Source organism: Salvelinus alpinus, chromosome 1 (genome assembly GCF_045679555.1).
Source record: "Salvelinus alpinus chromosome 1, SLU_Salpinus.1, whole genome shotgun sequence".
NCBI lineage: Eukaryota > Metazoa > Chordata > Actinopteri > Salmoniformes > Salmonidae > Salvelinus > Salvelinus alpinus.
In genome coordinates this window covers 80,464,764-80,749,240 of record NC_092086.1, presented here as the reverse complement: position 1 = coordinate 80,749,240, position 284,477 = coordinate 80,464,764, and the positions used below count along the sequence as shown (strand labels likewise).

The window sequence follows — 284,477 nt, the reverse complement described above, 5'->3', positions numbered from 1 at the left end:
GAAGTGGAGGCCAAGACTATAACACATCAGAGACAGTACTTTAAGGATAAACCTCTGTTTTGAGGGAGGCTGCCGCTGACTCCATTTCGCTATTCTCAGTCACCGCGTGTGAATAATGAGATGATTCAGTGGGAGTCCACGTGTGGAGAGTGGGTTAGATAGACAGAGCATCTCTCTCTGGGGGAACACCAATACTGATGAAGTGGGCATGTCAAGCAGCGAAGAATGCTGATCACGCTGTCCTAATGGAATATATATAAGCCAAACCAGCAACGATACACTGCTTCTCAGTCAAACTGCCTGGACCTCAGTTAAGGCAGGGAAACGGAATAAAATACACTATATACAGTATACAAAAGTATGTGGACACCCCTTCAAATTAGCGGATTTGGCTATTTCAGCCACACCCGTTGCTGACAGGTGTATAAAATTGAGCACACCGCCATGCAATCTCCATAGACAAACATGGAATGGCCTTACTGAAAAGCTCAGTGACTTTCAACGTGTCACCGTCATAGGATGCCACCTTTCCAACAAGCAGTTTGTCAGCTGTTATTGTGAACTGGAAACGTCTAGGAGCAACAGTGGCTCAGCCACGAAGTGGTAGGTCACAGAAGCTCACAGAATGGGACCACTGAGTGCTGAAGCGCGTAAAAATCGCCCTCAAAACTTGAGACATCTGTGGCTTTGTGTTGTGTGACAAATTGCATATTTTAGAGTGGCCTTTTATTGTCCTCAGCACAAGGTGCACCTGTGTAATGATCATGCTGTTTAATCAGATTCTTGATAGGCCACACCTGTCAGGTGGATGGATTATCTTGGCAAAGGAGAAAGGTCACTAACAGGGATTTAAACACATTTGTGCAGAACATTTTTGAGAAATAAGCTTTTTGTGCGTATGGAAAATTTCTGGGATCTTTTATATCACTTCATGAAACATGGGACCAACACTTTACATGTTGCGTTTATATTTTTGTTCAGTATAATTGTGTAGATACTCCGCTAAGAAAAACCCTTGTAGGATGGCCAAGATCAGGGTGATCAGAAAAATCTGAAAAATAACATTGTGTCAGCTAGGCTGGATGCTGTGTGAGAATTAAGGCAAACTGACAGGCTCACGGTTGAACTCGTCATCTTTCTTATAATCCAGAGAACATAAAACAATATAGAGGTAAAATAGATATTGATTTTGAGATATGACATGTAGTGTTTTCATATTTTAGTATACGCTTTTCACATTAATGCAAAATTCCTGTTATTTCGTGAAAATGTATCAGAAAAACAAGCGTATCTCTGTGAGATATCAACGGAGCACTGAGCGTACCGCAAGCTTTTTATTTTCAGCTCCTACCACCTTCATTTCGCTTTCTGCAGAAGACCACCACAACATGTAAAATCCTCAAAAGTCACTGCGAGAAGTGGCACCACTCTATCAACAGAGCTTGGTGCTTATTATCAGATGTATTAGGTTACGGAATCCGACTTTTTGGATTGGTAATGATATTTTAGAGAAAGACCCCACTGATAGATTCAGAACATAAAGAATCATATTTGTCTTGGTAAAATGTAAAGTGAAATTTCATCACCAAAGCCCGTTTTCACCCTCTCTGGGCAGAGTGGGTGGACTGCCTACAAATTGTAAAAAGAACAGCGCCCAAACACAAAGGAAAATAACTCAATAACACCTAGAATAGACTGACAGATCATATTCTGTGTCCACCCCATACCTTCTCAATTATCTGTGCTAGGTGAACTTAGGCAAACTTTGCGTAGCATTCTGCAGTCTGTTTTACTGACTGTCAAATCAATGGTTGAACAGGCATATCAGGAGGCAGATGCCCCTTAGTTGACCTTGGTTGTGTTGAGGGAGGCAGACACAAAGCTCGTGGCATACACAATGGCCCAGGACCAAAATGGAGGCAGAGTGATGTCTTACCTGGGATAGGCCGAGGTGGACTGATGCAGTCTCAGAGATGTACATGATTTTGCCGTCTGAAGCGACAACGAATACGAAGCCGTCCAGAGTCTGGGGAACAAAACGTGTTAGACCCGAAAATATACCATCCATTTTGGATAGTAACATGCATAGAAGGTCAGTTAGAATTGTAGATATTAGACATTGCTTAAGAGTGCCTTTTATGCCTACTCTTTTGTAGTCTTTCAAAAACCACACTCTGTTCTATCACATCTGGCTCTAATCATGGCATGAAATCCACTACAAATTCTTGGCAAAGCCAACAAATTCCATAGCAAAAACATTGAAACATCAATGGCATTTCCTCTTCAGAACACTACAATTGTCCTAAATACATACAGTACCATATAGTGGTCTTTTACCAAATAGGGCTGTCTTCTGTATGTCACCCTTACCTTGTCACAACACAACTGATTGGCTCAAACGCAGGAAAGGCCAAGAGTGTGCAAAGCTGTCATCAAGGCAAAGGGTGGCTACTTTTCTCAAATATAAAATAGATTTTGATTTGTTTAACACTTTTGTGGTTACCACATGATTCCATATGTGTTATTTCATAGTTTTGATGTTTTCACTATTATTCTACAATGTAGAAAATAATAAAAAATAAAGAAAAATCCTTGAATGAGTAGGTGTGTCCAAACTTTTGACTGGTACTGTACGTTGTATATATAGTACTGCAATATTGTGTTACATATTTGTGTTGTGTATAATGGGTCATATATCTGTGTTGAAAATATCCCACCTGCAGTAGATGGGAGCCCAGTTCTTTTGCCATGGTGTCCAGAGGGCTGATTCTGGTAGGCTGGCCCCAGGCCTCCCCCAGCCCTGTAGAGGAAACACACAATAGGTGTTGAATACATTCCCGAGCTGCTTCCAGGAGAAGAGGACACTATGAAGTGGACCCAATATATAGCCTCACATTATTTTTTGACTTGTCTGGTCAGATACTGCAATCTCAGTGGTACGGGTTAATGACAATGTCTTCTACGCCAAATGAAAAGATGGACACCAGCCAGCATTAAAGGGGGCATCAATCACGACAACTGTCCCTTGAGATGCTGCTCATAATGGTTTGAAAAATATTGAACCTTGTAATGTATAACATACAGTTAATTCTCCTTGGTAATACTAAAGGATTTCAAGCTGCTCTATCCTGTCTCATTATGTTGTGTGTATTTGTTTTAAATCACATAGGTTGGAAAGTAGTGTATGTATTTGCAGCTGATGCAAAGTGAGTGCACAGAATCCTACAAGCACACATGTCCACCAGTCCTGTATAAGGTTGGACTAACGGGAGATGTCACATATGAGAGTAGATTTCAGAAACACACCCTTATGCAGTACTTTTGCTGTATTTAAAGATTTTATTTTAGTTCGTGCTTGACTCAGATCCCATTATTTGCTCATGCCCACATCCATAATCCCCTATGTCACTAAGAACAAGGTATATTTTTCCTACAGTCACTCTTACTTGCTGTGATATTATTTGTCTATTATGCTGGACACTGGGACATGCAAACAACCTACTGGGCACAAACAGGTTGAATCAACATTGTTTCAATGTAATTTGGAATTTGGAAAATACATTGGATTTCAAAAAAGTCATCAACTGTTGTTTGAGGGTGACATTTCAACCACAAGATTGTCATCATGGTAACCAAATTTCAACATAGACAAATCTTGTATAAAACATGTTGAATTTGTACCTTTAAACAACGTCAGATCTTCAACGTAGCTTTGATATTTGTTACTGACTATTATTGTGCTTTCGTTAGAATGATTGATAAGAGAGCTCCACTTAAAAAAACTAAATAGATTCACTAAATAGTCTTTCCAAAGAGTAGGTTTAACAGAGCAAAGGAAGTGTGACCATACCTTATCACTCAATTATGCTATTTAGCCCTATATAGCATTTATAACGTCATCAACAGCTTTTGTTTAAATTCAACCCAGAATTTAACTTAAAATAAACAATACAATAGGCCTAGGGTTTCAAGCTCTGGTTGATATCAAATCTAGCGATATTTGGTGATGTTGAATTGTGTTCGGTTGTCAGCGCAACCAAATATCAACATTTGAAGGTATATCTTCTGCTTCAATAGTTCCATCACTAATAATGAATATGTTGGATTCACGTCTCCATTTCAGCTGAAAATCTAAGTTAAAGAATAGGACTAAATCAAATCAGACTTTATTTAAAGTGAATTTAAAGTTTTATTTGATTCAGTCTTATTCTTTAACTTATATGTTTGGTTAAAATGGAGACGTGAATCCAACATATCAATTATTAATTTGAAGACAAACTAGAATTAAAGCCAGACTAAATTAGTAGCATAGATAGAACTATCCAAGCAGAAGATACATCTCCTTCAAATGGTGATATTTGGTTGCATTGACAACTAAACACAATTCAATATCATTTTTGAAATACAATAAATAGCCTATTAACTTGTTGACAAGATAAGAAATGATATGTTGGATTCACGTCTCCAACTCAACCAAAAACAAAAGTTGAAGAATGAGATTAATCCATTGGTTCAGATGGAACTATCCAAGGAGTAGATACATCTCCTTTAAATGCTGATATTTGGTTGCTCTGTCAACCAAACACAATTCGATATATAACTTTTTTAATACAGTAAATAGCCTAAAGTTAAACCTTAAAGGGATACTTCAGTATTTTGGCAATGAAGCCCTTTATTTACTTCCCCAGAGTTAGATGAACTCATGGATACCATTTTTATGTCTGCATACTGTATGAAGGGCGTTATAGGTAGTTTCGCTAGCCAATGCTAACATGTTTTAGCACAGTGACTGGAAGTCAATGGTATCTACTAGCATGATAGCATTTACCATATACTTCCAGTCACTGCGCTAACGCCAGTTAGCAATTGAGCTAACGCTAGTTAGCAACTTCCTTCAAACTGCACACTGGGACATAAAAATTGTATCCACAAGTTTATCTTACTCTGGGGAAGAGTAAGATAAACCCAAATCCTGAAGTATCCCTTTAAAATGAGTAACAGCCAGACTGTTACTCATGGCCACATTCTGAGGTTACTGTAACTATACATTTATTCTTATCATATACAGTGCATTTGCAAAGTATTCAGACCCCTTGACTTTTTCCACATTTTGGAACGTTACAGCCTTATTCTACAATGGATTAAACGAATGTTTTCCCTCATCAATCTACTCACAATACCCCATAATGACAAAGCTAAAACAGTTTTTTAGAAAAAATATGAAATATCACATTTACATAAGTATTAAGACCCATTACTCAGTCATTTGTTGAAGCGCCTTTGGCAGCAATTACAGCCCAGAGTCTTCTTGGGTATTATGCTACACGCTTGGCACACCTGTATTTGGGGAGTTTCTCCCATTCTTCTCTGCAGATCCTCCCAAGCTCTGTCAGGTTGGATGGGGAGAGTCTGGCTGGGCCACTCAAGGACATTCAGAGACTTGTCCCGAAGCCATTCCTGCGCGTTCTTGACTGTGTGCTTAGTGTTGTTGTCCTGATGGAAGGTGAACCTTTGCCCCAGTCTTAGGTCTTGAGCGCTCTGGAGCAGGTTTTCATTGAGGATCTCTCTATACTTTGCTCTGTTCATCTTTCCCTTGATCCTGACTAGTCTCTCAGTCCCTGCCGCTGAAAAACATCCCCACAGCATGATGCTGCCACCACCATGCTTCACCGTAGGGATGGTGCCAGGTTTCCTCCAGACGTGACGCTTGGCATTCAGGCCAAAGTGTTCAACCCTGGTTTCATCAGACCAGAGAATCTTGTTTCTCATGATCTGAGAGTCCTTTGGGTGCCTTTTGGAAAACTCCAAGTGGGCTGTCATGTGCCTTTTACTGAGGAGTGGCTTCTGTCTGGCCACTCTACCATCAAGGCCTGATTGATGGAGTGCTGCAGAGATGGTTGTCCTTCTGGAAGGTTTTTCCATCTCCACAGAGTAACTCTGGAACTCAAAGTGACCATCAGGGTGACAGAGTGACCATCAGGTCCTTGGTCACCTCCCTGACCAAGACCAGCTCTAGGAAGACTCTTGGTGGTTCCAAACTTCTTCCATTTAAGAATGATGGAAGCCACTGTGTTCTTGGGGACCTTCAATGCTGCAGACATTTTTTGGTACCCTTCTCCAGATCTGTGTATCGACACAATCCTGTCTCGGAGCTCTACGGACAATTCCTTCAACCTCGTTGCTTGGTATTTGCTCTGAGATGCACTGTCAGCTGTGGGACCTTATATAGACAGATGTGTGCCTTTCATGTCTAATCAATTGAATTTACCACAAGTGGACTCCAATCAAGTTGTAGAAACTTCTCAAGGATGATCAATGGAAACAGGATGCACCTGAGCTCAATTTCGAGTCTCATTGCAAAGGGTCTGAATACTTAAGTAAGGTATTTCTGTTTTTTATTTTATATACATTTGCTAAAAACCTGTTTTCGCTTTGTCATTATGGGGTATTGTGTGTAGATTGATGAAGATGTATTTTCATTAAATCAATAGCATTCGCTCCTATGGCCTATTTATTGCCTACCTCCTCATGCCTTTTGCACACAATGTATATAGACTAATTTTTTCCCCCTACTGTGTTATTGACTTGTTTATTGTTTACTCCATGTGTAACTCTGTGTTGTTGTCTGTTCACACTGCTATGCTTTATATTGGCCAGGTCGCAGTTGTAAATGAGAACTTGTTCTCAACTAGCCTACCTGGTTAAATAAAGGTGAAATTAAATTTTTTTTTTTAAAAATGCATAGGCCATTGCAGTAATAATCTGTGAAGAATCTCAAATGGCACTGATCACTTGCACCATGTATTTTTAATGTAGTCTCAACTGCAATCCCGATCATTTGGTTCTGCTACTATATGAAGCACAATTATAACACATTAATCTCCTATTTATTTTACTAGGCATGTCAGTTAAGAACAAATTCTTATTTACAATGACGGCCTACCCCAGCCAAACCCTAACCCGGACCACGCTGGGCCAATTGGGTGCCGCCCAATCACAGCCAGTTGTGATACAGCCTGGAATCGAACTAGGGTCTGTAGTGACACCTCTAGCACTGTGATGCAGTGACTTAGACCGCTGCGCCAATCGGGAGAACATAAAAATCTGTTGTATGAATAAACAAAATATCTGATGTTGTATTCCCATTTGAACTTTGCTGTGCTTTTAAATGGTTGAAACACAGGCAAAATTGTGGTGTATGTATTAACAGAAAATTCAGCCCCCAGATTCATTTCGTACATTTACATTTACATTTAAGTCATTTAGCAGACGCTCTTATCCAGAGTACATTTTAAGAACGTATTTCCTGCAATTCCACACAGTTTGACATGGCATACAGTATTATGCCTCACTTGAGGGGTCCTATAAGGGTTATATGGAAGGGTATTTTGAAAAAACTGTATAAGTGGAAGGATAATTGGAAGGCCCTCCAACCCCCCAAAAAATAAAAATACATGTTTTTTTGGGGTGAGGGACTGATTTTTTTTGCGGGGAAACAGCTAACTTCCTGCATTTCAACAAATTGTACAGTTTTATAAAGTGCAGTTTTATAATGCTATTTTACAAATTTTGTCATGAGTCTGAGAGAAAATGTTGTAATTTTAAAGCTAATTTCCTGCAATTCTACACATTTTGCCATGGGGCAGGAAGACAAGTGTGCTGTTTTATAGCTCATCTCAAGCTATTCTTCACATTTTGCCATGAGGATGAGAGAAAATGTTGCAGTTTTAAAGTAACTGTCCAGTGAAAATATAACTTTAAAAAGTTCATATATTGTTAACTTATACCCAAATAACGTTGTTGACTCATCCTATACTAGTTTTTGTGACCAAAGCATGAATTGAAGAAAAAACACTTCAAAAACCCCACTTCAAACTTATATCTCAAACAGACCGTTTCAAAAATGCTTGCTATTTCCTCCTAGAGGTAATGAGCTGGCATTAATATTTTGAATGACCGGTATAAACCCACACCATTCCAACACAGAGAAGCTGCTTTTTAACACACTTAATTGCCATTTTTTGGAAGGAAAACTATTTCACTCATATTGTAATTTATTAAAGGTCATATTTCATACAAATCTGGAAACACTGGACAGTTACTTTAAAGATCGACTTTCGGCAAAAACTCCAAAAGTTACGGCTTTAAACTGTAACCAAAAACAAATCCTGTGAAATGACATCAACACATACTGGAGGTTACTGGCTAGCTACAAGTGGCTAGCTTAGCTAATGAACTAGCTATGTACATCGTTACCAGAATGACACATCAATTAATTGGAATTTGGTTGTGCTTTTAGATGGTTGAAACATAATGATAACACATTGGAAATTTAACTAACTTTTGGCTTTCTTTTTGAGTGGGTGAATATAGGTTTTAATCTCATTGATCAACATCTCAACCAAATATTTGAAATGACATGGTGTGCCCAGTGGGAACCTTTGTGTGTTTATACTCAATAAGTCTGTTTGCAAATTATGACTTGACAAAATCACCAGAAAAAAAGAAAAGAAAAATAAGCATATGAAACATGTTTTAAAGAAAGTGTTACATTCACAGAAATATCACAACTGTCATCTGAAAATATAAAACCTAAATTTGAAATGTATTATGATGTGTGATGAAGTTGAATATTAGCATGCCAGGTTGTCCATCATATTAATTTGTAGAAGGGTGGAATTTGTCAAATGCTGTGAACTCAATGGCCAGTGTCACTTATTTCATATACAGTGTATTCAGAAAGTATTCAAACCCCTTCACTTTTTCCACATTTTCTTACGTTACAGCCTTATTCTAAAATGGATTCAATAAAACATTTTCCTCATCAATCTACATACAATACCCCATAATGACAAAGTGAAACCAGGTTTTTAGAAATGTTTGCAAATTTATAAAAAATTTAACTTATATAAAATTAAACTTATTTACATAAGCATTCAGATCCTTTGCTATAAGACACGAAATTGAGCTCAGGTGCATCCTATTTCCATTGATCATCCTTGAGATGTTTCTACAACTTGATTGGAGTCCATCTGTGGTAAATTCAATTGATTGGACATGATTTTGAAAGACATGCATCTGTCTATATGAGGTCCCACAGCTGACAATGCATGTCAGAGCAAAAACCAAGCCATGAGGTCTAGGGAATTGTCTGTAGAGCTCCGAGACAGGATTGTGTCGATGCACAGATCTGGGGAAGGGTACCAAAAAATCTCTGCAGCGTTGAAGGTCCCCAAGAACACAGTGGCCTCCATCATTCTTAAATGGAAGAAGTTTGGAAACACCAAGACTCTTCCTAGAGCTGGCAGCCCAGCCAAACTGAGCAATCGGGGGAGAATAGGCCTTGGTCAGGGAGGCAACCAATAACCATGTCTGCAGCACTCCACCAATCAGGCCTTTATGGTAGAGTGGCCAGACGGGAGCCACTCCTCAGTAAAAGGCACATGACGGCCAGCTTGGAGTTTACCAAAAGGCACCTAAAGGACTCTCAGATCATGAGAAACAAGATTCTCTGGTCTGATGAAACCGAGATTGAACTCTTTGGCCTGAATGCCAAGCGTCACGTCTGGAGGAAACCTGGCACCATCCCTACGGTGAAGCATGGTGGTGGCAGCATCATGCTGTGGGGATGTTTTTCAGCGGCAGGGACTGAGAGACTAGTCAGGATCAAGGGAAAGATGAACAGAGCAAAGTATAGAGAGATCCTCAATGAAAACATGCTCCAGAGCGCTCAAGACCTAAGATTGGGGCAAAGTTTCACCTTCCAACAGGACAACAACACTAAGCACACAGTCAAGAACGCGCAGGAATGGCTTCGGGACAAGTCTCTGAATATCCTTGAGTGGCCCAGCCAGACTCTCCCCATCCAACCTGACAGAGCTTGGGAGGATCTGCAGAGAAGAATGGGAGAAACTCCCCAAATACAGGTGTGCCAAGCGTGTAGCATAATACCCAAGAAGGCTCAAGGCTGTAATCGCTGCCAAAGGTGCTTCAACAAAGTACTGAGTAAAGGGTCTGAATACTTATGTAAATGTGATATTTCAGTAGTAAAAAAAAAAAAACATTTGCAAACATTTCCAAAAATCTGTTTTTGCTTCGTCATTATGGGGTATTGTGAGTAGATTGATGAGGGGGAAAACTATTTAATCCATTAAAGAATAAGGCTGTAACGTAACAAAATGTGGAAAAAGTCAAGGGGTCTGAATACTTTCCGAATGCACTGTATAGTCTGGGTTCTCAGAAAAACATATGAGCATTGAGCACCCTACATTTTCTCAATTTAACTTTGCTTTGAGTGCTTTGATTTGACTGAGTTGCAAAACTGGGGGAAATATACAAAATAGTGGCTATTGCACAATATGTTTTGGACAAACATTCAGGGTTAATAGGTCACAGTTTTAACTCTTATATTTTCATACTTTTCACCATCAATATCAATTTAATTCACTGTGTCTTGATTTGATAGACGGGATTAGGGATTAGGTGCTGTGCAGGACAGGCCTTTTACGGATTTATAGGCCCAAATCACGTAAGTGGCTGCGACAGAGACGTTGCACTTGCACCCCCGCTATAGGCATAAGTGGAAGCAATTTGAGGTGGTGTGAAAAAATGTGTTTGCTTATTTATTAGTCTTTTTAAAGAACTGCCTCAAACTAAAAATAAATTAGGCCTATATTTGCGTAATTTGCACACGTTGCACATGGAATGCGCGAGATAAACATGCATAATTTGCGTGAGGTGATAGGCCTATATTTCACAAACTTTTGCGCATCATATTGAATTCTGCCTCGAGTCCAAGTTTCTGAATCCCCAGAATAGTTATTTGCAGTGCTTGACTTGGACTGAAATAGGTGCCGGCACTCAATTTGGGTGCCGGTAGGCCTACTGTTTATAATTAGGTGCAGGTGCCCCACAATACTTTTGATTTACTATTCTAGAAGAGGAACAGGAGCTCGCTTAACCAGTAGAAAATGATGGTGCCGGTACTCAGCTCCGATGAGGTCATGCCCAAGTCAAGCATTGGTTACTTGCAAAATAAGCCTACACATTTGACAAATGTGAGGGACAGTGGCCATTAATAGACTCGTTGGACGGAGTTCACATCTCTCTCAGTACCAGGATGTCGTGAATTACATGTAAACCCAAACAATATTCAATACATCTGATGTTAGAATAATCAATATGTCAAACGAGAAAGTAAAAACAAAAATGTTACGGCAGACTGTATTTTGGCCTAGCCTTGGCCTACTTATTAATTTGAAGTGACTGTTCATTTCTACAGTTAATTAAAAACGAAGGCCTATATTTCGTGTGAAACATTGTAATTAAGATTAAACAATCCTATCTAATCATATTTGCTATAACTTGGAGTGCTTAAATAATACTTCACCTGTAAGTTAATGTAATTTAAAACGGAGGCCTATGGTCTGTACTTTTGAAAGAGGCAGCATAATCATTTTCTCGAAGTAGGTTCTTAGTTTATTAATTAGTTCATAAATCCATTTCTGTTTTGTCATGGAAGTTGCGTTTATTTTAAATTACAATAGTATGGCTATTTAGTTGTTTTAGGGTAGTGTCTGATTTTGCTCCATAAAAAAAACAACGAATTGGCCTAATAATTGATGAGACTATTAATTTATTTGATTTCCAAATATTTGAAATTACATCAATCACATTTTTGATTACTATAATTAAATATGATCAAGACTATAATAGATGTAGGATTACATTTTGTTTTTGTAATATTGTTATACAGGTTAATCATTTATAGATTCCACAAGATTTTAATGGTGAAATGGTCCAGCCCTGAATGGTCATACATTTAGCTACTCAAATCCATAACTAACGGGTGGCCCTTTTAGTCCGTGCCTAAAGGTTTCTGTGACTTTATGAGTGATGACATATCAATTCTAAGAGAGGAAGAGGGCTGTTTTCCTCAGGTTTAGCCTGTCGAAGTGTTCCTTTTATTGACCATAATTGGATGATTTATTATAACTCATAATCTAGAGCCACATGTATAGGAGTGAAACATTATTAATGGGAAGTTATAATCTTGTAAAATAAGTACTTTTTAAAATTGTATGACCAGGTGGGAAAGAGGAAAGTTGGTGACAATTATAATGGCACTTTTAGGCATGCATGGTCATATCCCACTGGGCAAACACTGGATGAATCAACGTTGGTTTCCTGGCCAAAAAATATGTGTGATGACGTTGAATCAAAGTGGAAAATTGGTTGGATTTGCAAAAAGTCATCAATGTAAAGGAATGTCGTAATTGGGTACCCAACATTTAATATAAATCCATTGACATGTTGATATTTTTGGGATTTCACATTGAATTCACATTAGTTGACAACTCATCCAAATGTAAATCACAACTAGACGTTGAACTGATGTCTGTGCTCAGTGGGATGCATATATTTATAATTGGCAAATTCTACTGGAGATTCATTTCCGACAAATAACTCTCCTTGTCCATAGAAACATTAACTAGGGAATGACAATGGTAATCTACATGACCCCAAAAATGTACATATATTTCAAAATTAACGCAATGAAAAGGCATGCATTTTCTTATATTTTCTGGCCCTTCCTAATATGTATTTGTTAAAAGTATAATACAAAGACTAATATTATGTTTTAAAAACTGACATGTGCCTCTTCTCCTGAAGACATAGGCCTAATTATGATTAATCATAATTGATAGTGGTAGCATAACTTACCATCCGGAAACACGGCTCTCATCTTCAAGTAACTGGTTGTCAGCCGAATGATTGAAGCCTTATCCAGTTGTGAGGTGATGGCCGAAGGTAAAGGCAGTAATTTCGCCAGTTCATAAAATTCTCCATTTTCTTTCTCTCGTCTCGTCTTCGCCGCATTCTTGGACTTTTCCTTCATCTCTGACTGTTGTAAATTAATGCCTGTTGCAACACAGAACACCTTCCTCTTCGCCCTCAAAACGTAGATTTTTCCTTTTTATCTTTGAATCAGAAAATGCACTTACCAATTACATCATAACAATATTGTAACATATTTTTTTAATTTCTTGAACGATCTAGTGAAAAATAATCACTCTCCTGTCTCCTTATAAATTGCAGATACTTGCATGTTCACTAAAAACAACCTGTTGCATGTAATTAATTCCAATTAAATATTACAACCATTAGCCTACATGTTGATATGTAATGAATGTTCGAAATGTTGGTCTCCAAAACATTGCTTTGCGACGCCTGTGCATAACACAATTTAGGTGGTAAACAACGTTAAAGTTACCAGAGCCCTGTAATCATTTGAAAAGCTTTTTCTTTGACTAGGCTACTTTTCATTCAAAAGAGTCTGGGAGGACAAATCTTCAGTAGGCTCCCTACAGTCTCCAAGTGGTGGCATGAGAAACAGGTTGCTCTCTACTGTGCAAGTAAACTCCGGAATATGTAGACTGTCAAATATCACACGGATGAACGCCCCGTTTAAACAGAAAAGACTCCCTTGAAGTATCAGAAAATCTCTCAAGTTCAGGCACACCATCAAAAGACGATTTGGTTGGATTCGCTATACCTCATCGGTGCGAATGTGTAGGCCTATTCATTTGCGTAAATAAAACGCTCATTTTGATCTTTTGATTAACGAAAGCAAGGAGAATGATTCAAATTATTCGTGCGTAATGGCAATGCGTAGGCTATCCAACTATTCAACTTGTCGAATAATTACAACATCCATGCCCAAGACACATTTAAAGACGTCCATGATGTAGATGTTTTACAGCATATCAATTTGAAGTTACCTGCGCCTGGAATGTTATTTTTCACACTTCATTCCAGAGTGTGTTTGCTGCCATAACCACCAGAAACCTGTCTTCGATGACGCACTGGCACTGCAGTTAGGATGATTAGTGAATAAGGACTATATGTCCTTCCCATGTAATGTCCACCTTGTTTAATCGACTCAGGAAGACATCAACTGAGTTCTCCATTTCCTTATTTCAACGCCAGGATAAGGATATTTAACTAGGCTACCAATGGGGAGCATGCGAAGTTGTCTCAGACAGTGCTAGGAATAATAACGCAACCTTTTCGTCTTCAAGAAGTCTCGTTTTTTGGCTTCAGTAATCCTTAAAGACAGACCGATTTTCCAAGCAGCACCCGTCAATTCCTTTTGCAGAACCAAATGCGGACTGAGGGAGAGGGGCGGTGCGCAGGCAAGAGGGCACAGTTACATCACGGAATCTTTACCGCCTGGATCAAGCTTCAGTGCAAATAAATTGTACAAAAATAAATAATACTATATCAACTCTAGTGTGAGGCTGACTACATGACAATAGACTGCATGTCTCCTCCTAATTAATCTGGTCACATGTAGGCTCCTGGGCACAAACTGGATGAGTCAACGTTGTTTCAACGTAATTTGTCAAAATATTGTGATGTGGAATCTACATTGAAAATACATTGAATTTGAAAAAAGTAATAAAGGTAAACTGTTGTTTTGAGGGTGAAACTTCATACACAGGATCATGTCATCATGGTAACCACATTTCAACAAAGACAACCCGTGTATAAACTGTATTGAATTTGTATCTTTAAAACAACGTCAGATCTTAAATGTTATACCCACTATAAAAAAAATATATATATATAGGCTGGGTAGCGCATCTTACTGGAGAGTAAATATATCAACTGCTACCCTTTGGTCTCCCATCCAGGGTTTTACCCAAGCTCAGCCCTGCTTAGCTATGATATGTGGCACTGACTATTACCAATGTTTTGTCATGAGAATGATTGTTGTTTGATTTCCACTTAAAACGAAATATACTGTGTTGCTGTCGAAGTCATTCCTAAGGGTAGGTTAAACAAATGTGACCATACTTGATCACTTATACAGTAGGCGTTTATCATCAATTATGTTATTTAGGCTTATATAGCATTTGCAAAGTCATCAACAGTTATTGTTTCAATTCAACCCAGAATTCAACAAAAAAAATAGACAATACAATATGCCAAAGGTTTCAAGCTTTCAAATGTTATGATATTTTGTGATATTGAATTGTGTTTGGTTGCCAACAACCAAATATCAACCTTTGAAGGAGATTCATATTCTGCTTGGATAGTTACATCTGTGCCACTGACTTAGTCTGGCTTTAATTCCATTTTGTCTGCAAATTAATCATTGATATGTTGCATTAAGGTCTGCATCTCAACCAAAAAAAAAAGTTAAAGAAAAGGACTGAATCAAATCAAACTTTGATTAAAGCACGTTTATAGTTTGATTTGATTTGGTCCTATTCTTTAACTTAGATTTTTGGTTGAGATGGAGACTTGAAAAAAACATAGGCCTATCAATTATTAATTTGTAGGCAAATTGGAATTAAAGCCAGACTAAGTCAGTGGCACAGATGGAACTATCCAAGCAGGAAATTAATGTCCTTCAAATGTTGATATTTTGTTGCTTTGACAACCAAACACACTTCAATATCACTTTTGAAATGCAATAAATAGCCTATTAACATGTTAACAAATTATATGTTGGATTCACTTCTCCAACTCAACCAAAAATGTAAATTGAAGAATGGGATTAAGCCAGTAGCTCAAATCGAACTATGCAAACAGTAGATACAACTCCTTTAATTAAATGTTGATATGTTGTCGCATTGTCAACCAAATTCAATATTACTTTCATAGTAGGCCTAAGTAGCCTAAAGTTAAGGCTATCTCACAAACTAATGTAACATTCAACATTAAAATGAGCAACACACCCATGGCCACAATTTGAGGTTACTGTAACTATACATTTCTTCTGTAGGCTAATTATATAAATTGTTCATGTTCAAGATAGCATGCATAGGTTGTCGCAGGTCTGTGAAATCTTCTCAATTGCTGTAATAATCTGCTCAGAATCTTGAACGGCACACTCCAGCATCCAAACAGTTCACCGTGCACCCGCCATTTGATGAATGGAAATAGACATCTGTTACAAAACACCAAAAAGTGATTCTGTGCCATTCTGTGATTGTCATTAGGCCTACGGTCTTGTAGCCTGAATTGATTGATGTGTCTTGCTGACAAGTGGACCTTTCTTGTAAAAAGAAAAGTTGGGACACCTGAAAAGGGTCTGGAATAGCCAATGGGACACAAATACAGCTGTGTCTGTCTGGAGGTCATTGGTGCGAGGAAGAGAGTAGAATGTGATTGAAAGAACCTGAGCCAACTATCCCTGGTTTATACCATGAAAGAGAGATAGGGGGTTGGTTTAATTTGGAATACGCTTTTGTTTTAATATTTACCACTGTAGCAGTACAACATTGTATTTTAAACAAATAGGAGAATGATTCAAATTCAAGAACCCCCCCCCACCCCCTCCACATTGTGCCAATTTCAATGCGATGTAAGAAGCAAGAAAACCATTACCTAGGCTATAGATCTAGGTCTGTCATTCATTTTCTATTTTGTTGTTAGCCTGTAATTTCTGTTTTGCAGGCCTACTGTGTACCCTAATTAAAAATGTAATTCATTTTGTAATGTACTAAAACAAGCATTGTGAGAGTTCATTATTTAGCACCAAACATGTATTCAGGACAAAAAGTGAATTGCTTTGCCACATTATTTGCAGTATTACTTTAGTGACTTGTTGCAAACAGGACGCATTCTTTGGAATATTTTTTATTCTGTACAGCCTTCCTTCTTTTCACTCTGTCAATTAGGTTAGTATTGTGGAGAACCGTCCTCAGTTTTCTCCTGTCATAGCCATTACACTCGGTAACTGATTTAAAGTCACCATTGGCCTCATGTGCTTCTACATCTGCATTGCTTGCTGTTTGGGGTTTTAGGCTGGGTATCTGTATAGGACTTTGTGACATCTGCTGATGTAAAAAGGGCTTTGTTAAAAAATGTATTGATTGATTGATGGTGAAATCCCTGAGTGGTTTTCCTCCTCTCCGGCAACTGAGTTAGGAAGGACACCTGTATCTTTCTAGTGACTGGGTTACAATATCCAAAGTGTAATTAATAACTTCACAATGCTCAAAGAGATATTAAATGTCTGTTGTTTTCTTGACTTTTTACCCATCTACCAATAGGTGCCATTCTTTGCGAGGCATTGGAAAACGTCCCTGGTCTTTGTGGTTGAATCTGAGTTTTAAATTCACTGCTCAACTGAGGGACTTTACAGATCATTGTATGTGTGAGGTACAGAGATGAGGTAGTCATTTAAAAATCATGTTAAAAGCTGTTATTGCACACAGAGTGAGTCCATTTTGACTCAATAGTCAACTTTGTGATAAAAGCACTGAATTTGGCACAGAGGTAGATGTAAGTACACTGAAAATATACACAGTTGAAGTCGGAAGTTTACATACACCTTAGCCAAATACATTTAAACTCAGTTTCACAATTCCTGACATGTAATCCTAGTAAAAATGCCCTGTCTTAGGTCAGTTAGGATCACCGCTTTATTTTAAGGATGTGAAATGTCAGAATAATAGTAGAGAGAATGATTTATTTCAGCTTTTATTTCTTTCATCACATTCCCAGTGGGTCAGAAGTTTACATACACTCAATTAGTATTTGGTAGCATTGCCTTTAAATTGTTCAACTTGGGTCAAACGTTTCGGTTAGCCTTCCATAAGCTTCCCTCAATAAATTGGGTGAATTTTGGCCCATTCCTCCTGGCAGAGCTGGTGTAACTGAGTCAGGTTTGTAGGCCTCCTTGCTCGCACATGCTTTTCAGTTCTGCCCACAAATTTTCCATAGGACTGAGGTCAGGGCTTTGTTATGGCCACTCCAATACCTTGACTTTGTTGTCCTTAAGCCATTTTGCCACAACTTTGGAAGTATGCTTGGGGTCATTGTCCATTTGGAAGACCCATTTGCTACCAAGCTTTAACTTCCTCACTGAAGTATTGAGATGTTGCTTCAATATATCCACATAATTTTCCTTCCTGTTTCCTTCCTGCCTGTAAACAATTGTTGGAAAGATTACTTGTGTCATGCAAAAAGTAGATGTCCTAACCGACTTGCCAAAAATTTGAGATAAAAGATTGATGGCACCGGTGCCCATATTGCCTATATCGCCCACATGGGCGGTCATCTTAGGTCATACCGGTATATCAGATGAGCTCAATCACCAATTTCTCAGCCTCTGAGTATCACAGAAACACAACACTTTCAATAAATAACAGAAAAATTTTCATGACAAGTTGCTATGGATGAAATATATCAAAATAACTGTTCAAAACCTTTTAAAATATATATTTTTTTTTTACATCAAATGTGTCAATAAATGTGTGAACATTTAAAAATATATGCTTATTTTGGGGAATTAAAACCATTTACTTGTGTTACCAAATATTAATCAAAGAAAAAGTGTTAGTGCTTGACAGACTCTGCAATCATTACCAATATGGGGTAAACAATGACCCTTGTTGGCACTTTTAGGGTCATAAATATAATGGCGCTTTTAGGGTTATAATAAACATGAAAATGTTAATGCAACTAATTTGCCACTAGATCTTTTCTCATTAGGATAGCCTACATCTATTCCGGATCCATAGGTCTAAAAGAAAACTGAATTCCGTTTTAATATGCTTGTAGTTTGGTGAACTGGGAAAGTTCTTATATGCTCAATATTTAATCAACAAATTAAATTCATTATTTAGATATCTTTTCAAATGGCATTGGCTTAATATTTTTGGTTCATACATATTTCAATCCTAAATTCATGTTTCGGTTGCCAAAATAATTCACATATGCCTACCACTATTTATGCAATTAATGATCCAATAACAATCTATTGTAGTCTACAACTAAATACACCAAGACTATGTTTACGGAACATCACATAATTCTAAAGCATGCAAGTTCTATCGATGTATATGGCGAAATGCTCTAGTTTGATATCAAATAGAACATGTATAGTATTTGGTCAACTTGCAGCTGTACACATGAAATCAGCCCAAACGTTTGACAAGAAGTCCCTTGGCAAAAGCTAATGCAGCCAGGTTATGAAAATTAGTTATGAAAATTAAGGATGAAATCAAAGTAACTGTGGCAGGCTAATATAAAATACTTAAAAAATCTGTACATTCATTCAAAATCCATTCAGCAAACAAATAATCTTTCAAACATAATTTAGGTTTAAGAGCAATTTAATCTGATACTGACCAAAAGGTTCATTAACAGCTTCTACCCCCAAGCCATAAGACTGCTGAATAGTTAATCAAATATCTGTCTTAACTATTTGCATTGACCCCCTATTTATTTGCACTGAATCTCTTGCACTGGCTCTATGCGAATTCACTAGACTCTACCCACACACTCACACATACTACACTGACACTCCAACACACACACACACACGCACACACACACACGCACACGCACACACACACACACACACACACACACACACACACACACACACACACACACACACACACACACACACACACACACACACACACACACACACACACACACACACACACACACACACAGATTGCATATGACTACACACACTCACATTTATTTTTTATGTACCTTTATTTTATCAGGCAGGTCATTTTAGAAAAAATTCCAATGCACATAGAAGACTCCGCAACGCCTCTCATCTTTTCCCTAACCTGACATTTAACACATTATTATCACACATATGGTACTATAACATGAGATGGATAATTGCTCCTTGAGGAAAGAAAACATGGGAGTCCTTCATCCCTTCAGTTCTTCACAGTGTGAAGTGCAGCCTTTTGAAAAGGGCCTAATCAGCTAATTTATTTATGTTCCAGTGTTGGCTGTGATACTCAGGCTATCGCTTTCTGCCTGGCTGTCACCGCTGATGGATTAACAGAGCGCTGTGCCGATATGGAAAATCCTGCTGGAAGAGGAACTTGGAATAGACGCTAAAGGCCAACACTTGTGGTTTCCCCCATCTGCCCGCCCGATCATCTCGCCCTCCCCATCCTAGACGTCCATCTATGTTCCTGTACTGGCCAATGTGGATCTATTGGACTCTAGAATAACTGTGAATGGAGGATAGTGAGTTTTACTGCCTGGAGCTGTGATTGGCAACCCCTTTTTGAAGGCCCTTGGATTTATTTATCTTTTTTCTTTAGGATCTCAGTCGGGGTCTCAACTTACGAGTTAGAATAATAGAATACACAAGGTTGAATTGTTTTATTTAGTTTAGTTTTATTTGTTTTATTTAGTTTATTTGGTGTCAGTTTAGTAGTGCATCATCAGTTTTTCTCTTGTTATGTCAGTCACTGATAGTCACTAAATTAGCCTATTTCAGCTAAAAACAATTGATTGGTAAATTAGTCTAGTGGTCAGCTATCCAAACTTAGTAATCGTGGTTGAATTACCAGCTGGGGCCCCCACTGATTTTGTTAGTTAGTTTCACTCAGATATCATATTAAAAACTGCAATCATTTCTCTCCACCATATGGCAAAATGTGTAGAATTGCAGAAAATTAGTTAAGAAATTACAAAATTGTCTCTCCGCCCCATGGCAAAATGTGTAGAATTGCAGCAAACTTGCTTTAAAACAGCAACATTTTCTTTATGTCCCATGGCAAAATGTGTAGAATTGCACAAAACTAACTCTAAAACTTCAAATGTTTTCTCTCCGCTGTCAAGAGGGGGGAAGCTAAAATGTTTTGCTCTCAATGTGGGGGGAGGTGGGGTATGGATGTGGGTACGCAGACCAGCGAGCAACTGCTGCCCCTCATGATGAGTTCAGATTTTTTGTGGTCCCCACCTCCATAAAAGTTGCCCATCCCTGGCCTGGAGGGTGTGAGGGTGCAAAACCAAGCTGTGTTCCAAGATAAAATATGAACCCAGAAGTCATCATCCTACATGTTGTACTAGGACACTAACTTGAATAAAAGTCTGATAAGTAGGTGTGTGTGTGTGTGTGTGTGTGTGTGTGTGTGTGTGTGTGTGTGTGTGTGTGTGTGTGTGTGTGTGTGTGTGTGTGTGTGTGTGTGTGTGTGTGTGTGTGTGTGTGTCACGCCCTGATCCATTTCACCTGTCCTTGTGATTGTCTCCACCCCCTCCAGGTGTCACTCATTTTCCCTGGTGTATTTATCCCTGTGTTTCCTGTCTCTCTGTGCCAGTTCGTCTTGTATGCTCAAGTCAACCAGTGTGGTTTTCCTGTGCTCCTGGTTGTCTATTCTCTTTTACTAGTCCTCCCAGTTTTGACCTTTGCCTGTTTTTCTGGACTCCATTCCCGCCTGCCTGACCATTCTGCCTGCCATTCTGGAACTCTGAACTGGTTTTGACCTTTTGCCTATCCACGACCATTCTCTTGCCTACCCTTTTTGGATTGTCAATAAACATCTTGGACTCTAACCATCTGCCTCCTGTGTCTGCATCTGGGTCTCACCTTGTGCCCTTATGGTGTGTGTGTGTGTGTGTGTGTGTGTGCGCGTGTGTGTAAGAGGGAGCGAGTAACAGAGGAAGCCTGAAGAGTGCTGGAGAATGAAATGGAGCAGAGACGGTGAGTAGTTTAACCCCTTATTAACCCCTGTTTGGGGAATTTTATACACTAATTTAACTTTCACACTTCCATGTGTGCAGCTCCTGCCCAGGTCATTGTGTTCACAGCAGCCTCTGGGCTTAGCCTCACCTCACCTCAACCTGATATCACACAGACTACTGCACACACACCAACATTCACAAGTACAGCCAATATGAACCACAGTACTGCAGCCTGGTATCAGCAGAATATCATTCTATATAAATTAGTTATGCGATGTTACAGAAATGTGGATTGTCCACACGCTCCTATTCCAGACTACATTATTTTCGACTAGAGTTAATAATGAGCATGCAAGTTGAAGGATATGTTTGGGACTACAGAAATATTATTACGTTCTAATGTGTCACTCACTGTGGTAGCAGATCATTACAAAGAAGCACATTACAGTATTTGGAGCAGCTCAATAAATTGAAAAGTGTGGAGAAATGGCCATGGAAATGTACATGTAATTTTACATTATTTAATATCATATCACTTTTATAAAAGGGTGAATTCATTTGGATTCTCCCGCTCACATGAGAGTTTTTTTTCTCGAGGGTTTCCATGCTGTCAATGTTTATCTCATTGACATTCAGATTAATTGAGGTGGAACACATTGCTTATTATTTAGTTTAGGCTGGTGGGGAATAATATAAAATAGATTATGAAAATAAATAGTGCATGAAAATAAACATTTGGGGAGGGATGAGTGATGAGGATCCAAAATGGGGCTAAATGCAAGAAGGTATTAGTATGTACTTTGCTTTCCCCCAGTCAGTCCTCTCAGATTGCATTTTAGGCTACCTACACTCACTAATGCAGAAAGGTTGTTTTTCACCAGTAAGTAAAGTAAAATCCAATTCTGGCAAGAGAGGAACATGCTCTCTTGAGGCTTGGTTCATACATCATTGAGTTCTGGGCATATAGTCTCTACTGCAGGAAACTGTTGCTGCTGTAGTTTGTAGGAACATAGGTAGGCTACTTATGGAGTTTAACTACGAAGGACAAACATTTAAACAGTTCTGCTCAGTCAGTTTCACTATAGACGGTGTTGGAGTGCATAAGTGAATTAGAAAGTGTTTCCCAACATTTAAATGAGATAGCTTTACAAGTTTGACTCTGAGTGCAGTAAATGTTGTGTTGAAGCTTTATAGTGTACATCAGGAACACCGGCAACCCAGGGACCCCCATCATACGTTGGCAAACATAGTTTTTTCCCCACATCTTGTCTTATCATCAGGTGAATGATAATGGAAAGAAGAAGTAATCAACATTTTAAAATGAATAGATTTGGTAGATCATTTATAATTATTTTGACCTCCCCACACTATAACATAGCCTATTAGCTAGAAATGTAACTCCAAACACATTTTCAATAAGAGCGGCTGTTTAGCTGGTTAAACAAAGGTTAGCCTTTTTGTGTTAGCAAAAATGTATGTCCAAGTCCAAAAAAATGCTTACCAGCAACCAGCGGCACTTGCCACATTTGTAGCCTATTCACAGCTGCTTTTTCAAAGTCTATGTCAGATATTCCAGTGAGTGTAATTTGTTCCAATGACTGTAATTGGCTCAATATTACACGATTAGATAAAAAGGTGCTATCTAGAAACTTAAAGGGTTCTTCGGCTGTCCCCATAGGAGAACCCTTTGAAAAACCCTTTTGGTTCCAGGTAGAACCATTTTGGATTCCAGGTAGAACCCTTTTTGATACCCCCCCTTTCGAAAGAAGATACACACTGTGCATAGACTTCATTTCATCGTGTAGTTTTGGTTTACATTTCATTGATGTCAGGACCCGGTGCTAGAAACAGTCACTAAATCGGCAGAACCCAGAAGATGAGGCAGACACAGCAGTACTAGAAATGGTGGTTTAATAAAAAATAGATAACTTCCAAAATACAAAGAAAATCCACAAAGTGGTAAAAACAGCAAGGGAAAAAACAAACCTAAAAGACTAATCCAAAATACAAAAGAACAAAACCAGAGAACCTCTGGAAAATCCAACAAGAGAAAAAATATATGTTCACAACAAGGCTTGGGCTGGGGCTGGGTGCTAACATACAAACACTGAGCAAGGAACTGAGGAACACACAGGGATTAAATACTAACAAGGGAACGACATACAGGTGCAAACAATAATTAGAGCAAGGGCAAAAACAAAAGGTACAAAAAAGGTGCAATGGGGACATCTAGTGACAAAAACCAGAACAGTCCTGGCCAAAACCTGACAATTGAGTTGTCAACTAACATAAATGAAAAAAATATGGAATTCCCTAACTTTTTGCAAATCCAATCAGTTTTCCACGTTGATTCAACGTTATCAAATTACTTTTTTTGTTGAAATGGCGTGGAGACAACATTAATTCAACCAGTTTTTGCCCAGTGGGTATTCTCATCTTTTCTACTGTAGGTACAGTACCAGTCAAAAGTTTAGACACCTACTCATTCAAGGGTTTTTCTTTATTTAAATTATTTTTTACATTGTAGAATAATAGTGAAGATAACAAAACTATGAAATAACACATATGGAATCATGTAGTAACCAAAAACGTGTTAAACAATCAAAATATATTTTAGATTTTAGATTCTTCAAAGTAGCCACCATTTGCCTTGATGATCAGCTTCACCTGGAATGCTTTTCCAACAGTCTTGAAGGAGTTCCCACATATGCTGAGCACTTGTTGGCTGCTTTTCCTTCACTCTGCGGTCCAACTCAAACCATCTCATTTGGGTTGAGGTCGGGTGATTGTGGAGGCCAGGTCATCTGATGCAGCACTCCATCACTCTCCTTCTTGGTCAAATAGCCCTAACACAGCCTGGAGGTGTGTTGGGTCATTGTCCTGTTGAAAAACAAATGATAGTCATACTAAGCGCAAACCAGATGGGATGGCGTACTGCTGCAGAATGCTATGGTAGCCATGCTGGTTAAGTGTGCCTTGAATTGTAAATAAATCACTGACAGTGTCACCAGCAAAGCACCCCCACACCATCACACCTCCTCCTCCATGCTTCACGTCGGAACCACACATGTGGAGATCATCCGTTCACCTACTCTGCGTTTCACAAAGACACGGTGGTTAGAACAGTAAATCTCAAATTTGGACTCATCATACCAAAAGACATATTTCCATTGGTCAAATATCCATTGCTCGTGTTTCTTGACCCAAGCAAGTCTCTTCTTCTTATTGGTGTCATTTAGTAGTGGTTTCTTCTTCTTTGACCATGAAGGCCTGATTCACGCAGTCTCCTCTGAACAGTTGATGTTGAAATGTGTCTGTTACTTGAACTCTGTGAAGCATTTATTTGGGCTGCAATTTCTGAGGCTGGTAACTCTAATGAACTTATTCTCTGTAGCAGAGGTAACTCTGGGTCTTCCGTTCCTGTGGCGGTCCTCATGAGAGCCAGTTTCATCATAGCGCTTGATGGTTTTGCGACTGCACTTGAAGAAACTTTCAAAGTTCTTGAAATGTTCTGTATTGACTGACCTTCATGTCTTAAAGTAATGCTGGACTGTTGTTTCTCTTTGCTTATTTGAGCTGTTTTTGCCATAATAGGGACTTGTTCTTCTACCAAATTGGGCTAAAGCTGTCATCAAAGCAAGGGGTGGCTACTTTGAAGAATCTCAAATATGAAATATATTTTGACTGTTTAACACTTTTTTAGTTACTACATGATTCCATATGTGTTATTTCATAGTTTGATGTCTTCACTATTATTCTACAATGTAGAAAATAGTAAAAATAAAGGAAAACCCTTGAATGAGTAGATGTGTCCAAACGTTTGACTTGTACTGTATGTAATTCAAAACCATTTTATTATTTTGTTGCTCATGATATTCATAAAAACATTGAAAAAATATATATATATATTTTCACGGACCCCCTGCAGTACCTCAGGGCCGCGGACCCCCTGCAGTACCTCAGGGCCGCGGACCCCCGTTGAATACTGCTGATGTACATATACGATAGTTAATGTAGTAAGCCTAAACGTCTTTAGAATTTCAATACTGTATGTTTATTTCCTAAAATTTCTTTAGCCTAAAAACCTTTTGAATACAGCAAAACAACTTCCATCTTGGTCAAAGTAAGCAGCGGGGTAAACACGCATATGCCCAGTTCGATCAGGACGTCTCTCTGGTTCTCGGGTGAATTTGTTTGAAAAACGAAAATATACGAGCCATCGGGGAGAGAGATGATTGATGATATATGACTGGGTTTGATGCCCAAATGAACATCTGGAGATCATTCTCCCCCCATCAACACTTGATTTCCTGTTATGCTTATCTTGCAATAACGGAGCATGTGTGCCCAGCTGAGCCATAGGGTCCATGGGAGCCGAGCACTCCTATAATTACACTCTACAGTGCCTGTTGTGGTTTCCGAAGGAGCTTGTTTTAGAATGGTGGATCTTTAGACTAGGTCTAAGACATGCAAAGACAGCCTGGGTATAGCCTACTGTAGCCTGTGGAGCTGCAGAGAATAACTAGAGAATTATTATGAGCAAATTCCGTGTTCATTTTACCAGAAATTGAAGTCAAACTGACTGTACCTTTGCTATGGAATTCTGTATGGTTTATTAGGCACATGGCCAGAAGATTAGTGGTGCTCATAATGTATAATGATGGTGATGGTTAATTGGTTTTTAGCACAGCTGGCTGGACAGGGGGAGAGATTAGAGATGGAGAATAGCACAGTGTGTGACAGCAGGCAGGTCACCCATGATACACATCAGTTTTCGACATCCATCCATTTCAGAGGACATCGGGAGATGACGTGGAAACTGGCCACTGGGGGCAACAGTGAGCGCTGTTACCTTCATGTAGACTTTGGTTTTTGCTAGGGACGGGATGAAGAATGAGAGTAAGCACTTGCCACTGGTTCCAAAGGTTGCATGTTTGAAACCTGCGATAGAAAGTTATTTTTGTTTTCAAGCCTTTCCCAAACCTTAACCCTGATCTTAACCATTCAGAGTTAATGCCTAACCTTAAGAATTCTGAGTTAATGCCGAACCTTAAGAATTCGGTGTTAATGCCTAAACTTAACCTTAACCAAACACTTAGAAATTTGACATTTGGAAAACATGAGAAACATGGATAAACGTCTAATTCTGATGTGAGACTGTGAGAGCTTGTTAGTGATAAATTGATGGATTCTTCAGTTAAAAAACACATATACACACAGTACACACATTTTAAAAACGTGACAGGGATATCTCAAAAAAGTTAGACTTATTTTCATTGTGGTCCCTAAAAGAAAAGTGGTCCTCTTTGATGGTGATGAAGATTGAAAAGTCTTTCTAGCAGTCGGTTCCGGGTGATGGAAATGGAGTTGAGGCAGTGGGCTGGAAAGGCAGTATAGCTTGAGTGGAAGGGGCATCGATGGTACAGCCAGAGAGAAACAAAGACAGTCTGACAAACAGGCCCTGAGCTCTTTGTCAGTGCACCACACCTGCTTCTCCGACATTCAGTTCCTCCACAGGAGAGGTTCCTCCACAGGTACTGGTCATCCATTGCTGAAAATGTGGCACCCACTTGGGTGATGCCACAGCTGCTGAAAAACCATTCAAAAGCCATCACACATCGACAGTGGTTAGGAACAGTCCCTTCTCTGCTATCCCCGGACACTGCATGTAGTTGTTGTTGTCATTCTCAGCAAATGAAACAAAAAAAGCCAGTGCTGCATTATTTAAATCCAAATACCCTCGCTAGTTAGCTATTCATCTTAGTCCTGCAACTCTGTGATTCAAGACAACCAGATGTAAGTGAACAAAACCCAGAGCACACTCACAACAGCACATGAATACGCATGCACAAACTCTCTCTCTCTCTCTCTCTCTCTCTCTCTCTCTCTCTCTCTCTCTCTCTCTCTCTCTCTCTCTCTCTCTCTCCCAAACACTCTCTCTCTCTCTCTCTCTCTCTCTCTCTCTCTCTCTCTCTCTCTCTCTCTCTCTCTCTCTCTCTCTCTCTCTCTCTCTCTCTCTCTCTCTCTCTCTCTCTCTCTCTCTCTCTCTCTCTCTCTCTCTCTCTCTCTCTCTCTCTCTCTCTCTCTCTCTCTCTCTCCCCTCTCTCTCTCTCTCTCTCTCTCTCTCTCTCTCTCTCTCTCTCTCTCTCTCTCTCTCTCTCACTTTTTGCCCAGCTAAGTCTTGCTGTAGATATAGTTTTAAGGTTATAAGAGTGATTTGGAGTGGTAATAGGAATGTTTTTGGGTGGTGGTAGGGGGTTGACTTGACTCACTGTCCAGCTGGTGATGGGACAGAGAAGAGTAGAAAGATTTGGCCATAGCACAGCCTGTAAACTTAGACGCGTCACTAATTATGAAAACAGACATAAGCCTATTGCTGGATAACTGATGTTATATTCCTACACAATATCTTGTGAGCCACTTTACATAGCTAATTCTTTACTCTGAGGTGCTTGATTTGCCATCACAAACATCTCACAAATGCTTGTCTGAGGATAGGTCAACCAAATACATTTTGGTTGACCTATCAATTATAAAACTTGTCAATTATAAAAGATAGATGTTTCCTGAAGAACTGGTGGTTTCGTGGAATGGAATTGTACTGTAATTTGAAAGAGTTAGTATTTTGAAGGTGTTGAGTGTTTGTTAGTTTGTATAGCACCATTGCATCCTATGAGGGGACACAATTCCGTCCAATGATTTCAAAAGTGCAAAATTCTTCTAACATCTAGAGTTGGACTGGTTCAGATACAGAACATCAGCAGGCAGAGATAAGATGTTGCTATTGTAGGAAAAGGAGTTTATGTATGTTTTCCACTGTTAGAAACAAGAAATCTGTAGCCAAAGATAATATTTCTACAAGGCCATAAAGTACCTTGAGAAAACAGTACAGTCCCACCGGCCACAGGTACCAGTTCAACGTCTAGTTTTGATTTACATTTCGTTGAGTTGTCAACTAACGTGAATTCAATGTGAAATCAATAAAACATTTCACCATGTCATTGGATTTAGGTTGAAAGTTGTGTGAAAAAAAGACAAAATTATTTTACGTTGACGTTTTCCACGTTGATTTAACGTCATCCCATTGAATGTTTTGATTGCAATGATGTGGAAACAATATTGATTCAACCAGTTTTTGCCCAGTGGTGTAAGATTGCTGTATTACTGCTCTTCAGTCTCTTCCATTGAAGAAATTCAGTCCTCAAGTCATTCTGAAGGCAAGGGCAGAAACTGAAGATGACGCAGACTATCTGGGAAGTCTCTGTGTTCCCCACCATGATGTAAAGACCCCAAAGTATCAGGCAGCGCTGACTGACCACATCCACAAACACATAGAGACATCTGCACCCGCATGACGTTGGGGGCATCTGTAACCTCTCCAAGGGGCCTCCCTTTAAATACTCAACGTTGCCGAACAGCCGAAAACTCACTTTTTGACGAAAGATTGTTATGCCCCTCTAGTTGCATGTGTGGCATTTCTCAGTCACACATTATCAACAAGACTGGAAATGGGTGCTTATGTGTGTCAGATTTCCCTGAGGAAATGGCTTCACCGTCCTGTGAGAAAGAGAAGGCCTTCGTACACTCACTCACTCATTCCTGCTGCATGCAACCCACCCCATTCATACTGTACGGACCTACTGGCCTAATAGAAAAACAGAAAGATCCTTGAGCAAAGATCAACAAAGAATACCCGAGTGAATTAAATGATTTTGAAAACGCAATTAAGGGAATTAACTGGAATGATCTCTTGGCCTACACAGATGTGGAAGCTGATAGTCAGGTTTTTCTATCCACAATCCAGACTACAATAAATGGCTTCCTAAAGAAAATCAAATCCAAACCTGGCCAAAAGAGCACTCTAGATTAGCTAAATGGAGAAATCTGGAAATTTATGAAAGAATGAGATTATGCTCTAAAATCCAAATTAGAGCATGACAGACGTAGGTTTACCATGTTGAGAAATAAGGTGATGAAGGAAATCAGACAGGCCAAGGCAAACTTTTTTTATTAACATAATTGGTGAAGCAAAGGGAAATTCTAAATTGATCTGGGAGAATCTAAAAAAGTGAACAGGGAAAGACCATAGTAACACTGCAAAAATACTAGAAATCATGGTGAATAACAATCTAACACAAGATACAGTCGAAATAGTAATAGCCTTCAATTCCTACTTTATTGACTCTGTCAGGGTACTGACACAGAACCCCTCCACTGGTTTCTTGGGCTCAGTGCTAGCGAACGATGCTCAACCTGTCTTCATCATAAGGGAGGTTTCTGAGTCAAAGGTGAACGAGTTGATTAGCTCACTAAAGAACTCTAAAGCCAAAGATATGTTTGGGGTGGACTCTACCTTTCTTAAAAACTACAAAGAGTCACTAATTGGCCCCATTACTAAGGTCACCAACACATCTATTGGTCAGGGGGTGTTTCCAAGGGTATGGAAGTCGGCCATAATAATGGCCATCTTTAAATCGGGTGACCCTGCTGACGTGAGTAACTACACTCCCATTAGTATACTACCTGTGGTGTCGAAGGTTGTTGAAAAGTGTGTAGCAGAGCAACTGATTACCCACCTCAACAACAGCCCCTTCACATTACACTCCATGCAGTTTGGCTTCAGAGCGAAACACTCCACAGAAACGGCCAACTGCTTTCTTCTGGAAAATGTGAAGTCCAAGATGGACAAAGGGGGCGTTATTGGGGCTGTGTTTCTAGACCTAAGGAAGGATTTTGATACTGTTAACCATGAGGTTCTCATCACAAAATTGTCCAAATTCAACTTTTCCCCCGATGCCTTGAGATGGATGAAATCATACCTTGAAGGCAGAACTCAGTGTGTCAGAGTGAGCAATGAGCTGTCGCCCACTCTTAGCTATGATGTGGGCGTGCCCCAAGGGTCAATACTGGGGCCCCTCCTGTTCAGCCTGTACATTAATGATCTGCTTTCTGTCTGTACTGGGTCTGAAGTTCAAATGTATGCAGACGATACAGTGATATTTGTGCATGCAAAGAGCAAACAACAACCTGCACAAGAACTCACTACTGTAATGGTCCAGGTTACAAAGTGGCTCGGTGACTCGTGTTTGCATCTCAATGTGAAAAAAACTGTCTGCATGTTCTTCACAAAGAGGGCAACAGATGCTACTGAGCCAGATGTCTATGTGTCAGGGGAGAAGCTCCAGGTGGTATCTGATTTTAAGTACCTTGGCATCATACTTGATTCCAACCTCTCTTATAAAAAGCAGGTGAAAAAGGTATTTCAAATAACCAAATTCAACCTAGCTAATTTCGATTTATACCAAATTGTTTGACTACAGAGGTAGCAAAAACGTACTTCAAATCTATGATACTCCTCCACTTAACATACTGCTTGACTAGTTTGGGCCAAGCTTGCTGTACAACATTAAAGCCCATTCAGTCTGTCTACAAACAGGCTCTCAAAGTGCTTGATAGGAAGCCCAAAAGCCATCATCACCGTTACATCCTCAGAAAGCATGAGCTCCTGAGTTGGGAAAATCTTTTGCAATACACCGACGCATGTCTTGTATTTAAGATCCTGAATGGCCTGGCTCCCCCTCCACTCAGTACTTTTGTTAAACAGAAAACCCAAACATGTGGCAGCAGATCCACAAGGTCTGCCATGAGAGGTGACTGTATAGTTCCACTAGTTCCACATACACTTCCATCAGACACACATAACTGCACCACCTACCACACTTTCACAAAAACATGAAGACATGGCTAAAGATCAATCAGATTTGTGAACATAATCCCTAGCTGTGTATTGTCGCTTTCCATGTTGTCTGTTGTCTGTAGCTTGTGAGGTGTGGAAACACTTTGTTGCTTTTATGGGTTTTGTCTTGTTGCTTTTTGTGCTATGTTGCTCTGTCTGTATGCTACATCTTGCTTGTCCTATGTTGCTCTGTCTGCATTGCTACATCTTGCTTGTCCTATGTTGCTCTGCGTGTGCTCACTGCTCAATGATTGTCTGTATTGTAATTGTTTTTAATAACCTGCCCAGGGACTGCGGTTGAAAATTAGCCGGCTGACTAAAACCGGCACTTTTACTAAAACGTTAATTAATGTGCACTGTCTCTGTAAAGATAAACTCAAACTCAAAGGATGAAATACAGGCAGTCCAATTACAAACAGTTAGAAGAAAACACAACACTCTAACTTTCCTAAGCAGGATTTTTAAAATACCTTTTTTTGAGTCTCCCGGGTCCAAGAGTTGAGTCCATTAACAATGTCCATTCCTTCTGTAATGCAGCCCACAGGGTATGAGTATGTAATTTAGCTTGTGTGAAGTCTTGGAGGAATCATATGTACAGCTCTGGCAAGTCAGGGATGTCAAAACGCTTCCTGGTGATAGTGGGGAATGTTCCTCTATACTTGAACTTGACTGATTACACACAGTTGGCCCTTCCTGTGGTTGAATACTAAGGAAATAGCCCCATGACAACACCAGAAAGTTAAGTCAATATTTGATTTGAAAGGTTATAATATTTGTCATGAAATCTGCATCCGCCAACTGAAGAAAACATTTTTAAAGTAAAGATTGATGTATATGTTGTTTGTGTTCTGGGACTGTTCACATGATTTGTATCTGTCCAATAGCTCCTGTAAATTTAGGGGCATGGCATTTGATAAGGGTAACGGTTTAGTGTGTGGCAAAATTATAAATAGCATGCAAGCATCCTCCTCTGTTTCAATGGATGATGATCCATGTGGAATTCATTCATTAAAAGAGTTAGACATAACAAGAAAGATTGGAGATATGTTTCAGTTCTAAAGGGAGAAAATATCTCTCTTTCTTAACACACACGGTGATCCCCAGGGTAGTTTTATTAAAACCTTTAGAAAATTAGCCAAGTTTATAGATAATAATAGCACAGCTGCAATCCCAGTTTGCCAGGAAGATTCTTCCATAATAGACCTCACAGCATATTAAGGCGAACAGAGACACTATGCTCTCCTGTAAACACGGATATTGGACAAACAATAATCATTCTTTCTCACTGAAAGGTTCAATTTACCAAAGTAATGCAAAGGTATTTAACGCATAGAGGGTATTCGGCTTTAATGAACTTTTCTCTAATTTGAAATGTCATTTCTAGGTTACATGAAATCATGCACCACATGCTTTAAACTTCTGCGCCTCAGTTGAGTTTTGTTTGAATGTGTCCATATTTACCTCTTAAATGTAAACTGTGCTGAAATGTTGGGAATGTGCTATTTTCAAGACAATTATTTTCTACCACATGGGGTGTGATGATAACCTGCTATGACGATTGTTTGGCTTGGTCTTTGTTATTTTATCTAATCTAGTGACAACGTCTTTGCACACCTGTGGACACATGAGTAGCCTACTTCAGAGAGAGGTCAAGATATCTATGTGAACTGTAAACTTTTCCGCAGTCTGCTGTGTCAGCTAGGCAAGGCCTACATTGCGCAGTGATTCATCAGTGCGATTTTACAACAGTCATTATGTTGGAAATTATGTAGGCCTTTTTGACATATAATTCCGAAGTAGCCCTGTAGAGCTAGGCTATATTTTGGCGAACATTGACTTTGACCATACACTCAAACATTGACTTTGACCATACACTCAAGGAATGTCCTCTTAATGTATATAATTTCACACACAATGGGCCTGTTTTAATACTTAAAAATAATACATTTCTAGATCATAAAAAAAAATATATATATATATATTGTCCATTTAAGCTATAAAAAGTCACAAATCCGATGCAGAATTTAAATGTTTACATAATTTAGGCCACTTTTTGGAGCTACTGATTTTACACGAAGGATATAACTTCACATGCACTGAATATTAACTTAAAGGGTTGAAAATAATGCATGCATTTTTCTGTATTACATTTACTAAATTGTTCAACTTTAACAATTACATGAATAATAAATAACGATGGTAAAATAATAACAAACAATGATGCTGATGATTTAGACTAATCTACTATTATTATTGTTATTAGCATTAATATTGTTATTATTATTATATCTTACTAATAATATTGGTAATATAGCCCAATGCTTCTGTAATAGTGCTGATGTAGGCTACTGTAGCCTTAATAATATTCCACATTCTTGTGTCTAACTTTTGATATCCATTTGTATTGATCTTAAATTGAGACAGCCTTCAGTTCCATCTCAGCCTCTGGCCAGCCCTGACAGTGCAGCACAGTAGCGCACTTATTCACACTACACCAATTCACATGCTCATGAATAAGGTAAGATAAAAAAATAAAATAAATGATTGCTCAAATATTCTTACTCAGGATTCTGACTTCATGGTGGGTAGGCTATAGATTTGTACTACGTTGGATAGTCCTAAATCAGTGATTGAACAGGATCAGTGAGGTCAACTTGAACATTAGGCCGCTGATAAGTGGCCATTCGAGTTTTATCAAAGGTGCTATCAGTTATGAAACATTGTGAGTGATGGTATATAACTGGCTACTGCACACGCACATGCATACATTGACACTTTTCTTGAAGTTTTTATTTAAAAAAAAATTAAATGTAAAAGCAATATTCCAAGTATAAAGTATTGTACACACACTAAAGGTTTAAAAAAAAAAATTTTTGAGAAAGATAGTGTTTTTTAGACACACCTGCAAACTTCAAGGATATTCAAGGAGTTGGTCTGATGGTGACTGTAATGTCATCGTCTTGAGGAACGATAAAGGAGCAATAGAGAAGAAAAGAGGAAAGGCCCACCCCCCCATTTGTGCCACGTCATGACACACCTGGACACCTGTTGAGATGTGCCTTTTGTTATGTAAATGAGATGTTAAATGAGATGAAAAGGAGACTGGAGTAGGACTTTAAACAGTACTTTAAACAAGGGTTCCCCCTAGTGGATACAACGTTCATAATAGCCTCCTATGAAATACATTTTACTGTATTTGGGCATTGTCAATAAATCCACTACTCTTTCATCTTTAATAGGGTAAATGTTTGGAGATCAACATCACTTGTTCAACTGCAGACAATGTCATTGTGGTCTGGAAATCTGATAATGATCCTCATTTAATTGTTACAGAATCAAATGACTTGAACTGAGTAATTCCACAAGAGCCAACTTTTGCTTTTTTCCTGGGCGAAACTCATACCACCCTTTTATACTCCTTACACCAGGGGTAGGCAGCCCTGTTCCTGGAGTGTCGCAGGTACAGTACTGAAGGATTTTCTTCCAACTAGGCACCACGCCTGACCAACTGAGCTAATTGATCAGTTCAGTGATTGCCTAAATTCAACACACCTGGTCTTCCAGGTCGGTTGAATCAAAAACAAAAACTGGCACTCCAGGACAAGGGTTGCCTACCATGCCTTATACCCTTTTCACGTTACTGATCCAAACCTAGCCAACCCAAGTTGAGATACTGAGCTGACCTGGTTAAGCATCTGCCATAGTTGCTGTAATCGTGCTGGGAAGAACAATGTGAAAATAAGGCCTATGAGTGACGAACACGTCTGATTGTCAATAGACTCTTTTTGTTTCAGTTTCAACCTCTATATTGCCTAGAGGGGGTTGTTAGGTCACCATGCCTCACCTTAGTGTCTCATCAGATAAAAAACGATTTCGATCTCTTGGAATGAGTTGGCTGCCATAATGGTTTTGTCGTTCTGGCGTCCACCATGTTGCTTTTGCCACCCTCCAGACCTGTGAACACATAAAATAAGCAAAACATGGCTCTGTAAAGTGGTAATTACAAGCCGTGTTAGTGATGCATTTACCCATCTATTAATCCTAATGATTAGCTAATGGACTGTGCCATGCCTTCCAGGGCCTCGGTGCTAAAGAGCTCCATTGGCTGTTTACGCAGCCATACAAGTGGTCACGGTTTGTTTTTGAACCATTACACTGGTCACTTAGGGTCGTTTGAGGAACCTTAAGTGGTTTGCGCCTAATGTTGCAACGCACGCGTTCGTGACCGATAACTAGGTGCTTGGTCAATTTTTCCAATGATGCGGTATTATTTCTCCATAAAGAGTGTCATTAATTGAAGTCCTTAATTCACTAAAGGGATGTAATGAGTAGAAATGTATGGCAGGTCAGGTTTGCACCTGTGTCGTATTATAGGCCCTTTCATGTGCGTGTTGAGACATGACTGCAGGTTGCAGTGAGGGTTGGGTTTATTTGGGCCGGCCAGCTGGCTTGTGTTGGGAGTTACAGGGTGGACCTCTTTCTCTCTCTCCCTCTCACTCTTTTTCTCTCAACCACACAACCTCTCTCCCTCTCTTACACAGAACACATTCTCTTGTGTCTTTCTCTCACACAAGTTCTCTTTCTCTTTCTCTCAGGGAGGTCGATGTCCCTCATCTCACAATGTTAGAGGCGGTAGCCCATCTGTGGAGCATGTGGAACACATTTAGAGCTCAGGCCGTGGAAATCCTGTGTGAATCCAGAACCAGCGCTTTGCCTCTGAACCAACCCATGTGCAAAGCCCTGTCTAATTAGCCTTACTTAACCTCCAGTGTGTTTTCACAGACCACAGGCTATTAACGCACACAGAAACACACACAGACACACCATCACACAGGTACACCCAAACTCCACAGGCCAGTGTCCAAATGACTCAGGCACTGACCAGAGAGCAGACGACGGCAGCCAGAGTTGAATAAATAGTTCCCCGAATCAGAAGAGAAAATAAGGGAAAAGGAAAAAGACAAATCCTGAAATGAAAGAATGTTTTCATTAGCCCTACCACACACACACATTCATACATGCACACACACACACACACACACACACACACACACACACACACACACACACACACACACACACACACACACACACACACACACACACACACACACACACACACACACACACACACACACACACACCCTGGTAACTAATTGTCACTGGTATAACATTTAACAAGTGGTCCTTTCTCTGCGAAGAGCTGGGGAATTAGTTCTGATGAAATCCAGACCCTCCTATCAATACCCTCTACGGGATGGAAGACTTGCTCTGGAAAATGAAGTTCTGCATCTATAATATTGCGACCTCTGTTTGATCCTGGGGCCCATGCGCCCTGGGGAATAATAGTTCTTAGTCAGTTAGGTGGCCCCTAGACCCTGCTCTCCTCCCGATGGCAGACATATGGCTTCCAGTTTTGTGTGCGCCATACAACAGATGTCATCTTTGGGCAAAGCAGCCCATAAACCAACTCACAGACATCCATGATGTCTTCATCACTGAAATAGACAAACCCTTGCACTTACAAAGATGTTTATCAGACTGATTTAGGATTTACAGAAGAGAAAAAACCAATTCCTTTCGAGCTTATCAATTTAAAAACGCACAAACTCCGATTTATTTAATGTTTATAAACTGTACCTTTAAAAAAAGTAGGGGTGTGGATCAGAAAACCAGTCAGTATCTGGTGTGACCACCATTTGCCTCACGCATCTCCTTTCCATAGAGTTGATTAGGATGTTGATTGTGGCCTGTGGAAGTTGCTGGATATTGGTGGGAACTGGAACACGCTGTCATACACGTCAACCCAGAGCATCCCAAACATTCTCAATGGGTGACATGTCTAGTGAGTATGCAGCCCATGGAAAAACTGGCAAATGTTCAGCTTTCAGGAATTGTGTGCAAATCCTTGAGACATGGGGCCGTGCATTATTATCCTGAAACATGAGGTGACGGCGGCGGATGAATGGCACGATAATGAACCTCAGGATCTCGTCACAGTATCTCTGTGCATTGAAATTGCCATCGATAAAATGCAATTGTGTTCGTTATCCGTAGCTTATGCCGGCCCATACCATAACCCCTACGCCACTATGGGCACTCTGTTCACAACATTGACAGCAGCAAACAGCTCACCCACACAACACCATATATGCTGTCTGCCATCTACCCAGTACAGTTGAAACTGGGATTCATTGGTGAAGAGCACACTTCTCCAGCGTGCCAATGGCCATCGAAGGTGAGCATTTGCTGCAATCAGGTCAAGACCCTGGTGAGGACGACGAGCAGGCAGATGAGCTTCCCTGAGACGGTTTCTGACAGTTTGTGCAGAAATTCTTTGATTGTGCGAACGCACAGTTTCATCAGCTGTCCGTGTAGCTGGTCTCAGATGATCCTGCAGGTGAAGAAGCTGGATGTGGAGGTCCTGTTGTGAGGCCTGTTGGACATACTGCCAAATTCTTTAAAATGACATTGTTAACAGCTCGGGTTAACATTCCTGATGTCAGCATGCCAATTCCATGCTCCCTAAAAACTTGACACATCTGTGGCATTGTGTTGTGTGACAAAAGTGCACATTTTAGTGGCATTTATTGTCCCCAGCACAAGGTGCACCTGTGTAATGATCATGCTGTTTAATCCGCTTCTTGATTTGCCACACCTGTCAGGTGGATGGATTATTTTGGCTAAGGAGAAATGCTCACTAACAGGGATGTAAACAAATGTGTGCACAAAATTTGAGATAAATAATAATTTTGTACAGTCAATGGTGTACCAGCTGGGTCATTCCTAATAGGAGGTGCCTTTTCTGTCCCCAGGAAATATCACTTCTTATTTAGAGTAAAATAGTGTCAAATGTGGATTCCAAAAGGCATTAAACATATAAGGTCCTTTATCTTAAAAACACAAAAATATGGATATTGAAAAGGAATTTTCTGCATTTTGAACACTTTTTTTCAGTGGATGAAGGTGTTTTAGCCATGTACCCAGGTGTTATTTATCAACTTCAACAAGAAATATAAGCCATAAAATAAAATTCCTTCATTATTTCATTATTATTTTATAGTTGTTATTTGTTATTTTATAGTTGTGGTTAAAATCTCTTTCAAGGATTTTTTTTTCCTTCATGATTATTGTATTTATTATTATTGTATTTTGCATTTTCTGTGTGTCTCTAATATTTTCTGTGTGTCTCCACCCTATTAGCTTGTAGTAATTATCCTTATAGAAAACAGTCCCTTCCCACAATGACATTCCCGGTGGGAAAACGGTGCAACGCTAAATAATTATAAACATTTCGTTTTTTTCCCATGTTTCATGATGCTAATCTGTTTTTCTCACTCATATATTTCCACCCTGTTAGGCTAAATTATAGAGAACATTTATCACATTTCATATACAAGTTAAAATCCTCTTCAAGTGTTTACTATTATGCTAGCTTAATCTCAATCACCCACAGATGTCACGATCGTCATAATGATTGGACCAAGATGCAGCCTGGTATGTTTCCATCCCTTTTATTAGGAAGAGAAAACTCAAAGAACAGAAACAATAAAGCGAACAAACGAAATGTGAAGCTATAATAATGCTCACAGGCAACTAAACATAGTCAAGATCCCACAAAACACAATGGGGAAATGGCTACCTAAATATGATCCCCAATCAGAGACAACGATAAACAGCTGCCTCTGATTGGGAACCATACCAGGCCAACAGATGTATAATTCCCCTAGATAACCCACCCTTAATCACACCCCGACCTAACCAACATAGAGAATAAACAGCTCTCTATGGTCAGGGCGTGACAGTACCCCCCCCCCCCCCCCCCCCAAAGGTGCAGACTCTGACCGCAAAACCTGACTCAATAGGGGAGGGTCCGGGTGGGCATCTACCGGCGGCGGAGGCTCCGGTGCGGGGTGAAGTACCCACTCCGCTCGTGGATACGTCATCGGAGGAACTGGACCATGGATCGTCGCCGGGGTCTCCGGGCCGTAAATCGTCGCCGGGGACTCCGGACCGTGGTTCGTCGCCGGGGACTCCAAACCGTAGATCGTCGCCGGAGGCTCCGGACTGGGAACCCTCGCAGGAGACTCTGGATTGGGAACCCCTGCTGGAGGTTCCGGACCGTCTCAGGAGCTCTGGACTGGGAACTGTCGCCGGAAACTCTGGACTGGGAACTGTCGCCGGAAACTCTGGACTGGGAACTGACGCCGGAAGCTCTGGACTGGGAAACGCCGGAAGCTCGCCGGCCGGAAGCTTGGTGCGTGGGGCCGGCACTGGTGGTACCGGGCTGGTGACACGCACCTCAGGACGAGCGCGAGGAGCAGGCACAGGACGTACTGGACTGTGGAGGTGCACTGGAGGCCTGATGCGTGGGACCGGTACAGGTGGCACTGGGCTGATGACACGCACCTCAGGGTGAGGGCGGGGAGGAGGCACAGGACGTATTGGACTGTGGAGGCGCACTGGAGGTCTAGAGCGTAGAGCTGGCACAACCCGTCCTGGCTGGATGCTCACTTTAGCCCGGCAAGTGCGGGGCGCTGGCACAGGACGCACTGGGCTGTGAAGGCGCACTGGCGACACAGTGCGTAGAGCCGGCGCAGGATATCCCGGACCGAGGAGGCGTACTGGAGACCAGGAGCGCTGAGCCGGCACAACCCGTCCTGGCTGGATGCTCACTTTCGCCTGGCAAGTGCGAGGAGCTGGCACAGAATGCACCGGGCTGTGGATGCGCACTGGAGACACATTGCGTATCTCCGCAAAACATGATGCCTGACTGGTCCCACACTCCTCTCTCTCCCGGGCCCAGCTGCTGGCCACGCTGCTTGGTCCTTTGGTGGTGGGATCTTCTGTCACGATCGTCATAATGAATGGACCAAGGCGCAGCGTGCGTAGAGTTCCACATATTTTAATAAATCGAAACTCACCAAACAAAACAAACAAGCACAAACGAAATGTGACGTTCTGGGCTGCTCACAGGCAGTTACACAAACACAAGATCCCACCAAAACACAATGGGGAAATGGCTACCTAAATATGATCCCCAATCAGAGACAACGATAAACAGCTGCCTCTGATTGGGAACCATACCAGGCCACCATAGATGTATAATTCCCCTAGATAACCAACCCTTAATCACACCCCGACCTAACCAACATAGAGAATAAACAGCTCTCTATGGTCAGGGCGTGACAACAGAGCTATAATAAGGAATCATAGAATAGTCTGACATGTAAGCTTTCAAATGATATCAAACTCAACTATTTATATTTTTCAGTGACAGATGTCTAATGGTATGGTGGGGTATGCAAAATGTGTAAACTTTGAGCACCTTGATCTCCTAAATGTTTTGTTATTCAGGTCCAAAAAGTCACTTTCTGACCACTTCTACCATGGGAAAACAAAAGGGGTGCTGTCAGAAAGTGTACCCACTGAGCACACTACTACATTTTAACTTGGACATTTTTGTAATATTTATTTGAAAAGTTGATCAATGAAATTTCAACATATATTCACCCACTCAAAAAAACGATGCTTTCTTGGATTTGACTTTGTTGACTTTGTCAAAAAAAAAAGTCAGATATTTTGATTTAGTTGTCACCTGTGTTATTACTGCTTTTTCAACCATTAAAAAAAAAAAAATCTCAAATGGGAATACAATGTCAGATCTTTTGTATTTATACAACTTAATATGTTATCACTGTGCCTCATTTAAATATTACAACCAAATGACATGGATTGCAGTTGAGATTACATTAAAAGTACATAGTGCAAGTGATCAATGATGTTTGAGATTCTGCCCAGAGTAATATAGCAATTGTGAAGATCTCCACAGACCTGCGACTTTTGCATGCTATCTTGAACATGCATGCTCTTCTATGATTACATAAGAAGACATTAACAGTAACCTCAAAATGTGGCCATGGATGTGTTACTTAACATTAGACAGTATACACTGAGAGTACAAAAATTAAGAACACCTGCTCCCAGGTGAAAGCTATGATCCCTTATTAATGCTGTTAAATCCACTTCAATCAGTGTAGATGAAGGGGAGGAGACAGGTTAAAGAAGGATTTTTAAGCCTTGAGACAATTGAGACATGCTTTGTGTATGTGTGCCATTCAGAGGGTGAATGGGCAAGACAAAATATGTAAGTGCCTTTGAACAGGGTATGGTAGTAGATGCCAGGCACACTGGTTTGTGTCAAGAACTGCAACGCTGCTGGGTTTTTCACGCTCAACAGCCAACATTCAGCCAACTTGACACAACTGTGAGAAGATTTGGAGCCAACATGGGCCAGCATCGCTGTGGAACACTTTCTTTAAGTATTTCCATATCAGTTGTAAAATTCGACATTAAAAGTTTTGGACAAAACTGAAATAACAGACAAAAATGTTTTCGCTGCGGAGCATTCCCACAATATGTGGATTAGAAAGCCATTGCTGCCACAGTTGTGCCAGCATAACTTAGATTTGTATCCATCTTTGAGATACGTACAAGGGTGATGTAGGCTCTACACAATATCTTGTACTGAGTGATCTTATACATAACACATTTTGAAGTGGCCAGACCCCTTATCCAAATAGCATCCCATTGCGATGGGGTGAGAGAAGTGTTCAGCTCACGCTCCAATGCCAACTGAATGGGGGAATATGCGTTAGGGATGGAAAAAAACAGCAGTCTATAACAGCCTATTCTGTACCAAAGGCAGGTTCAGCACCCTCCTTTTAATGAACCTTGTATATGACTGCTAAAAATTAAGGATCGCTCGAATCATAATCTGCCTTCACAATTATAGAATATCATCTTTAACAATCTGACCAATAGTTGAAATACTGTGCCTTTGCCAGAGTCTATTATTCAAAGTGTAAACAGGGGGTTATACTAGATGTGACACATTTGAACCCAAGACATAATAAACCTGACTACTTCTTCCGAGTCTCTAAGTTGCGAGCACTGTTGTTGTTGACCAATTCTGATACCATATTAAGTGAGGGGACACGAACACCAGAGTTGGTAGGAAACTCATCCTTGACCGCTGGCTACGTCCCTTCCGTCTTCAAGAGAGCGAGAGTTGCACCCCTTCTGAAAAAACCTACACTCGATCCCTCCGATGTCAACAACTACAGACCAGTATCCCTTCTTTCTTTTCTCTCCAAAACTCTTGAACGTGCCGTCCTTGGCCAGCTCTCCTGCTATCTCTCTCAGAATGACCTTCTTGATCCAAATCAGTCAGGTTTCAAGACTAGTCATTCAACTGAGACTGCTCTTCTCTGTGTCACGGAGGCGCTCCGCACTGCTAAAGCTAACTCTCTCTCCTCTGCTCTCATCCTTCTAGACCTATCGGCTGCCTTTGATACTGTGAACCATCAGATCCTCCTCTCCACCCTCTCCGAATTGGGCATCTCCGGCGCGGCCCACGCTTGGATTGCGTCCTACCTGACAGGTCGCTCCTACCAGGTGGCATGGCGAGAATCTGTCTCCGCACCACGTGCTCTCACCACTGGTGTCCCCCAGGGCTCTGTTCTAGGCCCTCTCCTATTCTCGCTATACACCAAGTCACTTGGCTCTGTCATATCCTCACATGGTCTCTCCTATCATTGCTATGCAGACGACACACAATTAATCTTCTCCTTTCCCCCTTCTGATAACCAGGTGGCGAATCGCATCTCTGCATGTCTGGCAGACATATCAGTGTGGATGACGGATCACCACCTCAAGCTGAACCTCGGCAAGACGGAGCTGCTCTTCCTCCCGGGGAAGGACTGCCCGTTCCATGATCTCGCCATCACGGTTGACAACTCCATTGTGTCCTCCTCCCAGAGTGCTAAGAACCTTGGCATGATCCTGGACAACACCCTGTCGTTCTCAACTAACATCAAGGCGGTGACCCGTTCCTGTAGGTTCATGCTCTACAACATTCACAGAGTACGACCCTGCCTCACACAGGAAGCGGCGCAGGTCCTAATCCAGGCACTTGTCATCTCCCGTCTGGATTACTGCAACTCGCTGTTGGCTGGGCTCCCTGCCTGTGCCATTAAACCCCTACAACTCATCCAGAACGCCGCAGCCCATCTGGTGTTCAACCTTCCCAAGTTCTGTCACGTCATCCCGCTCCTCCGCTCTCTCCACTGGCTTCCAGTTGAAGCTCGCATCCGCTACAAGACCATGGTGCTTGCCTACGGAGCTGTGAGGGGAACGGCACCTCCGTACCTTCAGGCTCTGATCAGGCCCTACACCCAAACAAGGGCACTGCGTTCATCCACCTCTGGCCTGCTCGCCTCCCTACCTCTGAGGAAGTACAGTTCCCGCTCAGCCCAGTCAAAACTGTTCGCTGCTCTGGCACCCCAATGGTGGAACAAACTCCCTCACGACGCCAGGTCAGCGGAGTCAATCACCACCTTCCGGAGACACCTGAAACCCCACCTCTTTAAGGAATACCTAGGATAGGATAAAGTAATCCTTCTAACCCCCCCCCCCCTTAAAAGAGTTAGATGCACTATTGTAAAGTGGTTGTTCCACTGGATATCATAAGGTGAATGCACCAATTTGTAAGTCGCTCTGGATAAGAGCGTCTGCTAAATGACTTAAATGTAAATGTAAATGTAAATGAAACATTAGTGACTTTATCTGGCTTCAACACAGTATTTATCAACTCGGTCACCTTGCGCCCCCTTACGGAGAGGGACATGTAACCACTCCCACACCAGGGAGACAGACCTGTGTTCAGACATTATCCTCTCCTCTAACCACTCCCAGCTGCCAATCTTATATTTTGATTTGTAAGCCCATGTAAGGGGATATCTTGAATTATAAATGATGATCGCTCCCCATCTAGCTTCAGAGTTTGTTCTGTTAGGTGACCTAAACTGGGATATGCTTAACACCCCGGCAGTCCTACAATCCAAGCTTGATGCCCTCAATCTCACACAAATCATCAAGGAACCCACCAGGTACAACCCTAAATCCGTAAACATGGGCACCCTAATAGACATTATCCTGACCAACCTGCCCTCCAAATACACCTCTGCTGTCTTCAATCAAGATCTCAGTGATCACTGCCTCATTGCCTGTATCCGCCACGGGTCCGCGGTCAAACGACCACCCCTCATCACTGTCAAACGCTCCCTAAAACACTTCTGCGAGCAGGCCTTTCTAATCGACCTGTCCCGGGTTCCCTGGAAGGATATTGACCTCATCCCGTCAGTTGAGGATGCCTGGTCATTCTTTAAATGTTACTTCCTCACCATATTAGACAAGCATGCTCCGTTCAAAAAATGCAGAACCAAGAACAGATATAGCCCCTGGTTCACTCCAGACCTGACTGCCCTCGACCAGCACAAAAACATCCTGTGGCGAACTGCAATAGCATCGAAGAGCCCCCGCGATATGCAACTGTTCAGGGAAGTCAGGAACCAATACACGCAGTCAGTCAGGAAAGCAAAGGCCAGCTTTTTCAAGCAGAAATTTGCATCCTGTAGCTCTAACTCCAAAAAGTTCTGGGATACTGTAAAGTCCATGGAGAACAAGAGCACCTCCTCCCAGCTGCCCACTGCACTGAGGCTAGGTAACACGGTCACCACCGATAAATCCGTGATAATCGAAGACTTCAACAAGCATTTCTCAATGGCTGGCCATGCCTTCCTCCTGGCGACTCCAACCTTGGCCAACAGCCCCGCCCCCTCCGCTGCTACTCGCCCAAGCCTCCCCAGCTTCTCCTTTACCCAAATCCAGATAGCAGATGTTCTGAAAGAGCTGGAAAACCTGGACCCATACAAATCAGCTGGGCTTGACAATCTGGACCCCCTATTTCTGAAACTGTCCGCCGCCATTGTCGCACCCCCTATCACCAGCCTGTTCAACCTCTCCTTCGTATCATCTGAGATCCCCAAGGATTGGAAAGCTGCCGCGGTCATCCCCCTCTTCAAAGGGGGAGACACCCTGGACCCAAACTGTTACAGACCTATATCCATCCTGCCCTGCCTATCTAAGGTCTTCGAAAGCCAAGTCAACAAACAGATCACTGACCATCTCGAATCCCACCGTACCTTCTCCGCTGTGCAATCCGGTTTCCGAGCCGGTCATGGGTGCACCTCAGCCACGCTCAAGGTACTAAACGATATCATAACCGCCATCGATAAAAGACATTACTGTGCAGCCGTCTTCATCGACCTGGCCAAGGCTTTCGACTCTGTCAATCACCATATTCTTATCGGCAGACTCAGTAGCCTCGGTTTTTCTAATGACTGCCTTGCCTGGTTCACCAACTACTTTGCAGACAGAGTTCAGTGTGTCAAATCGGAGGGCATGTTGTCCGGTCCTCTGGCAGTCTCTATGGGGGTACCACAGGGTTCAATTCTCGGGCCGACTCTTTTCTCTGTATACATCAATGATGTTGCTCTTGCTGCGGGCGATTCCCTGATCCACCTCTACGCAGACGACACCATTCTATATACTTCCGGCCCTTCCTTGGACACTGTACTATCTAACCTCCAAACGAGCTTCAATGCCATACAACACTCCTTCCGTGGCCTCCAACTGCTCTTAAACGCTAGTAAAACCAAATGCATGCTTTTCAACCGTTCGCTGCCTGCACCCGTACGCCCGACTAGCATCACCACCCTGGACGGTTCCGACCTAGAATATGTGGACATCTATAAGTACCTAGGTGTCTGGCTAGACTGCAAACTCTCCTTCCAGACTCATATCAAACATCTCCAATCCAAAATCAAAGCAAGAATCGGCTTTCTATTCCGCAACAAAGCCTCCTTCACTCACGCCGCCAAACTTACCCTAGTAAAACTGACTATCCTACCGATCCTCGACTTCGGCGATGTCATCTACAAAATAGCTTCCAATACTCTACTCAGCAAACTGGATGCAGTTTATCACAGTGCCATTCGTTTTGTTACTAAAGCACCTTATACGACCCACCACTGCGACCTGTATGCCCTAGTCGGCTGGCCCTCGCTACATGTTCGTCGTCAGACCCACTGGCTCCAGGTCATCTACAAGGCTATGCTAGGTAAAGTGCCGCCTTATCTCAGTTCACTGGTCACGATGGCTACACCCACCTGCAACACGCGCTCCAGCAGGTGTATCTCACTGATCATCCCTAAAGCCAAAACCTCATTTGGACGCCTTTCCTTCCAGTTCTCTGCTGCCTGCGACTGGAACGAATTGCAAAAATCTCTGAAGTTGGAGACTTTTATCTCCCTCAACAACTTTAAAAATCTGCTATCCGAGCAGCTAACCGATCGCTGCAGCTGTACATAGTCCATCTGTAAACTACCCACCCAATTTACCTACCTCACCCCCCATACTGCTTTTATTTATTTACTTTTCTGCTCTTTTGCACACCAGTATCTCTTCTTGCACATGATCATCTGATGATTTATCACTCCAGTGTTAATCTGCTAAATTGTAATTATTCGATTTATTGCCTACCTCATGCCTTTTGCACACATTGTATATAGATTCTCTTTTTTTTTTCTACCATGTTATTGACTTGTTTATTGTTTACTCCATGTGTAACTCTGTGTTGTCTGTTCACACTGCTATGCTTTATCTTGGCCAGGTCGCAGTTGCAAATGAGAACTTGTTCTCAACTAGCCTACCTGGTTAAATAAAGGTGAAATAAATAAATAAAAAATAAATAAACTGGGTGGTTTGAGGTCTGAATGCTGATTGGCAGACAGCCATGGTATATCAGACCATATGCCATGGGTATGACAAAACATTTATTTGTACTGCTATACGTTGGTAACTAGTTTATATTAGCAATAAGACACCTCGGGTTTGTGATATATGGCCAATATACCAAGGCTAAAAGCTGTGTCTCCACGTTGCGTCATGCGTAAGAACAGCCCTCAGCCGTGGTATATTAGCCATATACCACACCTCCTCAGGCCTTATTGCTTAATTATATAACAAGTAGTAGAAGAATATATCTGGGACACCCAGTCCACCTTTGAATCTAGGTACAGTCAGTGTTCTATACTCTATCCTGGGATTCTGATTGTTCCATAAGAACTGCAAGGAGAGAGTTTATACCTCCTTAAACCATGACAGTGGGAACTGGAGAGGGATGGAAGAGAGGACATAGGCTAGCTTAGGTATTAATCTTCAAAATTTCAGCTCTGCCCCATAAAGATAGTGGGAGAGTTGCCCATCTTTTAATATCTTCCCCTGATTACCTGGACAACTCTAGGCCATTTAGGCAGCATATCTTAGTTATGGGGGATACTATATTAATTCCTAGATACTTCATGCCACTAGTCTTCCAAACAAAGAAGGAACCCTCTGTCAGCCTGAAATCTGTGTGGGCATAGGCTCTCTTCCTCTAGTTGTATATCTTCCTCTAGTTGTCTTCCACTATCTTGTATGCTGAGACGGAGCCAATCGAGTAAATTTGCTTTAAGACTGCTGGTAGGGAGATAGCAGGGTTACTAAGTGTGAGTAGGATGTCGTCAGGCATCCTGACATGTTAATTATTCACTTGAAGATTACATTTTAAATCAACCAAAGCTTGAAACCCTAGGCCTATAGTTATTGTCTATTTTTTTTTGAATTCTGGGTTGAATTGAAACAATAGCTGTTGAGGACTTTGCAAATGCTATATAGGCCTATAGTATCATTGATAATGTATGACTTCTAAAGTATGGTTACATTTAATTTTAGCTGTTAAACCTACCCTTTGGAATGACTTCAATAGCAACAGTGAATCTGTTTAGTTATTAAGAGATCTCTCAAAAGTCATTCTTAAGATTGCACATTGGTAGCAGTCAGTGACAAATGTTGATGCTAACCAGAGTTGGGCTTGTTTAAAACCCTGGATGGGAGACCAAATGGATAACTGTAGATAGATCTACTCTCCAGTAGGAGGTGCTGCCCTGCTTGTTGATATATACACCACTGTTCCAAAGTTTGGGGCACTTAGAAAGTACTTTGTTTCTGGCCATTTTGAGCCTTTAATCGAACCCACAAATTCTGATGCTCCATTTACTCAACTAGTCTAAAGAAGGCCAGTTTTATTGCTTCTTTAATCAGAACAACAGTTTTCAGCTGTGCTAACATAATTGCTAAAGTGTTTTCTAATGATCAATTAGCCTTTTAAAATGATAAACTTGGATTAGCTAACACAACGTGCCATTGGAACACAGGAGTGATGGTTGCTGATAATGGGCCTCTGTACGGCTATGTAGATATTCCATAAAAAAAATCTGCCGTTTCCAGCTACAATAGTCATTTACAACATTAACAATGTCTACAATGTATTTCTGATCAATTTTATGTTATTTTAATGGACAGAAAATGTGCTTTTCTAACAAGGACATTTCTAAGTTACCTCAAACTTTTGAACGGTAGTGTATATGTTTTTTCTGATAGTGGATATAAAGTTGAGAATCTGACATTGTTTCAAAGGTACCGAATTGAAAACATTTTATACAAGGTTTGGCTATGTTAAAAAATGGTTACCGTGATGACATAATCCTGTGGTTGAAATTTCACCCTCAAAACAACATTTTGATACTTTTTTCAAATCCAATGTATTTTCCACGTAGTTCCACGTCACAATAGATTGACAAATTACGTTGAAACAACGCTGATTGAACCAGTTTAATTTAGCCACAGCTAGCTAAAAAATAAATGGAAGCGATTTGGGTAGCCATGCAATCAAATTTTTTTTCTCCAAATTCAGCTTTAATTAAGGCAGCTGATTTCAGTTGATTTGGCCATGAAACTTGTACTGTACAGAAAATTCTTCATAACGTTTGTGTTAGGAATAGAATTAATCCATTCCTCCTTTACCTCACTTGTTTGGCTTCTCATTTCGACCACCTGCAAATAGTACTTTGGGTTAGCACTGATGAAGACCCACAGTGTATTATCTGTCAGAAGACTCCTAGCACAAAGCAGAGGTCCAGATGGAGGGATTTGCCATTGCTCAGACTAGACCCCCAACAGGTAAAGATAACAATAACAGGTCTATAGCCGTACTCAAGCCCTCTCCACCCTCCTCTCAGCTGCACTAGCTCTCGCCCTAATTTGGGTCCTCTCGCCCACTTACAATAAACACACAGTGCCTGCTGCTCAGCCTCCCAGATTAGAGAACAAGCCCCGCCATTAAGATTTATTAAGGTTAAAATAAACAGATCATTAAATTACACCAGATCTATTTCCTATAGCCATAAGTGGGGGGGATATAGCTGTCAGGCTCATTTTCTGTTTCCTATTAATAAATGTGAGTCCAATTACACGCTGTTCAAAACTGTCCAAAACCGACTTTATTTTTTTGAAACATTTTGACGCCAATTAAAAAGAATGTCTGCAAGAAATTACAGTGATTATCTGCGTAGAATCTGTGTAGTATTTCAGCCCCGGCTATTCACTGTGACTTGACCTGTTCAACAGCCAAGTCTAGGGCATTTTGCCATCTAACTCAACCTTGTCTCAGTGCATTTAGTATTATTCCGTACGTAAATCCGAGACACTCCATTTAGTGTGATATATTACGTTTCGTATGTATTAATTTGTGGATGTCCATGATGCATTTCATATATTTTACGAATAACAATTCATATGATATGTTACAAATTTGCAAAACCTAGAATGTGAGAACCGTATAATATGTTACGAATTCCAATTTGCTGTGGCTAATGTTAGCTAGGTGGCTAACGTTAGCTACGCTAGGGGCTAGCGTTAAGGTTAGGGTTAAGGTTAGGAGTTAGGTTAAAGGTTTAAGGTTACATTATATAGACTGACCAGGTGAATCTACGGTGAAAGCTATGATCCCTTATTAATGCCACCTATTAAATCCACTTCAATAAGTGTAGATGAAGGGGAGAAGACAGGTTAAAGAAGGATTTTTAAGGCTTGAGACAATTGAGACATGGAAAAAAGATTTAAGTGCCTTTGAACGGGGTATGGTTGTAGGTTCCAGGAGCACCGGTTTGTGTCAAGAACTGCAATGGTGCTGGGTTTTTCACACTCAACAGTTTCCAATGTGTATCAAGAATGGTCCACCACCCAAAGGACATCCAGCCAACTTGACACAACTGTGGGAAGCATTGGAGTCAACATGGGACGCATTGGATTCAACATGGGCCAGCATCCCTGTGGAACACTTTCTTTAAGTAATGCCATATCAATTGTAAGTCTGCATGGAAGGCAGCAGAGGGAGCTCTTCTCTAAAAATATGTTTCTGGTCAACACCATAGCTTGAAAAGCAACAGTCAGACTGCAGTTTCTTCCAAAATTAGGATTAATTTACCCTCCCCAATGTATAACATTAACCGTTAGGTGGAGTGGGGGGGAATATGGACTGCCTTTAAAATGAATGTGCAGTAGGAGCAAATTCATATTACCCCGATAGCAGTGATATCACTAACTGACGGTATGCACTATGCAGGGCCAGTGCTAATGAGAGAATGCATTGCTACAGGCTAGCCGGGCCTTATTAAAAGGCTGAAAGAGATCTTGATCAATAACCGCCTTCTATTAAATGATGACTTGCAGGAATAATCCTCTCTCTTGTCCCGAGACTTTACCGTTCATAAGACACTATTCAACAATACCACTTTACCCTCTAATGTTGCACATTATGTAATTCTGTACCATCTGACAGCGGTGAGAGAAAGGATTATGCTGCTCATATTCCATTCCTGGAACTGAAAAGTGATGCATGGAGTAAGCGGTCAGCAGCTTACATTTGTGTTCAAGTGTCTGTCACTTCAGAAGTAAAGACCAAACAACACAAGTTGGTCTACCCAGTAACTCATGACAGTCATCATTCACTCTATTTAATGGCAAAGATAAAGACAGTATTTGCTGACTCATAGGCCTACGCCGCTCTCCGTCAAGGGTTAAATTACCCTACCAAGTGGTGGGTACAGCAGAAGGCCTCACTTTGCTACTGGATAATGATGGAGCGTGATGCAGTATGGAGGTTATTAATGGCCGTTGTGACATTAGAGAGCACATCAAATCAAAATCTAATTTTATTTGTCACATGCACCGAATTCAACAGACCTTACAGTGAAATGCTTACTTACAAGCCCTTAACCAACAATGCAGTTCTAAGAAATTACCTAAAAAAAGTAAGAGACAAGAATAACAAATAGTTAGAGGAGCAGTAAATAACAGTAGCGGGGCTATATACAGGGGGTACCGGTACAGAGTCAATGTGTGGGGGGCACCTGTGTTGAGGTAATTGAGGTAATATGTACATGTAGGTAGAGTTATTAAAGTGACTATGCATAGATAATAACAGAGAGTAGCAGTCTTATGGATTGGGGGTAGAAGCGGTTTAGAAGCCTCTTGGACCTAGACTTGGTGCTCCGGTATCGCTTCCCATGCGGTAGCAGAGAGAACAATCTATGACTAGGTTGGCTGGAGTCTTTGAACATTTTTAGGACCTTCCTTTGACACTGCCTGGTATAGAGGTCCTGGATGGCAGGAAGCTTGGCCACGGGGATGTACTGGGCCGTACACACTACCCTCTGCAGTGCCTTGCGGTCGGAGGCCGAGCAGTTCATACCAGGCAGTGATGCAACCCGTCAGGATGCTCTCGATGGTGCAGCTGTAAAACCTTTTGAGGATCTGAGGACCCATGCCAAATCTTTTTAGTCTCCTGAGGGGAAAAGGTTTTGTTGTGCCCTCTTCACAACTGTCTTGGTGTGCTTGGACCATGTTAGTTTGTTGGTGATGTGGACGCCAAGGAACTTGCAGCTCTCAACCTGTTCCACTACAGTTCTGTCGATGAGAATTTTGAGGGAGAGGTTGTTGTTGAGGGAGAGGTTGTTGTCCTTGCACCACAAGGTCAGGTCTCTGACCTCCTCCCTATAGGCTGTCTCATCATTGTCGGTGATCAGGCCCTACCACTGTTGTGTTGTCAGCAAACTTAATGATGGTGTTGGAGTTGTGCCTGGCCGTGCAGTCATGAGTGAACAAGGAGTACAGGAGGGGACTGAGCATGCACCCCTGAGGGGCCCCCATGTTGAGGATCAGCGTGGCGGATGTTACCTACCCTTATCACCTGGGGGCGGCCCGTCAGGAAGACCAGGATCCAGTTGCAAAGGGAGGTGTTTAGTTCCAGGGTCCTTAGCTTAGTGATGAGCTTTGAGGGCACTATGGTGTGTGTTGTCTTGGCTGTGTGCTTAGGGGAGCCGATTTTCATCAAGGATCTCTCTGTACTTTGTTTCATTCATCTTTCCCTCGATCTGACTAGTCTCCCAGCCCCTGCCGCTGAAAAACATCCCCACAGCATGATGCGGCCACCACCATTCTTCACCGTAGAGAATTTGGCAGTACATCCAACAACCACAACCACAGACCACGTGTAACCACGCTAGCCCAGGACCTCCACATCCGGCTTCTTCACCTGTGGGATCGTCTGAGACCAGCCACCCAGACAGCCGATGAAACTGAGGGGTATTTCTGTCTCTAATAAAGCCCTTTAGAGGGGGAAAACTCATTCTAATTGGCTGGGACTGGCTCCCCAGTGGGTGGGCCTTGGCTTCCACGTACCTTTTTCCGTAACACAGCAAGTAAGAGAACATGGGTAACATAATAATGCATCCCAAGACTTATGCCCATTGGTTGAAAGAGTGGAAGGAGATGCCTTGTGCCGTGAGATGTTGCTTTATCTGTTTTTTGAAACCAGGTTTGCTGTTCATTTGAGCAATATGAGATGAAAGGGAGTTCCATGCAATAATGGTTCTATATAATACTGTAGACTTTCTTGAATTTGTTCTGGATTTGGAGAATGTGAAAATACCCCTGGTGGCACATCTGGTGGGCTAAGTGTGTGTGTCAGAGCTGTGTGTAAGTTGACTATGCAAACATTTTGGAATTTTCAACACATAAATGTTTCTTATAAAAAATAAGTAATGTAGTCAGTCTCTCCTCAACTCTTAGCCAAGAAAGAAAGGCCTGCATAGTATTTACAGTGCCTTCAGAAAGTATTCAGACCCCTTGACTTTTCCCCAAAAAATTACATTACAGCCTTATTCTAAAATCGATTCAATAAAACATTTCCCTCATCAATCTACACACAATACCCCATAATGACAAAGCGAAAACCGATTTTAGAAATGTATGCACATTTATTAAAAATAAAAAACAGAAATACCTTATTTACATATATTCAGACCCTTGGGGACCTCTCCTCATCGTTACAACAATTTAATCTATATGTTTTGACCATGACAGTTTACACTATAAGGTAACACCAAGTAAGTTAGTCTCCTCAACTTGTTCAACAGCCACACCATTCATTACCAGAATTACCAGATTTGGCTTTCCTGGATATAGCCACTATATTGTGATCACTGCATCCAATGGGTACAGATACAGCTTTAGAACAAAGTTCTACAGCATTAGTAAAAATGTGATCAATACATGTGGATGATCTTGTTCCTGTAGTGTTTGTAAACATCCTGGTAGGTTAATTAATAACCTGAACCAGGTTACAGGCACTGGTTACAGTGAGAAGCTTCCTCTTGAGTGGACAGCTTGATGAAAGCCAGTCAATATTCAGGTCCCCAATAAATTAGACCTCTCTGTTTACATCACATACACTATAAAGTATTTCACACATATTATTTAGATACTGACTGTTAAACTTGGTTGCCTATAGTAACACCCCAAAAGAAAAAAGGCTTTAGACGTGCCAAGTGAACCGCCAACCACAACACTTCAATAACACTGGACATAAGATATTCTCTAAGCATTACAAGTATATGGCTCTGAATACATACAGCAACACCTCCCCCATAAGCATTCCTGGCTCTTCTATAGATGTTATATCCTTGTATTGCTACTGCTGTATCATCAAAATAATGAAAGAAGTGTGTCTCAGAAATGGCTAATATATTAATGTTATCTGATGGTAGCAAGTTATTGATTTCATGAACATTATTTCTAAGGCCACATATATTAATATGGGCTATTTTCAGCCCTTTCCTGGGTAGCTTATCTGAGATAGACATAATATGGAAAAGAGCAAACAAAGCGTAAGAAAACACTATACATTCAGCAGTCCATTAATCAGTTGGTGTGTGTAAGTGTGTGTGTGTGCCGCGGGGTTGAAGCTACGAACCCATAGGCTTAGCTCTCTCATCCCTTCCAGGCTTTTGGGATTCAACAGCATGATCATTACACATGTGCACCTTCGCTGGGGACAATAAAAGGCCACTCCAAAATGTGCAGTTTTGTCACACAACACAATGCCATAGATGTCTCAAGTTTTGAGGGAGCGTGCAACTGGCATGCTGACTTCAGGAATGTCCACCAGAGCTGTTACCAGAGAATTTAATGTTAATTTGCCTACCATAAGCCACCTCCAACGTCGTTTTAGAGAATTTGGCAGTACGTCCAACAACCACAACTCACAAACCACGTGTAACCAGGCTAGCCCAGGACCTCCACATCCGGCTTCTTCACCTGTGGGATCGTCTGAGACCAGCCACCCGGACAGCCGATGAAACTGAGGGGTATTTCTATCCCTAACACAGCCCCTTTGAGGGGGAAAACTAATTCTGATTGGCTGGGACTGGCTCCCCAGTGGGTGGGCCTATGCCCTCCCATGCCTACCCATGGCTGCACCACTGCCCAGTTATGTGAAATCTATAGATTAGGGCCTAATGGATTATTTTAAATTGTCTGATTTCCTTATATGAACTCTAACTCAGTAAAATTGTTGAAATTGTTTCATTTTGCGTATATATTTTTATTCAGTATAGTTTGGGGAATGGCCTCATCTCTGAGGTATGATCCTCAGGGCCAGATGCTTTGATGGCAGGTAGCCATATGCAGGGCAGCTGGCATAGAAACCCCCCGCTGAGAGAAAGGAGTTCCAATGACAGACCTTAGCCGGTGGTGGTGGGGAGGTGGAGGGTTGTCGGTACCTTTTTCCGTAACACAGCAAGTAAGAGAACATGGGTAACATATAAATGCATCCCAAGACATGCCCATTGGTTGAAAGAGGGGAAGGTGATAACTGCAAGAGTGTGCCCATAGGTTAAACAGCAAGCGTGAGGAATAATGCATTATTGTGCCGTGCTGATAGGTTATAAGGTAAATAGGTGAATGATATTCCACACGTTGCTAATAGAAAAGAGGAAAAACATTACGCAATGCTGATTATGATAACTTTTGTAATCACTAATATATACACTGCTCAAAAAAATAAAGGGAACACTAAAATAACACATCCTAGATCTGAATGAATGAACTATTCTTATTAAATACTTTTTTCTTTACATAGTTGAATGTGCTGACAACAGAATCACACAAAAATGATCAATGGAAATCAAATTTATCAACCCATGGAGGTCTGGATTTGGAGTCACACTCAAAATTAAAGTGGAAAACCACACTACAGGCTGATCCAACTTTGATGTAATGTCCTTAAAACAAGTCAAAATGAGGCTCAGTAGTGTGTGTGGCCTCCACGTGCCTGTATGACCTCCCTACAATGCCTGGGCATGCTCCTGATGAGGTGGCGGATGGTCTCCTGAGGGATCTCCTCTCAGACCTGGACTAAAGCATCCGCCAACTCCTGGACAGTCTGTGGTGCAATGTGGCGTTGGTGGATGGAGCGAGACATGATGTCCCAGATGTGCTCAATTGGATTCAGGTCTGGGGAACGGGCGGGCCAGTCCATAGCATCAATGCCTTCCTCTTGCAGGAACTGCTGACACACTCCAGCCACATGAGGTCTAGCATTGTCTTGCATTAGGAGGAACCCAGGGCCAACCGCACCAGCATATGGTCTCACAAGGGGTCTGAGGATCTCATCTCGGTAACTAATGGCAGTCAGGCTACCTCTGGCGAGCCCATGGAGGGCTGTGCGGCCCCCCAAAGAAATGCCACCCCACACCATGACTGACCCACCGCCAAACCGGTCATGCTGGAGGATGTTGCAGGCAGCAGAACGTTCTCCACGGCGTCTCCAGACTGTCACGTCTGTCACGTGCTCAGTGCGAACCTGCTTTCATCTGTGAAGAGCACAGGGCGCCAGTGGCGAATTTGCCAATCTTGGTGTTCTCTGGCAAATGCCAAACGTCCTGCACGGTGTTGGGCTGTAAGCACAACCCCCACCTGTGGACGTCGGGCCCTCATACCACCCTCATGGAGTCTGTTTCTGACCGTTTGAGCAGACACATGCACATTTGTGGCCTGCTGGAGGTCATTTTGCAGGGCTCTGGCAGTGCTCCTTCTGCTCCTTCTTGCACAAAGGCGGAGGTAGCGGTCCTGCTGCTGGGTTGTTGCCCTCCTACGGCCTCCTCCACGTCTCCTGATGTACTGGCCTGTCTCCTGGTAGCGCCTCCATGCTCTGGACACTACGCTGACAGACACAGCAAACCTTCTTGCCACAGCTTGCATTGATGTGCCATCCTGGATGAGCTGCACTACCTGAGCCACTTGTGTGGGTTGTAGACTCCGTCTCATGCTACCACTAGAGTGAAAGCACCGCCAGCATTCAAAAGTGACCAAAACATCAGCCAGGAAGCATAGGAACTGAGAAGTGGTCTGTGGTCACCACCTGCAGTGTCTTGCTAATTGCCTATAATTTCCACCTGTTGTCTATTCCATTTACACAACAGCATGTGAAATGTATTGTCAATCAGTGTTGCTTCCTAAGTGGACAGTTTGATTTCACAGAAGTGTGATTGACTTGGAGTTACATTGTGTTGTTTAAGTGTTCCCTTTATTTTTTTGAGCAGTGTATATTCCCACTATGCCTGTAGAATAGGAAACTATGTTAATTATATTATGCTTACTGTATTAGGATAAAGCGAGCTAGCCATTCAGACCAGCCTTACTGATTGAACCATCGTAAACTACATAACACTACCTGTTATGAAAAATACTTTGCTTGATAGAAATATATTCTAGAGGGTATCCTATATTCAATACATTAGTAGGCCTTGTTGTATGCATGTGTCCCAAAATAGCAAATGTACCTTGGTCCAGGGTCAACTCCAGCGAGATTCCTGGGTTGTCCAGCCTAAGCAGTTCAGGTATTATATTTGTGACAAAAATAAATATACACGGGCTCCCGAGTGGCGCAGAGGTCTAAGGCTACTACGGACCCTGATTTGATCCTTGGCTGTATCACAACTGGCCGTGATTGGGAGTCCCATAGGGGGGCGCACAATTGGCCCAGCGTTGTACGGGTTAGGGGAGGGTTTGGCCGGGGGGCTTTACTTGGCTCATTGCCCTCTAGTGACTCCTTGTGGTGGGCCGGGCGCCTTTAGGCTGACCACGGTTGGGAAGTGAACGGTGTTCCGACACATTGGTGTGGCGGGTTAAGCGGGTGGGTGTTAAGAAGCGTGGTTTGGCGAGTCATGTTTCGGAGGAGGCATGACTCGACCTTTTCCTCCCAAGCCAGTTGGGGAGTTGCAGCAAGGAGACAAGATCGAAATTGGGGAGATAAAGGGGGTAAAATAAAAAAATAAAAAAATAAGTTTTAGAACACCTACTCATTCAAGGACTTTTATTTACATTGTAGAATATTAATGAAGACATCAAAACTATGAAATAACACATATGGAATCATGTAGAAACCAAAAAAGTGTTAAACAAATCAAAATACATTTTATATTTGAGATTCTTAAATAGCCATTCTCTCAACCAGCTTCACCTGGAATGCTTTTCCAACAGTCTTGAAGGAGTTCCCACGTATGCTGAGCACTTGTTGGCTGCTTTTCCTTCACTCTTTTGGTCCGACTCATACCAAAACAACTCAATTTGGTTGAGGTTGGGGGATTGTGGAGGCCAGGTCATCTGATGTAGCACTCCATCATTCTCCTTCTTGGTAAAATAGCCCTTACACCGCCTTGAGGTGTGTTGGGTCATTGTCCTGTTGAAAAACAAATGATAGTCCCACTAAGCGCAAACCAGATGGAATAGCGTATCACTGCAGAGTGCTGTGGTAGCCATGCTGGTTAAGTGTGCCTTGAATTCTAAATAAATCACAGACAGTGTCACCAGCAAAGCCCCTCCATACCATAACACCTCCTCCTCCATGCTTTACTGTGTGAAATACACATGCGGAAATCATCCGTTCACCCACAACGCGTCTCACAAATACACAGGGGTTGGAACCAAAAACCTCCAATTTGGTGTCAGGAGCAAAGGACAAATCTCCACCAGTCTAATGTCCACTGCTCGTGTTTCTTGGCCTAAGCAAGTCTCTTCTTCTTATTGGTGTCCTTTAGTAGTGGTTTCTTTGCAGCAATTCGACCATGAAGGCCTGATTCACGCAGTCTCCTCTGAACAGTTGATGTTGAGATGTGTCTGTTACTTGAACTCTGTGAAGCATTTATTTGGGCTGCAATTTCTGAGGATGGTAACTCTAATGAACTTATTGTCACCTTCTGACCATAGTTCTTGTGTGTTTTGCTTGTTTTAGTGTTGGTCAGGACGTGAGCTGGGTGGGCATTCTATGTTGTGTGTCTAGTTTGTCTGTTTCTGTGTTTGGCCTAATATGGTTCCCAATCAGAGGCAGGTGTTTTGTGTTGTCTCTGATTGGGAATCATATATAGGTGGCTTGTTTTGTGTTGGGGTTTGTGGGTGGTTGTTTCCTGTCCCTGTGTTTTCTCTGCACCAGCTAGGACTGTATCGGTTTGCCACTTTTTGTTATTTTGTATTTTTAAGTGTTCTGTTTATCGTTTAATTAAACATGTTGAGCACTGGCTACGCTGCGTGTTGGTCCGATCCCTGCTACACCTCTTCTCTTGAAGAGAAGGAAGGCTGCCGTTACACTTATCCTCTGCAGCAGAGGTAACTCTGGGTCTTCTATTCCTGTGGTGGTCCTCATGAGAGCTAGTTTCATCATAGCGCTTGATGGTTTTTGCGACTACACCTGAAGAAACTTTCAAAGTTCTTGAAATTTTCTGGAATGACTGACCTTCATGTCTTAAATTAATGATGGACTGTCATTTCTCTTTGTTTATTTGAGCTGTTCTTGACATAATAATGGACTTGGTATTTCACCAAATAGGAATATCTTCTGTATACCCCCCCCCCACCTTGTCACAACACAACTGATTGGCTCAAACACATTAACAGAAAGAAATTCCACAAATGAACTTTTAAAAAATCACACCTGTTAATTGAAATGCATTCCAGGTGACTACCTCATGAGAGAATGCCAAGAGTGTGCAAAGCTGTCATCAAGGCAAATGGTGGCTATTTGAAAAATCTCAGATATAAATAATATTTTGATTGTTTAACACTATTTTGGTTACTACATGATTCCATATTTGTTATTTCATAGTTATGATGTCTTCACTATTATTCTAAAATAAAGAAAAACCCTGGAATGAGTAGGTGTTCTAAAACTTTTGACCGGTAGTGTATATAAAAAAGAATTATACAAAGGGAACAAAAGTTTGCAAGCTAAAATTAAAGTTGTCACGTTCCTTATAAGGATCGGACCAAGGCGCAGCGTTGTATGCGTACATTCTTATTTATTTAAAGAATGAACACTGAACAAACTAACAAAACGAACCGTGAAGCTATACAAAAAAGTGCTGACAGTCAACTACACATAGACAAGATCCCACAAACACCAAAGGGAAATGGCTACCTAAATATGATCCCCAATCAGAGACAACGATAAACAGCTGCCTCTGATTGGGAACCATATCAGGCCACCATAGACATACAAATACCTAGACCTACAAAAACCCTAGACATACAAAAACCCTAGACAATACAAAAACTAGCGTACCCACCCTAGTCACGCCCTAACCTAACCAAAATATAAAGAAAACGGAGATATCTAAGGTCAGGGCGTGACAGTTTTAACACAAACAAAATGCAGGCATTGCCTGCATGTACCGTACTTCAGTCTTGTGCACGTGCCTTTGGTCCCAAGCAAACAAATCTTGATTGTCACACAGAGATCCGCATTTTAAAGTTAAAATTTTGACCAACTGAAAAACCAACACAACAGACAATCGGCAGAGCAAGTTCAAATTAAGTTTATTCAACATTCTGACTTGTAAAGGGACTGTTTGGATTTTCCTAACATAAATGTGCGTGGCGTTGCCTAAATAATTTGAAGGTATCGCCACGTTTTGTGCCTATAACCACATGTAGGCCTAGTTAGTCACTAATAATCACTAGAGGATTGTCTGGGAGTATGTTGGGAATATTGACATATGGCATTTAATACTCAAATGGGGCATAGCCTGGCCCAGTATCTGTGCGTTAGACATGTCGAAGATGCGTATGACGTGTCTCCTCTCTAACAACCAGGAAGCTCTTATTCAAACTCCCATTACAGCTCTGCAAGCGTTATAATGTCAAAATATGTTTGTTATTCAGCAAACATGGAGTTTTGCTGAGCAACTATTTACTCAATTTACGGACGGTGTGTACTTCCAAAATAGGATTTAATAAAAATTTACAAGCAAGCGAATAAATGCCTAATCGGCACCTCCAAACACTCAATCACTCATTGCACAGGTCGGAAGTCTACAAAAGCTCAATACATTGGAGGTGTCAAAGAGGCATTTTATCGGTTGCTTGTACAATTATATTTAGATACTATTTTGGAAGTACATAGTGCCACAGATTATCCATTATATTGATCAGATACTAAAGATGCTGCTCTAACAATGAAAAGAAATGTCTTCAAAAATGGAAGACAGTCGGGAGGAGGCAAGATCAGGTGGGACCATTCTAGCCAATGAGAGGGCAGAAACGAGTGTGAAGACCAGGCACAACTCCAAGATAAGAATTTTTTTTCTCAAAGTTGCAGGGATGTCACGTGTCCTACTTATATCAGTACACTCATAACAACCTAACCATTACGGAACTTATATTCGATCAAATAAGCCACACTAGCAAATAAGCCATTACGTTTTTTTAAACTAAATTCAACACACTCTCATTGACGTCCATACAAAAACTTGGTGCGCAAAAAAATAAACATCTGCTGGAGAAGACGGATTTCAGGCCCAGTTATCCCTCATGCTTCGCCTCTACCTCTCTGACACTGCGGTCTAAAATACAATTTATGCTTTGTCTGAAAATGTGGTCAGAGGCTCCATATGGCGGGTGTGACGCAATCGCAGAGACTCCAGACGTATGCAGAGGCCAAATTGAGCTCCATACTGCATCGCTGTCCGCCACCCAAATGTTGTAACAATGCGGAGGGTTCCGTATAGCTCCGCAATGACATGATTGGTTGATCGTAGGTGGGGCAGGAGATCCTGTATAAACACAAACTCACTTCCTTGACAAAAGCTATGCGCTGCACCGCGAAGCGCAAGAAGTATGAATGCATTGATTTCTGCAGAGGCCGCATCACTGCACGGAAACAGATTGACCATGTAACGCATTTTTTTATTTAACTAGGCAAGTCAGTTAAAAACAAATTATTATTTACAATGACGGCTTAGGAACACTGGGTTAACTGCCTTGTTTAGGAGCAGGACGACAGATGTTTACCTTGTCAGATCGGGGATTCGATTCACCAACCTTTCGGTTATTGGCCCAACACTATAACCACTAGGCTACCTGCCGCCCTTAATGGGAGAGACTAGCATATAAGGACACAGCTGCCGCTTAAACTGAATAGCCAAAACCTAAAACTGAATCTTACCTTTACCAAACCATTAACCCTGAGCTAATTTGTTTGTTATCGGTTTGGGTGTCAGGTGTGTCCGTAAAGCCCTTTCCCTGTTTAATGGACGTTTGAATTGGAGCTTCCTGGGCATTATGGCGCTTTCAATACAACTGGTGCACCGTTCAAAACAACTGAGAACTCGGAAATCTCTGACTTCAGTGCGTTCAGGACAACAGAGAACTCGGAATAAAAAACAAGCTCACTCTGGGACAAATATTTTTGAACGATCATCCAACTTGGAATTCCGAGTCGGACACTCTGGCATCTTTCTAGAGCTCCGATCTGAAGATGACCGACGTCATGTTTTGACCTCGTTCTTTTCTGAGTTCCCATTTGTCTTGAAAGCACCATGAAAACTCTAAAAAAACGAGGTCATAGGCTATAATGACTTCAGTGATCAGGTCGGAAATTCGGAGCTCTAAAGATGCTAGAGTTCCCGACTTGGAGTTCCGAGTTGGATGACCATACAAAACTATTTTTCCTAGTCAGAGCTCGTTTTCTTCCTTAGTTCCAGTTGTCTTGAACGTACTGAAGTCTGAGATTTCCGAGTTTCCAATTCCCAGTTGTTTTGAACACGACAATAGAGGAGGCGCGTTAAACTTACTCATCGTCGACATCGTTAATACCTCGTTCAACTACTAGTCGGAACTTGGAATCTCAAACATTTCTGACTTGAACCTGGTTGTAGTTACAAGCGTGCCACGTCTGAATGAAAAATAAAGTCGGAAATGTCAGAGCTTCCTAGTTCCGACTAGTATATGAACGCGGCATACCGCACAGATACTGGGGCAAGCAAGCATGCCCACGCTAACATACTGTATGACATATCATTTGAATATGCCAAATAGCTCCTCCCCCATTTCCTATTGCTACAGCGTTGTAGGGGTTGGACTGGAGTAGAGCACATTACGTCCATAATGAGTCGAGACATGAAGGAATTTACGAAACTGTAGTTTTACCCAAACAATATCGTGGGTCACCTCAGGGACTCGAGCTATTCAACTCCTTGCTCAGATGTGACTGTTTCAGAACTGTTATGTCAAACATGAAAAGACAAAGTTCATGGCAGGAGGATATCGCCCGAAACTTTTCCAGACTATTTCAAAGAACTAGATCTCAAGAACCTGAGAAAACAGAGGAAAGCAACATCAGGTTTGAACCACAAAGTTAACATTGTAACAAATAACAATCCTACTTTAGTGTAGTGGCTTTCCAGCTTCTAGTTTTGGCAACAAAACCTTCTTTGAATATGACGTGAAGCACGAGAACGAGAGGTTTTGCCGTAACGACAGACAGTGGTCGCAATCTGTTACATTTTCCATCCACATTGTAACTTCTCTCGAAATCTAACATTATCATTCTGTTTCTATGTAGGCTATCTACTTCGCTTTTTTATATATCTATTAACTACATAGCCCATTCATAGACTCTAAATATCTTTAGCGCCTATTGATGTAGGTATCTTCCCGAGGGAATTTTGTTAAGAGGCCGAAGCTTGCTCTAAACGTTGACACTCATCGCTAGATGTATGGTTTTGGAAACATAATAAACGTATATTTCACATCAGCTATATATAAAAACAACAACTAAAGGTTCCATTCTACACACCTTTGTTGGGTTGGTGTTCCCGCGGCCATGTTACAGCGCTTGTTTAAGAAGACAGAGGTGACCACCTGTGCTATTTGGTATCTAGCATGCTCTGAACACTGTGAAATCATAACTGGGGAGGAAAGTCAACTGGAGGCACACAGCATATGGATCTGTGCAAATCAGATACAGTAATTGCATATGTTTTATTTGAAAGATTCTTTCTAACCGATATGAAAGATAAGGGCCATGTGTTCTGAAACCAGTTTTGCAAGCGGTTATTATTGACGTTTCAGCATCGGAATTGTAGTTCACGTGGTCAGTTTACAATGCTGCAATGTACGCCACTTTTCATCATTGCCTTTCATTCAGCATTTAGTAATAGCAATTAAACGTCATGTAGCCTAATGGTTAGAGCTATGGTCCAGTAACCTGAAAGGTTGCACGATCGAATCCCTGAGCTGACAAGGTACAAATCTGTCGTTCTATCCCTGAACAAGGCAATTAACCCACTGTTCCTAGGCCATCATTGAAAATAAGAATTTATTCTTAACTGATTTGCCATGTTAAATAAAGGTTTAAAAAATAATTGAGTGTGGGGGAGAACCAAAAATCCTACAGGTCTTCTGCAGTATAAAACTAATGTGCACCTCTGGATTATTCTTCTGACCTATTTTTTTCCTCCCATCACCAGTGGCCAGGAGAATTTAGTCAGCAGCAGCCTCAGCAGTGAGACCAATGAAGGGGAACCAATGCTGCACCAAGAAGACCTGGAGCTGTCCAAGGTATGGAGGTTAAGCAGAGCTGACTGGTCAATCCATACCTGGTGCCCAGGTAGCAGTATTGCTTCAGTCCCTCTCCTTTCCCCATCCTGGGCTCGAACCAGGGACCCTTTGCACACATCGACAACAGTCACCCACGAAGCATCGTTACTACTTCAAGGTTTCAGCGCGAGTGAAGTCACCGATTCAAACGCTACTAGTGTAACAGTATAACTTTAAACCGTCCCCTCGCCCCGACACGGGCGTGAACCAGGGACCCTCTGCACACATCAACAACAGTCACCCACGAAGCATCGTTACCCATCGCTCCACAAAAGCCGCGGCCCTTGCAGAGCAAGGGGCAACACTACTTCTAGGTTTCAGAGCAAGTGACGTAACTGATTGAAACGCTATTAGCGCGTACCCGCTAACTAGCTAGCCATTTCACATCCGTTACACTAGCGTGCATCGCTAACTAGCTAGCCATTTCACACCGGTTACACCCATAACTGTGTACAAGTAAACAAGGCTTGCACAGAGAGAACCTGTAACACTAACAGAGCTGCTGTCGAATGCTGAGTAGAACAGTTGAAAACATGCGGCATATGCTGAAAGTTGTATGAGGATGATTGCATAAGAAGGGGCCCAAGGTTTGTCTTGAAGCTCTTGCCCTCAGGCTGCTTGTGTGTGTGTGTGTGTGTGTGTGTGTGTGTGTGTGTGTGTGTGTGTGTGTGTGTGTGTGTGTGTGTGTGGTGGTGCATGCACACACGCATTTGTTTAGTACAGTAGCGTTATTAAGGACAGTAAGGGATCTAACCATCAACCAGGGCGGTTTGGTTTTGCAGTCAGGGCTGTGGGCTTACATTTTCCATAGCCTACTCCTGGCAAATTATAATGCTGACCATGGCAGTATATTATTTGCACGTAACCAGAAATAGTTCTATCATAGCTTTTAAAGCCAGCTTAACAACAGGATTTGCCCCTGACTCAAGTGGTCCCCTTTATAGTAGGTCTGAATTGAATACCATTTCTGTAGCCACCGTTCTACCAGACATCCTCCAGCCTACAAATACTTGCTTACAAGTTTCTGGGAAATTAAATACACAGTCTACTGGGCTCATTAATCAAATGGAGAATTATGTCAGGCTATACTGTATGTGCTGCCCAGTTGAGAGAGGGAAGGAGCTCATATTTCCTCTGCTGAATCTCTCTCCCTCTCTCTCTCTACTGTAAATAGTATTGACTTGGGTTGGTCTTGCTAAACAGACATTTTGAGTGAATTGGTGAGTTTATCATTACCTGAAATAAGTGTCTTTGTGCAAGTGACTCCACCTGCCCTGACCTCAGCTTACATCAACAATGTCATGTGACTATGTTTGCACGTGCCTACGTGTGCCAAAGCTCTCTGTCGATGTGCCTATGAAAGTGTGTGTGTAGGGGGGTGGGGTTGCTCATGTATGAGTATACAGTATATAATGTAGAAGGATGTGTGTGTGCACTTGCATGACTCATGGTCAGGAGGAGCTATATTAGGAACACTCTATAAAGACTCCAGAGTTTGGGAATGCTGAGAAGTCTTTCTACCGGGGCTTGTCTAGCAATACAATCCCTCATCCGCAGTGGAAGGTCAAAATGTTAAAATGTCAAAATATGAACAACCCAATTGCATTCATAGCCTTGAATATTCTCTCTACCTCTTCATCTCCTCCTCCTCTTGTTCCCCTTTTTCCTCCCTTCAAGCCGTCCTCCTCTCTCACATGGTTCCGCATTAGCTGCTAGCCTCTCTGTCTGGACTGAAAATACCCCTTTAGTCATGTGCTTATTGGCTATGCTTAGAACTCTGTTGTTGATGTTGTGTTCAGTAAAGTATCTATCCCTGGCAGTCAGACATATTTTGTGTCTCACACATGCTTAGCCTACAGAGGGTGGAAAATGCTAACAATTGCTGGAAAGACTGAGAACGAGCAGCATTGTGACTAGAACCTAACCAATAATAAACACCTCTCTATGAAGGGTACCTACTGTCAGGACATCATAACCTATTCATGCACATTCATAAGCGGTGCGTAAGTATTTTACAAATGTTTACACATGTCTACACTCGCGAGTTGACATTTCCGTTATGTCACCTATAGTAGGTATACTGCAATGACCAGTGTAGGGTGGCTGACTTTTATGAAATGCCTATGTTTTTCTTGTGAATGTGTTATGAAGGTGTCATGACATCATTATGTAGGTACCCTTGAAATAAAGTGTTTCATACCCCTCTCTCAAACAGAAAAGCAACATTGGCATCTTTCCTTATTTTCTATTTCCTCTGTGTTAGATCTTAGCTATAGCATGCTGAGTCTTCCTTGGCTTGTCACCCTCTTCCTGTGTAAAGGCTGTTGTTGGAAACATTAAGTAGGTCAACGGCAGCAATAGAAAATAGGAAGCTGCTTTTCTCCGTCAGTTTGTTTGCTTTGTCAGCGGGCCAAACAAGCAGAGAATGGGCTCATCAAAACACGTTCCCCCACCTCACGGCCGGCCACCCTCCCAGCCCTCCTGCGGAGCGTCTCGCCACAGATACAGAGGTAGAGAGGAAGGAAGGGAGGGAGGCAGGCATCTGTCTGAGTGTGATGTCTGGGTGCAGGATATACAGTAAGGTCCGAAGTTATTGACACCCTTGATAAAGATGAGCTATAATGACTATAAAATAAATAATACAATAAATTTGCTATATTGTATACTAAAAATAAATTGTGAATTATATTATTTTATTACAATTGCTCACAGAAGAGATTTTGTTTAACAAGTAATAAAAAAAATCTCAAAGGTATGGGTCAAAATGATTGACACCCCTGAAGATTCTTATAAATTAAGTAGTCAAAAGTATAGTATTTGGTTCCATATTCCTATCATGTAATGACTACAAACTTGTTGGATGCATTTGCAGTCCGTTCTGGTTGTGTTTCAGATTATTTTGTGCACAATAGAAATTAATGGTAAATAATGTATTGTGTAGTTTTGGAGTCACTTTTACTGTAAGTAAGAGTAGAATATGTTTCTAAACACTTCTACATTCATGTGGATGCTACTATGGTTACAGATAATCCTGGATGAATTGTGAATAATGATGAGTGAGAAAGTTAGAGAGTCAAAGATCACACCCCCAGATATAATAACATCCCCTGTTATTGGTAATGGTGAGAGGTTAGCATGTCTTGGGGGTATGATCTTTGAACACAACCAAAACTAACTGCAAATGCATCCAACAAGTGTGTAGTCACAAGCTTGTCATTGCATGATAGGAATATGGGACCAAATACTTACCTTTAGACTACATTATTTATAAGAATCTTTAGGGTTGTCAATGATTTGGATCCCTGATTACTTCTTATACCAAATCTATTTCTCTGAGCAATTGTATTAGTATAAAATAATATAATTTCCCCCCAAAATGTAGCATACAATATAGCTCAGTATTTTAATTATTTATTTTATACAGTCATTATTGCTCATCTTTATCAAGGGTGTCAATCATTTCGGACCCTTCTGTAGCTAGCGGGCTCATCAACTGACTGGCTCTACTAGATGGTGAGGGATCTGTGACTAACGGTGTCCGCATAAATGGGTTCAGTTTTCTCCTAGCAGAACTCGGCTAGGCAACGCGACCGTCTGTTCTCGCATACTCTCTAAAGACCTTTACTTGAAAAAAAAATCTAATTAGTAAAAGATACATCAAGAAATCTGTAATTAATGTTGCCATTTTTGCCAAGGAAGTCTCGCAATCTTCCATCTAACTTAAGATGATTGGTGCAGTATTTCTCAAGTGAAAAATGGGCATGAAAACTAGTCGCCTCTTGTTGAATGGCAAGACACAGTACCGAGGGAATACATGGGAGTCCAGTAGGGCAGGAGTGACAGTGACGGCCAGTGACGGCCAGAAGGAATGGTGGAGGGATCGCAGGGTAGAGTAGGTTTGTATCTCGATTATGAGGACATTTGGGACAGTGAGGACTATTTATGTCTCCTCTACCAGTCTAGAGAAAGTGTCTTGCCTCAGTGCCCTGTGATGACCTGGACTCACGCCTGCCCAAAAAGTTTTATTTCTATAAAGTGAGCATGGCTGGCAATGTTTTTGACTTCGAGAAGACCAGGTCACGGTCAAAGCCTATTTTAAGAATACTTTTTGGGAGTATTAAAAATATACGTTATGCGTCGGGTAACCATTTAATATTAATTTGATGTAAGTTTGTGACTCAGGGTGCAGTGCTTAATCCTATCCCAACCAAGTGAGAGAGACATCCTCTGTCTGTCTGTCTGTCTGTCTGTCTGTCTGTCTGTCTGTCTGTCTGTCTGTCTGTCTGTCTGTCTGTCTGTGCTCATCCTTTGTGATGAGCTGGAGAATAATTGAATGAGGAGAGGTTCAGTTAAGGCCTCCCTGTGAAGGGTGAGGCAAACACAGTGATACCAGAGCTAGTTTACTGGTTGGAGTTATTCCAGGAGAGGCATTGTGCTAAAGGATCATGGGCTTTATGTTCTAATAATTCTAATATTATATGTTAATATAAATAGATTTAAATTATATAAATATATTTAATTGATCTTCTTTCATAATGTTCTCAGAGAACTAGATGGTGAAAACATATCCAATCCTTTTCCTACTAGTGTTCTTGAAGGAAAAGCAAACAAAGAGAGGAGCATGCTGTTGAGGAGTATTGTGATACAGCCCCCTGCCTTCAGATACAGCCTCTGACCACTCTGTAATCTATTGTGTCTGGACCTTGACAGCAGCTGTCTGATTGATTTGGTGACCCTAATTCTGTCCCCTTCCCCCCCCAGCCCCCACTTCTTAAGATTTGTCATGTTAAAATCTAGTCTGGTAGCACATTACTTTGTCTTCTTGTGGATACTGTCATCTCAAGGCAGGAAGTGAGTAGCTGAGGAAGTAAGAGAAACCACAACGTAAGAGAATGCTCTGGTTGCTGATTCCTAATGGACAAAGAGTGCAGGATGTCCATACACAGTGCCTTCAGAAAGCATTCACACCCCTTGTCTTTTTCCACATTTTGTTGTGTTACAGCCTGAATTTAAAATGGATGTAATTGAGATTCTTTGTCACCGGCCTACACACAGGCAGGTATTCTAGCGGTTGAGAGTGCTGGGCCAGTAACCGAAAGGTCGCTGGTTTGAACCCCAGAGCCGGCAAGATAAAAAAAAATATTCCGTTCTGCCCTAGAGATTGGCAGTTAACCCCCAACAACTGCTTCCAGGGCGCCGATGACGTGGACGTCGATTAAGGCAGCCCCCCGCACCACTCTGAATCAGAGGTGTTGGGTTAAATGCGGAAGACACATTTCGATTGAATGCATTCAGTTGTGCAACTGACTAGGTATTCCCTTCCATTCCCCATAATGTCAAAGTGGAATCATGTAAAAAAAAAAAAAAAAGAATACTAAAAAATGAAAAGCTGAAATGTCTTAAGTCAATAAGTTTTCAACCCCTTTGTTATGGCAAGCCTAAATAAGTTCAGGAGTAAGAATTTGCTTAACAAGTCACATTAAGTTGCATGGACTCACTCTGTGTATCATGACACAAGGCGAGACCCAGATGCAGACACAGGAGGTAGATGGTTGGAGTCTTACAATATTTATTAATCCAAAAGGGTAAGGCAAAGGAATGGTCGTGGACAGGCAAAAGGGTCAAAACCAGTTCAGAGTCCAAAAGGTACCAAAGGGCAGGCAGAAGCAAGGTCAGGGCAGGCAGGATGATCAGGCAGGTGGGAAAGTAGTCCGGAGTCAGGCAGGGGTCAAAACCGGGAAGAGTATCAAAAAGAGAATAGCAAAAGGAAGAACACGCTGGTTGACTTGACTAACATACAAGACAAACTGGCACAGAGAGACAGGAAACACAGGGATAAATACACTGGGGAAAACAAGCGACACCTGGAGGGGGTGGAGACAATCACAGGAATAGGTGAAACAGATCAGGGCGTGACACTGTGTGCAATAAAGGGAAAGGGAAAGGGGGGTGCCTAGTCAGTTGTACGACTGAATGCATTCAACTGAAATGTGTTTTCTGCATTTAAGCCAACCCCTCTGAATCAGAGAGGTGTGGGGGGCTGCCTTAATCAACATCCACGTCTTCCTGGGGAACAGAGGGTCAACTGCCTTGCGCGGGGCAGAATGACAGATATTTACCTTGTCAGCTCGGGGATTCGATCCAGCATTCTTTCGGTTACTGGCCCAATAGTGTTTTAACATGATGTTTTCATGACTCTCTCATCACACACATCAAATCAAATCAAATTTTATCAAATCAAATTGTATTTGTCACATGCGCCGAATACAACATTACATTGAAATGATTACTTACAAGCCCTTAACCAACAATGCAGTTTTAAGAAAATACCCCCCAAAAAAGTAAGAGATAAGAATAACAAATAATTAAAGAGCAGCAGTAAATAACAATAGCGGGGCTTTATACAGGGGGTGTCGGTACAAAGTGAATGTGCGGGGGTAGGGCTGTCGAGATAATTGAGGTAATATGTACATGTAGGTAGAGTTATTAAAGTGACTATGCATAGATAGTAACAGAGAAGGGGGTGCAATGCAAATAGTCCGGGTAGCCATTTGATTAGCTGTTCAGGAGTCTTATGGCTTGGGGGTAGAAGCTGTTTAGATACCTCTGGGACCTAGACTTGGCGCTCTGATACCGCTTGCCATGCAGTAGCTAAGAGAACAGTCTATGACTAGGGTGGCTGGAGTCTTTGACAATTTTTAGGGTCTTCCTCTGACACTGCCTGGTATAGAGGTTCTGAATGGCAGGAAGCTTGGCCCCGGTGATGTACTGGGCCGTACGCACTACCCTCTGTAGTGCCTTGCTGTCGGAGGTCAAGTAGTTGACATACCAGGCAGTGATGCAGCCCGTTAAGATGCTCTCGATTGGTGCAGCTGTAAAACCTTTTGAGGATCTGAGGACCCATGCCAAATCTTTTCGATTATCTGAGGTCCCTCAGTCGAGCTGTGAATTTCCAACACAGATTCAACCACAAAGATCAGGGAGGTTTTCCAATGCCCCGCAAAGAAGGGTAGATGGGGACAAGTAAAGAAATCTGACATTGAATATCCCTTTGAGCATAGTGAAGTTATTAATTATACTTTGGATGGTGTATCAATACACCCAGTCACTACAAAGATACAGGTGTCCTTCATAACTCTGTTGCCGGAGAGGAAGGAAACCGCTCAGTGATTTCACTATAAGGCCAATGGTGAGTTTAACAGAGTTTAATGGCTGTGATAGGAGAACTGAGGATGGATCAACAACATTGTAGTAACTCCACAATACTAACCTAATTGAAAGAGTGAAAAGACGGATGCCTGTACTTAATACAAATATTCCGAAGCATGCATCCTGTTTGCAACAAGGCACTAAAGTAATACTGTAAAATATGTGACAAAGCAATTAACACTTTGTCCTGAATACAAAGTGTTATGTTTGGGGCAAATCCAATACAACACATTACTGAGTACCACTCTCCATATTTTCAAGCGTAATGGTGGCTGTATTATGTTATAGATATGCTTGTTGTAATCGTTAAGGACTGGGGAGTTTTTCATGATGAAAAAGAAACTAAATGGAGCAAAGCACAGGCAAAATCCTAAAGGAATACCTGGTTCAGTCTGCTTTCCACCAGACACTGTGTCAGAAGGTGAGTGTAGCTTGTGCATGAAGTCAGGCGCAGGAGAGCAAAATGAGTGAGCAACGTACTTTACTCAAAAAATAAGGCACAAGGTAAACAAATACACTTGACCAATAACCAAACAGTAAATATTACGCACGGGTGAAAACAGCACCCGTCGAAAAACCAGCCATCATGAACCGAACTGAACATAGAAATAATCACGCACAACAAACATGGGGGAAACAGAGGGTTAAATACATGAACATGTAATTGGATAATGAAAACCAGGTGTGTAGAAAATAAAGACAAAACCAATAGAAAATTAAAGATGGATCACCCGAACAAGGAGAGGGACCGACCTCGGCGGAAGTCGTTAAACACTGGAAGATTAATTCACCTTTCAGCAGGACAATAACCTAAAACACACTGCCAAATCTACACGAGATGCTTACCAAGAAAACAGTGAATGTTCCTGAGTGGCCGAGGTATAGTTTGGACTTAAATCTACTTGAAAATCTTTGGAAATACCTGAAAATGGTTGTCTAGCAATGATCATCGACTAATTTGACAGAGCTTGAAGAATTTTGAAAAGAATAATGGGCAAATGTTGCACAATCCAGGTGTGGAAAGCTCTTAGAGACTTACCCAGAAAGACTCAGCTGTAATCATTGCCAAAGGTGCTTCTACAAGGTAATGACTCAGGGGTGTGAATACTTAAGTAAATTAGATATTTCTGTCTTTCATTTTTAATGGGGTATTGTGTGTAGGTGGGTGGGGGGGTTCAAAACAAGATGACACAATATCCACCAGTTTTGCCCGCTGGGAATGGTTCAATGAGATTGCTTTGATTCGTACATTCTATGCAGGGTATGCCTGAGTGGTATACCGTATACCGGGGTATTTGAAAAAGCAATTGTTGGATTTTTCAATGCCGTCAATACCGGCAAAACTGTTTCCTTTAAGTTTTTCAATAGAAGAATCAATTTTTTTTAGATTAAGTATTTATTGGGTCATTATGTTAGTATATTATGTATGTTTGTAATAGTGTGTTATATGTGAAAATGTGTTCGTATTATAAATTGTATTTTAATGTTTAAGGACTCTTGGAAGATTAGTCCAAATGGGGACTAAAAGAGATCCAAATAAAATCAAATAGACTTGAATATTTGTAGCTACCTTTTCAGTTAATTTCTGCAGACAACTTGTGTAATACATTAGGAGACAAAGCAGATTGTGTTCTTCATTTCACCTGTCACATTATTTTACATTATGAAAATTACCGTAGTTCCCCAGATCAGTTGACCCAGTCACGTCCTGAGCGCTCTGGAGCAGCTTTTCATCAAGGATCTCTCTGTACTTTTTTCCGTTAATCTTTTCCTCGATCTTAACTAGTCTTCCAGTCCCTGCCGCTGAAAAACATCCCCACAGCATGATGCTGCCACCACCATGCTTCACCGTAGGGATGGTGCCAGGTTTCCTCCAAAAGTGACGCTTGGCATTGAGGCCAAAGAGTTCATTTTTGGGTTCATCAGACCTTGTTTCTCATGGTCTGAGAGTCCTTTAGGCACCTTTTGGCAAACTCCAAGCGGGCTGTCATTTGCCTTTAACTGAGGAGTGGCTTCCGTCTGGCCACTCTACCATAAAGGCTTTATTGGTGGAGTGCTGCAGAGATGGCTGTCCTTCTGGAAGGTTCTCCCATCTCCACAGAAGAACTCTGGAGCTCTGTCAGGTGACCGTCAGGTCTTGGTCACCTCCCTGACCAAGCCCTTCTCTCCCTATTGCTCGGTCGACCAGCTCTAGGAAGAGTCTTGGTGGTTCCAAACTTCTTCCATTTGAGAATGATGACCTTCAATGCTGGGACCTTCAATGCTGCAGAAATGTTTTGGTGCCCTTCCCCAGTTCTGTGCCTCAGCACAATCCTGTCCCGGAGTTCTACAGACAATTCCTTCAACCTCATGACTTGGTTTTTGCTCTGACATGAACTGTCATATGCGGCACCTGATTATAGATAGGTGTGTGCCTTTCCAAATCATGTCCAATCAATTGAATTTACCACAGGTGGATTCCAATTAAGTTGTAGAAACAAGGATGATTAATGGAAATAGGATGCACCTGAGCTCAATTTCAAGTCTCATAGCAAAGGGTCTGAATACTTATGTAAATAATGTATATCTGTTTTTTATTTTTAATACATTTTCAAACATTTATTAAAACCTGTTTTTACTTTGTCATTATGGGGTGTTGTGTGTAGATTGACATGGAAAAACATTTATTTAATCAATTTTAGAATAAGGTTGTACTGTAGCAATGTGGATAAAGGGAAGGGCTCTGAATACTTTCCGAACGCATCTCCATAGGCCTTTAATTGCTAGTGTGACATAATTTTACCATCCTTATTTACAGTGTCATTCATAAACATGATACCTTCCTTGTAAAAGTTTTTTAAAGAAAATTTGTTGTTCCTTTATCAGTACATTGGAGTTTAGACATATCAAATTGTATTTGTCACATGCGCCGAATCCAACAGTGTGTAGACTTTACTGTGAATTGCTTACTTATGAGCCCTTTCCCAACAATGTAGAGTAAAAAAGTAAGAAAAACGTCCTAAAAATAACAATTAAAAAACTATATACAAAGAGTACCGGTACTGAGTCAATCTGCAGGGGTATGAGGTAATTGAGGGAATATGTACATGTAGGTTAGGGTAAAAGTAACCAGGCAATCAGGAAAGATAATAAACAGAGTAGCAGCAGCTTATGTGAAAGTGTGTCTGTGTGAGTGTTTGTCTGTGTGTGGCGTCAATATACGCGTGTGTGTGTGTGTGTGTTGGCGTGTCAGTGTAGTATGTGTGAGTGTGCATAGAGCCGGTGCAAGAGAGTCAGTACAAATAAAAAGGGGCTCAATGCAAATAGTCAGGGTAGCCATTTGATGAACGGTTCAGCAGTCTTATGGCACGGAAGTAGAAGCATTTTGGTCCCAGACTTGGCGCTCCGGTACTGCTTGCAGTGCGGTAGCAGAGAAAACAGTCTGACTTGGGTGGCTGGAGTCTTTGACAATTTTTAGGGCTTTCCTCTGACACCGCCTGCAATTTTATGACAACTTTTATGGAATTATTCTCTTTTTTTTTCTTTTTTTTAATGTTATCCCATTTTCTCCCCAATTTTCGTGGTATCCAATCGCTAGTAATTACTAGTCTCATCGCTACAACTCCCGTACGGGCTCGGGAGAGACGAAGGTCGAAAGCCATGCGTCCTCCGAAGCACAACCCAACCAAGCCGCACTGCTTCTTAACACACCAATGTGTCGGAGGAAACACCGTGTACCTGGCCCCCTTGGTTAGCGCGCACTGCCCCCGGCCCGCCACAGGAGTCGCTGGAGCGCGATGAGACAAGGATATCCCTACCGGCCAAACCCTCCCTAACCCGGACGACGCTATGCCAATTGTGCGTCGCCCCACGGACCTCCCGGTCGCGGCCGGCTGCGACAGAGCCTGGGCGCGAACCCAGAGACTCTGGTGGCGCAGCTAGCACTGCGATGCAGTGCCCTAGACCACTGCGCCACCCGGGAGGCCCATTATTCTCATTTTACCATGAGATGTAGAGAAACATTTTCAGTTCTACTGCTAATTTCCTGCAATTCTACATATTTTGTCATAGGGTGGTGAGAAATGTTTTCAGTTTTTAATGTGATAGCTGAGTGAGATTGACTAACAAAATCAATTGGGGCCACCCGGTCGGTAATTCAACCATGATTACTACATGTTTAGATAGCTGGCTAGACTAAGTTACCAATCTAAAATATGTTAGCTGACATGGGCTAATTGAGTGACTGTGGTTGGAGGAACTTGATAATAAAACATTTGTAAAAAATAATATTTAGCTTCCTCATTCATAATGTCCTTTGGTGAGATAAGAATTTCTCTGTCGTTTTTTTTAGATAAATTAATCCTGAATATGTTACTCAAACTCCTTTTGTTTTGAGTCTAGATTATTCATTGCTTCTGTAGTACATTTTAGAGCCCGACCAATATGGGATTTTTGGATCGGTTACCGATTTCCGATTATAGAGCGGAAATATTCACGATAACCGATATCTGCCAATATTTTAATAATTGTAGCTAGAATACAATTTAAATTCTGTATAGATTGTGGTTAAAACAGCCCTACAAAGCTAATTACAAATCTGCTAAAATTTTAGGAGCACCAGAAATATATATTTTTTGTATCCAGATCTTCATATCGTCATACCGTTCTCCTCTCATCCCGGGATTTATGCTATTCCCGGCATAGCGCACAAGGGGCGCTAAAAACGCAAGAAAGGACCATTTACCAGAACGCTAACAAAATTAGCACAAATTAATAGTGAAATCATGTAAACCCAGTTAGCTAAATGCTAACAAGCAAAAACGAACAAAACTAATTGCAAAGTCTGGCAAATCCAGCTCATAAAGTTATACAGCATAGCTAGTAGTTACTGAATGTCATTTTCGGTGAGTGTGGACATTTACAAGCTAAAGTGAACGAGAGAAATTAACAAAGGTTTGATGCATGCTTGTTTGGGGGTGGAGTTCATTAGAATAATAGCCAGTGTGTAGAATAACACCCAAACATGCAAAGGAGGATATTACATTTTTCTACCTTTGTGTACCTATTTAGGATACATCACCATGAAGTGAATGGCGTTCATATTACACATTTCTGTATAGTACAGATCAAGGACCCATGATGTCATTCTGTTACCTTCATTCTATTATCGGGTGTTGATCCACTTCACTTACTCTAGTTCAATAACCAAAATAGGTTTTTTCAAACTCCAGGTCTCATGTCATAGCTGACACCCCATTCTTTCTGCAGACATCTTCGAATCTTAATTTGGAGTAGATATTTAAGAATTTATGGAAAATGTTATCACATAAAAAAACTTGAGGAGATTTTACTGTCATTCTGTTACTAAACTTTGCATCTGCACTGTTCCTCAAGTAAATGTGTTTTAGTCAAATTATCAGTGGCAATTGTTAAAAGTAGACTTCTGCATATAGGTGTGTGGTTTATTCAACTTTGCAATCCATAGTTTTTGCTTGGCATACATTTTGTGTTAAAATGTTAGTCTCAGCGTCACTCTGTTACTGTGGAATTGCCCAAATGCATGTGGTGCTCTTTTCCCTCTTTTCCCTCTGTATGACTCATCGGTTCACATGGCTATCTGCGGGGACATACCTATGTGCAACAAGCTGTAAACAAGGGGTCTATCTCATTTACGACCCTGGCTGGCTGCTGCGGTGCTGAGAGAGTTAACTGCATTGTGGGCAGGGCTATGGGGGAGGGGAGCGATGTGTGCTCCATAGACACATTTGCATTAGAGTGCCGCTGCTGCCTCTTAGCTGCTTCTGCTATAGAGGGCACAGCCGGTGGAAAGGGAAGAGGGAGAAAGAGAGTTTACCGGAATTTCACGATAATCTTACTCCTCTCTCGTCCCCTGTTCTACCCTTTTGCCAGGGTGCTGCTGTGCAATGCCAGTGGCAAGCCTGCTGCTGAGAAAGTTAATCTGATTTGCTCTCACACAACCCTCTCTCTTTCTGTGTCATTCTCTTGTGGTTCCAGGCATTCCAAGGCACGGAAGAAAAGGGAGACGGAAGAGAGGAAGGAGTGCCGGGAGAGGCACTGGAGGACGAAGAGAGAGAGAGAAAGGAGAAAGGAGGAGAGCACAGCAGCAGTATATTGGACGATGCCGGGGGGTCCTCCAAGGACCAGCCCCTCGTCCCGCCCCTCTCAGTGGACTCTCCTTGCTCTCCGGTGAGCCCCCTGGGGCACGGCTCTCCCACGCCTCCTCCCCCTTTAGATGCCTTCTTCAGGAGACTAGGGAGTTTGTTCCACTTCAAGGCTGAACCAACCAGAGGAGCCCAGCTGCAGGAGGAACAGCAGCAGGCAGAGGAGGGAGGAGAAGGACAAGAGAAGGAGGAGGAGAAGACAGCATTAGCAGTGGTGTCTATTGAGCCAGACCTCTCAGGAATGACATGTGGTGCAGAGGTGGACCAGAACCACTGTGACTCTGCCGGGAGGGTGACGGGAAACAAGGACACTCGGCACACAGAGACAGAGGACAGGAGAGAGGGAGAGTCTGACTTACCTGGTGTAGCGACGTCCACACGGAGTCAAACGCACACAGACCTGGAGAAACCGTGAGTACTGTACTTCCTTCACATGCGTGCGTTTGTGTTTATGTCTGCATGCGCTTGTGTGCGTGCATGTATGTGTGCGTGCATTCATGAGTGCGTGTAATGGTTGAAGGGAGACAACTCCCTTCAATGTTGATCTATGTAATTGTCAATGTATGTGAACAACAAACAAGCCATATTTTTGTTAATCCCAAGCCTCAGTTTCTCGCCCTTTCCTGGGTTGTTTCCGGAGCAGCACTTTGAGTTCCCTAAGATCCAGTTTAGTAATATGAATAGCTTGAACGGCTTAAAGCAGATTTGGGACAATAACAACAACAGCAACACCCAGGAAGTGTAAAGACCGTGGACAAACCTACCATTGCAGCCTGAGCTTAAAGAGGTATGAACTTCAAAGGCAGCCTTAGCGGATCTGCAAGTAATTAGCACTAGTGGTGCCCGGCCTGGAATCTACAGTGCATTCGGAAAGTATTCAGACTTCTTCCCTTTTTCCACATTTTGTTACATTACAGACTTATTCTGAAATTGCTTAAATACATGTTTTCCCTCATCAATCTACACATAATACCCCATAATGACAAAGCAAAAACATGTTTTTAGACATTTTTGCTAATAATGACAAAAAACAAAAAAACTAAACACCTTATTTACGTAAGTATTCAGACCCTTTGCTATGAGACTCAAACTTGAGCTCAGGTGCATCCTATTTCCATTGATCATCCTTGAGATGTTTCCACAACTTGATTGGAGTCCACCTGTGGTAAATTCAATTGATTGGACATCATTTGGAAAGGCACACACCTGTCTATATATGGTCCCACAGTTGACAGTGCATGTCAGAGCAAAAACCAATCCATTAGGTCAAAGAAATTGTCCTTAGAGCTCAGAGACAAGATTGTGCCGAGGCACAAAACATTTCTGCAGCATTGAAGGTCCCCAGGAATACAGTGGCCTCCATCATTCTTAAATGGAACCACCAAGATTCTTCCTAGAGCTGGCCCCCTGGCCAAACTGAGCAATCGGGGGAGAAGGGCCTTGGTCAGGGAGGTAACCAAGAACCCGATGGTCACACTGACAGAGCTCCAGAGTTCCTCTGTGGAGATGGGAGAACCTTCCAGAAGGACAACCATCTGCAGCACTCCACCAATCAGGCCTTTATGGTAGAGTGGCCCGACGGAAGCCACTCCTCAGTAAAAGTTACATGACAGCCCGCTTGGAGTTTGCCAACAGGCACCTAAAGGACTCTCAGACCATGAAAAAGCAAGACTCTCTGGTCTGATGAAACCAAGATTGAACTCTTTGGCCTGAATGCCAAGCGTCACATTTGGAGGAAACCTGGCACCATCCCTACGGTGAAGCATGGTGATGGTAGCATCCTGCTGTGGGGATGTTTTTCAGCAGCAGGGACTGGGGTACAGATAGATCCTTGATGAAAACCTGCTCAGGACCTCAGACTGGGGCAAAGGTTTAAAAGGACAACGACCCTAAGCACACAGCCAAGACAACGCAGAAGTGGCTTCGGGACAAGTCTCTGAATGTCCTTGAGTGGCCCAGCCAGAGCCCGGACTTGAACCCGATCAAGCTTGAGAGGATCTGTAGGGAAGAATACAGGTGTGCCAAGCTTGAAGCGTCATACCCTGGAAGACTCAAGGCTGTATTTGCTGCCAAAGGTGTTTCAACAAAGTACTGAGTAAAGGGTCTGAATACTTATGTACAGTGGACTCCAAAATTACTGGCACCCTTAACTGGCAATGCACAAACAATACTTAAAAATATATAAACAATATAATTAAAGAGATAAACTCAAAATACCAAAATGTGAGAAATACTGTACTTTAATGTTTCAATGGAACCAACCAAAATCATTTGATTAAAAAAAATATATGTCCTCCAAATCAATGTTTTACAATTAATGGCACCCTTAAAGATTTTTGTAAATAACATCTACCAAAATTAAACCAGGAGTTAAATTCCACTTATTTACATTTATTTAAGTCTTAAGGAACTATATTGAGCCATTACATCACTTCCTGTTTCACTAGGGTATAAAAATTAGGTAACACACATGCAATATCCCTTTGTCATCCAACACCATGAAGAAAACAAAAGAACTGGCAGTTCAAAAGAGACAGATGGTCGTAGACCTTCATAAATCTGGTAATGGCTACAAGAAGATCCACAAACGATTGAATATACCACTGAGCACTGTCAGGGCAATTATAAAAACATTCAAAAGATATGGAACAGTTGAAAACCTCACGGGTAGAGGACGCAAATGCATTTTACCCTCCAGGATAGGGAGGAGGATAGTGAGAGAACCAAAAAAATCCCCAAGAATCACTGAATTGCAGGCCTTGGTGGCGTCTTGGGGTGACCAGGTTTCAAAAAGGACCATCAGATGCCACCTCCACAACCACAGGTTCTTTGGAAGGGTTGCCAGAAGAAAGCCCTTTCTGACCCCAAGACACAGATGCAAGCGCTTGGAGTTTGTCAAATGTCATTTAAATTATGACTAGAAGAAGGTGCTGTGGTCAGATACAGCATCGGCATGTTTGGCGTCGAGACAGAGATGCATACAAGGAGAGGCACCTCATACCCATGGTGAAATATGGTGGTAGGTCAGTGATGTTTTGGGGCTGTTTTAATTAATGAATTCCACCAAGTATCAGGCAATTTTGGCTGACAATCTGGTTGCCTCTGCCAGAAGGCTGGGACTTTCCAACAAGACAATGACCCAAAACATACCTCAAGACCCACACAGAAATGGTTCTGTGACAACAAAATAAATGTTCTGCCATGGCCATCTCAGTCGCCGGACCTCAATCTAATCGAAAACCTGTGGGCTGTTGAAGAGGGCAAACCCAAGAATACGAATGATCCTGAAAGGATCTGCATAGAGGAATGGTCCAAAATCCCTCCAAATGTGTTCCTTAACCTTGTCAAACATTACAGGAATAGACTCCATGCTGTTATCCTTACCAGAGGTGGTTGCACTAAGTACTAAATGAGGAGTGCCAATAATTATGAAACCTTGATTTTGGTGAAATTTATTTTCTATTAAATAATTGTATGATTTTTGTTGGTTCCATTGCAACATTAATAAAGTACAGTATTTCTCACATGTTGGTATTTTGAGTTAATCTCTATAATTATATTGTTTATATTTTTTAAAGTATTGTTTGTGCAGTCAGGGGTGCCATGTAATTTTGGAGCCCACTGTAAATGTGATTATGAGGTATTGTCATTATGAGGTATTGATGAGGTTAATTTTAGAATAAGGCTGTAATGTAACAAAATGTGGGGGGGAAATCAAGGCGTCTGAATACTTTCCGAATGCACTGTATTCCAGAGGTCTGAGGTGGCCCTTGGCATGGGTGTTAGCACACCTTGGCACCAGTGATGGGCACCGCGTGGGCAGGGGCTTGCGGACGGGCACCATCCCGATATGGATCCTTACACCATCACATGGTGGGATGAATGAGCCCTCGAGGCATCACAGAATGTTTGGGATACAACAGGCCTGTGTTGTGACACCCATACTGTTTGACAGTGCTGCCTTCCATGTGGCTACCAAACCAGAAGTAGGACAAAGTCCCACCAGGTACTGATCTACAATCAGTTTAGCATTTCCTCCGTAATGGTTAAAGTTAGTATTTGGGGGGATGGTAAACTGATCCTAGATCTGTACCTATGAAGACGTTGGGAAATCTAGGGCATTCCCATGGTTGCTGCTACACTTGAAGGAAAGGAGATGGGCTCTGGGATCATATCAGGATAATGCTAACAGATTAGCAGGCAGCTTTATGTAAACCCACAGCCAGTTAAAAGAGGAAGGAGCCTTTCACTTAGATCAAATCCTCATCAGTTACCTCATGTTCCCCCCATGGAGAAAACCACTCATTTGTGTAGCTAACCGGTCATCCATACGGCTTTGTCTAAACAATGGACACATTGCATTCAGAGGGATAGGTTACCAAGGTCAGTTGGATGTGCTTCACGGGTACAGTAGCTGATGGGAGCAGTATAGATAAGAGAGGCTAATGCATGTACAGCAGGTACGTGCTATTTAGCAGTAGACAATGAGTTGTCACTACACCATTGAACACAAATCAAGCTAGTACTCAGAAGGGACCACCTATTCTTCCTAAGTCTTCCTGGAGACTCTTCTCAAACCTGAATACTGTTGGTCAGTGACCGAAAGAAGCAGTTTATTTTGATTTTTTTGGTTCCTCATTAACTTTTGCAGAAGCAGCAGCTACTCTTCCTGGGGTCCACAAAAAGCAGCATATGCATCAAAACACTGATACACTAATAGACAAACACAGTCACACAAATGTAAAAAAAAAAATATATACAAGCAATATAATAACAAAAATGGTTTGTTAGTGTGTTTGTTTGTCCCCTCACAGTCCCCGTCATTCATTATGGTGTGTGTGTACGTGTACATGTGTGTGTTTTGCCCACATTGGTAGCTGGGTCTCAGAGGAACAGCTGTGACAGACAGTGGCAGTGTGCGGCTGCGTATGCTAGGGTGTCACACGTGGGACTCTCTCTCTCTCTCACTCTCTCCCTGTCTCTCTTTCTCTCACTCTTTTTCACTTTGTCTCGCTCCCTCTCTCTCCCTATCTCTGTCTGTGACCTCTGGGCTGTTTTAACACCCTGTCCGTGCCAATATCAGCCAGGAGTGATTTTTTCCCCATGTCTCCAAATATACCAGGCCACAACAGGAGCTGGGGAGTGTTGAGGTAGAGGCAGATTCTCTCCTGATGTTCGGTTTCTCTGAGGATTGAGTTTGGAGGGACTTTACAGATTATGTTGGACTTGAAATGTTCCTCTTAAATGCTGTCTTTCAGTGCCTGTTAGGGTTTTTAGCCTGTGGTTATTTAGGTTGGCACAAAGGTGGACAGACAGAGTTGTCCCTGGACCCTGTAGTGCATCTCTACTCTCTGCCCATCAGCTCAGATTACACTGATGTGCACGTGTGTATCAGCACTGAGAGGTGACCATGACTATGCACCCCACACACACACACACAAACACACACACACACACCAGGGTTTCCGTTAGCTGGTACAGTGGGTTGCGAAAGTATTCACCCCCCTTGACATTTTTCCTATTTTGTTGCCTTACAACCTGGAATTAAAATAGATTTTTTTGGTGTTTGTATCATTTGATTTACACAAAATGCTTACCACTTTAAAGATCCAAAATATTTTTTCTTGTGAAACAAACAATAAATAAGACTAAAAAAGCTATTCACCCCCCAAAGTCAATATTTTGTAGAGCCACCTTATGCAGCATGTCACGCCCTGACCTTAGAGAGCCTTTTTATGTCTCTAGTTGGTTTGGTCAGGGTGTGATTTGGGGTGGGCATTCTATGTTTTGTTTTCTATGTTTTGGCCGGGTATGGTTCTCAATCAGGGACAGCTGTCTATCGTTGTCTCTGATTGGGAACCATACTTAGGTAGCCCTTTTTCCCTCCTTTCATTGTGGGTAGTTGACTTTTGTTAGTGGCACTTAGCCCTGTAAGCTTCACTGTTGTTTTCTTCGTTTGTTGTTTTGTTGGCGTCATTTTTCTAAATAAAAGGATTATGTACGCTACCACGCTGCACCATGGTCTTCTTCCAGCATCGGCCGTGACTGAACTACCCACCACAAACGGACCAAACAGCGTGGTCAGGAGGAGAGGACAGGACAGAAACCCGAGCCCAGATCTTTTTTGGGGGCGCAGATGACGTAGGCGTCGGTGCTGAGGGGTGAGTCCGAGACCGAGGAGGAATTCTTGGACCGTTTGAGCGAGGAGTGGTTGGCAGTGGAGAGGGACGAAAGAGTTTGGAGGGGTTGGAGTCTGGAGCAAGATAGTCGCTTTGAGGAGCGTGGTACTGGTCAGGCACCGTGTTATGAGGTGAAGCGCACTGTGTCTTCAGTGCGCGTCCACAGCCCAGTACGTCCTGTGGCAGCACCCCGCAGTTGCCGGGCTAGGGTGAGCATCCAGGCAGGACGGGTTGTGCCAGCCCTGCTCTCCAGACCTCCAGTGCGCCTCCTTGGCCCAGTATATCCTGCGCCGGCTCTACGCACAGTCTCCAGTGCGTCTGCACAGCCCAGTGCGTCCTGTGCCTGCTGTCAGAACCAGGCCTCCTGTATGTCTCCCCAGCCTGGTGAGCCCTGTGGCAGCTCCACATACCAGACTGCCCATACGTCTCCTCACTCCAGTGATGATCCATGGTGCAGGTGCAGGTGCAGGGCGACGATAACCATCCAGCCAGGACGGGTTGTGCAGGCTTTACGCTCGAGACCTCCAGTGCGCCTCCACGGCCCAGTGTATCCGGTGCCTCCGCCAAGAACCAAGCCTCCAATATGTCTCCCCAGCCTGGTGAGTCCTGTGACTGCTGTCAGAACCAGGCCTCCTGTATGTCTCCCCAGCCTGGTGAGCCCTGTGGCAGCTCCACATACCAGACTGCCCATACGTCTCCTCACTCCAGTGATGATCCATGGCAGGAAGCCTCCAGTGATGATCCATGGCACGAAGCCTCCAGTGATGATCCATGGCACGAAGCCTCCAGTGATGATCCATGGCAAGAAGCCTCCAGTGATGATCCATGGCAGGAAGCCTCCAGTGATGATCCATGGCACGAAGCCTCCAGTGATGATCCATGGCAAGAAGCCTCCAGTGATGATCCATGGCACTAAGCCTCCAGTGATGATCCATGGCACAAAGCCTCCAGTGATGATCCATGGCAAGAAGCCTCCAGTGATGATCCATGGCACTAAGCCTCCAGTGATGATCCATGGCACAAAGCCTCCAGTGATGATCCATGGCACGAAGCCTCCAGTGATGATCCATGGCACGAAGCCTCCAGTGATGATCCATGGCACGAAGCCTCCAGTGATGATCCATGGCACGAAGCCTCCAGTGATGATCCATGGCACAAAGCCTCCAGTGAGGAGTCATGGCACGAAGCCCGCAACGACGGTCTCCAGTCCGGAGTCTCCAGCGACGGTCTCCAGCGACGGTCTCCAGTCCGGAGTCTCCAGCGACGGTCCCCAGTCCTGGAGCCTCCAGCGACGGCCTCCAGTCCGGAGCCTCCAGCGACGGCCTCCAGTCCGGGGCCCGCAGCGACGATCCCCAGTCCTGAGCCTCCAGCGACGGCCTCCAGCCCGGAGCCTCCAGCGACGGCCTCCAGTCCGGGGCCCGCAGCGAGGGTCCCCAGTCCGGGGTCGGCGACGAGGGTCCCCGCACCAGAGGTGCCACCAAAGTGGGGTGAGCCAGAGGTGGAGCGGGGTCTGCGTCCCGCACCTGAGCCGCCACCGCAGATAGATGCCCACCCAGACCCTCCCCTATAGGTTCACCATATGCTGACACATGCACATTTGTGGCCTGCTGGAGGTCATTTTGCAGGGCTCTGGCAGTGCACCTCCTTGCACAAAGGCGGAGGTAGCGGTCCTGCTGCTGGGTTGTTGCCCTCCTACGGCCTCCTCCACGTCTCCTGATGTACTGGCCTGTCTCCTGGTAGCGCCTCCATGCTCTGGACACTACGCTGACAGACACAGCAAACCTTTTTGCCACAGCTCGCATTGATGTGCCATCCTGGATGAACTGCACTACCTGAGCCACTTGTGTGGGTTGTAGACTCCGTCTCATGCTACCACTAGAGTGAAAGCACCGCCAGCATTCAAAAGTGACCAAAACATCAGCCAGGAAGCATAGGAACTGAGAAGTTGTCTGTGGTCACCACCTGCAGAATCACTCCTTTTTTGGGGGTGTCTTGCTAATTGCCTATAATTTCCACCTTTTGTCTATTCCATTTGCACAACAGCATGTGAAATTTATTGTCAATCAGTGTTGCTTCCTAAGTGGACAGTTTGATTTCACAGAAGTGTGATTGACTTGGAGTTACATTGTGTTGTTTAAGTGTTCCCTTTATTTTTTTGAGCAGTGTATATATATCTGTGTATATGTGACAGATCATGTGACACTTACTGTAGATTGCACACAGGTGGACATTATTTAACTAATTCTGTGACTTCTGAAGTTAATTGGTTGCACCAGATCTTATTTAGGGGCTTCATAGCAAAGGGGGTGAATACATATGCATGCACCACTTTTCCGTTTGTTATTTTTTCACATTTCTTGAAACAAGTTTTTTTTTTTTTTTCACTTCAACAATTTGGACTATTTTGTGTATGTCCATTACATGAAATCCAAATAAAAATCCAATTAAATTACAGGTTGTAACGCAACAAAATAGGAAAAATGCCAAGGGGGATGAATACTTTTGCAAGGCACTGTAATTGCCGGCATTTGGCACCCACAAAAAATGAAAAGCCTATAAATAAAATTGTTGCTACCAAATTGACAGGGAGAAACAATGGTAGGCAGGCTATCAGTGCGTCACCAACCACTTTACAATTGTTAGAAATCTGAATGTTTTACTTCATATTATGAGGCATGTCTTACCTTGCTTGAAAATCCGACCATATAAATGTTGATGCAATTATTTTATATAGACTTCATAGGCAGCACGTGAGTTTCAAGTTTGGGGAAGCATACCATTTATCCTACCATTTCTACCAATCTGCGTGCCAATTATTATTTTCATATGCACATTCTTGTGGAAGAGTTTCATTTCAATAATGACATTTTCATTTCTCAAATCATTGTCACGTGGTTAATCATAAAAATCCTAATTTAAATGATACAAATATAAAAGTTGAAATTCAACTAATGAGAGAGCAGCAGCCTCTGCCATATGGACATATTGATGTACTGTGATAATTTCCAGCTAAATAGCCTAAATGAGCGCATGGAACTCTGAGATGACCAATGCAGCCGCTGGCCTATAACTTCCATTGTTAACTAAGTAAAAATACATAAAGCCTACAAATAAAAACACTAGAAAATTCAATCACATTCATCTCTCTACTACTACTCAGGTATTTTATGACGTGTCAACTGGATACATGGGATCATCAGATGATGATAGTTTGCTTTTTCACACTAAGGCTTGGTGAATATCGAGGGGGAGATTGTTGGAAAGATTTTTCAAATAGGCCTACTGTGAGGAACTATTAGGCTATCATTCACAAAAGACAGACTTCGTTGACTTACTGTGTGAGGTGAAGAAAGAATTACTGAGAAGCTCAGCTTATTAGTGGTGGACATGGTGAGTTAAGACAATCAGAAATCAAAACATCCCCAAATTGGCACTTTCCTACATTTTCGCACAGCAGGCCAGGTAGTCTACTTCAATGCGTGCTCAGGCGTGCACGCTCCCTCAGGCGTGCACGCTCCCTCAACATTAACAAGACAGAGAGACCAGACCCATGCTCGCTGCTTACATGGAGCAAACAAAAGACAATGAAAAATGTACCAGTCGACTTCTAGTAAATCTTTGTTTTCATTTCAACAAATGACTATTTGTGACGTGCTAGATGCCTTGCTTATGATTGATGTTAATAAAAATCCACTGGAGCTGATATGCTTGATCCATTTTTGCTGCAGGTCTCTGCCCCCCTGATTGCTGAATCATTAACCCGTATTTTTAACCTGACGATTATATCTGGTACTATCCCCAAAGTTTGGAAGGTGGCCCATGTAGTCCACCTTCACAAAGGTGGTGACCCTTGTGACCTAAATAATTATCGGCCTATTTCTAAACTTTCTTGCCTAGCTAAAATATAAGAATCCTTGATTAATTTTCTTATCTTTGAAATGTATTCTAAATGTACATCAGTCAGGTTTTAGACCAGGTCATAGCACTATCTCTAGTGCATCCCTAGTTATAAATGATGTGGTTAACTGTATGGATAAAAGGCAACATTATGCTGCCTCCTTCATTGACCTGTCAAAGGCTTTCGGTAATGTTGATCACTCACTGCTAATTCAGAGGCTTTCCTCAATTGGCTGAGACCAGGCTTCATGTAACCTGTTTAAGAATTACTTGACAGATATAACTCAATTTATATCTACTGATGGTGTTAAATCAGGTTTCCTGAATATTACAAAAGGTGTCCCACAGGGGTCGATTCTAGGTCCTGTACTTTTGACTGTTTACATTAACAATGTCTCCAAAAAATATTGTAACCAGCACTTACTTGTATGCCAATGATACTGGTGTATGCTATTGCCCCCACAGTTGACCAGACTCTATCTGAACTACAGTCTGCCTTCATCATATTACAGAAAAACTTGATTGACCTGAAATTAGTACTGAATGCAGGTAAAACTAAGTATATGTTGTTCTCTAGAGCGCATAAAAATAAGTCTAATGATTTAAATATGCACTTTAGATGGTGTCCAAATTGATCATGTCCGTGCTTACAAAAATCTGGGCTTCTGGATAGATGAAAAGCTGTCTTTTAAAAAGCATATTGATGAGTTAATTAAGAAGCTGAGGGAAAAAATGGTGATTCTTCTATAGAAATAGGTCCTGCTTCTCGCTAAATAGTAGACATCAGGTTATTCAGTTGACGTACCTATCGGTCAAATACTATGGTGACATCCTCTATATGAACGCAGCTGCCACTTCATTAAAGCCGTTAGATGCAGTTGGTCATAGCGCACTGCGGGCAACAATTTTAGTACTCATCACTGCATTCTCAACCAGAAAATTGGTTGGCCCTCTTTGATGTCACTTAGGTTGATACATTGGTATGTTTTCATTTACAGTTGAAGTGGGAAGTTTACATACACCTTAGCCAAATACATTTAAACTCAGTTTTTCACAATTCCTGACATTTAATCCTCGTAAAAAATTACCTGTCTTAGGTCAGTTAAGATCACCACTTTATTTTAAGAATGTGAAATGTCAGAATAATAGTAGAGAGAATGATTTATTTAATATTTTATCTCTTTCATCACATTCCCAGTGGGTCAGAAGTTTACATACACTCAATTAGTATTTGGTAGCATTGCCTTTAAATTTTTTAACTTGGGTCAAACGTTTCGGGTAGCCTTCCACAAGCTTCCCACAATAAGTTGGGTGAATTTTGGCCCATTCCTCCTAACAGAGCTGGTGTAACTGAGTCAGGTTTGTAGGCCTCCTTGCTCGCACACACTTTTTCAGTTCTGCCCACACATTTTCTATAGGATTGAGGTCAGGGCTTTGTGATGGCCACTCCAATACCTTGACTTTGTTGTCCTTAAGCCATTTTGCCACAACTCTGGAAGTATGCTTGGGGTCATTTTCAATTTGGAGGACCCATTTGCGACCAAGCTTTAACTTCCTTACTAATGTCTTCAGATTCAATAGATTCAGTCTTCAATATATCCACATCATTTTCTTTCCTCATGATGCCATCTATTTTGTGAAGTGCACCAGTCCCTTCTGCAGCAAAGCACCCCCACAACATGATGCTTCACAGTTGGGATGGTGTTCTTCGACTTGCAAGCCTCCCCCTTTTTCCTCCAAACATAACGATGGTCATTATGGTCAAACAGTTCTATTTTTGTTTCATCAGACCAGAGGACATTTCTCCAAAAGTACGATATTTGTCCCATGTGCAGTTGCAAACCGTGGTCTGGCTTTTTTATGGCGGTTTTGGAGCAGTGGCTTCTTCCTTGCTGAGCGGCCTTTCAGGTTATGTCGATATAGGACTCATTTTACTGTGGATATAGATACTTTTGTACTTGTTTCCTCCAGCATCTTCACAAGGTCCTTTGCTGTTCTGGGATTGTTTTCCACTTTTCCACAAAAGTACGTTCATCTCTAGGAGACAGAACGCGTCTCCTTCCTGAGCGGTATGACGGCTGCGTGGTCCCATGGTGTTTATACTTGCGTACTATTGTTTGTACAGATGAACGTGGTACCTTCAGGCGTTTGCAAATTGCTCCCAAGGATGAACCAGACTTGTGGAGGTCTACAATTGTTTTTCTGAGGTCTTGGCTGATTTATTTTTATTTTCCCATGATGTCAAGCAAAGAGGCACTGAGTTTGAAGGTAGGCCTTGAAATACATCCACAGGTCCAAGATTGAGTCAAATTATGTCAATTAGCCTATCAGAAGCTTCTAAAGCCATGACATAATTTTCTGGCATTTTCCAATCTGTTTAAAGGCAGTCAACTTAGTATATGTAAACTTGTGACCCACTGGAATTGTGATACTGTGAAATGATCTGTCTGTAAACAACTGTTGGAATAATTACTTGTGTCATGCACCTAACCGACTTGCCAAAACAGTAGTTTGTTAACAAGAAACTTGTGGAGTGGTTGAAAAACGAGTTTTAATGACTCCAACCTAAGTGTATGTAAACTTCCGACTTCAACTGTATAAAGCCCTTTTACAAAAAGTCCCACTGTACCAAACATCATTACTAAACTTTACACATATTATTTACCACACCCGGTCTCAGGAATTACTAACTCTGGAAATTCCTTTTGTCTCTAATGAGTTAGGTAAATCAGCTTTTAGTTGTCTTGCACCTTATTTTTTGGAATAATCTTTAAAATGTTCTTAAATTTGATGTAGGGCAGGGTTCCCCAACTCGCGGCCAAATTTGGCCCGTAGGTGGTTTATTTTGGCCCCCCAAGGTTTCTGACCTCCCCAACAACAACAAAAAATTGTTGGACATTAAAAAAACTGTAAAAACATTAGGAAATCAGCACCAAGTGATTTCTATTTGGGAAATCTGTTCCCAAGTAGTTCCACGCATATTAGAGGGACACGTGATCATATCCAAATGTAAGCAAAGTTTGAAGTTATTATGTTTTAGTCAAATATTATATCTGTTTGGGCTTCTTGTGGTCAATTTGCAGTCTACAAATTATTTGTAATTATGTTTCTCTCAAAGAAAAGATCGGCCTGTGGCTGAATCTAGTTGTTGACCCCTGCTCTAGGGCAATTCAGAAAGCTGATTGAGGACCTTATTACTGATAAATGTGTTAGTTTTTTATGACCTTATTTTAGTTTCTGCTTGCATTTTGTATTTATATATTTTTTTAAAGCCGCGGCTTTTGTGGCGCGATGGGTAACGATGCTTCAAGGGTGACTGTTGTCGATGCGTGCAGTGGGTCCCTGGTTCAAGCCCAGGTAGGGGCGAGGAGATGGACGGAAGCAATACTGTTACATGTGTCAATGACAACTCGTAAATGATGGTTATGAAATAAACCAAAACTTGTTTCCTACAAGTGTAGCTGGTTGTGAACTCTCCTAACAACGTTTCCACCGAGAATAAAAATTATAAATGACTGTAGGCCTAATTAATTTACAGAAATGAATGTATCCAAATGACGGGGATTAACAGTACATTTACTACTGGTAACCTATGTAATGGAGAACTGATACAAATAATCAATCAAAGGGCAAACAATATACACAATTAATTTTTTATTTAACCTTTATTTAACTAGGCATGTCAGTTAAGAACACATTCTTATTTTCAATGACGGCCTAGAAACGGTGGGTTAACTGCCTTGTTCAGGATCAGAACGACAGATTTTTACCTTGTCAGCTCAGGGATTCAATCTTGCAACCTTACGGTTAACTAGTCCAACGCTCTAACCACCTGCCTCACGAGGAGCCCGCCTGTTACGCGAATGCAGTAAGAAGCCAATGTAAGTTGCTAGCTAGCATTAAACTTATCTTATAAAAAACAATCAATCATAATCACTAGTTATAACTACACATGGTTGATGATATTACTAGTTTATTTAGCGTGTCCTGCGTTGCATATAATCGATGTAGTGCGCTTTCGCGAAAAAGGACTGTCGTTGCTCCAACGTGTACCTAACCATAAACATCAATGCCTTTCTTAAAATCAATACACAGAAGTATATATTTTTAAACCTGCATACTTAGCTAAAAGAAATCCAGGTTAGCAGGCAATATTAACCAGGTGAAATTGTGTCACTTCTCTTGCGTTCATTGCACGCAGAGTCAGAGTATATGCAACAGTTTGGGCCGCCTGGCTCATTGCGAACTAATTTGCCAGAATTTTACGTAATTATGACATAACATTGAAGGTTGTGCAATGTAACAGGAATATTTAGACTTATGGATGCCACCCATTAGATAAAATACGGAACGGTTCCGTATTTCACTGAAAGAATGAACTTTTTGTTTTCGAGATGATAGTTTCCGGATTCGACCATATTAATGACCTAAGGCTCATATTTCTGTGTGTTATTATGTTATAATTAAGTCTATGATTTGATAGAGCAGTCTGACTGAGCGATGGTAGGCACCAGCAGGCTCGTAAGCATTCATTCAAACAGCACTTTCGTGCGTTTTGCCAGCAGCTCTTTGCAATGCTTCAAGCATTGCGCTGTTTATGACTTCAAGCCTATCAACTCCCGAGATTAGGCTGGTGTAACCGATGTGAAATGGCTAGCTAGTTAGCGGGGTGCGCGCTAATAGCGTTTCAAACGTCACTCGCTCTGAGACTTGAAGTAGTTGTTCCCCTTGCTCTGCATGGGTAACGCTGCTTCGAGGGTGGCTGTTGTCGATGTGTTCCTGGTTCGTGCCCAGGGAGAGGGATGGAAGCTATACTGAATTAAACATTTCCCGGTCACCCTGACACACACACACACACACACACACCTGGCCCCTAAGCTCGTTATCAAACACTATTAGGTATGCAAAACTATACCGCCAACCACTGCACTATTACATTTTCCACACCACACAGTATGTGTGAAAGTGACGGCTTATCGCATATTGAACAAATCCAGGCATTAGGTGCCCATTGAAATGCATTAGCCTGTTGATTTCAATATGGATGGACAGCAAGGCAGATGGATGGTCTGAGATACTGTATCCTCCGCAGATGGTGTGTAATGGGAGACTGTGAGACACAGAGGCCCTGCGGTCCACAGGCAGTTCTGTTCGGTTCTGCCCCCTGTTATGGAATAGAGATGAAAGCAGTAGTCAGACTGTGACAGTAAGGAATAAGCAGAAAGACACCATGACCTCTGCAGAAGAGAAGGAGTGTGGGAAATGGAGTGAAGGAGTGTGGGAAGTGGAGTGAAGAAGAGAAGTAGTGTGGGAAGTGGAGTGAAGAAGAGAAGTAGCGTGGGAAGTGGAGTGAAGAAGAGAAGGAGTGTGGGAAGTGGAGTGAAGAAGAGAAGGAGTGTGGAAAGTGGAGTGAAGAAGAGAAGGAGTGTGGGAAGTGGAGTGAAGAAGAGAAGGAGTGTGGGAAGTGGAGTGAAGAAGAGAAGGAGTGTGGGAAGTGGAGTGAAGAAGAGAAGGAGTGTGGGAAGTGGAGTGAAGAAGAGAAGGAGTGTGCGCAGGGAGCTGGGGAAGAATGGGGGAAAAATCACAGAGGAATGCGAGAGTCATGATAAGAAAATACATTTGAAATGCAAAATAACAAACAAACTGTGGAGTCAGGACATTTGGCTGCCTGGGTGAGACCCACTTGATTAGTATACTCCCTAGATGATCTGTAGATGCTCATTATCAACAAACTATCAGTTTCATTTCTTAATATCATTTGCAATTCTGTTGATGTCAATAAATAGTATATAATAGTAATAAATAAATAGGTCCCTGCCTGTGCCATTAAACCCCTACAACTCATCCAGAACGCCGCAGCCCGTCTGGTGTTCAACTTTCCCAAGTTCTCTCACGTCACCCCGCTCCTCCGCTCTCTCCACTGGCTTCCAGTTGAAGCTCGCATCCGCTACAAGACCATGGTGCTTGCCTACGGAGCTGTGAGGGGAACGGCACCTCCGTACCTTCAGGCTCTGATCAGGCCCTACACCCAAACAAGGGCACTGCGTTCATCCACCTCTGGCCTGCTCGCCTCCCTACCTCTGAGGAAGTACAGTTCCCGCTCAGCCCAGTCAAAACTGTTCGCTGCTCTGGCACCCCAATGGTGGAACAAACTCCCTCACGACGCCAGGTCAGCGGAGTCAATCACCACCTTCCGGAGACACCTGAAACCCCACCTCTTTAAGGAATACCTAGGATAGGATAAAGTAATCCTTCTAACCCCCCCCCCCCCCTTAAAAGAGTTAGATGCACTATTGTAAAGTGGTTGTTCCACTGGATATCATAAGGTGAATGCACCAATTTGTAAGTCGCTCTGGATAAGAGCGTCTGCTAAATGACTTAAATGTAAATGTAAATGTAAATACATTCACAACTATCTTCGTAAGTTATCCCAGTGGCTCTAGTTTCTGCATGTGCAGCTGATAAACTGATGTAGAGGTGTGCACAGGACTGATTTCTTCATACTGCCTGCCCGTTCCCACTGGCTTTTTGTCCGGGTCTCCCACCCGCTCCCACAAGAACATGTCCCGAACCTGACCGATGTCCTGCAAATGTTATTTTAGGCTTATGCGACGCAGCTCACTTGGCAGCCATGGTCCCACCAAATTTTGCGCCCTATAGGTAATATCAAAATGCGCAAAAATAACCTACGAAATATGTCAAATTTCCAGAGATTCTCACATGGCCCATTATATTAGTCTCTCAATATTACTGGGCTATATCAGCCAATATGCTAGACTTAGTTTGAAGAGAGCAGAGTTGGAGCGAGAGCAGACACTTGTACTTTCTTTTGAGCTACGTTTTGCTACGTTTTGCATACCTTTTAGGAGCGGGGCGATTTTCAGACTGAGACAAAAATGGGTGATCAATATGTATTTCAAGGCAATGTAATAAACTATAGCCTAATCATATCTAGGAATTTCATTTCCTTAGAAAGATAACTGCCCCGCCCATCCATAGCCTAGAACAGGGATCATCAACTAGATTCAGCCGCCGGCCTATTTTCTTTCTTGAGCAGATGATCGGGGGGCCAAAACATGTTTACAAATAGTTTGTAGACTACAAATTGACAAACAGATATAATATAATATTTGACTAAAACATAATCATTTCAAACCTTGCTTACATTTGGATATGATCTGTCTCTCTAATATATGTGTAAAAACTTGAACAGATTTCCCAAATTAAAATCACTTGGAGCTATTTCCTGGTGTTTTTGCAGTTTGTTGTTGCTCAGAATAATTGGGGGGCCAAATAAAACCACATGAGGGCCAAATTTGGGCCGCGAGTTGGGGAACTCTGGCCTATAGCCTACTCTATTTAATTGATACCACATACCTATTCCTGCACGCCCAACTAGGAGAGGAGAGGTAGGCTACTGAACTTGAAGCAGCAATAAGGATGAGAGCATACACTTGCACTTTCTCTTGAGCTACATTTTGCATAGGTTTAGGCTTGGGCGGTATCCAGATTGTCATACCTTAATACCAGCACTGAACACAAGGGACGCTATTTTCAAACCCCACTGAGCCTTTTTAATCCGAAGGTTAGCAATACTAACAAGTACATGTAAAATCCCATAGAAAATGCTAACCAAATGCTATCAAGTGCATTGCGAACTTTTTATACAGTCTCTGACCTAAAGTATTTGCAGGACAGACATCCCAGCTCTTAAAGTTCTACAAGTAACAAAAAAATGCTACTCACATTTTGCTGCACGCACCAAACAAATATTAGGAAGAGAAAAAGAAAGAGGTGTGTAGAGTGAGAGAGGGACGAGATAGATCGTCAGAATTGTCATTGAAGGTGAAGCTGCATTTCACTTGCTGGGTGAAGAAGTAGGCCAAACAACAATTATATTCATAGCACAGCAATTAACTACAGGAGAGTGGAGTAGCCACTCAGACGGCTGGGGCTGACGCTGGGGAACCAAATGAAATGAAAATAAATTAAATCGAGGATGTCGAGTTTTGTCCTGCAGGGATGTAAGAAGGGAAATGTAACAGCAAGGTTTGCAGAGGAGGGAAACATCTGAGTGCAAAAAGGAAATAAAGAACGCCACTTGATTAAATAGGGGATTGGAAAGCACTGTCTGGGCCAATAGTTATCAAAACACCAGTGGATTCTCCTCATCGCACATACGCAATGTCCATGAGCTAGAAATAGAATGAGAGATGAAAGGGAGAGAGTGGGCGCGAGCGAGAGGGAAAGAGAGGGAGAGGAAGAGATCGTTTTTCTCGGAGGGGGAGCTGCTGTTTGAGATAAGCCACCGGCCGATAACTAAAGACAGACCACAGCAGACCAGAGAACCCACAGCGTACACACACGCACGCACACACCAAAGGACATGCAGCATCGAGTCCGCAGACAGCATACCAGACATTCACACCACAGTCCATACACCATTGAATCCACAGACACGACACACCATGAAGGACACCCATGTATACTTGTGTCATGAAGGCATGTTAACTTTATATAGCTGCTACTGAAGGTCATTTCAACATTCCTACATAGTATGCCATATTTGTGAGCTGAAAATCACTGAAACTGAGGGGGAAACATTTCATTGCAATGTTTCACACTCATTCTGGCAACTATGCTATGCTATACATGTTGTAGATGCTGACCTTTGATTGAATATGAATGTTTTGTGTCACCTCACCTCAAGACTCAAAAGCCAGAGAGCGCAGGATAATTGTCCAGTGCAGGCTAGGGTGCCTGGTTATTGTGTGTGTGGGTGGGTGGGTGGGGGCGTCTGGCTCTAGCTAAGCCCTCCTGGCAGCCAGTCAGTTACTGGTGCTAAGTCAGGGTGGGGAGGCTATGCATGGAAACACAGGAATCTTGATCCTTTGACACTAGAGCGTGCTTACGTGCTCACACACACACACTGTCGTTAGACTGATTCATACAGCACAGCATGTAGAGGGGAAATGTTTGTAATGATTCGTCCCTGTGCGTCCGAGATGCTGGCAGGAAGAGCAGCAGCCATTTGGCTGGGGAGCAGGAAGTGTGAGCATGGCTCATTTGCACGAATGAGCCAGCCTGGTTTCCATTCTCGACACTGATTAGCGCTTCGATATCCCTCTGCACTCTACAGACCACAGATCCATTTCAATATGAAGCCGCACAGTCATTGGAAAACGAGTTGCAGTCTAGTGGCTTGAGCGGTTCACGCCCTTTAACAAGTGTGACAACTGTCATTTTCCAAAAGGAAAAGGAAAAGTAAATGTACATGGTAGAATTTTACATTAAATATACTGCTGGTCAAATAAAGACAGTGTCATGTTTTTGGCTCAAAGTATCCACTCCTCCCATGCCACACAGCTCATCCTACACACTGTGACTTAATACAACGTCTAGAAGAGTAATCTATCTGGGCTCCTGTCTATGATGCGTCAAACTAAGCCACAGTTTGTACACGGTGTCCTGTGGGGAGCTGTCACGATACACTGCTGCTCCTGGGGCCTTGGAGTCTGAAAGCTGACAGCCATCAAGACAACGCTACAGACAAACAATCAGCTACTCATCAATGTACTGTATTTATAGTCCTCTTGAGAATCCAATCAGACCTTGTTGTTGTTATACCAAAGGCTTTTTTTGAGCTGGAGAAGAACTGATAGTGAAGAATAGAGCTACAAGGAAATATCTATAAATAAGTATCTATAAATAATAATATATTTATTCGAACTCGCTGCAATGGGGTTTCTTATTTTCATTCTGTAGAAGGACCCACTGAAGTGATTTATTGTGACAAGATCTTTGCGGCCATAAACCTCATTCATTTTTTTTAGTTGCGGGGGTAACATCATGAAAACATGACTCAAATCAACCAAAATCACCTCATCACCTCATGACTCAGGCTGACTCATCCAATAAGTTGAACTCTAAAACGTAATACCAGCCTGCTGTTTTTGTTGACATTGATTATATAGTTAATCTCAGATACATTTTGTATTATCCAAGCCACTGTCATCTTTATTTAGGTTGACATTGATTATATAGTTCATCTCAGATACATTTTGTATTATCCAAGCCACTGTCACTCCTTTTGAGATGACTAGTTTACTTTGTGGGAGATACCTGCATCTATCTCCCCAGTAGTTTTCTTCTCTCACACCAACACAGGCAGCAATCAATTTAAAAAACAAAACAAAGCCAAGCGCTAATGTTAGTGTATCAGTTGAACACCATCTGGGTGAGTTGGGGTTGGGGTGAGGACCAGCTGTGAGCTACTTTGTACTAAAGAGGGTGGGGAGGTCATTGTAAAAGCTGTAATTATTTGATGTGTGTTTCCAGGCAGGGAAGCTAATTGAAAACACTGAGCACAATTGTGTTTGGAAGGTAAAAGCCTTGAAAAATGCCTTTTCCCCCTGAACACCATTATTATCTTTTTTGAAGCATTGTACTATTTGATTTCTCATCAAGCCCTTTGAAGGATTAAGATGGGGGAGGTGAAGGCAACAGATAAGGTGCTGGTTGTGGGGGTGTCAAAGCTGGTAGATATATGCATTGTCCTGGGGCATGCCGTAGCTTTGTCCAGTAGCTGTCGATGAATATTTTATGAGGATGTTCTTGAACTGCTGTATGAGTGGCTGCTTTTTACACACACTGCTTATATGCATGAATCACCCAACCCCCCCTCTCCTCACCCAAAGCAGCACTGGGTGATATGTGTGTCCTTGTCTGTATTGTTATGCACCTTGTTTCTCTGTGCATTATGAATAGAGCCTGGGAGGAGACGCAGACGGAAGGCCACAGGGAAGGATGCGGAGAGGGCGAAGCAGCGGCAGACAGCGGCCCGTTGCGCGAAGGTGAGGCGGAGGTGGAAGAGCATCAGCGGCGGCTGGCCCTGGCCTGTCCGCCTGTGGTGACGTACGGGACGTACCGTGGCCAGAGAGACAGACGCAGGATGATGCAGAGGCACCAGGTGCAGGTGGACTTCCCCATCTCAGAGGGGGATGAGGCCCTGCATGAGAGGGGTTCAACCTCAGGGGGGGAGGGCAGCCCCTTGGTTGGGGTGACACCCTCCACTTTAGAACTCACTATTTCAAAGCAGAGTGACATTCAGACCATATCGACCAATCAGATTAGAGCTCCAACCTCAGAGACCAATGAGAGAGGAGCTTGGACTTCCGAAACAGACTCTGCTGTTTTGGGTCCAACTGGACTTGGCTCTAGTCACATTCCACTAACAACGCAGACAGCAGAAAGGGCTGGGAGTCAAAGTGCCTTCCCTTTACACAGGGAAGGCTGTGTGGCTGGCTCAGTCACAGGCACCCCTCCCCCTCCCGCACCCACAGAGGACTTTGTTGATGCCGGGACTAGTACAGCAGGCAGTGAGACCCACAGTGGGGAGCAGAGCCCTCGGGATAGAATCACTCATGCAGAGATGGCCAACGAGGATACACACAGGGACACAGACAGGGACAGAGACACAGGGCTGAGTGAGCAGACAGAAACCTTATCTGCACACTGTGTCCAGACTGGGTCACCTTCATTAGCTGCTGCGTTGCTCAGGGAGCCGCCAGGCACCGGGGGGACTGCGCAGCACACTCATCTGCCTGCTGCTGTTTCCGATGTCGATGGAAGCCAGCTGGCTCCGCATCCCATTTCACCGTCCGCCTCGCTTGCATCAGCGGACGAAAGCCAGGGACCCATGCCAGCAACTAGGCACTCCGATTCTGGGGATGTACTGGATTCAGGCCCTGGTGCTGGACTGCACTGCTTTGAGTCAGGGGAGGAGGAGGGGGACGTTGGTTCTTCAGACGATCTGTTTGACCAGGCCCTTCATTTGGAGTCTAAAATGATGGTGGATAACATTGTGAGGAATGCTCTAGCTGCCCTGGAGAGAATAGAATCCTCTGAGTTGGAGGGGGACGAAGCGCTCCAGAAGGCCAGTGAGGAGATTTACCTGGTCCTACCCGCAGGACGAGAGGAGGAGGGCATGGAGCAGTCCTTCGAGACGGATAAGCTCCTGGAGGTAAGGCCTTCAGTGAGGGGTGATGACAAACATCCCTCAGCCTTCCCAGCAGAACAGACCCTCTTGTTGAACCCTAACCCTCTGGCGGAGGGCCCCAGGTCTACCCCCTCCTCGGGGTACGAGTCTATCGCAGGCTCGGACACTGACATCAGGAGCAGCCCTGGGCCGGCCTGTGAGAGCAGTGCACCCACCATCTGTGTCTCAGACCACAGGGAGGGAGAACACTGTGCCGAGGTGACCCCAGGCACCGGTCACCAGTTACAGGTCAAAGGTCAACAGCTAATGGATGCTAATGCTAATGAGCATCCACAAGGGGAAGAGGATTCCCAGCCAAACGACGCTATCACGTCTGAATACAGTGGCAATAAGAACCAGGGAGATGTGTTGCCTCGCTTGAGCTGTGCAGTGTCCCACGAGAAACCAGGTATCCATGGTGATGGTGGGGATATTATTCAAATAACGAGAGCGAGTCATGAGTATGAGTCTGTCTCAGAGAAAACAAATGAAAACAAAGATCAGGTGTTCGGCACTTCAGAGGACAATGGTTGTAACGAGATGCTAGGCGTTAAAGAAACACAGGTAGGAGACAGAGTAGTCCACGTAGCCAAAGATGATATTGAAAGCAATATACATAGTCCTAAACAAGATGGTAAGGCTCAATATGGTCCTGTTTCTGTGTCCAATAACTCTGAAAGTCCTAATAAGCTCAACAGCACTCTGAATGACAATACTTCCTTCAGAAACCAAACAGCATTTCCTGAGACTGATCTGCTTAGGAAAGGTTCCAAACCTGAAGCTAAGGGCAATTCTGAGACAGACCTTATGTCAGTCAGACCAAAACATGCCCAAAACTCACTACAACCATCTCAAGTCAGACATGCTAAAGGGCTGAGGCCTATTGCCTGTATAACTCTTCATGATGAAGGCCAAGAGAGCGGTGCTGAAATAACACTGAATGTTCCTCAGACTGAGACCAATGGGCCGAATGGCCCTATGGTCAGTGGGGATCAAGGCTTTGTCCTGGTTGAGACTTACTTAGCCTCTGTAGTCTCAGAGGGCTCTGACTCTGGAGGTGAGGAGGATGGGGCCGACAGCAGACCCACAGGCACCATCTGCATGGACCCTTCTTCCTCAAGGAGACTCCCCAAGGACCTGAGCACCTCAGAGGGCCTTGTGTCTAATTCAGCCCCTGGCTCCGGTAACGAGGGCATGCCACAGAGGAGCTCGGTGAGAGCGTATCGCTGCGATGTCTCTCCGCAGCAGCAGAGTCAGGACTCAGAGACACCAGGACACAGTGGTACAGGTTCAGCAGCTGCAGCTATGGCAGGGTTTCACCAGGACCTGAGCAGCAGGCTAGCTGGGCTCCATGCTACAGGGGCTACAGGAGGCCGGAGACCCCCAGCCCTGGAACCTCTCCCCCCCCTCCTCCCAGTCCCCCAGCTTGCCTTCCACGACATGGAGGCGAGCAGTTTCTCCATTATCGATGAGGAAGAGGAGACTGATGCCGTGTTTGTCAATGACACAGGCCCCATGCTGAGCCCCACGGCGCGGCGGGCCAAGGCCTACCCCTTCTCTCTGTCGCCCATCGTGGAGGAAGACAGTCTCCGCAGCGAGGGAGCGATGGAGGGGGGCCTGTCGCGGGATGACAGGGGACTCATGGTGCCACCAGCCACAGAGGAGCTGAGGAGTCTGAGCGGAGGTGTGGGGATGGAGCAGTTAGCCTCGTCCTCCTCTCTGTCCATCCTGTCCCTGCTGCAGTCGGTCAGCGAGCGCCTGCAGTCCAGTGGCTACTCCGACACGGACGCAGACTCAGAGGAGCCCTCCACCCCTCCTCTACGGCGGCCACTATGGGACTTCTTTAACAGTGGCCAGGCGGAGGGTGAGGAGGGGGATGGCCAGGGAATGGATGGAGACCAAAGCAGCAAGCAGGAGGGCCCAGGCTCTCTGACACTTCCTACTGGTCCATTCACTATGGGCCCTCGAGAAGGGGATCCAACGGAGGATGTGAACAATCTGCCCACCCAAAAGCCTGCAGATTCGCCCATGAATCAGTACTTGAAATCAGCGCAGCCAGTGTTGCCAGAGCCTGATGATGACAACAGTGAACATCATGCCAAACTCATTCCGTGCTTCCATGATAACAAGTGTCCATCCACAGCAACCGACATGGTAGGTTCAACAGCCACTGACATTTCTATTCAACAATTTTATATGAAAGCTCATTATGCAGCCTGACATTAAGAACATTAAGAAGTAATATATGCTAATATTTGACTCCTGTTTATATCATTTTAGGGGGAAAATTGGAGTTGTGGAAAGGTCATCCCAAGGCCTACTCTGGTGAGTTTCCATCTTTTACATGACTAGTACTTTCTCACTGTCACGCTCATTTCTGATCGCATCTAATGACTGTCTTATTGTTTGAGGCAGAAGCCTCCTAATCACTGTGCTGAATAGATTGGAGATGCCAGACTGCCTTTGAGCTGGACAGAACATTTCTCTTCCATTAGCTAATGATACCTCAGGCTATAGAAAGTAGGGCAGCAGCTCTTCTTTTTTTCAGTTTAATCTCTTCCTAAGGCCTGTCATAAATGGAAATGAGATCTCAATTATGCAACTGCCTATTCATTGCTGTTAAACGCTATCCCATCTACTGATGAGGGCTGTAGTTTCTCAGGATCTGTACAAAAGGAGTGAGGGTCTCGTCTATAGCACTCTAATGACAAGTAAAAACCACCTGCAATGCCAGTCTGCATTCCTGTGGTCTAGCACTGTATATGTGGATTGTTTCATCCAAATAAAACAAATCAGGAATGGGTTTTCCCCACAAAACAACTTGTATGCAGTTTTACATAGATTATGAAGTTTATAGGCTCACAACACAGGCAGTGAACAGAGCGCTGGGTGCCAAGGATTTTGTCTGCATTGTTGTTTCACACAATCACTGATGGAATTGCCTTGCAACCACACAACCAAGCTTTTCTGTTCTGTTTTCCGTGGTGAGAAAGTACTTGTTTTTAAGGATGAAACAAAGGGAGCAAACTATCAAGACTTGGAATGAAGCAGTATTAAATCAGGCAGAGTCTTGTAGGCTGGTACGATTAACGGATGAAGAAACACCGTGTGTTAATTCTAGAAGAGGCCGTGTTTTATAATGACTGCTTGGGGTAGCTCGTGGGCTGGTTGGGGGATTAAGGTCCTCTCTCCCTTTTCCTCATCAGAACTAAGTCTAGTGGTCTCAGGTGTAGTCAGTCAGCACCGGGCTCCATTCTGGAAACCCTTCCCCTCAAGCTTTTGAAACCTGACTGTGTTGACACGCACCTAGCTTATCATGAAAACAACACCAAACCGCCACAGTTCAGTTGTCACTCGTATATGATGAAACTTTGAAAAAGCATGACTTTGAATTATTGTTTGTTTCCCCTGTATTGAGTCAATAAGTCAAACTCTGTTTAAAGATCATTTGCAGAGGTTGACTGTCAGACTGCGTCTATTTTACAATATAGCCCACATGTTACTCTCTACATTTTCCGAATGACTTCCTCTCTGTTTCTTCAGATGAACATCTATGATGGTGTGACATTCTCTGGGGAGAGGCGGACGATCCACGCAGACCAGGAGGATTCTGGAATGGTGTTTCCACAGGGTGCCTCTGTGCGAGTCTTGGGAGGATGGTAAGAGGACCTTTAGAGCAAGTGGACTTCTTTTAAGGTTGCTCACTCCTAAAAGAGGAAGGATGCTCTTTATGAAGTTGTATATACATCTTTGAATGACCCAACAGTCTAGGCTTCCAGAAGTGTTTCTGTCGGATCAAGGCCTAGAGTTTGGTGAAGCAGGTAGTTGAAAATCTGTCAAACTTGATTAAGTCCCCTGTAAAATAGCCCACCTGGTTCAGAAGGAGCCAGCCCTTCTGTAGCATCATCCTCTGCTTTGGGCTAATACCCCTGTCTCATCCATTCCCTACCTGACTCATGCACTCTCACTGAAAAATAGCCTTATTATTACTGAACATGAGGCTTAGGAAGTGTAGCTTATGTCAAATCAGAACATTTAGTTTAAACCGTGATTGATTCCTCTGAGCCCCCATATGTTCCTTCCCACTGTGTGTGTGTGTGTGGGGGGGGGGGTAATCTCCTGGGCTGGTGGTGATTGGGTAATTTATCGCTTTTCGCTCCCATTGATAGACCTGTGTGTTGATTAATCTACCCTCTCAAGACCTTCTTTTAATGTGATACATGTTCCATCATGCCACAAGCCAATCACATTGTGAGGCGGCACTGTTAATCATAAGGGTTGCGTAATAAGCCACACAAACACTGCCGTCACTGCACTGGTGCGGTGGTGCGCCGATGCTAAGTTTAATATAGGAAAAACACTGTACATCAATGTACTATCAGCTCCATATCATCTTACTACTGCAGTTGGAAAAAGACGGTGCTTCCATTTATATTTCATGATGGAAAAGCTAAAAAGCATTGCCTAAAAAACAGTGCCTTCGGAAAGTATTCAGACACCTTGACTTTTTCCAAATTTTGTTACGTTACAGCCTTATTCTAAAATTGATTAAATTGCTTTTTTCCCTCATCAATTTACACATAATACCCCATAATGACTAAGCAAAAACAGCAATTTTTGCAAAAGTATTACCAATAAAAAACAGAAATATCACATTTGCATAAGTATTCAGACCCATTACTCAGTACTTTGTTGAAGCACCTTTGGCAGCGATTACAGTATTGAGTCTTGAGTATGACGCTACAAGCTTGGCACACCTGTATTTGGGGAGTTTCTCCCATTCTTCTCTGCAGATCCTCTCAAACTCTGTCAGGTTGGATGGGGAGTGTTGCTGCACAGCTATTTTCAGGTTTCTCCAGAGATGTTCGATACGGTTCAAGTCTGTACTCTGGCTGGGCCACTCAAGGACATTCAGAGACTTGTCCCGAAGCCACTCCTGCGTTGTCTTGGCCATGTGCTTAGGGTCATTGTCCTATTGGAAGGTGAACCTTCACCCCAGTCTGAGGTTCTGAGTGCTCTGGAGCAGGTTTTCATGTTCCGTTCATCTTTCCCTCGATCCTGACTAGTCTTCCAGTTCCTGCTGCTGAAAAACATCCCCGCAGCGTGATGCTGTCTCCATCATGCTTCATCGTAGAGATGGTGGCAGGTTTCCTCCAGACGTGATGCTTGGCATTCAGGCCAAAGAGTTCAATCTTGGTTTCATCAGACCAGAGAATCTTGTTTCTCATGGTCTGAGTGTCTTTAGGTGCCTTTTGGCAAACTCCAAGTGGGCTGTCATGGGCCTTTTACTGAGGAGTGGCTTCCGCCTAGGCACTCTACCATAAAGGCCTGATTGGTGGAGTGCTGCAGAGATGGTTGTCCTTCTGGAAGTTTCTCCCAACTCCACAGAGGAACTCTAGAGCTCTGTCAGAGTGACCATCGAGTTCTTGGTCACCTCCCTGACTAAGGCCCTCCCCTGATTGCTCAGTTTGGCCGGGCTGCCAGCTCTAGGAAGATCCTCGGCGGTTCCCAACTTCTTTCATTTAAGAATGATGGAGGCTACTGTGTTCTTGGGGACCTTCAATTCTGCAGAAATGTTTTGGTGCCCTTCCCCAGATCTATGCCTCGGCACAATTCTGTCTCAGAGCTCTACGGACAATTCCTTCAACCTCATGGCTTGGTTTTGCTCTGACATGCACTGTCAACTGTGGGACCTTATATAGACAGATGTGTGCTTTTACAAATCATATCCAATCAATTGAATTTACCACAGTTGAACTCCAATCAAGTTGTAGAAACATCTCAAGGATTATCAATGGAAAAGGATGCACCTGAGCTAAATTTCGAGTCTCATAGCAAAAGGTCTGAATACTTAAGTAAGGTATTTCTGTTTATACATTTTAATACATTTGCAAAAAAAAGTTTTCACTTTGTCTTTACGGGGTATTGTGTGTAGATTACTGATGATTTTTTAAAATGTAATCCATTTTAGAATAAGGCTGTAACGTAACAAAATGTGGAAAAAGTAAAAGGGTCTGAATACTTTCCGAAGGCACTGTATACTAGCAATAAGTTTAGTTGTTAATATTCATATCATGCCGCACTAGGTTTAACTAATGCACATGACAGTAAGTCTCTGTGCCTCTCTGCCTGAGGCAGAGCAGGTTTACATACAGAGAAGCCTGGTAGATGTGTGCAATGCTGTAAGACTCTACTCATATTTAATGGATGCAGAACGAGAAACCTTCAGTCTTGCAAACATGTTCTGCCGCCGTGTGCTTTTTGTCAAACGACTCACGCAAAGGCAGGCTCACTCGACTCTGCGCGCCATCACTAGTGAAAGTTTGGTGCCTTACGCAACATCTCATACTTAATGAATGGGCCCACCTTCCATTTGTGTACTAGTACGTTGGCTCAGCCCCCCTTTCCCTAGTCCTGTTGTATTATTTACACCAAACCGTCATTCCCGAACATAAAGTGGGAAAGGCAAAGCAGCTTTCAGACCATGTGAGTGGGAGCTCTCTCCCCTGTCCACAAGAGTGGTGGAGAGAAAGAAAGCGAGTCACGTTGCAGCTTCATTGTTGTGCTTGTGTGTGTTCTCCCCCATCCACTTCTCGGGTTAACCAACCGACTGGCGTCCCATTGTTCCCTCTACGGTCCACAGAGGAAGTAATGTGTACGACCGCTCCGTTCTTCCCCAACTAGTTTTGATTTGCAGTACAAGAGCTACTTTACAAGTTGACTTATTCAAGTTCAACAGATTCTCAACTACCTGACCCAGCAAACTCCTAGCGGTTCTTACAGAACCCCTTCTGGACACCCAGATTGTTGGTCATTCAAAGTTTTGAATTCAGTTCAAGTTCATCAGTGAAGGCGTGAGCCACAAATGGTTTCTCCTACATGCTAGTTATGAGGGATTTTACTTTCTCGTGAGATGCTTCCTCCTTGGGCTTCAACCCAGCAGCCTATCCTATCAGGAGCTATTGATCTCTGTCTCTCATGGTGGATGTATAATCAGTGAAAGCAGCCTAAGCCTTTTAGGAGAACCCTGTCTGTCTGAGTCAATATAGACAGATTCCTACCGCTTCAAAGCAGTTCCTGACCATCCACATAGATTATTTATGGAAGGGGGCAATGATTAACATGGGGAAAAGTCCCTGGAAATACTTGTTTATGGGCTACTGGCGACACAAACACACACACACACACACAATAGTGTTGTTTACACTGCACACATCACACCGCTGTGTTATTTTCAGAATCCACAATATTTGTTGACTTGGCAAGTTTAACCCCAGATAAAAGGCAGTGTTCTGGTCAAGTCTCAGCAGGGATATTGAACTATTGAAGGACTCTGCTTGGTTTCCCCATGCCCCCTACTGTGAGCTGTGGGCCTGTTGTTCAGGGGCATGAGTAAGCAGCTTTTAATATTTCAACAGAAGAAAAAAAACATTTGTGATTGCCAGATTGATTTCCATTAGTGTCAGCACAGTGCTGTAATCTTCTCTTCGACGTGTAACTTTAATCACCAGCTGTTGTTGTGTTGGGTGTGTGTCTGTACTGGTAGGGTGTGAAGGGGGGTCTTTGAATTCTAGGTCCTGTCACCAAGGTTTCCATGGCAATGCCCCTGCTCTGTTTGTGTGTGCTCTGTGTGGTCAGTTGGTGGCTGGCTTCTCTTTTTGTGCTTAATGGGTGAGAGAGAATGAGAGTGTGAGTGCGTGTGTGTGTGTGTGAGAGAGAGAGAGAGTGAGATTGAAGTGGGTGCTCACACAGTGTGTGTGTGTGTGTCGTAGCTGGCTGCTGTACCGGGAGCCAGGGTTCCAGGGTCCCTGGGTGCTACTGGAGGAAGGGGAGACGGTACTGAGCCACCAACCAGGCCAGCAGCAGGCCAGGCAGGGGATAAAGAACAAGCCCACCAGCATCACCATCGGCTCCATCAGAAGACTAGTAAAAGTGAGTATATTTATTACCATTAAATTACAGTGTCAAGTGCCATTAGTGATTTCCCTCCAACATTTTTATTGGGAGACAATGGTTCCATTATTTACACCTCCCAGTAGTCTCCGGTCCCAGTCAATCATAAATTGTATTAATTAATCCTCTCCGTCTAAATGGCATGGCTTGAATAGGATTTTCTGTAGTTATCAACTAACCTGTCACTGTTACAAATAGAAGAGAGACCAGTTGTAAAGTGAACAGTGTATCCAAGCTGTAGTCTCAAAGGATACAACAGGGGGGGAAATGCCAAAAAGCACAGAGCTGGAAGGACACTGAAGCTTTGGTAGAGGACCAGGGTCTCTCTGTCTATCCCTCCTTCTTTCATTCTCTCCTCTATTTCTCAGACTTTCTCTCTCTCTCTCACTCTCTTTCTTCCTCTCTATCTTCCCCTCTCAGCCTTAGGCATTATAGTGGGGCCTGATAGAGTAGGATTGATAGAGCGGTGTGTGGAGGAATGTCTCCACATGTTGAGGGAATGCTGTTGTGTCTCTCTCACCGTTCAGGATGACGGCATTCCAGAAATTCATCTGCTTCCGATCGGAGCGCCAGGAGGAGCCACGGAGCATCTCCACTCGAAAGCGGACATCTTGGGAACACGTGGTGGACCTATCCACCTGTCAAACCTGACTGTCAAGTCTGGCTGGTGAGGAGCCCTATCCTATTCCTAGCCTGTTAGTGGTATCTGTAACTGTGTAGAGGAACTCACTGCCATTGTGTGAGAGAGAGCTTCAGTAGCTAAGGCTATATAGACTCAAATAGGAAGCGCCATCATTGCTAAAACAACGGGGGAAATTACTCATTGAGAAGACGTGTCCTTGCCAACCGGCGTCTATATTGTTTCTACTGAATTTGGGTGGATTGTTCTCTGCTGGGTCATTGAGCTCCAGCTGCTAGCATGCACCTGCTAGGAAAGTCAATTTCCTGCTCAAAGTGTTTATAAAGCACAAACATTGGGTATTACAGGAATGTTTAAGAGAATAGGGTGCTATTATATAAGTAGAAGTGACGCCCTGTCCAGTTCAGGAATGAACACTTAGAAAGGAAGTTTTCGCATGACCCACTTCAGGGTGGAGGTAGTGAGGTAGCCTAGTTATTGAGGTAATTCCTCAATAAAGACTCTGTAAAACTTCACAAACACACCCACATTTACGGTAGAAGAAAGGCAGATTTAGGATCGGAATATGACTGCCATAGTATGATGCAGCAGCCTCTGATAATTCTGACTGATTGATGAACCAACAACAGCAAACATTAAATGTTTTGGAAGCATGCCAGGATTTACTCCAGGTCATTAGCCGTTTTTACAAGATTTACAAGGTCAACATTGTCTGGCGTCCATTAAAATAGTTATATATTGTTCAACTACCACCTATTGCACGGTCTGCATTGAAGCAGATTGAAATATTACAAGATCAAGGCATCTTGGTTGTTCCATATCAACAGATTTCCAATACAATATTTTTCAATTTCAAATATATCACAGTCAACAACAACAACAACAACAACATACCACACACAAAACACACACAATCACCAACAACAGCATAACACAGTACAACATATACACAAAGCACACAAAAAATAGCAACAACAATGTCGAGGTCTTCTAAAAAATCTAACATGTTACAGTAAGCAGGTAAAAAAAATGTCACTGAATTCTACTAGTCATTACTCTTTTTTACAATAAAAATGTTTTACTTTTATTTTTTACAATTAGTTTTTATAGTTTTCCTGGCAAATAATGAAGCATCTTCCAAAAAAATAAGAGTGAAAATGTACTGTATACAGTGCATTCAGAAAGTATTCAGACCCCTTGACTTTTTCCACATTTTGTTAATTAAGTTGCAGCCTTATTCTGAAATGCGTTAAATAATTGTTTTCCCCTCATCAATCTACACACAATACCCCATAATGACAAAGCAAAAACAGGTTTTTATATATTTTTGCAAATGTATTACACATAAATAACTGAAATATCACTTTTACATAATTATTCAGACGCTACAATCTTGGCACACCTGTATTTGGGGAGTTTCTCCCATTCTTCTCTGCAGATCCTCTCAAGCTCTCTCAGGGTGGATGGGGACCTTCACTGCACAGCTATTTTCAGGTTTCTCCAAAGATGTTAGATCGGGTTCAAGTCCGGGCTCTGGCTGGGCCACTCAAGGACATTCAGAGACTTGTCCTGCAGCCACTCCTGAGTTGTCTTGGCTGTGTGCTGTCATGACGTGACTATCATTAATGTGATGACTGTTTCATCAAATCAATTAACTATGTTTAGTTATTACGTGATTAAATTAATAATGTAACAATTAACTCATTAGCAATCTTGGGGCACCAAGGAAAACGTTATTTAAACGAGTTACTATCTCCTGACTTAAACTCTAAAAATATAAATACCTCTTATCTCTCAATAACAGTCCATTATTAATTATTATTACCTCATATCAGTCTCATTCTGACGTCGTTGACCTCGTAAATCTGCATGAACCCTAGTCTAAATGATGATTCAGCGATACACAAATTGGCATAATTATTTATTTACTAACTAACTAAATAATCACACAGAAATACATAAACACACACACAGTATAGGTTGAATTGATTACTAACATAATGCAATGAAAAGTCCCTAGTGGACTAACCCGATATGACTGCTTGTTACACAATAGAGAGGGGTGGGGAAAGAAAGAGCGGGAGAGACAGAGAGGGACCCATCGTACATACAGTCAGAAAACTATGCTCATGGGAATGTGAATATAACATGAACGACCGCTCATTCGAAAATAATTGCAATGTATATATTTACGCTTGTATGTCTTTGTCGTCTCTCTCTGTTGAAATCGCCCGGTCCGTCTATGGGGAGTCGTTCGACAGAAGTCTCTGGTTTGTCCACCAGTGGTCGCAATGTCCTTTGTAGTTGTAGTAGGCTACTTTGTCTCGGAGTGTTCGTTAGATTCGATCCTTCAGATGTACCACATGGTGGTCAGAGGGAAATGTTCTTCCCCTCTCGTCTTCGTTAGACTGGATCCTTCAAATGTTACCCACGCAGTGGTCTTTGGTCGAGTTTACTAGACTAAAGTACTTAAACAGCTGCAGACTGAATGTTCCGATGTAGTCTTTATCTTCTTCACTCGAGAGTTTCAGAGTCTTACCGTTTTCTGGTCTGGTAGTTTTAAACCATTTCAATGTGTGGATGATCCTCACGTTCTCTGGTCTCAATGGTTCATTATTCAGGGTACAGCTAGGACAACTTTACACACTGGCAGCAACCCGGCATGTTTTGGTCTCCAGAGGTTTTCTTCTTCACTCGTGTTGAGAGTTTCTAACCATTTCGTAACATTCAGCTCACGCTGTCGGTCACGTTGGTCTGTTGTAAATTTCATTAGGAGTCCTTTATAAGCACTCTGGAAAAAGGGGCGTTCCATCCTTTTGGCATAATGTCTGTGCCCACGTGGGCGTGGTTACTGACTGGGTAAAACTTTAAATGACAACAATTATCTAATTTAGAAGGCTAAAATCATATTGCTATCTTTTCAAAATAGTTTCATATTTAATCATATAAGTTTCACAACATTTAGATATAAATCTGATAACTGGGATGTATAGATTTGTAGAGTTACCATTATCTTGCTATACCATCTTTAATGACATCACAAAACAACAAATGATATGACATGATTATTGTTTGGATCCTCACCAACCATTTCCCACATTCTTTATGTTAGAAACATTGTTTCATTATCCACTTGTGGATGATGGAGTTTTGGCTGCAGATTCTCTCTCTACACACATCAGATTCCTTTGTTCAATACTGCGGGTCCAGAGAGAGAAAGTTTACGACCGGTCGTTAAAGTCATAACACCCCCCCCCCCCCTCTGGTGGGAGAGAGGGGGGGCTCTCTTTGATCCTCGCCCAGGAGGGAAAGTCATGACAGTGCTTAGGGTCGTTGTCCTGTTGGAAGGTGAACTTTCACCCCAGTCTGAGGTCCTGAGCGCTCTGGAGCAGGTTTTCATCAAGGATCTCTCTGTACTTTGCTCCGTTCATCTTTCCCTCGATCCTAACTAGTCTCCCAGTCCCTGCCGCTGAAAAACATCCCCACGGCATGATGCTGCCACCACCATGCTTCATCGTAGGGATGGTATTGGCCAGGTGATGAGCGGTGCCTGGTTTCCTCCAGAAGTGACTGTCGGAGTGACCATCAGGCTCTTGGTCACCTCCCTGACCAAGGCTCTTCTCCCCCGATTGCTCAGTTTTGCCATGCGGCCTGCTCTAGGAAGAGTCTTGGTGGTTCCAAACTTATTCCATTTAAAAATGATGGGGCCCACTATGTTATTGGGGACCTTCAATGCTGCATAAATGTTTTGGTACTCTTCCCCAGATCTGTGCCTTGACACAATCCTGTCTCGGCTTGGTTTTTGCTTATATAGATCCTAATATAGACAAGTGTGTGCCTTTCCAAATCATGTCCAATCAATTGAATTTACCATAGGTGAAGTCCAATCAAGTTGTAGAAACATCTCAAGGATGATCAATGGAATCAGGATGCACCTGAGCTCAATTTCTAGGCTCATAGCAAAGGGACTGAAAACTTATGTAAAACTGTTTTTATTTTTAATAAATGTGCAAAAATATCTAAAAACTTTTTTTGCTTTGTCATTAAGTGGTATTGTGTGTAGATTGATGAGGGGGGGGGGAAATTCATCAATTTTAAAATAAGGCTGCAACATAACAAAATGTGGAAAAAGTTAAAGGGTCTGAATACTTTCCGAATGCACTGTACATACAGTGTGAGAGTTCTCAATGTACACTGAGTATACTAAACATTAGGAACACCTTCCTAATATTGAATTGCAACCCCCCCCCCCCCCCCCTTTGCCCTCAGAACATCCTCAATTTGTCGGAGTCATGGACTCTACAAGGTGTCAAAAGCGTTCCACAGGGATGCTGGCCCATGTTCACTCCAATGCTTCCCACAGTTGTGTGAAGTTGGCTGGATGTCCTTTGGGTGGTGGACCATTCTTGATACACACGGGAAACTGTTGAACGTGAAAAACCCAGCAGCAGTGCAGTTCTTGACACAAACCGGTGCGCCTGGCACCTACTACCTTACCCCGTTCAAAGGCACTTTAAATATTTTGTCTTGCCCATTCACCCTCTGAATGGCTCACATACACAATTCATGTCTCAGTTGTCTCAAGGCTTAAAAATCGATCTTTAACCTGTCTCCTCCCCTTCCTCAACACTGATTGAAGTGGATTTAACAAGTGACATCAATAAGGGATCATAGCTTTCACCTGGATTCACCTGGTCAGTCTATGTCATGGAAAGAGCATGTGTTCTTAATGTTTTGTATACTCATTGTATATCCCAAGTATTGGTGTTTGATCATGCATTCATACAGTTCATGCATAAAACAATGAACTTAGAAGCCTCCATAAATGCGGTGCCACATAAATCAGTGGAGGCTGGTGACTTGGAAAATTGAGGAGGATGGAAGACACGTTATAGATGCGGACTGCATGGAGACAACAAACTGTGTTTAAAAAACCATCGGACCAATTATTTTAACCTAAAGCATTTAATAAAGACATTTATAGTACAATATTGCTGTGAATAAGAGGGCTACTTACACAGTGTTGGGAAGGGATCACAGCAGTGATTGAATGAGGGTATGAGGCATGAGTTGAGGTGTTCAGAGGCTTGGCTTCAGTGCAGGACAGGCCCATCATGGAAAGGGGGATACCTAGTCAGTTGTCCAACTGAATGTATTCAACTGAAATGTGTCTTCCACATTTAACCCAACCCCTCTGAATCAGGGAGGTGCGGGGGGCTGCCTTAATCAACATCCACGTCTTCGGGGCCCGGGGAACAGTGGATTAACTGCTTTGCTCAGGCAGAACGACAGATTTTTACCTTGTCAGCTCGGGGATTGAGTTTGTCCAAGCAAGGAGGTTAATCATTGATGTGTAATAATATGATTGTGTACATGATTGACTCTACATACAGTAATGACATAAAATTGACAGGTCTGCTCACAGTGCTTGGAGTGGAAACATTCAATGTGCCAGTGGATGAGAGGGCACATGAGACGTGGCTTCAGTTAATGTCAGGAGAGAGTTGACCGTGGTAGTGGAGTGGAGAGGTCATCACCTCTTAATCAGGGAACAGGAAGGGACTTGTAAATACAAATACCAGACACATCATAGGTGTGGGCAACAAGTTTCTCCATGAAGTTAAACTCCGACATCTCAGAATTCACAAAGTCGAACACTGACTGCGCATCTCGCTCACTTGACACATCAAAGTAGCCCAAGAAACGTTCCTGAATAAAGCCCTGATCATCCACATACCTGACGATAACTGACAACTGCAAGCAGACTGATGGCACAATAGAGGTGGGGAGTTCTTCCTCATCTTGGAACATAACCAGGAAAATCCGGACCCTATAGGGGATGACAGTGATTAACCAGGTGTAAAAATGTTTTATACGGGCTATGGGACCAGTTTTTCAGATGACGTGTAAAAAAAACTCCTGTGAAAACTCCTGACCCTGGGGAGGATGAAAACCCTGTCAAACTGCAGCAACCTTATACATTTAGACTAGACTAATAGGGGAGATTCCTCTACCCAGACAGAAAGACTATAACGGATGGACAGTAGAACTCACTGAGGCTGCTTTATGAATGCTTCCACCATGCAGGCCTATGCAACTGTAGGCCTAATTAAACATTTACTCACAATCTATGTCGTCACTATTATGTTGATTGATTCATTCCAGTTAATAATTGTGGATTCAAAAGGTATAGGCAGCCAAGCCAGCCCAAGTTTGATTATAAACCAAATTTGATCACATTCACATTTTCTCCTGACAAACAAATAGACTATAAATACATAACGTTACAAATGAGTTTACCCTGACCAGATGGACAGGGCACATATGCTGTATGCAGCTTCTATTATCAGTGGCCTAAAGTTGATCAGACTGAAAAATCGTCTCGTTTTCATCCCATACAGCATGTCAGAGTTATGTAAAGAGTTTTTGCTTGTGTCTGTTTGGAGTCAAGCTCTCTTTTTAATCGGACTTTTATTGGATGATGCGATGGAAGCAATCAAATCATTCTGAATTGATTTCGACACGCCAGACAAGACAGTAAGAACTTCCATATGCTCAGCAGGTAAAGCATCGTAATGAGCAATTACCTCTGCAAGCTCCTGGTAGATGCCCTTTCCCTGTCATCGTGCCCTTCAGTGAAAGCCAACTCTTGCCGATAAGCTGCTTGTGACCTTGTTTCCTCTTACCTTCTTGTTGTTGTTGCGCAGTTTGAGTATGCAAACGTTCGTCCATTTTCAAAGGAGCTTAAATCTGTTCAAATCAAATGTTATTGGTCACATACACGTGTTTAGCAGATGTTATTGCGAGTGTAGCCAAAGGCTTGTGCTTCTAGTTTCGACAGTGCAGCAATATCTAACAAGTAATATCTAACAATTTCACAACACATACCTAATACACACAAATCTAAGTAAAGGAATGGAATAAGAATATATAAATATGTGGATGAGCAATGTCAGAGTGGCATGGACTAAGATGCAATAGATAGTATAGATTACAGTATATACATATGAGATGAGTAATGCAAGATATGTAAACATTATTAAAGTGACATTATTAAAGTGACTAGTGATCCATTTATTAAAGTGGCCAATGATTTCAAGTCTGTATGTAGGCAGTAGCCTCTCTGTGCTAGTGATGGCTATTTAACAGTCTGATGGCCTTGAGATAGAAATGAAAAGGGTTCTTCAACAATTAATCCACAACATTGTTGTTAGCATTAGCTAGCCATTCTGGCTGAGAAAACTGCACTCTGGTAGATAGCTACTTGAAACTTAAGTCAGTTCAATTTATTTCAATTTGAGGCCTCCCGAGTGGCACAGTGGTCTAAGGCACTGCATCGGAGTGCTAGCTGTGCCACTAGAGATCCTGGTTCGAGCTCAGGCTCTGTCGCAGCTGGCCGTGACAGGGAGACCTATGGGGCGCCGCACAATTGGCCCAGTGTCGTCCGGGTTAGGGGAGGGTTTGGCCGGCAGGGATGTTCTTGTCCCATCGCGCTCTAGCAACTCCTGTGGCAGGCTGGGCGCAATGCACGCTGACACGGTCGGCAGGAGTATGGTGTTTCATCCGACACATTTGTGCGGCTGTAGCATTATAAGCAGGCATTATGTCAAGAAGCGGCTCGGCTGGGTTGTGTTTCCGATGACGGACCTTCGCCTCTCCCCCGAGTCCGTACGGGAGTTGCAGCGATGGGACAAGACTGTAACTACCAATTGGATACCACGAAATTGGGGAGAAAAAGGGGTAAACATTTTTTTCGTTTTATTTCAATTTGCCTCCACACAAAAATGAAGTTCTAAAACCGATTAAACATTATATAATCTACCTCCTCCGTCTCCTGTAGTTTGAAGAAGCTCATTTGAATTGAATGATATACTAAAAATGCTCAACTATGCTCAACTAATGCTTCACTCTCAATCTCCATCCAACATGTCACCAACTCACCAAGCTACTCAACACATAGAACCCCCAAAATGTTCTGTGGCACAACCCCAATACACCACACTAGGTTCGTTCTCTGATCCTAATCCTATGATTGGATGGACAACATGTCAGTTCATATTGCAAAAGCTATGATTGCTTGGAGGACGTCCTCCGGAAGTGGTCATAATTACCATGTAGGTCTATGGAAGTAGCCTCCTCGGTTTTGTATTGAAGTCAATGTAGCCAGAAGGGGACGGGAAATAGCTGTCCTCTGGCTGCACAATGGTGCTAGCAAAACATTTTGTTTTAATCAGGTATTTGGTGAAGTGAATATATTTTGTGTAGTTTTATCGAAAAATATAACTTTTTTAATGTTTCATTATTTACATTTTTTCTGAAATTCCCTGAGTAGGATGGTCCTCCCCTTCCTCCTCTGGGGAGCCTCCACTGACATAAATGGATCATGTTTACCTGTAACTTGAAAACAATGACACCAGATGCTTGTAACAAAGCATCTGCTTAGAAAACAAGAGAGATTAGATTACCTGGACCTCTCATTTCTAATGCCTTAATCTTGTTTTTCCACCTTAGTTGGCTTGCCTATGACAACCCTGGTTTCCATGGGAACTATGCGATTATGGAAGCAGGTGGCTCCCCAACACCTGGCGCTGGTCATCCCCAGGTCGCTGCTGTGAGGTCACTGAGACCCCTCAGAATGGTAAGGTTTGACCAAGGTGACACCACTCCGAGTCAGCTGACATTGCTTGGCTGTGGTCGGGTTTGGGCTCAATTCCACTTCAATGCTATCCATGCAGGAAAGGAATTTATATTTGATTTTGAAATTGGCACAGTTTTAACCGATAAAATTAGCCCATAGGATTTCTTCAATGTAATAGGCTATGTTTCAATGTCTCTCAGAAATATAAAGTGCCTTCAGAAAGTATTTGTTGCCGCTGACTTTTTCCACATTTTGTTGTGTTACAACCTGAATTTAAAAAGGATAAAATAATAAATATTTTGTGTCACTGGCCTACCCCATAAAAATGAAAAGCTGAAATGTCCTGAGTCAATAAGTATTCAAGTATGACAAGCCTAAATTAGTTCAGGAGTAAAATTCTGCTTAACAAGTCACATAATAAATGGCATGGACTCACTCTGTGTGCAATAATAGTGTTTAATATGATTTTTTAGTGACTACCTCATGTCTGTACTGCACACATACAATTATCTGTCAGGTCCCTCAGTTGAACAGTGAATTTCAAACACAGATTCAACCACAAAGACTAGGAAGGTTTTCCAATGCCTCACAAAGAAAGGCACCTATGTCTGCTTTATAAAAGCAGACATTGAATATCCCTTTGAGCATGGTGAAGTTATTAATTACACTTTGGATGATGTATCAATATGCCCAGTCACTGCAACGGTACAGGCATCCTTCCTAACTCAGTTGCTGGAGAGGAAGGCAAACATCCAGGGATTTTACCATGAGACCAAGGATGACTTTAAAACAGTTTGTAATGAACACGAGGGGAGACAGAGAGCTGGTTTCAAGCACAGGGCGCAGCAGGTAGCTGGGTCCAGGGGCAGGCAGAAGGTCATACACAGGGGGGCCAAAAGGGCAACAGTACAGGCAGGGAAAAGGCTAGTAATGTAGTCTGGGAGATCAGGCAATAGGTACAGTTGAAGTCGGAAGTTTACATACACTTAGGTTGGAGTCATTAAAACTTGTTGTTTAACCACTCCACAAATTTCTTGTTAACAAACTATAGTTTTGGCAAGTTGGTTAGGACATCTATTTTGTGCATGACACAAGTAATTTTTCCAACAATTGTTTACAGACAGATTATTTTACTTATAATTCACTGTATCACAATTCCAGTGGGTCAGAAGTTTACATACACTAAGTTGACTGTGCCTTTAAACAGTTTGTAAAATTCCAGAAAATTATGTCATGGCTTTAGAAGCTTCTGATAGGCTAATTAACATAATTTGATTCAATTGAAGGTGTACCTGTGGATGTATTTCAAGGCCTACCTTCAAACTCAGTGCCTCTTTGCTTGACATCATGGGAAAATCAAAAGAAATCAGTCAAGACCTCAGAAAAAAGCCAGACTACGGTTTGCAACTGCACATGGGGACAAAGATCGTACTTTCTGGAGAAATGTCCTCTGGTCTGATGAAACAAAAATAGAACTGTTTCGCCATAATGACCATGTTTGGAGGAAAAAGGGGGAGACTTACAAGCTGAAAAACACCATCCCAACCGTGAAGCTCAGGGGTGGCAGCATCATGTTGTGGGGGTGCTTTGCTGCAGGAGCGACTGGTGCACTTCACAAAATAGATGGCATCATGAGGAAAGAAAATTATGTGGATATATTGAAGCAACATCTCAAGACATCAGTCAGGAAGTTAAAGCTTGGTCGCAAATGTGTCTTCCAAATGGACAATGACCCCAAGCATACTTCCAAAGTTGTGACAAAATGGCTGAAGGACAACAAAGTCAAGGTATTGAAGTGACCATCACAAAGCCCTGACCTCAATCCCATAGAAATGACTCATGACTCAGTTACACCAGCTCTGTCAGGAGGAATGGGCCAAAATTCACCCAATTTATTGTGGGAAGCTTGTGGAAGGCTACCCAAAACATTTGACCCAAGTTAAACAATTTAAAGGCAATGCTACCAAATACTAATTTAGTGTATGTAAAATTCTGACCCACTGGGAATGTGATGAAAGAAATCAAAGCTGAAATAAATAATTCTCTCTACTATTATTCTGACATTTCACATTCTTAAAATAAAGTGGTGATCCTAACTGACCTAAGACAGGGAATTTTTACTCGGATTAAATGTCAGGAATTGTGAAAAACTGAGTTTAAATGTATTTGGCTAAGGTGTATGTAAACTTCCGACTTCAACTGTAGATAACAGGAAATCCGATGGGCTAAAGTACAGGCAGGGAATAGGCAAAGGTGAGGCAGGCAAAAACTATCATACGCGCGAGTAAATCACGGGGAACTACAGCGTTCCGAAAGACGTGTCTCACAAAACAAACAATACCTCACAGTGATGGGGTGCAAAGACCTGAACTAAATAGTATGTGATAATGACATACAGGTGTGTGAACAGGTGATTAGATTTCAGGTGATTGGGATCTGGGGAGTGAGTTGCGTTCAGGGGATCTAGGTGTTTGAGGGTGTGAGTTGGATGCAGACGTTACACAGTTACAGAGTTTAATGGCATTGATAGAAGCAAACTGAGGATGGATCATACAAACTCAGCAAAAAAAGAAACGTCCCTTTTTCAGGACCCTGTCTTTCAAAGGTAATTCGTAAAAATCCAAATAACTTCACAGATCTTCATTGTAAAGGGACTAAATACTGTTTCCTATGCATGTTCAATGAACCATTAACAATGAATGAACATGCACCTGTGGAACGGTCGTTAAAACACTAACAGCTTACAGACAGTAGGCAGTTAAGGTCAAAGTTATGAAAACGTAGGACAGTAAAGAGTCCTTTCTACTGACTCTGAAAAACACCAAAAGAAAGATGCCCATGGTCCCTGCTCATCTGCGTGAATGTGCCTTAGGCATGCTGCAAGGAGCCATGAGGACTGCAGATGTGGCCAGGGCAATAAATTGCGATGTCTGTACTGTGAGATGCCTAAGACAGCGCTACAGGGAGACAGGACGGACAGCTGATCGCCCTCGCAGTGGCAGACCATGTGTAACAACACCTGCACAGGATCGGTACATCCGAACATCACACCTGCGGGACAGGTACAGGATGGCAAGAACAACTGCCCGAGTTACACCAGGAACGCACAATCCCTCCATCAGTGCTCAGACTGTCCGCAATAGGCTGAGAGAGGCTGGACTGAGGGCTTGTAGGCCTGTTGTAAGGCAGGTCCTCACCAGACATCACCGGCAACAGCGTCACCTGTGGACACAAACCCACCGTAGCTGGACCCGACAGGACTGGCAAAAAGTGCTCTTCACTGACGAGTTGCGGTTTTGTTTCACATGGGGTGATGGTCGGAGTCGGGTTTATCGTCGGAATGAGCGTTACACCGAGGCCTGTACTCTAGAGCGGGATCGATTTGGAGGTGGAGGGTCCGTCATGGTCTGGGGCGGTGTGTTACATCATCATCGGACTGAGCTTGTTGTCATTGTAGGCAATCTCAACGCTCTGCGTTACAGGGAAGACATCCTCCTCCCTCATGTGGTACCCTTCCTGCAGGCACATCCTGACATGACCCTCCAGCATGACAATGCCACCAGCCATACTGCTCGTTCTGTGCGTGATTTCCTGCAAGACAGGAATGTCAGTGTTCTGCCATGGCCAGCGAAGAGCCCGGATCTCAATCCCATTGAGCACGTCTGGGACCTGTTGGATCGGAGGGTGAGTGCTAGGGCCATCCCCCCCAGAAATGTCCGGGAACTTGCAGGTTACTTGGTGGAAGAGTGGGGTAACATCTCACAGAAAGAACTGGCAAATCTGGTGCAGTCCATGAGGAGGAGATGCACTGCAGTACTTAATGCAGCTGTTGGCCACATACTGACTGTTACTTTTGATTTTGTCCCTCCCTTTGTTCAGGGACACATTATTCCATTTTTGTTAGTCACATGTCTGTGGAACTTGTTAAGTTTATGTCTCAGTTGTTGAATCTTGTTATGTTCATACAAATATTTACACATGTTAAGTTTGCAGAAAATAAACGCAGTTGACAGTGAGAGGACGTTTCTTTTTTTGCTGAGTTTATTCCAAAACATGCACCCTGTTTGCAATAAGGCACTAATGTAAAACTGCAAACAATGTGGCAAATAAATTAACGTCTGTCCTGTTTGGAGCAAATACAACACATCACTGAGTACCACTCTTCATATTTTCAAGCATGGTGGTGGCTGCATCATGTTATGGGCATGCTTTTCATCCGCAAGGATTAGGCAGTTTTTTGGATAAATAGAAACAGAATAGAGCTAAGCACAGGCAAATCCTAGAGGAAAACTTGGTTCAGTCTGCTTTCCAACAGACTCTGGGAGACAAATTCCGCCTTCATCGCTGGGATTGCCTGTGTCTGCAAAGGCGCTGACTCCAGCAGCTGCTTTGTTGTCGAGTTCGGCTCCTTTCCTTCTCTCTGGATCTGACAGTGTACTACTGCCTGCTGTGGGAGGTCTGGACCTGTCGCCGGGCGCAGCGGGCATACGCTATCCTGCTTCTTGTGGACCCGTGAAAGGTTCAACAAATTGTATGAGGGGTAGGAATGGGCGGATTTCTCCATTCCCTTCTCCGGCCGTTGTATTGGGCAGTTCAATGGTGAGAATATCTCAGTCCCTGGAGCAAAAACCTTGTGCTATCCAAGAGCACGAGTACAGGACATCAATACGCTGCTCCCAAACATTTTAAACAAGCATCAGGAAATTGAGTCTATCATAGTTCATGTTGGATTCAATGACATTATGAAGGGCAGCTCAGAACAGCTGAAGATGGATTTTAAAGAACTGATTGGGTCTCTGCTTGACACCAACAAACGAACCATAATATCTGGCCTTCTGCCCTCCCTAAATCGTGGTATTGAACGTTTCAGCAGACTTTGATCCTTCTATAACTGGCCACGAGACTATTGCAGCCCTGTGGATGTAACATTTATTGACAATTTTGATACCTTCTGGATACAAAGCTTGTTTTATAAGGAGGATGGGATCCACCCAAATCATTTGGGTTCCTGGATCCTTTCACAGCATTATACGTCTGCGTTGAGACAATGACCCAAGCCCAGCTCAGTTAAACCTTACCATTGTGTCACTGTGTCCTAATGCTTCAGCAAATGTACATTATCCCAGGGGCGTTGGAAGACACAATGTACAGCGCATTCGGAAAGTATTCAGACCCCTTGACTTTTTTTTTTTCACCCTTATTCTAAAATTGATTCAATTGCTTTTTTCCCTCATCAATCTACACACAATGCCCCATAATGTTTTTCAGCGGCAGGGACTGGGAGACTAGTCAGTACAGAGAGATCCTTGATAACCTGCCCCAAGGCGCTCAGGACCTCAGACTGGGACGAAAGTTCACCTTCCAACAGGACAACGACACTAAGCACACAGCCAAGACAACACAGGAGTAGCTTCGGTACAAGTGTCTGAATGTCCTTGAGTGGCCCAGCCAGAGCCCAGACTTGAAACCGATCGAACATCTCTGGAGAGACCTGAAAATAGCTGTGCAGCGACACTCCCCATCCAACCTGACAGAGCTTGAGAGGATCTGCAGAGAGGAATGGGAGAAACTACCCAAATACAGGTGTGGCAAGTTTGTAGCGTCATACCCAAGAAGACTCAAGGCTGTAATCGCTGCCAAAGGTGCTTCAACAAAGTACTGAGTAAAGGGTCTGAATACTTATTTAATTGTCATATTTCAGTTGTTTATTTTTTATACATTTCCAAAAATATATAATGTTTTTGCTTTGTCATTATGGGTTATTGTGTGTAGATTGATGAGAGAGAAAAATAAATGTAATCCATTTTAGAATAAGGCTGCAACTTAACAAAATGTGGAAAAAGTCAAGGGGTCTGAATATTTTCCGAATGAACTATGTGTTATGGCTTCACACCCGCTGCTATATTGTGGATAAAGAGTTACTTGTTTAACAGAACACAGAGCGTGTGCTTTAATGGAAGCTTTAATGGAAGCTTCTCCAACATAATCCAGGTAGAATAATCCAGGTAGAATCAGGAATTTCCCAGGGCAGCTGTTCTAGACAGCTGCCTTTACTAACGACAATCTTTACTAACGACATGCCACTGGCTCAACACTATTCACGTCGGCTACTACAGTGACTGAAATGACCAAAACACTGAACAAAGAGCTGCAGTTAGTTTCAGAGTGGGTGGTAAGGAATAAGTTAGTCCTAAATATATATATATTTTTAAAGCATTGTATTTGGGACATATCATTCACTAAACCCTAAACCTCAGCTAATATCTCGTAATGAATAATGTGGAGATTGAGCAAGTTGACTAAACTTTTTGGAGTAACCCTGGATTGTAAACTGTCATGGTCAAAACATTGATACAACAGTAGCTAAAATGGGGATAAGTATGTCCCCATAATAAAGCGCTGCTCTACCTTCTTAACAGCGCTATCAACAAGGCAGGTCCTACAGGCCCTAGTTTTGTCGCACCTGAACTACTGTTCAGTCGTGTGGTCAGGTGCCACAAAGAGGGACTTAGGAAAATTGCAATTAGGTCAGAACAGGGCAGCACGGCTGGGCCTTGGATGTACCCAGAGAGTAAACATTAATAATATGCATGTCAATCTCTCCTGGCTCAAAGTGGAGGAGAGATTGACTTCATCACTACTTGGATTTGTGAGAGGTATTGACATGCTAAATGCACCGAGCTGTCTGTTTGAACTACTGGCACACGGCTCAGACACCCATGCATACCCCACAAGACATTCCTCCAGAGGTCTCTTCACAGTCCCCAAGTCCAGAACAGACTATGGGAGGCGTACAGTACTACATAGAGCCATGACTACATGAAACTCAATTCCACATCAAGTAACTGAAGCAGTAGAATCATTTTTTTTTTTTTAATTGATAAAAATACACCTTATGGAACAGCGGGGACTGTTAAGAGACACAAGCACAGGCACATGCATACACACACACAATAACATACGCACTATGTTTCACGTACACATGGACGTACACATGGATTTTGTGTTGTAGATATGTGGTAGTAGAGTAGTGGCCTGAGGGCACACACTTAATGTTTTGTGAAATCTTTTGTGAATGTATTGTAATGTTTTTAAAATAGTATAAACTGCCTTAAGGCAGCAGCTAATTGGGATCCATAATAAATACAAATATACACTGGAGTTGCTTACCAAGACGACATTGAATGTTTCTGAGTCGCCTAGTTACAGTTTTGACTTAAATCCTCTTGAAAAAATCTATGGCAAGACTTGAAAATGGCTATTTAGCAATGATCAACAACCAATTGGGCACAGCATGAAGAATGTTTTTAAGAAGAATTTGCAAATATTGTACAATCCAGGTGTGGAAGCTCTTAGAGACTTACCCAGAAGGACTGTAAGCTGTAATCACTGCCAAAGGAGATTCTAACATGTATTGACTCATGGGGTGTAAATACTTATGTAAATTAGGTCTCTGAATTAAATTTTCAATACATTTGCAAACATTGCTAAAAACATGTTTTCACTTTGTCAGTATGGGCTATTCTGTGTAGATTGGTGAGAAAAAAAATATTTAATCAATTTTGAATTCAGGCTGTAACACAACAAAATGTGGATTAAGTCAAGGGGTATGAATACTTTCTGAAGGCACTTGCAAAAGTATTCAGACCCCTTGGATTTCATCACATTTTATTGTGTTACAAAGTGGGATTAAAATTGATTTGTCTTTTATTGTCAACAATCTACTCAAAATATTATGTAATAGTGGAAGAAAAATTATAATATTTTTTAAAGATTAATAAACATCAAATAACTAATATATATTGGTTGCATAAGTATTCAGCTACCTGATTCAATACATGGTAGAAACACATTTGACATCTATTACAGCTGTGAGTCTTTTGGGTAAGTGTATTGTGCAATATTTGCCTATTCTTTTCAAAATTCTTCAAGCTCTGTAAAGATGTTTGGGATAATTGCTAGACAGCAATTTCCAAGTCTTGCCATAGATCTTCAAGCAGATTTAAGTCAACTGTAACTTGTCCACTCAGGAACATTCACTGTCTTCTTGGTAAGAAACTCCAGTGTAGATTTGACCTTGTGTTGTGGGTTATTATCCTGCTGAAAGGTGAATTCCTCTCTTAGTCTCTTGTGTAAAGTAGGCTGAATAAGTTTTTCTTCTAGGATTTTGCCTGTGCTTAGTTCCATCCAATTAATTTTTATCCTGAACAACTCTCCAGTATTTGCCGATGTCAAGCATACCCTTACCATGATGCAGCCACCACCATGCTTGAAAATAAAGAAGCAGTTACTCAGTCATGTGTTGTATTGGATTTGCCCCCAGGCTTTGCATTTAGGACAAAAATTGTCATCCTTAGTTTTTTATGCAGTATTACTGTAGTTCCTTGTTGCATACAAGATGCATGTTTTGGAATATATGTATTCTGTATATTTGTATTCTTCTTTTCACTGTCATTTAGGTCATTATTGTGGAGTCACTACCATGTTGTAAATCCATCCTCAGTTTTCTCCCATCATAGCCATTGAACTCTGTAGCTGTTTTAAAATCACCAATGGCCTCATCGTAACATCTCTGAGCAGTTTCATTCCTGTCCTGCAGCCCAGTTCAGAATAACGACTGTATCTTTGATGTGTCTGGGGGGTTTAATACATAATCCACAGCATAATTATTAACTTGACAATGCTTCAAGAGATATTCAATGTCTGATTTGTTATTGTTACCCATCTGCCAATCACTGCCCTTATTTATTAGGGTTTCGAAAAGCTCCCTGATCTTTGTAGTTGAATCTGTTTGAATGTCAATACTTGACTGAGGGACCTTACAGATGTTGTATGTATGGGGGACACAGGAAGGGTTAGTCATTCAAAAACAATTTCAACCCCTAATATTTCACATAGAGTGAGTCCATTTAACTTATTATGTGATTTGTTAAGCCACATTTTACTCCTGAGCTAATTTAGCCGTTCCTAAACAAAGGGCTGAATATTTATGCAACGACTATATTTTAGTTCAAAATGTTTAATTTATCTTTAAAAAATATTTAAAAAATATTCCATTTTGACATGAGTATTTTGTGTAGATTGTTGACAAAAAAATATATCAAATCAAATTTAATCGCACAGTAACACAATAAAATGTGAATAAATCCAAGGGGTCTGAATACCTTTCAAATGCACTGTATATGACTGAGCCTTGTTCTCATCAAGGTTAGGTTTCATTGTGTTCTGTGTCTCTCTGATAGAGTGGACTCAGAGTGAGGAGACCTCTGGATCCTAAGGTAAGCAAGACATTATCGATAGTGAAAGTACATCATAAACCCCTATACCCTGCAGTTAAATAATCACATCACTTTGCCCGATGATGATGATGAATTATAATGATAATGGAAGTAAATTAATTTAAAAAGTGCCTGAGATATAGTTTTGGGTTTTTATAGCTGTTGGTGTTCGAGCAGCCGCACTTCCAGGGGCAGGGCGGAGAGCTGGGAGGCCACACCCCCAGTCTGGGAGCTGTGGCTGGGCTGAAGGGAGCATTGTCGCTACGGGTCATTGGTGGAGTGTGAGTCCAAGCTACATACTTGATTTAAGGTTTTTATAAGGTGTGTCTTTTTGCTGAAAACAGTTTCACAATCTGCTGGTCATGTGATTACTCTGGAACGCTACCTCTACTGTAGTTTACTGTCATATAGAGCAAATGTAGCTCACCTCCCTGTGCAAACATGAGCCATGCAGAACTGGAGGTAAGTGTGTGTTCATATGTAAGTGTGCGTTTGTGCGCGTGCGCATGCTTTGGTGTGTTACAGGGAGGGATAACATTTCAATTGTAACATCTCAAAAACCTCAAACATCACGATCAACCAAACAATAAAGATATCACTGCTTTTTGTCCAAGGCATTCCTTTGCAGTAACTCACGTGGAATATCCACATCTAAGACACTGTTATCAGCATCACTGTATCATTGACACCCAGGCTCCTATTCAAGCTGTGTGGGTAGAAGTATTTAGCTGTGGTTTGACCTGTGACCTATGTTTTTGACAGATGGGTGGGCTACACTGGAGAGGACTACACAGGATGGCAGTATTTACTGGAGGAGGGAGAATACAGTGACTGCGCAGATCTGGGTGGAGCCGATCACCCTCTGCTGCTCTCCTTCCGCTTCTTACAGGCAGTAAGTTACAGGGTTTTAATGATATGGTTATTTACAGTTTAACATGTATTCAGTATATGTGGCCAATGTGGGAATGTGTACCTGTGCAAAGCCAATCCTGGAAGCCGACACTTGATTTGAAAGAATGAGGGAAGTCAATTAAATGTGTTGGGCAGGGTTTCCTTAGGAAAATGTGGCTCCGGACATTTGACCGGCAGCATTTTAATTTACCGGACATTTAAGAAATTTACCGGACCCATATGCATTGGGTGCTTAACCTCAATAGGGCGTTCACCCACTGTGCTCGTGTAACGGATGTGAAATGGCTAGCTAGTTAGCGGGTACGCGCTAGTAGCGTTTCAATCAGTTACGTCACTTGCTCTGAGACTTAAGTAGGGTTTCCCCTTGCTCTGCAAGGGCCGCGGCTTTTGTGGAGCGATGGGTAACGACGCTTCGTGGGTGTCAGTTGTTGATGTGTGCAGAGGGTCCCTGGTTCGCGCCCGTGTCGGGGCGAGGGGACGGTTTAAAGTTATACTGTTACATTAATGCTGTTGACCCGGATCACTGGTTGCTGCGGAAAAGGATGAGGTTGAAAGGGGGGTGAGTGTAACGGATGTGAAATGGCTAGCTAGTTAGCGGGTACGCGCTAGTAGCGTTTCAATCAGTTACGTCACTTGCTCTGAGACTTAAGTAGGGTTTCCCCTTGCTCTGCAAGGGCCGCGGCTTTTGTGGAGCGATGGGTAACGACGCTTCGTGGGTGTCAGTTGTTGATGTGTGCAGAGGGTCCCTGGTTCGCGCCCGTGTCGGGGCGAGGGGACGGTCTAAAGTTATACTGTTACACTCGGAATGACAGAAATCACATTTAGTTTATGGTAATTCATCTTAACAGAACATGCAACTCCAGGATGCAACAGTGTGCGTCCTTCTTACCAAATTCTGATGCGCAATTTGAAGATGTTAGAATAACTGTCCATGTTTACTTTTCCTCAGACAACAAGAGGAGTAATGAACAGTAAAATCACTAGTAAATGTCAATCTACTATCCACCATAGTAGAAAAGCTTACCTATTCTATTGGTCAGCTTGTCGTTCTGTGTGAGGAAATCAATAGCCTAATCCAAACGGACTCTGGGACAGTTGTGGGATGATAGAGCCCAAATTCCTACAGGTCTAGGCTACATCCTGAAAAAAAAACAAAAAAACAATGAGGCTCATGAAACAAATCGGAACGTTTAGCTTAAAATGTTGATAAAATATGATTTATTCACATGATAAGGGCAGCAATGCACACAAGGCAGTAGACTATGCTCAAATGTTTGTTCCATAATGCAATTAGCAGGAAAACATTGTTGTCAAAAGCGCACTGCACATGTGAGCTGTTTCACGAGACAGAGATGAAAATATCCTTTAGAAATGTTTAGAGAGGGGAGATCTAAAGACAACTAGCCTGGGGTGTTAATATGATTAGGATTGTACCTTTGGCTGCTGGGCAATGAAAGACAGTTGATTTGAAAACCAATAGAACATGAGAGAAATAGGAAACTGGTTTCAATGGGTGGAGGAGATTAATCATAAAATAATTGCCTGCACGTTTGGTTGCATTTTGGCTATGCTACTTTGACGCGAGGTAAGATATGGCTCATAATATTTACTAAAAGATTCCGTTTCAAACAATTAAGTATATGTTTTCTAAATGCATACTGCCTCCAGCTCATTGCAAAGTGGTGTGTGACGTGCTGAAGCCTGCCTAGTTGCCGATGCACTTGACTGGCAAATAGGAAGTGCGCTTCAATGAATGAATGAATGACATTTTATTTTCGTGTCAAATTCTGTGATAATTCCTTCAGTGTTCTGTGCAGTGCGCACCACATAAAGACTGAAAAAGAAGTCAATACATAATAGTAAATAAGATTATCCAAGCAATAGTTATGTCCCTAGAGCAGTAAAAATAATTAGACCAAAAAATATTTTTAAGTGATAATGCCAGAGAAGCCAGTGTTTGGAGGATATATTGGCACGGGTTTTGTTAGGCCCGAGAAGAAGTCGAGGGCCGGCAAACCATGACAATATATCCTCCAAACACCGGCTTCGAGGGCATTCACTTTAATATAACGTGTTACCAACATATTCAAAAAATTATTTACATATTTTCATTATTAATTCTATTTCATCCTTCCCAAGATATAGTCCCGACGCAAATCTAGGGTTGCTACCCAAGCCGGCTGGTCGTTCGTTCTAACGGTTCGGTTGCTAAAGACGCGACCCAGTCGTTCAGTCTAAATCTTCCATTGCCGTACTGGCTGGCATGATCTTATCCCTTGCTTGCTAGCTAGCGAACTACGGCTAACTTAGAGTCATGTCAAACATTGCAGACAGAATAACAGCAAAGTAGCTGCATTTGCATTTGTTTAAGCTGTTTTCTAGTGACCTGTATTTGGATACATCCATAACAATGAGCTAATGATGCGCTATTTCGCCTGTTATAGAAAATGTGCTCTCTTCAGGACACTGTTGTTCAGAGGAGCTAGCCAACAACACAACTAACACAATCACTTCAAACTGAATCTTGAAAGACCGCAAACTAGCTGCACTTCGTTTCGTTTTTACCTGTTTTCTATTGATAGTTCTTTGTATATATCCATACAAATGATGCTGATTCATGATTTTGATTGGCTGAGAAAAGCTGCCTGCCTGTCTACCCCGTCCCTACTCCCGACTCCCGACATGTTCATTACTATGGGACTGCTGGAGATAGAATTAGAATATTGAAACAATGTTACAAATGTCGGAGAGACAGAGACAGCAAGGTTTATACCAAACTCCGCTGTTGAAAACGAAATGTTAGCGTAAAATAAATGTCAGATAACGTCTAGATTCTTTTATAGATTGCCTTTTATAAATTGCCTGGCTGGGCTGATGTGACAGTGGATTGCGCAATCAGATGAAACAGAGTAAATAGGCATTTCAATGTCATAGATTTAGCCGGTGGTCATTTGTGGAATAGACACCGGCTGGAATGTGGTTTTAACCTATCAGCATTCAGGATTAGACCCACCCATTGTATAAATACAGATAAATAAATACTTAAAAATGAAATGGAAAGCATTTGAACCAAGTCTGTCACAAAGAGTGTAAGGGTCAAGTGTAAGACAGGCCTACACACAATCTATACATATGTGCCATTTGCTATTTAAGGGCAAAATATTTTTTTATTCCAGGCTTTCTCTAGAAATTCTGCAAATGGAAATACACAATGGACAAAAAAAAATCTGTTTCTCCCCATTGCTCAGAAATATAATGCCAGGGTATATCTGGTGTGCTTTCTTGAACAAGGACAAGCATATATCGTGGTAGAAAGGGAAATAGAGGATCAAATGTAATTCTCTATTTTTTCGAGGTCACAACAATTACTTAGTCTTTCCTCTTCTATTTCACCACAATACCGACCTGTTTCAATACCCAGAGGCAATATCCCTGATCTTACCTGTTTCAATACCCAGAGTCAATATCCCTGATCTTACCTGTTTCAATACCCAGAGGCAATATACCTGATCTTGCCTGTTTCAATACCCAGAGGCAATATCCCTGATCTTAACTGTGCACATAGCGATCTCTTGCTGTTAGGTAGGTTATACATAATATATTTCTCACTAACGAATTCACCCTTAATCAAACAAAAGGTTTATAAATTTGGGTTTATGATTAATCTCCTCCACCCATTTCTTTTCCCATATTGCATCATAAGTTGTTTTTTAATAGTGTCTATGTCTCCCTTAATTAGATTTTTGTACAACTCTCCACAGTCAGACTATTGGAAAAGGCCAGACATTTTAGTTGCCCAGGCTCCCCCTATGGAGAGATCCCATTGAAAAACTTTGCTGGCTATTATGGCAATTGACATATCCATGTAATGAATACTCAGGGAGAAAAAGGTGTAGATTCACACGCAGAGCGCAGCAGGTTTTTATTTAGCCTACACAGAAGGCAGGAATCGTGGTCAGATTCCGTTTCAAACAATTAAGTATATGTTTTCTAAATGCATACTGCCTCCAGCTCATTGCAAAGTGGTGTGTGACGTGCTGAAGCCTGCCTAGTTGCCGATGCACTTGACTGGCAAATAGGAAGTGCGCTTCAATGAATGAATGAATGACATTTTATTTTCGTGTCAAATTCTGTGATAATTCCTTCAGTGTTCTGTGCAGTGCGCACCACATAAAGACTGAAAAAGAAGTCAATACATAATAGTAAATAAGATTATCCAAGCAATAGTTATGTCCCTAGAGCAGTAAAAATAATTAGACCAAAAAATATTTTTAAGTGATAATGCCAGAGAAGCCAGTGTTTGGAGGATATATTGGCACGGGTTTTGTTAGGCCCGAGAAGAAGTCGAGGGCCGGCAAACCATGACAATATATCCTCCAAACACCGGCTTCGAGGGCATTCACTTTAATATAACGTGTTACCAACATATTCAAAAAATTATTTACATATTTTCATTATTAATTCTATTTCATCCTTCCCAAGATATAGTCCCGACGCAAATCTAGGGTTGCTACCCAAGCCGGCTGGTCGTTCGTTCTAACGGTTCGGTTGCTAAAGACGCGACCCAGTCGTTCAGTCTAAATCTTCCATTGCCGTACTGGCTGGCATGATCTTATCCCTTGCTTGCTAGCTAGCGAACTACGGCTAACTTAGAGTCATGTCAAACATTGCAGACAGAATAACAGCAAAGTAGCTGCATTTGCATTTGTTTAAGCTGTTTTCTAGTGACCTGTATTTGGATACATCCATAACAATGAGCTAATGATGCGCTATTTCGCCTGTTATAGAAAATGTGCTCTCTTCAGGACACTGTTGTTCAGAGGAGCTAGCCAACAACACAACTAACACAATCACTTCAAACTGAATCTTGAAAGACCGCAAACTAGCTGCACTTCGTTTCGTTTTTACCTGTTTTCTATTGATAGTTCTTTGTATATATCCATACAAATGATGCTGATTCATGATTTTGATTGGCTGAGAAAAGCTGCCTGCCTGTCTACCCCGTCCCTACTCCCGACTCCCGACATGTTCATTACTATGGGACTGCTGGAGATAGAATTAGAATATTGAAACAATGTTACAAATGTCGGAGAGACAGAGACAGCAAGGTTTATACCAAACTCCGCTGTTGAAAACGAAATGTTAGCGTAAAATAAATGTCAGATAACGTCTAGATTCTTTTATAGATTGCCTTTTATAAATTGCCTGGCTGGGCTGATGTGACAGTGGATTGCGCAATCAGATGAAACAGAGTAAATAGGCATTTCAATGTCATAGATTTAGCCGGTGGTCATTTGTGGAATAGACACCGGCTGGAATGTGGTTTTAACCTATCAGCATTCAGGATTAGACCCACCCATTGTATAAATACAGATAAATAAATACTTAAAAATGAAATGGAAGGCATTTGAACCAAGTCTGTCACAAAGAGTGTAAGGGTCAAGTGTAAGACAGGCCTACACACAATCTATACATATGTGCCATTTGCTATTTAAGGGCAAAATATTTTTTTATTCCAGGCTTTCTCTAGAAATTCTGCAAATGGAAATACACAATGGACAAAAAAAAATCTGTTTCTCCCCATTGCTCAGAAATATAATGCCAGGGTATATCTGGTGTGCTTTCTTGAACAAGGACAAGCATATATCGTGGTAGAAAGGGAAATAGAGGATCAAATGTAATTCTCTATTTTTTCGAGGTCACAACAATTACTTAGTCTTTCCTCTTCTATTTCACCACAATACCGACCTGTTTCAATACCCAGAGGCAATATCCCTGATCTTACCTGTTTCAATACCCAGAGTCAATATCCCTGATCTTACCTGTTTCAATACCCAGAGGCAATATACCTGATCTTGCCTGTTTCAATACCCAGAGGCAATATCCCTGATCTTAACTGTGCACATAGCGATCTCTTGCTGTTAGGTAGGTTATACATAATATATTTCTCACTAACGAATTCACCCTTAATCAAACAAAAGGTTTATAAATTTGGGTTTATGATTAATCTCCTCCACCCATTTCTTTTCCCATATTGCATCATAAGTTGTTTTTTAATAGTGTCTATGTCTCCCTTAATTAGATTTTTGTACAACTCTCCACAGTCAGACTATTGGAAAAGGCCAGACATTTTAGTTGCCCAGGCTCCCCCTATGGAGAGATCCCATTGAAAAACTTTGCTGGCTATTATGGCAATTGACATATCCATGTAATGAATACTCAGGGAGAAAAAGGTGTAGATTCACACGCAGAGCGCAGCAGGTTTTTATTTAGCCTACACAGAAGGCAGGAATCGTGGTCACATGCAGGCAATGGTCATACACAGGTAGGCAAACAGGCAGGTGAATCAAAACTAGGACTGAAGGCTATAACTGGTTCTCACAAACGAGCTAGGAAAATGCTTAATAGAGTCAAAACGAACAATACCTCACAAAGGCACAAACAGAATGAACTGAACTAAATAAGGAGCTGGTGAGACCAGGTGAGTAACTAACAGGTGAAATCAATGGACAAAAATGAAAGACAGGGCTACATTCAAGAACACTATGAAACAGCACACAAGGTTTACTAAGAAAATAAATACAGAACCTTACAATCCAAAAGTGTATTCCAAGGTCTCACCATACACACCTTCCATCTCACCTTACAGGGTTCCCAGCACATGTCCCCAGTTATTGCCAGTATAGGTGCAAACTTGTGGACACCTAAAAAGTAACGTACTGCTCTGTTATGGACATGTTTGTTTTTGAGATACTTCTTAGCACCCCACACTCCTGCTGAATAGTCCAGAACAGGACACACGTCTGATGCAGTTTGGAATAAGTAGAATAACCAATATCTTTGAGTGTTTTTGATTTTCCTAGAACTTCCCCAAGAGCTCTACTTGCTGAGTCGGCCAGGGCAGATGTGCCGTATAGAAAGGTCATGTGTTCATCAATAAAAAACTGTTGAGAAATAAAAATAGTAGCTCTTTTTTAAAGCGTGTTTCACTCTAGCAGCAACCAACAGCTGTTTGATGAGCTGAAGCAGCTGCTCTAGTGCTACATTGACTGGTATTTAAATAAATGAAAAGGCCAAAATGCATTATTTCGCAATGGGATTATCATTTTCTGGGGACAATTGGCTGGCGGCAATTTTTTAAATCGGCTTTTCATTTTTTTTTATCAGCTTTTGGCTGTTATCGGCTAAAGGAAACCCTGGTGTTGGGGGTTGTGAACGTGCCTGCATGTGTGTGTGCATCTGTGTGTTTTCCAACCCTCAATGTCACAGGCATTTGTCTGAAACCAGGCCAAATTCTTTAAATTGGACATTTGTGTGTCCCAGTTTGTCAGCCATCAAACCTCTAGTCCACTCCCTTTCAATCACCTCACCACTGAACGGGGGCTAAGTGTCTATTTTAGCCTCCAAGTATCAGTCAGAAGCACTAGCTAGTAGAAGCACTCTTACAGCTAACTCCTGGCTAGGTTAGGCAAGGCTATGCTCCTAATGGGATTAAACAGGTAGAGCTAATTGCTAGCTGTTTTATCATATGGCAGGTTAATTAGCATTCCAGTTCCCTCTACTCCTCGTGCCCTGTGGCTGTTAGCAGCATCACTCTTTTGATCAACTCTACACTGACGTGTAGTCGCCAGCAGCCATTTTGTAAAGCTCCCACTATGAATAGTGCTTACAGAGGGGTTCACAATGAACTACCTAAGCTAAATGCAGCAGCTATGTAAATGCAGCTTGCAGAGCTTTTCAGTTTGAGGCTACTTAAACATGAACAGTTGCGTTTGTTTATATACAGTTAACCAGCCCACATTTCTTCATATTAACTCTGTTTAAACACGAGGCTATGCCAGTGTAAAAGTTGTTGCAACTATTTTATAAAGCAGTGTTACTCATTGAGCTTGTGTTTGTTTATATACAGTTAACCAGCCCACATTTCTTCATATTAACTCTGTTTAAACATGACGCTATTTCAGTGCAAAAGTTGTTGCAGCTATTTTATAAAGCAGTCTTACTCGTTGAGCTCTTCTGCATGTTTCCCATTGCCAGGACTTCATAGAGCCCTCCGTGTCACTGCAGGAGGAAACTGGCTGTACTGGAGACGGGGGGAGGAACATTTTGGATCTGGACGTCCCTGATCTGGAGAAAGCTGGAGCCACTGAGAAGACCACTGCCATCTCTGTGAAGAGTGGAGTGTGAGTATCAATCAGGTGACCAAGGTTGAAGTCAATTCAGGAAGTAAATTGAAATTATGTTTACTTCCTGAATTTAAATCGAATTGACCCCAATCCTGCAGAAGACCAGTTAATAACATCAATAACATCTCAATAGATGTGCAGCCCAACAATCTAAAGTTCACATAGTTTCATATGATTTTGTCATTCACTACTCACTGTGCTCTGTGGTGCTGATGGTCTCTGGGCTTTGGTGGGTTTCAGATGGGTGGCGTATAGCGAGCGATGCTTCGGCGGAGAGCAGTGCATACTGGAGAAAGGCAAACATCCTGCCACTCTGCACTGGGGTGGCAACTATGGAGCAGCTAAGTCTATCAGACCCATACGATTGGTGAGCTCTGTTTCATAACATATTAGAGGAATAGATCTACATATTTGTATTTGTACAAATAAGAGTGTCATAAGAGTGTCAAAGGAGTGACATATGCGGATGATATCCCTCCTATGTCTCTCCAATGTAGCTCTAGGGCACAATGAAAAATATACACTGAGTGTACAAAACATTAGGGACACCCTCCTAATATTGAGTTGCACCCCTTTTTGCTCTCAGAACAGCCTCAATTCGTCGGGGCATGGACTCTACAAGGTGTCAAAAGCATTTCCATAGGGATGCTGGCTCATGTTGACTTCAATGCTTCCCACAGTTGTGTCAAGTTGGCTGGATGTCCTTTAGGTGGTGGACCATTCTTGATACACACGGGAAACTGTTTAGCATGAAAAACCCAGCAGCGTTGCAGTTCTTGACACACTCAAACCAGTGCGCCTGGCACGTACTACCATACCCCATTCTAAGGCACTTCAATATTTTGTCCTGCCCGTTCACCCTCTGAATGGCGCACATACACAATCCATGTCTCAATTGTCTCGAGGCTTAAAAATCCCTCCCCTTCATCTACACTGATTTGAAGTGGATTGAAGGTGACATCAATACGGGATCATAGCTTTCACCTGGTCAGTCTATGTCATGTAAAGTGCAGGTGTACCTGATGCTTTGTACATTCAGTGTATGCTATAGATGTTGGGAAATATGACTTGGGAAATATGTCAAGAAGTCTTTTTTTTTTATTGCAGGAACTTTGTGGCACCGGAGAACCAAAGGTCTTGGTATGTATATGGAATTCCTCCACATTATTTTCACCTGTCAAAAGACTAGTGAAAAGGGCCATTTTTTTGTAATTAGTTTCAGCTGTGAAGTGTGTACTGAGTTGTGCTTTTGTGTCTCCAGCTGCGGGCCTACAGCCAGCCCCAATACGGGGGAGTGAGTGAGGAGTACGAGGGGGAGGCAGGACACTGTGGATCTCCCTCCCCCATGTCCTTCAGAGTCATCAGGGGAAAGTGAGTACTAGAAGACTACATACCATTGTACTATTGGATCTGTACTGATCTTAGAGGTGGAGTTATGTCCCCTCTTACTATGTAAAACACTTTGAGCAGTGTACAAGTGCTATATAAATCCAAAAAAGTATTATTATGGGTCAATGCAAATTTGAACTTCACAATTTCCCTTATAGGTTGTTGCTTATTAAGGCTTGTCAGTAGCCTAATGTAGGCATGCCACAATGTATATTTCACTGTAGTTGCCATAGGAGGCAGAGAACATGTGTCTGTGGCGCTTATTTATGTCTAAATCACACTTACTGCTCTTTCTGCCCCTTTCCAGCTGGCTGCTCTTTGATGAGGATGGTTACTGTGGAAACCAGTATGTCCTGGGAGAGGGTCTTTATCCTGACCTCATTTCCTGTGGCTGTGTGGACACTTCTGTCAAATCACTAAGGCCCATTCCCTATGTGAGTGTACCTGGCATGACCTCAGCCCATTTACTGCTATCTTTAGGTAGCACAACAAGCTAGATGAAACACGTGAGCACACATGCAATTTAACCATATTATATACCATGATAAATAGATTAAGGTAGATTCCGTTCATCTGCCATTGCAGTTCATTGCAGTGCCATTAACGACAACCTATTCCCCATAATGCACTACCTTTGACCAGAGACAAGTCTTAGTACTGCTGGCCAAAAGCAGTGGACTGCTTTACGAATATACGTTTTTTTTGGTATTTTGCCCTAATATAGTTCAATACAGGCACTTTGAAAAAGGATAGAACATACGTACAGTACATCCATTGGCGTTCTCATCTAAGATGGCTGCTCTCCCTTCCTGTAGAGTTTCTCCGACCCGTCCATCAGCCTGTTTTCCCTGGATTACTTAGAGGGCCTGAAGATGGTTGCCGTAACACCCACAGAGCACATGAAGGACTTCTTCACTCAGTCTCTGCGGGTTGACAGTGGACTGTGAGTAGAGAGAGAGCCTGCCATCTCCTATGTCACTAAACAGCAAACATTACTGCCAGACACTATACAGTACATAGAGAAGGAACACAGTTTCTTTGGCCTGAGACCTGTGTCATGTTCAGTAAGAAAACAAGTGAAACAGGGAGGTACTACCCAAACTTGTTTCAAGACGTTTCTCTACGTTGTGCACTAATGAATGTGTGTGTCTTTGGCAGGTGGGTGGTGTATGAATACAGTCACTATAAGGGCCGTCAGATGCTGCTGCAGCCAGGGGAGCTTCCTGTGTGGGGAGAGCACAGTGGCTGGGACACCATTGCCTCCTTACGGCCCCTCAAACAGGTACAATACACACACACACACACACAAAACTGACATTTGAGTCGCTCTCATCAAAGTGTCCTTTGTTACTGCATAAGATTCAACTGACTAGTTTAAGCCGGGTGTACACTACACGATTTTGGCCCCGATTTAGCTGTCCCAGACAGGTTTTTGAGATCAGAAACAAAATCCCCATGTCGTTGTCTACTCGGGGCGCACGGCCGTCACCGGCGCTCATTTAATGTGAGCGGGTCAAAGACGCAATCTTAGGGCTATCGATCTCGTCTTTGAGCAGTCCCAGACGTCCCGATATTACGTCCCTGCAATGCTCTTGCTGTGTGAGATGTGCAACGGCAAGTTTTGAGAATGCCAGAGAAGGCAATGAGATGATGTTGTTTCGCATCACCCAGAATGTGTAGACTCTGGAGCACTAGCAATGACTACTACTAGTATGTGTTTGTATTTGCCTTTAACCAAAGCAAAGTGTCAAATCGTAACAACTCTGATGTTCACAAGCGATGTTATTCAATTCAAAATGTTGGCTAGATATTTCAACTCTGTATGGCAAGTGTGAATATCTGACTGAATATTTATGAGGCTTCTTTGAGCCACAGCTCGTAGCTACGTTAAATCTAATCACATTGTTTTAGCGAGACAGAGAATCCTCATGACCAAGTGAAAAGTCTTGTAGTGTGTGACCCCGTCTGTGCCACATCGTTTTGTGTGTGACCCCGTCTGTGCCACATCGTTTAGTGTGTGACCCTGTCTGTGCCACATCGTTTAGTGTGTGACCCCGTCTGTGCCACATCGTTTTGTGTGTAACCCCGTCTGTGCCACATCGTTTTGTGTGTGACCCTGTCTGTGCCACATCGTTTTGTGTGTGACCCTGTCTGTGCCACATCGTTTAGTGTGTGACCCCGTCTGTGCCACATCGTTTAGTGTGTGACCCCGTCTGTGCCACATCGTTTAGTGTGTGACCCCGTCTGTGCCACATCGTTTAGTGTGTGACCCTGTCTGTGCCACATCGTTTAGTGTGTGACCCCGTCTGTGCCACATCGTTTAGTGTGTGACCCCGTCTGTGCCACATCGTTTAGTGTGTGACCCCGTCTGTGCCACATCGTTTAGTGTGTGACCCCGTCTGTGCCACATCGTTTAGTGTGTGACCCCATCTGTGCCACATCGTTTAGTGTGTGACCCCGTCTGTGCCACATCGTTTAGTGTGTGACCCTGTCTGTGCCACATCGTTTAGTGTGTGACCCCGTCTGTGCCACATCGTTTAGTGTGTGACCCCGTCTGTGCCACATCGTTTAGTGTGTGACCCCGTCTGTGCCACATCGTTTAGTGTGTGACCCTGTCTGTGCCACATCGTTTAGTGTGTGACCCTGTCTGTGCCACATCGTTTAGTGTGTGCACCACTATGTTGGCAACACAAAATAAACTACCTGCAAGACGGTTGTTTAATGTGAGATGCTCAGCGATGTTAGGATTTTGAAAGTCGTGTAGTGTCCAACCGGCTTTTCCTGTATGTTCACATTCCATTGTGGGTTATGCATGTGTCTGGTGGTTATGTAGTGTAAGTGTGTTAGGGGGTTGTGTGGCTGGCACAGTATTATTATTTTAGCTGTGTACGTGCATGCATGCGTGGGTGCGTGTTTTTAGAAGAGAGAGAGTATTGAACTCTTCTGCATATATGGTTGTTGTTGAATTCTAGCATGCAGTCAACACACAGAAGCTCCATGCTTGGGACTTTGAGCCTGAAGCCTGCTGGGTCCTGATAAAACCCACTTCCCCGAAAGTTATTTATACCCTGTGAGAGACAGACAAGGCTTAGCACTGACGTGTGTGTGTGCGTGTGCGTGCGTGTGGCGGAGCGCTACTCTCAACCTATTTGTTGACAAGACAGACAGGATGTGAAAGGGGTCGTGGTGATTTAAACCCGTTTCTCACTCAAGCTGATTTGACTGAAGCCATATGCAGCTATATAAGTTCTTCCACTTGCACATATTCCATGATGTGGCATGGGTCACGTTTCCCATTGACCTCTATGAGTGCATCACTCTCGTCTGTGCAGTATAACATGATACTAATGTTTCTGTTTCAAAATAGCTCGGTATACGGTATGACCGCCCAAGCCTAGTGCTATGTTACTGATGATTCAGTACCACAGTGCCTACAGAAAGTATTCATACCTCTTGACTTATTCCACATTTTGTTGTGTTACAGCCTGAATTCAAAATGTATTAAATAGATGTTTTTCGCACCCATCTACACACGATACCCCATAATGGCAAAGTGAAAACATGTTTTTAGATTTTTTTGCAAATGTATTGAAAATGCAATACAGAAATATCTAATTTACGTAAGTTTTCACACCCCCTGAGTCAACACGTTATAATCCCCTTTGGGAGTGATTACAGCTGTGAGTCTTTCTGGGTAAGTATCTTAATTTAGAGCTTTGCACACCTGTATTGTACAATATTTGCACATTATTATTTTTTTAATTCTTCAAGCTCAGTCAAGTTGGTGGTTAATCATTGCTAGACAGTCATTTTCAAGTCTTGCCATAGATTTCCAATTGGATTTTAAATCAAAACTATAACTAAGCCACTCAGGAACATTCAATGTCATCTTGGTAAACGACTCCAGTGTATTAAAATAAACTGAATGGAGCTAAGCACAGGCCTTGTTTTTTTGGTTATTGTCCTGCTGAAAGGGGAATTAATCTCCCAGTGTCTGGTGGAAAGAAGACTGAACCAGGTTTTCCTCTAGGATTTTGCCAGTGCTTAGCTCCATTCCATTTCTTTTTATCCTGAAAAACTCCCCAGTCCTTAGCGATTACAAGCAAACTCATAACATGATGCAGCCACATCAATGCTTGAAAATATGGAGAGTGGTACTCAGTAATATGTTGTATTGGATTTTCCCCAAACATAACACTTTGTATTCAGGGCAAAAAGTGAATTCCTATACCACATTTTTTGCAGTATTACTTAAGTGACTTGTTGCAAACAGGATGCATGTTTTGGAATATTTTGATTCTGTACAGGCTTCCTTCTTTTCACTCTGTCAATTAGGTTAGTATTGTGGAGTAACTACAATGTTAATCCATCTTCATCTCCTATTACAGCCATTAAACTCTAACTGTTTTAAAGTCACAATTGGCCTATGGTGAAATCCCTGTTTCCTTCCTCTCCGACAACTGAGTTAGGAAGGACGCCTGTATCTTTGTGGTGACTGAGTGTATATGATACACCATCCAACGTGTAATTAATGACTTCACCATGCTCAAAGCGACAGTCAATTTCTGCTTTTTTTTTTTTACCTATCTACAAATAGTTGCCCTTCTTTGCGAGGCATGGGAAAACCTCCCTGGTCTGTGGTTGAATCTGTGTTTGAAATTCACAGCTCGACTGAGGGACCTTACAGATAATGTATGTGTGTATCAAGGCACAAAGCGATACCCAAATGCAGACACAGGAGGCAGATGGTTGGAGTCTTACAATGTTTATTAATCCAAAGAGGTAGGCAAGAGAATGATTGTGGACATGGAAAAAGGTCAAAACCAAATCAGAGTCCAGGAGGTACAGAGTGGCAGACAGGCTCGTGGTCAAGGTAGGCAGAAGGGTCAGGCAGGCAGGTACAAAGTCCAGAAACAGGCAAGGGTCAAAACCGGGAGGACTAGAAAAAGGAGAATGCAAAAAGCAGGAGAATGGGAAAACCGCTGGTTGACCTGGAAACATACAAGACGAACTGGCGCAGAGAGACAGGAAACACAGGGATAAATACACTGGGGAAAACAAGTGACACCTGGAGGGAGTGGAGACAATAATGAGGACAGGTGAAACTGATCAGGGTGTGACGGTGTGGGGTACAGAAATGACTGATGTCATCATTCAAAAATTACGTTAAACACTATCATTGCACACAGAGTGAGTCTATGCAACTTATTATCTGACTTAAGCAAATTTTTACTCCTGAACTTATTTAGGCTTGACATAACAAAGGGGTTGAATACGTATTGACTCAAGACATTTCAGCTTTTTGTTTTTAATTAATTTGTAAAAATGTCTAAAAACATAGTTCCTCTTTGACATTATGGGGTATTTTGAGTAGGCCAGTGACAAAATCTCAATGTAATACATTTTAAATTCAGCCTGTAGGACAACAAAGTGTGGAAAAAGTCATGGGTGTGTGTCACGGCTGTTTAAAGAAGAGGACCAAGATGCAGCGTGGTGTGTGTACATTTTCTTTTATTTAATAAAAATGACGCCGAACAAAACAATAAACACTACAAAAACAAACCGTGAAGCTAAAGGCTATGTGCCTTAAACAAAGTCAATTTCCCACAAAGACAGGTGGAAAAAGGCCTACCTAAGTATGGTTCTCAATCAGAGACAACGATAGACAGCTGCCTCTGATTGAGAACCACACCCGGCCAAACACAAAGAAATAGAAAACATAGAAATAAAGAAACTAGAATGCCCACCCTAGTCACACCCTGGCCTAACAAAAATAGAGAATAAAAGCCTCTCTATGGCCAGAGCATGACAGTGTGAATACTTTCTGAAAGCACTAGAGTTAGAGTTCTAGACTGGCTTACGTTAGCCTGACGTGTTATATAGCAGGGTTTCTTACATTACTCAACCCTTAGAGAAACTACCAGATAGTAGGATAGCCCCTGTAATTATTTAATTGTTGCAAAAGTATGTATTGTGAGCGAAAATATAAACGCAACATTCAACAATTTCATTGATTTTACTGAGTTGCAGTTCATATGAGGAAATTCATTAGGCCCTAATCTATACATTTCACACAACTAGGAATGCAGATATGCATCTGTTGGTCAAAGATACCTTTAAAAACAATGGGCCTCACAATGGACCTCAGGATCGGTATTTTTGTGCATTCAAATTGCACAAAAATGGGGGGGCACACAATGCAAATAGTCCGGGTAGCCATTTGATTACCTGTTCAGGAGTCTTATGGCTTGGGGGTAAAAACTTTTGAGAAGTCTTTATGTCCTAGATCTGGCACTCCGGTACCGCTTGCTTTGCGGTAGTAGAGAGAACAGTCTATGACTGGGGTGGCTGGGGTCTTTAACAATTTTTATGGCCTTCCTCTGACACCGCCTGGTGTAGAGGTCCTGGATGGCAGGCAGCTTAGCCCCAGTGATGTACTGGGCCGTACGCACTACCCTCTGTAGTGCCTTGCGGTCGGAGGCCGAGCAATTGCCATACCAGGCAGTGATGCAACCAGTCAGGATGCTCTCGATGTTGCAGCTGTAGAACCTTTTGAGGATCTCAGGACCCATGCCAAATCTTTTTAGTTTCCTGAGGGGGAATAGGCTTTGTCATGCCCTCTTCACGACTGTCTTGGTGTGTTTGGACCATTCTAGTTTGTTGGTGATGTGGACACCAAGGAACTTGAAGCTCTCAACCTGCTCCACTACAGCCCCATAAATGAAAATGGGGACGTACTCGGTCATCCTTTTCCTGTAGTCCACAATCATCTCCTTAGTCTTGGTTACGTTGAGGGATAGGTTGTTTTTCTGGCACCACCCGGCCAGGTCTCTGACCTCCTCCCTATAGGCTGTCTCGTCGTTGTCGGTGATCAGGCCCACCACTGTTGTGTCGTCTGCAAACTTAATGATGGTGCTGCCCGGCCATGCAGTCGTGGGTGAACAGGGAGTACAGGAGGGGACTGAGCACGCACCCCTGAGGGGCTCCAGTGTTGAGGATCAGCGTGGCAGATGTGTTGCTTCCTACCCTCACCACCTGGGGGCGGCCCGTTAGGAAGTCCAGGATCCAGTTGCAGAGGGAGGTGTTTAGTCCCAGGATCTTTAGCTTAGTGATGAGCTTTAAGGGTACTATGGTGTTGAACACTGAGCTGTAGTCAATGAATAGCATTCTCACATAAGTGTTCCTTTTGTCCAGGTGTGAAAAGTCAGTGTGGAGTGCAATAGAGATTGCATCATCTGTGGATCTGTTTGGGCGGTATGCAAATTGGAGTGGGTCTAGGGTTTCTCAGATAATGGTGTTGATGTTAGCCATTACCAGTCTTTCAAAGCACTTTATGACTACGGACGTGACTGCTATGGGTCGGTAGTCATTTAGGCAGGTTGACTTTGTGTTCTTGGGCACAGGGACTATGATTGTCTGCTTGAGACATGTTGGTATTACAGACTCAATCAGGGATATGTTGAAAATGTCAGTGAAGACACCTGCCAGTCAGAGCACACGTCCTGGTAATCCGTCTGGCCCCGCTGCCTTGTGTATGTTGACCTGTGTAAAGGTCTTACTCACGTCGGCTACCGAGAGCGTGATCACACCGTCGCCCGGAACAGCTGATGCTCTCATGCATGCCTCAGTGTTGCTTGCCTCGAATCGAGCATAGAAGTGATTTAGCTCGTCTGGTAGGCTCGTGTCACTAGGCAGCTCGCGGCTGTGCTTCCCTTTGTAGTCTGTAATAGTTTGCAAACCCTACCATATAAGACGAGCGTCGGAGCCGGTGTAGTATGATTCAATCTTAGCTCTGTATTGCCACTTTGCCTGTTGGATGGTTTGTCGCAGGGCATAGCAGGATTTCTTGTAAGCTTCCGGGTTAGAGTCCTGCACCTTGAAAGCGGCAGCTCTGCCCTTTAGCTCAGTGCGAATGTTGCCTGTAATCCATGGCTTCTGGTTGGGGTATGTACGTACAGTCACTGTGGGGACAACACCTTGGCAAAAGAGAAATGCTCACTAACAGGGATGTAAACAAATTTGTAAACAAATAGTTTTTTTGTGCGTATGGAACATTTCTGGGATCTTTTATTTCAGCTCATGCAACATGAGACCACACTTTACATGTTGCATTCATATTTTTGTTCAGTGCAATTGGAGTACAATACAACTGGTTAACACTGCACACCCGATATTCTGTAACCACCTATGTTATTTTAAGTTAGTTAAATGTTTTTCCCTTTTGTGAAAAATGTATTTTCCCTGCAGCAATGTCTAAGGTCTATATAAAGTTCTGTGAAAGTTGATGACCCTCATTCAGTCTGTACTGTGTGTGGTCTCCCTCCAGCCCCGGCTGTATGTACAGGTAAGGAGCCGTGCTCTGGGTTCAGTGCTGACCTCTGAGAGTGTCCAGGACGACTTGTCCCTGGCCAGAGTGTCCCTGTCCCCGGCCTGCTCTCTGGACACCCAGCTCTGGCTCTTCACCGGAGGGCTGCTCTGCTGCAAGGTATGTGTGTGTGTGCTCAAGTTTTGTCAACCTTTAAGCAAAACTAACATGGGAATATTCAAATAAAAGTGAAATCAGTCATCTACAATATGGATCGACTGTTTCCCCCAAGCTGAGGTCTGCAGCCAGCCAGTGATCACTCCACAGTTTGTCATGGTGTCTCCCAACTGTACATTAGCTGCTGCTAATTATAGTAATTAAGTGGGTGGTTACATTTGTCATATTTCACACATGTACAAGCGCATGTGTGAATTGGAAATTATTTTTTGTTTGCCTAACCAACTCCCTCTGAGAGTGGGGTCAGAGCCAGGGATCAGCCATTATTGACGGCGACCATGGAGCAATTCAGGTTAAGTGCCTTGCTCAAGAGCACAGACAGATTTTTCACCTTGTCTGCTCTGGGATTTGAACCAGCAACCTTTCGGTTACTGGTCCAGCGTACAGTATCTGTGTGATATTGACCTGTTGTGTGTTGTCTGTAGGCTAGTAAGGCGTGTCTGTCAGTGATCGGAGGGAAGGCCACAGTGGGGGCCAGAGTGGCCCTGTGGGCGGAGCATGGACGCACACACCAGAGATGGAGCCTGAACCACAACGGAACCATCTCTTCCCATCTCAACCACAAACTAGTACTGGACTTCAGAGGTGAGACCATAGAGATCCACTATAATTTATGGTCGTTGATAAACACTGACATAGTGGAGATCAGATTTCTGTTGTGTACTGCTGCTGAACTCATCTACCGTTTGGTATACATAGTGGAGGATCTATTTTGAGATCAATACAACCATTTTTGGAGAGCCGTCTCAGAAAAGAGCTAGATATCATATTGTATAGAATTAGTTATTGGGGGAACCATCATGAAATGCTGTTTGCTTTCCAGTTCTTCTGCAAACACAAATCTTTAGAAAAAAACATGGACATAACTTATTTTCAGTTGTCTATTAGACGCAGTAAAAGAAAGATTGTCCCCTAAAAGGAACAATTTGTGTCATGTCTTTCAGGTAGAACAAGTTTCGAGAGGGACCACCTGGTTGTCAATGAATTTGCTGCTGATCAGGCCACACAGTTCTGGGACATGGAGTTGGTCTAGAAGAAAACTCCTGACAAAGCCATGAGGCATCCCAGTGCAGTATGGGAGATGTTTGTTGTGGTGTTTGTTTCTATCCTGGCAGAGCACTTCTCCCAGCCATCTGGCCCACGTGTCCATGACAAACGAGCAAGAAGCATCGCGTTCATTTCCTGTGTCTTTTTTTGCTTGATCTCAGGACCCAGAAACCATTGCAGCGGCACTGACACACAGAGTAGCGATACAGAATCCAATCGTCTTTCTCTACTTGAACATGTCAGTGTGGCACTTAAGTCTAAAGCTAATGTGTAGACAGTTAAAAACTGACAGGGGAATTTAAAGCCAAAACTACAGGATCAAGGCAGTTGAGCAATCACATAAAGGTTATGATAACTACCACTACTACACCATTGAAATAGAATGGAAGTCAGTCAGCCAGTCTTTAACTTAATGGGCTTACTGCTCTGTCTGAGGCAATATAATGTAGCTTATTAGCTTCTATTTCTGATATCTTTTCTCAAGCACATTTGCACTACCAAGATTTTCACGTGAAATGCGGCCAACATCTTGTTTTTTCTCTCTCGATGATGTCAAGGAATTTGCTGCTGTGAGCTACCCTCGTCCTTAAAATATCATGTCACCACTAACTGCCACTAGCCCATGGTAAAATAGTCACCGGCACTCTACAAATGTGTTCAGCGGGAGTGTTTTAAAAGAGCGTCGGGTTATTTCACTGGAGCAAAAGGTGCAGAACCTTAATATATATGTATGATATTCAGGAATAGATGTAATCAAATATTTCTAAAATAATTGTTGTCCATAAAGATGAGATGACAGTGTACAGTTGAGGCAAGCTGATGATTAATAATGAAGATGTTTATGTTTTTAAATCTGTGGATAATATTAAAGGTTAATGTCATATCTGTTCACTGGCTGTGGGTTGTTATTCAAAGGTTCTGAGAACTACAGCTGATTGGGAGTAAGCAATTGACAGGTAATTGCATTCAGTACATTTTCACAGGATACACTCAGAAGAAATGCAAGATTTTCAAAGTCATTAAATGATCTTAATTCTGAATGTACCAAAGGTCCATAGTTCCAAATGGCTTTTTGCAAATCATAGAGATAATACCACAATGTGGTGCATTAAGTAAGCCTAACTGTGCCCTTGCTGCATACATCTTTTGTGACCTTTTTTTGAGTCACACATTCCAAGCATGAACAATGATTTCTGTAAATGTTTGCCTGCAGTGGCAGTGCATGGTATACACACAGGCTATTCATGTTTCTGATGGAGACCGATCGTTTGCCAGTGTGAGTCAGTAGTCCGGTTTGCCTGGATGACTAACAGTAACTTCCACAGTAGTCACAATACAGTACAGACGTTTGCCTGGGCTGATCCAACTATGTACCTCATTGTCCTCACATCGGACACCGCTGAACAATAGCAGGCCTTGTAATGGAAAAATACTGTCACTATAACAGACCAACAATGTGCCATCTAACTGAAAGGTTTGTTTATTTAATAAATTGTGTACACACAGGCACATTTATCATGATCAATTTTGAGACTTGGCACCAGTTGAAATGTCACATTAGATTTACAGTAATATCTGATCTGTAAGCCTGGAGATTCAATTGTCATTTGTAATGTGTGATAACATCATGTTCTCAAATATCTAACTCCCACACACTTGTTTTTTCGTGACCGACGAAAACAGAGCCTTCATGCAAGATTTGGTTCTGCGTCGCCAAGATTACACATGTACCAGTAATTAAACAATGTTTAAATAAATTAAGCACACGCTCCAGAGTGACAGGACAAGGTAGACTGTGAACTGCTAGAATTGGCTGATTGCTGGGTTTGTACTCCTCTAGCTCCATCTATTGGCAAGATCTGTTTCTGGCCTACTTCACACTGGTTGAACAATTTTTTAAGGAACATAATATAACACCCATTCACTAAAATGCTTAAAAGGCCAATAGGCTATTGAAACAATAATGCCTTTTCCCCACCGCTGTTTTGGTAAAAAGCTCAGGGATGGGGCTGGAGAAATGTAATCACTCAAATTCATAGACAGAGCTATGGATGCTAGGACATCCAAATTATAGTTTTAACCATGTTCTGGAGGCTATACAGTGTTATACATTGTTTACAAACATTGGAATTGATAAATAGTATATTTTGGGGTTCAACAGTTATACTAAGCATTTATATGTTATATTCAAGAATCAATGGGTACATATCAATTTATAAATCAAAGAAATTATGTAGCAACTGCTGATTGACACTTTAAACTATGGCAAATACTTTCCCAAAAAATTCAAACAAAACAACGTGCACAAAAGACTTCCAAATCCATACTCCTTTATAAAATCATTTTTACTTGGAAAATTACAATAAAATACAAAGTACTTTTTACAAACTCTTCTCCAAACTACCTTCTTGAAAAATAAAATAATGCATTAGCAGAATAAGCCTACCATCTCCAAATGAATCTATCTGCAAGGTGGTCATTAAAATGTGGATACAGAAGTCATCACATTGTAAATGCCTTCATTTTAGTTGCCCATTCAACATACTGGCATCCCTGCAGATATTCATGTCTTATCAAGAGACTGACAGTACTATGAAATAATAAGACTGAAAATTGTAATTGTTATAAATTGGTAATAACTAGTGACATCGTGGGAGTTACCTTTTTGCCTCCCAAATTTTACAGCATTTCTTTCATAAATGGCAAACCACTGAATGTGCCCCAGTTGCCAAATGTGTGCAATTGTTTTAGATTGTCAGAGAGAGAAAAAATATATTTTATATAATAAATATAATTGGTTACTATTTAAGTATTATAGTCACTCCCAAATAACATCACATTTTCAGTGTACACGCTAACCTGATAAAATAATTTCCTAATTTCACTCAAGTAAAACATGACATAAAACAATATCTGAGAAATACAAGTGCTTCCTTGGGTTACTAGGGACAATAGCTCAAGACACACCATTTTAGACTGAGGAAAACAATGGGTGTTCATTTTACAAATGAACCCTAACTTAAATAACTACTAAGTCAACATCTTTAAGAGATAAATTACAAAACATAAGGACCTAGTAATTTAAATTAACTCTTCATTCAGTGAATGTGATGTTCATACCAAAAACAGCACATACAGTACTTGTAATGTTGAAACATTCTCCAATGTTAAACTTAGATTTAGGCACTGAGTGTGTTTGATTTTCACAAAAGTGTGTCCCGGATGGACGGAGTTGACACTTCATTTAGAAATTGGCAGTGCCGATTGTCAACTTTATCTTTCACTGTTGCTGTGACAAAGATCCTGACAGCTAGCATTGAGTAACAAGTGTCAATGGCACAAAATGAAATTGCACTCACAATAAAGCCAATCCTACTTGAACCATTCAACACTAACCATAGCTGAATTCACCTATTACTTCATAAATGGCCCATCATTGTTTTGCATTAAAATAGTTTTCGCAAAAAGTTAAATTTTGGAGACAGAAGACTGTATTTCCCAAATCACAGAAAATAAAATGACAGACATCTAACCTACCTCACTGCACTACTTCGGGAGAGTGCTGTAGTAGAGTCAAAGATTTGTATAACTAAACCAAGATAGACCACAGCCTGTCGTTTCCAATGGGAACAAGTGAGCCATAGTGGGAAGAACAAGCAAGGAGGTGGGCAGAGCCAAGCACGAGCTAGCGAGATCCTATTAGCCCGTTCTAGCAAACATCTGCATATTTATTTTAAGGAACTCCTACTCTGTGAAGTGCGCGTGTGCAATAACTTAATTCGCCTTTGCACTCCTAAACAATGCCATTTTTTACAACTTTGGCAAAGATTAAAGTCTACAAAACGTAGTCCACTCTGTTCATAACAGATTCTAGTTTTGGGAACAGAAAATTGTATTGAGATCAAATGTTTCATTGATGAGAAAATATGCAGAATGTCAGCCAAAATCCATCTTGTTGCATGTTCTCCCACTGCCGGTCACTCGGCTTCCTCGCACTACCATATTGGGTAGTGAGTGGAAACGCCAAGTGGATGCGTCACAGTTATACATCCGGTGAAATATCTGTCTCATTGTTCTATCTGTGGTAGGGTGCTTTGATTTTGTATTTGGCTGTTAATCCATTCAAAACAAAATAGGCTAAACTAAACTACATATTCATAAATCCTTTGAGGGAGAAACTTAATTCAATATATCATCATAACAAGTATGGTGGTCCTTAATTTAACCAAATATGTCTGGTCCTTAAAATGGTGTCTATTGCAGTCATCGGAGGATAGACTGGTGGTCATGCAACTCGCTGACTAAAAGCTAAGCAGGGCCGGGTTCAAATCAATTCAAATTCAGGAAGTTTGTTGAGAGTTCAAGTCGTGAACCAGAAGTGTCCTCATTGAAAACGCAAATTTTTCCAAATCACAAAACGAGATTCAACAAAATGCCTTAAGTGAATTGGGCCCGACCCGGATGCTAAGTGCAGTGTTTGTTAGGTCATCATGGAGGAGCTCATCATGGGGGAGCTCTGCAGGACTGAGTTCTGCTCAAAACACACTCTCTTCAGTGGTGGCGCTCCAGAACACTCCTCTTCCTCCTGTGTGGGGAAATACAGCCAGGTTTGTTTGAATCCATGTTTTTATCAGTTTAATGTATGCTGTTCTGAGTATATTGTTGGACAACCTATGAGTCTGATGTGGTGTATTAAACAGTCTTGAAAGTAAATCGGTTGAGTGACAAAGCTGTGGTGTCAAAGTGGAATGATCATTGAGATATTAGATGTGCTTTACCTGAGCAGTGAGGGGCAACAGGTCCTCTTTAATCAGCAATGGCGGTTCATCAGCCAATTCACTTGGCAATGACGAATCTGAAAACCAAAAATGTATATTTACTTAACCTCTAAATAATCAGAAGATATTTTTGATCTTATTGAAATCAGAAAAATGGAATAAGTGTGCACATTTGCATGTGCGTGTGTGCATCTGTCGGTCTGTCTGCCTATCTCACCCTCCATGATCTCCTGGCCCAGAGTGGGGGGCTGGGAGTCGTCTGTGCGGAAGTCACACAGATTCTTCGGGCTAAGAGGTTCACTGAGCTGGGGGCTGGAGTTACTGCTGCTGTCCACTTTGGGCTGGTACACATCAGAAAAGGAGCTCTGGTTACTGTTCTCATCTGGGGAGGAAGAGAGTACAGGAAATAGGAGGAAATGTCAAAAGCTCAAGGCCAGTACATGGTGAGGTCATATGTCACTCAAAACGGTTTTACATCCTTACCATGAAAATCCAGAAGACTTGAGTGTGGGTTTTCTGAGGCTGGATCCGTGGAGAAGCGATTCAGCTCCCTGACTGCCCCAACCGGGACTGCCTTACTCTTCTCCTTCTACAAGAAGAGAAATCAAATTCAGACACTGCATTTTTAGGTAGCAACACATTAGAAACTGACATAGCTAGCTTATTAAATAAGAAAATAACTTGCTTCCTTTGTATCCACCACTGGGACCCATTTGAATATCCTTAAAGATGTGTCCCCGACAGTCACCCATTTCTTCTCCCTGTAGAAAACAATGTGATTGCACTCCATTACATTCAAATGGTTCAAGGGTCAAGTGCACCTGTTGAAATATCCCTTCCATAGAGTGAGATGCTATTAGTGAAAGCTGCTACAAATGAGCGAGGATACACCTCACTGGCTATGGTTGGCTAGCATCTTATTGATTACTACATGACTGTCACTGCATACTTGCTTCCTAGTCTGTCTGTCAATTCATATTAGAAAGCTAGCTAACTAGGTTTACTCAAATCCTACTTTTGGGTCCGCCTCTTGATGAAAAGCCACTTGTCTTGAGGGAGAAAGCTTCACAGTGATTCTCATTGGCTGTGCTCTCGGTCTTTCACTGTCATTTTGTCTCAAACCACGCCTCCCTGTCGCTGAACTTTGTATATGCAATCTTTTATGATCTTTCACACAAATAAACAGTGTTGTGCTTACCATCTTCTGACTCTCTCAATGACCGCCATGACCTTCTTCATGTCATCTTTAGCACGGCTTCGTGTCTCAGCGCGAACCGAGCGTCCAGACATGTTTGTGCTTGGTTTTAGTTTGATTTGCCTCCGACAGACTGTTAAACCACAGACAGAAGGGGTAACCCAGACACGTCACAGTGGCTATAAAGCTGAAGCATCCGTTTAAAACGTTTTCTCACCACCAAATATGGTAGTGAGAGGAAGTCCAGTCGCGGGTAGTGGGAAAGTATGGAACTAGGTGAAACAGAGCCAGCATTCTGCTAATTTTCTCATCGATGAAACATCTGATCTCAAAACATTTTTCTGTTCCCAAAACTAGAATCTGTTACGAACACAGTGCACTAAGTTGTAGATGTGACACTTGCGTTGTTTAGGAGTGCAAGGTCGAATTGAGTTTGCGCACTTCAGTAAATATGCAAATATAAGCTACAACGCGCCAATGGGATCTCGCTAGCTAGTGCTTGGCTTTGCCCACCTCCTTGCTAATTCTGCCCACAATGCTTAATTTGCTCTCACTGTAAACGACACCGATGAACTATCTTGGTTTAGTTATAAATACTTTGGTTTAGTTTTTAAGCTCTCCGTCCTGCCCCGACTCTCGCGAGCTTTCGGGATCCATTCACTTCATGTTCTCATAGAACGCCCTCCCTAAATTCGCATGTGTTACGTGAAGTTACCAGCTGGGGTCACTTGTTACATTGTAGTTACACTGTGGCATCCCTGAGCTTTATTGTTAGTTTAGGAACCGTAGAAAGACAAGACACCCCAGGATTCTGGTCCTATTATCAAATTAAATTGTATTTGTCACATGCGCCAAATACCGTGAAATGCTTACTTACTAGCCCTGAACTAACACTGCAGTTAAGAACAATTTGAGTTTAGTTTATTTATTAAATATTTTCTTAAGTAAAAAAGAGCAAAGGCTATATACAGGGGTTACCAGTACCGAATAAATGAGCGGGGGTACATGTAGGTACAACATTTTTATTACATTTTTAAAAAGGTACAAAGACCACCAGAGTCAAAGCAAATTCTCCTATAGTAGTATTACTGTTCGATGTAGAGGTAACACATAGTATTCTTGATTTTTGGAGGCAGGCAGAGCATTCAGAAAACAAAACAGAGCCATATTTCTGTAGAAACGCATGATTTATTAAAACCAGCATGCAAATGCCACATCCCTGACAGGAGTCGAATTGCAGGCCATTCTGTGAAGAGGCAGTGTGAGAGAGAAAGGGAGGAAGAGAGAGATAGAAAGAGGGATCTACACAGCCAGCCCGGGTTTTTTTTAGTTCTTTAGTCCTTGGGTGCCGTGAGCACAGTGTCTAGCGTGCTCTGCACCTCCTGTATCTGCTGCTGCAGCCTTTGTTTCATACCCTCGTTCTGGGCATTCTTCAGCATGGCTTGCATGTCCTGGATGGCTGCACGGTAGCCTGGCGCATTGTGGAACACACGAACCGCCCGGTCCCCGCTGCACACCAGGTAGCGGCTGTTGATGTCAAACCTCAGCTCGGTGATCTCCTCGCTGTGGACTCCGTGGAACTCCTCCTCCAGCTGACCAGTGGATGTGCTGTACATGGCCACGCTGCAGCTGTTGGAGATAGCCACCACGCGGGCGTCTGGCGACAGGGCCACCCGGCTGCCTTCCGACGACTGGCAAGGCACCGACTTCAGGAGGTACGGGTCTTGTTGCTTTTTGTACTCCACGTCGGTGTCCCACAGCCGCCAAGTGCCGTCCTTGGAGACGGTGGCCATTCTGGGGGAAATCGGAGACAGCTTCAAATATCAATGGGGAATGTAATCATAATGTCATTCATGGAAATCAACCATTGATGTTTCGATAGGATACCAGACAATGCATACCTTACCTGCGTGAGTCGTTAGAGAAGGCAAAGGAGTGGACCCCTGCTGAATGGCCCTTAAGGTCGAAGGCGCGGGTCACCTCTTTGAAGTCACCACCCTTCCCGAAGCACACTTCCCATACCTTCACGTCAGGAGTGAAGCCACAGGAAGCCACAAACCTGAAGACAGAACCATCCAAAACGTATTTACCTGAGAGCACTATTACATTAGCTACCCCCCCCCCCCCCCCCCCCCACACACACACACACACTTAGGGGACTTTACTGACCTTCCACAGGGTGAAATGGCAGCGTAGGAGTTGGTCATCTGGTTGGTGATGATAGAGGCCAGTACCTCTCCTTTCAGGTCCCAGATGAGGATGTTGGTGTCGGTGGAGGCACTCATGATGAACTTGCCTGGAACACAGAAAACAAATAAGGGAGAGCGATGAGAGTTTAGACAACAACTGGAACAAGGGTCTCTTCCATAACTTCTAACATTCATAACTTAAAAAAAAAAAATGCATATCACGCAGTCACGTCTTCCTGCCTTTTAATCATTCAGCCTGAATACATTTAGCCATCATACCAGTCTCTGCGATGCCGATATTGATGACATTGGCCTTGTGTTTCTGTGGGAAGTCTTCAGGGGCAGCTTTGAAAGTGAAGCTCCCATCATCCTTCTTGGTCATCTTGAAGATGCGAATGGTATCGCCGTTAGCCAGCCAAGTAATGAAGGCCCTTCATACCAAGACAGAGCAAGTATAGAAAGACAAGAGGCTCTATCCACCTATCTATATATACAGTTGAAGTCAGAAGTACACTTAGGTTGGAGTCATTAAAACTCATTTTTCAACCACTCCACAAATTTCTTGTTAACAAACTAGTTTTGGCAAGACGTTTATGACATCTACTTTGTGCATGACATGTGATTTTTCCAACAATTGTTTACTGACAGATTATTTCACTGTATCACAATTCCAGTGGGTCAGAAGTTTAAATACACCAAGTTGATTGTGCCTTTAAACTGCTTGTAAAATTCCAGAAAATTATGTCATGGCTTTAGAAGCTTCTGATAGGCTAATTGACATCATTTGAGTCAATTGGAGGTGTACCTGTGGATGTATTTCAAGGCCTACCTTCAAACTCAGTGCCTCTTTGCTTGACATCAGGGGAAAATCAAAAGAAATCAGCCATGACATCAGAAAAAAAATTGTAGACCTCCACAAGTCTGGTTCATCCTTGGGAGCAATTTCCAAACACCTGAGGGTACCACATTCATCTGTACAAACAATAGTACACAAGTATAAACACCATGGGACCACGTCGCCGCCATACCGCTCAGGAAGGAGACGCGTTCTGTCTCCTAGAGTTGAACGTACTTTGGTGCAAAAAGTGCAAATCAATCCCAGAACAACAGCAAAGGACCTTGTGGAGAAAACAGGTACAAAGATATCTATACCCACAGTAAAATGAGTCCTATATCGACATAACCTGAAAGGCCGCTCAGCAAGGAAGAAGCCACTGCTCCAAAACCGCCATAAAAAAGCCAGACTACGGTTTGCACCTGCATATGGGAACAAAAATCGTACTTTTTGGAGAAATGTCCTCTGGTCTGATGAAACAAAAATAGAACTGTTTGGCCATAATGACCATTGTTATGTTTGGAGGAAAAAGGCCTCCCTTGCATGCCATAGAACCCCATCCCAACTGTGAAGCACAGGGGTTGCAGCATCATGTTGTGGGGGTGCTTTACTGCAGGAGGGACTGGTGCACTTCACAAAATAGATGGCATCATGAGGAAAGAAAATTATGTGGATATATTGAAGCAACATCTCAAGACATCAGTCAGGAAGTTAAAGCTTGGTCGCAAATGGGTCTTCCAAATGGACAATGACCCCAAGCATACTTCCAAAGTTGTGGCAAAATGTCTTAAGGACAACAAAGACAAGCTATTGGAGTGGCCATCAGAACAAGGCAGAACTGAAAAAGCGTGTGCAAGCAAAGAGGCCTACAAACCTGACTCAGTTACACCAGCTCTGTCAGGAGGAATGGGACAAAATTCACCCAATTTATTGTGGGAAGCTTGTGGAAGGCTAACCGAAAAGTTTGACCCAAGTTAAACAATTTAAAGGCAATGCTACCAAATACTAATTGAGTGTGTGTAAACTTCTAAACCACTGGGAATGTGATGAAAGAAATAAAAGCTGAAATAAATCATTCTCTCTACTATTATTCTGACATTTCACATTCTTAAAATAAAGTGGTGATCCTAACTGACCTAAGACAGGGAATTTTTACTCTGATTAAATGTCAGGAATTGTGAAAAACTGAGTTTAAATGTATATGGCTAAGGTGTATGTAAACTTCCGACTTCAACTGTACCCTTTTATGGACAAGAGTGTGTGCACACATATATATACACACACCTTGAATCAGGGCTGAAACGGACCAGTGTGGCGTGGTCCAGCTCTACGTTGGCCCTCAAACATTTGTGGTCTCTGTCCAGGAATTCCTTGGTGCTCCATATCCTGACAGTGCGGTCGTCAGCACAGGTGGCTAGGTACTTTCCGTTGCTGCTGAAGTCCAGGGACGTCACATTTCCACTGTGACTCTGGGGGGAGAAGAAAAAGAAAAAAGAGAGCGAGAGTGAGAGCGAGAGACGAGTGAGCCAAGCAATGATCAAGCATCCGATAATTCTGCAACGTCGTCACACACCACTGTCATTACATTATGTTCTGTGAGCCTTGTTGGATGAGCACTACACAAGACTGTGGCCTGTGGGATGGTTTTTAGAATTGATTAGATAGGCAGAGTATGCCTAAATATGGCAAATATAAAGTTCACAGTATGTAAAGTGTGGCCCACCTTCAAGGATGATGCTAGGAGAGGGTGGCTGAAGGTGTGCTGCTGGGCTTTCTCCTTGCGAGGACGCTGTTGTTGTTTCTGTTTCTTGGCAGTGGGAGCCTTCACTGCATTTCTCTCTGCTGCAGGGGATGAATTGGCATCACATTACACAAGACGTTCAAGCAGACACTTTCTAGTACCTTCCATAGAGGCTAACCAAGATACACTACATGACCAAAAGTATGTGGACACCTGCTCGTCGAACATATCATTCTAAAATCATGGGCATTAATATGGAGTTGGTCCCCCTTTTGATGCTATAACAGCCTCCACTCTTCTGAGACAGATTTCCACTAGATGTTGGAACATTGCTGCGGGGACTTTCTTCCATTCAGCCACAAGAGCATTAGTAAGGTCGGGCACTGATGTTGGGCGATTAGGCCTGGCTCGCAGTCTGCGTTCCAATTCATCTAAGTTGCTTGATGGGGTTGAGGTCGGGGCTCTGTGCAGGCCAGTCAAGTTCTTCCACACCGATCTCGACAAACCATTTCTGTATGTACCTCGCTTTGTGCACATGGGCATTGTCATGCTGATACAGGAAAGGGCCTTCCCCAAACTGTTGCCACAAAGTTGAAAGCACAGAGTCGTCTAGAATGTAATTGTATGCCGTAGTGTTAAGATTTCCCTTCACTGGAACTAAGGGGCATTGTCCAAACCATGAAAAACTGCCCTAGACCACTATTCCTCCTCCACCACACTTTACAGTTGGCACTATGCATTCGGGCAGGTAGCGTTCTCCTGGCATCCGCCAAACCCAGAGCCGTCCGTCGGACTGCTAGATGGTTAAGCGTGATTCATCACTCCAGAGAATGCGTTTCCACAGCTGAAGAGTCCAATGGTGGCGAGATTTACACCAGTCCAGCCGACGCTTGGCATTGCGCATGATGAACTTAGGCTTGTGTAAGGCTGCTCGGCCATTGAAACCCATTTCACAAAGCTCCCGATCAACAGTTCACGTGCTGACGTTGCTTCCAAAGGCAGTTTGGCACTTGGTAGTGAGTGTTGTAACCCAGTCCTGTGAGCTTGTGTGGCCTACCACTTCAGAAATTTGACGAACTGACTTGTTGGAAAGGTGGCATCTTATGACGGTGCCACGTTGAAAAATCACTGAGCTCTCCAGTAAGGCCATTCTACAGCCAATGTTTGTCTTTTGAGATGGCTGTGTGCTTGATTTTATACACCTGTCAGCAACAGATGTGGCTGAATCCACTAATTTGAAGGTGTGTCCACATACTTTTGTATATATAGTGTAGGTAGCCTATACCTTGTTTCTCATTATCAAAATGTTCAGGTTGATTTCTCCTCTGGGAACCGTAAGATGTTGATTAATAAAACATCTGTAACAATAATACAATGTTTTGGTCACCATTTAATTCAAACGTTCTTCCATAACTTTTCCTCCAGCAACACGTTTATGGTTGGATACATTTAAACTTTTTGGACCTGGTGCCAATACTTTTAAATGAGTACATATATTGTTACTATCGTAAAGGGCTAATATTACAGTGTGTGTAAGTTGCACCTGTTTGACACATTCACAGCTAGCTAAATTAATAGAATAGCAATCCATCGTGACAAGAAGACATATAATATGCAAACAAATTAAGAGAGCAACTTACCAACTGAGTCTAATTCATTCTGCTCTAGTTGTTCACTTATTTCTCCTTTCTGCTTTCCCACTGCGACGGCGACCAACATTATTAGCATTCCTATTAATAAGGTCAAGGCAAAAAGAGCCGCAAACTCCATCTTCGCCGAGTTTGTGCCACGTTAGCACTAGCTATTCTAATAATACAGCTAACTAGCACGCTAGCTAGCAAACTCCTTTGACACAAGAGGCTCTTTAGCTACTTGCTCTGGCTGCAGCTTTGTTCAGCTAGCAATATAGTTGTATTTAAATAGTAACAATATTGTTGTCGTTATTAACTGTATGATAACGACTAATCTAACTTGCTTTACACATGCATTAAAAAAATCAGTTACTGAAGTCAGCAGCAGAGAACTTTGAGTTCTAACGTAAAGCTTTTTTTCAGCAGGCCGTAAAGTATATTGTCCACTTGCGGAAACGTGGGTGTCGTGGATATATTCATGTACATAGCTAATGATAATACATTCTCTTTTTAAAAAATACGGTAAATTAGTTTTGTAGCAATGGCTTTGTACGCGAAAGCTGCCGAGATTCTCGAGAAAGTGGAGATGAAGCAGGCTACTGTAAAGACTTTGGTTTACGATAGTAAATTTCAGGTAATTACTAGTTTACTGAGTAGCGTTAGCTATTATTAGCTAGCTAACTCCTTGCTTTGTCAACATTTACCATGTAGCTAACACGTACACATCACATAGGCAATAACTTTCTGGTCATGCCTAGAAGCTAAAAATCCTGTGTGTAAAGAGACTTAAAACAGTAGTGTGTTAATATTGTTATAATGCTCTCACCTCACCAGAATATCAAGCAGCTTTTTGCCCTGGTGTGTGAGACACAGAAGTTTTCATCCATCCTTCAAGAGATCATTGAGTCCACCAAGATCCTCAAAAAGACCAAGATAAAAATGAATCTGGCCAAGGTAATGTGAAACACATGGATGCAATTATCTTCCCCATCATGCCTTTTTGAACAAACTCCATTCAGTCCCTCCAACAGAGTTCTTCAAGCCTGGGCCTGGGCATCCACAGGTCATAATATGCAGGCATTTGTTTCTGCCCATAACAAACACACCTGATTAGCTACTGTAATTAAATCAGGTGTGTTAGAACAAAAGCTTGCACACCCTGTGGTTCAGATTCCCAGGACCAGGAATGAAGATGACTGCTCCAACACTTTGGCTGGTAGCTTACCTCTTGTTTGGTCCTATCCACACTACGCAGGTTCTGGTGTATGACCTGGTCATCGGTAAGGGGCTGAAGTGTGGCGGGGCCTGGAAGGCGCTGATGATGAAACACCACTCTAGACTGCAGGCTGCCCTGGCCCGCATGAAGATCAAGCAGAAGGTCAGCCGCAACCAGGACCTGCTCTCCTCCAGTCTCCAGCAGCCTGAAGGTTATATTGATTGATCCCTATTACTCCTGTTAGAAAACAAGACATTTGGGCTTCCAAGAGATGAGTGGCATAGGACTGTATCCGTGAGATGTTCTATAGGCTATAGAGCATATGTGCCAATACCAAAGTGGGCACATTCGCTATATAAATGCAACATTGTTTGTGACAAAACCATCAGTGCGGTTGAAAATGCGATGGAAACCCATTTAACTTGTATTTTTTTATTCGGTACATGGGAATTTAACCGCATAATTGTTTTTATGTGCGCTACGTCATCACACACAGTATTTGACCTTCAAAAAGTTAATTTGATGGAAACGTCTCTGCTGGGAAAATGCACATATTGTTTTTATGCTGATTTTAGAATATTTGCATCTAAATCTGTCGCCAATTGGATGGAAACCTAGCTTGTAACCAGTATGTTGGATCAAGAATGTCATGACAGGCCTGATGGAAACAGCAAATTTGTTGGTAAACTTTCCAAATGTTGACAAAACAAAATATCCGGACAACGAACACAATTGCATTATATCGATGGCAATTTGAATTCTACACATTTTGCCATGAGGCAGAGAGATGATTTTGCAATTGTATAACACATTTAATGTAATTCTACAAATGTTGCCATGGGGCGGAGATAAAAGTTAGCAATTTTACACCTTGTGTATTCTATTATTCTAACTCTCAACAGTAAGCTGGGACCCCAACTGAGTTCCTAAAAGGGGGGCTGCCGGCTGCCCATCCCTGATCTAAAATTACATTGGAGGTGGCTTATGGTAGAGAATTGAATATTAAATTCTCTGGCAACAGCTCTGGTGGATATTCCTGCAGTCAGCATGCCAATTGCACACTCCCTCAAAACTTGAGACATCTGTGGCATTGTGTTGTGACAAAACTGCATATTTTAGAGTGGCCTTTTATTGTCCCCAGCACCAGATGCACCTTTATAATGATCATGCTATTTAATCAGCTTCTTGATATGCTGGATGGATTCTTGGCAAAGGAGAAATGCTCACTAACAGGGATGTAAACAAATTTGTGCACAAAATATGGGAGAAATAAGCTTTTGTTCGTGTGGAAATCTTTTATTTCAGCTCATGAAACGTGGGACCAACACTTTACATGTTGCATTTATTTTTGTTCAGTGTAGCTTCAGCGTGCTTTTTAGCCATGGCAAAGTTGTTTTGACTTTGAATAGCTTTGTTAGGGACCGTCAATAATTATGTTTCATGTTGCACACCTTTAGTTCTCATTAAAGGATTTGAATATGAATTTCTACAATTTATAGTTGGAGGTAATACAAATTTGGAGCTATTAGAATTTTAACATATTGTCCCATGTACATTGTGTATTTTACCAATGGCCCCCTAACTAATCCCCATAGGGATTTCCAAAGTCAACCCAAATTTACCACAGGTCATGTGCAGCTGCACTCAGAATTTATGATTACTTGTGTGCTGCCAGCTGTGGGCAGTATTGAAACAAACCCAACCTTCATTTACGTTGTGATGCAGTCAACCACAAATCTCACAAAACTCGGTTTTGTGAGTGACTTTATGACCAAAATTATACCTTTTACACTTTGTAGTCAATTTTGACAGAATAAATGTTTGAGTCATATTGACGCCACACAGGCTGTTTTCTAAACTAGAAGTTTTTTTTAGGGGTAGTTGGTCTTTAAATGTTACTCTCCTTTTTGTTAAAGAATATACATTTTCTCCTTCCCCAGGCGATCAGCTCCCAAGGTATGTGCGTGTGAACACGTTAAAGACCACAGTGGAGGACGCCATTGATTACTTCAAGAGAGAGGGCTTCTCCTACTTGGGACAAGCCTACAGGTCAGTCAGGGACGGGCCTTTGATGTTTCTTCCTTCCCTGTTTATTCTATTGACTGAGGTTGACATGAGGTAAATGGAATGTGTGTTTCTGATGTCCAGGCTCGATGACCTGAATCTGAAGGGGAAATCCTTTGTGGGTGACCTGCACCTTTCAGACCTGCTGGTTTTCTCTCCAAAGACAGACTTCCATGACCACAATCTGTACAAGGCTGGCCACATCATTCTACAAGACAAGGTGAGGATTTTCAATGCATCTGTCCATCCTTGAGGTCATCACTGATCTGTACATGATTGGATGAGATTACCTTGTCAGATCTATTCTGATAGAAATTAATTTTTGAATAATTTGAAGGTATTCTAAAAGGGCCTATGGACTTGCCTGTGTACTACTGTCTACCTTATATCCCAACAGGCCAGCTGTCTCCCTGCATACCTCCTGAACCCTCCTACAGGCAGCCACGTCCTGGACGCTTGTGCAGCACCGGGGAACAAAACCAGCCACCTCGCTGCCATCATGAAAAACAAAGGGTAAAACTTGATTGAAAAAAATAATAATAGAGGTCCCAGATTAAGCCTACTCCTGGACTAAATGCCATGTACAAAAATGAAGGACACTTTCTCTTTCCATGACAGAGACTGACCAGGTCAATCCACGTGAAAACTATGATCCCTTATTGATGTCACTTGTTAAATCCGGAGAGGAAACAGTTTAAATGATTTTTTAGCCAATTGAGACATGGATAGTGTATGTGTGCCAATGAGGGTGAATGGGCAAGACAAAATATGTAAGTGCCTTTGAACAGGGTATGGTGCCAGGTGCGCACCAGTTTGTGTCAAGATTTGCAACACTGCTGGGTTTTTCACACTTAACAGTTTCCCCTGTGTATCAAGAATGGTCCACCACCCAAAGGACATTCAGCCAACTTGACACAACTTTGGGAAGAATTGGAGTGAACATGGGCCAGCATCCCTGTGGAACGCTTGACACCTTGTAGAGTCCATGCCCCAATGAATTGAGGCTGTTCTGAGGGCAAAAGGGGGGGTTGCAACTCAATATTAGGAAGGTGTTCTTAATGTTTTGTACACTGTGTACTTTTTATGGTTCTGGGAAACTATTGTCTAGTAGGAATAGGGTATTAACAATTTTATGATGTTAATCCTGAAAAAAAGAGTAGGTTACAAAAGGATGGCTATTTTGATGAAATTTCAAAGCACATTGTAAAGGTTACTTGCCTCACCTTATACCTTTGACCCAAACCTCTTTTCTCTGGCCCATGTTGAAGGAGGCTGTTTGCCTTCGACCTGGATGCCAAGCGTCTCTCGACCATGTCCACTCTCCTGCTCCGCGCCGGAGTCACATGTCAGCAGCTGGCCAATCAGGACTTCCTAAAGGTGGACCCGGATGGGCCGCAGTATAAAGATGTGGAGTACATCCTACTGGACCCGTCGTGCAGCGGATCAGGTAACAACACAACCGGTCTGCCTGGTGTCCTCAAAACAAAATATAGAAGTTTAGACGCTTGTTTATTACTCCAGAAAGATGTACCTCAATGACCCAGAAGGACTCTGTATGACCTCTAAAACAAGTACCTTCTTTGTACTCTCAATGTCATTGTTGATTAAAAATAATATTTGTGTGTTTCTCTCTCAGGGATGGTGTGTCTGCGGGACGAGACCTCGCCCTCCCAAAAGGAGCAGGACAAGCGTCGTCTGCAGGCCCTGGCAGCGTTCCAGCTGCACTGTCTCAACCATGCCTTGCGCTTCCCCCGTCTGCAACGCCTGGTGTACTCCACCTGCTCCATCCATACCGAGGAGAACGAGCAAGTGGTGGCCGCCTGCCTGCTGCAGAACCCAGGTTTCAGGTAGGGAACAGAAATGTATATTAAAGCTGCAAGTAGCTTTGCTGGGTTTCAGCTGTGTGCCCACTGTGCCACCATCAGGACAAATTGCCCTAGGATGAGCTATTTCTGTACTGTTTACCAAATATCAGAACTCAAAATCAAACATAAATGTATTGCATTATGTATTTTACTATTTTTTTTAATGATGTTGACTACTTCAAAATGTATTCCTCTACAGAACCGCTGGACTAAGTGGCACCAAATTTGGTATATACAGTCGTGGCTAAAAGTTTTGAGAATGACAAATATTAATTTTCAAAGTCTGCTGCCTCAGTTTATATGATGGCAATTTGCATATACTCCAGAATGTTATGAAGAGTGATCAGATGAATTGCAAAGTCCCTCTTTGCCATGCAAATGACCTGAATCCCCCAAAAACCTTTCCACTGCATTTCAGCCCTGCCACAAAAGGACCAGCTGACATCATGTCAGTGATTCTCTCGTTAACACAGGTGTGAGTGTTGACGACGACAAGGCTGGAGATCACTCTGTCATGCTGATTGAGTTTGAATAACAGACTGGAAGCTTCAAAAGGAGGGTGGTGCTTGGAATCATTGTTCTTCTTCTGTCAGCCATGGTTACCTGCAAGGAAACACGTGTCATCATTGCTTTGCACAAAAAGGGCTTCACAAGAGAGGATATTGCTGCCAGTAAGATTGCACCTAAATCAACCATTTATGGGATCATCAAGAACTTCAAGGAGAGCGGTTCAATTGTTGTGAAGAAGGCCCAAGAAAGTCCAGCAAGCACCAGGACCGTCTCCTAAAGTTGATTCAGCTGCGGGATCGGGGCACCACCAGTACAGAGCTTGCTCAGGAATGGCAGCAGGCAGGTGTGAGTGCATCTGCACGCACAGTGAGGAGAAGACTTTTGGAGGATGGCCTGGTGTCAAGAAGGGCAGCAAAGAAGCCACTTCTCTCCAGGAAAAACATCAGGGGCAGACTGATATTCTGCAAAAGGTACAGGGATTGGACTGCTGGGGTAAAGTAATTTTCTCTGATGAATCCCCTTTCCGATTGTTTGGGGCATCTGGAAAAAAGCTTGTCCGGAGAAGACAAGGTGAGCGCTACCATCAGTCCTGTGTCATGACAACAGTAAAGCATCCTGAGACCATTCATGTGTGGGGTTGCTTCTCAGCCAAGGGAGTGTGCTCACTCACAATTTGCCTAAGAACACAGCCGTGAATAAAGAATGGTACCAACACATCCTCCGAGAGCAACTTCTCCCAACCGCCCAGGAACAGTTTGGTGACGAACAATGCCTTTTCCAGTATGATGGAGCACCTTGCCAGAAGGCAAAAGTGATAACTAAGTGGCTCGGGGAACAAAACATCGATATTTTGGGTCCATGGCCAGGAAACTCCCCAGACCTTAATCCCATTGAGAACTTGTGGTCAATCCTCAAGAGGCGGGTGGACAAACAAAAACCCACAAACTCTGACAAACTCCAAGCATTTATTATGCAAGAATGGGCTGCCAGCAGTCAGGATGTGGCCCAGAAATGAACTGCCAGTATGCCAGGGCGGATTGCAGAGGTCTTGAAGAATAAGGGTCAACACTGCAAATATTGACTCTTTGCATCAACTTAATGTAATTGTCAATAAAAGCTGAAGTATAATTACAAGCATTTCATAAGTGTCAAAGGCTTTTATTGACAATTACATGTGTCAATAAAAGCCTTTGACACTTATGAAATGCTTGTAATTATACTTCAGTATTCCATAGTAACATCTGACAAAAATATCTAAAGACACTGAAGCAGCAAACTTTGGAAATTAATGTGTCATTCTCAACTTTTGGCCACGACTGTACCATCTATAGATTCACATCTTCAAACACAATTTTCCAAGACTCTTGATCAAACAATATGGCCGCTATGAGCTTGCATCAATTATTTTTTTCTTGTCCAACAGCACCACCATGCGGCCAAACTGAACCATATTTTACAGGTTAGCTAGACGCATATCCCTGAGCATGTGTACCAAATTTAATCAGTCAAACCGATCAAGAGATAAAAACATGCCTGTTATAGCGCCACCGTGTGGTCGATTTGAATGTGCTTAGATATGCTGAGTCTTGACAGTATTTGGTACATATGCTGCAAATGAATATCCGTGTTGGAGTTATATGCATTTGTGCCAGACCACACCCACATTTATTGGTCAGTAGCAGCCATGTTGTTTGAGATGCTATCTTGGGAAAAAACTAATTGTGAGATTTTGGTCCATAGATGCCAAGTCTCAAGTTTTGTGCATATCGGTCTTTCAGTCCCAGAGGAGTAGCGTTTCAAGTGTAAACAAAATTAAAAATGGCATAAAACCCATCATTGTACTTCATGGGTCCTTGAAGCACATTTGTTCCTTGTGAGGAAAGGAACCTATGTACTGGATTCCAGGACTCTAGGTCAGTCACATTGGGTGAGAGGCGTGACCTTTCACTTACTTGTTATAGCGCCACCATCTGGTCAATATGCACAGTAATGGATGAGAGGGTGTGGCCCCTTACCGTCATGCATTGTTGCAACCTGGGAATTTGCATTTTCACAAATTGGCAGAAAATAAATCAACGCCAACAAATACATTAGGGTTTCACCAGCGTTGCTGCTTAACCCCCAATGATCAATTCCCAAATAGATTTATCATGGAAGCGACTAAGTATGTGACCTGTGTTTATGATCATAAGAACAGTATAGCATTGTGGAAACTGACGTAAACTTATGATCTGAGACAGGCTGGTTCCACTGCTCCAGCAGTGGCCCGAGCGTGGTCTGGCTCCCCTCACAAAGTGTCTCCGAGCCAGCACCACCAAAACCCTCACCCATGGCTTCTTTGTGGCCCTGCTGGAGCGACACACAGCACAGAGGCTAGAAGAGCAAGCCTCCGAAACACTGTGAGTAGCAGTTATACATTCCGTGAAAGCAAGGCAATTTAGAGAAAGTCTAGATTATACCGTTGCTGTGTGAAGTTAACCAACAGAAATGCAACATTGTTAATGCTTGTCTTCACTGTTATAGCAATCCGGTTGCTGAGATGAGTCCAAGTAGTCCTTCTGCCAGTAAGGACATACATGAGGCCGATATCACAGAAGGTGGGGATGAGGTTCAGGAGCCGATGAGCACCACCAAGGATATGGACATGGCTGAGGAAGCCAAACCCACAGAAACCTCAGGAGGAGTGAAGAGGAGGAGGAGGAAGAAAAAGAAAGGTGGGGATAAGGAGGCTCTGAAGCCCAAAGCCACTGAGGAACAGACAAATACCTCAGGAAGAGCAAAGAAAAAAAAGAATGCTAAAGTGGAGTGAGACTGACCCTTCAAAGGAACACTGGCTTTGGGTGCCTTGGCGGTCATTTAGAAGAGCTATATTTTTGCCCTAACTCCAGTCGACATCGAAGCTGGCTGTGCCACGTTGGGAAAGCTTAGTCATGGTGACAATGATTGTCACTGCTGGATTATAGGTAGCCAATCTAGACATGGCATTGCATTTTTCTACCCAGTCAAGTTCTGATATTGTGGAGAGTACTGAATCTTATAAAACACCTTTGTATTTGTCTGTTACTGCCATTTGCCAGTCAGGCAGTCACTTGTACCCTTGACCATGTGTATTCCTTAAATAAACACACATCCAATCTTTTTTTTGATCAGTTCAAATGTATAGACATGTTCAGACAGACCAGTCACTATGATATCTTTATCACATTTTATTTAAAACCAGTACATTTAAGACATGAGCAGAGGGGAGAATGTTATAATACGCTGCCCATGTCTGCACATTCACTCTCCTCTCGAATTGCCCATTGTGAGCAGATGTTTGCGTTCCCATTCACAGTAATATACCTCTCAAACACTCAATTTAAGACGTCCAGCTCGAACACTTTGCATGTTTTAGAAAGTCAACATTTCATGTCATTTGAAGCTTCAACAAAATAAAAACACATGGTAAAGCCTTGGCCCTTGATTAAATCCACAGGTAAGTACAGCCATAAGTCCAAATGTTAAACATTACTTATTTACACAGCTCTGCACAAGGGTAAATGACTGTTCGATTTACAAATGGGTAAAGCACAAAAGTGTCAATGGATTATGAACCCAAAAATGTGACAGTGTGGTTAAATATACTACATTCAATGTATTGTGCATACGCAAGATCTGGACCAACAAGATAAGACAATTATAAAGTCTTGTCTATGGGAACAAACAAGGTGGCCAGGCCATTCAATATGGTTTGAGTTGACCTTCAGCACATTGTCCACCGATCTGTCATAAGCAGATATCACAAGATGTAAAAACAAGCCTGGTAAACTGAGCAAAACAAAAACAGCCTTGTTTCAAAAGCTGTCAGTCAAAAATGACCACAGGGCAGACTTCATTGATCTCACTTCACTTCCAGATAACTGAGGTGGGGTGCTATCAATTGTTTTAAAAGGGATTTAAGTATAACATGGGTATCATACATGGTTACATTGTGGAATGATGCATAATTAAAATATAATTTAAAAGAATGAACAGGGTACTTTAGTCCCAGCAAAAATAAACTCACATTCAAGTCAGTCTTTCTATACACACACACCTCACACAGTAACACACAAAGCCACAAGTCTCATTCAAGTCTAAAGCAACACAATTCACGTTTGTCAGGCTTATACTGTACACAATGATCAGACAGACAGCATTCATTTACAGTACCCATACAGTAGCAGACCCAGTATGCTCTCCTATAAAAAAGTGGAGCTCTTACAAAGGGAAACTTTTAGACGCTTTTATTCCACAATTTCATTACGGTTGAGGAAACCTTAACGAACTAGAAAAATTCTATAAACTAGACCAATTGTCTCAGTGAGCCAAGCTTGAAGGAATTCTAAAAGGCAACCTGCCTTAATACAAAAATAAAGTTTGTGTACATTGACACTATTTAGCCAAATCATGCCCCCCCACACACATTCATACACCTCTCACAATAACTAGCCTAATTGGCTCGACCAGGAGAGGTTCCGATTAAAAATTAGTATTCAAAATCCTAGTTCTGTCTCAAGAGGGGCGAACCGATTCAACACCCGAGGTAATTTTTGTAACCTACATGGTTAGTCATGTTTAGCACACAAAGAGTTAGGTTTGACTTGAAAGACAATTCCCCTCCAGTTCCTTTAGTCCTGAGTTTTGATCCAGCATTAATGAAAATAACACCTCTCCTGCTGTGCACATTTGTGAATCCAGTTGTATTGACACACTCAAACACATTCATCAATAAATTGTTAAAAAAAAGTCCCAACAAAACTCAGAACCTCACCCATTGAGCATGCGGGTAAAACCACGTCCGGCACTAGCAATATGCCGCCATTCACCACATTACTTCCTCCAAGCCAGACTCACCGAGGCAAAGATAGTAACAAGCTAAAAACACCAGAAAAGACTTGAGGGGAATCATACAGGGGAGGGGAAAGCGGTTTGACGGCTGAAGGCGCACGTAAAGTATGTCTATCTGCAACGCTTAAGAGGGGAGCATGTAAACTCCAAATTCAATGATCTTATAAATGCACTCATCTTGGTCTTGATAGTATACAGATGCAGGGGTCTTGTGGTACAGTGCCCAGATGTTTGTAGTTTCTATCATTGCCAGTCAGATGAAGGTGGAGGCTGGCATTCAAGATAGAAATTGTTCTGTGCCATGTCATTGTGAGGAACACTTACAACACTGGCTTTCACTGATCAAGCAGGGTCATCATCAATCAAGACTGACTAGTTGAATCTGTGTTCAGTGCTGGGGAAGACTCCATCCCCTATGGCTCTCAAGGACCACGTTACTCATCGCTCCCATAACACACACCTGCTCTTAATGACCACGTATAAAATGCATCCTTATTTCCTTGTAGTAATACCTAGGTTAGGATAGGTGGACAGTACAGTAGCTGGCTTTTACCCAGCCAATGTAATACAATCCTCAGGAGAAGTTACTTCAAGGAAAAAAGGAAGGATTTGTTAAGATTCTCAACCAGTCCCCAGATCTGTTTTGAATGCCCCCACCTCCCATCTTCACTAAGGTGAGAGCAGGAGTAGTGGGGGAAAAGGAGAGATAGTCTAGTACAAAAAGGACCCATGAAAGGTCTAAGTGGTAGAAGAGATTATTTTGAAGGTCAAACCTTAAGTATTGGCTTTGGTTTTCTCCACAAGTCCAGGGTAACCTATTTACACCAACACAATATTGACCAATTAATGACTACTACCCTGGGACTCCACATAATGTATACATGTGTTATGTTTAACTGATCCCATGATGGCAGTCTGATTAAGGATTTTATTGTTTACCTTATTCTGTCATTCAGGATCAAACAAGTATCAAATTTACATTGCAGGAATGCTTCCCAGTGTCTGTGATACTGTACAATAATAAAAGGGCATATCTGGGACCAATACACTGAGCACTCATTTAAAACAGCTAAGGCCTAACTAGTGCAGAGATGCCACATACCAGTCTTCATTAACCCAAATTAAAAATGTCTTTAAAATGTAAAATAAATTCATTATCTCAAAACTGTCAACATCTCCTATATAGTATGGTTACCATGTACAGCTGGATAAATCCACAGATTATACTGTATGTGAGCCCCATTTTGACCGTGGGCATATGTCAGAAAAACACATTCAGCCCTGCTTAGAATTTCATACAAAAACAAGTGTGTAAGCACGAGTCTCGATTCGACTGTCAAAAACGTGTCATTAAACGGGCGTAGTAGGGGAAATCCAAAATCCGGGACAGAAAGTTGTTTTAATTGGATATGCTTCCCTCAAAGTCTAAAGGATTTCAATAGTCTTTTCTCTTTCAAGTATAAACCCACTATCGTTTTGCCTCATATCCCCCTTTCTTTTCCTCACTGTGAGAGTGGCTACACAATCAGTAGAGCGGTAGACATCCTAGTAGGTGTGTGTGCTCCTCTGCTAACCCTGTACCACAAAGGGGGCCAGCCCGGCCAGGGGAACAGAAGGCTAGAGAGGGCTGTTGGTCTGACTGGGGTTACAATGTGTTAGCCATAGAAGTATCAGTTCAGCTCCTCTGGACGATGTCATGGCAGTGCTGTATGGGTAAGGGCATCCGGGCTATGCCAGATGCTACCACACCTGGCTGGGCTACTTCTTCCTGGGGTGCTGCCGTCGGGCCTGTAGCCTCTGGCGCGCCCCTGATGTTTTGGAGCCAGCGCCAATGGAGAACGAAGGAGCTGATGGAGAGCCTGGTCACAAAAAACAAGAGAGGAGTTATGTGTCAATACAAAAATGCACCTGGCTGTTGACTAGAACCACCACAGCTTCTCAAAGGCAAAAAGAAATACAGATGTGATGGTAATTTAATTACTGCAACTTATGGAAGACCATGAAAATAAAATAACCGTCAAAATTCAAATTCTGAACTATATTTTCATGTAGATGAATTGTACCTAATAGTGGGAGGTTACACTATCTATTAAACTTTCTACGTCTCCGCCTCTTTCCTTTGATGCTGGAGCAGCTAATCCGCTAGAACGCTACGAGCTGTGGCACTTCACTACAAAAAATGTTGACATGTAGACTTTCTTTTATACAATGCATGTTTTCATTGCTTGCTAGTAAATAGTTTTTTTGGAAGGTTGGATGTGTGACTATTCATTAATTATTCAACCGTCAATGAGGCCTATAATGCACTAATGTGTCAAATGGATAATGCTCCAATCCTCTCCAACCTGGCATGATATAATCTGATACGGAATCTTTTCTTAAAATGTATCGACTGATCAGCCCTGGCCGCTATGCCAACCTAGGCGACACCAAAAAAATTGCCGTCCTCCAATCCACGCAAAGTAGAATAGTAGCCTAGGCTTTAGTGTGTCGGCCGGCAATGCACTTTTGTGAATACCCAAGTGATAGCCTACCGTTTGTAAAACAGGCAATTTATCATTAATCCCTGTCATTTCGTTACATACATTTCTGTCCCCATTATACTTTCCTTGTCAATAAATTATCTTACTTTCGGAAAGCCTAAGGTAGGCCTAGGTTTTTTAAAATTACTTTTTAAGGAAAGGACAAATATTTTTTGATGTCTGACACACGCTAGTGGCTTTGACTGACAGATGCGTGCGTGTCTGTTCGCTGATTCTCTATAGGCCTATACACGTGTGTGTGTGTGTACACAAAAAGAGAAACGTCCCCTTTTCAGGACCCGGTCTTTTAAAGATAATTTGTAAAAATCCAAATAACTTCACAGACCTTCATTGTAAAGGGGTTAAACACTGTTTCCCATGCTTGTTAAAATGAACCATAAACAATTCATGAACATGCACCTGTGGAACAGTCGTTAAGACACTAACAGCTTACAAACGGTAGGCAATTAAGACCACAGTTATGAAAACTTAGGAAACTAAAGACGCCTTTCTACTGACTCTGAAAAACATCAAAAGAAAGATACCCAGGGTTCCTGCTCATCTGCGTGAACATACCTTAGGCATGCTCCAAGCAGGCATGAGGACTGTAGAGGAGGCCAGAGCAATAAATTGCAATGTCCGTACTAAGAGACGCCTACGCCAGCGCTACAGGGAGACCGGACGGACAGCTGAACATCCTCGCAGTGGCAGACTGTGTAACACCTGCACAGGATCGGTACGTCACACCTGCGGGACAGGCTATTGCGGACAGAGGCTGGACTGCGGGCGTGTAGGCCTGTTGTAAGGCAGGTCCTCACGACACAACACCTGCAACAACGTCGCCTATGGGCACAAACCCACCGTCGCTGGACCAGACAGGACTGGCAAAAAGTGCTCTTCACTGACAAGTCGCGGTTTTGTCTCACCAGGGACGATGGTCGGATTCGCGTTTATCGTCAAATTAATGAGTGTTACACAGAGGCCTGTACTCTGGAGCGGGATCGATTTGGAGGTGGAGGGTCCATCATGGTCTGGGGCGGTGTGTCACAGCATCATCGGACTGAACTTGTTGACACTGCAGGCAAATCTCAACGCTCTGCGTTACAGGGAAGACATCCTCCTCCCTCATGTGGTACCCTTCCTGCAGGCTCATCCTGACATGACCCTCCAGCATGACAATGCCACCAGCCATACTGCTCGTTCTGTGCGTGATTTCCTGCAAGACAGGAATGTCAGTGTTCTGCCATGGCCAGCGAAGAGCCCGGATCTCAATCCCATTGAGCACGTCTGGGACCTGTTGGATCGGAGGGTGAGTGCTAGAGCCATCCCCCCCAGAAATGTCCGGGAACTTGCAGGTTACTTGGTGGAAGAGTGGGGTAACATCTCAAAGCAAGAACTGGCAAATCTGGTGCAGTCCATGAAGAGATGCACTGCAGTACTTAATGCAGCTGGTGGCCACACCAGATACTGACTGTTACTTTTGATTTTTACACCCGCTTTGTTCAGGGACACATTATTAAATTTTTGTTAGTCACATGTCTGTGGAACTTGTTCAGTTTATGTCAGTTGTTGAATCTTATGTTCATACAAAAATGTACACGTTAAGTTTGCAGAAAATAAACGCAGTTAACAGTGACAGGACGTTTCTTTTTTTTGGTGAGAGTGATGTGTGTTTACATCTCCACACATATACAAAAGTATGTGGACACCCCTTCAAATTAGTTGATTTCTCTATTTCAGCCACACCCGTTGCTGATAGGTGTATAAAAAAAAATGAGCACACAGCCATGTAATCTCCATAGACAAACATTGGCAGTAGATTGGCTTTACTGAAGAGCTCGGTGACTTTCAAGGTGACACCGTCACAGGATGCCACCTTTCCAACAAGTCAGTTCGTCAAATTTCTGCCCTGGTCAACTGTAAGTGCTGCCAGTGTGAAGGGATAACATCTAAGAGCAAAGTGGTAGGTCACACAAGCTCACAGAACAGGACCGCCAAGTACTGGAGCATGTAAAAATTCTGTCCTCGGTTGCAACACTCACTACTGAGTTCCAAACTGACTCTGGAAGCAACGTCATCACAATAACTGTCAGGAGCTTCATGAAATGGGTTTCCATGGCCAAGCAGTCGCACACAAGCCTGAGATCACCATGCGCAATGCCAAACATGGGCTGGAGTGGTGTAAAGCTCGCTGCCATTGGACTCTGGAAACACGTTCTCTGGAGTGATGAATCACACTTCATCTGGCAGACTAATCTGGATTTGGCGGATAACAGGAGAACGCTACCTGCCACAATGCATGGTGTCAACTGTAAAGTTTGGTGGTGGAGGAATAGTGGTCTTGGTCCGTTTTTCATGGTTCGGGCTAGGCCCCTTACTTCCAGTGAAGGGAAATCTTAACGCTACAGCATACAATTACATTCTAGACAATTCTGTGCTTTGTGGAAGGCCCTTCCTGTTTCAGCATGACAATCCCCCCGTGTACAAAGCGGGGTCCATACAGAAATGGTTTGTCGAGATCGGTGTGGAAGAACTTGACTGGCCTGCAGAGCCCCGACCTCAACCGCATGGAGCAACTTAGATGAATTGGAACGCCTTCTGCGAGCCAGGCCTAATCGCCCAACATCAGTGCCCGACCTCACTAATGCTTGTGACTGAATGGAAGCAAGTCTCCACAGCAATGTTCCCACAACTAGTGCAAAGCTGTCACAGAAGAGTGGAGGCTGTTATAGCAGCAAAGGGGGGGACCAACTCCATGTTAATGCCCATGATTTTAATCCACATACTTTTGGCCACGCAGTGCATGTCCACTCAAAAAGCTTCCTAAAGTAGCCTGCCTGGATTCCATCTCTTTAATAAGATTCAAACACTCCTGTCATGATGTAATCTAGTAAAAAGGACTGTTTTCAGTAGCTTAGACCACATTATTTCTCTCATTACAGCATCCTCTGAAGAATATGTCAATGCCATCGGATGACCGCAGCAGCAGGGTTGTGACTTTTGCGAATAGTTCGGGAAAACTGGGAGAAACCAGGATCTGTATTTAAACAAAATTATATGCAGAAAAGCCAACAGACACGGCCACGGTCGACATACATCTTTATTTGACTCCATTAATGTTGTGTCAATATGACAGATCCTCTCCAACCAGGGAATTCTTCATTTGTTGATGAATATTTATAAGTAATAACCTCAATAATAATAATAATAATAACGCCCGCCCCCGGAATAGTCATGCTGGTGACAGTGTACACTGGCCTGGCCAATTACCGTAACCTCAAATTCCAAGACGCGTTTTGCTACACACTTGAGGCATAATGCGTGAGAATCAGAAGCAAGCTCCAGTTATTTTCTTACCGAATGATGAGGATCCCATAGCACTGAATCCTTGAACTGGAGTTCCTGGGCTTCCAAAGGGGACAGGACCTGCAGCTGTGCTCTGGCCAAAAGCAGGGGTAGACGTCCCTGTACATGTGACAGCAATAAATGAACAATTAGGGACTAAAATAAAAGACAAGCTTGTTTGAACTGGCCAAAAATGTAAAGTACTACTTCTGCCACCAAATGCAGAATTTATCAAAATTTGTGAATTCCTGAAATCATAATCAGTAAAAGAGTGGGTCTTATATTATACTAGATCTACTAACCAAAGTTGAAGCCTGGTGTCTGTGTTGTGGGGTTAGAGGTTCCAAACTGAGTGCCTGAAATGGCTGTGCCGAAGTTGAAACCTCCGGTGGCTGGCTGGGCAGGGGTAGCAGGGGCCTGCTGTGTGGACACACCACCAAACGAGAAAGTTGGGGCGGAGGCTGGGAGTATGCCGACAGTCTGGGTGGCAGAGCCAAAGGCAGGGGCTGCTGTGGTGCCCGTGGTGTTGCCAAATGCAAAACCTGTGGAGTTGGCTCCAAATGCCAGCTTAGTGGTGGTCCCAAAGGTAGAGGCCGCCGTAGTGGCAGCCGCGCCAAAAGCAAAAGGGGCAGGGGTGGCCCCAGTGGCAGATGAACCAAACGTGAAAGGATTAGCTGCCGCAGTAGCAGCCGGGGCCTGAATCGCACTGGGGAACGCCGATGCCGCCGGAGCTTCGAACGACGACTTCCCAAACGTGAAAGTGGACTGGTTTGCAGGTGCAGAAGCAGAAGCAGTAGCAGTGGCTGCGGCTGCAGTGGCCATGCCAAAGCCACAGAAGGATGCGGTGGTAGAGTTCTGGGTGGCTACAGGCTGGCCAAAGGTGAATCCCCCCTGGGCGGTGGCTGAGGGTGCGAGTTGAGTGTCGGCAGAGGTGGTGGTCATCGCACCAAACGAAAAGCCGCTGTTGCTAGTGGTGGCGGCTGCGGTGGAGCTGAGGGTGGGTCCAGGAGCTGTGGTGGAGGCAGTGCCGAACTGGAAGGTACTTCCTGTGGCAGTGGTTGTGGCAGCAGTTGTTGCAGGCAGCGCACTCCAGTTTCCAAACAGAGACTTGACAGATGGCGGGGCGGCTGGGTTGGTGGAGGGGGCGGTGTTATTAGACAGCCCGGTGAACAGGGAGGCAGCTGGGGCCACTGTACTGCTGTTGGTTAGCCTGCTGAACACTGTGGCAGATGCACTGGCATTGGAGGGGGCTGAGGTGGAGGCTGGCTGTCCAAAAGCACTGGTGGCTGTGGCACTTCCAAATATGGGTTTAAAGGTGGGAAGAGCAGGTGTGCCCTCTGGGGCTGAGGCCGTGGCCCCGAAGATGGGCTTGAACCCAGAGGACAGGAGGGGATTATTACTACTGGTTGTTTCTGTGGTGGCGGTTGTGGTAGTGGTGGGGGCCGGTGAGGAGGACGGGGCAGTCAGTGGATTGACCATTCCAAACAGGCTCGCTCCACCCAGGATGGGGACACTGCTGGGGGCCTTGGTGACTTGGCTCAGTGCCTGGGTGAAGGCAGAGGGCATGGTGCTGGCAGGCTGGGAGAGGCTGGGGAGGGTAGTGCAGGCTGGGAGAGGGAGGGTAGTGCAGGCTGGGAGAGGGAGGGTAGTGCAGGCTGGGAGAGGGAGGGTAGTGCAGGCTGGGAGAGTAGTGTGAGCTGAGGAGCAGTCAAGTTGGTCTTTGACTTCTGCTCTGCAGGCACCAGTGGTACATGGGTCGTCACTGCTGTCACCAAGGAGACAGCCGGAGCGGGAGGGAAAACGAGAAAAATAGGCTTTTGAGTAACAACTCATATAAACAAACAATCACTCAACGGCAACTACCAAACAAAAGTGGCTCACAACTTTAAATGATTGATATGTGATTAACAGACCTGTAGTATTGTCAGCAGCAGCACTGGTGAGGGGGTTGTTCCTCATCATTTTCAGAGACTCCAGGAGGGGGTTGGCTGCAGGGGTGTTGGTGACGGGGTAGGCTGGGGCCGTGTTGACGGTGCTTGAGGGGACGGGGTCCAGGTTGATGACAGGGATAGGAGCCGCCACACTAGCAGGCATTGATACGGTAAGATGGCTAGCCAGCAGGGTGGGTGTGGGGTTGTCTGACACGGGAGGCTTAGAAGATGTGGTCACTACTGGAGCAGGCTTCTCTGGCTCTGGAACAAAAGAAATGGCCCAAAATCAATATCTTATTCGTTTTTTGGGACACTGGTTTAGAAAAGTTGGGAATTGGCAATACTCACCAGGCTCTTTGAGGACTGTGTTGATCTGGCTGAGAGCAGCTTTCTTCTCCTGATCCAGGTCTTTCACCGTGATGGTGTAGCCCAACTCAGGAGGTGGAGGCTGCAGAGACAACATCAATGTTAATACTCCCTGTCTGTCAGATGATTAGCTACATGTCCCATTTGAGGACATGTTATATTATGCAGTATTTCTCACCAAAGAGATTTGGTCCCCTCTACGGCTGGACACCAGCGGAATCTTACGTTTCCGTTTCCCACTACCGGCAGAGTCTGACGAGGCTGAAGCCACAGGGACTTCAGGGGCTGGAGACAGCTTCCCTGTAACAGGACATTGACTTAATGTGTGTCTCTTTTGGGACGTGACTAAAGCTCTGAACCTGATCGGAATAGTGGAATACGCATCATAAACATGTTCTAACCAGTGGTTGGTGCTGGGTCTGTCAATGTCTTGTCAGACCTCGCCAAGGACACGGAGCTGGGTGAGCGAGCGTCCTCTTCCCTGACATACAGAAAAAAACGGTCACAAACTGCTAGCGGCCATGACAGCTCTCATTTCATCACAGGACACAGTGTGAACCTAGAAATGTTGTCTAGAAGGAGGAGAGGGTGAATACCTGGGCTTTTTAGAGGCTCTCTCTGGGGTCTGGGACCGGGACGACCCAGGGCTGGAGAGCGGGGACAGACTGCGGGTGGAGGCTTTTTTCCACTTTAAAACAAACGTGATAATTAGGTTTAGGTTAGCACTCACCCCGGTTTTCTGACAAAATACAGCTCAGTGTAGGTCAGCTCCAGGGTTTCCATTAGGAAATTGTGGCAGTGGACAACGTGACAGGGAAGATAAAAAAATTCCCGCCATTTGAGAAATATACCAGATCCGTAACCCATTAGGGTGTCCACCCACAGTGTTCAGAATGACAGAAATCACATTTACATTATGGTAATTAATCTTAACAGAACATGCAACTCCTGTAATGAAGCAGCCAATAAAACATCCTTTTCAAACACTTCCCAAAATGCAATTTGCAGGAAAACACCATTCTAAACAGTGCACCTGATGCAAGCGGTTCCATATGTGATAGAGATGAAAATCTCTGTTAGAAACTTAGAAAGAGGGGGACTCTAAAGATACAACAACTATGATGGGTTGTTAATATGACTACCGTAGGATTGTGCCTTTGACTCCTGGACAACGAAAGAAATTAATCGGCTGATTGTTTTTTGTTTATTTGTAATAATGACAATTACAACAATACTGAATGAACACTTATTTTACCTTAATATAATACATCAATAAAATCAATTTAGCCTCAAATAAATAATGAAACATGTTCAATTTGGTTTAAATAATGCAAAAACAAAGTGTTGGAGAAGAAAGTAAAAGTGCAATATGTGCCATGTAAGAAAGCTAACGTTTAAGTTCCTTGCTCAGAACATGAGAACATATGAAAGCTGGTGGTTCCTTTTAACATGAGTCTTCAATATTCCCAGGTAAGAAGTTTTAGGTTGTAGTTATAGGAATTATAGGACTATTTCTCACTATACCATTTGTATTGCATTAACCTTTGACTATTGGATGTTCTTATAGGCACTTTAGTATTGCCAGTGTAACAGTATAGCTTCCATCCCTCTCCTCGCCGCTACCTGGGCTCGAACCAAGAACACATCGACAACAGCCACCCTCGAAGCAGCGTTACCCATGCAGAGCAAGGGGAACAACTACTCCAAGTCTCAGAGCGAGTGACGTTCGAAACGCTATTAGCGCGAACCCCGCTAACTAGCTAGCCATTTCACATCGGTTACATCAGCCTAAACTCGGGAGTTGATAGGCTTGAATTCATAAACAGCAGAGCTGCTGGCAAAACGCACGAAAGTGCTGTTTGAATGAATGCTTACGAGCCTGCTGGTGCCCACCATCGCTCAGTCAGACTGCTCTATCAAATCGTAGACTTAATTATAACACACAGAAATACGTGCCTTAGGTCATTAATATGGTCGAATCCGGAAACTATCATCTCGAAAATAAAACATTTATTCTTTCAGTGAAATACAGAACCGTTCCATATTTATTTAACGGGTGGCATCCATCAGTCTAAATATTCCTGTTACATTGCACAACCTTCAATGTTATGTCCTAACTACGTACAATTCTGGCAAATTAGTTCGCAATGAGCCAGGCGGCCCAAACTGTTGCATATACCCTGACTCTGCGTGCAATGAACGCAAGAGAAGTGACACAATTTCACCTGGCTAATATTGCCTGCTAACCTGGATTTCTTTTAGCTAAATATGCAGGTTTAAAAATATATACTTCTGTGTATTGATTTTAAGAAAGGCATTGATGTTTATGGTTAGGTACACGTTGGAGCAACGACAGTCCTTTTTCGCGAATGCGCACTGCATCGATTATATGCAACGCAGGACACGCTAAATAAACTAGTAATATCATCAACCATGTGTAGTTATAACTAGTGATTATGATTGATTGTTTTTTATAAGATAAGTTTAATGCTAGCTAGCAACTTACCTTGGCTTCTTACTGCATTCGCGTAACAGGCGGGCTCCTCGTGAGGCAGGTGGTTAGAGCGTTGGACTAGTTAACCGTAAGGTTGCAAGATTGAATCCCTGAGCTGACAAGGTAAAAATATGTCGTTCTGCCCCTGAACAAGGCAGTTAACCCACCGTTCCTAGGCCGTCATTGAAAATAATAATGTGTTCTTAACTGACTTGCCTAGTTAAATAAAGGTGTAAAAGCTATATATATATATTTTTTTTTTCCCCGGCTACATCGGCATACAAAATTACCGATTTCCGATTGTTATGAAAACTTGAATCGGCCCTAATTAATCGACCATTCCGATTAATCGGTCGACCTCTAGTATAGAGTTGTGATAACAGGCAATGCAATAAACTCCAAGAATGAAAACTATATAAAAAGGATGGAATATAATAGAGAACTAGACAAAGTATTGCGATAGCCCTCATCTTTCTCGTGTTATGTGCTATGAACCGCTTCGCTCTTGGAGACATGGTAGCACCGCCGGAGGACTCTGATATCCCATGATGGCTCACATCAATTATTATATATTTTTATTAATTGAACCTTTATTTAACTAGGCAAGTCAGTTAAGAATTAAGAACAAATTCTTATTTACAATGATGGCCTAGGACCAGTGGGTTAACTGCCTTGTTCAGGGGCAGAACGACCGATTTTTACCGTGTCAGCTCAGGGAGTCGATCTAGCAACCTTTCGGTTACTGGCCCAACGCTAACCACTAGGCTACCTGCCACCCAAACAGCCAATATAATTGATTTGCGAGCCCCTATGAGCACAGATTTTGAGCAAAAATGTTTTACTGTTTACAATAGTTAATTGTAAAAATAAATTGAAGAATCAGAAAAGTAATTGCTCCAACTTGGGTTTTAAACCAGTCGGCTTTTAAAAATCAATCATCCATGAGTCTTGAGGTATGGCTCAAGAAGCCATATGAGAAACAGCTCTAGTGCTGTCTGAGGTGTTACTCCGCTCAAAATTGACTGTTTGTCGTGAGTGTGATAAATAGCATACACCATGAGTAATGAAAATGCAAACAAGCCAATTCCACTAAATGATGCATATTAACCTAAATATCGATAAGCATGACTGTCAAATGTATTTCCATCGACTGGTATTGTCGATCAATGATTAAAAGCATTATTTTGCAGCGGGATTACTTTTTTCTCCAGGTCAATTTGGCTGGAAACAATTTTATTTATTAGCTTGTTGTTTATTTTATTCCTAAAAACTGCAATTAATGGCTAATGGAAACCCTGGTGAGCGCTCAACTGAACTCATAGCTGTTGATCCAAAACAGAGGAATCCCATCAGAGGTGTACTGCCCATCCCAATTATAAAAGGTACCTGAGAAACGCCTTGTGAGGAGCTGAGGGAGCTGCGGATGGAGTTGCGGACCGAGCCCAGGGTGCCGCTGGGAGTTAGGCCACAGCTCATGGAGCTGATGGAGAAGGTGCGTGACCTCTTCATTGTTGACTCCTCCACCATAGCATTCAGCCCTCGCTTCAGAGAACTGGGCCGACACAGGAGAGGAAACAGGATTTCAGGAGTGATTGGAGAGGATACAGTATTTGTATGAGATATATATATATATATATAGATCTATCTCTCTCTAACATTAAGAAGAAACTGAATGAAAGCACATTTGTATTCAAATTTAGTATCAGGACTTGAATCACTGAGACGGACAACTTTTTGTACAGGCATTGCTCCTACTCACTTCAGCACCAGCTGTGATGGAGCTCCATTGGGCAGCAGTGGCTCAAATGCCAAGTGAGCACTCCCACTGCTGTCATGGCGCCTAAGTGAACAAAGAGCAGGTGTACGTTGTAGACATGGTATTGTGTGGCTCTTGAAGACTGAGAGACACTAAAGTGTGAGAAGAACAATGGTACATTCCATACAACAGCATTTAATCCTGTGGTAGTCACATACCTCCTTTTGCTCTTTTGCCCTGCAGTGAAGCTCCTGTCATCTTCCACCACTCTTTTGCGACTCTCTTTGAGCACGCTCAGAACAGTCTCCCTGGAGCAGGGGTCTACAGGGGCCCCCAGGCCTGGAGAGCCAAGGACTCCCGGGGAGTTCAAATGATCAAATCTGCACACACACACAACAGCAGCAATTACAGAACAAATGTCAGTCGGGCCATCCAACAGCTAAGGATGTTTTCAAGCTTCACACAGACACTCCAATAATGTCCCACAGAACGATGACAGTAGTGTAAGATAAAGCTGCTTGCATTATCACTAACAGATCTTCAAAAAGTTTGTTATAAGAATTCAAATGAGGCAAGACAGGAACAATATGACTTACAACTGGAATCGAGTGGTGTTGTGATCTGGCCTAGCGATCTTCACTGTGACTGGACTGTGGACTGCCGGAGAGTTGCGAGGGGTGAGAATATTCTTCTTTCTGAAGCCGTCCCACTGGTTCGGGGGCAGGATGCCCACAGAGGAGGTGCCCGTCTGCTGGAGGGGGTAGTGGCGCTGGGGAGTGATGGTGAACCTGCCCATAGTGCCAAGGGGCTCCCTGTACACAACAGAGTGGCCACACGTTTAGGTCAATGCATTCTATACAATAAACTGTCTGGCATAGATCGTTGCTAAGCTGATTTCAAATGCCACACAACAAGGACTTTAAAGTAGCAAAATAGGGTACGTTTCCTGTCAAGAGGGAGCTCTGACCAACCATTTATTTACATATCGACTTTCATAAAAGTAGTAACTGCAGTGATCATTACAACTTAAAAAATAATATTACTCTAGTACATTTACATTTAAGTCATTTAGCAGACGCTCTTATCCAGAGCGACTTACAAATTGGTGCATTCACCTTATGATATCCAGTGGAACAACCACTTTACAATAGTGCATCTAACTCTTTTAAGGGGGGGGTTAGAAAGGTTACTTTATCCTATCCTAGGTATTCCTTAAAGAGGTGGGGTTTCAGGTGTCTCCAGAAGGTGGTGATTGACTCCGCTGATGACTCCGCTGACCCTAGTAGCTAGCTAACGCATGTTCAAAACAACATTGTTACCGCTAGTCTCGTGCCATTCAGGCGTCCAAAGTACCGTATGGTCTCAATCAGGAATTGAGGGGGAAGGAACACTCCCTGCCTTGCACAGAATGGAGCCCGATAGTAACTCCCACATTTTCAAATCTTGGAGGGAATGCTAGGACGCGTTGGGGCGAAGCCGCAAGTCTTCTCAATACATTTCAAAACAAATGTTTTTATATTTACTGATAAGTAGCTACGATGATAACTTTCCTAAAGTTTAAAATCGTGTAACTGCACCATGTGTGCAACATGATCCGCAATCGAAACATTTTGTTCGGAATTTAGCACGTTGCATTGGCAAACCAGCTAACGTTGATGTGTTAGGATAACTAGCCACCGTTAGCTGGTCAGCGAAATGTTATACTAATGTTAGCTAGCTAAGTAAATATTATTTAAGTACTCACCCCCCGAATGACAGACGTCTGTTTGGAGTACTGACAGCCTGGTTGGGTCGCGCCAATCTTTCGCGTAAAGTTAGCTGTTCTCGTGCGTTGGGGTTAGCACCCGAACTTGCACCCGCTCGCGGCCTCCCAACTGAGGGAGGACTTTCTGCCTTCCCAATGTAACTTCCCATGAGTATATCCCGAGGACTGAGAATAAATGAGTCACTGTGACCCGCGTCTTTCCGACAAATAGCGCTCTCGAAACGTCGTTGGCCAGTAAATACTACTGATTCCCTAACATCATCCTTGACAGTGCGACTCCTAACTCTTCCCGCTGTGGGTACTCCGTTTGCAATCCCTGGCAACCAGCGTCGCAGCACGGGTGGAATTCTCAGACCACGGCGTGGATGAGGGCCTAAACTAACGTAAAGAGATTCTCCGCTGTGATAATAACAGGCAACGCAACAAACTCCAAGAATAAAAGCTATGTAAAGCAATGTTGGAATATAATAGAGAACTAGACAGAATATTGCGGTAGCACAGAACACGATAGAGATAAGCGCTATTAACCGCTTCTCTCTTGAAGACATGGCGGCACCGCGCCGCCGGGAGGACTTTGATATCCCATGATGCCGCGCGTCAACATAGCCAATATAATTTATTCGCGAGCCCCGATGAGCGCAGATTCGTAAAATAATGTTTTACTGTTTACAATATTTTATTGAAAAAAATACACCCAAGAATCAGATAAATGTAATTGCTCTAACTTGGGTATCGCACCAGCCGGCTTTAAAAAAACAACATGATTCCTTATTCCTATATGAGAAACAATGAAGTCTATGATGAGAGCCACAGTCCTGAACCTACAACATTATGCAAATTCCAGTGATGTAAATTACTTCAGTAAAAATACTTTAAGGTTCTACTTAAGTACTATTTTGGGGTATCTGTACTTTACCATTTATATTTTTGACAGCTTTTACTTCACTCCTAAAGAAAATGTACTTTTTACACCATACATTTTCCCTGACACCCAGAAAGTACTCATATTATGAATGCTTAGCAGGATAGGAAATTTGTCTAATTCACACATTTATCAAGAAAACATCCCTGGTCATCCCTACTGCCTCTGATCTGGCGGAATCACTAAATACATGCTTCGTTTGTAAATTATGTCAGAGTTGGAGTGCCCCTGGCAATCCGTAAGTACAAAAAAAATAGAAAATGTGTCAGTCTGCTTTGCTTAATATAAGGAATTTGAAATTATTTATACTTGTACTTTTGATACTTAAGTACATTTTAGCAATTACATTTACTTTTGATACTTAAGTATATTTAAAACCAAATACTTTTAGACTTTTACTCAAGTAGTATTTTACTGGGTGACTTTTACTCTAGTATGACAAGTGGGTACTTTTTCCACCACTGGCAAGTTCTGACTGGTTCATGACAGTGTAGGACATAGACACACAATTTGCTCAAATATCTCATTGGGTCTGACTTATTACTTGCAGTGATTATCAAATATGTATTTTGCCAGTGTAACATTACACCACGGTTTAGCCAAGCAGGCTCGAACTTCAGCTACATAGTATCTAACTTGTGTCTGAGTACAGGAATCTAACTAACTAGAGCTACCTCAGTTCTAAGAGTGGAGAAATATGGCCATGATAATTTATTCATCCGAAAACAGATAGTTTACTTATAGGTGAGTAAAACATTTAAACGTGTTAACCCTCGCAAGGCTGCAGGCCCAGACGGCATTCCCAGCCGCGTCCTCAGAGCATGCGCAGACCAGCTGGCTGGTGTGTTTAAGGACATATTCAATCAATCCTTTACCCAGTCTGCTGTTCCCACATGCTTCAAGAGGGCCACCATTGTTCCTGTTCCCAAGAAAGCTAAGGTAACTGAGCTAAACGACTACCGCCCCGTAGCACTCACTTCCGTCATCATGAAGTGCTTTGAGAGACTAGTCAAGGACCATATCACTTCCACCCTACCTGACACCCTAGACCCACTCCAATTTGCTTACCGACCCAATAGGTCCACAGACGACGCAATCGCAACCACACTGCCCTAACCCATCTGGACAAGAGGAATACCTATGTGAGAATGCTGTTCATCGACTACAGCTCAGCATTTAACACCATAGTACCCTCCAAACTCGTCATCAAGCTCGAGACCCTGGGTCTAGACCCCGCCCTGTGCAACTGGGTCCTGGACTTCCTGACGGGCCGCCCCCAGGTGGTGAGGGTAGGTAACAACATCTCCACCTCGCTGATCCTCAACACTGGGGCCCCACAAGGGTGCGTTCTGAGCCCTCTCCTGTACTCCCTGTTCACCCACGACTGCGTGGCCATGCACGCCTCCAACTCAATCATCAAGTTTGCGGACGACACTACAGTGGTAGGCTTGATTACCAACAACGACGAGACGGCCTACAGGGAGGAGGTGAGGGCCCTCGGAGTGTGGTGTCAGGAAAATAACCTCACACTCAACGTCAACAAAACAAAGGAGATGATTGTGGACTTCAGGAAACAGCAGAGGGAGCACCCCCCTATCCACATCGACGGGACAGTAGTGGAGAAGGTGGAAAGTTTTAAGATCCTCGGTGTACATATCACGGACAAACTGAATTGGTCCACCCACACAGACAGCGTTGTGAAGAAGGCGCAGCAGCGCCTCTTCAACCTCAGGAGGCTGAAGAAATTCGGCTTGTCACGAAAAGCACTCACAAACTTCTACAGATGCACAATCGAGAGCATCCTGTCGGGCTGTATCACCGCCTGATACGGCAAGCATTTCACTACACTCGCATTAACATCTGCTAACCATGTGTATGTGACAAATACAATTTGATTTGATTTAGGCCTAGATAGTGGGTAAGAGATGATGGATTTTTACAAGAGATAAACAAGGGGGCTTGGTCTTGGGGGGTCATGTAAAAATGTAAAAGTATTTATAATGCAAAGAAGTTTGGAAAGGGCTGAGGTTTGCCAGCCAGACAAAGCTAAGTAGCCCTGTTATGGTGTTTCTCTTTCTGCCAGGCCTATTATGGAATGTCTGCAGAGGAAACTGCCATGCCAGCCAGGAAGGGCCTCAGAGTTGCACAGGAGTTTCCTTTCACATGCGCTATTTCAGTGATTCAGCTTTATTTAGCCATATTTTAACTATAGCTACAGCCCAAGCCTGATGACACAGGCCTTCTGGAATTCAACATTTTGTACAGATTTCCTGTGGGGTAAAGTACTTAAGTAAAAATACTTTAAAGTACTACTTAAGTAGTTTTTGTTGGGTGTCTGTACTTTCCTTTACTATTTATATGTTGGACAACTTTTACTTCACTACATTCCTAAAGAAAATATTGTACTTTTTATTCCATACATTTTCCCTGACAACCCAAAGTAGTCATTACATTTTGAATGCTTAGCAGAATAGGGAAATTATGAAATTCACTCACTTACCAAGAGAACACGTGGTCATCCCTACTGCCTATGTTCTGGCAGACTCACTAAACACAAATGCATCTTTTGTAAATAATCTGAGTGTTGGAGTGTACACCTGGCTATCTGTAAAAAAATAATAATCAAGGTGCCGTCTGGTTTGCTTAATAGAAGGAATTTGAAATGATTTGTTCTTTTACTTTTGATACTTAAGTATATTTTAGCAATTAAATGTACGTTTGATACTTAAGTATATTTAAAACCAAATACTTTGACTTTAACTCAAGTAGTATTTTACTGGGTGACTTTCACTTTTACTTGAATCATTTTCTATTGGTTTCCATACTTTTACTCAAGTATGACAATTGGGTACTTTTTCCACCACCGCAGATTTCAGTACTGCAATGCAGTTTATCCTGATCTCAAGGTTGACACAGCTATATTATGTCTCCCAAAGCTATAAACAGAGCATGTTAACCCTTCAACAATGTGTCAGATTTCCCATAATTTGGTTAGCTTGAGCAGACCTACGTTAAAGCCAAACAGCACTGGCTTATAGGCTGCACATTTGTAGAGCCTTTCATTTGGATGAGCCAGTCAGTCTATGAAAAGGAATTTCTTACCATTCCTGGTCAGGGTGATGAAACTTTTTATGGGCTTCCATTCATCCCTAGAAACATGTAAATACTATTTGTTCCATGTATGTTTGGGTTTATTCCATGTGTTATTCAGACCAACTTTCATGCATACTGGGAGGTAGCGTTGTCCTTGAGGCTGCACTTCCACATATGTCCAGCAGATGTCAGTCTCAACACTTCTCATATCTGAAAATCACGTGTGAGATTAACTGTTGTCGCCCTTGGGAATGAAATCCACTCTCCTTCCCAATGTTGTTAATCTAGCATTAGCACTATACCACCTGTACTTGATGAAGTCCAGAGCATGGATGTGCTGCTTACACTTTGATATTTGCTGATGCACACATTTAAATATAATTGTATTTGTTGAAAATATGGAGAGCTTGGTGAATTTCAGCAAGCTCTCAGTAGTGTTCATGTGACGTCTATTCTTTTTCAAAGGAGTGAAAGGTTCTCTCTGTTCATTGTATTGTACACTGTGTGCATGCATCGGAGTGTGTGTACTTCGTGGAAAGAGGTTTGTCTAAGGGTTAATGGAGGACCAGCTGTCCCATTACAGGTTTTTAGGGGCAGGTGTGTAACGCCCCTCCCATCCATTTTCTCTCCCCAAAGCTCCTCTTTATTTAGGCACAGGTCAGAGGTCACCCCCTAAATCAGTTAGCTCGTGTCGCTAGGGGACTGAGACAACATGAGACATTATGGGGGTGATGCTGCCGCTGAGCGAGACTGTTGTCCTGTAACCCCCCTCTCCAGTTCTGGTACTTTCGGAGAACAAAGACACCCCAATTGGCAAGGCTCTCACTAGCCATAATCAACTCTGTGCAGATGGCGCTGGGCTAACCGCTCAGCTAATGGCTTTAATTTGGCACTTCATGGATTAGCATTCTGCTGCCAGACCCCCAGCCAGCATCCACAGGAGGGGCCGGCAGGGCCAATTACCAACCCTAATCTGGGTTGGTAATTGCGGGCTGTAAATGCGGGCTGTGCCTGGTGGGGTGAGGGGGGACACCCCTGGTACTCTGGGTCACCCTCTTTCATCAATATATTCTGTCTCTTTGTGTCATTCCCACTCTCTCTGTCTGACTTACCAATTTCCATTGTCAACACATGGTCTGCAAAGAATCTTATTTATGTTGTATCGGGTGGTGCTGGTGTTTTGGGCCTGATAACGTAAACAGTCTTTGTGTCCATTTCTTTTTTTGTGGAAGGAATATGTAGATCTGCGAAATATAGTCAACATTGTCTGTTGTTCCTCTCTTTCTCAACATTCTCAGTTGTTCTGTGCTGCTGTCAAAATTTGTATTTTTCCCTCACTGTCTGTTGTAAGAGTCATTGATAAGAGTCATATTCAAGGGTGTCGTAAACTAAAAGCAGGGTTACCATGGTCAGTTTCCCTGCCCTCCTCTACCCAGCTGTGGCTCTGGTACTTACATCCCCCCCCCCCCCCCCCAAACACCATCTGCTACAGAGTGAAGGGTAATTACAAAACACCGACCATCCCCACCCAAGCAGCTACCCCTCGCCTTTGATGGGTCCCCATTCTTACCACACAACCTTCACTGCCCCCCTCTTTTGTCTGTAGATCATGATAAAGGAGTTATTGATATTGGGATAGGGAAACAGGGCTTTTCAATTAATTGTAATCAAATGTATTTATAAAGCCCTTTTTACAACAGCCAATATCAAAGTGCTGTACAGGAACCCAGCCTAAAACCCCAAACAGCAAGCAATGCAGAAGCACGCTGGCTAGGAAAAACTCCCTAGAAAGGCGGGAACCTAGGAAGAAACCATCAAGAGGAACCAGGTAATGTAGTCATTGAAGCAGACACTCCAGTCCAGCTGATAGTAATTTTTGTAATTTTATTTAACTAGGCAAGTCAGTTAAGAACAAATTCTTATTTACAATGACGGCCTACCCCAGTCAAACCCAGACGACACTGGGCCAATTGCCACCCTATGGGACTCTCAATCACGGCCAGTTGTGATACAGCCTGGAATCGAACCAGGGTCTTTAGTGACGACTAGCACTAAGATGCAGTGTCTTAGACCGCTGTGCCACTCGGCCTTCCCTGGCATTAATGCCATGGAAATGGGACAGGCCAATCTTTATGCTGACACACTTGTCATTCTGCCAGCTGGACACCTCAAATCACTGTGTGTGTGGTGCACGCACACGTATGCCATAGGTACATGTGTGCGCACACACAGCAGTAGACTGATCAGCTTAGTGTCGGCCAGGGCCATTGCATGTGAACGGAGTCAACGGTTTCTGTCAGTCGTAATTAGACGTATTTATGTCCTGTGGATCCATTCTCCTAAAGTGGGCCAGTGCAGGAGCCAACTGATTAGGAAGAAACTGAACACCCAGGCGGAGCCATTATGGGGGACAAGCAATGATCATTGTAGAAGACCTCCACTATGGTGACAGTTTTACAGTGCAGTAAATATTTCAATAGTCATCCACTTACATTGGTCCAGTGATGACAGTAAGGTTTAGTCATGCGTTTGTATAAAACGGATGTTGATAATATGAAGAGGACTTACTGTATGTCCTTGGTGCATGTTACACAAAAGCAAGATGTTCTTGTCATAATTTGACAGCCTCAACCAAGACAATAATCTTCACTATAAGCTATGATAAAGCATATTGTTAGTCAGGCTTTATGTATGGTTCAGCATTCAACAAGCCCAAACAGCAGTGGTGTCAAACTCATTCCATGGAGACCTAGTGTCTGCGGGTTTGTGCCTTCTCTGTACAAAAAAAGACCTTGACAACCAGGTGAGGGGAGTTCTTTACTAACTAGTGACCTTAATTCATCAATCAAGTACAAGGGAGGAGCGAAAACCCGCAGACACTCAGCCCGCCGTGGAATGTGCAGTACAGGAAAGGCCTTTTCCTGTATTTGTTCAGTGTTTTACCAGACGCAAAGCATTAGAAACACGTAAACTTCAGTCTGTATGAATAAAGAGTATTCTCTAAAATATCAGCAGCACTGTCCACTTATAACACATCCTTTGTATTTACATTAAGGGTGTTTGTGGCACTAGCACCCTGTAGCCTACACCTCAGTCCAATCCCTATGGCGTGCAGCTAACAAACTGCCCTATTCAAACTGGTACAGCTATGCGCCACTATATATGAACCAGTACTTTAATGTACTGGTTCATATAGCTCACATGGCAGCCTGATGGGCCTCTTAGTCATGGTTACAGCGTTGAACAATGGCTACCTTTCATGCTTCTCCCCTCCAACTCCAGGCCTTCTTTAAACTCCACCACTGAGAAAGAAGCCTGGCACGAGCCAGAAGAGTCACACACAAAAACTGTCTTTCACATACAGACACAAAAATTGTCTCACACAGCTGAATCAGTCAGTATAATCTGAAACCAATGTAGAGATTACATGTCTAATCCAGGGAGAAAACACTGTGCTAAATCACTGATGGGTTTTGCTTTTCCATTTGAACGCCAGTGGGACAGAACAAGCAAGGACTTACACACATTAGAACTCATACAAGGACTCATATGCCTAGATTTCATTCACACATGACCTGCTATTTTTAGATGAATTGAGATGTTTAGATTACAATCATTTAGATTAGTACAAACACATTCAAAGGCAGTTATTCACTGCACAAAATCACTTCAGACATATATTCAGTCTAAGTATCTGCTTTTCAAAATGCAATATTCCCTTCTGATATGGATTTTCTTGTCACTTGTTAACAATACAATTAACTATCACCTAATCAAACTGCTCAAAATTGCAAACTCCAGAATCAAAATGATGTAGTGCCTTCCCACTTGTAATGAACGAGGGGAGACAGAGCGCTGGTTTCAAGCGCAGCAGGTGTTTATTGCAAAGGACCACAGGAGGAGGCAGGTAGCTGGGTGCAGGGGCAGGCAGAAGGTCATACACAGGGGGTCCACAAGGGAAACAGTACAGGCAGGGGAAATGCTAGTAACGAGGTCCGGGAGATCAGGCAATAGGTAGATACAAGGAAATACAATAGCCGAAAGTACATGCAGGGAAATAGGCATCATTAGTGAGGGAGGCAAAAACTATCATACACAGGAGTAACTCACAGGAACACCATGTGTCAAAAAAAAAAACATTACGTCACAGTAATGGGGTGCAAAGAGTTCAACTAAATAGTGTGTGATAATGACATACAGGTGTGTGAACAGGTGATTAGAATTCAGGTGATTGGGATCTGGAGAGTGAGCTGCGTGCAGGGGATCTACATGTTTGAGGGTGTGAGTTGGAAGCAGGCGTTACACCACTGGGCCAAACTGGTTGAATCAACATTGTTTCCACGTAATTTCAACCCAAAAATTCAATGTGATGACATTGAATCAAGGTGGAAAACTGATTGGGTTTGCAAAAAGTCCTCAACTTCATGGAATTTCGTATTTTTTTCATTTAACTTTTGACCAAAATCCAATGACGGGTGACATTTTTGATTGATTTCACTTTGAATTCAACCAAATGTAGATCAAAACTAGACGTGAAACTGACATCTGTGCCCAGTGTATAGTTAACATACATTGATAACAGCTGAACACTGACAAATTCTATATTTTTACCTCATAAATGTATGAAATCATATGTGAATGTGGCTGTGGCTGTAAATACTACATCATCATTCTCCATCAGCCAGTGTGCTTCAATAGGACAAAGTGGAAAGATTCACTCCATGTGCTACCGTTTGGAATTATAGTGTAGTGTACAATGCACTGCTGAAATATCTGGGATGTTCAGTACATAACAATATATTCCACTAATTATATGAATGTCATTGATACACTGTAAACTGATGAATTTCAAGCAGATATACCGGATTACTGTATCAGTTGACACGTCACATAAAAGTGATCTTGTACAATGTTGCATGGGGCAGAAATGGCATATAATACCGCGCTACGTTTTTACAATAGCCAACTGCTTTACAATACACTATTTCTGATGATTTGTCCTAGGTATGTACTGTATAAGAATAATTAAACTGTAAGACTAACATATTTCTCAACATGCTCACAACCTGCCAGTGGATACAAATGATTTAAAAAATTGTGCATGTCAAGTTATAGTCAAATACTGAATGTAAAGTTATATTTACCATCTACTATTCATTCTATTCAGCACTTCAAAAAGATCAGTTTTGACATTTGACATTTGTATCTTGTATCTTTTTGCTATTGGATTTAATGGTAGTTAAAATGACTCAATGGTAACTAAACGAAATTTTGTCATTGTCTAAAACATTGAATTTGCATTACAACTCAGGGGTGAAAGATGTGTGAAACCCCAATGAATGCACAATCAAAGGTTCTGAATCTGAATATAAGATAGGGGATATTACAAGTTTTATCAGTTTAGAGTTTTGTACTTAGTTTTTCAAATTCACCACATACTTGTGAAAATAGTACCAAAGCTATTGAAAAAAACGGAACAGATGTAGGATCTAAATTTGATCACTATTTTGTGGCTGAGAATTTTCCTGTACTGCAGGAAATGTAGATGATTTTCGTAATTTACATGAATTCACAGAAAACACTCACTAACACACAGTTAAATCTCTAATATTAAGAAACTCACCTGAGTTAGAATACCTCATGATAAGCTGTAGACCATACTATTTACCAAGAGAGTTTTCATCTATATTTTTCGTAACTGTCTATTTCCCACCACAAACCGATGCTGGCACTGAGACAGCACTCAACGAACTATATTGGGCCATGGCCGGTGACTTTAATGCAGGAAAACTGAAATCCATTCTACCTAATTTCTACCTGCATGTCACCTGCGCAACTAGAGGTGAAAAGATCTCAAGATCACCTATACTCTACACACAGAGATGCGTACAAAGCTCTCCCTCGCCCTCCATTTGGCAAATCTGACCATAACTCTATCCTCCTGATTCCTGCTTACAAGCAAAAGCTCAAAAAGGAAGTACCAGTGACGCAATCAATACGGAAGTGGTCTGATAAAGCAAATGGTAAGCTACAGGACTGTTTTGCTACCACAGACTGGAATATGTTCCGGGATTCATCCGATGGCATTGCGGAGTTTACCACCTCAGTCACCGGCTTCATCAATAAGTGCATTGACGATGTTTCAAGCAGATCACCATAGTCCCTGTGCGCCAAGGTAACCTCTCTAAATGGCTATTGCCCCATAGCACTCACATCTGTAGGCATTAAATGCTTTGAAAGGCTGGTCATGGCTCACATCAACACCATCATCCCAGGTCAAATAGCCCTTACACAGCATGGAGGTGTGTTTTGGGTCACTGTTGAAAAACAAATGATAGTCCCACTAAGCGCAAACCAGATGGGATGGCGTATCGCTTCAGAATGCTGTGGTAGCCATGCTGGTTAAGTGTGCCTTGAATTCTAAATAAATCACTGACAGTGTCACCAGTAAAGCACCCCCACACCATCACACCTCCTCCTCTTTGCTTCACGGTGGGAACCAAACATGCAGAGATCATCCGTTCACCTACTCTGCATCTCACAAAGACATGGCAGTTGGAACCAAAAATCTCATATTTGAACTCATCAGACTAAAGGACAGATTTCCACCGGTCTAATGTCCATTGCTCGTGTTTCTTGGCCCAAGCAAATCTCTTCTCCTGATTGGTGTCCTTTAGTAGTGGTTTCTTTTCAGCAATTTGACCATGAAGGCCTGATTCACGCAATCTCCTCTGAACAGTTGATGTTTCTTATTTATTTTTATTTAACCTTTATTTAACTAGACAAGTCAGTTAAGAACAAATTCTTATTTACAATGACAGCCCACCTATGTTGAGATGTGTCTGTTACTTGAACTCTGTGAAGCATTTATTTGGGCTGCAATCTGAGTTGTAGTTAACTCTGATTAACTTTTCCTCTGCAGCAGAGGTAACTCGGTCTTCCTTTCCTGTGGCGGTCCTCATGAGAGCCAGTTTCATCATAGCGAAGGGTGGTTTTTGTGACAGCACTTGATGAAACTTTCAAAGTTCTTGAAATGTTCCGGATTGACTGACCTTCATGTCTTAAAGTAATGATGGACTGTCATTTCTCTTTGCTTGACAGCTTGAGCTGTTCTTGCCATAATATTGACTTGGTCTTTTACCAAATAGGGCTATCTTCTGTATACCACCCCTACCTTGTCACAACACAACTGATTGGATCAAACACATTATGAAGGAAAGAAATTCCACAATATAACTTTTAACAAGGCACACCTGTTAATTGAAATGCATTCCAGGTAACTACCTCATGAAGCTGGTTGAGAGAATGCAAATAGTGTGCAAAGCTGGCATCAAGGCAAAGGGTGGCTACTTTGAAGAATCTAAAATCTAAAATATATTTTGATTTGTTTAACACTTTTTTGGTTACTACATGATTCCATATGTGATATTTCATAGTTCTGATATCTTCACTATTATTCTACAATGTAGAAAATAGTCAAAATAAAGAAAACCCCTGGAATGAGTAGGTGTGTCCAAATTTTTGACTGGTACTGTGTGTGTGTATATATATATATACTGTATATACAGTTGAAGCTGGAAGTTTACATACACCTTAGTCATATACATTTAAACTCAGTTTTTCACAATTCCTGACATTTAATCCTAGTAAGAATTCCCTGTCTTAGGTCAGTTAGGATCACCACTTTATGTTAAGAATGTGAAATATCAGAATAATAGTAGAGAGAATGATTTATTTCAGCTTTTATTTCTTTCATCACATTCCCAGTGGGACACAAGTTTACATACACTCAATAAGTATTTGGTAGCATTGCCTTTAAATTGTTTAACTTGGGTCAAACATTTTGGGTAGCCTTCCACAAGCTTCCCACAATAAGTTGGGTGACTTTTGGCCCATTCCTCCTGACAGAGCTGTTGTAACTGAGTCAGGTTTGTAGGCCTCCTTGCTTGCACACACTTTTTCAGTTCTGCCCACAAATTTTCTATGGGATTGAGGTCAGGGCTTTGTGATGGCCACTCCAATACCTTGACTTTGTTGTCCTTAAGCCATTTTGCCACAACTTTGGAAGTATGCTTGGGGTCATTGTCCATTTGGAAGACCCATTTGCTACCAAGCTTTAAATTCCTGACTAATGTCTTGAGATGTTGCTTCAATATATCCACATAATTTTCCCTCCTTATCATGCCATCTATTTTGTGAAGTGCACCAGTCCCTCCTGCAGCAAAGCACCCCCACAACATAATGCTGCCACCCCCGTGATTTACGGTTGGAATGGTGTTCTTCGGCTTGTAAGCCTCCCCCTTTTTCCTCCAAACATAACAATGGTCATTATGGCCAAACAGTTCTATTTTTGTTTCATCAGAACAGGCGACATTTCTCCAAAAAGTACAATCTTTGCCCCCATGTGCAGTTGCAAACCGTAGACTGGCTTTTTTATGGTGGTTTTGGAGCAGTGGCTTCTTCCTTGCTGATGGCCTTTCAGGTTATGTCGATATAGGACTTGTTTTACTGTGGATATAGATACTTTTGTACCTGTTTCCTCCAGCATCTTCACAGGGTCCTTTGCTGTTGTTCTGGGATTGATTTGCACTTTTCGCACCAGAGTACGTTCATCTCTAGGAGACAGAACGTGTCTCCTTCCTGAGTGGGCTGCATGGTCCCATGGTGTTCATACTTGTGTACTATTGTTTGTACAGATGAACGTGGTACCTTTAGGCGTTTAGAAATTGCTCCCCAAGGATGAACCAGACTTGTGGAGTTCTACCTTTTTTTTCTGAGGTCTTGGCTGATTTCTTTTGATTTTCCCATGATGTCAAGCAAAGAGGCACTGAGTTTGAAGGTAGGCCTTGAAATACATCCACAGGTACACCTCCAATCGACTCAAATTATGTCAATTGGCCTATCAGAAGCTTCTAAAGCCATGACATCATTTTCTGGAATTTTCCAAGCTGTTTAAAGGCAGTCAACTTAGTGTACGTAAACTTCTGACCCACTGGAATTGTGATACAGTGAAATATAAGTGAAATAATCTGTCTGTAAACAATTGTTGGAATAATTACTTGTGTAGATGTCCTAACCGACTTGCCAAAACTATAGTTTGTTAACAAGAAATTTGTGGAGTGGTTGAAAAGCGAGTTTTAATGACTCCAACCTAAGTGTATGTAAACTTCCAACCTCAACTGTATATATAATAATGGTGTGTATAGACAGTATGAACCGTATATGAATAGAAAAGGCGTGTACAGCAGTAGTTGTATAGGATGAGCCATTACTAGAATATAGTATATATATATATACTTTATATATATATATATATATAAAGTGGGTAAACAGAATGTAAACATTATTAAAGCGACTAGTGTTCAATTACTCTATAGTGCACAGCAGTCTCTAGATCACCAAGGACCTTATCCAGTACCAGTACAAGGTCCTTGGTGATCTTCTTGGTCTTCCTGTGAAACCAGGTGCTTTATATGTTCCCCCCATAATGCGTTGGGCTGACCGCACCACCCTCTGGACAGCCCTGCTGTTGCGGATGGTGCAGTTGCCGTGCCAGGCGGTGATACAGCCCGACAGGATGCTCTCAATGATGCATCTGAAGAAGTTTGTGGGTCTTAGGGGCCAATATTAATTTATTCAGCCCCCTGAGGTTGAAGAGGCGCTGTTGCACCTTCTTCACCACACTGTCTGTGTGAAGAGACAATTTCATGTCGTCAGTGACGCACACACACACACACACACACACACACACACACACACACACACACACACACACACACACACACACACACACACACACACACACACACACACACACACACACACACACAATGTCACCATTGCTAATTCAAGATCACACACACCTCTAAACCTCTACTGGGCTGTACTACTGAATTAAAAGTACATCCCAACTAACCCCCATCCCCCAAGCAAATCCCTTTCATACATACGTTCACTCTTTCCAACAAAAAAAACACTCCACACCAATTTAGCAGCAGCAGCAAGAGAGAGGTAACTGTGCTCTCAATGTTCATGAAGGACTCTCATAGAGGAGTACAGTATGTGACAAAGCCAGCACTGTGCATTCATAGGGCCATTGTACACGACTATCTATAGCACATAATGTTATAGCTTTGGGACTAAGAGACTAAAAATGGATCTCGAACGAAATTAAATGTTTGTTGATGTAGTGGTTAGCAGGTGGGGTCCGGCGTTTTAGTAACCCAGTGCCACTGCTGCATAGCTTAACGTTAAATACTGTATCAGATAAGTTATATTTGAAGTTGTTCAAGGGATTGTGTATGATTCTAACATTACGGCAACATAACTCATTCCCTCTAATGGGATATTCACATGCAACTCAAACTTACATGCTTACCTTCCACTGCCTTCAATGCTCTAATCTTGGCTCAAGAACAAGCCATGCATACATATCCCAACTAAGCATTTCTGTCCCTAATAAAACCACTCAAATGAATATATTAGGGAGAGACAACAACCCACAATTGTTCTGTGGCATTGTGCCATGATGCCAAGTACCAGTCAGGGATGACAGGTAACACTAATACCAACCATTCAACCATTCACGCTATTGCCCCTGGAACCCAGTTGCTAGGAGACCCTGTCCCACCATCTGCTGCTATGGAGATAGAGTGGGAGGCCCGGGCACAATGGAGAGCCCGGTGATGATAACCAGCTGCGGCTAATATCCTCTTCAGACATCCAATGTTCAAAATGTCTAACCGTATCTACTTTTACACATTATGTACCAGCCTTTAGAGTCAGGCAGATGTTGGAACAAATGCTTTTGCCTCATGGGATAATACATGTATGCACGAACAGTTATCGGTTATGCAAGTTTCTCTGAAATCCATAGTGGTATTATCCTAACAGCTGGAAAGTCAAAACATATGTACGATACAATTAGCCTGGTTGCCAGATCTGTTTCTGTTTAAGCCAGCTCATTTCTGGTTGTTGTTCATCTCAAAAGCCAAAGTTGGCTCAAGTACAAAACAAGACTGGCAACCAGGTGAGTATAAAACTTACTTTTTCTTCAGATCAATCAAATAAGAATCTTTATTGAGTCCCATATATTGCCATCAACTTTCCTTCCTTTACAAAAAACACACAAAAAATACATTTTCAAATAGTAAAAAAGTAGGAAATCTAACTGTCCCACAAGGTGCCCCAAGACAGACAGCAGAGCATACATAATCATCAATTGAGTAAATGAATAAATAAATAAAACATTGAATATGGCTATTTACATGGTGTAATACAGTTTATCGTTATATAATAATAATGCTTATGTTCATAGTGAATATACAGGTATTAACATTGTAAATGTCTCAACCAAACAATGCATTATCTCACAGAGAAAGCCCAGGGTTCAACAGTGCCTCTGTGCCAATCACAATCTTTCATTCTGTAACTTCCGGATACTAGCAATCTAGGCAGGTCCATTGTTTGGTCAATTTATTGTTGATGGGAGAGTCTTTGGTTGTTGTGCTGGGATGTGTGACACCCTCTGATTGGGTATTTCCACTGTCAGTCACATTCTGTTGATTTTAATTGGTTCTCCTGTTCCAGACTGTAGAGAGTTAATTTTAACGGTTGGTATTTTATCTAATCTCGTAAAATCAGCAAAACAAATAAGCGAGGAGGCAGTGGAGGAGGCAGAACCAGTTCACGAACATCAATCTGTGAAGCTCCAGAATTAGCTGTAGAAATAGATCTAGAATCAGGTAACCCTCTCCATATCCTCACCTCAACCACTAGGGGGGAAACACAACACTAACTTTAGATCAGTGTCTAGGCACGAGGCACTCCACTTGCCTCATTTCATCATCAGTTTGCATCTCCGTTATAATGTCAGCTTGGAGCATTATTTTGAAACCAAAAAGAGCTAACGGTGCTATCTAACTTTTTTTGTTCTGTTTCTTTACCAAGGTGACATGAAAACCTCTTGCACTCCGCCACTGTTCATTGTACACACCACCATTACAGAAACATTTACAGAGGGTGGTAACAGCACACTCAGAAAGGCAAAAGGACGACAACTTGAGTGACACCTCATTTTTAAGACTGCTACCATTGATTAGAATTGAGCGGTGAGGGAGGAACTAAAAAGCTGCTACCTTTGAACAAAGGGAGTAGAAGGGGAGATTGTCCCCAAACATTACTAAATAAATTCATAAATAAATCAATACCTTAAACTCATGCTCGAATAAATAAAAAAAACAAAGAACAGCAAAATATGTATTTTTCCAGATGAACAGTCAAGCAGTTTTCTGACAATCAGTTTCAATCCCTCAAAGGGAGTTTTGGACGATTTCAGGCTACAAGAAGTCTGGTGATTCTGGTTGATTGGTTGGGTGGTTTGTGTCTTCCATGTGTGTGTGAAGGTGGAAGGATCCACATAGGGTAGTGAGGGTGATCGTAGGTTAAAAAAAAACAACAACATATTTTCACCTCATTGTAGTGTTGGTGGGTCTTGGGGGTACATCCTTGTCTGTCCAGTACTATGTTCATTGTCCATCTCATTCACCCCCCAGATAGACCATTACCTATGACCTATAACACTTAACCTGTGGTCTCCTGTCCACCCTGAGGCCTGGGACAAGCATCAACATGCAGTGTGAATACAAACATGTCTCTGAGCCACTGTGTGTGTGCGTGTGTGCATTTCTGTATATTCTGTAGACAGGAAATTATTTATCAGTCTTGTAAACACACAAGCACACACACGCCCTTACACCTATGTATTGTGGGGGTACATGAACTGCATGTCAGGTGGATAGGGTCACGTGGATGAGCTAGCGGTAAACCTTATTGGTGAGTCCAACACTGAGCTGTGCCCTACAGCTAAGCCACGCCTCTCCAACACTCTAGGTCTGCCCACTCAGTCCCAGCCATTGTCCTTGATCATGTGGGCCAGCTCGATAATGAACTTCCCCTCCTTGTACTTCTGACTGCTCTCAAAGGCATGCTCCTGCGGGGATTGGGGAGGGGGGGGGGGGGGATACGGTGGGGGTAGAAATAAAGGAGAGGGAGAAGAGGATAGAAAGAGATAAAGAGAGAGAGAGAGAGAGAGAGAGAGAGAGAGAGAGAGAGAGAGAGAGAGAGAGAGAGAGAGAGAGAGAGAGAGAGAGAGAGAGAGAGAGAGAGAGAGAGAGATACAGTCACAAACATTAGTGAATGGATGACAAGCATTTTCATGAATGTAAACAGTGCCTTGATGTTTTCTACCTGGGGTAATCTCTCTTGTTGTTCTATATGTAATCTCAGTGTGAGTGATTGTGTATGTGTGCGTGCGTGCGTGAGTTAGTAAGTGAAAGTTAATTGTGTGTGTGTGTATTTGCGTGTGTGAGTGATTGTGTGTGGGAGAGTGTAATAGGGTGTGTGTGCTTATTATCCCCCCATTGATAAGTGTACTAGGTCAGCAGCAACACCTTTGGCAGTGTGACAGTGCAGGAACATCAGGCCTTGTGGATGATATTAATAATAATATCACACAGATGGCAGCGCCATAAAACACCACAAGGCCGCGTACCGTCCGGGTCTCTCTCCCTGACCTCCACCCAAGCACGCACCACACACACACACACACACACACACCTTAACCCACATCATTAGCCACAAAGCAGAGTCAGGGACCCCAGCAATGTGGAGCATTTATGTCTATAGATGTGTTATACACCTGTATGTCTACAGAACTGTTTGTAGGGGATTCCTATGTAATTAGCTACTCACGTATTTCCAGCCCAGTGTGGTTTTACAGTTTTCACAGTAGATATCAGCAACCGCATGAAGCCCTGTCAACAGAACCCTCTCTTCTGCTAGTCCACACCCCACGTTCACCCTGAGAGGGGGGGAGAGAGAGGAATAATGTTAGAAATGGAGAGAAAGGTAAAGGAAAGAAAGAATGAGAAATAGAGAAAGAGGGGGTGTCAGAGGAGAGGGATGAAGTGATAAAACAGGTGCTCAGGTACTTACACTGAGTTGAACAGGTACGCTCGGCCTTGACTTCCTTGGAAAGACTGGACGATAAAGAGAGAGAACGGGATGAGAAAAGCCATACATTACTATCACAGGAGTAGACATTTAGAATGGTCGGTTGTTTTTTTCTTTTGTCTTACACAGCTTCAAAGCAGACAGATGGCAGAGCATGTTCCTAAAACAAAGGTATTCCATTCTCTATCCCACTCAGAAAAGATTGTTTACATGTTCATTATTGTTAACTCAAGCACAGATAAGTAACTTTTTCCAAATTTGGCACACAGAAACATGAGGCCATGAGTAACTTGGTCAAAAAGAATGGTGCCGATTGGCGCTGTCATAAGTAGTCTCACTTAAACACTAATATCCGCCGCCCCGTTTGACCTAGAGACTTGTAATCAAATTACATCAAATTGTATTGGTCGCATACACATGTTTAGCAGATGTTATTGCGGGTGTAGCGAAATGCTTGTGTTCCTAGATCCAACAGTGCAGTAATATCTAACAATAGACAACAATGCACACAAATCTAAAAGTAAAAGAATAGAGTAAAGAAATATAGAAATATTATGATGAGCAATGTCGGAGTCCGGAGTATATAGTGCATTCACTTTTTCCACATTTTGTTACGTTACAGCCTATTCGAAAATGTATTAAATAATGTTTTTCTTTATCAATCTACACAAAATACCCCATAATGATGAAGTGAAGAAAGGTTTTCCGATTTTTTTGCAAAAAAACTGAAATACCTTATTCACATTAGCATTCAGACCCTTTGCTATGAGACTCGATTTTGAGCTCAGGTGCTTCCTGCTTCCATTGATCATTCTTGAGATGTTTCTACAACTAGATTGGAGTCCACCTGTGGTAAATGTAATTGATTGGACATGATTTGGAAAGGCACACACCTGTCTATATAAGGTCCCACAGTTGACAGCGCTCGTCAGAGCAAAAACCAAGCCATGAGGTCGAAGGAATTGTCCGTAGAGCTCTGAGACAGGATTGCATCGAGGCACAGATCTGGGGAAGGGCACCAAAACATTTCTGCAGCCTTGAAGGTCCCCAAGAACGCAGTGGCCTCCATCATTCTTAAATGGAAGAAGTTTGGAACTACCAAGACTCTTCCTAGAGCTGGGCGCCCTGCCAAACTGAGCAATCGGGGAGAACAACCTTTGTCAGGGAGGTGACCAAGAACCCGATGGTCACTCTGACAGAGCTCCAGAGATACTCTGTGGAGATGAGAGAATCTTCCAGAAGGACAACCATCTCTGCAGCTCTCCACCAATCAGGCCTTTATGGTAGTGGCCAGATGGAAGCCACTCCTCAGTAAAAAGCACGACAGCCCGCTTGGAGTTTGCCAAAAGGCACTTATAGGACTCTCCGACCATGAGAAACACGATTCTCTGGTCTGATGAAGCCAAGATTGATCTCTTTGGCCTGAATGCCAAATGTCAGGCCTGGAGGAAACCAGGCACCGCTCATCACCTGGCCAATCCCATCCCTACGGTGAAGCATGGTGGTGGAAGCATCATGCTGTGGGGATGTTTTTCAGCAGCAGGGACTGGGAGACTAGTCAGGATCGAGAGAAAGATGACTGGAGAAAAATACAGAGAGATCCTTGATGAAAACCCGCTCCACAGCTCTCAGGACTTCAGGCTGGGGAGAAGGTTCACCTTCCAACAGGACAACGACCCTAAGCACACAGCCAAGACAACACAGGAGTCGCTTAGGGACAAGTCTCGGAATGTCATTGAGTGGCCTAGCCAGAGTCCGGACTTGAACCCGATCGAACATCTCTGGAAAGACCTGAAAATAGCTGTGCAGCGACGCTCCCCATCCAACCTGACAGAGCTTGAGAGGATCTGCAGAGAATAATGGGAGAAACTCCCCAAATACAAGTGTGCCAAGCTTGTAGCGTCATACCCAAGCAGCTACGTCTGGTAAGACAAGGGGCGGGGTTGTGTGTCTATTTGTCAATAACTACTGGTGCGCGATGTCTAATATTAAAGAAGTCTCGAGGCATTGCTCACCTGAGGTAGAATTCCTCATGATAAGCTGTAGACCACACTTTCTACCAAGAGAGTTCTCATCTATATTATTCGTAGCCGTCTATTTACCTCCACAAACTGCTGGCACTAAGACCGCACTCAACGAGCTGTATAAGGCCATAAGCAAACAAGAAAATGCTCATCCAGAAGCGGCGCTCCTAGTTGCCAGGGACTTTAATGCAGGCAAACTTAAATCCGTTTTACATAATTTCTACCAGCATGTCATATGTGCAACCAGAGGAAAAACAACTCTAGATCACCTTTACTCAACACACAGAGACGCATGCAAAGCTCTCTCTCGCCCTCCATTTGTCAAATTTGACCATAATTCTATCCTCCAGATTCCGGCTTTCAAGCAAAAACTAAAGCAGGAAGTAACAGTGACTCCCTCAATACGGAAGTGGTCAGATGACGCAGATGCTACGCTACAGGACTGTTTTGCTAGTACAGACTGGAATATGTTCAGGGATTCATCCAATTGCATTGAGGAGTACACCACCTCAGTCACCGGATTCATCAATAAGTGCATCGACGACGTCACCCCCACATTGACTGTACGTACATTTTCTGACCAGAAGCCATGGATTACAGGCAACATCCGCACCGAACTAAAGGCTTGAGCTGTCGCTTTTCACTAATCCGGACGTTTATAAGAAATCCCGCTATGCCCTCAGATAAACCATCAAACAGGCAAAACGTCAATACAGGACTAAGATTGAATCCTACTACACCGGCTCTGATGCTCGTCGGATGTGGCAGGGCTTGAAAAATATTACGGACTACAAAGGGAAACTCAGCCGCGAGCTGCCCAGTAACGCGAGCCTTACCAGACGAGCTAAATGCCTTTTATGCTCGCTTCGAGTCAAACAACACAGAAGCATGCATGAGAGCCGTAGCCGATGTGAGCAAGACCTTTAAACAGGTCAACATTCACAAAGCCGCAGGGCCAGACGGATTACCAGGACGTGTACTCAAAGCATGCGCTGTCCAACTGGCAAGTGTCGTCACTGACATTTTCAACCTCTCCCTGACCGAGTCTGTAATACCTACATGTTTCAAACAGACCAACATAATCCCTGTGCCCAAGAAAGTGAAGGTAACCTGCCTAAATTATTACCACCCCATAGCACTCACGTCAGTAGCCATGAAGTGCATTGAAAGGTTGGTCATGGCTCACATCAACACCATCATGCCGGAAACCCTAGACCCACTCCAATTCGCATACCACTCCAACAGATCCACAGATGACACAATCTCAATCACACTCCACACTGCCCTTTCCCACCTGGACAAAAGGAACACCTATGTGAGACTGCCATTCATTGACTACAGCTCAGCGTTCAACACCATAGTGCCCACAAAGCTCATCATAAGCTAAGGACCCTGGGACTAAACACCCCCCTCTGCAACTGGATCCTGATGGGCTGCTCCCAGGTGGTAAGGGTAGGCAGCAACACATCTGTCACGCTGATCCTCAACACTGGGGCCCCTCAGGGGTGCTTGCTTAGTCCCATCCTGTACTCCCTGTTCACCCACAACTGTGTGGCCAAGCACGACTCCAACACCCTCATTAAGTTTGCTGACGACACAACAGTGGTAGGCCTGATCACTGATAATGATGAGGCCGCCAATAGGGAGGAGGTCAGAGACCTGGCAGTGTGGTGCCAGGACAACAAACCTCTCCCTCGATGTGAGCAAGACAAAGGAGCTGATCATGGACTACAGGAAAAGGAGGGCCGAAAAGGCCCCTATTAATATTGACGGGCTGAAGTGGAGGGGGTTGAGAGTTTTCAGTTCCTTTGTGTCCACATCACCAACGAACTATCATGGTCCAAACACACCAAGACAGTTGTGAAGAGGACACGACAACACATTTTCCCACTCATGAGACTGAAAAGATTTGTCATGGGTCCTCAGATTCTCAAAAAGTTATACAGCTGCACCATCGACAGCATCCTGACCGGTTGTATCACCACCTGGTATGGCAACTGCTTGGGTATCTGACCATAAGGCACTACAGAGGGTAGTGCATGTGGCCCAGTACATCACTGGGGCCAAGCTTCCTGACATCCAGGACCTATATACTAGGCGGTGTTAGACGAAGGCCCAAATAATTGTGAAAGACTCCAGTCACCCAAGTCATAGACTGTTCTCTCTGCTACCGCACGGCAAGCGGAACACCACGTCTAGGACCAAAAGGCTCCTCAACAGCTTCTACCCCCAAGCCATAAGACTGCTGAACAATTAATCAAATGGCCACCCAGACTATTTACATTGACGACCCACCCCCCCTTTGTTTTTACACTGCTGCTACTCGCTGTTTATTATCTATGCACAGTCACTTTACAAATTATCTCGACTAACCTATAACAGTATAGCTTCCATCCCTCTCCTCGTCCCTACCTGGGCTCGAACCAGGGACCCTCTGCACACATCGACAACAGCCACCCTCGAAGCATCGTTACCCATCGCTCAACAAAAGCCGAGGCCCTTGCAGAGCAAGGGGAACAACTACTTCAAGGTCTCAGAGCAAGTGACGTCACCGATTGAAACGCTATTAGCACGCACCCCGCTAACTAGCTAGCCATTTCACATCGGTTACACTCACCCCCTTTTGACCTCCTCCTTTTCCACAGCAACCAGTGATCCGGGTCACGGCACCAATGTAACAGTATAGCTTCGGTCCCTCTCCTCGCCCCTACCTGGGATCGAACCAGGGACCCTCTGCACACATCGACAACAGCCACCCTCGAAGAATCGTTACCCATCGCTCAACAAAAGCCACGGCCCTTGCAGAGCAAGGGGAACAACTACTTCAAGGTCTCAGAGCGAGTGACGTCACCGATTGAAACGCTATTAGCGCGCACCCCGCTAACTAGCTAGCCATTTCACATCGGTTACACCCGCACATTGACTCGATACCAGTACCCCCTTTATATAGCCTCGTTATTGTTATGTAATTTTCTTGTGTTACATTTTTTCTTCATATTTTTTTCAATTTAGTGTAATTAGTAAATATTTTCTTAGCCTCTTATTAAGGATCCGTCCCTTTATTCCAATTTTCGCCTAAAATGACATACCCAAATCTAACTGCCTGTAGCTCAGGCAGTTAGTACCATTGGTACCATTTGAAAGGAAACACTTCGAAGTTTGTGGAAATGTGAAAGGAATGTAGGAGAATATAACACAATAGATTTGGTAAAAGATTATACAAAGAAAAAAACAACCGTTCTTTTGTACCATCATCTTTGAAATGCAAGATAAAGGCCATAATGTATTTTTCCAACCCAGGTGCAATTTAGATTTTGGCCACTAGATGGCAGCAGTGTATGTGCAAAGTTTTAGACTGATCCAATAAACCGTTTGCATTTCTGTTCAAAATGTTGTATCAAGACTGCCCAAATGTGCCTAATTTGTTTATTAACAACTTTTCATGTTCAAAATTGTGCACACTCCTCAAACAATAGCATGGTATTCTTTCACTGTAATAGCTACTGTAAATTGGACAGTGCAGTTAGATTAACAAGAATTTAAGCTTTCTGCCAATATCAGATATGTCTATGTCCTGGGAAATGTTCTTGTTACTTACAACCTCATGCTCACCTTAGCTCAACCGATGAACTGCATTTTTGGTTAAGGGCTTATAAGTAATCATTTCACGGTAAGGTTGTATTCGGCGCATGTGACAAATAAAATTGGATTTGATTTGACTCAAGGCTGTAATCCCTGCCAAAGGTGCTTCAACAAAGTATTGAGTAAAGGAACTATATATATTTTTATAATAAATTTGCTAACATTTCTAAAAAACAGTTTTTGCTTTGTCATTATGGGCTATTGTGTGTAGATTGATGAAGGGAAAAAACGATTTAATCAATTTTAGAATAAGGCTATAACGTAAAAGAAATTGGAAAAAGTCAAGGGGTCTGAATAGTTTCTGAATGAACTGTATATATTATAGTTTATATTATGTGATGGGATGTATAAACATTATGGACAGTATGAGGATAGAATAAATAGTATATCTGAAGAATATGTGGATAGAATAGTATATGTACAGAAATTGTTGAATAGGATGGCCTAGACTAGAATACAGTATATGCATATAAAATGGGAAAAACACAATGTAAACATTATTAAAGTGACCAGTGTTCCATGTCTATGTACATAGGGCAGCAGCCTCTAAGGTGCAGGGATTAGTAACCGGGTGGTAGCCGGCTCGTGACAGTGACTCAGTTCAGGGCAGGGTACTGGGTGGAGGCCTGCTAGTGATGGCTATTTAATAGTCTGATGGCCTTGCGATCGAAGCAGTTTTTCGGTCACAGCTTTGATGCACTTGTAATGACCTCGCCTTCTGGATGATAGCGGGGTGAACAGGCCGTGGCTCGGGTGGCTGAAGTCCTTGACGATCTTCTTGGCCTTCCTGTGATGCTTTGGGCTGTCCGCACCACCCTCTGGAGAGCCCTGCGTTTGCGGACGGTGCAGTTGCCATACCATACTCCCTCTGCTGTCTCCTGAAGTCCACGATCAGCTCCTTCGTTTTATTGACATTGAGGGAGAGGTTATTTTCCTGGCACCACTCCGCCAGGGCCTTCACCTCCTCCCTTTAGGTTGTCTTGTTGTTGTTGGTAATCAGGCCTACCACTGTTGTGTCATCTGCAAAATTGATGATTGCGTTAGAGGCTTGTGTGGCCACGCGGTCATGGGGGAACAGGGAGTACAGGAGAGAGCTGAGCATGCACCCTTGTGGGGCCCCTGTGTTGAAGATCAGCGTAGTGGAGGTGTTGTTGCCTACCTTCACCATCTGGGGGCTGCCCGTCAGAAAGTCCAGGACCCAGTTGCACAGGGTGGCGGTTCAGACCCAAGCCCCCGAGCTTAATGATGAGCTTGGAGGATACAATGGTGTTGAAGGCTGAGCTGTAGTTAATGTACAGCATTCTTACATAGGTATTCCTCTTGTCCAGATGGGATAGGGCAGTGTGCAATGTGATGGCGATTGCATCGTCTGTGGACCTGTTGGGGCGGTATGCAAACTGAAGTGGGTCTAGGGTGACAACTCAATCATAAAGTTTGCAGATGACACAACAGTAGTGGGCTTGATCACCAACAACGACGAGATAGCCTACAGGGAGGAGGTGAGGGCAGTCGGAGTGTGGTGTCAGGAAAACAACCTCTCACTCAATGTCAACAAAACAAAGGAGATGATCGTGGACTTCAGGAAACAGCAGAGGCAGCACCCCCCTATCCACATCGACGGGACAGCAGTGGAAAAGGTGAAAAGTTTTAAGTACCTCGACGTACACATTACAGACAAACTTAAATGGTCCACCCACACAGACAGCGTGGTGAAGAAGGTGCAACAGCGCCTCTTCAACCTCAGCAGGCTGAAGAAATTTGGCTTGTCACCCAAAACTCTCACACATTTTTACAGATGCACAATTGAGAGCATCCTGTCAGCATCCTGCTGTATCACCGCCTGGTACACCAACTGCACGGTCCAAAACGGCAAGGCTCTCCAGAGGGGGGTGAAGTCTGCACAACGCATCACAGGGGGCAAACTATCTACCCTCCAGGACACCTACAGCACCCGATGTCACAGGAAGGCCAAAAAAGATCATCAAGGACAACAACCACCCGAGCCACTGCCTGTACACCCCCACTACCATCCAGAAGGAGAGGTCAGTACAGGTGCATCAAAGCTGGGAACGAGAGACTGAACAACAGCTTCTCTCTCAAGGCCATCAGACTGTTAAACAGCCATCACTAACACAGAGAGGCTGCTACCTACATACAGACTTGAATCATTGGCCACTTTAATAAATGGATCACTAGTCACTTTAAATAATGCCACTTTAATAATGTTTACATATCTTACATTACTCATCTCATATGTATATACTGTATTTTATACCATCTATTGCATCTTGCCTATGCCGCTCGGTCATCGCTCATCCATATAATTATATGATATATTCTTATTCCATCCCTTTAGATTCGTGTGTATTAGGTAGTTGCTGTGGAATTGTTAGATTACTTGTTAGATATTACTGCACTGTCAGAACTAGAAACACAAGTATTTCGCTACACTCGCATTAACATCTGCTAACCATGTGTATGTGACCAATACAATTTGATTTGAGCTGTTCTTCCACAAATTAACTTTTAACAAGGCACACCTGTTAATTGAAATGCATTCCAGGTAACTACCTCATGAAGCTGGTTGAGAGAATGCCAAGAGTGTGCAAAACTTTCATCAAGGCAAAGGGTGGCTACTTTGAAGAATCTGAATATTAAATATATTTTGATTTGTTTAACACTTTTTTGGTTACTACATGATTCCATACGTGTTATTTCATAGTTTGATGTCTTCACTATGTAGAAAATAGTCAAAATAAAGGAAAACCCTGGAATGAGTTGGTGTGTCCAAACTTTTGACTGGTACTGTACCTTTAACCTACATCAACTCAAGCTTTTGTGTGTATTTTCTACAACTACAAGGGAACTCCCAGAAGGCACATAAAATACAAGCCTCCTTTTGACTGGATGAGCCAGAGCTCTGCCCTACAATATGGCCATAGTGAAAACAGCCTTGAGGGAGGAGGCTTTATGACTGGCTGCTTTTCCCGAGGGTAGTGTGCTCGCACCGTGACATGTGGGTAGCTTCATAGCCACCAGGTGCCATTCATGAGGTTGATGTACACAGAACAGGTCTGCACTGGGAAACTGCCACATCACAGTCATAGTCAAAGGGACGGACGGCTGTACTCCACACCAGAAACTGAACACTAGCCAATCAGGACAGAGCTAGAGGCTAGAGCCCAGACAAAGGAAGTGGGTTGACCCCTGAATGAGACCTAGTGGTGTCTTTAATACCTGCTGGGACAGACGTTATGATGAGAGAGTGGAGCTGAGAAGTGGCTATGTTCCATGCAATCTAATATACTGCAGACAAACATAAAGCCTCTATGGTTTAAAAAGCGGCTGCCTTTAAAAAGTAACAAATCCATGTGAAAACAGCGATGTGGCATCGATATAAGTCAGAAACAGTTATTCTGGTGTCAAACTTGACTACCAAGTCTAAATAGGATAATTTTGGTCATAAAGTCTCGTCTAAAACGGAGTTTGGAACATCTTTGCATCACAGCAGGTAAATCATGAAGTTGGGTTTTGATTTGACTATGTCCATTTAATCAAATTGTATTTGTCACATGCGCCAAATACAACAGGTGTAGACCTTAATGTGAAATGCTCACAAGCCCTTAACCAAAAATGCAGTTCAAGAAATAGAGTTAAGAAAATATCTACTAAAGTAAAAAATTAAATAAAAAGTAACAATAAAATAACGAGGCCATAATACAGGGGGTACTGGTACCGAGTCAATGTGCAGTGGTACAGTCGAGGTAGTTTGCACATGTAGGTAGGGGTAAAGTGACTATGCATAGATAATAAACAGCAAGTAGCAGCAGTGTAAAATCAAAGGGGGGCCAATGTAAATAGTTCAGGTGGCCATTTGATTAACTGTTCAGCAGTCTTATGGCTTGGGGGTAGAAGCTGTTGAGAAGCCTTTCGGACCTAGACATGGCGCTCCGGTACCGCTTTCCGTGCGGTAGCAGAGAGAACAGTCTATGACTTGGGTGACTGGAGTCTCTGACAATTTTTTGGCCTTCATCTGACACCGCCTAATATATAGGTCCTGGATGGCAGGAAGCTTGGCCCCAGTGATGTACTGGGCCGTATGCACTACCCTCTGTAGCGCCTTACTTTTCGAGAATCTGGTGATCCATGACAAATCTTTTCAGTCTCAGTCTCGTGCCATCTTCATGACTGTCTTGGTGTGTTTGGACTATGATAGTTTGTTGGTGATGTGGACACCAAGGAACTTGAAACTCTCGACCCGCTCCACTACAGCCCTGTTGATGTGAATAGGGGCGTGTTCAGCCCTCCTTTTCCTGTAGTCCACGATCAGCTCCTTTGTCTTGCTCACATTGAAGGAGAGGTTGGTGTCCTGGCACCACCTTGCCGGGTCTCTGACCTCCTCCCTATAGGCTGTCTCATCGTTGTCGGTGATCAGGCCTACCACTGTTGTGTCGTCAGCAAACTTAATGATGGTGTTGGAGTTGTGCTTGGCCACGCAGTCGTGGGTGAACAGGGAGTACAGGAGGGGACTAAGCACGCACCCCTGAGGGGCCCCCAATAGCATAGACAGTGAGACAGACCTGCCCAGCAGCTCCAACTTTCTTTACATAAGACAACACGTCGCACCAAACACCTTAGTTAGATGTAAAATTGCGCAACAAAAACATCTTCGGCAAAAACATCTAATATTAATTACAGATTTCATGAGTTATCTTAGATTCATTCTGGGGATTTTGAGGAAGTGAAATAGGCTTCCGCACCTACAGTGTCTCATGGGGGACAAACGTCCTTAACCAAATGTGGAATCGGTCAGGAAACACACTTCCAAAACTAAAATATATATTTTCTAATGAGCAACAGAAAAACATGTGTGCCAATAGGCTTGTTCAGTGGCTCTTTAACACGCACACACACACACACGCAAACACACTTTTTCTCCTACATACACACACTAACTCTCATTCTTTCCTTCTTTCTTTCCTTCACTCTCTTCCTCTTTCTCTCTGATTCTCACACACACATACACAAAATCATCCATCCACACATACAGTTGAAGTCGGAAGTTTACATACACTTAGGTTGGAGTCATTAAAACTATTTTTTCAACCACTGCACAAATTTATTTTTAACAAACTATAGTTTTGGCAAGTCAGTTAGTATATCTACTTTGTGCATGACACAAGTAATTTTTTCAACAATTGTTTTCAGATTATTTCACCTTTAACTCACTGTATCACAATTCCAGTGGGTCAGAAATTTACACACACTAAGTTGACTGTGCCTTTAAACAGCTTGGAAAATTCCAGAAAATGATGTCATGGCTTTAGAAGCTTCTGATAGGCTAATTGACATAATTTGAGTCAATTGGAGGTGTACCTGTGGATGTATTTCAAGGCCTACCTTCAAACTCAGTGCTTCTTTGCTGGACATCATGGGAAAATCAAAGGAAATCAGCCAAGACCTCAGAAAATTGTAGACCTCCACAAGTCTGGTTCATCCTTGGGAGCAATTTCCAAACGCCTGAAGGTACCACGTTCGTCTGTACAAGCAATAGACATCATGGGACCACGCAGCCATCATACCGCTCAGGAAGGAGACGCGTTCTGTCTCCTAGAGATGAACGTACGTTGGTGCGAAAAGTGCAAATTAATCCCTGAACAACAGCAAAGGACCTTGTGAAGATGCTGGAGGAAACAGGTACAAAAGTATCTATATCCACAGTAAAACGAGTCCAATATCGACATAACCTGAAAGGCCGCTCAGAAAGGAAGAAGCCACTGCTCCAAAACCGCCATAAAAAAGCCAGACTACGGTTTGCAACTGTACATGGGTACAAATATCGTACTTTTCGGAGAAAAGTGATGAAACAAAAATAGAACTGTTTGGCCATAATGACCATTGTTATGTTTGGATGACCATCGTTATGTTTGGAGGAAAAAGGCGGAGGCAGAAGAACACCATCCCAACCCTGAAGCACGGGGGTGGCAGCATCATGTTGTGGGGGTGCTTTGCTGCAGGAGGGACTGGTGCACTTCACAAAATAGATGGCATCATGAGGAAAGAAAATTATGTGGCTTCAATATATCCACATCTCAAGACATCAGTCAGGAAGTTAAAGCTTGGTGGCAATTGGGTCTTCCAAATGAACAATGACCCCAAGCATACTTCCAAAGTTATGGCAAAATGGCTTAAGAACAAAAAAGTCAAGGTATTGGAGTGGCCATCACAAAACCCTGACCTCAATCCTATAGAAAATTTGTGGGCAGAACTGAAAAAGCATGTGCGAGCAAGGAGGCCTACAAACCTGACTCAGTTACACCAGCTCTGTCAGGAGGAATGGGCCAAAATTCACCCAACTTATTGTGGGAAGCTTGTGGAAGGCTACCCAAAACGTTTGACCCAAGTTAAACAATTTAAAGGCAATGCTACCAAATACTAATTGAGTGTGTGTAAACTTCTGACCCACTAGGAATGTGATGAAAGAAATAAAAGCTGAAATAAATTATTCTCTCTACTATTATTCTGACATTTCACATTCTTAAAATAAAGTGGTGATCCTAACTGATCTATGACAGGGAATTCTTGCTTGGATTAAATGTCAGGAATTGTGAAAAACTGAGTTTAAATGTATTTGGCTAAGGTATATGTAAACTTCCAACTTCAACTGTATGCTATCATTGCCCTCTTTATTTTAGTCTGACACAAACATGCTGCTTCCATGGAAACTGTGTGTTTGCAGAGTGAATCCAGTCAATCCGATTTGATGTGCTGCTGGCTTACACTAAAAGCCCACTAGTGTCTATGAAAAAAGCCGGGAGAGGCCGTGTGTGTGTGTGGTGTGGGTGTGGTGTGGTGTGGGGTGGTGTGTGTGTGTGTATTAGGGAGCTTTGTAGCCAGGGATATTACCGAGGATGCTCTAGTCTAGAGAGTTCCAGGAGGGGACAGTATGCTGATCTCTCTCGCCCCTCTCTTTCGTGGTTTCTTTTTCCTTCTTCATTTCTCTCATAGTTGCACACAAAACTAAATGGACTAAGGGCTATCCCTTGATCCCGCCATGTGGGTTAATTAAGTCAGGGCTATATACTGTGTTTATGACCCACAGTTTATGTGCCCTCATACTCACAATTGGAAACAACAATTGGAGGAATAAAGTTAACCCTGGTCAACCTGGTGCAACACGATGAACATCTGATGTTATCGCAAGCAAAGGAGCAAATGGCAGCAATCACGTTGAGGCAGAATCTACTCTCGGTTGTAACCGCACACACACACACACACAAACACACTGAGGCCCTGCAGTAGATGCTAGGCAGTGTGGCATTAGTAGGATTTCCAGCCGTGAAAATATGGAGTATATCTACCACTGGCCTGCAGCTTCATACACATGAAGTAAAGCTTCATACACATGACATAGCTTCCCTATTCACAGTTGTATTTCAGATTTTTTTGTCCTTGCAGAAAAAGCCTACCTTGGAGATGAGCTCGTCATGGTTGGCCAGGTGTGCTCGACAGTGGATGCAGCTGTAGGTGCGGTGGCAGTTGGGCAGATAGGCCTGGAAGGTCTTGGAGCGCGTCATGATGATAGTTGCCTGGGAGACGGTGGCAGTTGCAGGGGCAACGGCGTTGCTGTTACTGGGTGGGGTGGGGGGGCGGTGCAAGAAAGGGCTTCCAGCCCAGGACGGTTCGCAGGGGAAGCACCGCAACACACAGGTGAGGGCCGTGGTGGGGCGTGGGGCGGGAGGCACACACCTGGGACACACACATAAACACTTTAATATGGATCCATGACGACGGATCATGTTTGTCGTGAAGGCGCAAAAATAGTTTGTGTATGTTGAGTCTACCAAATATGAATATTTAATGTTGAATTCACAATTTTTGTCACTTAGCATACGCTCTTATCCAGAGCAATTAGGGTTAAGTGCCTTGCTCAAGGGCACAGACAGATTTTTCACCTAGTCGGGATTGAAACCACGGGCATTTCGGTTACAAACATAACGCTCTTAACCACTAGTCTACCTGCCTCACACGCATGCATTAACGTATGTACCCGTCTGCGCACACAGACACGACACAGACATACACACACGTTAGAAACCCCTACTACTTTAAGATATAGTCTCAAAGGAATTTGATTGAAACTCCCATGGAGCAGGAATGGAGCAGGAAAATCCCCCCAGGCAAAATTGCTGGATCATTAACTCAATCTTTCCAACAAGTCTTATATGAGGTTCTCTCTCTCTCTCATATACATCAAAGCGTGGTGGAAGGCGTTTATGTGATTCATGACACAATTCAATATAATGCTCTCTATCGTATCATGGTACAACTATGATAGACTCTATGGCAGCAACACACACAACACAGACAATACAACGCACACACACACAGGGTCAGTGGGCCAGAATTGGACTATCAGAAGTCTGGAACCCTGCCAACCGCGTGGGCTCCCCTAGAAATACACTACTTACTGACTCAATGTAGCCACACACACACATCTGCCTTTTCGTGAAATGTCAACAATTTTTTAAGTGTCAAATGTTTTCACCATTAAAAATCATGTTTTCCATAACCCCTAACCCTAAAACCTAACCCTTAAGCTTAACATAGCATTTTAACAAATTCAGGACCTGCAAAAAGTCAACTTTTCAAAAAAGGTTTTGTTTTCCTACCTTTTCAGGACATTAAGGTGAAATGTTAGGACATTGAGGTCCTGATTGTGTAGGAAAACAAGTGTACACACACACAAAGAGTTTGAGGGAAGGAAAGGTGTGTAGGACAGGATGTGTACGGCAGTAGAGAGTGAGCTAGTAAATGCTACTGGCCTCAGTGGCCTGCTACTGAGCCAGCACCAAAATGGTAAACATTGACGTACTTTATCATGGTTTTTACGATACCAGTACTGCAATATTTTTTTGCATGGCAAAAATGAAAACACGAAGCAGACCCAACTCTTTGGTCCTTTAAAAACATATATGTAAAATATTGTGAGCTGTAGCTTGGAAAATAAATAAAATATGACTCTGGATGCAACATTAGGGCTGTTTTCCTAAAGAAATTAAATCCGCTATGTGTTTAGTTTCCTTGCCACGATACTAACGAGTATCGTGATACTGGTATCGTCCTGTCTCTAGTTTTTATGTACACAGTCTCATAACCTAGTTTTTCTTAAATTCTTTTAAATCTTTCGCTGGTGTTGCACTTTTTCATAGCTCTGGAATGATATCCAGCTGTATGATGTTGGCAGTGTAAGTGCCTTTGAATTCTTCAACAGGCCTAATTAAAACATAACAGGCTGCACAAAAGACTATGCTAACATTTCCTAAAACAGGATATGGCAAGCTATGAAGGCACAATTACATTGCCCAATTACGTTCACTATTCTGTCATGTGACACTGAATGCTCTGAATTTAGGCTACGCTCTCTGTCAGCTGTCATGATGTCACGCCCTGACCATAGAGAGCCTTTTCTATTCTCTATTTTGGTTAGGTCGGGGTGTGACTAGGGGGGGTGTTCCTATCTAGGTGTTTTGTTTTCTATGTTGGCCTATTATGGTTCCCAATCAGAGGTAGCTGTTTATCGTTGTCTCTGATTGGGGATCAGATTTAGGCAGCCTTTTCCCGCTGGGTTTTTGTGGGATCTTGTTTTTGGTTAGTTGCCTGTGAGCATGCCATTAGCTTCACGTTTCGTTTGTGCTTTATTGTTTTTTTGTGCCGGTTCACTAAATAAATATGTTGAACCCATACCACGCTGCACTTTGGTCCGACAATCCTTACAACGACGTTCGTGACACATGAACTGACAAACATTTATGAAAAGTGCCATCCTTATATGGAGTGTACAGTGGCCAATATACCAAGCATCCAAAACTGTCGGTGAAGCGAAAAGAACATGATAATGAAGCAGAAACAAACTCGTGTAAGGTTCCAGATTTGTACAATTTTGGGGATGACTTTGGCCACATAAACAATGGCCGTGCCCATATATTGTCCTATGAGTTCCCTCTACAGGGGCCTATACTGTTAACACACTAGCCATACACAAGGCTGCCAGAATGCGCACTCCTGTATCCCCACTCAGCAGTTCACGCTAGGTAAGCGGCTCATGCCATGTAAGCTTGCTGTAAAGCCTGCTGACTAAGGACCCAGGGGCCTGGCACAATATGGAGGGGCTACCCACCACCCCCTCACCCCCTGAGAGAAGAATGGAAGTGCTGAGAGCTCTCTCTCTCTCTCTGGGCAAGGCGTGTGGACAAGGTGTGTGTGCGCACGCGTGTGCATGTACCATTCCAAATGGCCAATCAAACAGACCAGCACAATCTCAAATTATTAGAGGCACTAGCTGGATCAGTCGAGCCTTTTCAAATTACAGACATCCCCTCTTGATGCAATAAAGCTTGGGATGACAAATTATAATTTACTTTGTGGTTAGCTGGGCTGTATAAGCCATTCATTGTCAGATTTGTCTATGGGCAACAGCTGCAGCACCTCACGCAGCCTGCAGGTGTGTGTATGTGTGTGTGCCCACCAGTGACACAATGGGCAGGCATCACTAACTATTCTCTACCCTACCACATGCAAATGACAGACTCCATCTTGGGCAAATCCAATGAAAACAAAAAGCAAGCCTCTACACGATACATTAAACAGAGCCTTAATAACAACTCTGCCTTCACCCCAGCACAAAGGTTAAAAAGAAAGGCAAATATCAATATACAAAAGATTAAACACAGAAACAACAGCCAGCTCATAAAGATAAGAGATGACGAGCTATCATGGTGGGGTCATTTCAAATAGACCTAAAAGCCGACTCGGCAACTATTTAAATAGATCTTAAAGCCATGAAATGACTGCCTGGCTACCAATGAGCCACAGTCAATCAACCATGCCATGTAGAGAAAGATAGTCAGCTTCCTTTGAACTTCATGTGGCTCAAATTAGTGTCTCGGCCCATCAAAGGAAATTGGAGAGTTCTATCGAAGTATCTGGATTAATCTACTATAGGCCTAGGAGTCACATTTCAATTAGCTTCCATAGCAACTGTGCATAACCACAGTGGGAAAAGTGTCACCCTCGAAACATGCATCTGCATCTCAATTAACCTGGTATGAACTAGTGTTATGTTAGATAAGACCCTCAGATAGTGTCCTTGTGTTGTCCTTTTCGATATTGGAAGAGAGGAGTCTGAAATTATTTTCAGGGAGTGAGACTGTTGAAGCAGCATCATTTATTGGCGATATAGCGTTCACCACCAGGGCTTGTGCAGGAGCTCACTGGAGCTGAGTACCGGCACCTCAAAGGTTCTACTGCTTGAGCTCCTGTTCCTCTTATAGAATATTACCTCAAAGTATTGTGGATTTCCTGCACCTAAATATAAACGTACCGGCACCCAAAATGAGTACCGGCTCCTATTTCTGTCCGAGTCAAGCCCTTTCACCGCTTTTTGGTCTATGTTGTCATTAGCTAACTGACAACGAGTTCAGTTAAGAATACATCTATTAGTGTTTGTGAAGTTTTGTTCAGCCAACTAGCTGGAACAACACAGGCATCTGTGTCATGGGGATGGAGATGAGGCTGGCATGAGTGATGGGCATGAGACAGAGAAAACACAGGGGTCAGAGATACTGGAAGAATGAAAGTGGAAGAGAGAGAGAGAGAGAGAGACGGAGAGAAAGAGAGAATCTAAAAAAGGGCAGGCAAAATGAGGACAGAGATGGAAAGAGAAATGGCAGCAAGAGCAGGAGGAAGAGAAAGAGAATAACAGAAGGAAAAGAGAGAGAATGAAATAAAGACAATGAAAGACAGCAGTAGCATGAGAGAGAGATACACATTATAAAAAAGTATAAATAAAGGAGAGTGGGAGAACCAGGTCAGTGGCAGCAGTAGTACTGGTGTGTGTGAGTGTGACAGTATACGTCGATATGACCAGACTAGGATAGGCTGCTAGTACATTTGTATTTATTAAGATGCCCATTAGCTACTGCCAAGCTAAGCTAACTTCTTCAGGTCCAAGCAGGATTAAAACAATTACATCACAACAAAATGTAACAGCCTGCATAAATAAAACAATACATCGTATAATATATTATTACAAATGTACAATATAAAATGAACAACACTACAATACAACAATATTACAATGTTACAATATGTAGGCCAGGGACATCACAAGATTTCACAAATAGCTCAGTAATAACTCAGCACCACTTTGCTAACTAGCTACAGTGACGTGCGGTGAGGTCAGTGGCTGGGTAAGCACTGGTTATTATCAAAGCCAGATTTACTCACAAATAAACCTTGATGAAGCCCAAGTTCACCATACAACAGATATCTCCAACATCCAGAATGACATACGCTATTAACCTAAATTAACAAACAATTTTCACCAAATGTAAATACCAATGTAGCCAAGAGAAACACGCGATAGCCTCCGATGACAGCATATTTCATATCATCCGACAAAATGACACACTGCTCAACTCAGCCTTAGAACGATGTAGCATCCACACTAAAATACCAAAATATGGACACATTTCATCCGAATAATTCCAATATGAACTCCATAGCCTTTAAAAATTGATTTTAGGGGGGCCTCTCGAGTGGTGCAGCGGTCTAAGGCATTGCGTCGCAGTGGTAGAGGCATTACTACAGACCCGGGTTCGATCCCAGGCTGTGTTGCAGCCGGCCGCGACCGTGAGACCCATGAGGCGGTGCACAATCGGCGAACAATTGGCCCAGCGTCGTCCGGGTTAGGGAGGGTTTGGCCGGCCGGGATGTCCTTGTCCCATCACGTGCTAGCGACTCTTTGTGGCAGACCGGGCGCATGCAAACTGACTCGTGTCGCCAGTTGTACGGTGTTTCCTCCGACACATTGGTGCTTCTGGGTTAAGCAAGCAGTGTGTCAAGAAGCAGTGGGGCTTGGCACGGTCGTGTTTCGGAGGATGCATGGCTCTCGACCTTTGCCTCTCCTGAGTCCGTACGGGAGTTGCAGCGATGGGACAAGACTAACTAAATTGGAGAGAAAAAGAGGGGTAAAAAATGTGATGATTTACAATTCTTCTGATTTGAGGTGCGCACAAAACACACAATAATATTATGTGAAATATTATTAAACATCTGGTAAGTGCAAAAAAAGGAAACACCAACAAAGTGTCTTAATAAGGCGTTGGGCCAGAACAGCGTCAATGCACTTTTGCATAGATTCTACAAGTGTCTGGAACTCTACTGGAGGGATGCGACACCGTTCATCCACAAGAAATTCCATCATTTGGTGTTTTGTTGATAGTGGTGGAAAACACTGTTTCAGGCACAGCTCCAGAATCTTCCATACGTGTTCAATTGGGTTGAGATCTGGTGACTGAGACAGATATACACATCCTTTAAACCCCCATGCTCCAAGGAGACCCCTCGTTCAAAGGCACGGAGATCTTGTCTTCTAGCAAAGGTAGCCCAAATAATGGGCAACTGGGCATTTTTATACATGACCCTGAGCATGATGGGATGTTAATTGCTGAACTTAAAAACCACACCTGTGTGGAAGCACCTGCTATCAACATACAGTGTAACCCTTATTTAAAGTTTCAAGTTTTAAAATGTCACATGCACAAGTATAATCAACCAGACAAAAACACAGATAATGCATTTTAGAAAACCAGGTACTAAGAGAAGTGCTTTTCAGTTTTGTTTTGGTGAAGAAATTCTTGAGTTTACGAGCAATTATAAATATTTGGGTATTTTTATTGATGAACACATGACTTTTCTATGCGGCACATCTGCCCTGGCCGACTCAGCAAGTAGAGCTCTTGGGGGAGTTATAGGAGAAACAAAACCACTCAAAGATATTGGTTATTCTACTTATTCCAAACTGCATCAGACGTGTGTCCTGTTCTGGACTATTCAGCAGGAGTGTGGGGTGCTAAGAAGTATCTCAAAAACAAACATGTCCATAACAGAGCAGTACGCTACTTTTTAGGTGTCCACAGGTTTGCACCTATACTGGCAATAACTGGGGACATGCGCTGGGAACCCTGTAAGGTGAGATGGAAGGTGTGTATGGTGAGACCTTGGAATAGACTGTTGAATATGCCAACTGCCAGAATAGCTAGTAAAGTTTTTCAATGGGATCTATCCAAAGGGGGAGCCTGGGCAACTGAAATGTCTGACCTTTTTCAACAGTCTGACTGTGAACAGCTGCATAACAACTGCTACCGTCTCTTATGACCCAAAATAATTCGGTCAGAGGGGATGGCTGCCGTTTTACCGGCTCCTAACCAACTGTGCTATTTTGTGTGTTTTTTCGCATTGTTTGGAACTCATTTTGTACATAATGTTGCTGCTACCGTCTCTTATGACCGAAAAGAGCTTCTGGACATCAGAACAGCGATTACTCACCTCGAACTCGACAAAGATTTTTTTCTTGAATGAGTCCGACACAAAGGATATACTGCTTCCCGGAGACCAGGTCCAAATCCCCGTCATTCACATGAGAAAAGACCGGAGGCGGAGGTCTGGGTGCCTTGTGAGAATTCGTCGGCGAATGAGTAAATCACCACTACCCTCTGTATAATTGGCTAACGTGCAAACAAACTGGATCAACGATTAAGACTATCCTACCAACGGGACATTAAAAACTGTGCTTCTACACCTGCATTGCTTGCTGTTTGGGGTTTTAGGCTGGGTTTCTGTACAGCACTTTGTGACATCAGCTGATGTAAGAATGGCTTTATAAATAAATTTGATTGATTGAATTGATTAATATCTTATGTTTTACAGAGACTTGGCTGAACGATGACACAAATAATATAGAGATGGCAGGCTTCTCCGTGTTTCGGCAGGACAGAGCAGCTACGTCTGGTAAGACGAGAAATGGGTGTCTATTTGTCAATAACTGCCGGTGCGCAATGTCTAATATTAAAGAAGTTTCGACGTATTGCTCACCTGAGGTAGAATACCTCATGATGAACTGTAGACCACACTATCTACAAAGATATATTATATTATACTATATTATTCGTAGCCATCTATTTAACACCACAAACCGATGCTGCCACTAAAACAGCACTCAACGAGCTGTATAATTATATTTTTTATATTATTTAACTAGGCAAGTCAGTTAAGTACAAATTCTTATTTACAATGACTACCTACCGGGGAACAGTGGGTTAATTGCCTTGTTCAGGGGCAGAACAACAGATTTTTACCTTGTCTGCTCGGGAATTCAATCCAGCAACCTTTCGGTTACTGGCTCAACGCTCTAACCACAAGGCTACCTGCCGCATTGTATAAGGCCATAAGCAATCAACAAAATGCTCACCCGGAGTGGCCGGGGTCTTTAATGCAGGCAAACTTAAATCCGGTTTACCTAATTATTACCAGCATGTCACATGTGCAACGAGAGGGGAAAAAAACTCTAGACCACCTTTACTCCACACACGGAGACGCATACAAAGCTCTCCCTCGCCCTCCATTTTGCAAATCTGACCATAATTCTATCCTCCTGATTCCTGCTTTCAAGCAAAAACTAAAGCAGGAAGTACCAGTGACTCGCTCAATGCGGAAGTGGTCAGATGACGCGGATGCTATGCTACAGAACTGTGATGCGGATGCTACGCTACAGAACTGTTTTGCTAGCACAGACTGGAATATGTTCCGGGATTCATCCAATGGCAATAAGGAGTATAACGCCTCAGTAACCGGCTTCATCAATAAGTGCATCTAGACGTCGTCCCCACAGTGACCGTATGTACATTTCCCAATCAGAAGCCATGGATCACAAGCAACATCTACACCAAGCTAAAGGCTAGAGCTGCCGCTTTCTAGAAGCGGGACACTAATCCGGGCGCTTATAAGAAATCCTGCTATGCCCTCAGATGAACTATCAAACAGGAAAAGCGGCAGCTCTACGATTGAATCCTACGACAACCAGCTCTGACTCTCGTTGGATGTGGCAGGGCTTGAAAACTATCACAGACTACAAACGGAAACCCAACTGCGAGCTGCCCAGTGACGCGAGCCTACCAGACGAGCTAAATGCCTTTTATGCTCGCTTTGAGGCAAGCAACACTGAAGCATGCATGAGAGCACCAGCTGTTCCAGTCGACTGTGTGATCATGCTCTCCGTAGCCGATGTGAACAAGACCTTTAAACAGGTCAACATACACAAAGCTGCGAGGTCAGACGGATTTCCAGGACGTGTACTCAAAGCATGCGTGGACCAACTGGCAGGTGTTTTCACTGACATTTTCAACCTCTCCCTGTAATACCTACATGTTTCAAGCACGAAGGTAACCTGCCTAAATTAATACAGCCTTGCAGCACTCACGTCGGTAGCCATGAAGTGCTTTGAAAGGCTGGTCATGGCTCACATCAACACCATCATACCGGAAACCCTAGACTCACTCCAATTCACATACCTCCCAAACAGATCCACGGATGATGCAATTTCAATCACATTTCCCACTGCCCTTTCCCACCTGGACAAAAGGAACACCTATGTGAGAATGCTGTTCATTGACTACAGCTCAGCATTCAACACCATAGTGCCCACAAAGCTTCCTGACGGGCCGCCCCCAGGTGGTAAGGGTAAGAAAACAACACATATGCCACGTTGATCCTCAACACGGGGGCCCCTCAAGAATGCGTGCTTAGACTCCTCCTGTACTCCCTCTTCACTCACGATTGCATGGCCAAGCACGACTCCAACACCATCATTATGTTTGCTGACGACACAACAGTGGTAGGCCTGATCACCGACAACAATGAGACAGCCTACAGGGAGGAGGTCAGAGACCTTGCAGTGTGGTGCCAGGACAACAACACCTTTTGCTCCTCAAGAGACTGAAAAGATTTGGCATGGGTCCCCAGATCCTCAAAAAGTTATACAGCTGCACCATCTAGAGCATCCTGACCGGTTGCATCACCGCCTGGTATGGCAACTGCTTGGCATCCGACCATAAGCCGCTACAGTGGGTAGTGCGTACGGCCCAGTACATCTCTGGGGCCAAGCTTCCTGACATCCAGGACCTATATACTAGGCGGTGTCAGACAATTAATCAAATGGCCACCCGGACTACTTACATTGACACCACCCCCGTTTGTTTTTACACTGATGTTACTCGCTGTTTATTATCAATGCATAGTCACTTTACCTCTACCTACATGTACAAATTACCTCGACTAACCTGTACCCCCACACATTGACTCGGTACCGGTACCTCCTGTATATAGCCTCGTTATGGTTATTTTATTATGATACTTTGGATTTTCTACTTCAGTTTATTTAGTAAATATTTTCTTAATTCTATTTCTTGAACTGCATTGCTTTGATTTGAAATTAAAGGAGACATAGATATTATTAAAAAACAACAGTTGATGCAATATGAAAAAAATTATAAATCATAATCCCAAACTGAGAACCTTTTAAGGATGAATTCGTGTGGGAGAGATATATTATGTATAACCTACCTAAAAGCAAGAGATCACTATGTGCATAGTTAAGATCAGGGATATTGTCTCTGCGTATTGAAACAGGTAAGATCAGGGATATTGACTCTGAGTATTGAAACAGGTCGGTATTGTGGTGAAATGGAAGAGGAAAGACTATGTAACTATTGTGACCTCGAAGAAATAGAGAATGAAACTCATTTTATCCTCTATTGCCCTTTCTACCATGATATACGCTTGCTCTTATTCCAGAAAGCACACCAGATATACTCTGGGATTGTGTTGCTGAGCGATGAGGAGAAACTGAAATGTTTTTTTGTCCATTGTGTATTTCAGTTTGCAGAATATTTAGATAAAGCCTGGAATAAAAGAAAAAGGGCAACCTAAAAATATTTAGCTTCTAAGTGGTAAATGGCACGTGTGTACATACAGTTGAAGGCGGAAGTTTACATACACCTAGGTTGAGGTCATTAAAACTCGCTTTTAAACCACTCCACAAATTTCTTGTTAACAAACTATAGTTTTGGCAAGTCGTTTAGGACATCTACTTTGTGCACGACACAAGTAATTTTCCAACAATTGTTTACAGACAGATTATTTCACTGTATCACAATTCCAGTGGGTCTAGAAGTTTACATACACTAAGTTGACTGTGCCTTTAAACAGCTTGGAAAATTCCAGAAAATTGTGATGGCTTTAGAAGCTTCTGATAGGCTAATTGACATAATTTGAGTCAATTGGAGGTGTACCTGTGGATATATTTCAAGGCCTACCTTCAAACTCAGTGCTTCTTTGCTTGACATCATGGGAAAATCAAAAGAAATCAGCCAAGACCTCAGAAAAAAACATTGTAGACCTCCACAAGTCAGGTTCATCCTTGGGAGCAATTTCCAAATGCCTGAAGGTACCACATTCATCTGTACAAACAATAGTACGCAAGTATAAACACCATGGGACCACGCAGCCTTCTGTCTCCTAGAGATGAACGTACTTTGGCGCGAAAAGTGCTAATCAATCCCAGAACAACAGCAAAGGACCTTGTGAAGATGCTGGAGGAAACAGGTACAAAAGTATCTATATCCACAGTAAAACGAGTCCAAAACCGCCATAAAAAAGCCAGACTACAGTTTCCAACTGTACATGGGTACAAATATTGTACTTTTCTGAGAAATTTCCTCTGGTCTGATGAAACAAAAATAGAACTGTTTGGCCATAATGACCATTGTTATGTTTGGATGACCATCGTTATGTTTGTAGGAAAAAGGGGGAGGCTAGCAAGCAGAAGAACACCATCCCAACCCTGAAGCACAGGGGTGGCAGCATCATGTTGTGGGGGTGCTTTGCTGCAGGAGGGACTGGTGCACTTCACAAAATAGATGGCATCATGAGGAAAAGAAAATTATGTGGCTTCAATATATCCACATCTCAAGACATCAGTCAGGAAGTTAAAGCTTGGTTGCAAATGGGTCTTCCAAATGGACAATGACCCCAAGCATAATTCCAAAGTTGTGGCAAAATGGCCATCACAAAACCCTGACCTCAATCCTATAGAATTTTTGTGGGGCAGAACTGAAAAAGCGTGTGCGAGCAAGGAGGCCTACAAACATGACTCAGTTACACCAGCTCTGTCAGGAGGAATGGGCCAAAATTCACCCAACTTATTGTGGGAAGCTTGTGGAAGGCTACACAAAACATTTGACCCAAGTTAAACTATTTTAAAGGCAATGCTACCAAATACTAATTGGGTGTATGTAAAATTCTGACCCACTGGGAATGTGATGAAAGAAATCAAATCTGAAATAAATCATTCTCTCTACTATTATTCTGACATTTCACATTCTTAAAATAAAGTGGTGATCTAACTGACCTAAGACAGGGAGTTTAAATGTATTTGGCTAAGGTGTATGTAAACTTCCAACTTCAACTGTATATATATATATATACACTGCTCAAAAAAATAAAGGGAACACTAAAATAACACATCCTAGATCTGAATGAATTAAATATTCTTATTAAATACTAATCACACAAAAATTATCAATGGAAATCAAATTTATCAACCCATGGAGGTCTGGATTCTGAGTCACACTCAAAATTAAAGTGGAAAACCACACTACAGGCTGATCCAACTTTGATGTAATGTCCTTAAAACAAGTCAAAATGAGGCTCAGTAGTGTGTGTGGGCTCCACGTGCCTGTATGACCTCCCTACAACGCCTGGGCATGCTTCTGATGATGTGGCGGATGGTCTCCTGAGGGATCTCCTCCTAGACCTGGACTAAAGCATCCGCCAACTCCTGGACAGTCTGTGGTGCGACGTGGCGTTGGTGGATGGAGCGAGACATGATGTCCCAGATGTGCTCAATTGGATTCAGGTCTGGGGAACGGGCGGGCCAGTCCATAGCATCAATGCCTTCCTCTTGCAGGAACTGCTGACACACTCCAGCCACATGAGGTCTAGCATTGTCTTGCATTCGGAGGAACCCAGGGCCAACCGCACCAGCATATGGTCTCACAAGGGGTCTGAGGATCTCATCTCGGTACCTAATGGCAGTCAGGCTACCTCTGGCGAGCACATGGAGGGCTGTGCGGCCCCCCAAAGAAATGCCACCCCACACCATGACTGACCCACCGCCAAACCGGTCATGCTGGAGGATGTTGCAGGCAGCAGAACGTTCTCCACGGCGTCTCCAGACTCTGTCACGTCTGTCACATGTGCTCAGTGTGAACCTGCTTTCATCTGTGAAGAGCACAGGGCGCCAGTGGCGAATTTGCCAATCTTGGTGTTCTCTGGCAAATGCCAAACGTCCTGCACGGTGTTGGGCTGTAAGCACAACCCCCACCTGTGGACGTCGGGCCCTCATACCACCCTCATGGAGTCTGTTTCTGACCGTTTGAGCAGACACATGCACATTTGTGGCCTGCTGGAGGTCATTTTGCAGGGCTCTGGCAGTGCTCCTCCTGCTCCTCCTTGCACAAAGGCGGAGGTAGCGGTCCTGCTGCTGGGTTGTTGCCCTCCTACGGCCTCCTCCACGTCTCCTGATGTACTGGCCTGTCTCCTGGTAGCGCCTCCATGCTCTGGACACTACGCTGACAGACACAGCAAACCTTCTTGCCACAGCTCGCATTGATGTGCCATCCTGGATGAGCTGCACTACCTGAGCCACTTGTGTGGGTTGTAGACTCCGTCTCATGCTACCACTAGAGTGAAAGCACCGCCAGCATTCAAAAGTGATCAAAACATCAGCCAGGAAGCATAGGAACTGAAAGGTCTGTGGTCACCACCTGCAGAACCACTCCTTTATTGGGGGTGTCTTGCTAATTGCCTATAATTTCCACCTGTTGTCTATTCCATTTGCACAACAGCATGTGAAATTTATTGTCAATCAGTGTTGCTTCCTAAGTGGACAGTTTGATTTCACAGAAGTGTGATTGACTTGGAGTTACATTGTGTTGTTTAAGTGTTCCCTTTATTTTTTTGAGCAGTGTATATATATATGTATGAATGTATATTTTTTTACTGCTCTAGGGATATAGTTATTGTTTGGATAACTTTATTTACGATTATGTATTGATTTACTATGATGTTTTCACTCTTTATGCGATGTGCACTGCAGAGAACACCGGAAGAAGAATTATCACTAAATTATCACAGTGAATTATTGTAATGTTTGTTAATGTGTCAATTAATCCCATAAGGGATGGGTTGCCAACTGGTGATTTGACACGAAAATAAAATGTAATTCATTCATTCATTCAGTACAGTGAAATGGCGTTTTTGCAAACTCTAATCCCAACAATGCAGTAATCAATAACAATGTAATTCAAAAAATAACAAGGTAAAACAAACCAAAAAAACTAGAAATAAAAATAAGAACACGATAAAGTAAGAAAGCATACTATCTACAGGGTCAGTTCCAGTACCATATTTACAATGTGCAGGAATACTGGATCGATAGAGGTTCGTATGTACAGACTCCCGAGTGGCGCAGCGGTCTAAGGCACTGCATTTCTGTGCTAGAGGTGTCACTACAGACACCCTGGTTCGATTCCAGGCTGTATCACAACCGGCCTTGATTGGCAGAACTGAAAGGCCTCCCATAGGCCTCCCATAGGGTTTGGCCGGTGTAGGCCGCCATTGTAAATAAGAATTTGTTGTTAACTGACTTGCCTAGTTAAATAAAAATGTGTAGGGGTAAGGTGACTAGGCATCAGGATATATGATTAACAGAGTAGCATCAGCGTGTATGTGTCAGTGTGTGTAGGGCCCTGTGAGTGTGCATAGAGAAGACTAAAATACAAGGGTCAACTCAGATAGCTAACAAAATGGCTACACATACTATTTAGCAGCCTTATGGCATGAGGATAGAAGCTGTTCAGGAGCCTGTTGGTGTCTGTTTTGAAGCACCGGTACCGCTTGCCATGCGGAAGCAGAGAGAACAGTATGTGGTTGGAGTCTTTAATGATTTTCCGGGCCTTCCTTTTATGCAGTCTGATAAAGAGGTCCTGGATGGCAGGGAGCTCGGCCCCAGTGATACATTGGGCTGCCTGCACCACCCTCTGTAGCGCCACACACTGTTTCCTTTATTTTGGCAGTTACCTGTATATAATAAAAAGGTTCTGGGCTTCCCGAGTGGCACAGCGGTCTAAGGCACTGCATCACAGTGCTAGAGACGTTACTACAGACCCGGATTTGAGCCCAGGCTGTGTCCAAGCTGGCCGTGACTGGGAGACCCATGAGGCGGAGCACAAATGGCCCAGCGTTGCCCGGGTTAGGGGAAGGTTTGGCCGGTGGGATGTCCTTGTCCCATCACGCTCTAGCGACTTCTTGTGGTGGGCCGGGCGCTGAACGCTGACTTCGGTCGCCAGTTGTACAGCGTTTCCTCTGACACATTGGTGTCGCTGGCTTCCTGATTAAGAAGCAGTGCAGCTTGGCAGGGTCGTGTTTCGGAGGACGCATGGCTCTTGACCTTCTCCTCTCCAGAGTCCGTACAGGAGTTGCAGCGATGGGACAAGACTGTAACTACCAATTGGATATCATGAAAAAGGGGTAAACATTTTTTAATAATAATTTAAAAAAAAGATTCAAACAAAATTTCCACATCAACAATTGAAATGACTGAAAAATGCTGTTCAAAACATCAAAAAGTGTCTCATGAAATTGTAGCTTGATAAATCAAATGCATTCAAAGGGTCGTTGTCTATTCTCATGATTAAACAGTAGCCTAACCTGCAAATTTCAAAGGAAAGTGCATTAAGGCCTACCTTTACTTGTAAATGAAGTCCATTCGTCTGGTGAACCTCTGCGTGACAGTGTTGTAGAAGTCTCAGCAGAATTTTATTCTGCATGCACACAGCAGTCCCCACAGTCATGAGGCATCCGCAAGGCCTCATTCGGTTTTATTTTCACACTGACACATAAAGTCACACACAAACAGTAGCTGGTAGCACAGTTCTTCTCCCACGCAGCACACAGGCAGCTCCATCCATTAGGGCATCCTGCTCTCTGACGGGCTGAATCCTCCCGTGCGTGTGCGTTCCCATGCAGCCACGCATGTAGAATGGTTGTAGTGTAGTGAGTTGTATCTATCTTGTAGAAGCCAAAGCTCTGGCCCGCATTAAGTGGCGGGAGAAGCTCCATTCCCAATACGTCCACAAAGCAAAAGTAAATGTCCAAGAGGTGTAAAACCCAGCTAAAAGGTATTAATTGGTAATGACGTTTCAGACAAGTGGACAGCACAGGAGGTTGGTGGCACCTTAATTGGGGAGAACAGGCTTGTGTTAATGACTGTAGCGGAATGAGTGGAATGGTATCAAATACATCAAACACCTGGTTTCAAGGTGTTTCATGCCATTCTGTTTGCTCTGTTTCGGCCATTATTATGGCTGGAATGGCGCCGCCAGTGGTGGACAGTCCAGTTCTCTTCGCCTGCACAACAGCTAGCAGTGAGGGAGATGGTGGTTGCCATGCCTGTCATGAATAAAGTCACATCTTGTATGCTTTTTGCTGCCTTTGCCTCGTCTTAACTTTCATTATAGTTGACTTCCACTCTTCGAACCCTCCAAAATGGCGCTTTACATTATTCCAACTTCGAAAATTGTTTGTACAGTATAGTAACGTTAGTGTCCTTTTGTCAGGTTGTTCTTGCTAGCTAGCTTTGTTAATTTCAAGAGATCTGAGAGCCAAATTATATAGACACGCACAAATGTGCACAGCTTACTCCAGGCAAAACCCACACAACATGTTTAGGCAATACGCATGCGCAAAATATGAACATCGGTTCAATGCAACAAATAAAGCTACTTCAAGCTAGGCAAGGCAGCAATGCCAATATAGTGACCCTGTCCATTAACAGTGACTGGAGTCATGAAATGCTGCACTCTAAGGATGTTAATGGCATTGAATGGATGGAAAGAAAGGCATGAATACCCTGGCGCCTATTCTGAGGTTGTGATGCACTTTTAGCAAATGTACAGTTGTGGCCAAAAGTTTTGAGAATGACACAAATATTAATTTTCACAGTCTGCTGCCTCAGTTTGTATGATGGCAATTTGCATATACTCCAGAATGTTATGACGAGTGATCAGATTAATTGCAATTAAGTGCAAAGTCCCTCTTTGCCATGCAAATGAACTGAATCCCCCCAAAAACTTTCCACTGCATTTCAGCCCTGCCACAAAAGGACCAGCTGACATCATGTCAGTGATTCTCTCGTTAACACAGGTGTGAGTGTTGACGAGGACAAGGCTGGAGATCACTCTGTCATGCTGATTGAGTTCGAATAACAGACTGAAAGCTTCAAAAGGTGGGTGGTGCTTGGAATCATTGTTCTTCCTCTGTCAACCATGGTTACCTGCAAAGAAACACATGCTGTCATCATTGCTTTGCACAAAAAGGGCTTCACAGGCTACTGCTGCCAGTAAGATTGCCCCTAAATCAACCATTTATCGGATCATTAAGAACTTCAAGGAGAGCGGTTCAATTGTTGTGAAAAAGGCTTCAGGGCGCTCAAGAAAGTCCAGCAGGCTCCAGGACCGTCTCCTAAAGTTGATTCAGCTGCGGGATCGGGGCACCGCCAGTACAGAGCTTGCTCAGGAATGGCAGCAGGCAGGTGTGAGTGCATCTGCACGCACAGTGAGGAGAAGACTTTTGGAGGATGGCCTGGTGTCAAGAAGGGCAGCAAAGAAGCCACTTCTCTCCAGGAAAAACATCAGGGACAGACTGATATTCTGCAAAAGGTACAGGGATTGGACTGCTGAGGACTGGGGTAAAATCATTTTCTCTGATGAATCCCCTTTCCGATTGTTTGGGGCATCCGGAAAAAAGCTTGTCCGGAGAAGACAAGGTGAGCGCTACCATCAGTCCTGTGTCATGCCAACAGTAAAGCATCCTAAGACCATTCATGTGTGGGGTTGCTTCTCAGCCAAGGGAGTGTGCTCACTCACAATTTGCCTAAGAACACAGCCGTGAATAAAGAATGGTACCAACACATCCTCCGAGAGCAACTTCTCCCAACCGCCCAGGAACAGTTTGGTGACGAACAATGCCTTTTCCAGTATGATGGAGCACCTTGCCAGAAGGCAAAAGTGATAACTAAGTGGCTCGGGGAACAAAACATCGATATTTTGGGTCCATGGCCAGGAAACTCCCCAGACCTTAATCCCATTGAGAACTTGTGGTCAATCCTCAAGAGGCGGGTGGACAAACAAAAACCCACAAATTCTGACAAACTCCAAGCATTTATTATGCAAGAATGGGCTGCCAGCAGTCAGGATGTGACCCAGTTAATTGACAGCATGCCAGGGCGGATTGCAGAGGTCTTGAAAAAGAAGGGTCAACACTGCAAATATTGACTCTTTGCATCAACTTCATGTAATTGTCAATAAAAGCCTTTGACACTTATGAAATGCTAGTAATTATACTTCAGTATTCCATAGTAACATCTGACAAAAATATCTAAAGACACCGAAGCAGCAAACTTTGTGGAAATTAATATTTGTGTCATTCTCAAAACTTTTGGCCACGAGTGTATATATTGAGCATAAAAGCCACCAGAATCATTGAGAAAAACAGATAACATTAGATCATTTTATTTATTATTATTTTGCTTTTCATTAACAGCTGTTTTTAGTAGATTATCACAGGGTAAGCATTGCCTCCCTCACTACTCTGATGGGACTATCATTTATCTTTATTGTAGAAAATAGTAAATATCAAGAAAAACCCTGGGATGAGTAGGTGTTAATTTTTTTTTACTGGTACTGTATACAGTCGTATGAAAACGTTTGGGCACCCCTGACAATTTCCATAATTTCCATTTATAAATAATTGGGTGTTTGGATCAGCAATTTCATTTTGATCTATCAAATAACTGATGGACACAGTAATATTTCAGTAGTGAAATGAGGTTTATTGGATTAACAGAAAATGTGCAATATGCATCAAAACAAAATTAGACAGGTGCATAAATTTGGGCACCCCAATAGAAAAATCACATCAATATTTAGTAGAGCCTCCTTTTGCTAAAATAACAGCCTCTAGACGCTTCCCATAGCCTCTAATGAGTGTCTGGATGAAGGTATTTTGGACCATTCCTCCTTACAAAACATTTCCAGTTCAGTTAGGTTTGATGGCATGGACAGCCCGCTTCAAATCATCCCACAGATTCTCAATGATATTCAGGTCTGGGGACTGGGATGGCCATTCCAGAACATTGCACTTGTTCCTCTGCATAAATGCCCGGGTAGATTTTGAGCAGTGTTTTGGGTCGTTGTCTTGTTGAAATATCCAGCGCCGGCGTAACTTCAACTTTGTGACTGATTCTTCAACATTATTCCCAAGAATCTGCTGATATTGAGTGGAATCCATGCGACCCTCAACTTTAACAAGATTCCCAGTACCGGCACTGGCCACACAGCCCCATAGCATGATGGAACCCCCACCAAATTTGACTGTGGGTAGCAAGTGTTTTTCTTGGAACGCTGTGTTCTTTTGCCGCCATGCATAACGTCCCTTGTTATGACCAAATAACTCAATCTTTGTTTCGTCAGTCCACAGCACCTTATTCCAAAATGAAGCTGGCTTGTCCAAATGTGCGTTTGCATACCTCAAGCGACTCTGTTTGTGGTGTGTGTGCAGAAAAGGCTTCTTCCGCATCACTCTCCCATACAGCTTCTCCTTGTGCAAAGTGCGCTGAATTGTTGAACGATGCACAGTGACACCATCTGCAGCAAGATGATGTTGTAGGTCTTTGGAGGTGGTCTGTTTTTGACCGTTCTCACCATCCTTCGCCTTTGCCTCTCCGATATTTTACTTGGCCTGCCACTTCTGGCCTTAACAAGAACTGTGCCTCTGGTCTTCCATTTCCTCACTATGTTCCTCACAGTGGACACTGACAGCTTAAATCTCTGCGATAGCTTTTTGTAGCCTTCCTCTAAACCATAATGTTGAACAATCTTTGTTTTCAGGTCATTTGAGAGTTGTTTTGAGGCCCCCATGTTGCCACTCTTCAGAGGAGAGTCAAAGAGAACAACAACTTGCAATTGGCCACCTTAAATATATTTTCTCATGATTGGATGCACTTGTCTATGAAGTTCAAGGCTTAATGAGCTCACCAAACCAATTGTGTGTTCCAATTAATCAGTGCTAAGTAGTTACAGGTATTCAAATCAACAGAATGACAAGGGTGCCCACATTTTTGCATAGCATATTTTTCACATCTGATTTAATTTCATACAACTTAATATTGCTACACTAAAAATCTTTGTCTGGACAATACCCCAGTACTCAGCTTTTATTAGAAAATGAATGGCATGCCACTGTGATCATTTTCTGTGACGACAGAGTAAATTATTATGCAGCCTCAGAGGGGTGCCCAAACTTTTTCATACGACTGTATATGCACACACACACACACTGACGCGCACGTAGGCGTATATTGACCGCCACGCATTGACAAAAATACACTGTCTCTAGGCTTTTATCTGAATCAGATCCTGCTTAAAATGTAGACATGGAATGTGCCACATCCTTCACAACACAGGGCAGACTCCTGGATGCGAGGAGGCCAGGGTGGAGAACTTTCTGCTAACTCCCAGCTGGTGTGAATGACTGGCAGGAAATAGGTGTGACCAGTTGGATAGAGGTGTAAACATCCCTGCCATGCTCCCTCCCTCTGTTTATTAGCATTGGATGAATGAAAGAGCCAATGCAGAGAGCTGGTCTCTGAATTGATTCACTGCCAAATGAGCACCCAGCAATGACCTTTGAATAGCACTCTTTTTGCACACACAAGATGATAGGAAGCAGTGAACACACACAAATATTAGATCCATTTGGGGACCGTCTTGTAGTGTTGTGTTGCATTATCTGATGTGCATTAGGGAACGTATACCATAGTTACCTCACAAGGTGCAAAAACAATGGAGTAGACACTGAATAAATAAAACCGGACACTCTTCAGCGGAAATTAAAGTTGAATTGTAAGACATTCCTGACTATGAGTATCACCAGGTTTACTATACATTGTATTGTACCTGTCTACACCTATAGGGACATTATGCCCAGATTTTTCCCCCCAGCATCTGTGATGGCAATTGATTCCAAAGCGTGCTACCATACTAACCTCAGGTCTAGCCATACACAGCCATTTGTATGCCGACTGACAGAGAGAAAGCCTCCTACTCAGGCGGCCCCAGGGCTCACAACCTTTTTTACATATTAAAAAACAACAACATTTCAGTCATTTAGCAGATGCTCTTATCCAGAGCAACTTACAGGAGCAATTAGGGTTAAGTGCCTTGCTCAAAGGCACATCAGATATTTCACCTAGTCGGCTCTGGGATTCGAACCAGCGACCTTTCAGTTACTGGCCCACACAACACTCCCACAGAGCTATATCTTTGTTGCACTGATTGACATATTGGCACTGATTTCATGCTTATGCTGGAAGCTCTTGACCATATCACATGATGCATCTGCTATGATGTGTTCCATAGGTAGCTTCCTTTTGGTGGTTTTAAAACTACCTGTTAAGTTGAATTATTTATATGCCAGGTAAGGTCATTATGACTAAATAGGAAACCAAGTTAGATATCAATGAAAATGTCAAAATGAACAGAGATGTTACTGTGGGTATAAATAGCTAACCTTTTGCTCTCTGCCAACTTTGTCGAGATTTAGAGTAGACTAGTCAAGGGGAACCAGCTGTCATCCGTTTATGTGGCCCGACCTTACAAACTGGATTCACTATTTTGGTATGGTCTTTTAGCAAAAACTATAGCAAGATAGTGAGAGGCCTCTATCGGTTCACTGAGAGTCATTTAGGAAAGATTGTTAAAGGTTCAAAATACTGATGACAATAACAGATGTTACATTTATTACAGGATATTGTTACAACCACTAAACGATGGTAACATTTTGAATGACTGTTAAAACAACCAATACAAGCTTGTCAATTATATTAATATGGCATAAGTAATGAAAAATGATTGTCAACAAAAACATGTCAGAACCGAAACAATATCATAGCGGATTCCTCTTTGCAATTTCTACTTCCATCGTCCGCATGCACCAAAAGCAATGTTTGGATTCGGTGGTGCAGAATACGACACTGCCAACTTTGTGTAATCTAAAACCAGCGCATGTAGTGCCACCGCGTATATTTTACATCAATCCTACTCGCATCATATACTATACCTGTAGGTTATACACGAAGCACAGTCGGTCAGAATCGTATTATCGTTTAATTGTTATCAAATAGTTATAATCTAGTCTCAGGCCCCATTATGAACTTTCGGACAAGATGCAGTCCGTTTTAAACATGTACCGTTACAGTTGCGCAATAACAATAAGCATTTCCTTTACCTTTGGATAGAGAAAAGTCAATCGTCGTCTCTAGTGCTTTGCCGATCACAACTTTATGTGGCAATTCCTTCTCATTCCATTTAGAGGGTTAAGGTTTGCTTCTACGCGTTAACTTCAATGCTCAAGAAGTAACGAAGGATGTCCATCCGATACTGAGCGCACCGCTTGAGTTGATGTTATTGCGCAAAGACAGTACCCCGTCTGAGGCAGACGGACAGTCAAGGGAACCAATCAATGTAACATTACAGCATAGCAACATTGTGCCCATTGGCTACAGATGGTAATGGCTGACCAATCGTTGCGCGGAGAAAAATAAGTGCCTACTGTTCGTTAAGCATACGTGTGGGAGACCGCAATAGCGGAGTTCATAAACAGAAACGCTTTGCACACTTTGTCTCAGTAAGCCTACCAATTCAATTTACCAGACAACACGGGCAAATTGCAAGATAGTTTTTTTTTTATGTCATGATGGACAAATAGGCTACATACATGACGGGTAGACAGCTCAACAGCAAACGTTGTACCTGCAGAACAATCCATTTATTTAAGCATTGTAATAATACAAGTTGGAGGCATGCATGATCATGCCATCCATACATACCAGGCCTGAAGGACAAAAGGATATTAAAAAAGACACATGCCAAGCACTTTAGGATTATTCATCTTTCTGCAAGGTAAATAACTACTGTTTTTGTTAGGGGCCCACGTAGAGAACTTTCTCATGACGCCACACTCAATAACTTGGTTAATAGCGACATCTAGTGCTGTGCATTGATCTAAGAATTCTGTGGCTATGCTTCACATAAACGTTGCATGCCATTTTATTTATTGATGACTAACTGTAATGATGTGTGATCTCACCTTTATATGGTGGTCTGAACAATGATCCTAGCTCAAAACAAGCCTCTATACAGGCTGTATTGAATGTGCACAATAACAGTGAATAAAGCCAACAAACAAGGATCCGTAAGATGTAATTTATTCTCTCCTTAAAGGCCCAGTGCAGTCAAAAACATGATTTTCCAGTGTTTTATATAGATTGCCCTTTTAGTGTAAGAGCTGAAAATACCACCTGACAACCCTGTTAAAAAGATACCACGAACAACAAAAGATCAGAGAACAAGATCTTAATTTTGAATATATCCAAGTGGAGACGCAGATCAACACCTTTTTCCTTTTTAGATTGCCATTCATAAATCAACTAACCCAGCACAATTCTATTTAACTCGAAATAGTATTTTAGGGGATGAAACAACACTAGGCAAGAGAACACGGTCCAACTGACTCAGTCATTTTTAAACTAACCTTTCAAATAAGTGCGAGAGTCACATTGCGGTGCTATGGTGTGAGTAGAGGTTACTGTGGTGGAAGAGGGCTTGCAGTGTTGGCACGCAGGATGCCTCTGAGGACCTTGTAGCTGGCCAGGGGCTGGTTCTCTTTAGGTGGGTAGCATGGGCCACGGTCTGTGACATAGGAATAGGGGAAACGTAGGACCCACAGGCCATCAGGGGGCAGCACCAGCTCTGTCTGCTCGGGGTGGAACACTGGACATGGAGGGGGGCCGGGTTGGACCTAAGAACAAAAAGAAGAGGGGCAGCGTTTTACAGTCAACATTAATCAAGCATTACATCTCTCATTAATCAACAAAGGGACTATTTGCCAACACAAAATTAATCTCTACACAGCATATTGCTACACTAAGAACTCACAATGAGTTCAGTTGTAATTGTACTGACAGTTTAGCATAATAGCTTGTCTATCAAGATAGGTAAGTAAATTCCTCTCATCTATTCCTGGTGACAAACACCAGTTGATAGGGAAATGTATGCCAGGCAAGTGTACCTGTGGGTTGAGTGTTATCTCCAGGGGGGCGTCAGGGACCACAATGTAGAGGCGCGCCAGCTGGGCGTAGTGGGTCTTTAGGCCACGCCCCTGGGCTGGAGAGGGAATGTACAGGGGCATGTCTGTGTTCAGGGCCCTGGTGGCCGGCTCTTTGGCCCCTCCAGGCCCCAGCACTTTCACCACTTTATCAGGTCCTGAGCTGAGGAAACGCCGGCCCCTACTGTCCTCGTACTCAAAGCCCACAAAGGCCCGGGCCACGTCATCCCGCCTGCGTCCCCGGCCAAGGCCCCCTGCACTCCCTCGCTTCCCCGCCACGGTTTTGTTGGGGGCCGGCCAGGAGGAGGGTCCCCCATCCAAGGGCTCAGTTAAGCCCACCTCCTCTTCAGAGCGGGAGCGAATCACCACATCCCAGGGCAGGAGGAAGGAGGAGCCAGGCAGGAAGCCTGGCTGCTCCAGGCCAGTGTGGGGGTTGTAGGTCTTAGCAGGGCCAAGCTTGACCAGCGACCAGCTGGAGAACTTGGGCAGCAGACCTTTGGAGCAGCCTGAGTGGAGCATGCCTGGAAGGTACTCCACAGTGGAGGCCTGGCGATCCACCAGGCTGGGCCTCTTCTCCTGGCCCTCACCGCCCCCTCCATCTCCATAAGGCCCTAGGCTGTCAGTGGAATGGCCCAGGCTGAGGGCCAGGCTGAGGCTGGTGCTCTCTCCGGGCGTGTGGGACACCGGGTGGGACGCTGGGATGCTCTCCTTTAGCCTCTCCCCCTCTGATGGCCCTGACCCAGGCTCTGAACCTGACGGTGGGACTGGGACTGGGGCAGCCACCTCAGTGGGTCTGGGTGTTTCTTCACAGGCCGGGGCTGGGTCTGGGGTGCTTGGCTGGAAAACAGGAAAGTCGATCCTCTCCAGCTTCCCGCAGCATTTCTCCTCAAACATCTACAAGGCAACAGAGTGAGACAAAGTGTAAACAAGACTGAAGTACAATTGAATAGATTTTTAAAGAGATCATGGGGTTATGCTGGTGTCCTCTGCAGAGATCTGTTGAAGTGGATACTAACTTGGTAGAAGTCGTAGTTGGCAGCTTGGATGTCAAAGGGGTCCTCACGAGGGGCTTGCTTCCAGCCACAGTTACACGAGCTAGTGGAACGCCCCCTGCTGTTGTGGTTGAGGATGGGCGGGTTGCGGTCCATCTCTGGCTTCTCATCTGCAGATGACAATGGCCTTTTATCAATTGATTTGCTCACCTCATGCATCCTCTCACCTCTTTTTGAAAAAGGTAAAAGTTAATCAAGGAGAGTGAACGTGGATGGAAATGTGCTTGCTTGAAATGAGACGGTCCTTCTCCACTCGTGAGTCATTAGGCAAATGACGTTTACAAGATGGAACCCAAAATAAATGTGTAACGTCATCAAAACAAATTAAGTTGTGCAAGACATTATATAGATAACAATAAGTAGCATATTGTTTTTTTTTTTTTTTGTTTTTTTTTAAATGTGTGCATGTTTTTCTCCTCTGACAAAACAAACGCTGATTCAAAGGGGGTGTGGCAGATTTCAAAACTCGCGGTAAGATACATGACTATCCCCGATGAAAGGTGGATATCGAGGAGGACACTTCCGTTTGCCTACTAACAAATTGACACACTCCTCGACCACTTATCAGTTTCCGTGTCACAGAGGACAGCCTTTTGCACAAACGAGAAAACCCCATAGAAGACAGTTTGCCATAATAAACACCACAATTCAACATTGATATTCTGAGGTACACTGACCACCAACTCTGTTGATACCTGTTATGATACCTTTCATTTGTGTAATAAATAAGAACTATTTTAGAAATTATAGTAACAGTAGTATGTTCCGTATAGTGATTGAGGCTTTACCTGGCTGAGGCAGCAGGTGAAACTTGTGCACACAGTGTTGGTCTGTTAGACTGCGCTCTTCACATAACTGATGCCCATTACTCCAGAACTTGTAGCAGTCCTCATGCAACTGCAAGGCATAGCGCTGAAAAGCTACGCCGCGTGCATGCTGGCTGTAGACCCGAAGTGCTTGTGTCAGTTGGTTTTTGTGTACAGTGGTGGTATAGTTATGGGGAAGGTTAGACTGGTAGGCGCTATGTGCCAGTGGCAGGGCTTTCTGGCAGCGGTTCTCAGAGAACTTGGCATCTGCGTCCAGGAAACCTTCCAAAAACTTAAGCTGACTCTGCACTTTGACAGCCAGCTCTGCAGTTTCCTCCTCTGTGTTGGCTATCATGACCTGATGCAGCCTGTAGGCCACTTGTGCCCATTTGGAGTAGGTTGGCAGCTCAAAATGAGAAGGCTGCGGATTGCGACCAACGCTGTCATCAAAGCCTTTCTTGGTCAACACCAGTTCGACATGCTGCCAAAGGAACTCCTTCAGACTACAGTCTACTAGTTGCCCCCCTGAGAGGCTGCTGCTTTCTACATTGAAGGATGGTTGTCTTGCAGAGTGACGCATTTGTTGGTAGCGCCTGGGTCCAGACACCAAGGTGCTGGTGTCATTTTCCCTCAGGGCACAGTTGGAGCGCAGCTGTCCTAGCACGGCTGCCACTGGGTCCTCCTCTGGCCCAGGCACCACGTAAACAAACGCTTGGTTAGCAGGGACAGTGAATAAGCAATTACTGCTCTGGTTGGTGAGGACCCGACTTTTCCGGAAAATGCGATATATCTGGTCTTCCAATGCATGCTGGAGGCGTCTCCTTGGCGAGTGTTTCTTGGGCTTATCAGCATTTCCTCCAGAAGGGTCTGAACCATTTCCACCATAGCTTCGCAGGGCTCCATTCATCTGGAATACGAATAGCAGGCGAGGGGGACAGGGCCGGCAGTTCACCTTCCATTCTTTGGATATTATCGAATCCTTGATTGCAGCACGTAGTAGTGGCAGAACTTTCTGGCGAAGTGCATCCAGAGCACGGAACAATCTGTCATAGGTGACATCAAAACAGCATGTAGGATGGACCAGTAGCAGGACATGGCACAACGAGAATAGGTAAAGCAATGCTAAGCAATGCTGTTTATCCGCTCCTTTCCAGAATTCGTGCGCCTCCGAGTGTCCGACGCCCGTACTCAAAGACTCACACGCCCACAAAAGCTGTCGGTTGTCACAAACTGAAGTAAGCACCAGATACAATACGCGGTTTTCTTGGCTGTAGTACGCCTGAATCAAGCTTCCACTGTTATGATTGTCTGTCTCATCCAGTCCAAATAGTGGATAGATGTGCTTGTCCGCGAGCGTGTTGATTAGAAACTCTTTCGGTGATCCGGGTAGCATTGCAGTCTTACCGAATATACCAAGTACACAGAGACCTTCATCTTTGTATAATGGATCCTCTATTACTTCTGATTCTAGAAGCGCTCCCACACTCACGGGCAACGCCATTTTTTCCGCCCATATCATGGGGAAGATAAACAGCTGCGCACAAGGCCACTTTCCGTGAACACAAGTAAAATGTTCCGTGTAGAAACCTTATACTTCTGTGGTAGAAACAACATACCTTTTCTGCGTTCCAGCAACCTAAACAGGTACATTATTTTTTTTGTTCATTTATTTGGTGTTTCCTAAACATGTCTAGGAAATCACAAATTAAATTGTATTTAAAATACTTTTTAAGTGGTTAAAATACTTTTTAAAACAATGTGCTGAAAATGTTAAAATGTTTTGAAAATCAAAAGATAATGCAAGAAGCTTTTTGGAAAAAGTAACAAATAGCGTGAAATAGCTCAAACATAGGGTCCCCCAGTCAATGTGCAATTTCCAAACATAGATCCTCAGATACATTTACAACAGTTAAAATTGACTTCCTCATAGAAAAGATTAAACTGAAACCACATTCAAACCAAGTGATGCTTCTCACTCATTCCAAGTAACATATCATCGATTGTTTCCACAACATGTTCAGAGTATCTCAACTACTGCCTTTTAAATCTCAGTATCGCTCACTTAACATCCTCCTTGGTGTCACTGTTCCAAGAAGCATGCAGTTTTGAGGCAGTGTTGGGATTGACCAAACCTATGTTTAAAATTGTGGTCCAAGACAAGTGTTTCCTCTTTTCATCCTCAATCTACCTAGCACTTAGTAACTCATTCAACAATGGAAAAAGTATGAAATAACACATCCAGCAATGGAATGCAGAAACCCATTTAGCAGTGGAAACCAGAAAGTGCTAGAGAATGTGCATTGTGCCAATAGTTACATCTATAGCTTGCATACCGTCCTCATACAACACTGGAACTTTTCATCATGGCAGCTGCCTTTCCGTTACATTTGAACTAGTCTCGATCGACATCTGTGTATACATCAACAAATGTCTCAGTTTTGATCAAAGCTTTCGTTGAGATTCTTTGCCTTTGGAGACAGTCCTCGTGGTAAGGCACTCTGAGGGGATACAGAACAATATAAGTGGTGACAAAGGGGACACACCTTTAAACCACACATGCATAAGCCACAGGCTCTGTAAAGAGTGATCTACCTGGAACTTGCATCGCAGGGCCTGAGTCATGATGGGGGTGAGGCCAGTGCCCGTCTCCATATTCTCCTTATCAAACAGAGGAGTGCCACCAGGACTCCTAAAGAGTAGTCAAACTCAGCTCTCACTTGATGATAGTCCTTTGACTTCCTGTTTTCAGGTTACACAAGAACCCCAGAATAAAGCACTTGAGTGTTGAAATGCATTACCTATTGATTTGAACCCTTTTCAGCTGTGTACGCAGATTCATAGGGCTTTTGGTAGGTGTTCTAGAGTGGGAAATAACATTTGATAATCTCCACAATAACACAACATAAATCCAATCAAGAAAACAAATGTTTGAAAAACTGTTCTTCAATCCTGGTGTGCAGGCTTTTGTTCCAGGCCTGATAAACATTATTTAATTATCATAACTGGCCTGGGGAAAAAAGCCTGGACAACATGTGGTGGGTCCCCAGGACCATGATGGAGAACACTGTGCTATCTCCTGGTCACAAAACAAATGGCAGCCGATTAAGAAATATGGGATATGTTTACCTGCCAAAGCTAAGGTGTTTGAGAAGTTTAGGGGGCAGTTGGCAGTGGGATCGTTTCAGACGGACATTCTGCAGGTCTGCCACAGTGACCAGAGGGTCATGCATCTTCTCTGGAGTCCTCTAAAATAAAAGACATACCCATTTTTCAGACAATGGCCTTGTTGTACATTCTTATGCTGGAAATGCAAGAAAGAGTCAGGCACATTACTGCATGCTATGTGGGAGTGTCCTGTGAAGCTTCCATTTTGGACAGGTGGAAGCAGAAATTTTTGAGTATGCTAAGGATATACATTGCTTACCTTTGATTTCACACTGCTGACAATAACCTCTCAGTTTAACAGCCTGTAAATCCCTGAGGGTCATGGCCACCTATATGTCCTGCTTCTCCTTAGTGACAGAGAGGTCAGATCATAGGAGAGAATACATTTTACATTTGAGTAATTTAGGAGACACTCTTGTACAGAACGACTTACGGTAGTGAGTGCATACAGTACATTTTCGTACTCGTCCACCGTGGGAATTGAACCCACAACCCTGGCGATGCAAGCACCATGCTCTACCAACTGAACCACACGGGACAGAAATCGATCTATGACCACCAAATAAAAAGATGAGTTATTATATTCTTACCTGTTGAGTATTGGAAGCCACTCTTTTTGTAGGGATGTAGGGTTGCAGGAAAGTGGTGGATGGAGAAGGTGGTGGTGGTGTGAGAGCAGGAAGAGGGTCCACACTGGAGCCACAGCCTAATGGAAGAAGGGTAGGAGGAAACATGAGACAGACTGAACTACCAGCCACAGTCCCATGGCAGTGGCATCCAGTCTTACCACCCTGCTGAAACAAGATAGGCTTTGGTGACGCATTACTGCATGTGGCTTTTTGTCACATGATCATACCATGAGGTATGTTCAGAGGAGTGTAATTGTTGGTGTCTCACCTGAAGAGCAGAATGCAAGGCACCCATCTCCCTCTCAGCAATTTGATTCTGGAGGGTCTCTGTTTGGCATACCCCCACCAGAGGATTTTTTTTCCAAAAATCCAGCAAATGACTGCAATAGATAGATGGAAGTAGAAATTGGGTCAGTGTAACTGACAGAGCGAATCATAGAGGCAAATGTTTGGGAATGAAATCTAACATAACATTTTCCTTCAACCAAAACAGCCCTGTTAGAAACATAGCCTTGCTGTAGAAACTTACCTGGCTCAGGCTGTTCCTCCAGATTTGGAATATCCTGCCAAATGCCAGCAGCAACACTCTGACACCCTTCTTCTAGTTGCGCTGGACTGGTTTTGGGTGATTGGGTCACAATTTCCAAGTTTTAAGAAAATACACACAGAATGATAAGGGTTATGAGTTGATAGGATTGTCCACCTTCTTGTGCATGATCATTCAGCCAGCCATAGATTCATGTTGACATTGTAGATAACCAGTGTTTCCCCTATGATTTTTCCCCCAGCAGTGGTGGGGTAGTGGGGGTGCATTGCTACTAGTGTTAGCACAATGACATGCTAGCTGTTCCCACAGACTTCCAGTCATTGAGTTAATAACTATCTATTTAAAAGCATGTGTTTGCAGGAATACATTATATATACAGTACCAGTCAAATGTTTGGACACACCTACTCATTGAAGGGGTTTTCTTTATTTTTACTATTTTCTACAATAAGTGAAGACATCAAAACTATGAAATAACACATATGGTATTATGTAGTAACCCCCCAAAAAAGTGTTAAACAAATTCTTCGAAGTAGTCACCCTTTGCCTTGATGACAGCTTTGCACACTCTTAGCATTCTCTCAACCAGCGTCATGAGGCAGTTACCTGGAATGCATTTCAATTAACATGTGTGCCTTGTTAAAAGTTAAACATGAGCAATGGACATTAGATAGGTGGAAATCTGTCTTTTCGTCTGTTGAGTACAAATTTAAGATTTTTGGTTCCAACCGCTGTGTCTTTGTGAGACGCAGAGTAGGTGAACGGATGATCTCTGCATGTGTGGTTCCCACCGTGAAGCATAGAGGAGGTGTGATGATGCTCTGCTGTTGACACTGTCTGTGAGTTATTTAGAATTCAAGGCACGCAACCAGCATAGCTACCACAGAATTCTGCAGCAATACGCCATCCCATCTGGTTTGCGCTTAGTGTCATTATCATTTGTTTTTCAACAGGACAATGACCCAAAACACTTCCAGGCTGTGTAAGGGCTATTTGACCAAGAAGGAGAGTGATGGAATGCTGCATCAGATGACCTCGCCTCCACAATCACCAGACCTCAACCCAATTGAGATTGTTTGGGATGAGTTGGACCGCAGAGTTCAAGGAAATGCAGTCAACAAGTGCTCAGTATATGCGGGAACTCCTTCAAGACTGTTGGAAAAGCATTCCAGGTGAAGCTGGTTGAGAGAATGCCAAGAGTGTACAAAGCTGTCATCAAGGCAAAGGGTGGCTACTTAGACAAATCAAAATATATTTGGGATTCTTCAAACACTTTTTTGTTTACGACATGATTCCATATGTGTTATTTCATAGTTTTGACATCTTCACTATTATTGTGCAATGTAGAAAATAGTAAAAATAATGAAAAACCCTGGAATGAGTAGGTACAGTTGAAGTCGGAAGTTTACATACACCTTAGCCATATACATTTAAACTCAGTTTTTCACAATTCCTGACATTTAATCCCAGTAAAAATCCCCTGTCTTAGGTCAGTTAAGATCACCACTTTATTTTAAGAATGTGAAATGTCAGAATAATAGTAGAGAGAATGATTTATTTCAGCTTTCATTTCTTTCATCACATTCCCATTGGGTCAGAAGTTTAATTTAATTACTCAATTAGTATTTGGTAGCATTGGGTCAAACATTTCAGGTAGCCTTCCACAAGCTTCCCACAATAAGTTGGGTGAATTTTGGCCCATTCCTCCTGACAGAGCTGGTGTAACCGAGTCAGGTTTGTAGGCCTCCTTGCTCGCACACTCTTTTTCAGGTCTGCCCACAGGATTGAGGTCAGGGCTTTGTGATGGCTACTCCAATACCTTGACTTTGTTGTCCTTAAGCCATTTTGCCACAACTTTGGAAGTATGCTTGAGGTCATTGTCCATTTGGAAGACCCATTTGCGACCAAGCTTTAACTTCCTGACTGATGTCTTGAGATGTTGCTTCAATATATCCACATAATTTTCTTTCCTTATCATGCCATCTATTTTGTGAAGTGCACCAGTCCCTCCTGCAGCAAAGCACCCCCACAACATGATGCTGCCACCCCCGTGATTCACGGTTGGGATGGTGTTCTTCGGCTTGCAAGCGTCCCCCTTTTTCCTCCGATAGTCATTATGGCCAAACAGTTCTATTTTTGTTTCATCAGACCAGACATTTCTCAAAAAAGTACGATCTTTGTACCCATGTGCAGTTGCAAACCGTAGTCTGGCTTTTTTATGGCGGTTTTGGAGCAGTGGCTTCTTCCTTGCTGAGCGGCCTTTCAGGTTATGTCGATATAGGACTCGTTTTACTGCACCAAAGTACGTTCATCTCTAGGAGACAGAACGTGTCTCCTTCCTGAGCGGTATGATGGCTGCGTGGTCCCATGGTGTTTATACTTGCGTACTGTTGTTTGTACAGATGAACGTTGTACCTTCAGGCGTTTGGAAATTGCTCCCAAGGATGAACCAGACTTGTGGAGGTCTACAATTGTTTTTCCTGAGGTCTTGGCTGATTTCTTTTGATTTTCCCATGATGTCAAGCAAAGAGGCATGAGTTTGAAGGTAGGCCTTGAAATACATCCACAGGTACACCTTCAATTGACTCAAATTATGTCAATTAGCCTATCAGAAACTTCTAAAGCCATGACATAATTTTCTGGAATTTTCCAAGCTGTTTAAAGGCAGTCAACTTAGTGTATGTAAACTTCTGGAATTGGAATTGTGATACAGTGAATTATAAGTGAAATAATCTGTCTGTAAACAATTGTTGGGAAAATAACTTGTGTCATGCACAAAGTAGATGTCCTAACCAACTTGCCAAAACTATAGTTTGTTAACAAGAAATTTGTGGAGTGGTTGAAAAATGAGTTTTAAATGACTCCAACCTAAGTGTATGTAAACTTCCGACTTCAACTGTATATATGTAAACATAATTTATGTATGAACTAAAATGTTGCAGTGATGACAGCCATAAATTGACTCACTATGTCGTTACAGGTGTGATGATGGGCTCTTGTGTTTCCTGAAGCCTTTTACTCATAACAGCCCCCCAGCGTCTGCTGCTGGCCCTCTTCTTTCTTCGTCGCAGGAAGGCTTTGCTTGGTCCCTAAAGGCACAGTGAAGAGAGTCGGATTCAGTTACATTTCAAAATATGTATGGGTTAGTGCACAAGTTACTTATTTATACTGAACATAAATATAAATGCAACATGTAAGTGTTTCATGAGCTGAAAAAACTTGATCATTATGTAACAGTTTTGTTTCCGTCCCTCTCATTGCCCCTACCTGGGCTTGAACCAGGAACCCTCTGCACACAGCGACAACAGTCACCCTCGAAGCATCTTTACTCATCGCTCCATAAAAGCCGTGGCCCTTGCAGAACAAGGGAAACAACTACTTCAAGGTCTCAGAGCGAGTGACATCACCGACTTGCGCTATATCACACTATTAGTGAGCACCCCGCTAACTAGCTAACCATTTCACACCGGTTACACTTACACATGTGCACTTTGTGCTGGGGACAATAAAAGGTCACTCAAAATGTGCAGTTTTGTCACAACGCAATGCAACAGATGTCTGAAGTTTTGAAGGAGCGTGCAAATGGCATGCTGACTGCAGGAATGTCCACCAGAGCTGTTGCCAGAAAATGTTATGTTAATTTCACTACCATAAGCCACCAACATCGTTTTAGAGAATTTGGCAGTACGTCCAACCGGCCTCACAACTGCAGACCACGTGTAACCACGCCAGCCCAGGACCTCCACATCCGACTTCTTCAGGACCAACGGTATCATCTGAGACCAGCCACCCGGTCAGCTGATGAAACTGAGGAGTATTTATGTCTGTAATAAAGCTCTTTTGTGGGGGGAAAAACTAATTCTGATTGGCTGGGCCTGGCTCCCAAGTGGGTGGGCCTATGCCCTCCCAGGCCTACCCATGGCTGTGCCCCTGTCCAGTCATGTGAAATCCATAGATTAGGGCCTAATTAATTAACTTAAATTGACAGATTTCCTCATATGAACTGTAACTCGGTAAAATCGTTAATTGTTGCATTTATATTTTTGTTCAGTATATTTTACACACCAAACGTAAATTCACACACACTTGTAATGTTGTGGGTGCAACACACACACTTTTAATGTTTTGGCTGCCATGGTATTTGGGCAAGATCTAATTTTACAAACTAACGTTAGCCAGCCATGTTTTCTTTAGGCAGCCTATAACCTAGGTCCAATAATTGAGTATCTTAATTGTAACCATAACTCGCTAACCTATTAACTACAAACTGACTTGCCTCGTTAAATAAAAGGGTTAAACATTATATATTTTTTTAACAGGCTAGCCGATTAAACTCAACTCCACGATTTGCGATGCAGTTGATTGGCGACTAGTGTGGACAGACTATAGCTCCGACGTCACATACAAGTCCGTTTTTATTAAAAACTACATGGTTCAGCACCCAAAGAATAGCCCGCAATTACACACAACATTGTTGATTTTATGTGAAGTCGCGCTCCAGTGCGCCCACACTCGTCACAGCTCAACTCCATCGTAAATCGTGGAGTTTAGTCGGTTACAAGCAGGCTGGACTAACTGCTTTTTTATATACCTACATCTACAAAACTGTTTTAAAGAATCAATATAAGCTGTCAACACATTCTGCTTCATCAGCCAAACGAATGCATAGCTATACAAATTAGTTTTGCTGCCAGCAGCACTTTTGCAACACATAATGCTAGCTAGCTAACGTTATTCGTGGCGGTAGTTTAATCCAGATGTCTCATATTTTTTGCCTATTCACGCAAGTTAACGTTAGTGACATGAATAACTGACGTTACATACCCATGATCCAGCCATAAAACCGTATTCAAACTAGAGAATACAACATATATGTGTACAATCTTTGCTGTTTAACAACAAGCAAAGGCTTTCAAAATGTAGTAATAAATTCGCTTCAACAAATCAGGAAATGTATTACAAACAGCTGGATGAAGACGTACGTGGATAGGCTACTGAATACGGGTGCGTTCGTAAATTTGCTCTGACAATCTGCTCCGATTTCTGAGCACTGTCGTCTGAGTGTGCAGAGCGCAGAATAGAATAACTGATGAATTTACGAACGCTCAACACCCATTGAATACGGCCGGTTTCAGTAAACGTCGGCAAAAAGGGTTATTAAAATGTTGCCAACAGCATGGTTACAGCCACCAACGCTCTGGATAACATGAAAACACCCTAACCAGCTCTGCTAGGGCGAGTAAAATGGTCATAGTGCGATTTTTCTAAAATAGTAAAGATAGGCAGAGGGAATTTACGAACGCACCCGAACACATCCCAAGAACGTAGGTAGAATGTCCAATCACAGATTAGTACTGTACAGCCAACCGCAATGCCGGTTATTGTATTACCGAGCAACAAAACCTAAACAAACCTTTCCTTCATATTGCGTGTGTTTTGCTCAAATATGTTTCAGAAATGTTGTAACTAACCGCCTTTGGTTAGTTACCTTGAGTGGAAAAAGTCATTTTGTCATTTTAACCAGGTAAGATTTTGCCCTAACCCTAACTACCTGCAGGTTTTTACTAGCAACATTAGTGAATTAGTTAGCCAATCATGTGTTGTTAGCAGAAACCATACGATATCTTATTAAATTACTAGATGGGCTATGTCATAAACCTCAAAGTTCCAGAATGGGGTACAAATGGGAGTCATATTGCGATGGTCAGGGAAAATCCCAAAGTAGTCTAATTGGAATGATTGGCAGTAGAGACATAATCCTGATTATACTTATACAGGAAAATACAAGTAAGGCATGTGTTACATCATAAATTGTCAACCTAAAATATTGTCATATAACTATAAATACAGTTTATAGGGGTTTTATACCAATTTGATTTATAAATAGCATCTCAAATATATGTATGCATACCATAAATGTCTACATTTTTGTTTTCTTGGAAATCTGTGAGTTCATTGTCATGGGTTGCGTGTTTAGTCACAATATTGTTTCGAACGTTCGTTTTGAAAAATATGTATTTGAAAGCTGTGAGTGCTTTTATATGATACAATATCAGTACTTGTTGCAAATACAACTTGTCTCTAAGTCCTATCGTCAACTGATTTCAGCCAGTGAATGGCTGTGTGCCTGCATTGTTTGATTGGAATGTTGGCATATTGGCAGTTAATTTGAAAAATGTATTGAATCATTAATCCCTCTAAAACTGTCTGGCTAGCTAGCTAACAAACATACAGTGCAGATCAATCATTCAAATTCATTATTTTACACAATATCTTATCACAGCACTAGTTGACCAACTCCCTGACCAAAATGGATGACCTTCATCCTGTAATAAAATGGTTCATGGCCATTCTAGTTTTCTAATTCCTAATTCATATATGGCAGAGACAAACATTAGGCTCAGTATTTTTTGTGCTAACTAGGGTTCTCTACGATTTCTGATGTTAGTTTGCAAACTCGACTAACTAGCTGCAGAAATATGTTGATGTACAGCGAAAACAAATATTTGTATTCTTCACAAGTTAGTATTTGAAGCACGAGGTGAACGAGCTAACTAGCTAGTAAATTTGTAGTCCAATGCAGGGTTTTCAAAACACTGACTTTTTATTTTCAGGTTGTCAGGTTTCCTACAATGGCTGGAACAACCTTTTGTGAGGCGTCTGAGCTTTACAACATTCTCAACCAGTACACTCGCCTGTCCAGACTGGCAGAGTTCAACTTCCTCTGTTTGATTGGTAAGAGCCAGGTAGGGGCAGACATTCATATCAGTTCAACACGATTAAAACAAATCCATTGTGTTGATAAATGTTACTTATTTCTAAGATTCAGTCCAATATAATACACTCAAAGTTGCCTATTATGAAAAGTGGACAAATGGTTATGCTGTTTCCTCAGATGCCCGTGCTAAAGGACAGTACAATGCCAGCCATATCATTACTGCCAGAAATGCAAAATGGGTATGCATGTCAAATCAGTTATTAACACATTACAACACTAGCTCATCCCACCTTAGGATGACAATACTGTGCTTCAATTATTTTTGCCATTTTGAAATACACGTTGCAATGTTCGGCAGTGTAATAAGTAAGATGTCATTGTTTTACTCTACAGGACTCTAAAGGAAAACTCATTATGCCTGTAGGAGTGGAAGTGGAGAGTATGAGGTATATTGTGGTTTATGACAGCAGCACCAGTTCTTTACAAGGTTCAGGTGAGCTGAACATCACCAGCCTGGTCACTGACCATTTTTTATTTAACCTTTATTTAACTAGGAATGTCAGTTAAGAACAAATTCTTATTTACAATGAAAGCCTACCCTGGCCTAACCCAGACGACGCTGGGCCAATTGTGCACCACCCTATGGGACTCCCAATCAAGGCCAGTTGTGATACAGCCTGGAATCGAACCAGGGTCTTTAGTGACGCCTCTAGCACTGAGATGCAGTGCCTTAGACCACTGTGCCACTCGGGAGTCACACTATGAGGGATCGATTTTAATAAAATAATTTTATGAAAAATATGACTTTTCTTTATGTGTTTGATTAGTTTCAATTAAGCTCTGTGAGGCTAAAGTAAATGAATCTCAACTGTTTTTGATTGAATCAAACCAGCTTGTCAATGATTGAATGAACCAGACAATAGTATTAGATCCATGATATCCCATTAGGGCGATATTTTTTATTTTTTTTACCTTTATTTAACTAGGCAAGTCAGTTAAAAACAAATTCTTATTTACAATGATGGCCTACCCTGGCCAAACCCTAACCCGGACGACGCTGGGCCAATTGTGCGCTGCCCTATGGAACTCCCAATCAAGGCCAGTTGTGATACAGCCTGGAATCAAACCAGGGTCTGTGATGACATCTCTAGCACTGAGATGCAGTGCCTTAGACCGCTGCGCCACTCGGGAGCCTGAGATGGGTAAGAATGGTTTGTAGTTATTCTGTGTGTGTGTGTTTGTAGGTGAGGCTATTGAGTGCGCTGAGGCCCTGACAAAATCAAGCCGCTATCCTGTCCAGATTCTGAAAGGAGGCTATCAGAGGTTCTCAGCCTTTTATCCTTTCTTCAGGACACAGAAAATCCTTTACACCATAAAGGTAACGCCTCCATTGCGTCAAAACCTTTGCTAAATATTGTGAGAGCCTGTTGAGAAAAAGAAAAACATACTCAGGTGATAAGAGTCTTTCAATGTGCTGATTTACGTAGATTGTGCTCCTGTCTGTTTCATTATTGTGACTTTGTAGGAATTGGAGAGCTTGAGACCTTATCCAGTGGAGCTCTTACCAGGTCAACTCTACTTGGGCAATTACAAGCAGGCCATCAATCCCCATGTCCTAAAAGATCTGAAACTGAGCGCCCTTGTCAATGTCTCTGAAGACAGTTGTCACATGTGCGTGAGGACTCATATTTACATGTCAAAGTAGCAAGTACTATGGATGAATGTTCATAAAAAATTATTATGTTTGAATACAACTTTTTTCTTTTTGAAATTAGGTTTGAAAAAGGAAACCACACCATCCTTCACATCAATGTGTCAGATTCAGTGGAGGCTGATCTGTACTCCAGTTTTGAGAGGATTTGTGTTTTTATTGGTGAGCTGAATGTATTTTGTTCCACTTTTTTAGATGTTACTTGTTATTACTTGTTGTTACTATTTGTTTATTAATATTATGTTTATTATCGTGTTGAAAATGGTTCCCTTTTAGCCTCTCGTCTCAACACTGGATCTGCAGTTTTGATCTTTTCAAGTCATGGAATAAGCCGCTGTAGTGCTGCGGCCATGGCTTTTCTTTTGCACCACTTGAAATATACACTGGGGGCAAGTCATGTTTATGTACTTTAGCGTCTTCTTTGGAATGTGTAATAGAAATAGAAGAAGTTCAGGCTGTTCCAGTTCCTGGTTTTGGAATCTGAAAAATGTTTGGCTTAGTAATGAAAATACTGTGTGTTTACTGTATAATATTTTGTTGCTGAATTTGGTGAGCTGCTAATTTTTCTGTTATTCCTCCCACTCCATTATGATATCGATGGCACTTTTTTCACTGAAGGAGGTCTGGGAGCATGTCCTGCAATGTAAAACCAACATGAGGCCAAACCGAGGCTTTGTACAACAGCTGTCCGACTGGGAGCTGCACACACTGGGTAGAAGAATGACTGATATTGCAGAGCCCCGCTATTGAGATGATGGATAATTGTTCATTTCAATGAGTCTAGAAGAGCCCTGTAAATCACTGGGACTATAATTACCCAATGAAAATAAAAAAAGACATGGATATTTTTGTCATGAAGTTTTCTACCTTCTTTAAATGGGCCTTCTTGGGTGGTTGATAACATTTGTATGCACTGAGCACCAACTTCTTCTGACAAATATTTGAAGTATGCTCATACACACACACACACACACACTTATGTGGTACTAAGAACCAGCGTGCAAGCATCGCTTGTCAGGCCATTGCTGGTGAGGCTTACTGATCACAATTTCATTGTAAGATATTCACTTTCCGTATGTATTGTAATACCATGCTTTCTGAAGACTCAGGGATCATCTAAAAACACATACACATTGATACGTTTGCCCTGCTGATATTCTGGAATGATAGGTCCTGAGAATTCTATAGGAATGATGAATGACACAGGGACAACGTTTCTTCTTGCAAGTGTCAATTTTTCAGGATTATGCAATCAATGTAATGAAAAGAACGGGACAGTGGCACACCATGATCTTGCTCTAATAATACATACACTCTATATATACAAAAGTATGTGGACACCCCTTCAAATTAGTGGATTCGGCTATTTCAGCCACACCTGTTGCTGACAGGTGTATAAAATTGAGCACACAGCCATGCAATCTCCATAAACAAACATTGGCAGGAGAATGGCCTTACTGAAGAGCTCAGTGACTTTCAAAGTGGCACAGTCATAGGATGCCACCTTTCCAACAAATCAGCGGTCCCGTTCTGTGAGCTTGTGTGGCCTACCACTTTGCGGCTGAGCCGATGTTGCTCCTATAAGTTTTCACTTCACCATAACAGCACTTACAGTTGACTGGGGCAGCTAACTGCCCTGTCCGTCCTACAAGACGGAAGGCATTCTCGACCAGATGTTCAGTAATCAGTTCCTCACATATTGCTTGTACCAAAGTAAGTCACAACTCTAATATCATTAAGTTAGAGATAAAATGACAATGGAGTGGCATACAGTTGTTTTTATCTGAGGCCATCATTATTCAAAACAAATGACACTATTCAACTTTTGAATAGAAATGTCAACTAATTCATCTTTAAATTAAAATGGGATTGATCTGAAACCTGGGGAGAAGTAGAACAGTTTCAGTATTAATACAGTACCATTATATTGTGTTTTCTGTGCAAAACAGGTTTTGTTCAGTTTCTCCAGTACTATTACCAGAGTGGCTGTCTGTAGAGACGTCGAGCCCTGGGAGAGAGTCACAACATGGATTTGACAGTTGGTGAGAGAGAAGTCACACATCGTTGTGTGTCATCATGACTACTCACTGATCACGTGTTTAAGAGGAACATGACCAAAATGATGGGGGGGGGGGGGGTCATAGTCCATCCTTTTCTCAGCAATTTAGGGTATTGAAAGTGCCAAAGTTATTTCTGGATATTGATGTCACTGCACTTGTATGCCTTGCGCAAGAGGGAGGGCGACACCACTGTGTTCTATGTGTTTGTAGTTCTGGCAGCTCTACAACGGCATATCACTGTGCAGGATGGCCCAGCTCCCAGAGTGTAGAGAGTGACATGTCAGTGCATTTCACAGATGCTCTTTTCATTTCACGGATAAAATCAATGAAACTTGACAACTTCCTTTATTGACAATGCCAATATTAATGTGTCAAGCTCCTTATGTGTCTCATGTATTTTGTTGCCAGCCAAATTGAAAGTAAACATTTGTTACTTTATTCCTAACCTGTCCTCCCCACCCTCCAGGTTTTCATGTGTGGCTGCTCCTACCGCGTGTTTTTCATGGGAACTTTTCCACCACACTTGGTGTGGTCTACCATAAGTACATCCACAACCAAGACACGTCCAAGAGCCTATAAGACTTGAAGAGAAAGATAACTGGACATTGTTACGAACCCAACTATTTATTCAAAAGAATATGTGCCAAAGGTGTTTTATACTAATGTACTTTTTGTCTATTTTATACAGTTGTCTTGTAAAGCATGTACATTTTTCTGTTGCACCTTTTTATCAAACGTGTTTTCGTTTCTTGTTTAATTTCTGAAACACATTGTTCTTCTGAGAAATGCAGCTTGTCACTTTCAGCATCACCCAAGATTTAATGGTGTGTGAGATTACGAGAATGGGTCGGAGATATTACAGGCCATGCACTGACAATCACGAAACTGTGTGTACATATTCAGCTGTGTCAAGAAAGCTCACTCTGCAGTAATAAGCCACTAGCTGAGTCTGTGCTTTGTTCATTTTGTCTAAATGTCTCATTATGAGACCGCAACTTGCATTACTACTGGTATGTTAGGGATATGTTGACAGCATTACTTTCTTCTTCTTGACTGATACTATTTTGTGGATGGATATTGTTCTTCATGATGATTTGATATGGTGGCTGATATCAAAATGAGCTCTAGGAGCTTTCAGGGTCATGGTGGTATCACATTTAACTGATTCTATTATTTAAAGCATAGTGTACATAAACCACTGACACGTGAGAGGCGTGGCGCGTGGTCGCACAATAATGACGTAGAAGCAATTTGACTCCGATATTGTGCTGGATACAGTCAGGAGCAGTTTGAAGTAAGTAATAATTTTGTTAAGACTTAAATTAGTATTGAATTGTACTGCAGTGTTATGCTATGTTCAAATATGGTTAAACGTTATGAATTTGACGTTGCCTTCCAAGCAGACAACACATAGCCAAGAAATAACAAGATCCTTTAGGCTAAATTTAGCTAACGTTAGCTGCTTTGAACAGATTACACAACTGTGCTCCACTCTTTTGTAAGGTTTTTGGGTTACCTAAATGGGGGAAGACAACGCCAGAATTAGTCAACTCAAACTTGTCAACTATCTTATTGATAAATTGAACATTATAGCAGCATGTCTCTTTTTGCTTATCTGACCAATTTTTGACAATATAAATTGTATCTGCCACACTTAATGAAGTGCATGGAAGTAGCCGCAATCTTGCCGACTATCCATTGAGATTCCAACCAACCACAGATATTTGTGGAAGTGTAGGAACCAATGTATTTTATCAGTACAGTAGTGAAGTGTAGGAACCAATGTATTTTATCAGTACAGTATTGAAGTGTGCACCAATGAGTTTTTATTAGTTGTAACTATTATTGAAATAATAATTAACTTTTTGAATAGTAATGTCAGATTGCATTTGTTTTCATTGAATTGACCCCAGACAACAACAGACTGTACGCTATAATACGGCAAATGTGATTCATGCAACAGAAGTCACCTAAGAAAACTGACAGAACTTAACTGACAGAACTTAATGGAAGTACCAGGTTTATGAGACGAGCTTTCAGTTGTTATCTTTATCCATGGCATGCTGCATGTATGGACTGTAGTTCAAAAGAACAATGTGTACATTTTGCTCACATTTGTCTTTATGCTAGAATGCTCTCTTGTGGTAAAATTGAGAATTTTATGAGTCTGGAGCACAACATTCTGCCATTCGTTTTGTCATACCCATGGAGAGAAATGCCGGCAAAATCCCAGTCGTCACTCATCTCTGCATGACAGAACCTCAGCTATGAAATGTTAATTTCACTAACTATGCTCCTGCTGATTAAATGTGCCCTACATAGCCCAGGTCAAGTCACCTGTTAAATAATAATAGTGAGACATCAAAACTATGAAATAACATATATGGAATCATGTAGTAACCAAAAAAGTGTTAAACAAATCTAAATATATTTGAGATTCTTCAATGTAGCCACCCTTTGCCTTGATGACAGCTTTACACACTCTTGGCATACTCTCAACCAGCTGCATGAGAAATGCTGTTCCAACACTCTTGAAGGAGTTCCCACATATGCTGAGCACTTGTTTGTTACTTGTCCTTCAATCTGTGGTCCAACTCATCCCAAACCATCTCAATTGGGTTGAGGTCTGGTGATTGTGAAGGCCAGGTAATCTAATGCAGCACTCCATCACTCTCCTTGAACAAAAAGCCCTTACACAGCCTGGAGGTGTGTTTTCGGTCATTGTCCCATTGAAGAACAAATTATATTCCCACTAAGCGCAAACCAGATGGGATGGCCTATCACTGCAGAATGCTGTTGTAGCCATGCTGGTTAAGTGTGCCTTGAATTCTAAATAAATCACCAACAGTGTCACCAGCAAGCACCATCGCACCTCCTCCATGCTTCACTGTGGGAACCACACATGCGGAGATCATCCGTCCACCTACTCGGTGTCTCAAAGACACGGCAGTTGGAACCAAAAATAACAAATTTGGACTCATCAGACCAAAGGACATATTTCCACTGGTCTAATGTCCATTGCGTGTGTTTCTTGGCCCAAGCAAGTCTCTTCTTATTATTGGTGTCCTTTACTAGTGGTTTCTTTGTAGCAATTCGACCATGAAGGCCTAATGCACACAGTCTCTGAATAGTTGATGTTGAGATGTGTCTGTTACTGGAACTCTGGGAAGCATTTATTTGGGCTGCAATTTCTGAGGCTGGTAACTCTAATGAACTTAACCTCTGCAGCAGAGGTAACTCTGTGTCTTCCTTTCCTGTGGCGGTCCTCATGAGTCAGTTTCATAGCGCGTGATGGTTTTTGCGACTGCACTTGAAGAAACTTTCAAAGTTCTTGAAATGTTTTGGATTGGCTGACCTTCGTGTCTTAACTTCTTTGAGATAGGGGGCAGCATTTTCACTTTTGGATGAATTGCGTGCCCAGAGTGAACTGCCTCCTACTCAGTCCCAGATGCTAATATATGCATATTATTATTAGTATTGGATAGAAAACACTCTGAAGTTTCTAAAACTGTTTGAATGATGTCTGTGAGTATAACAGAACTCATATGGCAGGCAAAAACCAGAGAAAAAATCCAAACAGGAAGTGGGAAATCTGAGGTTTGTAGTTTTTGAACTCAGCCTATCGAATTCACAGTGGGATATGGGTTATGTTGCACTTCCTAAGGCTTCCACTAGATGTCAACAGTCTTTAGAACGTTGTTTCAGGTTTCTCCTGTGAAGGGGGGCCAGATGGAAGCTGTTTGACTAAGGAGTCTGCCAGCAGCCTCGTTCTCAGTCACGTGCATTTCACATGAAAGGTAGCTCTCGTTCCATTGCTTTTCTACAGACAATGGAATTCTCCGGTTGGAACATTATTGAACATTTATGATAAAAACATCCTAAAGATTGATTCTATACTTAGTTTGACAAGTTTCTTCGACCTGTAATATAACTTTTTGAAATTTTCGTCCGACTGGACCTGATCGTGCTTTTGGATTTGTTTACCAAACGCCCTAACAAAAGAAGCTATTTTGACATAAATGGACATAAATGATGGACATTATCAAAGAAAACACACATTTATTGTGGAACTGCGATTCCTGGGAGTGCATTCTGATGAAGATCATCAAAGGTAAGTGAATATTTATAATACTATTATGACTAATGTTGACTGCGCAACATGGCAGATATTTCTTTTGGCTGGTTTGGGCTCTGAGCGCCGTTCTCAGATTATGCTTTTTCCGTAAAGTTTTTTTGAAATCTGACACAGCAGTTGCATTAAGGAGAAGTGTATCTAAAGTTCCATGCAATACACTTGAATTTTCATCAACATTTATAATGAGTATTTCTGTGAATTCATGTGGCTCTCTGCAAAATCATAGCATGTTTTTGAACTACTGAACATAACACACCAATGTAAAATGAGATTTTTGGATATAAATATGAACAAAACATACATGTATTGTGTTCTATGAAGATCATCAAAGGTTAGTGATTCATTTTATCTCTATTTGTGCTTTTTGCGACTCCTCTCTTTGGCAGGAAAAATGGCTGGGTTTTTCTGTGACTTGGTGGTGACCTAACATAATCGTTTGTGGAGCTTTTGCTGTAAAGCATTTTTGAAATCAGACACTGTGGCTGGATTAACGAGAATTCTATCTTTAAAATGGTGCCTAATACTTGTATTTTTGAGAAATTTGATTTATGAGATTTCTGTTGATTTGTATTTGGCGCCCTGCAATTTCATTGGCTGTTGGCGAGGGGTTCCGGTAGGGTTCCTAGACAGGTTAAAGTAATGATGGACTGTCGTTTCTCTTTGCTTATTTGAGCTGTTCTTGCCATAATATGGACTTGGTCTTTTACCAAATAGGGCTGTCTTCTGTATACCACCCTACCTTGTCACAACACAACTGATTGGCTCAAACACATTAACCTCTCTTGGGCACGTGAGACGGTAGCGTCCCACCTCTTCAACAGCCAGTGAAACTGCTGGGCGCCAAATTCAAATACAGAAATACTCATTATAAAAATTCAGAAAACAGAACATATTTTGCATAGGTTTAAAGATTTTCTTGTGAATCCAACCACGGTGTCAGATTTAAAAAATGCTTTACAGCGAAAGCATACCTTACGATTATTTGAGAACATAGCCCACTAGACAAATCATTACAAATAGTAGCCAGCCAAGTAGAACAGTTACACATGTCAGAAATAGAGATAAAATTAATCCCTTACCTTTGATGATCTTCATATGGTTGCACTCAGCAGACATTCATTTACTCAATAAATGTTCCTTTTGTTCGATAAAGTCTCTTTATATCCAAAAAACCTCAGTTTTGTTTGCGCGTTTTCTTCAGTAATCCACAGGCTAAAACGCAGTCAAAACAGGATGACAAAAAAATCCTAATTGTATCCGTAAAGTTCATAGAAACATGTCAAACGATGTTTATATTCAAACCTCAGGTTGTTTTTAGCCTAAATAATCAATAATATTTCAACCGGACAATAACGTCGTCAATTTAAAAGGTAAACACGCATGAAAAAGCTCTGTGACACTTTAGGGTCCACTCATTCCGACTGCTCTTACTTCTTCATTTTTCAGAATACAAGCCTGAAACAATTTCTAAAGACTGTTGACATCTAGTGGAAGGCATAGAAACTGCAATTTGAGTCCTAAGTCAATGGATACTGTAATGGCATTGAATACAAAACTACAAAACCAACAAAAAAAACTACTTCCTGAATGGATTTTTCTCAGGTTTTCGCCTGCCAAATCAGTTCTGTTATACACAGACACTATTTTAACAGTTTTGGAAACTTTAGAGTGTTTTCTATCCAAATCTACCAGTTATATGCATATCATATCTTCTGGACCCGAGAAGCAGGCAGTTTAATTTGGGCATGCATTTCATCCAAAATTCCGAATGCTGCCCCCTACCCTAGTGAAGTTAAGAAGGAAAGAAATTCCACAAATTAACTTTTAACAAGGCACACCTGTTAATTGAAATGCATTCCAGGTGACTACTTCAGGAAGCTGGTTGAGAGAATGCCAAGTGTGCAAAGCTGTCATCAAGGCAAAGGGTGGCTACTTTGAAGAATCTCAAATATATAACATTTTCATTTGTTTAACACTTTTTTTTGGTTACTACATGATTCCATATGTGTTATTTCATAGTTTTGATGTCTTCACTATTATTCTACAATGTAAAAATAAAGAAAAACCCTACAATGAGCAGGTGTGAATTTTTCACTGGTAGTGTAAATGTAATGTATGTAAAGTATATGTGTTTTCGTGAAGAAAAAAAAACATTAAAAAAACGAACTGTAATTTCTTCAGGTCCTCTCTCTGCCCTGGCTGCAGCCGGTGTTGACCTGTCAGACAGCGAGTGGCCCCATGGAGGACATGGAGGTAGAGCGTGTAGCCCCGGAAGGCCCTGACGTGGCCCCTGTGGAGGAGGAACCTCTCTTCACTAACTTGGACATATTCCTTTTTTCTCTCATTGTTGGCCTACTCATCTACTGGTTCCTTTCTCGCAAGAAGACTGAGGACACCGTCCCAGAGTTCAAGAGGCTCACCCCTGTGTAAGTGTTTTTCCACCAATATTCTATCATTTGATATTTTGATACGGCCCTTGCCTAGGTAGGCTCATTACATTAACATTTGTAAAATCCCAAGGCAGTTTATCCTATTGGAACAGTGATAGTAAGTTTGCCTACGGGCTGGGAGACACCATGTTCGGGACCAGCAGGGGACGTTGCATTGTCGGTATCCTCTATATTGGTGTCAGAAGTGAGATAGTGCTGACGATCTTTGAAGATTGTTGTGTGCTTAGCTGTTCATTTATTTAATCAAGAATGATTCAACATTAGTGTGTATTTGCTCATATTTTCCCCTTATTAGCCCAGGAAGGTTAAATCAGAACACTCCTGTTTTGTCATCCCCTGGTGACCAAAAGTCATTTGTATTTTCTTGCCCTGGAACTTGGAGCTGAGTGGGAAGCAGGGATTGGCAGTGTGCTTGTGCATGTGTTACTTTAGACCACACTGTGGTTGGCCTGGGCAGGGGTTCCAGCATTTGAATGTGTTGACTTCATGTAGGCCTAACTGGGGGAATGTGCATGGTCACATTAGTTTACATTTGTTGTTTATTCAAAAGGATAATAATTGGAAGTGGTTTCGGTGACTGTGTAGCTTATTTTTAACATACCCTGGAGACTATGCTGCATCGCCCAGGCCACATGCAGAAAGGTACTGTAGCAATTATAGTGGTTTTAATTGTTTTCTCACCTATTATTCCTTGTAACTTTCTGGATTAGGTCTATACATGCGGTCATCTGTTGAATAGATGCTTGAAACATCTCACACCAATGTTACTGAGAACCTTGTTGTTTCATTGTATCCACTTGGCTGCTGGCAGGAACTTGGCATGGGGCTTAATCAGTAACAGTTGCCTATGTTCCTTTGTTGGCGTCACTTGGATCAATTCCCCCCACAGGGAAAATGCCAGCTCTGCACCCCCCAAACAATGGAAGTGAAAGAGGTTTTAATTGCTGGAAATGTTAACCATAAACATGGCTCTCTCTTTCTGAATGGGAACAGTGTTAAGAGAAGGACCTCAAACATACTGGTAATTAATTACTGGACCTCTCTCTCTCCCTGCGAGATCCCCTGGCTCCCCTCCGCACCACCAAACCTCATTGAAAGAAATATGCAGGAGGAGGAAATGGCCCACAACTGAAGCTATGAAAATTCCAGGAAGAGGTTTGGGGTGTGCAGGAAAAGAGAGAACTACCTTGGAGTTTCCTTGTGTTTAGCTGGCTCGCATTTCACTGTGATCCTTTTTTGTTGGAGAATACTCCCGTCTTTGTGCACTCTTTTTGTGTTTAGTCTTCTACACAGCCAATTTTGGACACTTCCCCAGCGCACCAGAAGACCCAGTGGATGCTTTTTCTCTTTGAATGCTCTCCGAGGTGGAAAGTTGAGGCCAAAGTCCAGCAGTATTCTCTGTTCAGCCTCTCTTCTGCGGAAGCCGTCCCTAATTTGCCTTTGAGGGAGCATGAATGGAGCAAAGCCGTGTCACAAATGGCAACCTTTTATGATAGATTAGGTAACCATTGTGACACACTCCCTCGGCTCAGGGGTTTGAAATGTGCTTTATTCAGCTCTGCCTTGCCTCGTCTCTCTTTTAAAAAGAAAGAAATACACATTTACGCTGTTAATAGTTGCCAGGGTGACTCGGGTAGTGTAGTCCCTACAGATTGTATAGGAAAAGAGGAGGGATGTAGTGAATGGATGTGTATGTCAGTGTTGATGTGTGTGCGTGCGCAGGGGCATGTCTGTTTTTTAAATAATTTTGTTAACGTTTATGTGTATTTCGCCGGCTGCTCTGCTTGAAAGGCTTTTAAGGGAAATGTCATGCTATATTGTCGTTGTCTTCCCAGCCTTGCTGCCAGATGTCGGTAGTGTCTGTGTTGAGTAGTGGTGAGAGCGGGTAACAGCAACACGTCCATCCGCGTCTGACTGCTGCTCTGAGCAGAACACAAGCCCTGGAGTTGCCTGGCCAACCAGTGAGAGGCTGCTGCGGCTGAATAACAGCCATGGCTGCCTGTGTGTTTTGATTCCACCACAGAGAGAGAGCGCGCTCGGGTGGGGTGTTCGTGGGGGGGGCTGTATGTTCAGTGAGAGACTGAGAATCTCTCCCGCATAATGCACTTTGGGGAGGCCAGCGGATAGTCAGCCCTGATGGGCTTCTTCTTCACGTGCTTTTTCAGATTGTGTCCAATTGTGGATCAGACAAGTGTGTTGTGGGGTGCTGGAGAACACTGCCTGTAACCATGGGATGTGTGTTCTCTCTGCCCAAAGAGAGACAGGCAGCGGCAGCCAGGTCAGTCTCTCTCTCTCTCTCTCTCTCTCTCTCTCTCTGTGTTTCTCTCTCTTGGTCTCACTGTGTGTGTATCTGAGACCGCTTGTTCTACTGTGCTCCATCCACTGCCTATCATGTTGATGCTCTTCAGGGAAATGTGTGTTACTGTTGGGAAAGGCAAATGATTGGACTTGATTTGCTTTTCAGCTTCCCAGGCTGCTTACCAACGTTTTTAACCAGCAATGTTAAACAAAAGGAAAGGAAATCATTTAAAAGATAAGAATCAATGTTGCAGATTGTAATGATTATGATAGCCTGTCATCAAAAAGGCTGTGGTCTGAATTATGGCTGTGTGCAGTACATGTAGCCTAACAATTGATTTAAGATACTGTCACCACATGCAACGTTTGTCACTTCTTGACTTCCTCTTGATACCTCCTATGTTCTTTGCTAAGGAGCACACGTTTCATTGACAATTGACATGTTATTTTCATCGGTGAGTTTCACATGCATTTACTGTGTTTGTTCAAGGTTTTTACCAATGATCAACTGAGCTATTTCTGTGCTGCGTTTACATGACTTGTAAAGGGATTGGGTGTGACCCATACGCAAATCTCTCCCATGGGGGTCAGAAGGGGATGGGAATGCCAGAGTAAAGAACATTTTCTGCCTTCTCAAATGGTCTCTCCTTTTCGAGGCAGTGTAATAGTCATTTAGTGGACTAATTAAGTTACCATGGTATGCTAATGTTTACCTTTTAACATCTGCTTTGTGTCTTTTCCTCCAGAGTCACTCCGCAGCGAGAAACCAGCTTTATTGAAAAAATGAAGAAAACGGTCAGTAGCTTCATGCTAAATGCTGTGTAATAAGTAGAAACAAATTATTTTAGACAAAATGATGTCTATTTATTTAGTAAATGGATATGTAGGCTATATGCCACTTAACTTGTTTTGGTGGCTAGCTAAGGAACTTTAAAAAGTTGTCTATAATTTAGGATGATTACTGATGATGCGTCTGCCTCTCCAGAACAGGAACATGGTGGTTTTCTACGGCTCTCAGACGGGCACGGCGGAGGAGTTCTGCGGCCGACTGGCCAAAGACGCCCAGCGCTACGGAATGAGAGGCATGTCAGCTGACCCCGAGGAATATGACATGGTACTTGTCTTAATCCGGCTGATTTTATGTGTACATTGTCTCAGTCTTCTACGTACCACATGTAACCTCCAGCAGCTTTGTGGTGATGAATATTTATATTTGTTTGGATATTTATTAAATGTATAACATTAAGAGAGCTAATGACTGCATTGTTGTGTCCTGAGAGCTGTTTGGTGAACGAATCCCGTTTGCAATTAGTGTATTTTCAATGTCTTTTTCTTCCTTCCTCTCCTCAGTCGGAGCTGCCTCGTCTTGCGGAGATCGACAACTCCCTGGCTGTGTTCTGCATGGCCACCTATGGGGAGGGGGATCCTACAGACAACGCTCAGGACTTTTACGACTGGATGCAGGAGAACGACGAGGACCTGAAAGGAGTCAACTTCGCGGTTGGTATTTTGCTCAGCGAGATGGGTCTGTAGTAGGTGCATCAAGGTGGTTGAGCGTCAACATTGGTGTGCAGCGCAGCACATTTAGCTTTGACAGGATCCACACAGAATGACTCTTATTGCATCCCCATTCCCCATTGAAGGAGAGGTAGGGATTGAGATGTCCGTATGTGAGGCTTTCCCATGCGAAAGGCACTGGTGGAATGCACACTTTGCTACATTGCCCCACTTCCCTCCAAACTCACTCACCAAGTGGAAACATGTGGTCCTGCCAAACAAAGCTCCAGGCCTGGCCAACCTCAAGGCTGGAGCTGGAGAGCACTGGCAGTTTGTGGCTTGGAGATGTCGGGAGTCTCAATTTTGAAATGTTTTCTCATTGACATCACTACTGAACAATGTTAACCATGGCTTCCTCCGGGTCTCGCTGTGCGACTCTCCTGAGACAGCATTGTGATGTGGTTGTGGCTTTTTATGTGGGAAATCCATGTTTTCTTGTTCTCAACATTTGTAGTGCATTCAGCCATATAAAGCCACTGCAATTACAGATCTGATCCAAATGGTGTAATTAAGTAAATGTACAGCTTAGACATATGTAAGGATATAATGTATTACTGCATTTACAGTGTCTTCAGAAAGTATTCACACCCCTTTTCCACATTTTGTTGTTATTAATATGGATTTAATTGTCATTGTTTTGGTTAACAAAGTACTCTGTATTTGGAAAAAGAATTCTAACATTTATTTTAAAAATCATGAAAAATAAAACAGTCATATGTTGATTAGATAGGTATTCAACCCCTTGAATCAATACATGTTAGAATAACATTTGGCAGCGATTACAGTTGTGAGTGTTTCTGGGTAAGTCTCTAAAAGCTTTGCACACCTGGATTGTACAATATTTGCACATTATTCTTTAAAAATTGTTCAAGCTCTGTCAAGTTGGTTGTTGATCATTGCCAGAGCCTTTTTCAAGTCTTGCCATAGATTTAGAGGACAATTTTAAGTTAAAACTGTAACTAGGCCATTCGGGAACATTCAACGTTGTCTTGGTATGCAACTTCAGTGTATATTTGACCTTGTATTTTAGGTTATTGTCCTGCTGAAAGGTGAATTTGTCTCCCAGTTTCTGTTGGAAAGCAGACAGAACTAGGTTTTCCTCTAGGATTTTGCCTGTGTTAGCTCTATTCCATTTATTTTTTATCATAAACTCCCTATTCCTTGCTGATGACAAGCATACCCATAACATGATGCAGCCACAACCATGCTTGAAAATATGAAGAGTGGTACTCAGGGATGTGTTGGATTTGCCCAAACATAACGCTTTGTACTCAGGACATGTCTTAAGTTAATTTCTTTGCCACATTTTTTGCAGTTTAACTTTAGTGCCTTATTGCAAACATGATTAATGTTTTGGAATATTTTTATTCTGTACAGGCTTCCTTCTTTTCACTCTGTCAATGGTTAGTATTGTGCAGTAACTATAATGTTGTTGATCCATCCTCAGTATTCTCCTATCACAGCCAATAAACTCTGTAACTGTTTTAAAGTCACCATTGGCCTCATGGTGAAATCCCTGAGCGGTTTTCTTCTTCTCCGGCAACTGAGTTAGGAACGACGCCTGTTGTATTGTGTGGGGTGCAGAGATGAGGTAGTCATAAAAAAAATCATGTTAAACACTGTTATTGCACGCAACTTATATTTGACTTGTTAAGCAAATGTGTACTTCTGAACTTATTTATGCTTGCCATAACAAAGGGGTTGAATACTTATTGACTCAAGACATTTCAACTTTTCATTTTTCATTAATTTGTATAAAAAATTATATAAAAACATAAATTCCACTTTGACATTATGTGGAATTCTGTGTAGGCCAGTGACCATAAATCTAAATTTAATCCATTTTAAATTCAGGTTGTAACACAACAAAATGATCAAGTCTAGGGGTGTGAATACTTTCTGAAGGCACTCAGGTTTGCATCATGATATAGGCCCTAGAAGTAGAGGAATCTATACATTTTATATGCAGGTCATTCATTTTTATCTACTGTGATAGCTGATAACATCTGCCTTTGAACTCTGCAGGTGTTTGGCTTGGGGAATAAAACATATGAGCACTTCAATGCAATGGGAAAGTATACCGACAAGAGACTAGAAGAGCTGGGTGGCAAGAGGATCTATGACCTGGGAATGGGAGACGACGATGGCAAGTGAGTACTGAACTCAATACAGTGCAAACATTGCTACAATGTCCATAAATGAATCCATATTCATAAATATGTATGTATTTCTCTTATTAAAATATCATGTGATGACTGTTCTATGTATGTCTTACCCTCTTCCCCAGCCTTGAGGAAGACTTTGTATCATGGAAGGAGCAGTTCTGGCCTGCTGTGTGTGAGCACTTTGGGGTGGAGGCCACAGGAGATGACACCAGGTAATAGCTAGTTGGCTACCCCCTCTCGCTCTCCTGGTCAGACTAGTTGTCAACTAGAGATATTTAGTATGGAGATTCAGGAGCAGATGTACTTCCTGTATAGAGAATATATTTTTATATATATTTTTTAAAGACAGAGGGCTGGTTTCCCAGACACAGATTAAGCCTTGTCCAGGATTCTAAAACATTCTCCATTGAAACCGCTTTTTAGTCCAGGACTAAACTTAATCTGTGTCTGGGGAACCGACCCATAATGTTTTACTTTGTATTCCAATTCAATGCAGAACAAGGGTTATTTTCCATGGTAATATCAGCAGCTATAAATACTGGATGTATCAAATAATTGATACCCCCTGGCATTGTTTGCATGTTCTCAGAAAAAACACTATAAAGCTTCATCTGCAAATAACAAACCTAAATGACCATCAACAAGGAAAATCATTTTTACATGTGCTTTAAGACCTTTCACTCCCTATGGCATCTGACAATTTTTACCATGCATCATCACATTTGCATCACAGAGAGCAAACTCCACTAGAAGCGTGCATGGCTGTCCATGTCGGCCCTTAGCTGCACTGACGAGGGTTATTTTTAGACTTCATGAGTGGTCGGGATGCAGAGCAGGAAGTAATCACCTGTCCGTTTCTTCCTCTCCTTTAGCATCCGGCAGTACGAGTTGGTGGTTCCAACTGACATCAACATGAATAAGGTGTACACTGGGGAGATGGGTCGCCTCAAGAGCTTTGAGACCCAGAAACCGTGAGTTGACAGCTTCACACACACATAGGAAGTGGTGTAGGCAGCTCAGCTATCAGGCGTAATGACAGAGATGTGTTGTCATCGCTAATGGAATGAATAGATTATGGTTGTTTTTCAGGGCAACAAAGGGATGACTGTTGTCATGACGCTGACCTGATTCTCACCTACTTCCCAATGTCAGAAGTCCAACAGCAAAGTCTGGGTGCTGTTAGGGTGCATCTCAATAGTCCAAAGTGGCCTCCTCTCATCTCTTTTCCTTGATAGAACTAGACAGGTGTAAACTAAATCCCTGTGTAGGCCTTAGTGCTTTCACCTGTCTTCTCAGATCAGTAAAAAGAAAAGTTCTTAACTTCTTATGGCTGCAGGGGCAGTATTGAGTAGCTTGGATGAAAGGTGCCCAGAGTAAACGGCCTGCTCCTCAGTCCCAGCTACAAATATATGCATATTATCATTAGTATTGGATAGAAAACACTCTGAAGTTTCTAAAACGGTTTGAATTATGTCTGTGAGTATAACAGAACTCATATGGCAGGCAAAAACCTGAGAAAAAATCCAAATAGGAAGTGGAAATTCTGAGGCTGGTCGAGTTTCAACCAAGATCCCATTGAAATCACAGCGAGATATGAATGAGTATTCACTTCCTACGGCTTCCACTAGATGTCAACAGTCTGTAGAACTTTGTCTGATGACTCTACTGTGAAGGGGAGCCGAATGAGAGGAGAATTAGTCACCACTGCCATGAGGTGAACATTCTTTGACCACGCGCGTTCACTTGAGAGGCAGCTCCGTTCCATCGCTCATCTGAAGTCAATGTAATTCTCCAGTTGGAACGTTATTCAAGATTTATTTTAACAACATTCTAAAGATTGATTCAATACATCGTTTGACATGTTTCTACTGACTGTTACGGAACTTTTGGACATTTCGTCAGGTTTTAGTGAACGCGCTTCGTGACTTTGGAATTGTTTACCAAACGCGCTAACCAAAGTAGCTAATTGGACATAAATAACGGACATTATCGAACAAATCAAGCATTTATTGTGGACCTTGGATTCCTGGGAGTGCATTCTGATGAAGATCATCAAAGGTAAGGGAATATTTATCATGTAATTTCTGGTTTCTGTTGACTCCAACATGGCGGCTAATTTGACTATTGTTCTGAGCTCCGTCTCAGATTATTGCATGGTTTGCTTTTTCCGTAAAGTTTTTTTGAAATCTGACACAGCGGTTGCATTAAGGAGAGTTATATCTATAATTCCATGTGTATAACTTGTATTATCATCTACATTTATGATGAGTATTTCTGTTGAAACGATGTGGCTAGACAAAATCACTGGATGTTTTTGGAACTAGTGAATGTAACGCGCCAATGTAAACTCAGATTTTTTTATATAAATATGAACTTTATCAAACAAAATATACATGTATTGTGTAACATGAAGTCCTATGAGTGTCATCTGATGAAGATCATCAAAGGTTAGTGATTAATTTTATCTCTACTTGTGCTTTTTGTGACTGCTATCTTTCGCTGGAAAAATGGCTGTGCTTATTGTGGTTTGGTGTGACCTAACATAATCGTTTGTAGTGCTTTCGCTGAAAAGCAGATTTGAAATTGGACACTTTGGTGGGATTAACAACAAGATTACCTTTAAAATGGTATAAAACACATGTATGTCTGAGGAATTTTAATTATGAGATTTCTGTTGTTTTGAATTTGGCGCCCTGCACTTTGACTGGCTGTTGTCATATCATCCCGTTACTGGGATTGCAGCCATAAGAAGTTTTAATATTAGAAATCTTCTCTCAAATGTATTGGGATGTCAGTTATTTATTGGAACCTTCGACAAACCAATTTTATAACATTAGCACCAATTGTCTGAAATGGCTTTGTGATAACTCCAGTATATCTGTCATTGCAGGCCTTTTGATGCGAAGAACCCCTACTTGGCCACAGTGGCTGTCAACCGCCAGCTGAACCAAGCCGGCGACCGCCATCTGATGCATCTAGAGCTGGACATCTCAGGCTCCAAAATCAGGTAGCTGCTCTGCTTTAATATGTAATATTAAAAGTCTTGTGCCTTAGAATATCATACACTTCTGCCTTCCAATGTCTACTGCATTTCTTCTGTCTGCCAATAAGTGTCGAGTTGGATAATCATTTATTTATTTATTTTCACACACTGGCAACAAGCATGTAAATATGTTCTATATGTAATGACATTTGCGTGTTAGATAAAGACATTGGGAAGTCTTGTTCATCCACCTCCCCCTGTCTCCCCCCCTGTAGATATGACTCTGGAGACCACGTTGCTGTTTACCCCGTTAATGACGTGTCAATAGTGAACAGAATAGGCCAAATCCTGGATGCCGACCTGGACACTGTTATCTCTCTCAACAACCTCGACGGTCAGTTGTAAATCATGGCTCAGGGATATATGATTTCAGCTGCTTTGTGTCTGTGTATTTACATTGGAGCAGTTTTCCATAGGCTTTTTCCGTACTATTTGGTTGCAATGAAATGCACATGATGTTATCCTCATGGCTATTCACTCACTGTACAGTAATCTAGAGGTTGAGAAGATATTGCTGCACACATAGTCAACTAAATCATATAGTCTACCGTTAACATTGAAAATGTATACCGTGGCCTCTAAATAAATGGAACTTGAACATTAAACGATGATACTGATCAGATTGTTCCTCTGTGTCTTTTAGAGGAGTCCAATAAGAAGCACCCGTTCCCGTGTCCGACCACATACCGCACAGCTCTGACCCACTACCTGGACATCACCAACCCCCCTCGCACCAACGTACTGTTTGAGCTGGCCCAGTATGCCACCGACCCCAAGGACCAGGACACCCTGCGCAAGATGGCCTCCGCCTCCCCCGAGGGCAAGGTTGGCACCCCTGACAGACCTCGAACCTCTGACCCTTCACCGCTAGCTGACTGACTGACATTCTACTGCCCGCCCAGAAATGCATGCTGTCAATGCGTTTGAATGGCTGTAAATTATCTGTATCAATGGAGAGTAAGTCTTAGTCTGTCTGTGTCTCTTTGCCAGGGTCTGTACCAGAGCTGGGTGCTGGATGCTCAGAGGAACATCCTGGCTGTGTTGGAGGACATGCCGTCCCTCCACCCTACCATAGACCACCTGTGTGAGCTGCTGCCCCGCCTACAGGCTCGCTACTACTCCATCGCCTCCTCCGGCAAGGTGAGACCCACTATTAGAATAGTAAAAATACTTTGTCCATCTTGTGAGAAACAGCAGCACCCCTGGATGGATAGCATTTTAAGGGTTAAGGACATGTACCTGGGATCAGAGACCAGCAGACCTCCGGTTGCCAGTTCAGTTCCCACTTTTTCAGTTTATTTTATTTAGTTTTTTATTTGTTTACTTTAAAACTGTGTATTGTCTTGTCAGGTGTATCCCACCATGGTGAGCATCTGTGCGGTGGTGGTGGAGTTCCAGACCAGCACAGGGCGGACCTTCAAGGGTGTGGCCACCAACTGGCTGAAGAACAAGGTTGTGGTGACGGACAACGGCCACAAGGCCACTGTGCCCATGTACGTCCGCAAGTCCCAGTTCCGGCTTCCCTTCAAGGCCAGCAACCCGGTGGTGATGATCGGGCCCGGCACGGGCATCGCCCCCTTCATGGGCTTCCTCCAGGAGAGAGGCTGGATGAAGGAGCAGGGTACGGAGCAAGAAGGCCTGGTCCTCATCTGGCATCTAAGTCTGTGGTTTTGCTGATTATTAAAACCGAACAGTGTTTGCCTAGTGCATAGATGGAGTTCACATCAAGCAAGTCTCCATTACTCTACAATAAATTAGGTTCACCTGAGTTTGTTGCCACAAGTATGTTTTGTATTTTTTTGCATAAGGGAGGGAAAAGAAAAATAGGGTGAGTGTGACCCAGCTTCACATCCAATATGTGTTGTGTTTCGCTATCAGGGAAGGATGTCGGCGAGACGATACTGTACTTCGGCTGTCGCCGCAGAAACGAGGACTTCCTGTACCAGCAGGAACTGGAGGAGTTTGAGAAGGCGGGCGTGCTGACTCAGCTCAACGTGGCCTTTTCCAGAGACCAAGAGGGGAAGGTAACACACCAAACCTCTCTGTCAGCTCCTCACTATGTGAGAGTTCGTGTGTCTAGCTATACTACCAAGTTTGACATTTTATTAGTCGTATGTACAGGATACACATGGTATACAGCATCCAATGAAATGCTTACTTGTAGTTTCCTTCTCGACAATGCAACAACAATTTGAAATAATAAAAAATGAGAATACGAACATAAAGTCAATGGCTACAGGAAGGCACAATTTATAGTTCAATATGTACACGTGTTTTGGGGAAGAGGGGATTGGGGGGCAAGTGTTTCAATTGTGCAGTATTTAGCAATCATAATACGAGTCTGTTAGCAGCAGTTGGGATGTGTGTGTGGCATGAATGTGTATATGTTAATTGTGAATAATGATGACTGAGACAAAGGTCATACCCCCAAAACCTCTCACCATTACCAATAACAGGGGAGGTTAGCATTTTGGGGGGTTATGATATTTATGCCTCTAACTTTCTCACTCATCATTATTCATTCATGATTATCCATAATCATGGTAGCATCCACATGAATGTAGAAGTGTTAAACTTATCTTCTTAAATTTACAATAAAAGTGACTCCAAAATGGCAATACATTATTTATAATTAATTTCTGTTTTTGTTTTTGTGTATGACACTTGTATTTTCATGAATGTCTAATATTAGGATTTCTGTAATTTTAATTTGGCGCTCTGCAATTTCACCGGATGTTGTCGAGGTGGGTCGCTTGAGGCACGTCGAGCCCAAAGATTAAACAGCATGATCATTACACAGGTGCACCTTGTGCTGGGGACAATAAAAGGCCACTTTAAAATTTGCCGTTTTCACACGACGCAATGCCTTGTTTTTAGGCATATAGGCATGCTGACTGCACGAATGTCCACCAGAGCTGTTGCCAGAGTTAAATGTTAATTTCTCTACCATAAGCTGCCCCGTCATTTCAGAGAATATCACAGTACGTCAAACCAGCCTCACAACCGCAAACCACGTGTAACCACCCCAGCCCAGGACCTCCACATCCGGCTTCTTCACCTACAGGATCGTCTTCAGGGGGGTGGGGGGTGCTGAGGAGTATATCTGTCTCTATTAAAGCCCTTTTGCGGGGAAAAACTCTGTTTGGCTGGGCCTGGCTGCCAAGTGGGTGGGCCTATGCCCATGGCTGCACCCCTGCCCAGTCATGTGAAATCCATAGGTTAGGGCCTAATGAATTTATTTAAATTGACTGAATTCCTTATATGAACTGTAACTCAGTCAAATCTTTGAAATTTTTGCATGTTATATTTTTTTCCAGTATACACTTCGAAATTAATGTTCAGAAACATATTCTATTCTTATTTACAATAAAAGTGACTCCAAAATGACAATACATTATTTACCATTATTTTCTATTGGGCACATCATAATCTGAAACACAACCAAAACAAACTGCAAATGCATCCAACAAGTTTGTAGTCACAAGCTTGATGTAGTCATTGCATGCTAGGAATATGGGACCAAATACTACACTTTTAACTACTTTTAATACACAAGTGAGTCCAAATACTTATGACACCTTGAAATGGGGGGGACTAGATACATAAAGTGCTTCCATTTCTAAATAGTAAAACAGATATGTATGAAAATACCCTCAAATAAAAGGTGACATTCTGTACTGTCGCCTCATATGAAACATTTGATCTCAAATCCAAAATGCTTGAGTATAGAGCCAAATTAAAAGTTTTAGCTTCCCTGTCCAAATAAATACGTAGAGGAGTGTATCTATGACTTTGATAAGGTCCAATATTTGATACTGCCAGTGCCTATAATTCTAATATAATTTTAATATAATTGTGTATTATAATTCGTATTGCCTTGAGAACCTGCAGACTTCAAGAGAATGTATTTTGTAGCAGTTAAATTATTCAAATGAATAGTTCATAATTGTTTGATTTTCCATGCTCAGGTGTACGTACAGCATCTCCTGAAGAAGAACAAAGAACATCTGTGGAAGCTGATCCATATTGACAATGCTCACCTCTACATTTGCGGGTAAGAACCAATTCAGACCACCTGCATATGTACACGCTTTTAGAGGGTTTTCTGAAAGGGAAAATCCATCATCGTGTGCCCTCTGTAAATATGGCTGCCACTTGTCCTTGCCTAGGGATGCTCGGAACATGGCGCGGGACGTGCAGAACACCTTCTATGACATAGCTGAAGAGGTCGGAGGCCTCACACACACACAGGCTGTGGCCTACATCAAGAAGCTGATGACCAAGGGACGCTACTCTCTGGATGTGTGGAGCTAAAGAAGATGAAGCTTACTTGCCAGGACACCCTCACAACCCCCTAGATGTTAACCTATTTCATTTGGGTGAGGGGTAACGGTAAACACCTTTTTAAACAGTTTTTGGAGGTAACACGTCAGCACCTAATCTCGAAATGGAAAGACGTATGTCTGAATGTTTGTTGTCCTTTATTATTGTTTTTGTTTGTAATCTTACTGAAAGCCTTTTGTGGGGACTCATACTGAGAAGTAGTGCTGTTAATTTAGGATTGTTTGGGAATTGGCTCATACTCTAACTTGACCCCTAACCCCCAGGCCTTTCATGTAGATTTGGTCTACATTCTCCTTTAAGGTTATGGGGGGGGGGGGACATCTCTATTTTGGAATAAATCAATACTTTTTTTTATTAAGAGTGCAGGCAGACCTTCATTGTTTCCCATCAGATTAGAAAAGTTGGAGATAATATACAGTACCAGTCAAAGGTTTGAACACACCTCCTCATTCAAGGGTTTTTCTTTATTTTAAATATTTTCTACATTGTAGAATAATAGTGAAGACATCAAAACTATGAAATAACACATATGGAATCAAGTAGTAACCAAAACAGTGTTAAAGAATAATCTTTAATAATACTTTTTTGGTTACTACGTGATTCCGTATGTGTTATTCATAGTTTTGATGTCTTCAGTCTTATTCTACAATGTAGAAAATAGTAAAAATAAAGAAAAACCCTGGAATGAGTAGGTGTGTTCAAACTTTTGACTGTTACTGTCCATTAAATGTTACACATTGTTTTTGTAAGTGAAACTAGGTGAAAACAGAAGTGATTATGAAATTAAATATTGCGACGTTTGTCATGCTGTGAAGATCCCCACAAGCGTTTTTTTCTTCTTGTATATTAACTCATTTCAAATGTAAGGCATTGAAAGCATTCTATATTTTCCATCTGTAAATGTATTTACAAATTCAGATGCTCTAGGAAGGTTGTGTAAACTTGTAGCGTATTCATGTTGTACCATGTACTGTTAAATTTGTACATTTAAATTGCAGTAACTATTTAGCAATTGAGCCTTGTTCTTCATCGGTTCATTCAAGAATAGGTCTTAGATTAAGTGGTGGTCAACTGTAAAAGTGTCCAGGTGTTTTTTTTCTCACGCTCTCTGACTGTAAGGCTTAGTGCCAACTAGTTACGTTTAGATGGACACTACCACAGCATTTAGGCAATGCAATATGTGTTGGTTGTATGTGCACTTGCAGTACAAAATGAATCTGTCTATTGACTGTAATTTATGTGTGTTCTGATATCACTAATTCTGGGATGTGTACAGTATACACTGATTGTACAAAACATTAGGAAAACCTTCCTAATATTGAGTTCCCCCCGCCCCCTTTTGCCTTCAGAACAGCCCCAATTCGTCGGGGCATGGACTCAACAAGGTGTCAAAAGCATTCCACACAGGGATGCTGGCCCATGTTGACTCCAATGCTTCCCACAGTTGTTAAGTTGTCTGGATGTCTTTTGGGTGGTGGATCATTCTTGATACAAATGGGGAAACTGTTGAGTGTGAAAACCCCAGAAACGTTGCAGTTCTTGACACAGTCAAACTGGTACACCTGGCACATACTACCATATCCCATGTAAAGGCACACATCTTTTGTCTACCCCATTTACCCTCTAAATGGCACACAAACAATCCGTGTCTCAATTGTAGCAAGACTTAAAAATCCTTCTTTAACGTGTCTCCTCCCCTTCATCTACATTGATTTTGAAGTGTATTTAACAAGTGACATCAATAAGGGATCATGGACAGACCTGGTGAATCCAGGTGAAAGCTATGTCATGGAAAGAGCAGACGTTCCTAATGTTTTGTACACTCAGTAGGTATTTTATCTAGGTTTTATTTTTCTATGCTGATCGTTGGTCTAATACAAAATATTTACTTCAACTTGAGGTTCTGCTGAACATCAACTGTATGAAATGGAATGAAGTGGATGATATAAGGGTGATGTTCAGCAGTCCTTTTGGTGTTTCTTTTAATAGAGAAACCCCTAAACTATTGTAGTGATATGGCAGGGTTCATGTTTTCATTTGTGTGCCTTTGAACTTTTTCACTTGCATTACTGATATCGAATAACGTGTTCCATCATGACCTGTTACATGACTTTTACCACTTGATCCAGTTGTTTATGCAAAATAGCTATTTGTATATAAACAGTATAACTTGAAAACATGCATTTTGTAAAGAAATAATAATCATTGATTTGCTATACTGAGTCTTGGTTGTCATGTATGGCTATTCTTTACTGTGCACAACAACTGATTTTATTTTATTTTTTTAAATAGATTTTCGTGATATTCAATTTGTAGTTAGTCTTGTCCCATCACTGCAACTCCCCTATGGACTCGGGAGAGGCAAAGGTCGAGAGCCATGAGTCCTCCGAACAGGACCCTGCTAAGCCGCACTGCTTCTTGACACACTGCTTGCTTAACCCGGAAGCCGCACCAATGTGTTGGTGGTAACACCGTCCAGCTGGTGACCGAAGTCAGTGGGGCCAATTGTGCGCCGCCTCATGGGAGTCACGGCCGGCTGTGACACAGCCTGAGATCAAACCCGGGTCTGTAGTGACGCCTCAAGCACAGCGACGCAGTGCCTTAGACCGCTGTGCCACTCGGGAGGCCCAACTACCTAATTTTCTAAAGATTACATCATAATCTGTCCTTGTAACCCACACTCTTGATAACCTCAACCACTGCTCCCTGCTCCAGAATTTACAATAATGTTGAATGATGCATTGCCCAACAAACTGCATGTAATGGATCTAATTTACTGGTGAGTGGATGCTATTTCATTTCATTGCTGTAAGTAGTTAAGGAAAGAAAAACAGAATACAGTGTAATATAAATTGCCTGATTTATCAAGGTTGTGTAAATCAAGAGTACCAAGAGATGTGTTTACCGTATGTGTAGAACAACACAAAGTACAGGCCAAAAGGAGTGGTCTTACACTCACTTGACAATCAAAACCTTCCATTGATTTAACCATGAACATTCAGAGTCTGACTCTTCAAACCAAAATCATCAGTGAAGAAACCGTGTACCTTTTAAGTTCTGCCTCAAACCCCATGTCCAAGTATATTACATTTCAATGTATAACAAATGAGAGAGCTCTGTCATTCAATGAGTTTTCGATATCATCAATCTGTCAATGAAGACACCGGTGCCCCTGGGTGAACCATCATAGACCCCAGCAGTGACTCGGGCATGTTTGCTGTGAAACTCTGGGGGGCACTGACAGACACAGACTGGAGAGAATGTTGAGAATGTAGATGTTGAGCCACTAGAGTCCAGTGACTGCTGGTTTGAGAGGCAGATGTCTGCCAATGACTGTGTCCGTGACTATGTCCATGACCTTGACTGTGGCTGCAGCTGTGTTCATGTTTGTGACTTTACCCAAAGCTATGCTTGAGGGCATATCCATGGTTGTGAACATAATAACCTGAGAACTGAACAGGGATCCCCTGTGTATAGTAGGAGTGGGCCCAGCCTTCAAATGTCTTTGGTGTGGTCTCGGTAGCCTGTAGGTTGGAGGAAACTGGAGCGTAGGCTTGGACTGGGTAGAAATGATTCTGCAACCAATGAGAATGTGGAGAGATTACAGAGAGCTTATCTAACTAAACAGTGATTCTCTATCTAATAATGGGGGACCACAAGGTCCTATTGTACAGTATTCAATTACAGCTGAGGATCATCTATTGAAACTGCTCCTCATTATACTGTAGTACATCATGTACTCTGGCATGTACCCAGCAACCATGTTAATTAATGACCTCTCGTCTTGTAGGATAAATGATGCGTCTAGTGCTTTCTCAGTACTCAGTGTGGGTGGACCATCTTCCTTCTCTTGCTCTTCTCTCTATTGATGCAGGGTCATACAGGGCATCAATGTTCAGGGGTGCAACTTTCACTGGTGATGGGGGGGACATGTCCACCTTCTGAAATTGCATTTTTGTCCCTTCCAGTTTCATCATTGAATTGTGATACAAAACAAGGGTGTGCTTTAGGGCCATGAGGACACTCCCCGAGTGGTTGGGTAGGCTGTTTGGACTGTATATATACATGCCCCCCCACTGCTAAAACCCCTGCCAATGTTCCTCAGCAGCCTGAAAGGCATCTTGTCCAGGATTGACAAGAAGTGGGTGCCAGCCCTTTCCGTATGTTTCACCAGAGCAAGATAAGAATGTGTGACGCAGGGATGGTAGATTTTCCTAAACAAACATCTCATAATGTTCAGCATGAGGACTCAACATGCATTTTAAGCATATACAACACAAACATATTACAACTTAACCACACTACTAAGCACACTTAAAGATGTGACATACTGCAGTGTATCACAATGTAACCACAATAAGGTTGGAGTAAGGATGGAGATCCCCCCTGCGATGATTGGGTTGCAGAGGAAGACAGTGTGTGGGACCAAAAGTGTTACGATGACCAGAAACAGCCATTTCATGGCCTAACATGGGTACACTGACCCCAAAAAGAAAGCCCTTAACCAGAAGTGAGTACACGGTGGCCATACCCATATGGGAGAGGGATACAGAAACTAACCCATCCACTTGATTCTGGGCAGATGCACCAAACAGTACAAGCCCCAGGATTGTGTACAACACCCCTGTGCTGATAGAGAGCAACTGAAACATCAGAAGGAACCAAACAGCGCCCACACTCTTCTCAATCCCACCACAGAGGAGCACCAGGACCCCAATGCTGAGGAGTAGCTAGGTCACTGTCTTGTGGTGGAAGGAGTATGTGATGAGTTTGTGTACCGCAAAGGAAGAGGAGAGGGTTAAAACTGAAATAAACGGGTTGACAGACATCCGAGGCATTGATGTGTTGTGCTCTAGCTTGCTGCTGTAGCCTACTGGCACCATCTGTTACATCATTAACGTTAGCTACACGTTGTAGCAAGCTAGATAACGTTACAACAGCCCCATTCAAATTAGCTAGCTACAGTAGCTACCGAGCATATGATTCTTAAATCACTCAGTCCCTCCTTGCCCATTGGCAAAAACTGTAGTTCCAAGACTTTAGACATCCTCTGATAAACCGAAATATGCAGTGACAGTAAACAAAACAAATGATACTATAATGACAGCAACAATGACACTTGTTAGCCTGAACTCAGGAGTAAAACTCTTGAACCTCTGAACCACATCTTTCTAAACTATTCGGGTGATCATTTTGATGCTCTGTGCATAATTGTCAAACTACTAGAGGATAATCAATCACAATACAAAATGTCAGTTGTAATATTCATATGTGTAAACATACTGAATTGTAATTGGATGCATTTTACCGCCATATCATACTGTGCTATGATTGGTTAAGACGACCCAAATGGTTAGGTCATGGTCAGTTTGATCCTGGTTGGCGATACGTGAACATGCCAGTTATAGCTAGCTAATAAAGAGCTACATTAAGAAATATCCTGTAGTACTGCATTTAATTATTTTGTACAAAGTGTGTAAAACAAGACATCAGTTACGACACTTTTCCTCCAATATTGGACAAGACTTGAGTAGCTAGCTTGCTAAACCAAACCAAAACAAAAGTACTGGACTTCCGCATTTGGATTAATCACTTTCACAACCACAACCACAACCGCACGCAGATCATGACGTGCGCTAAGGCAGTGCTGCATTTAAAGACATTTCCACCTGCTGGCTTGTGCCTGAAATGTGATGACCAAAGTATCCTCAACAGCTCATTTGAGTTAGATAGAAAGCTAGATAGATATATTTGATTTGACAGTTTAATAAAAATAATAAAAACCGTGTAATTAAATTAAACGTGTCAGGCCAGGGACAACACAATAAAGTAAACGGCTTCCATTGTGGTCCCTTAATGTTACTCAAAGTAAAACAATAATAAAAAATATATTTGGCAAGGAATGGTTTCTTCCGATTGATATCATGTTGGCCTATCTATGTAAAACGTCCAACCAACCATCGATACAACCATTACTCAGTCAGTAGGATATAATAAGCACATCACGTTCGTTATTGAGCTACAACCAGTGAGAAGATGATACCACCGGCTCCAAACGAGCTTTTTTCTTGTGACGTATTATGCGCAGTCATAAAGCTGTGACCTAAAATGACGTAACCATGCAATCATTCACTACATAAACTGTGTTCAGATTTGATTTAATCTGTACAATAGTTTTCTTCACTCAGGTTGTTGCAGGTAATCTTTGGCCTTTTGTGGCACCTCCTTCCCAACATAAATATACATATATAGGGAATAGGGTGCCATTTGGAATGCCATCTTTGTGTGTGTCTGTGTGTGAGTCAGGATGTGTTTTGTGTCAATTCATTGATAGAAATATTTCCCTCAGAAAGAAAGATGGATCGTAATGATGAGAGAATAAAAAGAGCTTTAAGACGCCGCCCTTATGTGGTAAATATCAAATATTTGTTTGTTTTGTCCTGTTTTTGTTATATTATCACATTTTAAATTGAGTGTTGTGTTGACAGTTGAAACCAGTGAGGGTGAACACCCCAGATTCCGTGTTGTGGCCAACCGGCAAGGTGCACAGAAGGCCAAAGCCTGTAAGTCATATCTGACCTGAAACAAAAACACATACCCATTAGTTATGCATTCTGCATGTACAAACTGCAGTTATCAGAATTAAAGCAAATGCAGATATCCCTATCTAACCTCATTGAATGCTGTCTTGACAGTCTACTTCAGTGCAGACCCCTCAGATCCACAAAAGGCCTGTAAGTCACCTTCAAATTCAACCACATACAGTACTTATATTATTTATTGATACACAATTCAAGGCCAAAATGAGCAAAGCAGTGTTGAATTCATTCTTTACTGTTAACAGCCAATCATTGTGAGCTATGGGCAGGACCAAACATCTGGGGATGGATGGAGCGTCAATCCAGAGCCTCTCAGCCAGGTCAGACATCTCTGCTGTTCCCATAGAGACACAACAGATAGATCAACCTGTTGATTCATATGGCCATTTTGGTTGGCTTGGTTGAATTGACAATCATCCATTTGAGATGCTAAAGAATCCTATATTATGGAAGGTCTTTAGCCCCACCCCTAATGTTATGGGAGTTGCATTTATTGCATTTTCAGTTACCCATGTATTGCTCACTACTTGTACAACCATGTTGGATTGCCTACGTATTCTACATTTCCTTGAGGGTCAATGCCAGTGTATTCTATGGCTGCCATGAGTACATGCCTTTCTCTGTCTACTCAGTCTGGAAGGGTGACTCGGCTGATAGAGAGAAAAAATGATGACGTGATCTCATCCTCCAGTTCTGATGACTTTTCCATCTACTCCTTCACTGACTGAATCGGAGGTAAAAGAGTTGTACCCTACCGTCCATGTCTTTGTTGAGTGACATCACTGTGAGGAGGATGGTCTCTGACTAGTTGACTCTGATACACAGTGTGATGATGAGGATCATGAAAGGAGGACACCACCGCTGAAAGTTGAGGATGGAAAGGTGACAAAGCTTGACGTGAGGGATGTGTACGAGGATGATGATCTGTCTCTCCACTCCTTCGTTGAGTCAGACTTCCTGGTAAGTTCTGCATATAGTTTTTTTTTACATATATACATGGGGGATTGGAAATGATGCAGACAATTACTTATTGAGTGCAGTCATGTATCTGCAATGTGTATAGAGTAGTTAGAAAGTATTTCCACAGATTGTGTTGAACATAGCACTTTCCTATATGTTACTTTACTTTCTGGTCCTACAGAGCCCAGGGAAGGTCTCAGGTCCTGTATCTGTCAAGAATGGCCTCTCTCCTCTTGTGACCTCAGCACACCAGACCCTGGCTGAAGCACTACGCGCCCTGCCCTCTGCTGTAGGCTCTCCCTACCCAGTAAATGTCCCAAGGCCTCTGACTCTTCTCAGCCCTGTCATTATCGCTCCGCTCCGACCAGAGAACTTCCCATACCGCCACAGCCCTCGCCTGGCTCCCATCACCAACCTGAGCGAGACCGGCAGGAAGCTGCTCCAGGAAATGGCTGGAGTGGCCACACAGGTGAGAGGAAATACAAGAAGGGAATAGTGGCCGTAAGTCCTTCTATAGTATAGCATAAGTCCTTCTATAGTATAGTATAGCTCAAGAGAAGAGAAAACCCATAAGCTTACATTACTTTATCTCCTTGTCCAAAATATTCAGGAAGGGAAGGTCAATAAGAAAAAGAAGGGCAAGGCCAAAAAAGTAGTGAAACAAGAGAAGGCCAGTAAGATGCAACAGATGGGAAATGTTGGAGAAAGTAAGGAGGAGGACAAGAAAGAGGAAAAGAAGAGTCTGAGGAAGAGGTGAGGAAATAGAGGATGGAGAAGTTGAACATAACCAGGGAATACTATACTAGAGAATTTGAGAAATATAATGAGGTAGCAGAGAAAGAACAGCTATCTGATGTGTAAGTGCAAACTTAAGCAATAAGGCACAAGGAGGTGTGGTACATGGCCAATATATCACGGCTAAGGGCTGTTCTTACGCACGACGCAATACCACAAACCCCTGAGGTGCCTTATTGCTATTATTAACTGGTTACCAACGTAATTAGAGCAGTACAAATAAATGTTTTGTCATACCCGTGGTATACAGTCTGTTATAAACTGGGTGGTTCGAGCCCTGAATGCTGATTGGCTGACAGGTGTGGTATATCAGACCGTGTACCACAGGTATGACAAAGCATTGGGGGTGCCACAGGGTTCAATTCTTGGACAGACTCTCTTCTCTGTATACATCAATGATGTCGCTCTTGCTGCTGGGGAGTCTATGATCCACCTCTACGCAGACGACACCATTCTGTATACTTCTGGCCCTTCTTTGGACACTATGTTAACCACCCTCCAGACGAGCTTCAATGCCATACAACTTTCCTTCCGTGGCCTACAATTGCTCTTAAATACAAGTAAAACTAAATGCATGCTCTTCAACCGATCGCTGCCTGCACCTGCCCGCTCGTCCAACATCACTACTCTGGACGGTTCTGACTTAGAATATGTGGACAACTACAAATACCTAGGTGTCTGGTTAGACTGTAAACTCTCATTCCAGACTCACATCAAACATCTCCAATCCAAAGTTAAATCTAGAATTGGCTTCCTATTTCACAACAAAGCATCCTTCACTCATGCTGCCAAACATACCCTTGTAAAACTGACCATCCTACCGATCCTCGACTTCGGCCATGTCATTTACAAAATAGCGTCCAATACCCTACTCAATAAATTGGATGCAGTCTATCACAGTGCCATCCGTTTTGTCACCAAAGCCCCATATCCTACCCACCACTGCGACCTGTACACTCTCGTTGGCTGGCCACCATAGCAGCACCCACCTGTAGCACGCGCTCCAGCAGGTATATCTCTCTGGTCACCCCCAAAACCAATTCTTCCTTTGGCCGCCTCTCCTTCCAGTTCTCTGCTGCCAATGACTGGAACGAACTACAAAAATCTCTGAAACTGGAAACACTTATCTCCCTCACTAGCTTTAAGCACCAGCTGTCAGAGCAGCTC

At 42.7% G+C, this 284,477-nt stretch overlaps 10 protein-coding genes, 1 long non-coding RNA gene and 1 pseudogene across 19 annotated transcripts in view; 4 read left to right on the top strand and 8 right to left on the bottom strand.

Annotated features, from left to right (window-relative positions):
• Positions 1 to 14,170, bottom strand: part of LOC139531298 (single-minded homolog 2-like) — a 30,435-nt gene extending 16,265 nt beyond the window's left edge. Inside the window, exons 1-4 of one of the 3 annotated variants that reach the window (XM_071327803.1) lie at positions 13,782 to 14,170; positions 12,724 to 12,980; positions 2,718 to 2,800; positions 1,937 to 2,026 (exon numbers count right to left, since the gene is read on the bottom strand). In XM_071327803.1, the coding sequence (XP_071183904.1) occupies positions 1,937 to 2,026; positions 2,718 to 2,800; positions 12,724 to 12,898 (348 nt within the window). In that variant the 5' untranslated portion in view covers positions 12,899 to 12,980; positions 13,782 to 14,170. The other 2 variants (XM_071327805.1, XM_071327804.1) reach the window with 2 other exon arrangements.
• Positions 14,171 to 23,359: 9,189 nt separating this feature from the next.
• Positions 23,360 to 31,828, bottom strand: LOC139568243 (uncharacterized). Its single transcript, XR_011673551.1, has 2 exons — positions 31,672 to 31,828; positions 23,360 to 24,345 (listed from the first exon to the last, which is right to left on the bottom strand). It is a non-coding gene; the product is annotated as an uncharacterized lncRNA (long non-coding RNA).
• Positions 31,829 to 62,706: 30,878 nt separating this feature from the next.
• On the top strand, positions 62,707 to 147,215 carry LOC139531257 (uncharacterized). 2 transcript variants are annotated; one of them, XM_071327801.1, is made up of 22 exons: positions 62,707 to 62,999; positions 64,129 to 64,219; positions 77,462 to 78,039; positions 98,472 to 101,895; positions 102,022 to 102,066; positions 103,285 to 103,400; positions 107,514 to 107,673; positions 108,222 to 108,361; positions 116,846 to 116,972; positions 126,215 to 126,250; positions 126,410 to 126,531; positions 127,013 to 127,142; positions 135,230 to 135,345; positions 135,589 to 135,715; positions 136,456 to 136,488; positions 136,610 to 136,719; positions 137,045 to 137,171; positions 137,553 to 137,680; positions 137,896 to 138,019; positions 145,064 to 145,222; positions 145,705 to 145,864; positions 146,224 to 147,215. In XM_071327801.1, exons 1-22 carry the CDS (start codon positions 62,884 to 62,886, stop codon positions 146,310 to 146,312), a joined length of 6,258 nt encoding a protein of 2,085 aa, XP_071183902.1. In that variant the 5' UTR covers positions 62,707 to 62,883; the 3' UTR covers positions 146,313 to 147,215. The 2 variants fall into 2 exon arrangements, with proteins under 2 accessions (XP_071183902.1, XP_071183901.1); XM_071327800.1 differs by having other exon boundaries at positions 135,200 to 135,345.
• A 1,438-nt stretch (positions 147,216 to 148,653) lies between these two features.
• LOC139531241 (B-cell CLL/lymphoma 7 protein family member B-A-like) lies at positions 148,654 to 152,476 on the bottom strand. Its single transcript, XM_071327799.1, has 6 exons — positions 152,303 to 152,476; positions 151,790 to 151,865; positions 151,588 to 151,693; positions 151,322 to 151,486; positions 151,105 to 151,181; positions 148,654 to 150,911 (listed from the first exon to the last, which is right to left on the bottom strand). The coding sequence occupies exons 1-6, from the start codon at positions 152,392 to 152,394 to the stop codon at positions 150,807 to 150,809; spliced, it is 621 nt and encodes a 206-aa protein (XP_071183900.1). The 5' UTR covers positions 152,395 to 152,476; the 3' UTR covers positions 148,654 to 150,806.
• Positions 152,477 to 153,307: 831 nt separating this feature from the next.
• Positions 153,308 to 158,837, bottom strand: LOC139531225 (transducin beta-like protein 2). Its single transcript, XM_071327798.1, has 7 exons — positions 158,705 to 158,837; positions 157,047 to 157,165; positions 156,608 to 156,792; positions 154,768 to 154,919; positions 154,469 to 154,595; positions 154,206 to 154,358; positions 153,308 to 154,093 (listed from the first exon to the last, which is right to left on the bottom strand). Exons 1-7 carry the CDS (start codon positions 158,832 to 158,834, stop codon positions 153,634 to 153,636), a joined length of 1,326 nt encoding a protein of 441 aa, XP_071183899.1. The 5' UTR covers positions 158,835 to 158,837; the 3' UTR covers positions 153,308 to 153,633.
• A 352-nt stretch (positions 158,838 to 159,189) lies between these two features.
• nsun5 (NOP2/Sun RNA methyltransferase 5) lies at positions 159,190 to 167,488 on the top strand. The gene is made up of 10 exons (XM_071327797.1): positions 159,190 to 159,329; positions 159,530 to 159,649; positions 159,951 to 160,122; positions 161,852 to 161,960; positions 162,060 to 162,195; positions 162,373 to 162,488; positions 163,244 to 163,422; positions 163,612 to 163,822; positions 166,591 to 166,749; positions 166,874 to 167,488. Exons 1-10 carry the CDS (start codon positions 159,237 to 159,239, stop codon positions 167,157 to 167,159), a joined length of 1,581 nt encoding a protein of 526 aa, XP_071183898.1. The 5' UTR covers positions 159,190 to 159,236; the 3' UTR covers positions 167,160 to 167,488.
• A 53-nt stretch (positions 167,489 to 167,541) lies between these two features.
• On the bottom strand, positions 167,542 to 183,988 carry LOC139531192 (nuclear envelope pore membrane protein POM 121-like). Its single transcript, XM_071327796.1, is given in 14 exon segments — positions 167,542 to 171,078; positions 175,099 to 175,206; positions 175,389 to 176,676; positions 176,679 to 176,851; positions 177,000 to 177,278; positions 177,366 to 177,465; positions 177,562 to 177,683; positions 177,785 to 177,864; positions 177,980 to 178,071; positions 181,264 to 181,429; positions 181,637 to 181,717; positions 181,852 to 182,013; positions 182,230 to 182,445; positions 183,378 to 183,988. Coding segments are annotated over 14 exon segments (3,537 nt in total). The 5' UTR covers positions 183,947 to 183,988; the 3' UTR covers positions 167,542 to 170,977.
• A 14,483-nt stretch (positions 183,989 to 198,471) lies between these two features.
• On the bottom strand, positions 198,472 to 236,607 carry LOC139531176 (protein yippee-like 1). The gene is made up of 5 exons (XM_071327795.1): positions 236,400 to 236,607; positions 214,562 to 214,841; positions 201,409 to 201,452; positions 201,166 to 201,274; positions 198,472 to 200,404 (listed from the first exon to the last, which is right to left on the bottom strand). The coding sequence occupies exons 2-5, from the start codon at positions 214,667 to 214,669 to the stop codon at positions 200,315 to 200,317; spliced, it is 351 nt and encodes a 116-aa protein (XP_071183896.1). The 5' UTR covers positions 214,670 to 214,841; positions 236,400 to 236,607; the 3' UTR covers positions 198,472 to 200,314.
• Positions 236,608 to 237,362: 755 nt separating this feature from the next.
• Positions 237,363 to 241,654, bottom strand: LOC139531114 (nonsense-mediated mRNA decay factor SMG8-like). The gene is made up of 4 exons (XM_071327790.1): positions 240,118 to 241,654; positions 239,294 to 239,439; positions 238,242 to 239,171; positions 237,363 to 237,971 (listed from the first exon to the last, which is right to left on the bottom strand). The coding sequence occupies exons 1-4, from the start codon at positions 241,652 to 241,654 to the stop codon at positions 237,756 to 237,758; spliced, it is 2,829 nt and encodes a 942-aa protein (XP_071183891.1). The 3' UTR covers positions 237,363 to 237,755.
• A 132-nt stretch (positions 241,655 to 241,786) lies between these two features.
• On the bottom strand, positions 241,787 to 249,454 carry LOC139564789 (proline-rich protein 11-like; annotated as a pseudogene).
• On the top strand, positions 247,476 to 253,747 carry styxl1 (serine/threonine/tyrosine interacting-like 1). 4 transcript variants are annotated; one of them, XM_071327793.1, is made up of 9 exons: positions 247,476 to 247,611; positions 251,090 to 251,210; positions 251,371 to 251,432; positions 251,587 to 251,686; positions 252,438 to 252,571; positions 252,719 to 252,864; positions 252,969 to 253,066; positions 253,181 to 253,293; positions 253,523 to 253,747. In XM_071327793.1, the coding sequence occupies exons 2-9, from the start codon at positions 251,108 to 251,110 to the stop codon at positions 253,652 to 253,654; spliced, it is 888 nt and encodes a 295-aa protein (XP_071183894.1). In that variant the 5' UTR covers positions 247,476 to 247,611; positions 251,090 to 251,107; the 3' UTR covers positions 253,655 to 253,747. The 4 variants fall into 4 exon arrangements, with proteins under 4 accessions (XP_071183894.1, XP_071183893.1, XP_071183895.1 ...); XM_071327792.1 differs by having other exon boundaries at positions 247,483 to 247,617; XM_071327791.1 differs by lacking the exon at positions 247,476 to 247,611 and adding an exon at positions 249,804 to 249,999.
• A 2,428-nt stretch (positions 253,748 to 256,175) lies between these two features.
• LOC139531078 (NADPH--cytochrome P450 reductase-like) lies at positions 256,176 to 277,174 on the top strand. Of its 3 annotated transcripts, none has more exons than XM_071327786.1 (16): positions 256,176 to 256,258; positions 261,281 to 261,525; positions 264,594 to 264,642; positions 264,833 to 264,961; positions 265,198 to 265,347; positions 267,430 to 267,554; positions 267,692 to 267,781; positions 268,442 to 268,540; positions 270,460 to 270,576; positions 270,828 to 270,946; positions 271,256 to 271,437; positions 271,603 to 271,752; positions 271,963 to 272,233; positions 272,491 to 272,636; positions 274,581 to 274,666; positions 274,782 to 277,174. In XM_071327786.1, exons 2-16 carry the CDS (start codon positions 261,338 to 261,340, stop codon positions 274,924 to 274,926), a joined length of 2,046 nt encoding a protein of 681 aa, XP_071183887.1. In that variant the 5' UTR covers positions 256,176 to 256,258; positions 261,281 to 261,337; the 3' UTR covers positions 274,927 to 277,174. The 3 variants fall into 3 exon arrangements, with proteins under 3 accessions (XP_071183887.1, XP_071183889.1, XP_071183888.1); XM_071327788.1 differs by lacking the exon at positions 256,176 to 256,258 and adding an exon at positions 263,715 to 263,827 and having other exon boundaries at positions 261,413 to 261,525; XM_071327787.1 differs by lacking the exons at positions 256,176 to 256,258; positions 261,281 to 261,525 and adding an exon at positions 263,612 to 263,827.
• The last annotated feature ends 7,303 nt before the right edge of the window (positions 277,175 to 284,477 follow it).

What these genes read in the sequence shown, in the direction of transcription:
- LOC139531114 (XM_071327790.1), bottom strand. Translation starts at nt 241,654, where the DNA reads ATGATATGGGCGGAAAAAATGGCGTTGCCCGTGAGTGTGGGAGCGCTT. An exon ending in TCACCTGCTGCCTCAGCCAG is followed by an intron (nt 239,440 to 240,117) that starts GTAAAGCCTCAA and finishes TGTCATCTGCAG; the next exon opens with ATGAGAAGCCAGAGATGGAC. An exon ending in CCAACTACGACTTCTACCAA is followed by an intron (nt 239,172 to 239,293) that starts GTTAGTATCCAC and finishes GTTGCCTTGTAG; the next exon opens with ATGTTTGAGGAGAAATGCTG.
- LOC139531241 (XM_071327799.1), bottom strand. Translation starts at nt 152,394, where the DNA reads ATGTCTGGACGCTCGGTTCGCGCTGAGACACGAAGCCGTGCTAAAGAT. An exon ending in CAGTGGTGGATACAAAGGAA is followed by an intron (nt 151,694 to 151,789) that starts GCAAGTTATTTT and finishes CTCTTCTTGTAG; the next exon opens with AAGGAGAAGAGTAAGGCAGT. An exon ending in AAGTCTTCTGGATTTTCATG is followed by an intron (nt 151,487 to 151,587) that starts GTAAGGATGTAA and finishes CTTCCTCCCCAG; the next exon opens with ATGAGAACAGTAACCAGAGC.
- styxl1 (XM_071327793.1), top strand. Translation starts at nt 251,108, where the DNA reads ATGGCTGGAACAACCTTTTGTGAGGCGTCTGAGCTTTACAACATTCTC. An exon ending in TCTGAAGACAGTTGTCACAT is followed by an intron (nt 252,865 to 252,968) that starts GTGCGTGAGGAC and finishes TTTTGAAATTAG; the next exon opens with GTTTGAAAAAGGAAACCACA. An exon ending in GAGGATTTGTGTTTTTATTG is followed by an intron (nt 253,067 to 253,180) that starts GTGAGCTGAATG and finishes GTTCCCTTTTAG; the next exon opens with CCTCTCGTCTCAACACTGGA.
- nsun5 (XM_071327797.1), top strand. Translation starts at nt 159,237, where the DNA reads ATGGCTTTGTACGCGAAAGCTGCCGAGATTCTCGAGAAAGTGGAGATG. An exon ending in TAAAAATGAATCTGGCCAAG is followed by an intron (nt 159,650 to 159,950) that starts GTAATGTGAAAC and finishes CACACTACGCAG; the next exon opens with GTTCTGGTGTATGACCTGGT. An exon ending in CAGTCTCCAGCAGCCTGAAG is followed by an intron (nt 160,123 to 161,851) that starts GTTATATTGATT and finishes CTCCTTCCCCAG; the next exon opens with GCGATCAGCTCCCAAGGTAT.
- LOC139531176 (XM_071327795.1), bottom strand. Translation starts at nt 214,669, where the DNA reads ATGACGCGCTCCAAGACCTTCCAGGCCTATCTGCCCAACTGCCACCGC. An exon ending in ATGACGAGCTCATCTCCAAG is followed by an intron (nt 201,453 to 214,561) that starts GTAGGCTTTTTC and finishes TTTATCGTCCAG; the next exon opens with TCTTTCCAAGGAAGTCAAGG. An exon ending in GCGTACCTGTTCAACTCAGT is followed by an intron (nt 201,275 to 201,408) that starts GTAAGTACCTGA and finishes CCCCCCTCTCAG; the next exon opens with GGTGAACGTGGGGTGTGGAC.
- LOC139531078 (XM_071327786.1), top strand. Translation starts at nt 261,338, where the DNA reads ATGGAGGACATGGAGGTAGAGCGTGTAGCCCCGGAAGGCCCTGACGTG. An exon ending in TTGAAAAAATGAAGAAAACG is followed by an intron (nt 264,643 to 264,832) that starts GTCAGTAGCTTC and finishes CTGCCTCTCCAG; the next exon opens with AACAGGAACATGGTGGTTTT. An exon ending in ACCCCGAGGAATATGACATG is followed by an intron (nt 264,962 to 265,197) that starts GTACTTGTCTTA and finishes TCCTCTCCTCAG; the next exon opens with TCGGAGCTGCCTCGTCTTGC.
- LOC139531257 (XM_071327800.1), top strand. Translation starts at nt 62,884, where the DNA reads ATGTCAAACATGAAAAGACAAAGTTCATGGCAGGAGGATATCGCCCGA. An exon ending in GTGCGAGTCTTGGGAGGATG is followed by an intron (nt 103,401 to 107,513) that starts GTAAGAGGACCT and finishes TGTGTGTCGTAG; the next exon opens with CTGGCTGCTGTACCGGGAGC. An exon ending in CCATCAGAAGACTAGTAAAA is followed by an intron (nt 107,674 to 108,221) that starts GTGAGTATATTT and finishes CTCACCGTTCAG; the next exon opens with GATGACGGCATTCCAGAAAT.
- LOC139531225 (XM_071327798.1), bottom strand. Translation starts at nt 158,834, where the DNA reads ATGGAGTTTGCGGCTCTTTTTGCCTTGACCTTATTAATAGGAATGCTA. An exon ending in GAATGAATTAGACTCAGTTG is followed by an intron (nt 157,166 to 158,704) that starts GTAAGTTGCTCT and finishes CATCCCCTGCAG; the next exon opens with CAGAGAGAAATGCAGTGAAG. An exon ending in TATCGGCATCGCAGAGACTG is followed by an intron (nt 154,596 to 154,767) that starts GTATGATGGCTA and finishes TCTGTGTTCCAG; the next exon opens with GCAAGTTCATCATGAGTGCC.